The sequence below is a fragment of the Culex pipiens genome, chromosome 3, assembly GCF_016801865.2.
Source record: "Culex pipiens pallens isolate TS chromosome 3, TS_CPP_V2, whole genome shotgun sequence".
Classification (NCBI taxonomy): domain Eukaryota; kingdom Metazoa; phylum Arthropoda; class Insecta; order Diptera; family Culicidae; genus Culex; species Culex pipiens.
Genome location: NC_068939.1, coordinates 69,821,627 through 70,109,984, shown reverse-complemented (window position 1 = coordinate 70,109,984; position 288,358 = coordinate 69,821,627). Strand labels below are relative to the sequence as shown.

At 37.1% G+C, this 288,358-nt stretch overlaps 2 protein-coding genes and 1 long non-coding RNA gene across 9 annotated transcripts in view; 1 reads left to right on the top strand and 2 right to left on the bottom strand.

Annotated features, from left to right (window-relative positions):
- LOC120419966 (protein grainyhead) overlaps window positions 1-104,077 on the bottom strand; it is a 441,413-nt gene extending 337,336 nt beyond the window's left edge. For 2 of the 6 annotated variants that reach the window (XM_052711198.1, XM_052711199.1), the window contains exons 1-2: window positions 103,604-104,074; window positions 1,442-2,211 (exon numbers count right to left, since the gene is read on the bottom strand). The gene's annotated coding sequence lies outside the window, so the exon portion shown is untranslated. Of the gene's footprint in view, window positions 1-1,441; window positions 2,212-103,603 lie in introns of all 6 variants that reach the window. The other 4 variants (XM_052711200.1, XM_052711202.1, XM_052711201.1 and 1 more) reach the window with 3 other exon arrangements.
- Window positions 53,087-53,431, top strand: LOC120414115 (uncharacterized). The gene is made up of 3 exons (XR_005605031.2): window positions 53,087-53,198; window positions 53,254-53,324; window positions 53,382-53,431. It is a non-coding gene; the product is annotated as an uncharacterized LOC120414115 (long non-coding RNA).
- Window positions 104,078-144,949: 40,872 nt separating the features above from the next.
- LOC120414125 (regulator of G-protein signaling 17) lies at window positions 144,950-278,879 on the bottom strand. Of its 2 annotated transcripts, XM_039575154.2 has the most exons (8): window positions 277,348-278,879; window positions 269,621-269,880; window positions 269,266-269,457; window positions 268,140-268,148; window positions 162,810-162,890; window positions 158,841-159,069; window positions 158,573-158,694; window positions 144,950-151,252 (listed from the first exon to the last, which is right to left on the bottom strand). In XM_039575154.2, exons 3-8 carry the CDS (start codon window positions 269,454-269,456, stop codon window positions 151,162-151,164), a joined length of 723 nt encoding a protein of 240 aa, XP_039431088.1. In that variant the 5' UTR covers window position 269,457; window positions 269,621-269,880; window positions 277,348-278,879; the 3' UTR covers window positions 144,950-151,161. The 2 variants fall into 2 exon arrangements, with proteins under 2 accessions (XP_039431088.1, XP_039431089.1); XM_039575155.2 differs by lacking the exons at window positions 268,140-268,148; window positions 269,266-269,457; window positions 269,621-269,880; window positions 277,348-278,879 and adding an exon at window positions 171,611-172,279.
- Between the last annotated feature and the right edge of the window lie 9,479 nt (window positions 278,880-288,358).

Genomic DNA, 288,358 nt, shown 5'->3' with positions numbered 1-288,358 from the left:
GAGCTGCTAAAAAATATAATAAGCTTTTTCCAAAGCTTCAATCGAGAGAAAATATATTTTTTGAACATATTCCACCAGTTAGTTTCATTTGATTCAACAATGCATTTATGTTTGTATTTTTTACTTCGTTTTTAATCGTTATAATTTTCTCTAAAAAACATTTTATTGGTTAGGCTAGAATTTGAAGATTACTAAAAACTTAGTACAAAAGGAATTCTTAGTACACACCCGATTTAACAATTTCTTCAAATATTCTCGATTTTGGCAACACATTAATTTAATTTTTGGTCTCATAATGCCTTCAAAATAGTTTTTTTTGTTTAAAAAAATATACCGTCAGTGGGGGTGACATTGGGTCTGGGGGGTGAGATTGGGTCAAAGTGATTTTTTACGGATTTCACCATTTCTCAGATTCTTCTCAATTAAACTGAATTCTGTTAAAAGGATTGTGTAGGGGACATCTTAAGATGACTTCGCTAAAAAATCTCGTTCCTAGAGCAAATCCTGTTATTTTTACAGCTGTCTAAAGTTGAGGTACGTTTTTGGCCAAAAATGACCTCTTGAAAAATCATTTTTCTAAAAAATTTTGTTGGTATTGCTCAAAAACTACCCAAATGTTTGAAAATCTCCACTTCAAACATTGTAGCATGTCAATACGATTCCCTCGAACTAGAAACACTGTTGGATGACTTGTTTTTACCATATCGTTGTATTTGAGCATCATTTTAGTTTCATTTGACCCAATGTCACCCCCTCTAAGGGGTGAGATTGGGTCAATTTTCAAACTATTGGCATTTAAGGTAGTGTTCATCAAAATCCACCATATTTTGGGAAAATGTTAGTAAACTATCTAAGAACAAATCTACGTTGGAAGATTTTCGATGTTATTTAAATTGTTTTTGTTATTAAGTAATTACGAGAGGTGTATCGTTTTTTGACCCATAGTCAGCCCCACTGACGGTACTCAAGATATTATTTTCAAACCAAGCAATATATTTAATCGTAAATAATTAATTTTTTTGAAGTAAAAAACAATAAATTTCGTTCATTAGGTGATTTATGTCATTAGGTAATTATGAAGAGCTAACGAGGTTTACACACAAACATTAGTAGTGGGTTTCTCAAAATCATTTTTTGACAAGGATTTTGTCACGTTTTTTAATCATCCTCCTCTATACTCTTCTTTAAGGCATGCAGCGTGTGAATTTTTACGGCTTTGTCTTCAATTTTTTATACCCGGCGGAATTTCTCCTCGCCCACTGCTGCACCCCTCACTTCACTCAAAAATATTTACATAATTTTTTAATGAACGCCTTAACGGTTCATTCATGCACTTTTGCAAATATTTTTTTTTTCTGTCTCAATTCCTTTTCTCTTTTCCCTGCCCTGAATCGTTTCCCACTTATCTGGCGAAATGCTGCCAGTTTTTTTGTGCTCTTACCTTTTTAAGTTTTTTTTTTGCTTGTTTCAGCTTCTGTCAGCCGCAGAAACCATTCTTCTTCTTCTGCTTCTTCGTTGTCGCGTTCACTTTATCTGCCTTTCGCATAAAACTGTCATCGGCCCCTCCGAAAGTGGACACACTCTCAATCTCTCACGCGAAATTGTTATCAGCTTTATTTTATCTTGTTTTCATCACAGTATTTGCTCGCTCTCTCTCCCTCTCTTGTGAAGCAACTTTTATGTTGAATGGCTTTTTGCTTCTTTTTGTTTTGCTTGCTTAAAATGAACTTAAACGCTTAAAAATTTCACACTCACTTTTTTTGTACACTTAAAACAACATAAAACAATAAAATATGGCGACACTCTTAAACTTTTGCTATGGCACTTAAAATGGACGGAATTCGTTGGAGGATTTTGCTTATTTTTTTTGTTAAAGTATTGAGTATTTTTCTTTCCTTCACACGCTACACTAAAACTAGTCACATTTCACACACACACACTAATCAAAATCAACTACATGCCACAGCGAATCAGTAATTATTTTCGTCACTCAGCTATTCATTCATCATTTATCTTCTCCTCCCACTAGTTAGTAACTCGGCTGTTGCTACTGTTACTATTTTCCTTCTTCCTTCTCCTCAATTGCTTGCTACTATTAATTCCAGCACTTGCATACTAATTGGCGTCGAGGAAGCCGGGTGGTGGTGGTGGGTCAAGCAGGTTCCCTCTTTGTCCTGCTACTAAGCCTAGTTCAAGTTGGGGGATTGAAACCTGTAAAGAGAGTGAGGAAGGGCAGGGGTAGATTTTAGTTCGATTGTTGCTGAATATTAAATTATGGCGTGTAATTCAGACGACGACGTGCAACGAAATCGGTATGCAAATACCGATTTTACAAGCAATTAAAGAGCATTCCTGCGGCCTGGGCTAGTTGGAGCTGCTGTCTCTGGGCGATCGAGAATAAATTAGCAATGCTAATTCTGACAGCAGCGTCTAGAGAAATCGGTGTTTTTTTTATTGTGACGGCGATGGTGCGGAGGAGGATGAATGTTTTGCGCCACTTAGTCCTTGTAAGGTTAAATAGATAGTAAAGTTGTGCTGGGCTTGGTGGTGGGTGGTAAATTGAGGGAAAGATGCATCACGTGCTGGGGGTGTGTGGAAATTTGTAGTTTTTCATTTGTTTACGAAGTGATCGATCATGCAAGAATAATCATGTTTAATACGCACAGGAGTTTTTGGTAACATGGTTGTTTACTTTTTTATTTTTCTAAAATTTTGAAGTTTTAAAGACTTTTTCGCATGGATGAAGTAGAATAATAGTTGTAGTAGAACATCTATCAGATTTTCTTTCACAGAAATGATGATATAGTTATGGCTATGGTGCATATTACCCCCTCTCCCTTTATATTCAACAATATCGAATATAAGATCACTATGCATTATGCTGTGCAGTTCAGTCATGAACAAATATCTTAAATTATTTTTTGGAATATCGTCTTTAAATGATTTTAAAAGATACGGATGAATCTGGAAATTGATTGAAGACTTTTTCAGAGGACTTGACACTGCAATATGGATTCAAAAAAAAAAAAATGAAAAATAAAAAAAAACGAATAAAAAAGAGAATATAAATGAAGCTATTTCTATCTAACTGCTTTCTTATTTTGACTAAATTTATGACACTCCGAAAAGGATAGCTTTAAAACGATATCCGGACGATTATTTGATAGCGGAAATACTTTAGCGACCAAAATTTCCTTGATTTTTATGGCAGGTTAATTTTTGTGTGTGCTTTTGTGTCGCTATTCGTATGGAGTGAGTGATTGTGGTAATCGAATAATAGCATCATTGGTGTGCTGGAAGTGGGGACGCGAAATCGTGATTATGCAGGTTAATTTTTGTGTGTGCTTTTGTGTCGCTATTCGTATGGAGTGAGTGATTGTGGTAATCGAATAATAGCATCATTGGTGTGCTGGAAGTGGGGACGCGAAATCGTGATTATGCAGGTTAATTTTTGTGTGTGCTTTTGTGTCGCTATTCGTATGGAGTGAGTGATTGTGGTAATCGAATAATAGCATCATTGGTGCGCTGGAAGTGGGGACGCGAAATCGTGATTATGCAGGTTAATTTTTGTGTGTGCTTTTGTGTCGCTATTCGTATGGAGTGAGTGATTGTGGTAATCGAATAATAGCATCATTGGTGCGCTGGAAGTGGGGACGCGAAATCGTGATTATGCAGGTTAATTTTTGTGTGTGCTTTTGTGTCGCTATTCGTATGGAGTGAGTGATTGTGGTAATCGAATAATAGCATCATTGGTGTGCTGGAAGTGGGGACGCGAAATCGTGATTATGCAGGTTAATTTTTGTGTGTGCTTTTTTGTCGCTGTTCGTTAGGGGTGAGTGATGGTGGTGATCGAATAATAGCATGACTTACTGAATTATTTGTGTCTTGAGCGTAATTTTCGTTGAGTAATTGGTGTTTTTTTTTTTGAGATCTTAATTAATTGTTTTGTGATTTTCAAAGCCCTTCCTATATCATCGTTGATCGGAAGGCACGGCGTCGGGTAAATTGTGTATAATGTTTTGAATAAGGTTTTATTTTTAATGGTGAAAAATCCATTTTTATATAATGATCAAAAGACGCACTGACATTTTGGATTAATTAATAGTGGAGTGAAATAATTGTGTGTGAGTGACTTTGTGTGTTAACCAAAAAGACCTTCCCATAGCATCGTTGCTCGGAAGGCTCGCCGACGGGTCTGTTATGAAAGTCCTCCCCATAGCATCGTAGCTCGGGAGGCATCGAAAAGCCAATACCTTATCCTACTAACCCAAAAAATAATAATCACGTGATGCTTGAAGGAGATGCTGTGGATTCAACGGTCTCAAGCGGTATCAACAAGTATATAGCGAAAAACTGTGTGCTTGATGAGTCTGCAACTTCAACTATCGGACTAACATTCCTCCCTTTCGTTGAACTGCAGGCTTCTTGGGAGGGCGCCGGTATTGACTAATAAAGTCGGGGTCTTCAGGGGTTAAACAGTGAACGGATGGTTGGCTCCCACTGATCATTTTTGTTTCATTGTTTAACTTCAGCTGATCTGTCAATAACGGAGTAGCAGCTCATTGGCAGTCAACCATGCTCATGCTCATGCTCATGCTCAAAATTTCCTTGATTTTTATGGCTTCAAATCCCAAAGAATGCTCTGAATCATCTTGTTAGCGCAAACAGTCAACACTTAAATTGCATCCTTTTTAGTCACCTCCCAACCGATATATTCGCCTCTAAAATTTGCGTGCTCCCCATAAAACTCAGCTTCGATCGCAATGAAATTCGATTCTGACTGAGTGAGACAAGTTAATCAAAGCGGTCGAACCCGTGGCCTTTGCTGCGAAATAAAACTGCGACCGAAAACCTCCCCCCCCCAGGGCAAACCTCCTTATTTTTCTTGATGATTTTGTTGTTGTTCCTTTTTTTTGAGGAAGCCAATAAGCAAAGGCATTAAAAAGCGGAGCGCAGGTAAATTTTTCAGCACGCCCACGCGTACTCGTTTGGGGTAGCTCAGAGAGAATTAACCCTTGAGGTGCTGAGACTGAAAATTTTGGGAGGTCATTTGCAAAGTTTCGAAAACTTTAATTTATTACATTTCATGTACACAACAAACAAGTTTTTTTAAACAATATTTTTTCAAGCAGAGTGTCTTTTTTCGATGGCTGTGTTTTAAGGGTTACCACCGAGTGATTGAGAGAGGTGCGCAAATCAACAGCTAGCGGCAGCCGAGCTTCAGATTCGGAGAGGCTTATTATTCGTCCACCCCTGCTTTACTGGGTGCTGATTTGTTCAATTTTATACCTGTGTAAGCATTATTTTTGTGATATTTATTTAAATTGGAAACGCCTCCTCAACTTTTTTGGGACCATTTTTTACCTTCGAAAATTTAAAGCTCGCCGGAATGACAATGGAACATGACCAACTTAAGAGCGAGTCCACGAACAGGGCATACCCCTTTGTATGGGACGTCGTTTGGACCTCACCAATCTGCCTGAAATTTTTAGGGGTTGTTTGTACATATAAAACTAGCATCTGGCCAAAATATGAGCACTCTAGGTTAACGGGAAGTGGGGCAAATCGGGACACAAAGTTTGAAGGTTCAAAAACGTCAAAAATCTTAAAAAGGTTATAACTTAGGCAAAATTCAATTTAATTTCAAAATTCAAAATGCATCTGAAAGGGCTTAAAAAATGCAACAAAATGCAGGGTAAACACCCCAATTGGTTGAATTTAAAGGGAGTTATTGGCATTTTAGTGAAAAAATAGCATAATTTTCAAACTGAAATAAAAAAGTGTTCCATCCAGATATCAACTCGGTTTGACCTGCGGCTTGTAGGGGACATTTGAGACTACCATCTGAGACAGAGAACGCTTTGGGTAAGGCAGTTGAACATATTAAATAGACACTTTTACTTTTAATGATGTTTTTGGTTGTAAAGTTTTGCTCGGGGGACCCCTTAGATCCCATTTTCTGGTAATAATTTTATCATATTCGTGTTCCTGAGACAATTTCACAAAAGAAACATGTATAAAAATGCTTATTATCATCCATTTTAACCCTTTAAAAATGAAAGTTAAAAAAATCTTCGATTCACATTAATTGAAAATCAAGTTCGTTTCCAAGGAAACTAGATGACACCAGAAAAAAGCAGCTTCTTAATTTTTGAAACTTTCATTTTTTAAAGGGTTAAAATGGATGAAAATAAACATTTTTATGCATGTTTCTATTGTGAAATTGTCTCAGGAACACGATTATGATAAAATTATTACCAGAAAATGGGGTGTAAGGGGTCCTCCGAGCAAAAATTTACTACCAAAAAATTCACTAAAAGTAAAAGTGTCTATTTGATATGTTAAACTGCCTTACCCAAAGCGGTCACAGTCTCAGATGGTAGTGCCAGATGTCCCCTACAAGCTGCAGGTCGAACCGAGTTGATATCTGGATGGAACACTTTTTTATTTCAGTTTGAAAATTATGCTATTTTTTCACTAAAATGCCAATAACTCCCTTTAAAACTAACCAATTGGGATGCTAGACCCTGCATTTTGTTGCATTTTTGAAGCCCTTTCAGATGCTTTTTAAATTTTGAAATTGAATTGAATTTTGCCTAAGTTATAGCCTTTTTAAGATTTTTGACGTTTTTGAACCTTCAAACTTTGTGTTCCGATTTACCCCTCTTCCCGTTGACCTAGAGTGCTCATATTTTGACCAGATGCTAGTTTTATATGTACAAACAACTCCTGAAAATTTCAGGCAGATTGGTGAGGTCGATGCGAGATGGGTATGCTTTGCTCGTGGTAGAGGTGGGCAAAACCACTCTTTTTTAGGAGCCGCTCATTTTCGTTCGCTCATTAAAAAGAGCCGCTCTTTTGAACGGCTCTTTCGTTCTTTTTCAAAATATGGATGAACAGGATTTTTTAAATGGTGTGATTTTCAAAGCTATTTCGCATTGGATATAAATTATTTGAAAAATTTAACTAAAAACGAGAAGATGTCGGTCTCTATGTCAACATTTCTACTCGAGCCTATACGTTCGAATAATTGAATGGCATCCAAACTTTAATCTAGGATTTTGAAGAAATTGCTATCAATGGAGAGCTCCCATTCCAGCAGTTTTTGCTTTTTTTACAATGTATTCGTTATGGGAGATCTGTTTTTTCTACCACTCGAATCGGGTCCTCCATTTCAAAATCGCGTTTTATTTCTGCCAAAATTGAATTAATGCTAATATTTTATTTAGAGAAAATATTCTGTTAACTCTTTCTTACATTCTATAAACGCTGAAATTTATTCGGGCAATAGGATTTAATGTTTTTTTTTACAAAATCTTTCAGCAACTTTGTGACTGTTGGGTAATAATTTACAAGTTAAGCAATTTGAAATGCTTCACTGATAAGTACCTTCACTTTGTTCAGGAAATCATTTACATATGGAATTAAAAAAATGGAAGCTGAAAATATGAGCTTGAAAACTATTAAGTTGTTTTCGGATATTAACATCAATTGCTATTGAGAGTCTTTCAATATTTATTGGTGAGAAAGTACACCAAGAGACAATGCTGGGATTATTTTTTTTAACTAGTATTGAAATATTTGAAATTGTATTTTATATTCTCAATAACAAATTAAACACTACAATTTGTTGGAAACGTTTTTTTCAAAAGACCGGAGGTTGAAAAAGAACCGCGGTTCTTTTTTTGTGAGCCATGGTTCGTTCGTTCTTTTAAATGATCCGGCTCTTTGAGCGGCTCGCTCTTTTTTTGCCCACCTCTAGCTCGTGGACTCGCTCTTAAGTCACCTTCCTCTAATAAAATACAAAACTGAGGAGTTGAGGAATAAGAGAATCTAAAACTCGTGGACCATTTTGGCAATTTGTCGTAGTATCGCGGGCCGCATGTGGAACAGAATTAAAAATGATTGAAACTTGTAGAATTTTATTAGTTTGAAAGTTGAATTGTGTGTGTGTGTGTGTGCAACCGACCAAACGGGACCACGCGGTCGCTTCTTACAAATTGAGTTGTTTCCATGTATTATAGATTTACATTCTATACATGCAAATAACTCGCATAGGCATTTGGATGGTGTTAGCTCTGCCGAGCTTCGGTGACCCATTTCTACGCTGGCTAGCCGAGCGCGAGGTACCTCAGCTTGAATCGACAAGCCCCGCCCTAAAGAACGTTTGCATCAATCGGATTCAAACGTTATTTAGAACTTCTGAACCCTTGTCAACTGGACAAAGACCCAGCACGTATATAGTTTTAGTGGTAACAGTGTCCTTAATTCCGGTCGTAGCTCACCAAGTCGTGATGACTCAGTGTTTTGCATTTTTACTTAACAATCCATAGGACGGGGGATCGAACCCCGACTCGAGCAATTTTGATTTTTCGTTCATGTTCAGAGCTTCAATTAATATTTCTTAAACTTTCTCGTTGAGAGCAGATGGGAATCGAACCCAGAACCATTCGCTTACAAAGCGAAAAACGTAACCAGTCAGCTACGGCCGCTCCTTTATAGTAATAATTTGGCGTGGTTGTCTTGAATGATGTGTGTGTATGTCAGAATATATGAAAGAATGGTTGTCTCATAAAAAGAACGAGCTCACCAGATAGCTTCTCTCCAAACGTCTTCAGGAGGATTGTAACAACAGCAGACACCAGATTTGCGCTTGGGCTGCTTCCGCTTGCCTCCGTCGTCCTCCTTTTCCACCTCTAAGCGAACTTGCCACGTAAAACGGTGCCGGCGCAGTAATCCGTGCCCACGGCTCCGATTCTTTTTCGCTCGCAAGACTTTTACCTTGACGGGGATCGTTCACGCTGTGACCGAGGACCGCCTCGCTCGCTGCGCTCGCCACCTTTCCAATTCGGGCCAGGTTCCGCATGCTTCCGGTTGTTGTATATTTCCCGGTCGAACCCAACACCACCCTGCTCTTCCGGGAAGTTTCGACGGCCACCCTGGAACGAGCACACGTCCTTGATTGAACCGTCCTCCTCCAGCACAGCGATCCATCCAGGCCGGATGTTAGAAAACCACTTCACTTCCCGACGACTTTAACAAAATTCACTTTTTCTTCAAGACCAATAATTCCAAAGTTGGGAAAAATGACGCGGAGCGGAAAAAAAGTTCAACCTCGCGCACCGGTTGCTGCGATCCTTCTTCTTTATTAGTTTGAAAGTTGAATTTTCATAAAATTACTTTTTGTACGACTTCTTCATTTAATTTTTAAATGTTATTGAATGAATGCAAAATTCTAAAACTTCTATATCAATTCCTCCTTATAGAATGACCTGCTTGAAAATTCATAAGTTAAATTTTTAAAATTATCAGAAAGTAAAAAAGATAACCCCCTAGTTTTTTAAATCAAAATATATTGAGATTGAACTTTCCCATTGATCGAGTTTTATACAGATTGAAGTTTCGATAAGTAGTTCAAAAGTAATATATAAAATGTGTTTTCACATATATCCGGATCTCACTTAAATGTATGTAAACTATGTCCGGGTCCATCATCCGACCCATAATTGGTTAGGCTATCAAAAGACCTTTCCAATGACTTCAAAACATTGGAGATCTGGCAGCCATGTCTCGAGATATGGTCACTTAAGTGACATTTAATTACTTTTTTGAAGCTCTCATTTAAATGTATGTAAACTATGCCCGGATCCACCATCCGACAAAACGTTGGTTAGGTTATCAATAGAACTTTCCAACGAGTCCAAAACATTGAAGATCTGGCAACCCTGTCTCGAGATATGGCCACTTAAGTGATATTTATGTATATTTTTATTCCGGATCTAAAAAATAGTTGAAATTTTTGTCCAACCCCATCAAATCACCCATTGTTGGTAATGAGTAAGGAAGGCTCCAACCACATAGGTGGATTAAGTTAGTATTTTAAATATTTTTTGATCTTTCAACTCCCAGAACTTGTAAGGTTTCATACATCTTTCTGAAAATGTGATAACGGTTATTTAATACTCTCAAATTCCTTATAAATATTTTAGGTATTTTATTTGAAATGTGATTCCCCATGTTTGGACAAAAATTAATATTTTCTATAATTTTTCTTTGAAAACTTCTTGGTGGGCCGGATTTCATATTTTCAAAACCAGCCCGCGGGCCCCACACAAGACCCAGTTTGGTGACCACTGGCTTAATAGATCATAAAAAAACACTGACCAACAAATTTTCTGCGCAGACTCAACTCGAGGGACAGCATGAACTTTGGGGTCCCCAGAAATGCCATGCATTTTGAATTTTTCAAAAATTGTTTGTCTGGACTGAATGGTTTTTTTCCAATGTTTGTATGGAGAATTAGGGCGGTTCGGTTCCCATATTGCATGCAATTTTGGGGTTGCATGCAAGAGCGCCGAACCGCCCTAATTCTCCATACAAATTTCGGAGAAAAATCATTCGCCTTGAGCCTGCGCAGTCATTTTTGTCTTTTTTTGTAGGTCAGTGTTATCACAAAGCAGTACCGGGAAATGTTGAGCTTTCCACGGGTTACGGTTTTATTAAGCTGTCATAGAGCTGTGACTGCGGGAGTGGTATTTTATTGTGACTTATCTTAAATGCAATTTCAGTAGTGAACTTGACGTAAATTCTAAAATATTGGATTTGTTTTGTAAAATCTGGTGTGGTTAATAATTGTGTTTTGAAGTCATAATTTAATAAGTTTTTGCATTCCTAAGCGCTGACAGTGCACAGTGGGGCGAGGTGGCAATCTAGCGGGACAAAATTAATAGCGCTCTGGGGTTACGTCCTAGAGCTTTGGTGTCTTCAGCAAAGTTGTTCAGAAAAATCAGGGCTACATTTTGGTACTAAAATGTAGTTCCAATTTTGGCCGCATAGGTGGCGCTGAAATCTAACTTTTTCCAGTGACCTCCTAGCGAGTTGGTGTCTTCGACAAAGTTGTAGATCTCGCCAAATTACGTATAGTCACGGAACATGTCAAAATTCCCAAAAATAACTGTGCAAAGTTACAGTTAGTTTTAAAAATAGTTATAATTTAGCTATGAATATTGTGTCATTTTAGCGGGACAAAATTAATAGCGCTCTGGGGTTACGTCCTAGAGCTTTGGTGTCTTCAGCAAAGTTGTTCAGAAAAATCAGGGCTACATTTTGGTACTAAAATGTAGTTCCAATTTTGGCCGCATAGGTGGCGCTGAAATCTAACTTTTTCCAGTGACCTCCTAGCGAGTTGGTGTCTTCGACAAAGTTGTAGATCTCGCCAAATTACGTATAGTCACGGAACATGTCAAAATTCCCAAAAATAACTGTGCAAAGTTACAGTTAGTTTTAAAAATAGTTATAATTTAGCTATGAATATTGTGTCATTTTAGCGGGACAAAATTAATAGCGCTCTGGGGTTACGTCCTAGAGCTTTGGTGTCTTCAGCAAAGTTGTTCAGAAAAATCAGGGCTACATTTTGGTACTAAAATGTAGTTCCAATTTTGGCCGCATAGGTGGCGCTGAAATCTAACTTTTTCCAGTGACCTCCTAGCGAGTTGGTGTCTTCGACAAAGTTGTAGATCTCGCCAAATTACGTATAGTCACGGAACATGTCAAAATTCCCAAAAATAACTGTGCAAAGTTACAGTTAGTTTTAAAAATAGTTATAATTTAGCTATGAATATTGTGTCATTTTAGCGGGACAAAATTAATAGCGCTCTGGGGTTACGTCCTAGAGCTTCGGTGTCTTCAGCAAAGTTGTTCAGAAAAATCAGGGCTACATTTTGGTACTAAAATGTAGTTCCAATTTTGGCCGCATAGGTGGCGCTGAAATCTAACTTTTTCCAGTGACCTCCTAGCGAGTTGGTGTCTTCGACAAAGTTGTAGATCTCGCCAAATTACGTATAGTCACGGAACATGTCAAAATTCCCAAAAATAACTGTGCAAAGTTACAGTTAGTTTTAAAAATAGTTATAATTTAGCTATGAATATTGTGTCATTTTAGCGGGACAAAATTAATAGCGCTCTGGGGTTACGTCCTAGAGCTTTGGTGTCTTCAGCAAAGTTGTTCAGAAAAATCAGGGCTACATTTTGGTACTAAAATGTAGTTCCAATTTTGGCCGCATAGGTGGCGCTGAAATCTAACTTTTTCCAGTGACCTCCTAGCGAGTTGGTGTCTTCGACAAAGTTGTAGATCTCGCCAAATTACGTATAGTCACGGAACATGTCAAAATTCCCAAAAATAACTGTGCAAAGTTACAGTTAGTTTTAAAAATAGTTATAATTTAGCTATGAATATTGTGTCATTTTAGCGGGACAAAATTAATAGCGCTCTGGGGTTACGTCCTAGAGCTTTGGTGTCTTCAGCAAAGTTGTTCAGAAAAATCAGGGCTACATTTTGGTACTAAAATGTAGTTCCAATTTTGGCCGCATAGGTGGCGCTGAAATCTAACTTTTTCCAGTGACCTCCTAGCGAGTTGGTGTCTTCGACAAAGTTGTAGATCTCGCCAAATTACGTATAGTCACGGAACATGTCAAAATTCCCAAAAATAACTGTGCAAAGTTACAGTTAGTTTTAAAAATAGTTATAATTTAGCTATGAATATTGTGTCATTTTAGCGGGACAAAATTAATAGCGCTCTGGGGTTACGTCCTAGAGCTTTGGTGTCTTCAGCAAAGTTGTTCAGAAAAATCAGGGCTACATTTTGGTACTAAAATGTAGTTCCAATTTTGGCCGCATAGGTGGCGCTGAAATCTAACTTTTTCCAGTGACCTCCTAGCGAGTTGGTGTCTTCGACAAAGTTGTAGATCTCGTCAAATTACGTATAATCACGAAACATGTCAAAATTATTAAAAAAATAAAATTACGTTTGTTTTAATTGCATTTATTGCTCAATCAAAAGTTTTTGTACGCCTTCCGGGAAGCTTTCGTAGGTTGTAACATAATCAAGATCTTTTAGACAGATCAAAGGATCTGAGGTAAGCTGCAGTCGATTAAATACGTCTGTAATGTTTGCCAATCGACTAAACTTTCGAGCGTGGTCTAGTCTAAAATCTCGCACCGATTTATTCCTCCTCTCCTGCACCTCTTCGGACATCATACCAATCGGTAACTCGCAGCGTTCGATTATTAATGGGCCGTGGATCAGGATGCGGTGTACGGTAGGGGTCAGAGGATACCACCAATATTTTGTTGTTAGAAGAACTCTAGTCTCTTCGACGTAAACCGAGAAAACTTCAACATCTATTGGCAGTTTCGACGCCAGAGCCATCAAAATATTGGAAAAACGTTGAACTACTTCCACGTCGAGGCCTGTTATCTCTGCCGTTAGCTGCGGGTTGCTAAAAAATCTTTTAGCAGTGTTGCCATCATTAGTGTTACCTCCCTTTGGCGTCGGTTCGCTGATTCGCAGACCAATATGTTTGAAAGCTTCTGTAAAATAAATTAAAGTATTCAGCATTATTTTTAAACTTTTTTAAATATAAAAATACCCTTTATTTTAGTACGTCGTTCATTCACCGTTTCATTATTCTTCGAGACTCGCCATTTTTCCACAGTAAGTTTATACGCTATGTTCAGCAAATATTCCATCGCTCTTATATAAGCATGTAACGGTGGTAGGGTTTCAAATTCGCTTTCCTCATTAAGTTCGTCATCATCTAGCGGTTCATTTAGAGCGTTCCCTCTTCTATTGCATAAATAGCATGCTTGTGAGGTTGTATCAGTCAGGTCATTCAGAACCTTACCATCCACCATACTGAGCTTCTCTGTAGTTCGGATGACCACCTTGTGGTTACCAACTTGAAAAATTGTTGGTGCGAGCTCGTTAAATTGGTCCTTCACAGATTTTATCTCTCGTTTGGTCATTTCCGGTGTTTCTTTTTGAAAAATCAATTTAATGACACGGCATAGCGATACTGACGAAGGTAATTCATTGTTCCACACAATTGTTTCCGTTCCATCCTCGGAATTGAAGACAACGCGCAGCGGCACTAAGCACATTAGGAACACATGTGAATCGTTGTATGCCTGAATTTCACCGTCAACTTTTTCCGTGAATGTCATTTTATATTGTGAATTGTTGCTCATGCCGTCACCTCCCCACTTGTACATCACGGTGAAGTGACCAGGCAACCCGAGAAACGGCGCAACTTTATCCGGAATAGCCTGAAAAAGCCGCTTCCCTGTGTGATCGACCAGATTCTGCACAGGAACTTCCGCCGAAGATGGTCGAATTACCATTCCTGAAAAAAATACCATTTTTCAATATACCTACATTTTAAGGACTCTTATCTGATAATCGATCATCGATTATTTATGTATTGAGTAACAAATATAGTACGTGACGGTGTAAATCTGGTTTAGGAGGAATGAATGCATGAAATTTTTTTTTTGCATTTTAAAATTTCTTTTTGGAAGAAAAGAACCTTTTAAAATAATTTTGAAAAGCTGACAAAATTTTCTTCAAAAAAAGGGCAATTAGTTTCTGAGATTTCAGCCTCACAAAGAATTCAAATCGATGAAAATGTATTCCATAATTAGGCTGCAATTTACAACTGATGATATCTCGTAAGCTCTTGGTCCGTTTTATAATGTTAAACAAATTAAACTTTTATGAAATTTTCTGATCTTTACTTAACGGCAACGTTGCCAGATTATTTGTGAGAGATCTATACTTTCTTGAAAATAAATCTGTATTTTTAATCCTATTAAAGCATAAATTAATTACTAAATTGTTGAAACTTTCAAATATAACCATTTTAGAAAAATCTGTATATACAGATTTTTGGGATTTTTGGGATCGAAAAATCTGTAAAATACAGATTTATCTGTATATCTGGCATGGCTGCTTAACGGTACACAGCAACCAAGGAAGTTGTTGTCTTTTTAAAAAATTGTTGAACTTACGGACCCAATCCTGAAATAATTTGATTATAAAAATTTACAAATTTTATTGTAAATCTTTGTGGATTTGGTAGCTTAGGAGATGAATAAAAAATTATATCGATAGTTCCCGAAGTTTTGAAGATATCAAAATGTCTGTAACAAAAATCTGGGTGCAAAGGCTCTGGTTGATGTGCACCGTTAATTTTATTTTACTTTAAATTGCAAATTTAATTTTGCTTCTATTAATGATCATGTTTCGGTATTTTTTCCGTCTACCTATTTTTTTTCTGAAAAATTATAATTATAACATACAACAATGCTAAATTGATCAGAAAATTCCCTCTCAAGGTACAGAATTTCATTCATTTACGCTCCCATTTTATATGACCACACAGCAAAAAATCCGATAGTATAATCGCATGGAAAAGCATGCATATAACCTTTGTGAGGTGTAATAATATAACATAATAATATAACAGTCCCTATTGGGACCATCCATAAACCACGTGGACACTTTATGGGGGGGGGGGGTATGAAGATTGTCCACGATCCATACAAAAAGGTTTTTTTTTTGTATGGACAATTGTCCACGAGGGGGGGGGGGTTCGAGATTCCCAAAAAAGTGTCCACGTGGTTTATGGATGGTCCCATTACACGCAGCTGGATTACAACTTTTTTTGCTGTGCTGTCCCCAAAATTGTATGGAGACTTGTACGGAAAAACGAATGAATGACAAATGAAATTGCTTATTTTGAAATTTAAATATCTCGAAAAAAATTACAAATTACAATTACAAATTTACAAAAGATTTCCAAAAAAAAAATCTAATCTTTAAAAACAAAAAAAATTAAAATCAACAAATTTGATCTTCTCTTCAAAATTGAAAGGGATTTTAGTTTTGATAAAAATTTTGATAAACACATGGCAATTTTATATTTCAGAGAACTATTTATGCAGGCAGCTGTTGAAGTTAAAAAATGAAAGAAATACATTTCATAAGAATAATAAATATTCCGCTGCGCGAAAACGGTTCTTTTCGGAAGCTAATTACTATTCAGCAAAAAATCCTAAAAATATGGTGTTTTCGGGAAAAAAAGTTCAAAATTTAATTAATATAATCTGAGAATTGATAAAGATCGGACGCGCCCTACATAGGTAAAACACTGAAAGAGTTGCTTTTTTCCATACAATTTGACGATTTTTCCCACGCAAACTTCAAGCGATTAGAGGGAGGGGTTCCCGTGGTCAGAAAGAGCTCAAATTTGGAATTTAGTCTAGTGATGGACCAATCATTGATTTCAGGGGGTAGCCCCGAAAAAGCCCGTGTTTGGACCACCCTAGTAAACATATTCTATTCAGTTAATTTATTTAACATAAAATTGAACTGTAAAACACAGTATTTCAAATTGATATTACTAAAAACTTACCGTCCGGATAGCAGGCTTTTTTCCCTTCCTGGATGACATGGTATGATGGATAAATGTCCTTTCCGTATTTTAAGGACATCATCCGAATGTTCTGGTACTGGCTGCGTGATAGGTCGTTCGAACAAAAGAATCGCAATACTTCTTCAATTGTAGGTCGTCTACACTCGAGATCGGGATACTTAAGCGCGTACTTCACTTGTGTTGCCTCCTCCGGATGTTTCCATAAGTAATCCATCACCCACGCCAAATCCCGCTTGCCTGATGCGCGAATTGCGGATATGGCGGCGAACGTAAGTTCCTCCACATTCTGGCCTCTCACATCGAATGTCCTTCTTAGTTTGGTTTTGTGTCCCCCCTGCCGAAAAGACTTTCTTGGACGACCGGGCCGGCGCTTCTGGGACGGGCAGTCTATATTTTAAAAATGTAGGATAATTAACAAAAATCTTGTAATGTCTCAAAAAAAATTAAAGATCATAAATCGTTGTTTTGAAAATAAACTCACCACTTTCTTGGTTGCTTTCCTTGGACTCTGTTAAATTAAGTAATAAACATTAATATATACACGCATTCTATATAAAATTCAAAGAATCTTACCGGCTGTTCGCTTCGGGAAACTGCGCTTCCGTTTCCTTGTTTTTTTCTCTATTGTTTGAAAAAGAAAATAATAATCTTTACATTTTACATATGCTTCAAATAAACTCACCTTCCTCATGCAAGACTTTTTTCGGCCGACCACGTGTACGCTTCTTCGACTTGAGAACTGCATGTAAGTAGTAAGTTACTTTAAATCTTAATATTGAAGTTTGAAGAACTTACCTTGATCCATAACGACAGCAAGATTGGTTATGGTCTGAGCGAAACACAAACAATTTCTGTAGAACTGTTTGGTTGACATCCAACTCACAAACACAAATACATTTTACGTGAGCCCATTTATGTGTATAAGTGCGCTAATAAGTAGGATTTACACCGACTCGGATTTAGGTTAGGACGTTGACAGCTCGCGTGGACTGTTTATATTTTTTGTACTTGTGTCTTAGTAATAATGTATGAGAGTGCACTCGTGACGTCACGCTGTAAAACCTTTAAAGGATTTCTATCGAAAAGTTACTAACACACTCATATCGCGGTGGTGGTGGGTTTTTAACACAGTTTTGTTTGTGGGTAATTCTCTACCAACTCACACGAAAACGGGAAAAGTTGACCCGACCCCTCTTCGATTTGCGTGAAACTTTGTCCTAAGGAGTAACTTTTGTCCCTGATCACGAATCCAAGGTCAGTCAATTCAGTCAAAGAATAAATCTAATTTTTTTTTGATGAAATTTACTTATAAAACAAACAGGCTTTAAGAAACAGAGTTTTCGATGATTGATTTAATATGCTTAAATCATCAGATTTTCAAAAAAAAACTGTTGGTGGTGATTTCTATCACTACAACATTCAACAAAATAAAAATCTTAACGCAACAAACTTTCTCGATTGAACTCCGAATTTATAAACAATCCTATTTATAAATTATGTAATAATTATTCAAAAAAATCAATATGGGGAGGGGAGTCAACAGAATGTGACGTACTTTTCGAAGGGGGGTTGTAGCCAGTGTGACAAAGTGTGACATAGGGGGGAGGGGGGAATAATTTTGGCCAATTTTAGCGTGACATACTTTATGGATGACGCCATAGCTAAATTATAACTATTTTTAAAACTAACTGTAACTTTGCACAGTTATTTTTGGGAATTTTGACATGTTCCGTGACTATACGTAATTTGGCGAGATCTACAACTTTGTCGAAGACACCAACTCGCTAGGAGGTCACTGGAAAAAGTTAGATTTCAGCGCCACCTATGCGGCCAAAATTGGAACTACATTTTAGTACCAAAATGTAGCCCTGATTTTTCTGAACAACTTTGCTGAAGACACCAAAGCTCTAGGACGTAACCCCAGAGCGCTATTAATTTTGTCCCGCTAAAATGACACAATATTCATAGCTAAATTATAACTATTTTTAAAACTAACTGTAACTTTGCACAGTTATTTTTGGGAATTTTGACATGTTCCGTGACTATACGTAATTTGGCGAGATCTACAACTTTGTCGAAGACACCAACTCGCTAGGAGGTCACTGGAAAAAGTTAGATTTCAGCGCCACCTATGCGGCCAAAATTGGAACTACATTTTAGTACCAAAATGTAGCCCTGATTTTTCTGAACAACTTTGCTGAAGACACCGAAGCTCTAGGACGTAACCCCAGAGCGCTATTAATTTTGTCCCGCTAAAATGACACAATATTCATAGCTAAATTATAACTATTTTTAAAACTAACTGTAACTTTGCACAGTTATTTTTGGGAATTTTGACATGTTCCGTGACTATACGTAATTTGGCGAGATCTACAACTTTGTCCAAGACACCAACTCGCTAGGAGGTCACTGGAAAAAGTTAGATTTCAGCGCCACCTATGCGGCCAAAATTGGAACTACATTTTAGTACCAAAATGTAGCCCTGATTTTTCTGAACAACTTTGCTGAAGACACCAAAGCTCTAGGACGTAACCCCAGAGCGCTATTAATTTTGTCCCGCTAAAATGACACAATATTCATAGCTAAATTATAACTATTTTTAAAACTAACTGTAACTTTGCACAGTTATTTTTGGGAATTTTGACATGTTGCGTGACTATACGTAATTTGGCGAGATCTACAACTTTGTCGAAGACACCAACTCGCTAGGAGGTCACTGGAAAAAGTTAGATTTCAGCGCCACCTATGCGGCCAAAATTGGAACTACATTTTAGTACCAAAATGTAGCCCTGATTTTTCTGAACAACTTTGCTGAAGACACCAAAGCTCTAGGACGTAACCCTAGAGCGCTATTAATTTTGTCCCGCTAAAATGACACAATATTCATAGCTAAATTATAACTATTTTTAAAACTAACTGTAACTTTGCACAGTTATTTTTGGGAATTTTGACATGTTCCGTGACTATACGTAATTTGGCGAGATCTACAACTTTGTCGAAGACACCAACTCGCTAGGAGGTCACTGGAAAAAGTTAGATTTCAGCGCCACCTATGCGGCCAAAATTGGAACTACATTTTAGTACCAAAATGTAGCCCTGATTTTTCTGAACAACTTTGCTGAAGACACCAAAGCTCTAGGACGTAACCCCAGAGCGCTATTAATTTTGTCCCGCTAGATTGCCACCTCGCCCCACTGTGCAGTGTCGATTGGTGTTTGTGTTGGCAAATTCAGTGGCGTTTAGTTTGTGCACCGTGTGCCACCCCTCCGCCAGAATAAAACGTAATTACTGACCATTAATTATGACGGTTCGGGAGGTTTTTCAAGCTGCTGCTGCTGAGCCTGATTGGTGTCGTAACCGTCAAAGAACCGTCAGCGTGCGCTTACTTTTGCTGCAGGTTGTTATAAAATAATGATTAGATGAGGTCATATCGTGAAGTGGCTTGTTTACTAGATTGAGCGATGAAGGGGAGAAGGAAAAAAGTGTCTACGAAATACACTACTCTTTGCTGATTTGCTGATTTGAATTGTCGGCGGCGTTGGTTTCGTTCGTTCGTTAAGCACATCCATTTGGTGCCTCTCCGTGCGCGAGAGGGACGTGACTTTGGCGTTTAATTGGACCGCGTGTGCCCCGCGTGGAGATTGCCGCCGAAGCGTCATGCTTGATGGGATGTTTAGCGGCTTGTGTGAGGAATTTTGAAGTGCACGGCTATGGTTCATGATTGATGGGATGGTGGATTTTAACTAAAAATATCTTAACTTGAAGTATCTCAGAAAACAGCCTTCCGATTGTCAAAGTCTAACTGGAAAACTAATGTAAAATTTTGAAAATTGAGGGTTTTTTGAACATTTTTGGCTAAAAAAGCAAAACTTTGGAGTGGTTTCAAAAGTATAATTTGGACAAAAATTGAGATTCTTGCTTGTTTGGGTAGTATCAACTGTCCTATCCAATTTGTTCAGAAAATGATGATTTAAATTTGGCTCCTTTGTTGGTCCAAATAAGTTCATATATTTTTGCTGCTAGGGTGGTCTTAACCAAGGTTATGCAAGTTTTTTTGCAAAACAATTTTTTTCTAAAAATCAAGACGTCTCGTCTTTTTAATCAAAGCTCACTAGGACGCAAATGGAGGTTGATTAGTTGGACTTTAGAGGAAAAAAATGAGGTCCGAAAAAGAAATTATTGTAAAAAATAGGCTTTTCTGCCATTTTTATAGAAAAGCAGGTCAAAAGTATATTCAGTACTTAAAATGTGGAAGAATGCAGGACCTGTTCAAGTGAAAACTTCAACCACCTGCACAGAAACCATCGATCAAACTCATAATTAATTTCTCGAAAGAAAACATAATCAACCCAACGAACCCAAGGTAAAGCATCAGCTCCAAGATCCAAACGCCTCCTCATTTTCGAGCAGGGCTCGTGAGATCGTGCGCGTGATTTCTTGAAGAGATTTGCCCTTTTCCACGTGCCTCCATCTCCATCGGGGACCATCAAAAGTGAAGAAACGTGCGCGTACACTCCAGACACACTCACAGGTTGATGGGCTCAGAGGTGGCGCGGGAATTAGGGAAAGGGCGATTAGTTGCATCCGCAGCTGCTGTCGAATTAATGTTGTGCAAAGTTGTGCACGATGATTACCATAATTTGGATAACAATTTATCAAGCAGAAGTTGCTTTGAAGATTGGCACTAAATAAGCTCAAAATCTGCTCCAACAAGTATTTAAGACTGTTCTTTGCAATAGATATTTATAGTATTTTCTCAACTTGCTGCTTATGAAATTTAAGAAATTGGAAAGTTATACTCATGAGACGATGTCAACCTCCTCAAATTAAGCGAAACGGAAGAAAACGGAACTAAATGTGAGTCGAGTCCCACCAAATGTGATGAATTGGTGGTCCCCGGCAAGATCACATAACGAATCGGATTCGTTTGACTTACGTCGGTCGGCATATCGCGATGTCATGTGTCAATCAGCAGAAAAGTTGAAAATGTTTGAAAACGGGTCGAGTTCCATTTTTTACATTTAAAGAAACAGAATATACTGTTTTAATTAATTCTTAAATGCGTTATAAAACTAAGTACGTCGTTTTGAAATATTACTCTCGATTCACAATATTTGTGGCTGAGTACATCAACAAAAACCGCAACCTTTCTCAAAAAGGTACATGGCGATCAAACTCTCTGAAGCACTCTCACTTTACCTTTCTCAGGTGAATAAATTAAAGGTTTGTGCAGTTTCGAATTTCATCATTCTTTTGGGGGTCTTGATCCATTGATTGCATTCCGAGGTGAGTTGGTTTGTGAGTTTAAAGTTTCAGATGACAGATTTTTGGAAAACAAGTTTTGTAGACATCTATAAGCAAGAATCAAAGATTACCAACTTTATTTTATATATTTAGATGAAAATTGATAGTTGGATCTGGTTGGTTTTGCCTTCCTCACTGAGGTAAGGCTATAATCCTGCTCTAAAAATGAACTTTTTATTAAAAGCTCATAGACCCACCTTCATGCATACATATCGACTCAGAATCGAAAACTGAACAAATGTCTGTGTGTGTGTATGTGTGTGTGTATGTGTGTGTGTATGTGTGTGTGTATGTATGTATGTGACCAAAATTCTCACTGAGTTTTCTCAGCACTGGCTGAACCGATTTTGACCAAACCAGTTGCATTCGACTAGGTTTAGGGTCCAATACATCGCTATTGAATTGTTTGAAGTTTCGATAACTAGTTCAAAAGTTATGTACAAAAATGTGTTTTGACATATATCCGGATCTCATTTATATGCATGTAAACGATGTCCGGATCCATCATCCGACCCATCGTTGGTTAGGTAATCGAGAGACCTTTCCAATGAGTCCACAACATTGAAGATCTGGCAACCCTGTCTCGAGTTATGACCACTTAAGTGATATTTATGTACTTTTTTGAAGCCGGATCTCACATAAATGTATATAATCGATGTCCGGATCCATCATCCGACCCATCGTTGGTTAGGTAATCGAGAGACCTTTCCAAAAAATTCACAACATTGAAGATCTGGCAACCCTGTCTCGAGTTCTGACCACTTAAGTGATATTTATGTATTTTTTTGAAGCCGGATCTCACTTAGATGTATGTAAACGATGTTCGGATCCATCATCTGACCCATCGTTGGTTAGGTTATCGAAAGACCTTTCCAACGAGTCCAAAACATTGAAGATCTGGCAACCCTGTCTCGATTTATGACTACTTAAGTAATATTTATGTACTTTTGTGAAGCCGGTTCTCACTTAGATGTATGTAAACGATGTCCGGATCCATCACCCGACCCATCGCTGGTTAGGTAATCGAGAGACCTATCCAACGAGTCCACAACATTGAAGATCTGGCAACCCTGTCTCGAGTTATGACCACTTAAGTGATATTTGTGTACTTCTTTGAAGCCGGATCTCACTTAAATGTATGTAAACGATGTCCGGATCCATCATCCGACCCATCGTTGGTTAGGTTATCGAAAGACCTTTCCAACGAGTCCAAAACATTGAAGATCTGGCAACCCTGTCTCGATTTATGACCACTTAAGTAATATTTATGTACTTTTTTGAAGCCGGTTCTCACTTAGATGTATGTAAACGATGTCCGGATCCATCACCCGACCCATCGTTGGTTAGGTTATCGAGAGACCTTTCCAATGAGTCCACAACATTGAAGATCTGGCAACCCTGTCTCGAGTTATGACCACTTAAGTGATATTTATGTACCCTGTCTCGAGTTATGATTACTTAAGTTATATCTGTGTACTTATTTTTGTGGATCTGAAAAATATCTGAAGTATGTGTCCAAACCGCTCATATTATCCATTGTTGGTAAAAAGTGAGGAAGGCATCAACCACATATGTGGATTAAGTTAGTTTTTATGATAAAAGTGAACCAAACCATAAAAAAATAAGTTTTATATCCTTCCACATTTCGAACAAACGATAATGAGACCAAATCCTTACGTAACACACGTTTCGCGAAGGTAATTACTACATCCTCAGCTGCTGCTGTCAGTCTGTCCCGCTTATCGAAATCCAATGATTATAAAACTATACAATCCTAATTTATCTGCGCTCTGCTGTCGCCCCTTGCCACCTGGTGCCACCCTCCAACTAATCCTAATGCTGCTGCTGCCGTTGGACGCACTTTGCGCTCGTCAATCCTCGACTAATGCACCCTAATAGCACTGCAAATCTCCCCTCCCCCCTTCTCCAATGTGACATGCATGTTGGAAAAACATAAAAATAAAAATAAAACATATTACGCCGTGTACCGAAAAGTCTCCTTCTCTCTAGCTGTAGACAAAATAAAACCTGCGACGAAACAAGCAACAGCAATTTAGTTGTGGCGCAATTTAATGGATCCCTCTCTCCCTCTCTCTCTCTCGCAGGTTAAACGTTGTCAGGCCTCTAATTCTAGGTGCTCGCAGTCTGCCGAGACCAAGTTGGGCAACACTTAACTCAATCAATTCGCCTTTAATAACCATACGAACCTTTGCGCACCTCGCAGCTTCAACTCACTCGAGAGACACTTGAACTCCTTAGAGCTTGGTATCGCTGAAGGGGTTAAGCACTTTTTGAGGTAAAATATGTTGGCAAAACAACATTATCAACATTATTTTCAATATTCGAAAATTTTAAAATAAAAAAAACTGACAAATAGATTCGACGTTACCCCTTAACAAAATTGTACATTTAGCGCATACCCACCGCGACATGGTACTTTTTCATAAATTTATCAAAACACATGCATACTGTCGTGTACAGGCTCGAAACTCTTAGCTAGGATTGCCTACACGCCGGTATCGCTGCTGCTGCAATTGAGAGATTTGAGACTCGTAGCGAAACAAGCGACGAACCCGGCTCGCAAAAATTGAAACACATTTAGACACTATCTTGTAACAATCTTAATTCAATACCGATCCGTTTGGTTTGGCTTCTCCTCCTCCTGCTTCCAGTGATCGATGGTGTCGTGCTATCGGGTGAAAATTTCACGTTTTTTAGTTTGAGAAACTCATTCTGCAAAATTTATAGATTTTGACTTTTTGAGATATAAGATATTTTTTTGTCAAAGTTATCAACAATTGTTTTTATTTTTTTAGTCAAGGCACCATGCGAGCATTACAGCGACGAATTGCAACTAAAGGAGGAGAATTGCATTGCATGTCATACAGATGGCGTGGTTCGACAAATGCAATTTCATTCATTCACGACTTTTGTGTTTTTTCGCCAAGGGGCACTTAGATGCGGACTATTGTGTCCTAGCAAATGCCTTTTGGGTCAACGAATTTCCTGCGTGGAACGTTTTGAAATCCGTTTGGCAGTGTTGCTCAATTTCTAGGTTGAATTAAATTTTGTTAATACTGTTACAAAAATCGTAAAATATTTCGAGATTGAAAACCACAACCCTCTCTCTACCCACATCCACTTCCACGATAGCAGCGATAGCTGTAATTATCCTGTGATTGATGAATCCAGCTGCAGCCCTTGCAGCACTAATATTTACCTGGTGCGCTGTAATGATTGTTCACAACGCCGTTGGCGTTTGTGATGCCCCACGTGCAAGCGATACGATAAGATTGCCATAGCAAGGAATCAATCAAATCTAGCGGATATTTTGCCGCTTGAAATTGACAGCTAATTCCCGCCCTCGAGGAGTTGCGTATTGATGATGATTGATTAGATTTTTTAATTTTACACAAAACATTAGCTTTAATCAATTGACACCTATGAAGCATCAAATTTCACTAAAAGCTCAATCACATTTGATTACTTTCTCTCGAATAATTGGACTGAAATTGATCTCTCCTAGAAACTTTTCACTTTAATAGGGTGATCCATTTTTTTGAAGCCGTTGTTGTGTTATTTTGCCGATTTTTTTTAACTGCAGCTACTAAACCAAATTATATTATTTCTACTTTTCACACTTCAAAAATCGCCCTATTTGTGCCAAAAGCACCTCAATCATCACAAACAAAGTCACCTGAGAATGGACCCACGGTAAAATTCGAAAATTAGTGGTCAGTGCGGTGCCGACAGGCACCCTCTCGAACCCACTCCTCCACCCAACGTGGTCGCCAGACTGTCCGCTTGGTGGCAACGAGTCATTCATATTTTTTTTTTAATTTCTATCCTAACCCTAAAACGGAACACCGCAAAGACACACGCAAGATATGCGTGAAGCGTAGCTAGAGGGAGTAGTAGAAGTGTAGAGTTGAATTGAGGTTGGATCATGGATTAAAAAAAATCCACAAATTTTGCTCCTGGGCATAACACGGTAGGCGGTGCACGGCACGATTTGATCTTGAAGTCATGTTAGGAAACTTTTTTTTAGGCAAATTCAGAACAAGAAAATTCAAAAAGTGTTTTATATATTATTAAAAAATGCAAAAAACATAAATATTTTAATAAAAATCTAATAGCTGAACACCTCAGAAAAATGTCAAGAAAGTTTATTCTAAATTCTAATCTTTTAAATAAAACATAAAAACGTTTCTTAATCCACCATTAGGTGGGTGGTGCCTTCCTCAATAAGTTTATGAAAAAAAAAAAATATACCTGATACAGACTTTTTTCAGAAAACATGCAGACTCTCATATGAAGCAATGTGGCAACCGGGCGTTTCGCATCTGGCACGACTTTCGCACGTAAACAAAAAGACCCGGTCTTTTGAGGTTATGCAAAAAATCACCCTTTTTTGTATCTACAAAAATCTTTTTCTTGGCATAACTTTTTTAATATTTTACTGAACCAAATAAAATTTAATAGGGTCTTAGGAGACCCCAAAACGGTCAGAATAAGGCGGATCCGGCCAAAATCGGTTCAGTTAGTTCTGAGATAATCGTGTGAAAAAAAATCGTGTCTACACACATCCCCACAGACATTTGTTCAGAATTTGATTCTGAGTCGATAGGTATACGTGAAGGTATATCTAGGAGGTGTATTTAAGAAGTTCATTTTTCTAGTGATTTTATAGCCTTGCATCAATGAGGTGAGGAAGGCAAAAGTAGTGCATAGTTAAAAAAATATAATCAGATAATGACGAATGCCTGACGAAATGTTAATTAACTGACAAAAAATCACTTTTTTATTCTCATACAATTTACTCAAAGAATTGATAATATTTAAAAGAATGTAGAAATTATAAAAATACTTTGCCAATGTGTTTCAAAACTTATTTTATAGGGGTCAATTTTGGCTGTGCTTTCTACTAACATTTGCTATATTTTATGTACAAAGAAGTAAGCAGTAACTTTTGTAGAGTCGCAGACTATGCCTCTACGCATTTTTTTTTTAATTTATATGATAATGGTGTCGTTATATAACAGAACATGTGAAAAACAATCAAAAACTATAAAGTGACTGTAAAACCATGACAAAATTGATAAGCAAAATGTAATGCTAGCAGATGTTAGAATAGGTAAAATACTACCAGAAACAAACATAAACTAAACAAGGAGCAATTCTTTACGAAATCGGTATTTAAAAAAAATATCCGACTAAAACTTTTATCGGTATGCCCAAAGATGCCATTTTGCAGCTGACCATACAAAAATGATGTATGAAAATTCAAAAATCTGTATCTTTTGAAGAAATTTTTTGATCGACCGAGTTATGATTTTTTGTAATCAATACTAATCAATTCAAAAAATCGAAATGTTGGTCTCAAAATTTTCGATGTAAAATCAAATTTAAAATCAAAAAGTACTTTGAAATTTGTTTTTGATAGAATGCACGGTTTTAAAGTTAAAGCCATTTTTAAGTAACTTTTTTGAAAATAGTCGCAATTTTTCCTTTTTTCAAATTGGTGCACATGTTTGCTTACTTTAGAATGTTTTCTAAGTCTCACCCAAACAACCCACCATTTTCTAATGTGGATATCTCAGCAACCAATGGCCGATTTTCAATGATAAAACATGAAACTGTGAAATTTTGTGATCTTTTCGAAAACATTTTTTTAAATCAAGACTAGCATTTCAAAAGGGCGTTATATTGAATGTTTGGCCCTTTTTAAATGTTAGTCTTGATGATTTATTTTTAAAAATATTGTTTTCAAAAAGATCGAAAAATTTCACGAATTTGTCTTGTTTTATCATTAAAAATTGGACCATTAGTTGCTGAGATATCGACGTTAGAAAATGGTGAGTTGTTTGGGTGAGACTTAGAAAACATCAATTTTCCTGTTTTTTACCTTTGTATGGCAATATCTCAGCGACTAAAAAAAATGCGACTATTTTCAAAAAAGTTACCATAAAATGGCTTTAACTTGAGAACGGTGACCTTTTGATTGCAAATTCGATTTTGTATCGAAAAATGAAGTTGAAACATTTTTGCGAACATATTTCAATTTTTTGAAAAAAGTCAGTATTGATTCAAAAAATCATAACGTGGTCAAAGATTTTTGGCACAACCTGGAAATTTCTAAAAAAATGGAGTTTGATGTCCCCTTAAACATATAAAAATAGCTTTTTTGCAAATCAAGTATTAGTGACAAATTTAAATTAAAAATTACCAAAAAAATTACTGTGTATCATTTTTTCAGTTTAGTCCTTATCCATACTTATAACTTATACACATTTTAGAATTTTCATGCATCATTTTTGTATGGACAGCTGTCAAATTTGTATGCAAAATTATATGGACAAACTAATGATGCAAAACTGCATATTTTAGCATACAGAAGGCATCAAAAACGTTTCAGCCGGATAAAAAAAAACAAAAAAATCTAATGATCGAAATCTGAGAGAATTGCTCAAGATAAATGCAAATTAAAAAAATCTAAAAAATTATGCAAGATAAACATAAAACAAAAGAAGTAGATTGTAGTTTGGTTGAGCGTTTTTGCAGAATGCATTTAGTAAAACTATATAAAGTATTTTTTTGTTGTAGAACAAAACTTACTCAAAACTGACCTCCTGACACGGGAAAAATAAAAAAAATTGTAGAAAAATTTGGGCAGTAGAGTGTTAACTCAAGATCTACCGATACTCAACAACGTCTTTTTTGCGTGAATCTGTAATTCATTCAATTCTTACTTTAAAAAATAATCTATTAAGGACAGTATTTGTTCTTATCCATTTAAGAATTGGAGTTTTTTTTTTCAAATTACTGAATCCTTACGTAAACCAAAAATCTGCTTGTGCATTTTGACCACAATACACGTTAAAAGTTTTCCTAAGAATGCAAATTTTTGCATGTAATTTTTGATATCAGACACTTTTTCGATTGAATTTCCAACATACTTTTTGTCAAATTAGTTTCCATCACGAGTTCAACAAATGTGCCGAATTATTTGTACAACCTCAAATCAATGCCATCCGTAAATATCAGCTTTGTTTACCTTTCCCAAAGCTCCGTAAGCAACACTCGTAAAACACTTGTTAGCACCATACTGCGTAGCAAGCAAAGGTGTGTAGTTTAGGAATCAAACACACGAAAAAAAATTGAAGGTCGCATAAGTATAGGTACAAGTAGACCCCCCTGCAATCGCGCTTTCTATCAACAAAATACATCACGCAGACCAAAACAAACCAAATCTTCAAAGCTCTTTTGTGCAAACAAACCAGTCCGTCATAATTCGGTCATACGAAACCGGTCCCGGTCACTAAGAACAGCATCAACAGACAAAAGCTCCGCGTTGGTACAAAGAGTGTGGAATTGCGCACGCACACTTTGACAATCCTTCCTTAGCGGTAAAACCGGTACCAAGAAGCGGTTCTAGAATCTTGGCGGAAGCTGCGGTGACGGCGTTTCCGTTAACCTCTGTTTGACAGTCACTATACGTCACAACCTTCAACTTGGCATCTTCAGTTCGACTTGGATCGGGTTATTGTTGTTGTCGGCTGCGCGGAACCCGTTCATCAAGTCAAGAGACGCGCCCGCGTCGGTCGGTTTGTTGTTGTTTTCCGGAACCGGCTTGTGACGACGACAAGAACCACGGTTTGAAGTGGTATGGTGTTGGGTCAGTCGGTTTGTTGTTGGTTGATCTCCTCTCCCTCTGGTTGTGGAACCGGTGGAGCAAGAGACTTGAACGCTTCGTGGTGGTGGAACCTCGTGCATGACTTTGGGTGTACTCAACGGCCGGCAGCAGCAGCAGCGTGGCGTACAAAATTGTGTGTTTTGAATTCATCATTTCAAGTTATACTAGTTTGCCGAAGCGGCCACGTGGTGGTTTGGCTTTGTTGTTGTTGATGCTGATGCACGGCGCGGGAAGGATTGTTTGTAAACAAGTGGCGCTAGACGTGATTTGTTTACAAACAATCCTTCCCGCGACGTGCATCAGCATCAACAGCAATAAAGCCAACAAATCATCAAACAAATGCTGCATCTTTAGTGGATGTCGCCTTAAGGAGATATTGGGCTATGCCAAACAAACTTGCACTCTTTGACTGTTTGACCGATTTGTATGTTTATGATCGAGTTTGTTTATTTGTTTGTCATAGTCTAATACCTCCTTAATATAAATTTAAAGATGTAGAAATCATTGTTGTTGTTATCTGCATTATTTGCTAAAGTTTGAATTAGAGTTTCCAAAAAATATCATTCTTGTTAAAATATCTCTGAAAACCATTTTTAATGCAATACCATGTGTAGTGTGACAATTTGTATGACATCTGGCAAACCTCAAATTCAAGGTCAATATTTCACAAACAAAAAACACTAATTTAATCGAAACTATCTAATTGAAGCTGTACGCTATCTCAAATTAAACAAGGTCTGAAATCGATCCGCCGATGACTTCTACATGACGTCGATAGACTGCGGTTTTGCGGCGAACCTGTTGCGTTGTTGTTTACATTCTACGTATGGAAACCTCCCTTCGTATGGAAACCTCCCACAATACTTGCTCTCGGTTTGTGTCGTGACCTCACAGCTCACGTTCGTCGACGCCGACGAAACCTGATCGCCGAGTGCGAGTGTGTAATTACCGTCAAGTTCTGGTTTCAACCGCGAGTGACTGCTCCGACGACCTGCGTCAAAATCTTCCTAAAAGTGGAACCGAAGGCACGGAGAGAAATCTTTCCATGGTTGTGAAAAATTTAACTTTTCGACACTTTTTGAAGCATTCTTCAAAATTTGAGAAACCTTACTCGTTTACGACAACGTCAGCCAAAATCTCCCTCCGTGCTCGGCATCAGCTGACACCCCGCGAGATGCGCCTCGTAGAAGAAGAGCACGACGGAACCAGATCACCAGACGAGAAACCCGGTTAGTTTACCCTTTTGCCGGTCGTACGCAGCGGCCACCACGTGGTTGGAACCGGTCCTGGGGGCCTGGCCGCAGCCGAAAACTCGTATTGTTGCCAGTGATTGAACTCCCCACCCTGCCCCAAAACTGGTTTACATGAACTTCAAATGGTGGCGCGCGCGTGGAGTTGTTTGGGGGTTTGCACACAACACCACTTCATTTGGGCAACTGGAAAACTGGTACCGGACGACGCTGGGGTTTGTTGTTTAGGTGGGTTAGTGTGGCAACCAGTCTGGCCATCAGTCAAGGAAACAAGGTAGTCAATCAGCTGGTGGTTTGACGAATTTGACGACTAGAACGTAAACGAGGCTACGGAGCTTAGCGTATGCTGGTTGAAGTTCGTCCCCCCCCAGACCGGTAATTGAGTCATATGTGACCAATTGGAGTTGAACTTGGCTTGGAAAGGAGGCAGTCAATTGTTATTGAGTTTGAAATATAGGCAGTCTAGGGTCTAAAGTTTTAGGTATAAAATAAAATTTGCCTTATAAATAAATTATGCACGATATTTAGATAATTTGTTGGAACATTTTTTAGACCTAATCCAGTGATCATAGGATTTTTTGAAAGTTTAAATCATTCCTTCATTGGCCGAATTTTGTTTTTAAATTTATGTTCTATGAAAAACATTACTTATCTTATTAAATGAATTTTCTTCTATAATTTTAAATGTTTTTATTTCCATTTGGGTTTTGCCATTTTGGTCCCTGATCACGAATCCGAGGTCAATTTTTCGATATGTCGTGACGGAGGGGCAACCTCTTGCATTTTGGAATATTCGAAAAATTTGGAACATTTTTAAAACACAAATTATGTGCATAAAGCAAATCTTTTCTTGTCACGCACTTTTTTTTTCTTTCATCATTTAATTATTTAATCTTTTAATCATTTAATCATTTGATCATTTAATCATTTAATCATTTAATCATTTAATCATTTAATCATTGAATCATTTAATCGTTTAATCATTTAATCATTTAATAATTTAATCATTTAATCATTTAATCATTTAATAATTTTATAATTTTATAATTTTATAATTTAATCAATTAATCATTTAATCATTTAATCATTTAAGCATTTAATCATTTAATAATTTTATAATTTAATCAATTAATCATTTAATCATTTAAGCATTTAATCATTAAATCATTTATTCATTTGATCATTTAATCATTCAATCGTTTAATCACAATAAATTTCTTATAAAATCTAAATTTTTGACAATTGAGTAATGAAAAATGGAATTTTTGATGAAAAATAGTTTTTTTGCCTTCCTCACTGAGGTAAGGCTATAATCCTGCTCTAAAATGAACTTTTTATTAAAAGCTCGAAGACCCACCTTCATATATACATATCGACTCAGAATCGAAAACTGAACAAATGTATGTGTGTGTGTGTGTGTGTGTGTGTGTATGTGTGTGTGTGTATGTATGTATGTGTTCAAAAATCTTGCCAAGTTTTCTCAGCACTGGCTGAACCGATTTTGGTCAAACCAGTTGCATTCGACTTGGTTTAGGGTCCCATACATCGCTATTGAATTGTTTGAAGTTTCGATAAGTAGTTCAAAAGTTATGTATAAAAATGTGTTTTCACAATTATCCGGATCTCAATTATATGCATGTAAACGATGTCCGGTTCAATCATCCAACCCATCGTTGGTTAGGTAATCAAAAGACCTTTCAAACAAGTCCACAACATCAAAGATCTGGCAACCCTGTCTCGAGTTATGACTACTTAAGTGATATTTATGTACTTTTTTGAAGCCGGATCTCACTTAAATGCATGTAAACGATGTCCGAATTCATCATTCGACCCATCGTTGGTTAGGTAATCAAGAGACCTTTCCAATGAATCCTTAACATTGAAGATCTGGCAACCCTGTCTCGAGTTATGACCACTTAAGTGATATTTATGTACTTTTTTGAAGCCGGATCTCACTTAAATGTATGTAAACGATGTCCGGAACCATCATCCGACCCATCGTTGGTTAGGTAATCAAGAGACCTTTTCAACGAGTCCTCATAATTGAAAATCTGGCAACCCTGTCTCGAGTTATGACCACTTAAGTGATATTTATGTACTTTTTTGAAGCCGGATCTTACTTAAATGTATGTTAACGATGTCCGGATCCATAATCCAACCCATCATTGGTTAGGTAATCAAGAGACCTTTCCAACGAGTCCACAACATCGAAGATCTGGCAACCCTGTCTCGAGTTATGACCACTTAAGTGGTATTTATGTACTTTTTTGAAGCCGGATCTTACTTAAATGTATGTTAACGATGTCCGGATCCATAATACAACCCATCATTGGTTAGGTTATCAAGAGACCTTACCAACGAGTCCACAACATCGAAGATCTGGCAACCCTGTCTCGAGTTATGACCACTTAAGTGATATTTATGTACTTTTTTGAAGCCGGATCTTACTTAAATGTATGTAAACGATGTCCGGAACCATCATCCGACCCATCGTTGGTTAGGTAATCAAGAGACCTTTCCAATGAGTCTAAAACATTGAAGATCTGGCAACCCTGTCTCGAGTTATGACCACTTAAGTGGTATTTATGTACTTTTTTGAAGCCGGATCTCACTTAAATGTATGTAAACGATGTCCGGATCCATAATCCGACCCATCATTGGTTAGGTAATCAAGAGACCTTTCCAATGAGTCCACAACATTGAAGATCTGGCAACCCTGTCTCGAGTTATGACCACTTAAGTGATATTTATGTACTTTTTTGAAGCCGGATCTCACTTAAATGTATGTAAACGATGTCCGGAACCACCATCCGACCAATCATTGATTGGGTAATCGAGAGACCTTTCTAACGAGTCCACAACATTGAAAATCTGGCAACCCTGTCTCGAGTTATGACAACTTAAGTTATATCTGTGTACTTATTTTTCTGGACCTAAAAAAATAGCTGAAATATGTGTCCAAACCACTCATATTACCCATTGTTGGTAAAAAGTGAGGAAGGCATCAACCACATAGGTGGATTAAGTTAGTTTTTTCTTCATAATTTCGAAAACGCAGTTTTACAAACGTACGTGAATGTCATTTTGACACTAAATGTTTACCTTTTTGCCTTCCTCACTGAGGTAAGGCTATAATCCTGCTCTAAAAATGAACTTTTTATTAAAAGCTCAAAGACCCACCTTCATGTATACATATCGACTCAGAATCGAAAACTGAACAAATGTCTGTGTGTGTGTATGTGTGTGTGTATGTGTGTGTGTATGTGTGTGTGTATGTATGTATGTGACTAAAATTCTCACTGAGTTTTCTCAGCACTGGCTGAACCGATTTTGATCAAACCAGTTGCAATCGACTTGGTTTAGGATCCCATACATCGCTATTGAATTGTTTGAAGTTTCGATAACTAGTTCAAAAGTTATGTATAAAAATGTGTTTTCACATATATCCGGATCTCATTTTAATGCATGTAAACGATGTCCGGATCCATCATCCGACCCATCGTTGGTTAGGTAATTGAAAGACCTATCCAACGAGTCCACAACATCGAAGATCTGGCAACCCTGTCTCGAGTTATGACCACTTAAGTGATATTTATGTACTTTTTTGAAGCCGGATCTCACTTAAATGCATGTAAACGATGTCCGGATCCATCATCCGACCCATCGTTGGTTAGGTAATTGAAAGACCTATCCAACGAGTCCACAACATCGAAGATCTGGCAACCCTGTCTCGAGTTATGACCACTTAAGTGATATTTATGTACTTTTTTGAAGCCGGATCTCACTTAAATGTATGTAAACGATGTCCGGATCCATTATCCAACCCATCGTTGGTTAGGAAATTGAAAGACCTTTCCAAAGATTCCACAACATTGAAGATCTGGCAACCCTGTCTTGAGTTATGACCACTTTATGTACTTTTTTGAAGCCGGATCTCACTTAAATGTATGTAAACGATGTCCGGATCCATCATCCGACCCATCGTTGGTTAGGTAATTGAAAGACCTTTCCAAAGATTCCACAACATTGAAGATCTGGCAACCCTGTCTTGAGTTATGACCACTTTATGTACTTTTTTGAAGCCGGATCTCACTTAAATGTATGTAAACGATGTCCGGATCCATCATCCGACCCATCGTTGGTTAGGTAATTGAAAGACCTTTCCAACGAGTCCACAACATTGAAGATCTGGCAACACTGTCTCGAGTTATGACCACTTAAATGATATTTATGTACTTTTTTGAAGCCGGATCTCACTTAAATGTATGTAAACGATGTCCGGATCCATCATCCGACCCATCGTTGGTTAGGTAATTGCAAGACCTATCCAACGAGTCCAGTATTTTTCTAGATCTAAAAAAATAGCTGAAATATTTGTCCAAACCACGCATATTACCCATTGTTGGTAAAAAGTTACCCATTGTTGGTAAAAAGTGAGGAAGGCATCAACCACATAGGTGGATTAAGTTAGTTTTATAGTTTTAAGCTACAAAAAAACTGAAAAAAACGTGTCTTACACGGGTAGGGAATCCATCGCCAAATCAGCAGAAGGATTTTTCTGGTTTGATTTTGCTGATATTTGCGAAAAATTACACTGAACCAGCGAAGTTTTTCGCTGAAACCAGCGGCTGAGCAAATTCAAATCCAGCAACTTAATTCTGCTGGCTTGTTTTCGCTAATTACTGGCAAAAATATGTGACAGCAGAAAATCTAGCGAAATTTTTCGCTGTTTACAGCGTAGTTCTCTACTACTCTGGCAGAAATTCTACTGTAAGGGGTAGCTGCAGATATGACAGTTGTCATTCTCCTCTCAGAGTTGATTGATGGAGACCTAACAAGCTTGTGAAACTAAAAAAGCAAATTTTGTGTAGTGAAGAGGTAGAGTGCAGTGAAATCGACCACTCAATTGAAATTTAATGTTCACACAGTGCTGGTTTATCAAATCAACAAATCCAACGAGTAAGTAAACAAACACTATTATGTGAAAAGGGAATTCATTAGCAAACTCGTCAAAACAAACAAAATTATGTTTTGAAAACGTTTCCAACAAACTTTCATTAATTGAGAAACTAACTTGTAAAACCATCTGACACTCCAAATCTGAAAAAAAAACAAAAACGCAGATCCAATGCAAACAACCGCTTGACTAGTGGAGTTTCTCCCAAAACCAACAGAACAATCTACTGTTTTATTTTAACACGAGCTACTACCGTCGAAAAAAAACAGACGTCAGAGAAACAAAACGCTGATCCAGTGTATAAAAAAACCGCTGAACCAGCAAAAAAACCTACTGGATCCGCGCATAGTCTCCCAAAATCAGCAGAAAAATCTCCTGATCGATTTTGGAATCCGGTAACTCCTTTTAAACCAGTAAAACTATTCGCTGATTGTAGCGAAACCGATCCCCCAAACAGTGAATGTTTTCACTAAACCAGTAAATTTTTCTACTGGTTTGATCAAATTTGACTGAATTCCAAACCAGCGAAAAAAAACTTGCGATTCCAGGTATTTTTTCTGCAGACTTTTTTTTGCTAGTTTTAGCGAACTTTATCGCGTTTTGGCGATGTAGTTAAAATTAAAAAAAAAATGGATTGTACCACACCTCCTCATGAAAAAGAAAAAATGCCACATAGGTTGATTTGTGAATCGTGGACCGGTTCGGATGCCGACGGATTTTCCGACGACATAATTCCGGGTTGGTACGAAATTCCAACGAAAAATCTATTCTATCGATACAAAGACCCCCAAAACGGTGTTATACCCACTCCAGAATGTTTATTTAGCAATTCTATGGAAATATATTGACATTTAGCTAAATTGATAGTTTGCAAAATTAAGTTTAGATAAGTTTTATAGAAAATTTCCAGAGTTATATAAACTTTTATTTTAAGTATTTAGTAATCTTTATATTTAATCCAAATAATTTTATTAATCAGTCAAGGATGCCTATTTGGAGTAGGGAGACCAGGGCTGAGCTGTAGGTTAGTCGAGGTTAGTCGTCGACTAACTAGTTCTTTAACAAAAATGTCGCCCTCCTTAAACCATTTGGCGCCCTCAGCAGGGCCCAAGAGAAACCTTGCATTTTGCAAATTTGCCAAGTTGCCGATTTGTGCTGCGCCTTCTTGAAAAAGATAAAGCGCCCCCTCAGGGCGCTCAAAATGCCATTTTTGCAAATTAAAAAAAAAGAGCCCAAGGGAGATCAGGGCTGAGCTGTAGGTTAGTCGAGGTTAGTCGTCGACTAACTAGTTCTTTAACAAAAATGTCGCCCTCCTTAAACAGTTTGGCGCCCTTAGCAGGGCCCAAGAGAAACTTCGCATTTTTCAAATTTGCTAAGTTGCCAAGTTGCGCCGCGAAACGCTACCGCGTTTGTTTTGAATCAACCAGCAGTGCTCTTCAACGTGTTCCGTTTTGATGATTCTTTCCTTTTTCTAGATGCTGCTACGTTGCTGTTCGCTCTGTTCACACTGCTCGTTTTATGCATCGCTAGCATACAATGACCGGTGTTTAGGTATATCAGGGTCTGATCTGTGTTTGAAATATACATTTTTGTTCGCTGCGATGATTTTAGTTATTGCGGCTGGAGTGGCTACTTTTTGCCAAATCATTCAAAAACTTACCTTTAGTAGGGGTAAAATCGGGTCAAAATGTTTGTTTTATTGGAATTTGCAATTCCTCAGTCTTTTCAATGAAACTTAATTATGTTGAAAGGGTTGAGTTGGAGACATCTTAAAAACGTTTGCTGAAATTGTCACATTCCATGTGGAGTACGTTTTTCACCGAAAATTTTCAATTCAATTCAGTTTTTATTCAGTAGATAATCAATTTACAATGTGTTAAGCATAATAGAGTTTTGGAGGTCCTTTCAGCTATGTGTTGATATAATTTGTCTAGTGACACAATAGTTCATTACTAAAGGGCTAATCATAGGTAGGAAAAAGTTCTAAAAAAAAAACCTACACAATTGATTTTCACCGAAAATGATTTTTCAAAAAATCAACCTTTTAATATACCCTTTGAAAGAGTAACACTGCTGAGTTACTTGTTTTGATCGTTCGTATTAGAGCATTAATTTAGTTTAAATTTTTAAACTTTTCATCAAATTCCATCATATTTTTGGAAAATGTTGGTAAACTATGTAAGATCAATCCTTCGCTTTTTCGCTGTCATTTAAATTGTTTTTGTTCGGTAGAAGTAATGAGAAGTCAATGAGAAGTAACGAGAAGTGACGGTACCGTAATGTTAACTTGATACAATTTTCAGTTAGAAAAATGTTGATTTAAAATCAAACATGTTTGTATGAAAATGGATTACCTTTCCGAATAGGGGATTCATACTCGTACTGTTGCTGTATAACTGTTGCAGTTTGTCAATAATCAAACAACATTTTATGATTAGTGCAGGGACCTAGTTCGGACGAAGTCGGGTTTCGCGGAGGATTATTAAAGGATAAAGGACAAAAGGATAACATTTATGAGTCGTTTTGAAACTCACTTTTTCATTGCTAACGCTAAGCATAGTACTAGGTTTCTGTCAAACTTTAAATTGTTTACATGTTTCATCACAAAATGTGCGTAGTGCCCAAGGGGGGTAAATACTTTTTTTACAAACTGTATTTTCAAAAACAAAAGAATAAATTGCCTTTAAAAAATGTATATCAACAGAAATTTGTGAAAAGATAAGAAAAAATACGCCTTTTCCAACAATTTGTATGACGAGTCACATGGAGCACGATCATTTTTATTAGAATCTAGAGCATCTTGTAGGATTTGTTAAGTATAACAAATCGTAATAATTCTTGAAAAAAAAAAACGGATCGTTATCACAAGATAGCACATAATCGACGATTTATGATTGCTAAAAATCTCAAAATACTTAATGCAACGAGTTTTTTTAACTCGATCAACTCTGCACAAAGCACCCAGCGTAGCTGCCAACTCGGTAATTGATTAATCTGATACCTTTCGCCCACTCAGTGTTGCCCGGTTCCCGTAACCTTTTTTTTCTTTTTCTCAGCCCTCAAAATGCCCTTTCACAACAGTGTGGTGGCTCTTGAGATGCACATTTTTGGAACCGTTTAATTTCGGAAAACAATAACAGCCACAGGAGCCCGTCCCGTGGTGGACTCAAAGCCTTATCTGAGGGGCCAACCAGAGGTCCGAGGTGCACCGGTACTTTGCCGGCGAGATGCCGTGCTCCTTTGTTTCAATAAGTTCTGCAACGCGCGTCCCGGCTTTCCCCCGAGGGCTCGAAATCCGAAAGCCATAAAGAAGTTGTTCTCTGTAAAGTCGCATTTTGTTTTTTGAATGAGGATTTTTGATTCAATGATCAGAAATCACTCAATCGCAAAACGTTCTGGAAACACTGAATTTATGCAATGCTTGAGGCAATACTAGGACTACGTCGGTCGGACTTTGACATTCTGCGTTCGTTCGTTCACACACAAACGAATGAGCGCGATGCTCGAGTTACTCACACATTCATTTGACTCTCTCCAGAGATACATTGGCGAAGAGCACGTTCGTTTGACATTCCATCAAAATTCCGATCATCTTCCCCCTGACTGCATTCACATGATTGCTGTCACCACGCTCGAAAAAGAAAGAGAGCGATTTAGGGAGAAGAAACAGAGAGAGAGAGAGCATAACTTCGTGTGCGTTGCTCGGTCAAATTTCGCCATCAGTGTGATAACCGATCAGAGAGTACAGGAGAGCAGAATATAGAAATAAAGAGAGTTGTAAGGAATCTCTCAACAGAGTTCTGTTTCAATATTTTGATGGAACTCTTTTGAAAAAATTGTTAAGAAGTGGTAAAATACAATAAAGAAAAACACTCCTTAACTCCCAAAATATCAATAATAAATAATCGTTTTTTCATGAATATCGCTGTTCATTGTGTTACGATCATTAGTGACAGCACTTTATGCGGCTGCTTACGATTTATTTGCCAATAACGTCATGCTTTGAAATCCTGGACGCTCCGAAACTCGGACACCTAATTTAGTTTTATCAATTATTTGGATATGAGTTCGCATAACAAATGTCACAAGTATGTTAATTAATGAATTCTAACATCAACATTCATTTCAAATTTGTTTGGACGCTCTAGTAAATGCCAAGAAAAAATAATAAAATAAAAATATAAGTTTACCAAAAATGTGAAAAATTTCAATTAAATATTTCATAGGCGTCCGAAGGACCGGGAACGCATAGCAGAAATTAATGGTTTTAATTTCTATAAGTTTTAGCAAATTTTTACATGAAATATCGATTGTTTTGATGTTAACAGCTTATGAATGAGAGGGCCTCGTGGCGCGGTGGTTAGCGGCTTCGGCTGCCGATCCCTAAGTTGCTATGGGGCGCCGGTTCGATTCCCGCCTTATCCTGCTGGCCTTCTATCGGATTGGGAAGTAAAACGTCGGTCCATTTGCGTAAAAGAGGTTTTGGGTGACTCACCCCACATAACCTTCGGACGCCTAGAAATGAGCAGAAACTTGCAACAGAGCCCACAAAAGACCCAGGGGTCGTTAAAGTGGATTGCTTTGCTTTTTTTAGCTTATGAATGCCATCCACATTTCAGTCCAAATTTGAGCGATTATCAGTGTCTGGGATTCGAAGCACAACAAGTCACTTTAATCTTAAAATTCTGATGAAAAATGGTTAGAAAATACATACTTTGCATGCATTATCTAAAAATGTACTGTTAATACTACATCCTGATGATATTTCTACATTTCCAACTTATTACATTATTTTTTGCCTGCTATAACAAAACCGATATGCTCCTAAGTGTCTGGATTTCAAATCATGACGTGATGTTGCAAAAACAATTGTAATGCCCGAAATCTCATATCCCAACATTGCCATTCTTTCCGGCGCGAAATTCTCAGCAAAACGAAGTACCTGTCTCTATCTCGTGCTTACGCAATCCCGTGTGACTCTCTTTTCCTCACTCATTCCCGCATTCCCTCAAAAGAGCGGAGCCACAAAGTAAAATTTACAAACCCAATTCCCCTCTAACTTTCTTCAATTTCTGTTTTCTGAACAAACGAAAGAACCTTCGGCGAGTGTGCGTAAATGAGCAAAACAGAATGAGTGCTGAAAGAGAATGCTCTTGAGATAAAAGAAGAGATCTCAAAAGCTGTATTGACGCTCGCTATACACTAGGGTGCCCAGAATATGGGACTTTTTTTCAAAACCTCGCTCCACAAGCTGAATATTGTTCCTTGACCTATTTTAGGACTCTGGGCCAAATATGAGCAAAATCGGTTATCGTTTACCCATTGATACTCGGAGGTGAAGTTTGTATGGGAAAAATCGAAAAAATGTATGGAAAACCCAAGTTTGTTACGGTTTGGTCTGCACGGTGCGCTACTTGCATCCAAATATTCCCAAAAGTGAGATTCTTATTGAAAATTTAATGCTCTACAACTTTGTAGAACATACCAAAACTGTAAAACTCGACCCTGAAAAGTTATTAGCGATTTAAAAAAGTCATTTTTGTATGAAAAACATTTTTTTCACCAACTTTAGGCTCGGGTATCAATGGGTTAATCTCATCCAATTTCGCTTAAAATTTACACTTATGCTTAAAATAACCCAAAAAATCGTTTTCCGCTTGTGGAGCAGAGGGTCATTTTTTCTGGGCACCCTACTATACACTCTGATATTTTGGTGCTGGAATCATCAAATGATAGTTTTTTTCTATCACTCATTTACAACACTGCTATTCGTTCTTTCATCTCATTGACGATGTTGACGTGCAAGCGAGAAAAGAGGCTCCTTTTCTGTTCAGTATCTCTGTGAGACTTTGTCAGTGAGTGCCAAGTGAAACTCTTATAGTAAATATACTTGCATTGCTGATCTTCAAAATTGTACAGCCTTTTTAGTCAAAAGTGAGATCAATAATTTATAAAGAATATCTCATTGAGTTAATTCTCTTTCAATTTTCTCTCTTCGTGAGTGCTCGGTGAAACCAAACAAAAATTGTTCAAACAAACAAACATTGTTCAACTTTACAGAGACATTTTCTCTCAAAAGGATGAGGAAGAAGTTGGATGAAAACTGCTTCGAGGGTACACAAGATTACATCACCCATTATGTGCATCATGTGTGCAGAAGGAGAGAGAGAGTACTTTTATGCTGGTTGAGAATTTTTTCGCGGCGGCTTTGGGGGGCGGCAGTTGGAGGAGGTTGCGGGATAAATTGAATGGTCACTTTGGGGGCCACAGGATCCGTTCGAGCGCCAAAATCAGCTCTTCTTTAGAGGGAAGACGAAGGGGTAGTGGGAAACGGGTGGCATTGTAATCAATTTTTCTTTGTATACAAAACCGAGGGCGCAACGAGGAGTAATGACTTAATGGCTTTCCTTTGAAGTTTCTCTTGTTGGTATTCCATATTTTTTCCCCCGTTGGTCATAATTTTGTGAACTTTTGGATCAGTTTTGGGCTGGAATGCAAGCCTTCTTGCATACAATACGGCTCAAAATGTGTGCTGTTAACTGATGCGGAAAGAATTTGGCACAACTGTTTTTGGGTCTGGGGTCTGAGGTTAGTCTGAGAAGTGACTCATTTCTCACATGAACCATTTGACAACATCACATATTGATTCCAAATTTTTCCATAAAGTCTAAAACAACCTTCTTCTAAATCATTCATATAACGAAAACTTTACACCTCTCAAAGTATGCAAAACTGACACATCTTCTTCCTGCTTGGGCTCGCATAATTCGCTTGATTCTTCCATTTATTTTATTCTGAAATCCAAAACTCGAAAATTTATTGACCGATACCGAATCGCACCGCACAGCAGATTCTTAACCAAGTGCCGTCATTAGCATCCAAATTCTGCTGATTTTGTTGTATTAATTCAGTCTCGCACGTTGACGTCAAGCCCACAAAAATCTCCGGTCACCAAGCAGATACGCGGTGGGACCACATCATCCCACGTTTACAGCTTCCCCCTCCCCTTTCCTTTCTTATAGTCGATATAAAATATTTTATTATGTTTCAAAATCAGCTCCCCATCGTCGTCGTCTCCGTCCAAAAAGCTTCGAAGAAGAGCTCTAATACCTTATTAGCAATTTAAATTTAGTGACCCCCTTACACGAAACGGGGTTTGAGGAGGGGGGGGGGGGACCACCAGTTGGTGACACAAAAGTCCCCGTGCCATGAAAACAAGAGCTCCGATTTCGAAAAATGTCAAAAGTAACAAATTTGGCGGCGAAGATGGCCCCCGACCAGAAACAGGTTCTTCTTCACGTTTGTGTGGTGTAAAATATTCCAAACTTTTCGGAATGACCGCACATGCAAAGTGGCCCAACTAGTTTGTTTCATCACTTGGGGCCCGGAGGAACCAGATTTTTGAGCTGTGACCAAAATGCGTACTTCCTCAAAACTACTTTTGCTTTCCGTGGCCGAGTTTGGGCATTTCGCGGACAATGCCGGCGCACGATTGACGGTCTTTGGATTTGGAGCATACAATGTCGGCTGCCGGTTCTCACCTTGAAATTAGTGGCTGATTTTGGGCTCTGTTTTGGAGCAAAGTTACTCGAACGTAACGAATCTACTATGTCTTTGGCTTGAACCAGGGTAGGAAGAGGGTATGCGAAACTTCTTAAAATATTTTGAAAAGTTTTGGGCTAATCTAACAAAAACTAATTGTAAGTAATGAAATTCTCAAAAACAAACTTTTTTATCGTGTTTTTTTCGGTGAAAAATACGTTTTTTCGGAATTCTGAGTACGCCATTACATTGGACGTCTAATTTTACATAAAAATCCCTTTGACATCAAATTTCTATCTCATTATCGCTTCAGGCTGCAAATTATTGAAAAACACCTCTTTTTCGCATGTTCAAAAATGAAAGGGGTCGTACCGCCCCTCCGTCACTAGATACCAAAAACCGGACGGACCTTGGAATAGAAGAGGGGTCGGGGCAACTTTTCCCGATTTCGTGTGAGTTGGTAAAGAATTACCCATAGCATTAATAAAAAAATTAAAAAATGTTTATGAAAAAAAATTCGTGAATTTTGCATGCTGGATAATTTGAGATAATTACAATAGTTATCCGAAGTTTGTATTTTATTCTACCAAAAATTGAATTTATTTAGAATTGAATTTGTCTTGGAGAAAAAGTTTTATTTGCAATATATTATTTGTTATTTTTCCTAATTTCAGTTAACTTTACTGGAAGAAACAAACAGTACAAGATATTCTTTATAATTTTAAACAAATAATTACTTTAAAACATTATTTGCTTTTATTCACCTTAAAAAAAGTCGTCTGACTGCTAATGGTATTCTAAATATTTTTGAATATTTTTCCCTTCTCAGAGGGCAAAACTATTTTTTTTAATGAACAAAAAGATAGATGATTAGAAATTTAAAATACTTGAGGAATCCATTTAAAACTGTGCAAGACAGATTTTTCAAACAGTCATCTTTTTATTTCAAATCATTGGAACATTGTTATAATTTCTTGGAAAATTTTGATCATTGGTCTTGAACATTTTTTGTGGCTAACTGACATGAAACTTATTAATTTGCAAACTTTAGATTTGGCGCATAAGTTTAATCATGCCTTAAGTTTTAGTAAATATTGCTCGTTTTGTTCTAGAGGTCGTATCGAGATGCTCCGATTTGGATGAAACTTTAAGCGTTTGTTTGTCTATACATGAGATGAACTCAAGCCTAATATGAGCCCTCTACAACAAAGGGAAGTGGGGCAAAACGGGAATTGCAGTTTGAGGTCCAAAAATCATAATAAATCTTAAAATTGCTCGCATTTCCGTAAAACTTAATTAATTCAAACTCTCTTAGATGCATCCGAAAGGTCTTTTGGAGCACTTTTAAATGTACCATAGACATCCAGGATTGGTTTAACTTTTTCTCATAGCTTCGCAAATTACTGTTAAAAACTAACTTAATCCACCTATGTGGTTGATGCCTTCCTCATTTTTAATATAAGTGGTTTGCTAGCTATTTTTTTTAGATCCAGAAAAATAAGAACACAGATATAACTTAAGTGGTCATAACTCAAGACATGGTTGCCAGATCTTAAATGTTAAGTGCTCGTTGGAAAGGTCTCTCGATTACCTAACCAACGATGGGTCGGATGATGGATCCGGACATCGTTTACATACATTTAAGTGAGATCCGGCTTCAAAAAAGTACATAAATATCACTTAAGTGGTCATAACTCGAGACAGGGTTGCCAGATCTTCAATGTTGTGGACTCGTTGGAAAGGTCTCTCGATTACCTAACCAACGATTGGTCGAATGATGGATCCGGACATCGTTTACATACATTTAAGTGAGATCCGGCTTCGAAAAAGTACATAAATATCACTTAAGTGGTCATAAATCGAGACAGGGTTGCCAGATCTTCAATGTTGTGGACTCGTTGGAAAGGTCTTTCAATTGCCTAACCAACGATGGGTCGAATGATGGATCCGGACATCGATTACATACATTTAAGTGAGATTCGGCTTCGAAAAAGTACATAAATATCACTTAAGTGGTCATAACTCGAGACAAGGTTGCCAGATCTTCAATTTTGTGGACTCGTTGGAAAGGTCTCTCGATTACCTAACCAACGATGGGTCGGATGATGGACCCGGACATCGTTTACATACATTTAAGTGAGATCCGGCTTCAAAAAAGTACATAAATATCACTTAAGTGGTCATAACTCGAGACAGGGTTGCCAGATCTTCAATGTTGTGGACTCGTTGGAAAGTTCTCTCGATTACCTAACCAACGATGGGTCGGATGATGGATCCGGACATCGTTTACATACATTTAAGTGAGATCCGGCTTCAAAAAAGTACATAAATATCACTTAAGTGGTCATAACTCGAGACAGGGTTGCCAGATCTTCAATGTTGTGGACTTGTTGGAAAGGTTCCTCGATTACCTAACCAACGATGGGTCGGATGATGGATCCGGACATCGTTTACATGCATATAAATGAGATCCGGATATATGTGAAAACACATTTTTATATATAACTTTTGAACTACTTATCGGATCTTCAAACAATTCAATAGTGCAGTATGGGGCACCAAAACAAATCGAATGCAACTTGTTTGACTCAAATCGGATCAGCCAATGCCGAGAAAACTTGGCAAGAATTTTGAGCACCAAAGGGAATACGCACACACATACGCACACACACACAGACATTTGTTCAGTTTTCGATTCTGAGTCGATAGGTATGCATGAATATAGGTCTACGAGCTGTTTTTCAAAAGTTCATTTTTCGAGCAGGATTATAGCCTTACCTCTGTGAGGAAGGCAAAATTGATTTTTTTTTCAAAAAATTTAATAACTTTTTGCAACAGCCTCCAATAACCATCCTCCCATTGGTCGAAAGTAAGGTAATTTTAATGACTATAAGCCTATGGAATTAACTTTTTGGCAAATCGCAGTTTTTCTCATAGTTTTTCGATTTTTCTATAACAAACATTTTACAACGTTAATTTTTGCCCTGTAGGCCTCCATAGTGGCACATGTTGGTCTCAATTTTGTCATATTCGGAATCCTCGGAAAATTTCACGTTAGTTTGAAGCATTGTAGTTGTAAATTTGATTTGAGTCCGTTTTGCCTCACTTCTCTTTGTCGTAGAGGGCTCATATTTGGCATGAGTTCATCTCATGTATAGACAAACAAACGCTTAAAGTTTCATCCAAATCGGAGCACCACGATACGACCTGTTACACATTGGTGAAAAACTCGCTCTTAAGCTTCTGTTTTTCGCGCAAAATAATTTTTTTGAGCATTTTAACTGAAATTAAATGAAAATTAAATTTAAAAAGTACATAAGGCCATTACAAAAAGTGTTTGTTCTGCAAAGTTCATTTGACCGAAAGAAACACCAAAATTGTATCACACAACAAAATATACCCTCACTTTAGGTGAACAACTCTTCGTACAATATGGTATACGACGTTTAATTACCAAGCCGTTGTAGAGCGGGAGAGAATGAAAAAAAAAACGCTAAAAACGTTCGAGTGAAGGACGAAAGTGGCGAGCAAAACATGAGAAGCTTAATAAAAAAGATGTGCAATGGAGTTCATCGAGCGCAAATAGCCGTGAACTTGGCCACAAATGGCTAGATTTTGATGTCCGGCGTGGCGTGGTTTATGATCGTGGGGACGACTGACTTTGGGTAATGTACCGTCCAAAAGGAACAATCACGCGGAATGAGTTGTGGTTGGTTGGGTTTGAAGCTGACACATTTTGATTATTTAAAACTAATATGTAAAAGTAAATTCAGCAGTAACAGAAATGTTCAACTTCATTCCGAATTTCATCAAGTAATTTGTTTACAAACCTACTGGAATGTTAAATGACTCTCCATTGAAATCAAAAACAATTACCTTGCCAAAAAATAAAGGATGCACCTCTAGAGTGGCGTCTTCCGGGCACAGTTCAGTTAAGCCAGTGTTGCCAGCAGCGAGGTGTCGAAAAGCGAAAAATTCCCAACTCATCACTTTGCGTGAACATGTCGTGATTTTTTCGACGCGTCATTCACCAGATACCTGTAAAAGGCTCCCCAAAAAGGGAAGAGACACCGCTGGAGGATGCGGCGGCGGGGTCAATCCGAATGAATGAATTTGAATACGATTCTTTGATTGGAGGTTTCACAGCCTCAGCAAAGGATGATGTGGAGATGATGATGACTGGCGAGGAATATTTATTGTTGTTTTCGATGGAATGACCGGGCGCAGAGTGTGTCCGCGCGAGTGTTATTGAAAAAGTGTATTGTGCACGATCGTAAAAAAAAGCTGGACGGATGGATCGACAAACTTGACGGGCAGAGTTCATATGGGAAATAAGTTCAAGGGGAATTCTGTGTGAAAAATATGAAATTTTATGAAGTGTTCGATTGGCAAAAGTCATCGCGCAGCTTAACATTTTGAAAGATATTGTCTGTAACTGTTGATTTTTCGTCCTAATATTTGTGTACTTTTATATGCAGAGCGAGTTGTGGCGCTATAACCACGGCAAATAGTGTCCAGGGCATTCGTGGAAATACAATGTCCCATCCCAGAGGGTCCCGGAGTACCAAACCTTCTTAGCATGGTGCTCCCAACGAATACAACCAAAAATCTCGGAGCGTATGGTGGTGTGTCCCCACGCTTCTTCCTCCCCTGTCGATTCAGAATTGTGTTGTTGTTCGAACACTCAGTGCTCAAACTCAACCCAATTACGAGTCATCTCTGCGATACGGCTTTACGCAGTAGGCCTGGCCGCTTTAACGCTTGTGATGTTTCAATGCATTTCAATGCAATGGCGCACTACAAATGTTAATAAATGACAAGAAGAGTGCTAGGCGTCATCTAACCTAAGGCACTCTCCAGGATCCCTTCGAAAGATTGGCTGCGCTAGGGTCTGATTAGATTAGATTAGATTAGAATATTTGTGTACTTTTATATGCCGGGTCTCACTTATCTGTATGTCAACTAAGTCCGGATCCATCATCCGACCTACATTGGAAATCTTTTCGAAAAACCTTCCAAACGGTTTTAAATGATTGAAGATCTGGCAATCCTCACTCATATTAAGACCACTTAAATGATATTGATATACTTTTTGAGGACGTGTTTCCAAGAATTGATAAATCAGATCAAAAATTTTCCGAATACCTTGTTTTCTTTCCGAAATACCCGTAACCCTTTTCGTTAGAAGTTAGGAAAGTAACAATCATATAAATGTTGTTTATCTGACAATACTTTGTCAAACAATCTTTTTGAAGTTATTTAGAATAGTGCCCTACACGTTGAGATACTTTTTCCTTGTTTAGATATAAAAAAATGAAAATAAATAAACATTATGATTTTTTTCCTTTACTTCACCTAAAGTTAAAGAACGAGGGGATAGTCCGCACGAAAAAAAACGTGAGGAAAGTATAGTCCTCTTAGGTGTTCATTCGTTCATTGGAACAGTTCATCCTATGAGTGGCTTATATGGACAAATGACCGCCACTTAGTCACCGAACCATGGTGGCCCATACGGCAAAGGCACGGTTCAATATGCCGAAGGTCTTGGGTTCGAGTCTCGGTACCGGTACTTTTTTTTTTTTTTTTTGATAGATGAACTTTTTCTGAAGATGAACCTATGAGTAAAGTACTCTCGGTAATTTCGGGATTTATCCTCTCAGTCCGCACACAGTACCATTTTACTACCGAATCGTGCTCTTTATTCTCTCGTATCGACGTCGTCGTGCTATCTTGTCGCACCCGCCATTTTGACGTTCCGAGAAAAACGCGTTTTAATGTTTGACCTTGAATATTCAAAAACGAGAGCACGCAATGTAAACAATAACAATCACGTTTTGTTTGGCTCACCATTCTGTGCATTGTCCCAAAGTTTGGTTGAAGTTGGTTGCTGGAGTCCCGAGTTATAATTACAAATGTTTACGGCAGTCTAGCTTGTACGTGCGACAAACGCATCCTGACTTTCCTGGCCTGAAATCCTTTTGGCCTTTTGTCGCACTTACATCAATTTTCATGGAGTGACAAGATAGCACGACAAGATTGAAACTACTTTCATATGTAAAGAGACAAAAATGCACGGAGTTTTTTCGGTTCTTGTTGAATATCTCAGGATTGAAATCGAATTTTGGGGATCTGTGAAGGTCAAAAGGTGAGGCATTGTGAGCTGCACAAAATGGCGTTCTTAACTCAATTTGGCCCAAAATGCACGTACGACAAGTTAGCACGATGGCGACGGTATGCCGATGCTCAGTTCTGGGTGTTGTACATTTATTACCAATCTGTGGTCCCAGAATTCAAAATTTGCTTAAAAAGTCTTTATTTGATATATGAGCAATTCTCGCTGAAACCGTCCCACTAGATGCACATGTTCTCAAATCGTTACGGCAATGTTCTCATTCGATTCAGCGCACCAAAAAACCATTAAAACAACCTTCGAACCAATGAAAATGTCAGCCGTTAGCCACCTGTAATAAAAAACTTGTTTTGAACTATGGATTTTTTCGAAAAAATGCCCTAATTTGGAGAAATGATATCTCCCAAAATACATTACCAAACACCAAAAAGTTATATATCGTTGGAAAGGTAATCGCGAGGGCTTTCTATCGCACTTTGAAAAACATTTCAAAAATATTTTTTTCAAGGGTAATTTTAAGGGTTTTTGAGAAACTTACTCTTAATTTTGAATTTGGACCGGGTTCGCAACCACTTATCATTTCGCAACCATTTTCATTCGAAAGATTGGAAAATTTTGCATAAAATCAACTTGAGAAAAGTAGTGTAATGAAATAGTTTTCGTATAGTTATTAACGGATGAAAGAAATTGGTAAAATTTCAGTTAAAAATAACGAATGCTCAGACTTCAGAAATGAGCCTAATTTACAGTCAAAACAAAGCAGGATTGTAATTGAGCCGAATGTACAGTCATCTAAGGCAAATCTGGACATATAGGATGAATAGGGACAGCTATTTCAACTATGCTTTCACTCATCAGATCATATTTTTAAATTGTTTATGTAAAAACATACATAAACAAACAAGTTTCTAAATTTTATGCTTTTAAGTACTCTGAAAACTAATGTCCTTACTAAGACTGTAGTCTCGATTCGCCACATTTCACTGAAGTAAATTTTATGTACAGAATTTGTTTTGGGAAGGTCAGCTTTATTTGTATAACCTCAATCGTGCACAAAAAAGTGCAAAGTTGAAAACAATATTTTTCGATCAAGTTAAAATTTTGTGGGGCTGATACCATAAAAACAAGCAAAATACTCGATTCTCGTCCAAATCGGACTACGCCCTTTTATTAGACACAAGTCAATTTACGATAAATTTATCTTAATTTGATAATTCAAACTACCCCTAATTGAAAACTGAATGAAAAATTAACTAAAATTAAAACAAACAAAAAAGTGAAAAATCCCTTTACCCCACACACGGGGCAAAGCTACACACTTTTTAGGGTAATTGCCTTCTCAACATAAAAGCGATTTGAGGTAAATCCTAGTACTACGTTTTGAAGGCAAGTGATAAGGATACCATTTGGTATATACAACGAATCAAAAATATTTTATGGTTATCGGTGACAGAATGATTGTCACTAGGTGCGTACCTTTGCCCCGCTCTTCTCTATTCTATGTAAAAAATGGGATTCATTAAACTTTAAATTTAATTACTCTCAATATGAAAACCAAGTATAAAATTTTCATTTGCGCAACATAAAAACATTGAAAAAAGTTTAAACTGAAAAACAGACTACACCTATTGATTCTACGTCTTATTATATTTCTAGTGAGTTCTGACTCGACATTGTACGGCTTGCGGTTTCAGAGATATCGCAGTTTGTCAATGAAAGTTTTTAACATTGTTTGTAAAAAAGCGAAACTTTAGGGTGGTGTCAAATAAAAGGGCGTAGTCCGATTTGGACGAGAATCGAGTTTTTTGCTTGTTTTTATGGTATCAGCCCCACAAAATTTTAACTTGATCGAAAAGTATTGTTTTCAACTTTGCACTTTTTTGTGCACGATTGAGGTTATACAAATAAAGCTGACATTCCCAAAACAAATTCTGTACATAAAATTTACTTCAGTGAAATGTGGCGAATCGAGACTACAGTCTAAGTAAGGACATTAGTTTTCAGAGTACTTAAAAGCATTAAATTCAGAAACTTGTTTGTTTATGTATGTTTTTACATAAACAATTTAAAAATATGATCTGATGAGTGAAAGCATAGTTGAAATAGCTGTCCCTATTCATCCTATATGTCCAGATTTGCCTTAGATGACTGTACATTCGGCTCAATTACAATCCTGCTTTGTTTTGACTGTAAATTAGGCTCATTTCTGAAGTCTGAGCATTCGTTATTTTTAACTGAAATTTTACCAATTTCTTTCATCCGTTAATAACTATACGAAAACTATTTCATTACACTACTTTTCTCAAGTTGATTTTATGCAAAATTTTCCAATCTTTCGAATGAAAATGGTTGCGAAATGATAAGTGGTTGCGAACCCGGTCCAAATTCAAAATTAAGAGTAAGTTTCTCAAAAACCCTTAAAATTACCCTTGAAAAAAATATTTTTGAAATGTTTTTCAAAGTGCGATAGAAAGCCCTCACGATTACCTTTCCAACGATATATAACTTTTTGGTGTTTGGTAATGTATTTTGGGAGATATCATTTCTCCAAATTAGGGCATTTTTTCGAAAAAATCCATAGTTCAAAACAAGTTTTTTATTACAGGTGGCTAACGGCTGACATTTTCATTGGTTCGAAGGTTGTTCTAATGGTTTTTTGGTGCGCTGAATCGAATGAGAATATTGCCGTAACGATTTGAGAACATGTGCATCTAGTGGGACGGTTTCAGCGAGAATTGCTCATATAAAAAACATGAGTAACCATTAAAGAATGAATTATGAATAGTTCACAGTCGATAATACTAGCCTTTTCAATGAAAATTTCAATAATGCAAAATACAACAAAAAAAGATTTAAATATCAATGAAGTTATGATGTTTTTTCTCTACAAAATTAAAAAAAAATATAGGGGAAACTCTCGTTTGTTTGGCAGGTTCAGAACTCAACCGTATTTTCGTCTAATTCTCACAGATTCAATGAATTCTCACAATATATACAATTTTTCAGGTAAAAGTTTTGATAAAAACTTGCTTGCTGGTATGCCAACATTTGGTCACGATGGACAAACATGCCGTTCCCTTACATAAATACTAAACAATGTATTCTTAATAGTTTCAAACGATTAAACTTGTTTTTTCAAGGAATTTTCAAGGAAAATTTCAATAGGGCTCGATTTAAATTTCAACATAAAACGACAAAAGGCATACCAAATAACCAATTCTGTTCACATTTTATTTTTTCATGCAGAAAAAAGATCTATACTTTGTAATTGACCAATTATTAATTGATTACCAATAATAAAAAAATCTATATAAAATAAACAAAAACATCAAGTGTCCACTGGTTCTCTGATTCGGATAATTCAGAACGAGTTCCCGTTGGCCACTTGGCAATACCGTAGTAACAGTTCAATAGGGCGAATCTGCGTGAGTAAACAAGCAGTCTATCCCCCTCTTACTTGACGTGAACTGTCACTTGAGCGAAAGGGATAGACTGCTTGTTTACAAACGCAGATTCGCCCTATTGAAATGTTACTACGGAATATTTCTAATTATAATCTCAAATAAATTCTGAATTTTTAATATTTTAATAATTTTTTTTAAATCAGAATATGTTTTTTGAAAACTTCTGATTCTGAATTAATTCTGATTTGTCTAGAAATCTAGAAAATTTATTTATTAAAATATGCTTTAAAAAATGAACAAAAAAAATCAAGTCTCCACTGATTCCCTGATCCGAAACATTCAGGACGGGTTTCCGTTGGCCGCTTGGCAACATTTCTAATTCTGATTTCATAAAATTGCGATTTTATCCAAACTGTTAGCACCGCAGTCCGGATTAGGCGCGCCAGACTGTAGCAGCAGCCCTGCCGAAAACTGATGAGCTGCGTTTGGCGAGTTCCTGCGGCCGCGCGACGACTACTGGCTCGACGAATAGAAGAAAACACAAAAAATCTACTTGCTGCTTTGTAAAGACATGCTCGAGAAGACTTTGTTTAAAACTTTAATTATCCAGCTGATTTTCTTAAACTATATTTTTGATTTTGTACTTGTAAGTACTCGCTACTATAATCCTGTTCAATTTATCTTAATTAGCTTCTATTTAGGCTGGGAAAAGGAGAGTTTGTAAGAGTTTGAACTTGTTCGGATTGAACGGAATAGGAGATAAACCATTAATGTGAGTGGAGAAAATGCTTATTCTAAACTTAAACCTAATAAATGAATTCTTTCGTAGTTTTGAGCTGCACCAACAACAATTTGAGTCTGCTTCAAGAACCGGTTTCAATCTCGTCCGAACACCAAACATTTAAAAAATTTCAGTAATTAAATCATATTTTTATTAAATTAAAAAAAATTACCAGTCAGAACAGGATCTCGTTGGCCACTTGGCAACATTTTTAATTCTTCAAATAAATTTCAAATAAATTAAGATTTTTCTAGAAATCAAGAAAGTTTATTAAATAAAATATGCTTTATAAAATAAACAAAAAAAAATCAAGTGTCCTCTGGTTCCCTGATCCGGATCATTCATAACGGGTTCCCGATGGCCACTTGGCCAAATTTCGGATTCTTATTTAGAATTAATTCAGATTACTTCCAAGAATTTTAAAATTTCACAAAAAATGCTTTATAAAACATACAAATAAAAAATCAAGTGTCAACTGGTTCCCTTATCCGGAACATTAAAAACGGGTTCCCGTTGGCCACTTGGACACATTTCTGATTTTGATTTTGAATCAATTCAGATTTTTTTTCCAGATGCATTGAAAATGTCTTAATAAAAACTGCTTCATAAAATTAATAAAAAAAAATAAAATTTCCCTGATCCGGAACATTCAGGGCAGGTTCCCGTTTGCCACTTGGTCATGTTTTGGTGGTTATATGAATATGAAGTAGCAGAGAATGCTTCAACAACACTTTTGTTTTTATATGTCTGACACATTTGAATTGTGAAAATATTGCTTGATTTTATTTTTAGTTTCCTGATCCGGATTGACCGGAACCAATTCTCAATGGCCACGTTTTCAATGTAACACCTTCAAACATGCTGGGACCAACATTTTTTTAGTTTGTATGAATTGTTTCATGCTACAGGGTGTTCACTTAACACTATGAGCAAAAAACTTCACAATTTTGAAGTTTCTGCACAGTTTTGGCCAATATTCCAATTCAAATTTTTTTCAAAATCAAAATAAAGTGTCATTGTTCTTAGAAAAAATAACTTTTTCGCTTTGTGAAGTAAAATCAGCAATTTAAACAAAATTTAAGTACCCAATTCAGTCAATTTGTTTTGCCACATTCACATATTATGAAAATTTGGTTTATGTACAATTTGACGGTGAAATATTACCGCGTTTATGATGCTAAATTAACTTAATTTAAGTTGAAAAAGCAGAATAACCGTCAATTGGGATACAAATTAAAGCAAATTTTATGACCAATCACTCCCCTGCTCACGGTTTAAGTAATATTACATATTTTCTCCGGTAGAGTGAACATTTTTCTTATTTATAATATGTGCTCATTATCAGATGTAATGTAATATAATGTAATGTAATGTATGGCTTCCGAAGTCTACAAGTGTCCAATTCTTCTAAATTTTGTGTCAAAAGTTTTCGCTGAACCCAGCACTGCCCTTTGAACACAAAGCCCTGCTTTCATTCCGATCCTCAATTTCACAGTTCACTCGAGAATTCCTCCTTCTGTTTTTCATAATTGCACTCGAAACCGCGCCAAAAAATGATCATCTCTCCACACTGACTGGCCGCGGCAAAGGATGTGTAAAGAACTCCTTAAAAAAAAGCGCTGAAGGAGCAAAAAATTACTCATAATTACCACAAACCATGCTCGAGCCGACTCGCCAACATGAATTCTCAAAATTGCCCGCAACCCAAATCTTTTCGACAAGAAGGAGAAAAGTCAGAAAAAAACAGAACATCATGATCACCTTCCAAAACAAGACAAGCCTTTTTTTCTTGTGAGTGTGTGTGCGCGAGCTAAGCTGGTCGTAGTAGGCTTCAAATTCCAGTCAAACCGCCTGCTGATTTTGAACTTTTTTTTCTTGTGTGCCTCGTGACCTGTTCGTAGCACACCCATACAAGCAGCCACAGTTTTGGGGCACGTTCGCAGATTTGAACAGCTCTTACCTCTGCTAGGTCGAGAGGTGGCCCCCCAGAAATTAGTTCTGGTTTCCGGCCGCGAGACCCCAAAACACGCAGCTCGTAATAACAATAATAATAGCCAACATTTACGAAAACCTAGAGCAAAGCACGGGTGGGAAAAGAAAAAAAAAGCTCCAAGTGGCTTCGATTTGTCTGTTATTGTGTTTTGCGTTAAAAAGGCCTCTTTTGCGGCGCTCTTTTCTTGTCAAACTAACGGTGGGATGTGTGATTGGAGTTTTGGGACGTCAAAAAGTGGCACTTTCAATTTTTCGGTGCCTAATTACACGCCGTATTGTTGTGGAGATCTCTTCGGCGGCACATGCGACCTTTTGCGCCCGGTGTCGTCGTGTGTCACCAGAAAATGGCCTCCTGAATGTCGTGCGAAACGGTAATTAGACCTTCGTTGATCGACGATGACGACGATGGCGATGGGCGTTATTATTGTATTAGTCGCGTTACGAAACACGTTGGGAAAATTGGAACGTGATTGTTGTAATTGGGAGTTCCCGTGATATGCCAGGAAAGTTTTTCGAAATGACTTGTATGTGCGTCAATATTTCAACAAACTGCCTTCCTGCTTCACGTGGCTAAACTCACAACTGAGTGCAATATTGACACTCTTCATATGAAGAGTTCCGATAAACCAGACTATTCCGACCCAGCTGCAATTTTATGGGAATTCGAGTAAGATGCATTTTGACACTCTGATTGCACGTCTACTGTTGTCATTTTTTGATTAATACTTGGAATTCTGGGAACCAAACAGCCTTTCTGAACGTTTATGCGAGGCAAAATTTTGTCATAGTTTTGTAAAGTCAGTCAAATACTTTCGAGATCAACCCAGCAAAACTATTTTCATAAATCGAGTTAGGCTACCCACAGAGTGCAATGAAGTGCATGGCAATTGCCGTTGCAATAACTGCACCGCTCCAGCGGCCCATCGTCGACTCGACGGTCGTCACGCTGGATTACCTTGGGCACATCCTTTGCAAATAAATCGTAACAGGAGACCTTCGTGCCGAAGCCGGGTCCGACGACGACCGTTTCTTTATCCAATCTAACTGATCTCCGTGTCGAGGTGCGATGTTTTATCCTTGTCCCTCCCCGCTCCTCCGAATGCTCCCCTTGGTCAATCTCATGATCCTCAAACGTACGTTCGAGTACGTGGGTACCGTGCTCCGTACGAACCGACCGACCGACGAATGATTTATCCGCGGTTCAATTGCTCGGTTCTTGGTAGAGAATCCATGCACGCTTGCAGGGTCGGATTTAGTGTCCAGAATTGAGACTATTCTGAGAGTCTGAACTCGCCTACAGTTCGACCCTGTCGGTGGAAACTCTGCGTGTGATCCGAAGCGGGGTCGTCGATGGCAAGCCGATATGAAAGTGCTGCGCGATCCGGATACGATCTCTGCGCTGTGTGTAATATGCACTGGAGGGTTCCAGAGCGCAGGGGCTGCTGCTCATCGGTCAGAACATCGCGCACTGTAGGGTCTACCGTTGAGTGGGGGTACTTTCATGATTCAAATAAAATTTGAAGATTCGACCGTGAAGACTCTAATATGAGATGCAAAGTCACCCCACCCAACAACAAGAAAGAATTGTGTCATGAGAGTCCAATCCAACATTAGCGTTTGATTTCGTCCCGAACCAATGCCAGAGGTCCTCTCCGCGAATGCACGAATGTGGTGCGGATTTCGTGAAATTATTATCGCCATGGTCCAACCTCGAAGAATACATGTTGAGGTATGCAAATGAGCATCAACAACACATTTCGGTTGCATACATGCGGCAGCGGAGGTTGGTTCGCTGTTTCGTGGAGTGAAATGAATGGGAGCTATCCAATTTCAAGGCGAAATGACTGGGACCATTCTTCGTAGGAGTTGATAAATTGGGTGCAAATTTGTGATAATAATAAGGCTTTGGAATCAAAATTCTGCCGTTTTTTTGAATAATTTTCGAAACTCAATGCTTTGAACCTGCAAATCTTTAGATCTTCAAATCTTCAAATCTTCAGATCTTCAAATCTTCAGATCTTCAAATCTTCAAATCTTCAAATCTTCAAATCTTCAAATCTTCAAATCTTCAAATCTTCAAATCTTCAAATCTTCAAATCTTCAAATCTTCAAATCATCAAATCTTCAAATCTTCAAATCTTTAAATCTTCAAATCTTCAAATCTTCAAATCTTCAAATCTTCAAATCTTCAAACCGTCAAATCTTCAAATTTTTTAAATCTTCAAATCTTCAATCCTTCAAATCTTCAATCCTTCAAATCTTCAAATCTTCAAATCTTCAAATCTTCAAATCTTCAAATCTTCAAATCTTCAAATCTTCAAATCTTCAAATCTTCAAATCTTCAAATCTTCAAATCTTCAAATCTTCAAATCTTCAAATCTTTAAATCTCCAAATCTTCAAATTTTCAAATTTTCAGATTTTCAAATTTTCAAATTTTCAAATCTTCAAATCTCAAATCAAAGAATCTTCAATTCTTCTAATATTCAAATTGAGGCTGTGGATTTAAAGTCGGAGTAGAAGTTCAGAGTTGTCAACATCTTAGGAATCGGAATCTGAGAAGCTGAACTTTCAATACCTAGAGTCAGATTGAGCTTCGGTGATAGTTAATTACACAACTCAACATTTTTTAAGTCGATGTCAGTAAACGGTTCAGTTTTGTCAAGGCATGATAGATTTTGGCTCTCTGAACACGCTCCAGTTGACTGAGTATAATTTTGATAGTTTCCTGGCCGATAAAAAAAATTTAAATTTCGGGTATAATGGAATCTTAAGCGACCACGCGCATCCACATTTATCTATGAAGATAGCAAAAATAAGTGGGTGCGCATGCTTGCTTAAGATGATTCCATAGTATTTATATTCATATTTAAAATTTTATTCATTGACTGGGAAATCACTAAAATTCAATTCTGTCGATTGCAGCGTATTCAGGGAGCCCAAATGTATAATACCTTGACGTAAAGCTTTTATTGAAATCAACTTTAAAATCGTCGAGTTGTCTTATCAGCAACTTTGTGAGTTATTGTTGAAGTCGAAGACGGTAAAGTTAGGTCTTTTTCAAAAGCTGGAGTTAAAATCGCTAAATTTAAAAAAAAATTGGATGGTAGAGTTAAGGCTTTGAAGGGCATCATTCTCGATCAGCCATTTGGCGGCCATATTTGTTTTAGAAAAACATTCAAATCTTGATTCAGAATGTTTCAATCAAAAAATTGTTTTCTTTGTGTTGTTTGTAGAAGCATTTTACATACAGTGATTAATTTTTCAAGCATCATTGACAGTCATTGCCACAAGAGTGAAATACACCATTTACGGCCATAAGGATGGTGCAAAATCTAAACCAGAGATATTTTTATTTGAAAAATATAGAGTTTGGAAAAAAAATCTTAATATAGGTAGCCAAAATAAATTTCAATAATCAGTTTTAGATAAATTGCACCGTTTTCAAGTTTTTTTTTCGGGTTCTTTTACCACAATAAGGTTGGGAAAAATAGCCTGCGGTTTCGCTGCCTTTTCCTTAGTAAGATCGCCATCATCATTTCCCGTGCTCCTAATCCTTATTCCTCTCCCGGTGAATGGTGAGATCGGAGCGACTTTCATGGTGGTACTTGTCCTGTACTGGTAGAATTGGTTTTAATTCCCTCTAATCAATTTCTAAGCAACCTGGGCTGGACAATTATCAAACATACATGACAAAATCCAGTCAGCAACCCGCTTAAATCACCATCTCCGTCCGAATGCAAATGAATTGCACCGTTTTCAAGTTCTTTTTTTTCATTTAAATGTTAATTTTTTATTTTTATTTACTGTTTTTTTTTTATGTTTGAAAATATTTTTTTTAAATTAAAAGGCACTTGAAAATATTTTAAAGACAAAGAGAATTTTCTAAAATAATTTTAAAACATTTTAAAGTTACCAAAACAAGTTTTAAGTTTTTATTGAAAATAGTAGTAATTCCGCAAATTTTTTTTTTTTTTTTAAACTGATTCACTAATTTCAAGCCAGGTTTTCGAGATTTGAAAAAAGGATAACAAAATCCCTAATCATCATTACAGTTATCACCAAAAAATTGCAAGATATCAATGAATTTATGAATTTATTGTTTCCTAAGCTTTTACGTTTTGTACAAATCTGCGTTCGAAAAATAAATTTATAGAATCTTTGAAAAATTTTAATTTGATTTCAAATATATAAATAACAATCTATCTATATACCTATATATAAATCTCGACGGTTTTGTTCGAACGCGAATCAGTTCAATACGGAGCGTCGGATAGAGTTGCTTTTTGTTGCGTTGAGTTCGTATAAGCCCAAGGTAGGTTCTTACGCTAACTAATTGACACTCAGGAACCGATTCTGGAGCATCGGCAAAGTGTATGGAGAAAGTTACGTAAAAACATATTTTGATCACAGGAGGCTGAATAAGCAAAAAAATCAAAAAAACGTCAACAAACGAAAAAAGGCAGAACGAAGTTTGTCGGGTAAGGCTTGTATATTATAAACAGTTTTGAATCGATTTTACTTTTCAATGAAAATTTACCATTTTTTCTGAATGATCTTTATCGTAACCTAGTAGTTTGCCAAAGACATGATCAGAAAATTCCTACTCAAGATTCTTAATTTCGAATATTCCCATGCAAATTTTCTAAGACCAGCCCGCAAAATTATTAGAGCCTTGTATGCAAAAACGTATGTTACAAAATGGCTATTTTTTGATACATGCATGGAAAAAGTTTCATTCAGGTTTAAAAAAAACGGAAAAATTATGAATAAAAGTTTGCAAAAAACGTAGCCATATGATATTTTATTTCAGATTTTTTCATTGATTCATGTGTGTCAAACAGCCAATATTGTCTTCTGAATCATAGACACCGCGGGAAAATTTGAATGGTTGTTTAGGCCGATGCAAATATTTAAAAAAGTTTTTGTCCCTCGGCACTGGCCGAGGTCAAGGGGGGGGGGGGACAAAAAAATAAAAAAAATTAAAAATTTAAATAACAAGCCATAGTTTTCACATTTAAATGAAAAAAGTGTTTTAAAATGCATTTTACACTAGTTCAGTTGTTTTGCAATCATTAGTTTTCAAAAAATCTAAGATCTGACAAAAACAAAAATTGTATCGAAAAAAACGATTTTGCATCAAAAATTTTCAAAAAATCTTAAGATTTTTTAATAAAACCAAACATGCTAAAAATGATTTTAAACGCAGGAGAATGTATTTTAATTTGATTTCAGCTGGTTGCACTTGAATTTTCATTGAAATTTTGAAGTTTATTGTAAAAATATTTTTTTTGCCCCCTGATTTTTCGGGCCAATTTTGAAGGGGGGTGACAAAAACTTATAAAAATATTTGTACCAGCCTTATTACCTCTTTTTTGAGTATTTTTTCTTAAATAATGTGGAAAAATGGTGAAACAGTGTAAAATAATTGAAATTCCTATGAAAATTTTTTACCAGTTGCAGATTAAATTTTGTTCCAAACAAAATTTGTCACGATTCAGATGTACTAATACCATCATTTTTTGTCTGTGTGGATTCAATTCAAATGAATGAATTTGAATATGATTTTGTGATTGGAAAATTCACATCTTCCATTCTTCAGAAATTTTAATCTTCAGATATTTAAATTCAGTCAAATCTTTACATCTAGAAATTTTTCAAACTATCAAATCAAACTAGCTTTAGATTTCTAAATTTTGGTTTTTAAGCTCTATTTTCGATTCCAGATAATCTTCATTGATTTCATGTTGTCATACTAGAGCCAGCATCCTCTGCTGAATCATAGACGATACTCATCTAAAAAAAATACTAAAACGTCCATCCAAAAACAACCACTTGAATCACGCGCCGATCCTCGATGGCCAGCGTAGGATAAGAGCTTAAAACAACAATAAAAACACGAGCTTTAAGACGGTACAACCACCACCACCAGCAGCACCTCACCTGCTGTGCCCAAAGTCACACGCAAACATTGAAAAACAACGAAAAATTATGATCAACAAAATTTTATGATCCCGACTGAGTTTGCCTCGTACTGATATTGGTGTGGCTGCGAGATTTTTTTTTTGTTTTTGAATCATTTCAATTTTTCCCATCTCTCTCTTTCTATCACGCGTTCGACTCTTTGATGATTCTCTCCCTTTCCCCCACCACATTTGGAGGCTTAAGCGTTGTTTATCTTTTGTATATTTTTTGTCTTCTCCTCTCGGGTTGATAAGTGGTCATGTTTCGAACGTCTTCCACCCGTTTGATGGTAAGGGTGTTGACCGAGGGGTGCGACGAAGCACGATAGAGTGTGAGGCACCACAAAACAATCAATCGTTTCGAATGAATAAATCTTCGGAAAGGATTTTGCCGCGGGGCCCCGCGTCATGACGCAATTCTCTCAGGTGTGTGCCATAAAAAGTATCAAACTGTGTGTGTGAGTATATGTGTGAGGAAGATTTGCCAATTTTCGATGATTCGTTTAGGGAGCGTGGGAGTGATGGAGAAGGACAACAGGTCAAAACGACAAAAAAAAAAATGCTAAAATCTTTTAGGTACAGAATTTAATCAGAAGTTGAAAAATCCTTAAATAAACGTTTCGAAAATAAAATGTTTCCATACTTTCTAGATTTACACCAACAAAGATGGCCAAGCGAGTAAATCTACCAAAATTTACTAGAAGATTGGTGTAAAATGCGAGAGAATAATTCTCTCAAACCACATCAACGTGAATGTTCTTTAAATAACTCGTTATTTCGGACCTTGGTGGCCAAACTTGTACAGGCACAGATTTGATATGTCAAAGATCGCTGGTTCGATTCCTGTTATCGATTTTTGTTTATGTGTGAACCTTTGGAAATCATGCTCACGATCTTCTCGTGATTTATTCTCTCAATCCCAGCACTTTTTCCTCTTGGATGGGTGAATCATTGATGAGGAAGTAGTCTTGAATGTGAGAGAGTAATCATTTTTCTAAGATTCACAAAGTCATGGAAGTTTACGATTTCTAAATTATGAAGCTTTCAAACTTAAAGACTTGAAGTTATTCAACAACCCTTGCACCAAAATCATCCCAAAATCACTATCATTCACCGGCGACGAAGTCAGAGCCCCCGGGAACAAAGCGCCCCGAAAACGGCATTATGTTCACTTGACCCCAAACCTGACCATCTCATTAGTAAACTAGACAACCCCCCGAACGTCCCGGATGACAAATGATGCCTCTCTTCAGCAACAACAAATGTTCGACCTCTCCTCGTCGGGCTAAGCTATTCAAATGTCCGCCAAAAATGGAGGGTTTCGTTGATGGCCGCGGCGAATGTGGCCCCTACGAGCTCCCAAAACAAGACAATTACCCATCATTTGAGCGATTGAGAGAGCCCGTGGTCCAATGGATTAGTTCGGCTAAATTTCCGTGTGCCCGGGGGAGTGCCGACCCGACAATGTAGGTACATCTGGCGGGTTGGAAGGAGTTTGGAGTATTGATTCGGAATGAAAGGGGTTTGTTAGATAACATGTGTAGCTTGTTGAACGGTTTTGTGTGGAAACAAGAACAATGAGTCTTCTCATGTAACCTAAGACAACGTTGAAACATCCACATATTCTGCAGGATGCCCTTTTCTCAAAATGTGCTTTTTTTCCATTTTGTACTGTGGAAAAGAGCTAAAATTACTCCAACAAAAATAATCTCTGTTTACAAACACCAACTACACTTTCCACGAAGTGATACAAATTACAAATATCAACAACAACAAACAAATTGTGCGTGTGAGTCACAACTACATCCGCAGAAAACGCACAAAGGAATTCTGTCCAAAATTGGTCATCTCTTTCGCACAGGTGAAGCTGTGTGCAGAAAGGGCTGACTGCTTCTGCTGGACACCTTCTCCATCACCTCGGGAGGGCACGTACAGTACAGGTACTTCACGCGCGACCGTATTGGGTCCGATTTGGACCCGACTCGTCGTCGTCGTTGCGCGCGGCAAGGAGTCTGCGCCATGTCGATAACCGTTAGTTTGCTCGAGCGCGCGCGTTCACATTTATCTTAAAAACTAACTTAATCCACCTATGTGGCTGATGCCTTCCTCACTTTTTACCAACAATGGGTAATATGAGAGGTTTGGACACATACTTCAGCTATTTTTTGAGATCCAGAAAAATAAGTACACAGATATAACTTAAGTGGTAATAACTCGAGACAGGGTTTCTAGTTCTTCAATGTTTTGGAATCGTTGAAAAGTTCTTTTGATTATATAACCAACGATGGGTTGGTTGATGGATCCGGACATCGTTTACATACAATTAAGTGAGATCCGGCTTCAAAAAAGTACATAAATATCACTTAAGTGGTCATAACTCGAGACAGGGTTGCCAGATCTTCAATGTTGTGGACTCGTTGGAAAGGTCTCTTGATCACCTAACCAACGATGGGTCGGATGATGGATCCGGACATCGTTTACATACAATTAAGTGAGATCCGGCTTTAAAAAAGTACATAAATATCACTTATGTGGTCATAACTTGAGACAGGGTTGCCAGATCTTCAATGTCTTGGACTCATTGGAAAGGCCTTTCAATTACCTAACCAACGATGGGTCAGATGATGGTTCCGGACATAGTTTAAATACATTTAAGTGAGATCCGGCTTCAAAAAAGTACATAAATATCACTTAAGTGGTCATAACTCGAGACAGGGTTGCCAGATCTTCAATGTTTTGGACTCATTGGAAAGTCCTTTCAATTACCTAACCAACGATGGGTCGGATGATGGATCCGGACATCGTTTACATACAATTAAGTGAGATCCGGCTTCAAAAAAGTACACAAATATCACTTATGTGGTCATAACTCGAGACAGGGTTGCCAGATCTTCAATGTTGTGGACTCGTTGGAAAGGTCTCTTGATCACCTAACCAACGATGGGTCGGATGATGGATCCGGACATCGTTTACATACAATTAAGTGAGATCCGGCTTCAAAAAAGTACATAAATATCACTTAAGTGGTCATAACTCGAGACAGGGTTGCCAGATCTTCAATGTTGTGGACTCGTTGGAAAGGTCTCTTGATCACCTAACCAACGATGGGTCGGATGATGGATCCGGACATCGTTTACATACAATTAAGTGAGATCCGGCTTCAAAAAAGTACATAAATATCACTTATGTGGTCATAACTCGAGACAGGGTTGCCAGATCTTCAATGTTGTGGACTCGTTGGAAAGGTCTCTTGATTACCTAACCAACGATGGGTCGGATGATGGATCCGGACATCGTTTACATACAATTAAGTGAGATCCGGCTTCAAAAAAGTACATAAATATCACTTATGTGGTCATAACTCGAGACAGGGTTGCCAGATCTTTAATGTTGTGGACTTGTTGGAAAGGTCTCTTGATCACCTAACCAACGATGGGTCGAATGTTGGATCCGGACATCGTTTACATACAATTAAGTGAGATCCGGCTTCAAAAAAGTACACAAATATCACTTATGTGGTCATAACTCGAGACAGGGTTGCCAGATCTTCAATGTTGTGGACTCGTTGGAAAGGTCTCTTGATCACCTAACCAACGATGGGTCGGATGATGGATCCGGACATCGTTTACATACAATTAAGTGAGATCCGGCTTCAAAAAAGTACATAAATATCACTTATGTGGTCATAACTCGAGACAGGGTTGCCAGATCTTCAATGTTGTGGACTCGTTGGAAAGGTCTCTTGATCACCTAACCAACGATGGGTCGGATGATGGATCCGGACATCGTTTACATACAATTAAGTGAGATCCGGCTTCAAAAAAGTACATAAATATCACTTATGTGGTCATAACTCGAGACAGGGTTGCCAGATCTTTAATGTTGTGGACTTGTTGGAAAGGTCTCTTGATCACCTAACCAACGATGGGTCGAATGTTGGATCCGGACATCGTTTACATACAATTAAGTGAGATCCGGCTTCAAAAAAGTACACAAATATCACTTATGTGGTCATAACTCGAGACAGGGTTGCCAGATCTTCAATGTTGTGGACTCGTTGGAAAGGTCTCTTGATCACCTAACCAACGATGGGTCGGATGATGGTTCCGGACATAGTTTACATACAATTAAGTGAGATCCGGCTTCAAAAAAGTACACAAATATCACTTATGTGGTCATAACTCGAGACAGGGTTGCCAGATCTTCAATGTTTTGGACTCATTGGAAAGTCCTTTCAATTACCTAACCAACGATGGGTCGGATGATGGATCCGGATATAGTTTACATACAATTAAGTGAGATCCGGCTTCAAAAAAGTACACAAATATCACTTATGTGGTCATAACTCGAGACAGGGTTGCCAGATCTTCAATGTTGTGGACTCGTTGGAAAGGTCTCTTGATCACCTAACCAACGATGGGTCGGATGATGGATCCGGACATCGTTTACATACAATTAAGTGAGATCCGGCTTCAAAAAAGTACATAAATATCACTTAAGTGGTCATAACTCGAGACAGGGTTGCCAGATCTTCAATGTTGTGGACTCGTTGGAAAGATCTCTTGATCACCTAACCAACGATGGGTCGGATGATGGATCCGGACATCGTTTACATACAATTAAGTGAGATCCGGCTTCAAAAAAGTACATAAATATCACTTATGTGGTCATAACTCGAGACAGGGTTGCCAGATCTTCAATGTTGTGGACTCGTTGGAAAGGTCTCTTGATCACCTAACCAACGATGGGTCGGATGTTGGATCCGGACATCGTTTACATACAATTAAGTGAGATCCGGCTTCAAAAAAGTACACAAATATCACATAAGTGGTCATAACTCGAGACAGGGTTGCCAGATCTTCAATGTTTTGGACTCATTGGAAAGTCCTTTCAATTACCTAACCAACGATGGGTCGGATGATGGATCCGGACATCGTTTACATACAATTAAGTGAGATCCGGCTTCAAAAAAGTACACAAATATCACTTATGTGGTCATAACTCGAGACAGGGTTGCCAGATCTTCAATGTTGTGGACTCGTTGGAAAGGTCTCTTGATCACCTAACCAACGATGGGTCGGATGATGGATCCGGACATCGTTTACATACAATTAAGTGAGATCCGGCTTCAAAAAAGTACATAAATATCACTTAAGTGGTCATAACTCGAGACAGGGTTGCCAGATCTTCAATGTTGTGGACTCGTTGGAAAGGTCTCTTGATCACCTAACCAACGATGGGTCGGATGATGGATCCGGACATCGTTTACATACAATTAAGTGAGATCCGGCTTCAAAAAAGTACATAAATATCACTTAAGTGGTCATAACTCGAGACAGGGTTGCCAGATCTTCAATGTCTTGGACTCATTGGAAAGGCCTTTCAATTACCTAACCAACGATGGGTCAGATGATGGTTCCGGACATAGTTTAAATACATTTAAGTGAGATCCGGCTTCAAAAAAGTACATAAATATCACTTAAGTGGTCATAACTCGAGACAGGGTTGCCAGATCTTCAATGTTTTGGACTCATTGGAAAGTCCTTTCAATTACCTAACCAACGATGGGTCGGATGATGGATCCGGACATCGTTTACATACAATTAAGTGAGATCCGGCTTCAAAAAAGTACACAAATATCACTTATGTGGTCATAACTCGAGACAGGGTTGCCAGATCTTCAATGTTGTGGACTCGTTGGAAAGGTCTCTTGATCACCTAACCAACGATGGGTCGGATGATGGATCCGGACATCGTTTACATACAATTAAGTGAGATCCGGCTTCAAAAAAGTACATAAATATCACTTAAGTGGTCATAACTCGAGACAGGGTTGCCAGATCTTCAATGTTGTGGACTCGTTGGAAAGGTCTCTTGATCACCTAACCAACGATGGGTCGGATGATGGATCCGGACATCGTTTACATACAATTAAGTGAGATCCGGCTTCAAAAAAGTACATAAATATCACTTATGTGGTCATAACTCGAGACAGGGTTGCCAGATCTTCAATGTTGTGGACTCGTTGGAAAGGTCTCTTGATTACCTAACCAACGATGGGTCGGATGATGGATCCGGACATCGTTTACATACAATTAAGTGAGATCCGGCTTCAAAAAAGTACATAAATATCACTTATGTGGTCATAACTCGAGACAGGGTTGCCAGATCTTTAATGTTGTGGACTTGTTGGAAAGGTCTCTTGATCACCTAACCAACGATGGGTCGAATGTTGGATCCGGACATCGTTTACATACAATTAAGTGAGATCCGGCTTCAAAAAAGTACACAAATATCACTTATGTGGTCATAACTCGAGACAGGGTTGCCAGATCTTCAATGTTGTGGACTCGTTGGAAAGGTCTCTTGATCACCTAACCAACGATGGGTCGGATGATGGATCCGGACATCGTTTACATACAATTAAGTGAGATCCGGCTTCAAAAAAGTACATAAATATCACTTATGTGGTCATAACTCGAGACAGGGTTGCCAGATCTTCAATGTTGTGGACTCGTTGGAAAGGTCTCTTGATCACCTAACCAACGATGGGTCGGATGATGGATCCGGACATCGTTTACATACAATTAAGTGAGATCCGGCTTCAAAAAAGTACATAAATATCACTTATGTGGTCATAACTCGAGACAGGGTTGCCAGATCTTTAATGTTGTGGACTTGTTGGAAAGGTCTCTTGATCACCTAACCAACGATGGGTCGAATGTTGGATCCGGACATCGTTTACATACAATTAAGTGAGATCCGGCTTCAAAAAAGTACACAAATATCACTTATGTGGTCATAACTCGAGACAGGGTTGCCAGATCTTCAATGTTGTGGACTCGTTGGAAAGGTCTCTTGATCACCTAACCAACGATGGGTCGGATGATGGTTCCGGACATAGTTTACATACAATTAAGTGAGATCCGGCTTCAAAAAAGTACACAAATATCACTTATGTGGTCATAACTCGAGACAGGGTTGCCAGATCTTCAATGTTTTGGACTCATTGGAAAGTCCTTTCAATTACCTAACCAACGATGGGTCGGATGATGGATCCGGATATAGTTTACATACAATTAAGTGAGATCCGGCTTCAAAAAAGTACACAAATATCACTTATGTGGTCATAACTCGAGACAGGGTTGCCAGATCTTCAATGTTGTGGACTCGTTGGAAAGGTCTCTTGATCACCTAACCAACGATGGGTCGGATGATGGATCCGGACATCGTTTACATACAATTAAGTGAGATCCGGCTTCAAAAAAGTACATAAATATCACTTAAGTGGTCATAACTCGAGACAGGGTTGCCAGATCTTCAATGTTGTGGACTCGTTGGAAAGGTCTCTTGATCACCTAACCAACGATGGGTCGGATGATGGATCCGGACATCGTTTACATACAATTAAGTGAGATCCGGCTTCAAAAAAGTACATAAATATCACTTAAGTGGTCATAACTCGAGACAGGGTTGCCAGATCTTCAATGTTGTGGACTCGTTGGAAAGATCTCTTGATCACCTAACCAACGATGGGTCGGATGATGGATCCGGACATCGTTTACATACAATTAAGTGAGATCCGGCTTCAAAAAAGTACATAAATATCACTTATGTGGTCATAACTCGAGACAGGGTTGCCAGATCTTCAATGTTGTGGACTCGTTGGAAAGGTCTCTTGATCACCTAACCAACGATGGGTCGGATGTTGGATCCGGACATCGTTTACATACAATTAAGTGAGATCCGGCTTCAAAAAAGTACACAAATATCACATAAGTGGTCATAACTCGAGACAGGGTTGCCAGATCTTCAATGTTTTGGACTCATTGGAAAGTCCTTTCAATTACCTAACCAACGATGGGTCGGATGATGGATCCGGACATCGTTTACATACAATTAAGTGAGATCCGGCTTCAAAAAAGTACACAAATATCACTTATGTGGTCATAACTCGAGACAGGGTTGCCAGATCTTCAATGTTGTGGACTCGTTGGAAAGGTCTCTTGATCACCTAACCAACGATGGGTCGGATGATGGATCCGGACATCGTTTACATACAATTAAGTGAGATCCGGCTTCAAAAAAGTACATAAATATCACTTATGTGGTCATAACTCGAGACAGGGTTGCCAGATCTTCAATGTTGTGGACTCGTTGGAAAGGTCTCTTGATTACCTAACCAACGATGGGTCGGATGATGGATCCGGACATCGTTTACATACAATTAAGTGAGATCCGGCTTCAAAAAAGTACATAAATATCACTTATGTGGTCATAACTCGAGACAGGGTTGCCAGATCTTTAATGTTGTGGACTTGTTGGAAAGGTCTCTTGATCACCTAACCAACGATGGGTCGAATGTTGGATCCGGACATCGTTTACATACAATTAAGTGAGATCCGGCTTCAAAAAAGTACACAAATATCACTTATGTGGTCATAACTCGAGACAGGGTTGCCAGATCTTCAATGTTGTGGACTCGTTGGAAAGGTCTCTTGATCACCTAACCAACGATGGGTCGGATGATGGATCCGGACATCGTTTACATACAATTAAGTGAGATCCGGCTTCAAAAAAGTACATAAATATCACTTATGTGGTCATAACTCGAGACAGGGTTGCCAGATCTTCAATGTTGTGGACTCGTTGGAAAGGTCTCTTGATCACCTAACCAACGATGGGTCGGATGATGGATCCGGACATCGTTTACATACAATTAAGTGAGATCCGGCTTCAAAAAAGTACATAAATATCACTTATGTGGTCATAACTCGAGACAGGGTTGCCAGATCTTTAATGTTGTGGACTTGTTGGAAAGGTCTCTTGATCACCTAACCAACGATGGGTCGAATGTTGGATCCGGACATCGTTTACATACAATTAAGTGAGATCCGGCTTCAAAAAAGTACACAAATATCACTTATGTGGTCATAACTCGAGACAGGGTTGCCAGATCTTCAATGTTGTGGACTCGTTGGAAAGGTCTCTTGATCACCTAACCAACGATGGGTCGGATTATGGTTCCGGACATAGTTTACATACAATTAAGTGAGATCCGGCTTCAAAAAAGTACACAAATATCACTTATGTGGTCATAACTCGAGACAGGGTTGCCAGATCTTCAATGTTTTGGACTCATTGGAAAGTCCTTTCAATTACCTAACCAACGATGGGTCGGATGATGGATCCGGATATAGTTTACATACAATTAAGTGAGATCCGGCTTCAAAAAAGTACACAAATATCACTTATGTGGTCATAACTCGAGACAGGGTTGCCAGATCTTCAATGTTGTGGACTCGTTGGAAAGGTCTCTTGATCACCTAACCAACGATGGGTCGGATGATGGATCCGGACATCGTTTACATACAATTAAGTGAGATCCGGCTTCAAAAAAGTACATAAATATCACTTAAGTGGTCATAACTCGAGACAGGGTTGCCAGATCTTCAATGTTGTGGACTCGTTGGAAAGGTCTCTTGATCACCTAACCAACGATGGGTCGGATGATGGATCCGGACATCGTTTACATACAATTAAGTGAGATCCGGCTTCAAAAAAGTACATAAATATCACTTAAGTGGTCATAACTCGAGACAGGGTTGCCAGATCTTCAATGTTGTGGACTCGTTGGAAAGATCTCTTGATCACCTAACCAACGATGGGTCGGATGATGGATCCGGACATCGTTTACATACAATTAAGTGAGATCCGGCTTCAAAAAAGTACATAAATATCACTTATGTGGTCATAACTCGAGACAGGGTTGCCAGATCTTCAATGTTGTGGACTCGTTGGAAAGGTCTCTTGATCACCTAACCAACGATGGGTCGGATGTTGGATCCGGACATCGTTTACATACAATTAAGTGAGATCCGGCTTCAAAAAAGTACACAAATATCACATAAGTGGTCATAACTCGAGACAGGGTTGCCAGATCTTCAATGTTTTGGACTCATTAGAAAGTCCTTTCAATTACCTAACCAACGATGGGTCGGATGATGGATCCGGACATCGTTTACATACAATTAAGTGAGATCCGGCTTCAAAAAAGTACACAAATATCACTTATGTGGTCATAACTCGAGACAGGGTTGCCAGATCTTCAATGTTTTGGACTCATTGGAAAGTCCTTTCAATTACCTAACCAACGATTGGTCGGATGATGGATCCGGATATAGTTTACATACAATTAAGTGAGATCCGGCTTCAAAAAAGTACACAAATATCACTTATGTGGTCATAACTCGAGACAGGGTTGCCAGATCTTCAATGTTGTGGACTCGTTGGAAAGGTCTCTTGATCACCTAACCAACGATGGGTCGGATGATGGATCCGGACATCGTTTACATACAATTAAGTGAGATCCGGCTTCAAAAAAGTACATAAATATCACTTAAGTGGTCATAACTCGAGACAGGGTTGCCAGATCTTCAATGTTGTGGACTCGTTGGAAAGGTCTCTTGATCACCTAACCAACGATGGGTCGGATGATGGATCCGGACATCGTTTACATACAATTAAGTGAGATCCGGCTTCAAAAAAGTACATAAATATCACTTAAGTGGTCATAACTCGAGACAGGGTTGCCAGATCTTCAATGTTGTGGACTCGTTGGAAAGGTCTCTTGATCACCTAACCAACGATGGGTCGGATGATGGATCCGGACATCGTTTACATACAATTAAGTGAGATCCGGCTTCAAAAAAGTACATAAATATCACTTAAGTGGTCATAACTCGAGACAGGGTTGCCAGATCTTCAATGTTGTGGACTCGTTGGAAAGATCTCTTGATCACCTAACCAACGATGGGTCGGATGATGGATCCGGACATCGTTTACATACAATTAAGTGAGATCCGGCTTCAAAAAAGTACATAAATATCACTTATGTGGTCATAACTCGAGACAGGGTTGCCAGATCTTCAATGTTGTGGACTCGTTGGAAAGTCCTTTCAATTACCTAACCAACGATGGGTCGGATGATGGATCCGGACATCGTTTACATACAATTAAGTGAGATCCGGCTTCAAAAAAGTACATAAATATCACTTAAGTGGTCATAACTCGAGACAGGGTTGCCAGATCTTCAATGTTGTGGACTCGTTGGAAAGATCTCTTGATCACCTAACCAACGATGGGTCGGATGATGGATCCGGACATCGTTTACATACAATTAAGTGAGATCCGGCTTCAAAAAAGTACATAAATATCACTTATGTGGTCATAACTCGAGACAGGGTTGCCAGATCTTCAATGTTGTGGACTCGTTGGAAAGGTCTCTTGATCACCTAACCAACGATGGGTCGGATGTTGGATCCGGACATCGTTTACATACAATTAAGTGAGATCCGGCTTCAAAAAAGTACACAAATATCACATAAGTGGTCATAACTCGAGACAGGGTTGCCAGATCTTCAATGTTTTGGACTCATTGGAAAGTCCTTTCAATTACCTAACCAACGATGGGTCGGATGATGGATCCGGACATCGTTTACATACAATTAAGTGAGATCCGGCTTCAAAAAAGTACACAAATATCACTTATGTGGTCATAACTCGAGACAGGGTTGCCAGATCTTCAATGTTGTGGACTCGTTGGAAAGGTCTCTTGATCACCTAACCAACGATGGGTCGGATGATGGATCCGGACATCGTTTACATACAATTAAGTGAGATCCGGCTTCAAAAAAGTACATAAATATCACTTAAGTGGTCATAACTCGAGACAGGGTTGCCAGATCTTCAATGTTGTGGACTCGTTGGAAAGGTCTCTTGATCACCTAACCAACGATGGGTCGGATGATGGATCCGGACATCGTTTACATACAATTAAGTGAGATCCGGCTTCAAAAAAGTACATAAATATCACTTATGTGGTCATAACTCGAGACAGGGTTGCCAGATCTTCAATGTTGTGGACTCGTTGGAAAGGTCTCTTGATTACCTAACCAACGATGGGTCGGATGATGGATCCGGACATCGTTTACATACAATTAAGTGAGATCCGGCTTCAAAAAAGTACATAAATATCACTTATGTGGTCATAACTCGAGACAGGGTTGCCAGATCTTTAATGTTGTGGACTTGTTGGAAAGGTCTCTTGATCACCTAACCAACGATGGGTCGAATGTTGGATCCGGACATCGTTTACATACAATTAAGTGAGATCCGGCTTCAAAAAAGTACACAAATATCACTTATGTGGTCATAACTCGAGACAGGGTTGCCAGATCTTCAATGTTGTGGACTCGTTGGAAAGGTCTCTTGATCACCTAACCAACGATGGGTCGGATGATGGATCCGGACATCGTTTACATACAATTAAGTGAGATCCGGCTTCAAAAAAGTACATAAATATCACTTATGTGGTCATAACTCGAGACAGGGTTGCCAGATCTTCAATGTTGTGGACTCGTTGGAAAGGTCTCTTGATCACCTAACCAACGATGGGTCGGATGATGGATCCGGACATCGTTTACATACAATTAAGTGAGATCCGGCTTCAAAAAAGTACATAAATATCACTTATGTGGTCATAACTCGAGACAGGGTTGCCAGATCTTTAATGTTGTGGACTTGTTGGAAAGGTCTCTTGATCACCTAACCAACGATGGGTCGAATGTTGGATCCGGACATCGTTTACATACAATTAAGTGAGATCCGGCTTCAAAAAAGTACACAAATATCACTTATGTGGTCATAACTCGAGACAGGGTTGCCAGATCTTCAATGTTGTGGACTCGTTGGAAAGGTCTCTTGATCACCTAACCAACGATGGGTCGGATGATGGTTCCGGACATAGTTTACATACAATTAAGTGAGATCCGGCTTCAAAAAAGTACACAAATATCACTTATGTGGTCATAACTCGAGACAGGGTTGCCAGATCTTCAATGTTGTGGACTCGTTGGAAAGGTCTCTTGATCACCTAACCAACGATGGGTCGGATGATGGATCTGGACATCGTTTACATACAATTAAGTGAGATCCGGCTTCAAAAAAGTACATAAATATCACTTAAGTGGTCATAACTCGAGACAGGGTTGCCAGATCTTCAATGTTGTGGACTCGTTGGAAAGATCTCTTGATCACCTAACCAACGATGGGTCGGATGATGGATCCGGACATCGTTTACATACAATTAAGTGAGATCCGGCTTCAAAAAAGTACATAAATATCACTTATGTGGTCATAACTCGAGACAGGGTTGCCAGATCTTCAATGTTGTGGACTCGTTGGAAAGGTCTCTTGATCACCTAACCAACGATGGGTCGGATGTTGGATCCGGACATCGTTTACATACAATTAAGTGAGATCCGGCTTCAAAAAAGTACACAAATATCACATAAGTGGTCATAACTCGAGACAGGGTTGCCAGATCTTCAATGTTGTGGACTCGTTGGATAGGTCTTTCAATTACCTAACCAACGATGGGTCGGATGATGGATCCGGACATCGTTTACATGCATATAAATGAGATCCGGATATATGTGAAAACACATTTTTATACATAACTTTTGAACTACTTATCGAAACTTCAAACAATTCAATAGCGATGTATGGGACCCTAAACCAAGTCGAATGCAACTGGTTCGATCAAAATCGATTCAGCCAGTGCTGAGAAAACTCAGTGAGAATTTTGGTCACATACATACATACACACACACATACACACACACATACACACACACATACACACACACATACACACACACAGACATTTGTTCAGTTTTCAATTCTGAGTCGATATGTACACATGAAGGTGGGTCTTTGAGCTTTTAATAAAAAGTTCATTTTTAGAGCAGGATTATAGCCTTACCTCAGTGAGGAAGGCAAAAGTACAATCTTTATAAGCGTTTGCGGACGCCCCAACCTGCCTCCGAGACTTTCATATGTGAGATCTCAAACCTTTCTCCCACACTGATATGGTGGGTGGTAAAATATCAAACAAACCAGGTTTTCAGATTTTTCCTTTTTAAATGATTATTTGAATAGAAGAATTGTTAAAAATTTACAACAAACAACAAAATCAGATCAATTGATGGGGGAGGGAAAAATTTATGTAATGAAAACACATTCCACCGTACGGTATTCCCCACCTTCGTGCCCTCCACGTGCAAACATCTCCTAACCATACACACGTGGTGTATCCTCTTTTCTACCAACGGAGCAAGAAATGGCGAAAAATTCCTAACTGCAGCAGTTGCACCAACCATCTGCAAGGGAAGGCAGAAAAAATAGACGTAATAGAAATTAACTGCAGGTACTTCGATAACATACCACCAACCTATATCTGGAACGTTTCCTGGATGCTGTGGACTGTTCAGTTGCATGCAACCATTACGGTGCTGAAACGTGTGGGGAGAGGGCCTACGTGGGGACCACTTTGAAACAGTTATATTTGAGGGAATACAGAACCGTTTCGAGGGTGGTTTTGTAGAAGGATACTGTTGATGTATTCAACGACTCAACTCAACTCAACTCAACTCAACTCAACTCAACTCAACTCAACTCAACTCAACTCAACTCAACTCAACTCAACTCAAATCGCACGGTCCGATTGGTACTCAAAGGGCGGGCTAGAATGAATACGACATGTGAGCAACTCTCTACGAAATCGGCCGATTTCGACCATTTTTATTTTTTGTATTTTTTTTATTTGACTTAAACTTTGTGGGGGCCTTCCCTATGACCAAATAAGCTATTTTGCGTCATTGATGGTTCACCCATACAAGTCTCCATACAATTTTGGCTGCTGTCCATACAAAAATGGTATGCAAATATTCAAACAGCTGTAACTTTTGAGTGAATTTTCTGATCAATTTGGTGTCTTCGGCAAAGTTTTTAGGTATTGTTGAGGACTTTTGGGAAAAAAATAGGTACACGGAAAAAAATTGAAGATTTTTTAATCAACTTTTTTTCACTAAACTTGATTTTCGAGATTTTTTGATATGTTTTAGGGGACAAAAATCCGCAACTTTTGAGCCATAGAGAAACATGGTCAAAAAATCTGCCACCGAGTCATGAATTTTTGAAAAAACAGTGATTTTTGAAAAAAATCGAAGTTTCATGCAAAAACAAGTTTGACATTATTTTTTAATGCAAATTGAATTTGCAATCGAAAAGTACTTAAGAGATTTTTTGATAAAGGGCTTCGTTCTCAAGATATAGCCACCAAAAGTTTGATTTTAGAGAAATATTTGCAGTTTTTCAATTTTTAAAAATAGTGCCCATGTGTGACCATTTCTGAAAAAAATATTTTTTTTTAAAAGTTCAGAAAATTTGCTATAAAATTGTCTAAGAGACATTGAAGATTGGACCTTGGGTTGCTGAGATAGAGCCGCTTTAAGAAAAAGAAAAACGAAAATTGAAGTTTTCTTAATCTCACCAAAACAACCCACCATTTTCTAATGACGATATCTCAGCAACGAATGGTCCGATTATCAATGTTAACGTGAAGACTTCCATCATTGTCATGATTTTTCGTTCAAAGATATAAATTTTGCGTCTCTTTCAATATTTTGACAAAATTCCTTCAACAAGTTGTTTAGAATAGTGCCCTGCACATGCTGATACCTTTTGGTAACGATTATCCTATTCCCTGTAAAGTTATGGAAATCGTCATTAATCAATGATTGCCAACTAAGACGACAATGACTGTGACACAAAATTATATAAATTTTGAAGCACAATTGATTTAGATCAATAATTCTTTAAGTGGCTTCAAGAAGGCAACAATCGACATATGCTGATTCCTTTTGGAGCTGAAATTCGTTAAGAATATTTTACAGTGATGATCAATTTTCTTCAAAAATGATCAACGGCTTCACCTTAATGCATGAAACATTCGTGAAATCAAATCAAGACAAGCATTTTAAATGGGCGTAATATTCAATGTTTGGCCCTTTTAAAATGTAAGTCTTGATTTAAAAACATTCAAAATATTTTTTTCGATAAATCGGAAAATTTCACGAATGTAGGAGCGGTCGTGGCTGAATGGTTACGATGTTCGCTTTATAAGCGAATGGTTCTGGGTTCGATACCCATCTGCTCCCAACGAGAAAGTTCTGGACTCATTGAATTTGGAATTAATGAAAAAAAACTTCAAGCTCACGGCGGGGTTCGATCCCCTGTCCTTAGGATTGGTAAGCAAAATGCTTTCCACTTAACCGTGGAGCATTGGTAGCTTGAGGAGGAATCAGACTCTGGTATAGTTGAATCCAAGAATCGGACTTAGAATCGCATTGAATGCAAGTTGAACATCAGAACTCAAACAAGATTGCATGCAAGATTTGCAAGCGCAGTTGAAATTGAATCTAAAAATACCTCGCTATAAATAGCCTAGGCGACTGATAGAATTCATCCAATAAGAGATGAGAAGAATTGAAAGCATTCCCATTAGAAATGAGAACACATAAAGAATTCGAACAACAATGACAAAGGTCGTTACCACTCGCCTAGGGTGGCTCCTCAGACCATTCACCTTCCCAAAAACCGTCCAACTCCAAGCGAAACTTACTTGAGGATACCGTGGAGATTTTCCCTTAATACTCTTAAAAAAGTGGAGCATCAACACTTCCCGTCTTCCAATTCCCTTTCCTTGTCCCTGGTGCGCGGTGGAGATGGGAGCGGCCGGCAATGGACGGCTGCCATGGTGGTGAGAATCTGGTTCAGGTGGAATTGGTTCTATTCCCAATTATCGATTCCTAGGCAACTTGGGCTTAGACAATCATCACATCACATGGCGAAAATCCAGTCTGCAATCCGCTAAAATCACCGTCTCCTAGCGAAGCGAAGTAGCGAAGCGAAGCGAAATCGGAAAATTTCACGAATGTTTCATGCATTAGTTGCTGAGATAGGGTATATGGCCCTATTTTGGACCTACTATGTAAAGCGTCAAGACATTTCGCATGGTTCTCAGGAACGGTCTAACTAATTTGGCTCGTTTCAGGATTGTTTTGTGCCTTAATTTATGCTTAACAAAGTGTACTATTGAAAATTGAAAATAATTTAACTATTTCAGTGTAATAAGCATTTCAAGTAAAACATTTTTTGGATGCTTTTTGGACTTATTGAATGTATTTTGGAGACATCGCTGAACCTATTTTGGACCCACTCTCTGACTGGTTGAAATTTGGACAACTCAAATTGCGGCGTGCGGTGGCAACACGCACACTTACAAAAACTCGGTTTGATAAACCAAAGGGCCTATCCACGGTTGTAATTTGGAAAATATTTATTTCAGAAATTAAATAATTATGATAAAACATTGGATTTGAATTTGAAAACGTGTTTTAATTATATTGAATGGAAACTCACGCATCTTTATCAGATATCTGTCCTATTTGCAATTTGCGTATTCTTACGACCTAATTGTTCAAGCATCAGAACATAAAAGACAACCCGTTATTAGTCGCAATAAAAACACCTTAACTTAAAATCAAATGAATGACAGAGATACATAACAAGTTACAATGAAAAAAGGTTCTAAATTTTACGCAGAGCTTAAGTTCAAATATGATTAAACAATGAAGAAATTTTAAAGGGAGATTATAGCTTGTAACTTGGTGTGAAACTTTCTCATCTGCCATGTTAAACTTTACAGTTGCTTGACAAAAAGTTTAACTACATGTTGCACTTTTAAAAACAATGTAATATTTGAAAAAAAATCTTTGTTTCAATACCAGGGTGCCTTAGTCATAGTTTGTCTTGTTGAAAGCAGATTTGAGGTGTTCAAACATTATTTTTACTTCGAACTTACCATCACTTAAGTTGCTGATATAGTTTTTAAGAAAATCATTTATGTCAATATTTAGTTAACTATGTTTATAAGCTTTTTAACATAATACATATAAATTTTAGGTAAAATTGCTAAAAATTCAGAACTTTGCCTAAAATTCGTTGAAACTAGTTTTGTTTATTAAATTATAGACTTACTGGATTCAAAGAACGAATCATTTTTTTTACATTTTATATTGTTTTAATGAAAATGCCTTTAAATTATTAGGAGATTTTTTTGAATTATGTTTCAAAAACAAATAATATTTAATAATAGGTCTATTCCCGTACTTGCAGAATTGCAGAATTTCTGCAGCTTCTGCAGAATTCTGCAGCCAGCATAAGTCACTTTTTTGCAGCACGTTCCCGTACTTTTCAGCTCGCTCTCTTCATCTCTCTCTTTTGCAGAAGTTCTGCAAGGAGAGAAGCGGCAAAAAAATTGCCTGGGTAGCGCGTTCCAGTACTTTTCCTGCAACATTGTACACAGTTTAGTGGATTTACTCAAATTTGGCCATTATTATTTTTTTAATTATTTCAAAATATTTAAAAAAAATGGTTGATAATATAATTGAAAGAAGTTTACCTCTAGAACTGGAACATCATTGTTTTATGCAGTACATCATTTTATTTAAAAATCAAGGATGTATTATTAATAGTAGAATGTTTGAAAGATTATTCAGGATAACATGAATAAATTTTGACTGGATGTCACATGAAAGAACAACGGTGACGCAGTAAAATTGACAAATAAAAAAAATGATCACAAACTTTGATACACATAAATTAAGCAATCTGGAAATTAAGAAATCCATAGTTAAAAATATTTTTAAAAAAACTAATATTTTCACATCAAGAAACTTAAAATAACATTAAATCAGATATTTGAGAAATTCAAAAATGCAAATAATTATATCAGAAAAAAAAAACAATAAATCTCAAATTCAAAGCATAAAAAAATCAAATAATTAAAAACTAAACATTTCAAAATGATTCAAGTTCAAAGTTCTTAATTTTAAAAATTCAAAATAAAAAAGGTTGAAAAAAATCGAAATAAAATAACAAAAGTTTTTTTTTTTAATTTATGAGTTCAGAACACAACAAATTCAAAAGCTACAGTTATTAGAAAGAAACTTAAAGAAATTATAATTTCAAATCAATTAAAAAAAATCAGTAAATCAAAATTTTTAAAACTCAAGTGTAAATAAAAAAGGAACAGTCAAAATTTCCAATCTTTAAATTCTCTAAATTTGAGTTTCTAACCTAAAATATGACTTCAAAAAATGTGGTGGTCGTAAAAAATATTCCGAGTGAAAAGTGATTTTTTTTTGTGTGTGCCTTTTGTTTCGCATTTTTGTCGTGAATTGTGCGCTGCGAGGAGAAGATTACCCTCCGAAAATGCAGCGTCATCAGTACATAATTGGCAAAGGGAGCGCGTGGTCGTAAAAAATATTCGGAGTGAAAAGTGATTTGTTTTGTGTGTGCCTTTTGTTTCGCATTTTTGTCGTGAATTGTGCGCTGCGAGAAAATTACCCTCCGAAAATGCAGCGTCATCAGAGCATAATTGGCAAAGGGAGCGCGTGGTCGTAATAAAAAAATATTCGGAGTGAAAAGTGATTTTTTTTTGTGTGTGCCTTTTGTTTCGCATTTTTGTCGTGAATTGTGATATAGTTTTCGATAAAAACGATCTAAGTTCGTTAGGTTTATCGCGCAGCAAAATTATTTTGATTCATTAAGAACGTCGTGTGGTGCGCGAGTCTTTTTGTGTTGAAAAGACCTTCCCATAGCTCCGTAGCTCGGAGGGCTCGACGTCGGTTGTTTGTGTGTTAAGCCCTCTCCATAGCATCGTAGCTCGAGAGGCAACGAAAATCAATACCTTATCTAGCTAACAGAAAGAAGATCGGAAGGCACTTGATGATTGAGTTCGTCGCGTCTATTCCGTTGCAAATTCATGAACTAAATGATTATATAATTAAAAATCAGACTACGCTATCATTGCAGCATTGCGTTTAACACCTCATTTTATAAATAAATATTATTTGGTTTTATCTTTCCACAGCCGGCTGTCTAAGATTAAACCATTTCATTTAAAATTTAACAACAGTTAAACGGGAAATGTCTCATCCGCAGCAACCGATTGTTTGCCTTGAGAATAAAATATAATACCTTTCAACAAACACTATGATTTTGGGTCGCATCATCATCTTCTATGATGAATCCTGACCAAACACCCTATCCTACTAACCAATTTTCAGGTTCCTGGCGCTTGTGGGGTGTAAGCACAGAGTAAATCAGCTGCCCTAGTAGCAACCTGCGCTAACTAACATTCCCGTCCCTAAAAATCGAGATCTACAAACTGACATGGCGGGCGCCGTTGGTGGCCAATGACTGCTACCTATTCGCAACTGATCTTGTTTTGGCAATCATGGTGTTTTATCTTTTCAGCGCATTCATACATGCTGTTGATAAGGGAAACACCACTAGATCGTCGAAGCCTATAATCAGTAGTGCTGAAAGGATATTACGGTTCTGTTCAGCAACGGAGGGGCAACCATGGGTGATCTCTCATGCTCATGCATGCTCATGCTCATGCTCAAAATATGACTTCAAAAAATGTGTATTTATTATGATTCAAGATGGCGTAGAAATTAAGAATTCAAGAATTTGAATTTCGACAAAATAACTTTTTTTTGCTTCATATAAGAATACAAATTGGTAGCCCCGTTAAAGGTATACCTGTTATTTAACATACATATTCAGTATAATCTGAGGTACATTCAAAAACAATTGAAGATCAAAAATTATTCCTAAACAAATATTTATATGTAATTATAAAACTCAAAAGAAATGTGTCTTTCAAAAGTTTGTAAAAACAATTTGATTTTATAGTACATTTTTTTGTTGGGGTACTAGCCGTTTTGTAATACTTTGACTTAAGTTATCAATTTTTATCAGGTAAAAATATTAACACTAAAAAAATTGCTTTATTCATAAATGAACTAAGCCTGAAATCGTTAACAAAAAAAAAAACGTTCTCAATAAAACCAGACATAAGAAAACTACCCCAAAATCATTTATTATAACAACTTAAAATAAAATGCTTAATTTCACTCAACTTGCAGATTTTATGTAAGCATGTAGTCAACATCCATCACACCAAATTGCAGTAACTTTTCAACAAGAAAGAGAAGAGAGAGCTTGCAGAAAAGTACGGGAACGGTTTTGCTGCAACTTCTACCTCTCTCACTGCAGAAGTTCTGCCTGAGACGAGGCCTGAGAGAAAAGTTACTTTTGTTGCAGAAAAGTACGGGAACGCTCTGCTGCCGTTTTTGTGCAGAATTGCAGAATTCTGCAGTAAGGGAATAGACCTAATATTTATTACAAACTTATTTTACCTTTTCCTAGTAGAAGATTGTCCGAAGAATCCGAAAATGCATTCCGTTTAACGATTCAAAATCATGTTCATTGAGAAAATCATGACACTTTGAGAAGATTAAAATAATGCTATTTATCAAAATTTTTTTAATTATAGTTAATTAACTTTTCAAAAATATTCTTGAAAAGATCTTCATAAGGTACTTTGAGCACTTCTCTACCACAGTCAGTATGATTCCATACCATTCCGTATGTATTTAATTTGTACTCTTCATTTAGCGGAAAAATCTCAAACCTATCAAAGTCACCCAGATTTACGGTAATCAGATATGTCTCAAATAATAAAATTCATAAAGTTAACATCGTATTAACCTCTTATGATAATTTGTTTTGGAAGATTTATATTTTTCAAGCTGGTTCAATTGTGTTTCTTACATGATTGACACGGTAAAATCTAAAAGTGTAATTTATTATAAGCCAACGCTGCCAATTGTGAAAAATATGTTATACCTATATTTTTAAAATTATATATTGATAGATATGCAAAAATCAGTCAAAACTTAAAAAAAATTCAATTTTCCATATGTATATTTCTTTGATTAGTTTGCAATACGTCGTAACAGCCATCACGATCTCCGACACTTATTTGTTTTTTTTTTTTCACTGAATCAAACCAAATTTTGTTTGTTTTCCAGTAAAGAGCATTTAAAAGACGTGCAGATGACAATTCAAAGCATGTTTTATTTATAATTCGCAAATTGATCGAGAACTGATCGAAAAATTGATTTGTTTACGAATAGCACTTAGGATCTTTTTAAAACGAACTCAAGATTTTTTTAAATTTAATTCATACGACTTTTTCAAAAACCACTCGTAAGCCATGTTGACAGCTCCTGTCATGGTGACAGCTGACGATTTAATGAACTAGTCCCTTTAGGTTTTTCAATCGTTTCCCTTTCAATTCCAACAGGGTAGCCAGTTTGCATTTTTTGAAGCAAATTTTAAAAATATATGCAGCTAAATTGGTGATAATGATGTTAAGACAAACATAAATCAACATCAGTTTAAATTTTGGGATACTTTGCAATCGGTCCTTACAATCATCTAAATCTCTATCATCAATTTGGATTTTTATCGTTTAAAAAACACATTTTGATTGTTTCTGTTAATCATTTGCTTTTAAAAGCTTAGATTTCTTTCAAATAATTACAGTAAAGGAATGCAATTCAAAATATTAAATTAAAAAAATTCAATTAATGTTAATGAAATATTGGAATAAATTGATAAACAAAACTGGCAACACCTTGTTATACATGTGTTGGTGATAGCCTTGAACCGACGGCAAAGTAGCTCCAAAAACTCATCCAACGCGGCTGATTTGAAAAAAATATTTTGAATTGAGTTTTTTTCGATAATAGAATAGTTATTTCAATGGTTTAGTGACGAAAAACATAAAAGAATTAAATAGACAACAGTTACATTGCTCGGAATCCGGACGAAATTGCTTGGTGTCAGTGCAAAACAGAAAAAAATCATCAAGGTGTCGAGAGCCAAATCCGATAAGCAACGAAGCCGGAATATTTGGACCTAATCGATGTGCTAGGAAAATGTTAGGAAATACGGATGGCATTGGAAAAAGTGGCTGAAAAAGCGGAAATAACCAAAAATGTTAACATTTTTGGAAGAGGTAAGCTACAAAACGATCCTGCTTACACTTTCTGTTGGTTGGATTCAGTGAATTCGTACTTTAAAAGCCTGAACTACCTCGATTAATAAAAATAGGTCCAAAATAGGTACTAGGTCCAAAATAGGGTCATATACCCTATCGTCATTAGAAAATGGTGGGTTATTTTGGTGAGATTAAGGAAACTTCAATTTTCGTGTTTCTTTTTCTTAAAGCGGCTCTATCTCAGCAACCCGAGGTCCAATCTTCAATGTCTCTTAGACAATTTTATAGCAAATTTTCTGAACTTTTCAAAAAAAATAATTTTTGGAAACGGTCACTCATGGTCATTATTTTTAAAAATTGAAAAACTTCAAATATTTCGCTGAAATCAAACTTTCGGTGGCTATATCTTGAAAACGGAGCCCTTTATCAAAAAATCTGTGAAGGACTTTATGATAGCAAATTCAATTTTGCATTAAAAAATAAAGTCAATTTTGTTTTTGCATGAAACTTCGATTTTTTTTTCCAAAAATCACTATTTTTTCAAAAATTTATAACTCGGCGGCAGATTTTTTGACCATGTTTCAAAGGTTGCGGATTTTTGTCCCCTAAACATATAAAAAAATCTCGAAAATCAAAAAATACGTATTTTGGGAAATTGAGTTTTAGTAAAAAAAAAGTTGATTAAAAAATCTGCAATTTTTTTCCGTGTAACTATTTTTTTCTCAAAAGTCCTCAACAATACCTACAACTTTGCCGAAGACACCAAATTGATCAGAAAATTCACTCAAAAGTTACAGCTAGAGCGTCCAATTTCCCGGGGTTACAAAATTCCCGGGAAACGGGAAATTTTCAACAAATTTCCCGGGAAATCCCGGGAATTCTCGGGAAATTTGAAATTTAACGAAAATTATTCTAATCCTGTTTCTGATTAATCTTTTGCAAAGAAATTGTATAGAACAGCAACTTTAATGGTAAAAATGAGTGTGAGGATCAATTAATGGCTTGACTGCTTGTTAAAAATCATGCAACTTTGAGAAAATATATAAACTTTCTAATTATTAAATCTTTTAAATCGTTCCAAATGATAGAAAATATTATTATTATTTTTGTTGAGAAGGATTTATTTAAATCAAAGTGTTTGGATAGTGAAAATCTATGCTCCACAACCATAAAATTGCTTTTAAATTTGTCTCTTGCTAAAATAAATAAAAAAACCAAAAAATTCAAGTTGTGAATAATAAATAATCTTTAAAAATCTAATTCCTATCGCTTTTTAACTTGAAACACTATTTCATGAAATCACAACTCAAAGTTTTCAAATATTTCGAGCGAGTTTTTGAAATAAAGTTCCATTCTTTGAGTAAATTTCATATGATATGAAGTTGTTTTTAAAGGTTTTTCATGGTTTTATGATATGATTTTAGTTATATGGTATTCAGTCTAATAAATTAATTAGATTAAAATAATTTTGAGTATTTAAAAGTGGTTGAAATTCAACGATATTTTTTCATATATAACCCTCTTACGCCCTTGGTAGCTCACGTGCTTCATAAATTTATAACTTCAATCTGCAATTTCTCGAATACTTAGAAACGAATTCTACTCACACAATTTTTTTTTAAATTTTATTATATCAGTTCAATTTCCATTCAACATGTTCAAGGTAAAAAAAGTCAAGCAAATCTCAATGTTGATCTTGGTCAGAAGATGTAAATATCTTATTTTCAAAAGATATTACAAAAAAAAACATTAAAAAAGGTTGTCAAAAATAAAATAGTTTATATTCATTCCATAACAGCGTAAGTTTTGTGGTCCAACATAAAAGCAAACAATATTCCTAGTGATGAATGCTTCAGAAATAAATATTATCTGAATTAAACCTTGACATGAAATTTACAGACAAGCTGATTAGTTCAATATGAACAGTAGATGGAAATAAATAAAATCAAATCAGGTTCTCCAATTATTATTTTTTGTTTAATTTCAAAACATTGAAGCCAAAAAGGTAGGAAAATGTAAACTTCTGCTTGTATTTCGGGAATTCCCGGGAAATTTACAAATTTCCCGGAAAACGGGAAATATTTTTTTCCGGGAAATCCCGGGAATTCCCGGGAATTTTTTTCCCGGGACGGGAAATTGGACGCTCTAGTTACAGCTGTTTGAATATTTACATACCATTTTTGTATGGACAGCAGCCAAAATTGTATGGAGACTTGTATGGATGAACCAATCACAGAAAATAGTTTATTTGGTCATAAGGAAGGCCCCCACAAAGTTTGAGCCAAATTAAAAAATACAAATAAAATCCATTTCCGGTTTTGGCAGAGAATTGCTCATGTGCTGAAAAAATATTCTTTTGTAATGAGATTTAATTTTGGATTTCTAAATTTTGGTGTGAACTTTTGATGTTGTAACTATTTCAAAGCAGGCAAAAAGTTCTCCAAGACAACGCAGAGCACCAACGTACGTCTCTGGCTGTTTCCCTTCTAGCAACAACAACGACCGCGACACAACTCTGCGACTCGAAACTCTGCGGACGGTTTGGAAAGACGAGATCCCCACCAAGGATTCTAATTTCTAGCGCAATAAATTCAAGCTAATGAGAAATTGTTTCAAGCCATGAGGAGGAGGTTTTGTGTTTTGAATATCTCAATTCTTGCCGGTAGGGAGGGGGAGGTGGTAAGGAGAGACCTTAACTGTCACCTCTGGACCAGGCAGAGTGAGTGCTCTCTTCAGTGTGCGCAACGGTACCTGAAACCTGGGACCTGTCCGTTGGGTGCCCTCGGGGATGTTGTTGGCCCCGCGCGCACGCTCTGATCAATCGCGGGGGATTAGCACACAAACGGCCATCGTCGGTCGTCGAGGAATTGGAGCAGATTTGACGCGTTGCGCTTGGGGGTCCTTTGGTTGGAGGAGGAGGAACTCGTTAAAAGCTCTCTTGCAATGCTTTCATGCTCTGCGCGGACAGATAAGCTAAGCGATTGAGTGCAGGCACATATTTAGGTGCAAGGCAGTGCAAGGGGATTATGTTTGAAACAAAGTTGATTTGATTGGCATTCTGCGCGATAGCGCAGGCTGAGCTGGGCACGAAGGGGGTTCGATAGGGGAAGACACAGCGTTTGAAAGCCTTCAATTGAAAGATAATCCGTTAAAAGAGATCGCGAGTATCGAGAGTTTTAAGTAAAGGCAGGTTAACTCATCTTAATCTACAGTCAGAAGCAAAATAGCTTTTCTTTTTTTTTTTTGAAAATTGTTGGACGTAATTCTTCTAAGACCAAAATTTAGAGACAGCACCAAATATTTTAGAAATGCTTTATCAGAAACCAAGTAATATTCTTTCTCAAACCCAGCTGTTACAAACAGAGCTCATCCACAGAACCTCACTTTGAAAGATTAATTAAAGATCCATAACTTTGTCCCTTCAGGGTCCAAATCAGCCCATTTGTAGCATCTCTCACTCCGGACGCGAACTGATGATGATTAATGATCTCGTGTGGTAACCTGGCAACTCTTGGATCTTACCCTAGCTCAGCATCCTCCGTTTCACGTTTTCACGAATCTTTCAACTTTCCACCAGCACCAGGCAGGCAGGGCCAACCAACATCCATTCCGGATCTCTCCACGGCACGCGGTGATTGTTTTTTCATTAACGATGCAGACAGCCCCAGCCCCAGCTTCTGCGAGGTCTTTCGAGCTCCTGGAACCCTGGAACCGACCGATGCAGCGTGCAGTTCTTTCTCTTTTATGCATTGCAATTAAAGCATAATAAAGCGACTCTCCGTGAAGGGGAGCGCAAAACCTCGAAAAAATAAGTAAAGCATAACAACCACCCGACTCGAGATTATGTGGCCCTCTGTCAGGTCTATCTTGGGACGCCTTGTCTTTTGTTTCAGACGGTGTTACCTTGTCTCCGTCCCACTCCGTGGCAATTTCGGTGGAGCATTTCAGGACCTGCCAGCCAGGTTTGTACCCTCTCATTCTTGAACTTTCTTTTTTCGGCTATCTCGGTCGGTCGGTCTCACCGGACTCCATGTTTAAGGAGCGCGAACAAAAAATCAACCCTTTCGCATACATTTCGTAGCATTTTCACGTACACACAAAAAACGGCCCTGTTGCTGTCGCCCCCTGGAGCCCTTTGAAGACCCCCTGCCTGTGTCCTGGCTCCTCCAACCACTTGGAAGAGTTCGTTATTTTGGCCGTGTTGTTACAATCGTACCTGGCGATGGTGATGTGGCATCTTGTTGTGGGTAAATTTTTAAAAGAATTTTCTTAGGGTTTTGCTCATTTTTTGGTAGGTTTATTTTTGTTTTCAAATTATATTTTTTTAAGTCAGCAATTAACAAAAAAAATCCTAAAAAAAAGAATACAATTTCCACAAATCATTCATAAATCAAATAAAACTTCTCACAGCATCACAAGATACCACCAACAAGATGATTTGCTCAAAAAGGCTGCAAAAAAGTCTACAAGGATGCTGGATGCTAACTCGGGCTGGTGGGTTAAAGGAACACACGTGTGAAAATGGAGGGACAGAAGAGCATGTGTGGAAAACGGGCGGAAACCGGCAAGTGACCTACAAAAAAAGAAGCACTTACATCCATCACGTGGCCAAAAAGGGATACAACGTAAATTGGGTTGTGTTTTTTCAACGAAATATCGTTGAAATTGAGCAGGGAATTGTAATTGTTGGACCTAGAAATTTGGAGCTTCGAATATCCGAAGTTTTGATAATCCTAAGGTTTTCTATAACTAAGACTTCGGATAATCGAATTATCTGAAATATTTTCCTTTTTTTTTAATTTTCATTAAACATTAAATTTAAGTTCTGCGATCCCATGTTTGTAAAATTGGTATAGTTGATTGCCTTGCCCCTTGTTGTTAATGTTCTTTGTCTTTCTGGTTTTGTCAATGACATAATCATCTGCACCTTCTTAGCATTAGCATTAGCATTAGTATGGCTCCGCAACGCTTATCCCACTGTTCGGTGTGGTTATATTAGACCCTCATCCGGGACAATAATCCAACACGGGAGATACCAGGGCATTAACTGATCACTCCTTCAGGTAGAGCATTGCTTTTTTCTAGCTTTTTATAGTAATAGAACCAAATTGCAGAAGGATGATTTGAGGTACCGAAATAAATGTTAACATTCCGAATCTTATCGCCTCCCAAGTAACATTTTAGGCTTTATCAACGCTGTCACAACCGCTATAAAACCAATCAGCCAAAACCAACATTGAACCATTAAGTCATAACAGCCTCCCTAGAACCCCGATAAACCTCTGTTAAAACCCAAAGGGACCTCCGCAAAAGGTTCTCACGGCCTTTTTATAAAACCTACATAGGAGTTCAAGGCTATACAACTGAATCCTAACAACAACCTCAAAGCCTTGATAAACTCCTGCCAAATAGGTTTTATTTTGGCAAAAAATAAGTATTTGTCTTACCAAATGATAAAATGGAGATAGTTTGCAAAAATGGCGATGATAAACAATAGATATTAGAGGTAATTAAAATAATTTGAAAGATTATTTCTCGCAATTGGTGGCTCAACTTAAGCTGCGGTTGAAATTTTACTGATAAATGTAGGGGAGATAGGGCCAAAAAAATCAACTCGCTTCATAAAAAGCATTATTTGTTATCATAGTTTTTAATTTAAATTGAAATTTGAGTGCAATTCTTTGAAAAAATGTTCCAATTATTTATAAAGAATAAGAAATTATAAGAAATTCAGAATAAATGAGTGTTTTCGTCAAATTTGTAATCAAATTTCTCAGTTCTCTATTTTTTTCAACAAATATGGTAGTCAATCAATCAGAACACGCGTTTAGCGCCATATTTATGCACTGCTAATTGGCCGCGTTAAAAGCTGTTTTAGGAGCTTGTGGTTTTAATTAAGCTTTTCGCATGCCTAATGACACTCGACAACTAAAACACCCTTGGTTTAAAAGAAGCATGCGATAAAACCGTTTGGCATGACATTGCCATTGGATTTTCAAAACTCTCTCAAAACCTTCATAAAACCTTATTGAAAGCCATTTAGCTTTTATTGTCACAAGGTTTAATGTCCTAGGCATAAAACCCTGTTAGAACCTATTAATTAGCTCTTGCTTATTGATTGCGGTGAATGCCCAAATAAAACTATCAAGCAATCAAGATGCTACTATAAAACCATAATAAAACTAGTTGGTGGCTAGTTGGTTTAAAAAAGTTACTTGGGTTTTATCTAAATTTCGAGTGAATAAAAAATAAAATATTTGTTGTAAGAAGGAAACAAAATCTACATTAAAAAAAACAGTATAAAACAGTGGTTTTCAACCTTTATTGATCCATTCCCCCTTTGGGCTTCATTTTATAAAGTACGTCACGCTAAAATCAGCCAAAATTAGCCAAAATTAGCCCCCCCTCCCTCCCTTTGTCACGCTTTTCCTATACTTATAACATGCAATGTCACACTTGCTCAGACCCCCCCCCCCCCCCTAGAGCGTGACCTCGAGCGTGACATACTTTATGGATGACACCTTGGCTGAATTTCAAGAACTACATTTCCCTCTTTAACATCTAATTAATTGGTAACTGTGCACACACGTCGTTATTTCAACATTAATGTTTGCAGAAAGATTACATTTTTCCAAACATTTTTTTTCACTGGCAACAATTAAATAAAGTTGTTTTAAAGGTTCCTGTCTGTAGTAAATGCAAACACTAACAGTTTTAATTTTTATCAATCACAGACAGAAATTTGATGACAGATAACTTGTACAAAAAATGTTATTTTAAACTCGATTATTTTTCAAAGTAATAGAACTTTGCTCAAAAGGATGAAAAAACTCCCAGAAATTATTGTAAATGATGTTTTAAAAAATTTGTATCAACGCAAAACCTTAAAAAATATATATTTCAGAAGCTGCCCAGTTGTAAATAATTAAAATTTATTTAAATTATTCGATCATGATCCAATAAAAAAAACTTGAGAATGATATTTTTTTTACTGTTCATTTTGTAAAAAAAATAGTTCGCCCCCCCCCCAGGGAGAAATTCCTCACCGGTTGAGAAACACTATCTAAACATTCAGAAAAAAATTGAACAAAGACTTTCTACAATTAAAGAAAATTTTTGGGTTGGAAGTTTGACTTGTTTCATGTGATTAAAGATTTAAATATGTATTTTTTATGAGGTCCACATTTACTGTGTTTTTAGATAAATCCAAATAAAAAATACTATAAATAAAACGAGAAAGACATAATAAAAGTGATGCAGGTTTTTGTAAAACAAAATTTGCTCAAAATAACCTCCCAAACACGGGAAAAATGTTAATTTTTTTTTTTTCATTAGGCCGTTGCAAATATTTTTTGAAGTTTATGTCCCTCGACTCTGACCAAAGCCGAGGGGTGGGCAAAAAAATAAAAAAGTTTAAACATTGAATTTACGAGCCATGGTTTCAACATTTGACATTTGATTAGACGCCCGATTTGATGGCGTACTCAGAATTCCGAAAAAACGTATTTTTCATCGAAAAATACACTAAAAAAGTTTTAAAATTTTTCCCATTTTCCGTTACTCGACTGTAAAAATTTTTGGAACATGTCATTTTATGGGAAATTTAATGTACGAATCTACATTGACCCAGAAGGGTCATTTTTTTCATTTAGAACAAAATTTTTCAATTTAAAATTTAGTGTTTTTTCTAACTTTGCAGGATTTTGAAAAACTTTTTTTCGTAAAATCGCAATAACTCGTGATGTTTATAAGCAAACCCCTTATGTCTACATATCAAAATTTTTGTAATCGTCTGCTCTACAATTTTGTAGGACATTGTTACACTCTAAAAAATAACCCTGCAAAGTTAGAAAAAACACGAAATTTTAAAATGAAAATTTTTGTTCTAAATGAAAAAATGACCCTTAGATTCGAAAAGAACATAAAATTTCCCATATAATGACATGTTCCAAAATTTTTTAGAGTCGAGTAACGGAAAATGGGAGAATTTTTAAAACTTTTTTAGTGTTTTTTTAATGTAAAATACGTTTTTCGGAATTCTGAGTACGCCATCAAATCGGGCGTCTAATTTTACATAAAAGTCCCTTCGACACCAAATTTCGATCTCATCACCGTTTCAGTCAGCAAATTATTGAAAAACACCTCTTTTTTCGCATGTTCAAAAATGGAAGGGGTCGTACCGGCCCTCCGTCACGAGATATCAAAAAGCGGACCTCGGATTCGTGATCAGGGACAAAAGTTACCCCTTGGGACAAAGTTTCACGCAAATCGAAGAGGGGTCGGGGCAACTTTTCCCGATTTCGTGTGAGTTGGTAGAGAATTACCCAGTTATAAAAAAATAGCTATTGCAAATGAATTAAAATTAAATAAAACAATGAAAAAAATCTGGGTCGAAGAAGTATGTTTGGGGAATTCTTTATCACAACAGTGACTTGAACGGTCACCCAGGCGATGAACTTCTATCGGACGCACCAAAATAATCACACTGGGCGAAAAGTCACTGACGCTTGGAGGCGTCAATGGCTTTGCACAATCGTCCCATCCCAAACCGTCAACCCGTCGAAATAATCTCTTGAGAAATGCCGCCACCTTGACGTTTCGTTTCGGACGCAGCCAAAGTCCACGACGCCAGTGCTGACAATTATCTTCAAGGTGTTAAGTGACCATTCCGTTCAGCGATCTTAAACCGCCGGAGGGCATGTGCGGGCTTTCCGGCAAAGGTTTCGTCCTCGGGCCAATACATTTTGGACTTTCCGTGACGCAAGAGAGTACGCGAGACTTTTGAGAGTCATTTGACGAATTTTGCCAGGTTCGGTCGCGGCGGCAAGTGACGAACCTGCTGCGCGTAAAACGAAGCAGCAGAATCACGTGCACGTTTGACCGGATCAGCGGCTTTTGAAGAGGTTCGACTGGTTCGTGGACCGCAGCAGGACCGGTTGACCGGGCCTCGCCGGACTGGTTCTGGCAGCGTCATCGGCTGACCCGGTCTGCGGTTGTTGTCGTTGGTGTCGTCATTAGTTCAGGGCGCTGCTGGTTTGTTATTGTTGGGTGGTTTGTCGGAGAAACAGGTAGGCGAAGGCTCAAGTATGGTTCTTGAGAGTCATAAAACGGTTGTGTTTGTTTTTATCGAGCGTTGATAAAGTGTTAGTATAACTATACGATTATCACTTTACTAATTAACTAAAACTTAAAAATGAAAATAAACGAAGAGAATCGACATCATGTTATATCACCTTAAATTTTATTCCAAGATTGAAAAAAATGCCTAAACTGACATTATATTTGAAAAAATCGATTGTAAACTTTTCAGAATACATCACATAATGCATGTTTATGTATTTTTAATCGAATAAAAACTTTTAAACCTTTTTTAAAAATATTGAATTTTGGGAAGACAAAATATATTTTCTTAAATTAATCGATTTTTCGCAAATTTTTAGTAGTGGCATTACTGTACTTATGTTTTAGTGATATATACTTTTCTTCTCATTTATTTTGAAAATCAGGCTTGAATTTTGGAGTTAATTTTTTTTTGCTGTTTTATTTTAGATTGTCGAGCTTTAGTATGACCCTTAAACCAATCTAAAGTTATTTAAAATATTTGAATAAAAAATAATTGATATTTTTTGTTAATGGTTCTAATATCCAAAGTCCCATACAAATCTTCGGATAATCGAAACTTCGGAAAATCGAGACTTCGAATAATTAAAACATTTCTATGTTTGTTTGTAACAACTGATTTATTGTCAACAATGCTAAAGGTGTTGTTAAATAAATTCAAGGAGTTAGATTAATATTTACTTTTACTATACAGTAAGTATTCAAATCGACTAACTCATATAACAAATAAACAGATAAGTTCCATTCTATTTCCCCAAAAGCATGATTTCCAAATCGCATGCACCAAATCATTTAATCTTCATAATCCAATTACCAAAATCCTCCTGCAGCTCGCGGCCATTGATCTCTTTCTTCCTCGATTTCGAATCTGCATCTGCAAATCCCTCGGATGCCAATTCCCTCCAACTCTCTCTTCTCTCCCCTCCATCAAAATTACATGCCGGTTGCAGTCTTCCGAAAAAAAAAAATAAACCTTCCGACAACAACCAAAACCGAGGAAGCAAGGGCCCCGAACCAAGAAAACTGAAATTGTTTATGGTGGAAATGTCATGACATTTCATTAAATACAACAAGAGAAGAAAAAAACCCTCCTCTGCATCACATACCAAAAAACCCAGTGCGCGGAGATTCGATATTCTCACACTCACACACCCTGTGGACCACAAACAGCTTCTTTGTGCAGTGTGTGCCCATGTGAGTTTTATCCGCGATCACCAATACCACCAGCAGCCCAGCAGCTTGATCGGCGACAACGACTTTGAGACTACTTTTTGATTCTCGCACAGTCGAAGAGTCATAAATATACGATTTAAAGGTATAGTCAAAAGATAACCTCACCTCAAGACGGGCACACACCAACACGCCAAACGGCGATCGCGTGTGTACGATCATAACACCACTACTAGCACCACCGCCACCAGATGCGAGATCATGCGCGCGATCAGCCAGCGAGAGGAGATCGGCTTTCCTGTCCTGACGACGGCGACGATCTCTCGCGGTTGATGGTGTGCGGTGTTGTGTTGTGATCGCGGCCCTTGAGGCAGGGGTGTTGCGAGGGTTTTTGCGGGGTTCGCCGTTTTGGGGTGGATCAGGATCAGCTGTTTTTTAAGTCAAAAAAGTATCTTAAACTTACTTGGGTCAATATTTTGTTTTTTTTTATCATTCTCTGAGTTACAAGGGTTAATTTATGATATTCTTCTTTTATTTTCAGTTAATATTCGTTTGTTTTGTTTGATTTTTTATTGTATGAGGCCAATTCTACATCTTTCAATAATAATATGTTCGCATAATTTGTTTGATTTTCTTAAATCATGTTTATTGTTTTTTTTTTTTTTTGCAACAAAATTTATCCTTTTACATTTAGTGACAAAAAACACTAAAACATTGTCTAGGACCAAATTAAAATAGTTTCATACTTATTTTGACTTTAGCTCGCAAAATGTAGCAATGTATAAAGTAGTCCAATCACCATACACATCAATTTGTAACAATATTCTTTCTTTATCCAGGAATTCTAAAAATCGAATTTTGAATAAAAACTTATTTAATCCACCTATGTGGTTGATGCCTTCCTCACTTTTTACCAACAATGGGTAATATGAGTGGTAAGGACACATATTTCAGCTATTTTTTTAAAGTCCAGAAAAATAAGTACACAGATATAACTTAAGTTGTCATAACTCGAGACAGGGTTGCCAGATCTTCAATGTTGTGGACTCGTTGGAAAGGTCTCTCGATTATCTAACCAACGATGGGTCGGATGATGGTTCCGGACATCGTTTACATGCATTTAAGTGAGATCCAGCTTCAAAAAAGTACATAAATATCACTTAAGTGGTCATAGCTCGAGGCAGGGTTGCCAGATCTTCAATTATGTGGACTTGTTCGAAAGGTCTCTCGATTACCTAACCAACGATGGGTCGGATGATGGATCCGGACATCGTTTACATACATTTAAGTAAGATCCGGCTTCAAAAAAGTACATAAATATCACTTAAGTGGTCATAGCTCGAGGCAGGGTTGCTGGATCTTCAATTACGTGGACTCGTTGGAAAGGTCTCTCGATTACCTAACCAATGATGGGTTCGATGATGGATCCGGACATCGTTTACATGCATTTAAGTGAGATCCGGCTTCAAAAAAGTACATAAATATCACTTAAGTGGTCATAGCTCGAGGCAGGGTTGCCAGATCTTCGATGTTGTGGACTCTTTGGAAAGGTCTCTTGATTACCTAACCAACGATGGGTCGGATGATGGATCCGGACATCGTTTACATACATTTAAGTAAGATCCGGCTTCAAAAAAGTACATAAATATCACTTAAGTGGTCATAGCTCGAAGCAGGGTTGCCAGATCTTCAATTACGTGGACTCGTTGGAAAGGTCTCTCGATTACCTAACCAACGATGGGTCGGATGATGGATCCGGACATCGTTTACATACATTAAAGTGAGATCCGGCTTTAAAAAAGTACATAAACATCACTTAAGTGGTCATAACTCGAGACAGGGTTGCCAGATCTTCAATGTTGTGGACTCGTTGGAAAGGTCTCTCGATTATCGAACCAATGATGGTTCGTATGATGGATCCGGATATCGTTTACATGCATTTAAGTGAGATCCGGCTTCAAAAAAGTACATAAACATCACTTAAGTGGTCATAACTCAAGGCAGGGTTGCCAGATCTTCAATGTTGTGAACTCGTTGTAAAGGTCTCTCGATTACTTAACCAATGATGGGTTGGATGATGGATCCGGACATCGTTTACATGCATTTAAGTGAGATCCGGCTTCAAAAAAGTACATAAATATCACTTAAGTGGTCATAACTCGAGACAGGGTTGCCAGATCTTCAATGTTGTGGACTTGTTGGAAAGGTCTTTTGATTACCTAACCAACGATGGGTTGGATGGATCCGGATATCGTTGACATGCATATAATTGAGATCCGGATATATGTGAAAACACATTTGTATACATAACTTTTGAACTACTTATCGAAACTTCAAACAATTCAATAGCGATGTATGGGACCCTAAACCAAGTCGAATGCAACTGGTTCGATCAAAATCGGTTCAGCCAGTGCTGAGAAAACTTGGCAAGATTTTTGAACACATACATATATACACACACACACACATACACACACACACACACATACACACACACACACACATACACACACACACACAGACATTTGTTCAGTTTTCGATTCTGAGTCGATATGTATATATGAAGGTGGGTCTTCGAGCTTTTAATAAAAAGTTCATTTTTAGAGCAGGATTATAGCCTTACCTCAGTGAGGAAGGCAAAACTAACCTTATTTGGTTGGTTCTTTTCCCACTCTCACCCAAATCTGGGTCAAAACAGATATTCAGGGAAAAAATATCTGAATTATTATCTTTTCGTAACCAAAGTGCCCAGAATCTAGAATTTTGTTTGGAGCCAACTTAATTTAACTTCAAGATCTGGTCTCAAAACATAAATTATTATCATTTGAGTGAACCCAACCTGATAAAGGTTGCCATATTTTCCAACTTTTAAACTCGTTGGAAAATCTTTCGATTGCCTATCTAACAAAAGGTCTGATGATACAGTAGACCCTCTCGTTGTCAATATTCAAGGAACCGTCGAGAGAGGGAGTTATCAAATTATAGAACCTAAATCAAAGCTATCTTCTTGAACGGACAATTTCATTGACAGCTGGAGCAATATTGATATCCAGAAGATCGACAGTAGCGTGGCTTACGGATATTTGAAAAAGACAAAAGTGTTCAATTTCGAACGCCTCGACTGTAATTTTGTAGCAATATGGCCCCAGAAAATAGCCTGAAATTTTGAGCGCATTTGGTGAAGGTTTAGTATTTCCACCATTGGCCTGAGGTTATTATGGAACTCCTAAAAATTACCTATGGGTAATTTTCACTTTCAAACTCTTCTTATAGAAAGTTTCCCAAACTCCAATCGAATTTTTCTATTCTCATGGTTCTTATAGGTTTTTATCCGGGGAACAACAAAGCGCTAGGAATTGATCCCGAAAAGAAACAGGATACTTTTTTTTTGATTATGGAAAAAAATATAACGTGCTCTAAAAATGTGCCTGTATCTTTCCGGGATTAATTCCTAGCGCTTTGTGATGTTGTACAAAGTTGTTCCCCGAATCAAAACCTATAAGAAACCTCGATTTTGAGAAAAAAATCATGGGGCATGGGAAAATTTTCTCGAAGACGAATTAAAAAGTTGAAAATAATTAAATTAAATTTATTGAAATTTCTTTATAACTTCCGGAACAACAAAACATTAACCAAATGCGCTCAAAATATCAGGCTAACTTTTGGGGCTTTAATGATACCAAATTCCGGTCGAGGCGTTCAAAATGGAACACTTTTGTCTTTATCATATATCCGTGAGGCTCGCTAATCGACAGCCAGAGAGTTAACTGTAGATCCAAACAAAATATTCACACAGATCCAGTGAGATCCAGATCAGAAAAAAACGACACGAATATTTCTTAAAAAGTCACAACTTTAGACAGGGGTGCCAGATCTTCGAACTTTGAGACATGTTTGGAAAGATTTTGAATTACTTATTCAACAAAAAAAAACTTTTGTGAATAATTTCATTAATGAATTTTGCTAGATTTTGATACAAATGAAAACTGAAATTATTAAATTTATTTTAACTACATTGATTATATTTAAAATAAATTCAGTCTGTACAACATTTTTAGAAATGGCTAAGTTAACGCCATCTCACATAACCGTTGCCCTGACCCCTATTCAATTCCCGTGAAACTTTGTTCTTAGGGGTCTCTGATCACGAATCAAAGAACCTTTTTTCGATATCTCGTGGGTCACGTGACAATGGGGCGGTGCGACTTCTTTCGTTTTTCTGGATTTTGATTTGTACCCGTAAAGAAATAGAAGTGTGTAGTCAAAAAGACTTTTTTTTTTGAAAATTGGACGCCCGATTTGACGGCGTATTTTAACTTCCGAAGAAGTTTTTACATCAAAAGTTCATGTCATTTTATAAGAAATGAAAAGTATACTTTTAAAATCATCAAGGAGTTCTCAGAGAGGTCAATTTTTTAATTTTAAAATTACGTATGGGTAATTCTCTACCAACTCATACGAAATCGGGAAAAGTTGCCCCGACCCCTCTTCGATTTGCGTGAAACTTTGTCCTAAGGGGTAACTTTTGTCCCTGATCACGAATCCGAGGTCCGTTTTTTGATATCTCGTGACGGAGGGGCGGTACGACCCCTTCCATTTTTGAACATGCGAAAAAGGAGGTGTTTTTCAATAATTTGCAGCCTGAAACGGTGATGAGATAGAAATTTGGTGTCAAAGGGACTTTTATGTAAAATTAGACGCCCGATTTGATGGCGTACTCAGAATTCCGAAAAAACGTATTTTTCATCGAAAAAAACACTAAAAAAGTTTTAAAAATTCTCCCATTTTCCGTTACTCGACTGTAAAAAATTTTGGAACATGTCATTTTATGGGAAATTTAATGTACTTTTCGAATCTACATTGTCCCAGAAGAGTCATTTTTTCATTTAGAACAAAATTTTTCATTTTAAAATTTCGTGTTTTTTCTAACTTTGCAGGGTTATTTTTTAGAGTGTAACAATGTTCTACAAAGTTGTAGAGCAGACAATTACAAAAATTTTGATATATAGACATAAGGGGTTTGCTTATAAACATCACGAGTTATCGCGATTTTACGAAAAAAAGTTTTGAAAAAGTTACTTTTTGCGTTTCTCTTTGTTTCGTCGTCCGTGTCTGTCGCGGGTGACCATGAACGGCCATGATCGATGACGACCAACTTTTTCAAAACTTTTTTTCGTAAAATCGCGATAACTCGTGATGTTTATAAGCAAACCCCTTATGTCTATATATCAAAATTTTTGTAATTGTCTGGTCTACAACTTTGTAGAACATTGTTACACTCTAAAAAATAACCCTGCAAAGTTAGAAAAAACACGAAATTTTAAAATGAAAAATTTTGTTCTAAATGAAAAAATGACCCTTCTGGGACAATGTAGATTTGAAAAGTACATTAAATTTCCCATAAAATGACATGTTCCAAAATTTTTTACAGTCGAGTAACGGAAAATGGGAGAATTTTTAAAACTTTTTTAGTGTTTTTTTCGATGAAAAATACGTTTTTTCGGAATTCTGAGTACGCCATCAAATCGGGCGTCTAATTTTACATAAAAGTCCCTTTGACACCAAATTTCTATCTCATCACCGTTTCAGGCTGCAAATTATTGAAAAACACCTCTTTTTTCGCATGTTCAAAAATGGAAGGGGTCGTACCGCCCCTCCGTCACGAGATATCAAAAAACGGACCTCGGATTCGTGATCAGGGACAAAAGTTACCCCTTAGGACAAAGTTTCACGCAAATCGAAGAGGGGTCGGGGCAACTGCTGTGTGAGTTGGCGGAGAATTACCCGTATTCTTATACAGCAATTCCCCACAAAAACAGATTGATTCGTAAAAATAAGTTCTCCGATTGGGCTCAAATTTTTTCTGGGAAATCCTTGGCCGAAATAATTAGACCCGTACATTAAATTGATAGGCTTTTAAGGAAAAATAGTTCAAAGTTTCAAATATCTAGTCAAACATTTGAACAGGTCAAATGAAAACTCTTTTGAGGGTCTCGTAACCAAAGAGCCTATGCCTGAAAATATTTTTATCGAATTCCTCGGAAAATTTTACATGGAATTTTAAAGTTATCGCAGTTTTAGTGAAAAAAGCCGATTTTTGCCGATTTCGTCATTTTACCTTTACTGCGCGCGGTGCGTCGAAAACCCCAGTTTTGATTTTCGTATCTCGAAATGTTGAAAACATAACATCACCATTTTTTTGATATGTTATGTAAAATTTTGCGAGGAATTCGGTAAAAATATTTTCAGACATAGGCTCTGGAGAAAGCTGGAAATCTGAAAAATTTTGTATTTAATCTACTTATCGGAAGTCAAATGTATAATGCAGAGACTCTCACGGCATATTTATGAGAAATTGTATGGATGAACATGAAACCATCGATTTTCATCGACTTTTCTGAAGAAAAATCCTATAAAATCCTATCCTATATTAAAACGTTACTAAATCCACCTTAAGGTGGTTGGTGCCTTCCTAACATTCATGTTGTATTTTAGGTTGTATTTACAAATTAATTTGAAAGTTTTTTATTTTAATTTTTATATTTTTTTCATTTATTTTTTTTACTATTATTTTTTACCATAACAGTAATTTTAATTTCTTTTAAAACCAACTCTCCAAAATAAAGAAAAAGGGGGGGGAGGGATGTAATTGAATTTAAAAATGCTGATATGCCAACATTAGGTGCACGATGGAATTGCATGCTGTCCCCCTAGTCTTAGTGAACAATGTTTCATGAGTTGTATATTTTGGTAAAAAGTTCGTGTAAATCTAGGTGTAAATCTTTGTCGAGACAAAATGATGTATTCAGCAACATAATTCATACAGACTTTTCCAGAAGAGACGCGGACACTGCTTAAGCAAGGTGGCAACCGGGCAATACGCATGCTGCGCGGGTTTGAAAAAAAAATAAAATAACAGGCCAAAGTCTGAACATTTCAATGCAAAAAGTGTTTTAAAATGCATTTTACACTAGTTCAGATGTTTTGCAATCATTACTTTTCAAAAAGGAAGATTTAACGAAACAAAAAAAAATGCGTCAAAAAACTTTTTGCGATACGAAAATTGATTATTTTTAAAAATTCAAAAGATGTTTAAATCAACCCAAACATGCTAAACATGATTTTAAACACAGTGGAATGCATTTTAAATCAATGTCAGCTGATTGTATTTAAATTTCCATTGCAAAATATTTTTTCCACCTGATTTTCGGGCCAACTTCGAAGAAGGAGGGGGGGGAGGGGGGTGGGGTGTGACAAAAACTTTAAATAAAATTTGTACTAGCCGTAAATCGAAAAAAAATCTTCAAGGTAAAAGTTGCTCTAAACCCCCCGACGCAATATTTCGCTAGATCCCGAAAAATTTCTTTCATGGTACCAAATATTAAACTTCTCGAATTTTTTATCTTAAGTTTCTTCTAGGATTAACACACCATGAATGTATTGTTTTTTCAATTTAAGATGAGGAAAGTTTTATATTTAAATGAACATTTTTGCATGATTCGTTAGCATAACGGTACACATCAACCTGAGTTTATGCACTGAGATTAATGTTACACACATTTGAGCGAGTTGTGACGCTATAACCACGGAAAATAGTGTCCAGGGCATTCGTGGAAATACAATGTGCCATCCCAGAGGGTCCCGGAGTACCAAACCTCCTTAGCATGGTGCTCCCAACGAATACAACCAAATCACGGAGCGAATGGCGGTGTGTCTCCACGCTTCTTCCTCTCCTGTCGATTCAGAATTGTGTTGTTGTTCGAACACTCTGTGTTCAAACTCAACACAATTACGAGTCATCTCTGCGATACGGCTTTACGCAGTAGGCCTGGCCGCTTTAACGCTTGTGATGTTTCAATGCATTCTAATGCAATGGCGCACTACAAATGTTAATAAATGACAAGAAGAGTGCTAGGCGTCATCTAACCTAAGGCATTCTCCAGGATCTGTCGAAAGATTGGCTGCGCTAGTGTCTGATTAGGTTATGTTAGATTAGATGAGATTAATGCTACACACATTACTATGTAAATTATATGTATTTGATTTTTTTAACCATATATTGTTCATTTAAACCAAACAACTATATTAACAAAATATTAAAAGCAGATCATTCAATTCCATTTGTGTTTTAATAGAATTTAACAGTCCCTATGCAGATATTACATTTTAGATTCATAGATCTGAACAAGATCTGGAGAATCTTTCGACAGAGCTGAATTTAGGAGCCTTTGCCGGGAAGCTACATAATTCTTAGTTTAGATTGCTAGCTGAAAGCTCTCATAGGTAACATAAATGTTAATAAAAAAAAAATCTAAAATCTTATTATTAAAATTATTTCAACAATGATACAAGAATCCATCAACAAATCATTTTAACTGTGTATGTAAATAAGTTGACTTCCCTTTAAACATTAATATTTTTTCCATCATAAAACAATGTTAGAAAAAGGTTTTATAAAATATGTTTACATAGTTCAATGAACTTTCACCCAACAAACAACAGTTTACATACTTATTGCGTTGTATTATGATCATTATTACAGAAAGTCAAATCAAGAATTGCAAAAAGTCAGTTATAACCTATTTCTGCAGTTGAAACAAACAAATTAAAAATACGTTTTGATAATGTGTTTCAGTTATTTTACAAAATTTAAATGGGCTCTGTTCATGACATATCAATACTTCTCAAGATACCACCCTCTATGGGCGCCCTAGCCCCCTTCAGAACGCCCCTGCCCTTTCGATTCGAGATTACTGCTGACTGCTCGCGACCTCAGCCTCGCGCTTTTATTGGGGGGAATTTTATTTTCTTCGATCGCTGGTTTTTTTGAATAATTTATTGACCAAACTTTTGAAAAATGGTTTCGCGTGATCATCCTCTCATCTCTCCTTGCGCACCCCTCACCACACCATATTTCTCTTAAGCCTAAGACTTAGCTGCATTAATTAAGTCAGGACGGCGACGACGAAGAATCTGGGGTTCGTCGCTTGCGTGCATGTTATCCTTGTTGGTGTTTTTTTGCTACGTCGATTTGCAGCTGATTTTGCTGCTGATTTCTTGCAGTACGATCCTGTAAAATTGCATTACATGCTAGCTTTCTTCCCTTGATTCAGCCACCAGGAATGCTCACTTCAACATTTCTCATCCCGAAGGAACTCCATGACAACACACTCGTTTAAATCACTATCGACACTCCTCTTACCTCTCTTTCTCTTTCTCTCTCACACGCACGCAACTCTCCCGCTAGATGCTTCTTCCTTGTTCTTCCTCTCCCCCTCACAACACTTTGCACTCTCCCACCACCGTCGATCGCTCTCTCGCTCTCTCTCTCTCACACACTCTTCGGTGCTGCACAACACACTTTGCGCGATCGTGTACGCACTGCGCTGCGCCGTGATTCCGCGGACACGATCCTGCTCCGATCGCCAGCCGACCGTTCGCCCCAAACTCCCGGAAGTGTCCCCCTCGCTGGCGGAAGCTCCTCCCGATCGCCTGTCTGTCACAAATGTTGCGCGCGCGCACGTCCAATCGCACCTATTGTGAGCCCACTTAACGCGCACAAAAGTTCCGCCGAAAATTCCGTCAAAAATCGTCGTAGATTCCAGCAGGTGTCCGAACTCTTCGAACTAAACTACCTCTACTAGGTTTCTTAGCAACTGCGCGCCGCCGCGATCGGCCAGGTTCACCAGGTTGGCCACAGGTCCAGATCCGGGCTCACAACTACAAACGACCGGGGCCGCGATCGTGCCTTCTCGGTCGCACGATCGCGCAACGATCGCAGAAGGGAACGAGAGAGAACACCTCCTTCCACTTAGTATTGGTACGATCTCACCTGCGAGAATTGGTCACCACCGGAGGCTTAAGCCACACTACACTGGTGCCGTGAAGGTGTATTGTATCTGTGTGCGCAATTTGTGTTGTGGATGCCGCGGGGAAGCACAGACAAGGTAGGGCGTGTGTGTGTGACAAGACCGATCGACGGACCGACGGCGGCCGAGAGTGACTTGACTTTAAGAAGTCGCGTCGTCGATGTTTTGGGGGAAGAGGAAAGGAAGAAAAAAAGAGTTTCTTTATTATATTATGGTACGGATTGTGGAAGTACTGTTGGAGTGGAGGGAAAGGTGTTGTGTTCCTTCTGTCAAGCTAGTTGTTGGTGGTTGAGCTCTTTTTTGACTTTTCTAAACCAAATTTGGAACTTTTGTATAAAGCGTAGTTTTTAGCAAGAAAAAAAACATTGACTCGGAAATGTTGGCAAAGATTTTTCTCTACCAACTCACACGCAATCAGAACCAGCTTCTTTAATGATATCAATAAAAAAATAGTAGTTTATGCAACAAGTTGCAAAAAGAGGATTTTTTTCAGCATGAGTCGTACATTTATCCAACGAGGTTCACCGAGTTGGATAAATACGAAGAGTGCTGAAAAAATCAAGTTTTGCAACGAGTTCCATACAACATTTTTTGCAATTCCAAAAAACACACACTGAGTGAAATTTTATGTCAAATTTTCGTGTATTTTGTCAATAAATCGTTTAAATCAAAAAAATGTTGAAAAGTGTTACTTTTCGGAACAAGTGCTGAAAAGTTCAACTTTTCAGCATTTATTTTGAAAAGTGTTGCTATTCGATTCTGTTATTTTTGGTACAGAAAAGTAGGCCATTTCGTCGTTCAAGAATGACAGGAAAAGTAAGTAGTTTCACGACGGAATTGCAGAAACGTATTTTTCATCAAGAAGAGTTAAAAAACGTTTTCAAATCGCTGCCATTTTAATAATTAATAAATAAAATAAATCCAGTTTTACAATTGTAATACCTTACGATTCATTTTCTTAATATAAGTAATTTTCAAATACGGTTCTTCACAATTTATTTAAACTGTAAAATTTTAGTTTGTGATGTTGTTTTCAATATTAAAAATAGTTTAAAATGATTTTATCATCAAGGTTTTTTTTTCAAATGTGTTTAGTCTATTGAGCAAATCTCTACCAAAAACTAAAACTGATTTTAAAATTCAATATATTGAATATTGATATTTTTAATGACTCAAACTTTGTAGGGGCCTTTCCTATGACCATAGAAGCCATTTTGTGTCAATGACCCTCACAAGGGTCCATACAATTTTGGTTGCTGTCCATATAAAAATGAAACGTAATTTTTGAAAATCTGTATCTTTTGGAGGACTTCGACATAAGTTTATGAATTGTAAGTAAACCGTAAAAAAATAGACACACACAAAAAAATATGATATTAACAAAAACAATGTTAAAGGAAAAAAACTTCTCAAATTCTTATTTACATTTTTCAACGTTTTCTAGGGGACAAAAACCCCTAACTTTTAAGCCATGGAGAAGTATGGACCAAAATGTTGCCGTAATGTTTTGATTTATAGGAAAAAAAATCGAACACTCTTGAAGTTGAATAGTAATTAACGAAAATTTAGATGAAATACGCCGTTTCAAGATATAAGTGGTGATATCGAATATTCGGCCGTTTCAAAGTGTTAGTCTCAATTCCAACATTTATTTTTTTCAATCTGAAATTTTTAATTTTTTAACATTAAAAATTGGACTATTAGTTGCCGAAAATACGCAACATAAAAATGAGTCTGTTTGAGTGAGGCTTAGAAAAATTCAATTTTCTGTTTATTTTTTTCCGCTGTATTTCATCTACCAGAGGTCTAAACTTCAATGTTCCTTAGACAAATTTCAAGGGATATTCTAAAATTTTTGAAGAAAAAAACGTTAGAGGATGACACCCATGGATTTTTGCCTTCCTCACTGAGGTAAGGCTATAATCCTGCTCTAAAAATGAACTTCGTATAAAAACGTCGTAGACTCACCTTCATGTATACATATCGACTCAGAATCGAAAACTGAACAAATGTCTGTGTGTATGTGTGTGTGTATGTGTGTGTGTATGTGTGTGTGTATGTGTGTGTGTATGTGTGTGTGTATGTGTGTATGTATGTGTGTATGTATGTGTGTGTGTATGTGTGTGTGTATGTATGTATGTGACCAACAAACTAGCTCATGTTTCTCGGCACTGGCTGAACCGATTTGACCCGAACTTGTTGCATTCGACTTGGTTTAGGGTCCCATAGATCGAGTTTTATACAGATTGAAGTTTCGATAAGTAGTTCAAAAGTTATGTATAAAAATGTGTTTTCACATATATTTGGATCTCACTTAACTGTATGTAAACTATGCCCGGGTCCATCATCCGACCCATCGTTTGTTAGGTTATCAAAAGACCTTTCCAACGAGTCCAAATCATTGAAGATCTGGCAACCCTGTCTCAAAATATGGCCACTTAAGTGATATTGATGTACTTTTTGGAAGCCGGATCTCACTTAAATGAATGTGTACTATGTCCGGATCCACCATCCGACCCATTGTTGGTTAGGTTATCAAAAGACCTTTCCAACGAGTCTAAAACATTGAAGATCTGGCAACCCTGTCTCGAGATATGGCCACTTAAGTGATATTGATGTACTTTTTTGAAGCCGGATCTCACTTAAATGTATGTAAACTATGTCCGGATCCACCATCCGACCCATTGTTGGTTAGGTTATCAAAAGACCTTTCCAACGAGTGCAAAACATTGAATATCTGGCAACCCTGTCTCGAGATATGGCCACTTAAGTGATATTGATGTACTTTTTTGAAGCCGGATCTCACTTAAATGTATGTAAACTATGTCCGGATCCACCATCCGACCCATCGTTGGTTAGGTTATCAAAAGACCTTTCCAACGAGTGCATAACATTGAAGATCTGGCAACCCTGTCTCGAGATATGGCCACTTAAATGATGTCGATGTACTTTTTGGAAGCCGGATCTCACTTAAATGTATGTAAACTATGTCCGGCTCCACTATCCGACCCGACGTTGGTAAGATTATCAAAAGACCTTTCCAACGAGTCTAAAACATTGAAGATCTGGCAACCCTGTCTCGAGATATGGTCCCTTAAGTAATATGATGTACTTTTTTGAAGCCGGATCTCACTTAAATGTATGTAAACTATGTCCGGCTTCACTATCCGACCCGACGTTGGTAAGATTATCAAAAGACCTTTCCAACGAGTCTAAAACATTGAAGATCTGGCAACCCTGTCTCGAGATATGGTCCCTTAAGTGATATGATGTACTTTTTTGAAGCCGGATCTCACTTAAATGTATGTAAACTATGTCCGGCTCCACTATCCGACCTGACGTTGGTTAGGTTATCAAAATACCTTTCCAACGAGTCTAAAACATTGAAAATCTGGCAACCCTGTCTCGAGATATGGCCACTTAAGTGATATTGATGTACTTTTTTGAAGCCGGATCTCACTTAAATGTATGTAAACTATGTCCGGATCCACCATCCGACCCATTGTTGGTTAGGTTATCAAAAGACCTTTCCAACGAGTGCATAACATTGAAGATCTGGCAACCCTGTCTCGAGATATGGCCACTTAAGTATTGTCGATGTACTTTTTGGAAGCCGGATCTAAAAAATAGATGAAACTTGTGTACAGCCATTGTTGTGAGGAAGGCTCCAACCACATAGGTGGATTAAGTTAGTTTTTTTCAAAAAAAATGTTTTTTCATGTGGCTTTGTTTTGAAAAAAAAAAAACAAACGAAAGTGCGCTTAATTAAAAATAAGTAACTAAATTGCAAATTTCAATCTAAGTTTTTATAATTTTTAAGACAAAAATTTCACAAAATAAATAATGCATGGTAACAGTTATGCTAGAGCATAACATATCTTTCCGATCGATGGTCCTTATACTCAAATAAAAAAAGCAAAAAAAATAAGTACCGTCAGTGAGGGTGACATTGGGTCTGGGGGTGAGTTTGGGTCAAAGTGATTTTCTACGGATTTTACCATTTCTAAGGTTCTTCTCAATGAAACTAAATTCTGTTAAAAGGGTTGTGAAGGGAACATCTTAAGATGACTTCGCTGAAAAAATCTCGTTCCTAGAGCAAATCCTGTTATTTATACAGCTGTCTAAAGTTGAAGTACGTTTTTGGCCAAATATACTTTTGTTGTGGTTTGGTTGAGCGTTTTAGCAGAATGCATTACTGTGAATACAAAGAGACGGGTTGTTCCTTTTAATTCCGCTATATATAACTTTTGCTGGATTTACTCGAAAACTACCCAAATGTTTAAATATATCTAATTCAAACATTGTAGCATGCCAATACGATTCCCTCGAACAAGAAACACTGTTGGATGACTTGTTTTTACCATATCGTTGTATTTGAGCATCATTTTAGTTACATTTGACCCAATGTCACCCCCTCTAAGGGGTGAGATTGGGTCAATTTTCAAACTATTGGCATTTAAGGTAGTGTTCATCAAAATCCACCATATTCTGGGAAAATGTTAGTAAACTAAGAACAAATTTACGTTGAAAGATTTTCAATGTTATTTAAATTGTTTTTGTTATTCAGAAATTACGAGAGGTGTATCGTTTTTTGACCCATAGTCACCCTCACTGACGGTACATGGAGCGGCCGTGGCTGACTGGTTACGGTGTTCGCTTTCTAAGCGAATGGTCCTGGGTTCGATTCCCATCTGCTCCCAACGAGAAAGTATAGGAAATATTAATCTTGAAACTCTGAACATGAACGAAAAATCAAAGTCGCCCGAGTCGGGGTTCGATCCCCCGTCCTTTGGATTGGTAAGCAAAAATGCTAACCACTAGGCCATCACGGCTTGGTGAGCGACGTCTGGAATTAGGAATACTGTTACTATCAAACTATATACGCGCTGGGTCCTTGTCCATTTGACAAGGGTTCGGAAGTTCTAAATAACGTTTGAACCCGATTGGTGCAAACGTTCTTCAGGGCGGGGCTTGTCGATAAAAGCTGAGGGACCTCGCGCTCGGCTAGCCAGCGTAGAAATGGGTCACCGAAGCTCGGCAGAGCTAACACCTTCCAAATGCCTATGCGAGTTATTTGCATGTATAGAATGTAGATCTAAAAAATACATGGAAACAACTCAATTTGTAAGAAGCGACCGCGTGGTCCCGTTTGGTTGGTTGCACACACACACACACACACACATAGTCACCCTCACTGACGGTACGTAAATTTAAATCACAAACCATGGTTTCAACATTTCAATAAATAAAGTGTTTAAAAAAGCAATATACACCAGTTCAATTGTTTTGCAAACATTAGTTTCCAAAATATCTAAGTGTTGAAGTTTGGTTTGATGGAAAGTGTGAGTTCCGTGTAAAAAGTGAGAGCTCATCACTTTTTAGGTTTTGTTGGTGTTGGTTGGTTTTTTTGCTGTCATACCAACAGGATTCATACTAAAAAATATCAAACGAAAAAGTGACCGAGAGTTCGATGTTGATTGTTGAGAAATGTAGGAAAGACTTGAACAATCCTGCTCAGTAAACGACTCACCATTGGATATATTCTCTCCTTCTCACCGCAGATCCGTACCCGCATATACTCAGCATCATGCAGCGATCAGCAGTGTCAAAAAATAAGCATATCAACCGTACGGTTCATGATACCGGAAAATTTATGAATTTCAACTTTAAAAAAAAGTTTCTAGTCACAAATACTTTCAAAAAGGCTTTAAAACTATTTTTTTTTCATTTTTAAAACTCTTATCTATGTCTAGCCCTAAATCCAACCATAACAGTGCTGAGAGAAGCCTTCCATACCTTTAAACCTCTCTACTCAGAGCAGCGCGCACAGTATGGGAGCAGCAGCAGAGGCACTTTTGATCAACCTACGCCTGCACTGAGTAGAGGCCTCTCTGCCTCACTTCGGCGGGGTCACCAAAAAGGCAAAAGGAGCAATCGAAACGAAACAGCTCCGAGTCAGAGTCCGAGTGTGGAATGAAGTAAAGAAAATAAAAATAACAACATTCGAATATGTATATCGCGACGGTTGTTGTCGTTGTCGTAGGTGATTTTTTGACTTTTAGGCACCGTCGTATAGGGCTATGTTTTGGTATTTTGGATTGATTTCGATTAGAACCGGTACAGATCAACTAAAATAGTGCATCGATTTTCTAAATTGAAGCTTTTTAATGCTTTGAAAACTGCTGTCCCTATTTAGACTGAAGTTCCAATGCGTCCCAGTTGACGGTACGATATTATAAACAAATACACACTTACACACTAGAATACGAACGAACGCAGCTGGAAGGTTGCGAGCTTAATCGACTAGCGGTGGCACTGATTTGAGGTTAGAGTGAGTTCAACGTTTGCAAGTGACGAACTTTTTTGTATAAAAGTAATTGTGTGAAAATTTTGCTTTGCATTTTATTATTTTTTTTAATAAAAATGTAGTTGGGATGATTACAAATGATCCCGAAAATGCTCCGACGTTGTCTGGAAATATGTAATCTAAGATGGTGGTAAATAACTATAGCAATGGTTAATTTATAAGCAAATCCATTTAGTAATAAGCAATTCTCTAAAGAGTATGCACTTTTTTTTTTGAAAATTACATTTTTGTGTAATTTGAATAGGATAACTTTTTCTATGACCAAAGAGGTCATGTTATCATCGACTTCAACCACTCCTTGGTCACAAAAATGTGGTGGCAGAGGTAGTTAAGTCATTAAGTCAGTCGGTCTTTGGTTCGATTCCCGCTGTCGACACTTTTTGTTTTTTGTATTAGCAGATGAACATGCACTTTTTTGCAAATGAACCTCGAGGGCCACCCAAACTTGCCCAGTTTTGAGTGAACGTTTTAAAGCATCAAAACCAAAAGTGCAGTTAAAAAGAACTCAGTTTTAGATATGTTTGGACTTACTTCGTCAGTTGTGTGCTATCTTGTGACAACGACCATTTAGTACTTTTAATCGACTTAATCAGTATATTTTTATAAACAAAAGGTTGCATTGCCTTTAGAAAGTATGTGTGTACATAAATTTGTGTAAACAAGACAAATTTTCCACATTTTCCAACACCATGTATGACGTGTCACAAGTGTGCACGATCATTTTGATGATGAATTGGTCTATATCACAAGTGTGTATTGCGATATCCGGGAAACGGAAGCGAGTTTCCAAAATCGGGTTAAAGCATCTTGTGGTGTTTGATAAGTATAGCAAAGCGTCATCATTAACTCATTTTCGACCAAAATGGTCTATGTCACAAGATAGCACACAGCTGACGACTTCTCTATTCAGTTATTTTGCGACAACAATTTTATGTGGACCTAACTTGAAAATAATATACTTTATCAAATTTCATGCAAAGTTCTTTAAAAAATCGTCCTTTTTCTACGTTTTTCATGAATCGTGATTTTTTCGAAAATTTTTCGACACTGCCAAATGGTTTTTTACCAACTTTGGCCATAGCTCAAAAGATGTTATTTTTTGTTATCTTAAACCAGGGGTCATTGGGGTTGCTACCCTGTCCACGGCAACGTCAACTGTTTTGATGCTCCGCTTTTTTTCTCAATTTACGGTGAAAGTGCGTTAAATTAATCGCGAGTTCTTCCCCGCACCATGGGCAGGAACACCCGTGGCCGTGGTAGCTCGAGAACGTGGCCGGGCCAGTTCCAGCAGCAGCATAGAAAAGACCTCCTTGTCTGGCTCGAAACGGTCAACAAACCTGCTGAAGCTGCCATCCAACTTCGTACCTGCTCGTAGCCCCATACGAACGCGTGGATCGGTGGCACTCGGTAAACCGGATCAACCTGGAACCATTGGATTGTCCACCAACAAGCCGGCAACTTCCTTGACGACGGTTCCAACCTCAAACGGATTCGCTGTGTTGTCTGATGACAACAATGAAGACGACGACGACGACATCAGTGGTGGCGATGGTGTTACTACTACACCGTCACAGACTAAGGGCACCTCCACCGCAAGGGAGCAAAAGAGTAAAAAATCGACCAAAAAAATGTCACCGATTACAGTCCCTGGTCGCCCGGCTGTTGTAATCGAGGAAGCATTGGCGGAAACATTGGACGACTGTGAATACATCTTGCGTATTAATAGGTCGTCTGTAAACATCATCACAAGCGATCGTCCGCGTTTCGAAAAAGTGCTGAAAACGCAGAAAGATGCGAATATTCAGTACTATACGCATGATTTGTGGAAAACCTTCCGGTCAAGGTAGTACTTTCTGGGTTTCCCGATCCAAGTGCCGCCCAAGGAGTTCGTGGATGTAATTCTTGCGAAAAAAAAGATTCATCCCCGTGAAGCTAAAGTGCTCTCGCATAAAGTTACAGTGACCGGAGACCAGATTCTTTGGCTGCTGTACTTCGAACGCGGTTCTGTTAAGATCCAGGACCTGCGGAAAGTCAAGTCGTTGGAAGGATTCATGGTGAGCTGGAGATACTTCAGCAAGCGGCCTTCCGATGCTGCCCAATGTCACCGATGCCAACGTTTTGGACACGGTTCCCGGAACTGCACTTTGGCGCTGAAGTGTGTCAAGTGCAGCGCAGCCCACCTCACGGCTGCATGCACGCTTCCCAAGAAACCATCCCTTGGAAAGGACAACCAAGCCGAGCAGAACAAGCGGGACGTGAAGTGTGCTAACTGAGAGGGTAACCACACGGCCAATTACCGCGGGTGCACCGCTAAGAAGACCTACCTCGAGGCGCTGGAGAAGAGGAAAAAGCCAGCACCACATTCCTCAAGGACTTCGATAGGTCATACTCGACCGAAAACCGTCAAACAAATCCTCCTGGATTTGCACCAACGTGGCGGCTAGCGGTAATGGTCCAACCCCGGACAGCAACAGTGATGGTGATTTATTCATCCTCACCGAATTCCTCTCCCTTGCGAGGGACATGTATACGCGACTCATCACTTGCCGAAACAAGCTGGAGCAGTTCTTCGCTCTGCAAGAGCCGATGGGGAAGTACCTATGCCCTGCATAGGCTCAAGCTCACACACTTTGAAACAGTCTTCGCCTTCAGTAACGAACTGATTTTTTTTCTGTGATATATATTTATGCTTTCATATCCTCCTTCTCTTTCCTTAGTAATAGAAGTAGTTATTTTAGAAAGGTTTTTTCTGCTCTCGCTTATTCGAAATTTACGGAATTTATTTCATCAAATGGTTGTATCTGAATTAATTTGTAGCTGTAAGAATCTCCAAAACTCTGCATCCGGTAATAAGTTAAGCATATTGTATTCTGATTAGTAAAACAAATAAACATGAAGTATGGCCCGTGGGCCAAACGTGGCCCGCGAGGTGTTTTTTTGTGGCCCGCGGACTCGTTTTGAATTACAGTCGACTCTCTGGTTGTCAATATCCAAGGGACCGTCGAGGAAGAGAATCATCAGTTTACAGAACGATGCAAAATGAAGACTCGATTGAAAATATTTTTTTCTTGATACCCAGCTATGGGAGAGAATCATGGCAACGTCCATCAAACAAAAACAAACTAATGTCAAACACCCTTCAAAGCTTCGTTTCGGCAAGAAAAATGTCTATGCAAGCCATGAGAAAGTGAAATTATTGACAACCGGAAGAGATTTTTAAAGCAAACAGAATCCAAGGGACCGTCGAGGAAGAGATCCTTCAAGCAAGAGAAAATATCGAGGAATAAAGACAATCGAAGTATTCAATTCGAAGGGACTGAAGAATTCATCGATAGATGGAGCAATATTGATATCAAGAAGATCGACAGCCAGAGAGTCGACTGTATCATGTAAATTGGCCCGTTGATCACTTGTAAAGTGATTTTATACTTTTTCAAACAATAGCATAATTTAAACATTTTTATGCTAATCTTCTAGTAATTATCAGCAAAACTTTCATCAATCACTTTCGAAAAATCGGGCTTCAAAAATTAAGGCAGACAAAATGAAATCGGAGGAATAAGGCTGTTCCAAGTACTTTACAACGCTTTTTTCGACATTACTCCTCTCCCTCCATTATGAAAAAATGGCTCGGAAAATTATGGGCAAACATATTGTTTAAAAAAAACTTCAAAATATCAATGGAAGTTTAAGTGCAATCATCAGAAATCAATTAAAAATGCATTTCTCTGCGTTTAGAATCATTTTGAGCATTTTCTGGTTTATTCAAAAATAATTTGAATTCTATGTACATTTTGGGAGATTAAATGTTTTTTCGCAATTGTTTTTTGCAAATCTAACATTTTATTGAAAATAATGATTACAATTCAACTTAGCGGGTGCTTAAAACATTTTCTAACATTATTTTGCTGAAATGTCGAAATTCTGGCTCTCAACGAGTTTTTATTAGACACACTTAATTTAAATATAAAATAACGCTGTTACATGAATAATGCAGATAGCATGTCGTTACATACTTTAAAAAATATTAATTGAAAAAACAAATACAGTAAAAAACATTTTTTTTAAATACTTAAAACAATAACATTAACAATTCCTATAAAAAACTACTATTTTGTGTTTTCGATCTATTCATATTGACATATTATTTTATATTGATTTCACTGGATTCGAGTGGTAGAAATGACAGTTCTCCCATAAGGAATAGATTGGTAAGGCAGAAAAATGGTTGACTGACATTTAATGTTTTCAATTTCGTCTACAATGTTTCTTCCATAAAATTTTGTTGAATACAATATTTAAAATATTTATATTATATTTGTTATAACACATAAATGCTACATTAATGAAAATTGAACGATTATTTACATTTATTCAAAATTCTCCTCCGGAAAAAGTCAAGTTTTTCAACAAAATGCAATGCTCAACCCAATACATGACAAATTTTCTTGTACTCGGTATCGCGTATTTGGTGAGTGTCCACCGTTACTGCGCAGCAGGGTGACCAGTTAATTTGAAATCAACTGACAGTTTCAAATACAAATAACAGTTCATAAAATTTTATTGTTTGATATGTTTAAAATGAATTTTATTTTTTTAAATATTTTATTGATAATTTAGCTGTCCTGGAAATAAAATGTCAAAAGTTATTGCACCCTTTTCTGCAACCGAGGTTCAAAAACAACTGCGATTTTTATCTTGTTTTATTGTAAAATGATGAATTCCTACATAATTAATTAAAAATTCATAATCAAAACACTACGAATGTTGCACTTAAAAATGTATTAAGTTGATACCAACTGTCACTTTTTGTGTCGCCCTACCTTCGGCATCGGATGCTGTGCCTGCATCCACCAATCGCCGACCATTCCGACACGGAAGGTTGTCAGGTCTTTCCCCTCGGTCTACCCCCAGTTTCTCAACCGTTGAAATCCCCAAATGGGGCAAATATGGCCGTCCCCAGGCCGCCGCGACTCTGCGTTTGTGGGCCGTGCCTTGGTGGTGTTTGTGTGCCTTAATTATATGTATATGAACGTTCATTTATTTTTATGGAGGTGTAATAAATATTTATTTTTATGGAGGTGTAATAAATTTATAGAGGAAAAAGCAAAAGAAATCGACAAAAAAAAACCGCGCTGCCGTCCACCAAAAAGAGAAAAGTGAGGGAAAAAGTACATTTTCACTCGTGAATGAGTCAAAACAGAGCGGCAAGTTGAAATTTGTGGGTCCCTTTTTGGGGGCTCGTTCTTATCAGTGAAATTTTCACGAAAACAGATTCCGCGAACCGAAATTCGAGTTGAGGGCTTGCATAAGTACGCGAGGCACAACAACTTTAAAAAAGAAAAGGACACACTGTTAAGAGTAGTATATTTTAACAAAAAGGGATTTTCTATAAAGTTAATCAAAATTTTCAAAATCCTGAAAATATACAGAGTTCATAGTATTTGAAGTTAATTAAAGATATAGTGTTCAATATTTTTATTTGTACCCAAATTAACCAATTTTACAGTAATTTAATTCAACTTACAACAACAAAAAAGTCCATGACAGCATCTCAAGAAACCAACAACAAAAAAAAACTCACACGAACAGAGAACGCAACGGACAGAAGGAAGGGTAAAGGGAAAAGTCCATTCCGTTCGCGTTCCTTGAATGATTAAAGACAAAAGATAATGAGTTATCGGTTCTGCGTGCGAGTGCATGCCACCACCACTGAGACTGCCTGAAAACATAAAAGGAAATCAGAGGAGAACCCGAGAAAAGGTACCGAATTGATAGCAACAAAAACTTCACAGGGTAAGTAAGATACTCACAATGAAAAAAAGAAAGGAAATAAATGTTTATGAGGAAAAGTAATGAGTTCAACAGTTTTTTTTTAAATCAAAAATTTGTCTCATTGTTTGAAGTTTATAAATAGTACAATGCTTATCATTTCGCCACCCGTCAACCTGATTTATTTTATTCATTTTTTTTATTTGAACAAGATGAATGAACATTATTTTTGACAAAATTCAATAATAATTTAAAACATTTTTTCATTAATTGTACGTCGTGAAACAAGTAGTTGAAAAAAAAACTAATAAAAAATATTTTTATGTATTAAATAGTTACAATCTAATTAAAATTTTATGCTAAACTATTAAATTACACTTTTTTTTTAAACCATAGCTGAGCAATTCTCAACGAAATCGGTCTTTTTTTTTAATTTTTATTTTTAAATTTTGTAATCCGGCTTAAACTTTTTAAGTGCCTTATATACATACTTTCCATACAAATTTGGCAGCTGTCCATACACAAATTTTTGGTGAATTTAATTTCACTTTTTATCACAAAAACTTAATTTGCAAAAAAAACTCATTTTTTTTTCTTTAATTTTCTGATATGTTTAAGGAGACATCAAAAGCCAACTTTTCAGAAATTTCCAGAATGCGCAAAAAATTTTGACCGGGCTAGGATTTTTTGGATCACTACTGTTTTTTTTATTCAAAAAATCGAAATACTGGTCGTAAAAATTTTAAACTTCATTTGAAATCGAATTTACAATCAAATTTTGAAAAAGAGCACCTTTTTCAAGTTATACACGGCGTGTTTTCTAGAATAAACCTTTCAGGAAAAAATAGTCATCGCTACTTTCACATAACGTCATGATTCGAATTCCCGGACGCTTCGAAACCCGGACACTTCAACTTGTTTTATCAATTATTTGGATATAAGTTCGCATTATGAATGTCAAAACTGTGTTATTTGATTAATTCTAACACCAACTTTCATTTAAAGTTTGTTTGAACGCTGTAGTTAAGGCCAAAACAATAAAATAAAACAAAATCATAAGTTTACCAAAAATGCGAAACATTTCAACGGAAATATTTAATAGGCGTCCGAAGCACCGGGAAAGCAAAGCAGAAATTTATGTTTTTGATTTCCTTAAATTCTAGCAAATTTTTATATAAACTATCGATTGTTTTGATGTTAACAGCTTATTTGAGGCTTAAAGAATGCCATTCACTAACATTTCAATCCAAATTTGTGCGATTCATAAGCAAAATCGAGTGTCCGGAATTCGAAGCAAAAGTGTCCGGATTTCGAATCAGCTTTTATCAGTGTCCGGGATTCGAAGCACAACAAGTCATTTTAATTTTCAAATTCTGATGAAAAATTGTTTGAAAAGACATATTTTGCAGGCATTCTCTAAAAACTGACTGTTTATACTAAATCCTGATGATATTTCTACATTTCCAACTTATTACATGATTTTTTGCCAGCTATAACAAAAATAATATGGTACTAAGTGTCCGGATTTCGAATCATGACGTTATCTTACAGGAAATTTTCTCAGCTTTCCAATGCATCTAAGATTGGAATGTTTCATCGGGCAATTTCTGAGACATCTATATTTTAAGTTATTTGTTTAAAATTCCTATAACAGTTCAGAAAACTTATCTAAAGGTCTGTTTTATGAGTCATTTACTCATGAAAATGTGCAATTTGAGTTTTGGAGTATTTGGGATTTATTCAAAAATTAAAATCATTAAACCGAGTTAAAATATGTTTTTCGAAAGAATTATAAGATTATTACATATTTTTTGTGTACAAATATCACGTGTCTGCTTTGATGTTGCTTGTTCAACCGAAATTTTGACAGGTTTTTGATTGTGAATGATATTATTGAGTTTTAATGAATTAATTTGATATTTTCTTTAGCAAACATTAGCCAGAAACATAAATACAAATATGAATTGAAATCGAAAACCTGTCAAATACTACATATTACTTGTTGGAAGCTGAACATTATTTTAACCCCCTACAACCTAACCCCGCCTTTAGACGGGCTTCGATCTAAAAAATCGCCAAAAATAAAATTTTCCAAACCGATTTTTGATCTTTAAAAAGCATTGGAAAGAAGAACTCATAAAATTTTAGAAAATTACCGGGTTGGAAGTTTAACTTGTTTTATGTGACTTTGCCAATGTTTTTAAAAATGTCATTTTTTTAGGGGTCAACTTTGGCTGTGTTTTATATATTTTCAGTAAAAAGAAGTATGCAGTTATTTTTTTTGTAGTGTCCCAGACTATGCCTCTACGAAAATGTGAAAAACATGCAAAAAAAATATGAAAAAGTAACTGTAAAAACGTGAAAAAAATAGATAGGCAAAACGTAATTATATTAGGTGGTAGAATATGCCAAATACTACCAAAAACAAATATAAACTGAACAAGATAAAGGCAAATTATAATACTAAAAATAAAACAAGAAAAACATTAAACAAGAGAAGTTAAGTTTTTCGTAGAACAAAACTTGCCCAACACGGGAAAAATGAATATTTAAAAAAAAAATTTGGGCAGTAGAGGGTTAACAAAAAAATCAAACATAAACTTCCTATCCAAACACTTTGAACCAAAATCAAGGTACATATAAATCATTTTTGTTAAATAAGATGAGATTTATAAGACTTCTTAAATATTGCTAATTCCTTGATAATTTAATACAAAAAAAACTAAAACAATCATATCATACACAGTATTTCTCCTGAAGCTTGCAACAGCAGTTTGCACTTAAATATCGAGTATTAATCATGTTTTGTATCCATGCAACTGGTTAATGTTTGGTTAAGGTGAAGCCGTTGATCATTTTCGAAGAAATTTGATCATCACTATACAATATTCTGTATTAAATTCAATTTAACGAATTTCAGCACCAAAAGGAATCAGCATGTGCCGGTTGTTGCCATCTTGAAGCCACTGAAGGAATTTTTGATCTAAATCAATTGTGCTTCAAAATTTATATAATTTAGTGGCACAGTCATTGACGTCCTATTTGGCAATCATTGATTAATGACGATTTCCATAACTTTACAAGGAATGGGATAATCGTTACCAAAAGGAATCAGCATGTCTAGGGCACTATTCTAAATAATTTGTTGAAGGAATTTTGCCAAAATATTGAAAGCGACGCAAAATTTATATCTTTGAACGAAAAATCATGACAATGATGGAAGTCTTCACGTTAAGGAAATATGATATTTATTCATAAAAATTTAGTAATACCCAAAAACAAAATTTCGGTTGTATCAGCTTTTTCCAAGCTGACTCCAAGTCAGCCTGGTGTTTTTTGTATGCAATTCGGTTTTATGATTTTAATTTATGAATAAATCCCATATCTTCATAAATTTGGTTAAAACTTCATTTTTAAAATGTTAAGTGGATTGCAACCTTCTACAAAGTTGTTTCTTGTCTAATTTTGATCATTTTGATGAGTAAATGACACATGGAACACATCATTTGACAAGGTTTCAATAAATAATTCAGAATTCTAAACAAAAAACTTTAAATATAGATTTCTCTGAAATTTCCAGATGAAACAGTTCGCTCTCATAAGCATTGTAAAGCTGAGAATATTTCCTATAACACACATTGGAAAGTAACAATGACAATTTTTCTCCTTAAGGATGCTCAGAATACAAGCCGTGTATAGCAATTTTTTTGGTAACTTTTTTGAAAACATTGAGATTTCAAAAAAAAAGGTGTCCACGTGGTTTGTGGATGGTCCCTTTGAAAGTATCCGTCATCAGGGGTGACATTGAGTCATACAAAATGCAGACATTTGTATGGCTCAATCTCACCCCAAGACACAATGTCACCCCTGATGACGGTATTGATTTGTTTAATTTCTTCCAAGTATTGGGAGAAAGTCCAAAAGCAGTTCACGATGATTGTATACAAAATGTTTCTCGAGATAAAAAAAGATTCCTGTAAAAATAAAAATAAAACACTTGAAATCACACCTTAAATCACAAATAATCGAGTGTCTACAGTTCCCGACGGCAGTTTATTCTCTCCCAGTCGGTTCCGGCAGTTTGCCGCGCATCTCTCAGACCGTGAGTCACCTGGATTTCGAGCGGCAATAAGGTAGACTCCGCTCCGTTATTTGTACCGGCCACAACAAACTGCGGCGTAAAGAAACAAACCATCCTTTTTAACAAGGCACAAAGAGAAAATTTTTAATCGATAACCGCATAGTCTATCCATAAAAATAAAGTGAAATAATTTATGTCCCTCCCCTTTCCCTCCAAAGCCCCCTTCTTGAGGCAGCCTTCCTCATCGATCAGAGTGGCGTGGTGATGATGCAGTACATGCGTCACTAATTAAATCACCTTTTTGCGCTGGCAAACCCAGCCCAGACGCATCAACCCAAGAAAGTGCGTCTCCGGCTCCGGCGAGAGAGTTTGCAAGAGGACTGGACACAAAACGGGTTCCCCCCTCTGGGATGGACCCTCTAGGAGTCAGTAATAGTATCAAATGAGCAACTATTCGCAAAATGTGCATTGTCAGTTTATTGTTATTTAAATAAAAAAGTAAATATTGAAAAAAGTTCCACAAATTATGCAAATGTAAAAAAAAACAAGTCAAAAATTAAAAAAAAAGTTCATTTAATTCGCATAACATTATTTTATCTTGAAGTTTCACGACTTTTTCCGATTTGTGATCTAAAAATCAAAATTTGTTAAATGTTTAAAATAACCCATTCAATTAAATAGGCAAACAAATATTTTACAACCCTTTTTTGCCCTCTGATTTGTTGGAAAAAATTTCAAAAGTGAAGAGACAAATTTTTTTTTTTTAATCTGTTGATCGTACTGGTTATTCAAGGGTTACTTTTGCCGATAACATGGTACGCACTACCGTCGGAGCAAAAAGTGCACACTTTTCCTTTATTTAATTTTTCAGTACCTCTTGCCATAAGACGATCAAAACTGAACTCTGAAGTAATATAAATGTGTTCATGTGCTCGTGTGCGTCCAGAAGAAAGGTGATTGCCTCTAGCCTGAGCCATCCTTTCTTTACTTCAAAAACTACGTGAAAAACTTTTCCCATTCATTAGAGATGATAAATAATTATTGCTACCTCAGATTTCCCTCCCAAACTCTCACCTCCCCCCCTTCTTCAGGCATTAGCAAATCATCAAGAAGATGTCGTTAAGGTTGAAACACTCCCTCCTCCTCCTTTTTTTTTGCTTTCGCGATAGTGCTGATGATGCTTGGTGATAATAATTTCAGATGAGCGTCTCCGCGCCATGGCCATCATCTTTGGCGCTCCACTTAAATGACAAATGTTATGACCACGCTCTGGATTAGTTTTTACGTTTTTCTTATTTTTTTTTTTTTGCGTTGAGAGTGTAGTGCAATTTTGCAGTTTGTAGTCCGTATAACTTGTGTCATTTTATTGGAGAGTGGTTGTGTCATTTGCAGCCAATAGACTTGCTTGCTTAGAGGGCAGTAATGGAATTTGTGAAGCTGTTGAGGGTTTTTTTTTTGCTTGATGCATTCCAACGAGTATGGCAAATCGTTTCATTAAAAATGAAGCTTATTGCAGTTTGAAAGATGCTCCAGATCGATTAAACAGTGAGATATACTTGGATTTCTTAAAAAGTTTGTTCAGTTTATCGAATTTTCAAATGACCAAACCGAGTCGTGTGGTGTTCATGGGGGAGATCAGTTGGCGAATCGAAGCGCGAGAATCCGCGAGAAAGTGCTAGAAGATTCTTGCATTTATTGAAAGAAGGCTTCGCGTCGTCGTGTATATATAATCTTTCTGTTGTTGAGCTGGTTGTTCGCGGTCCGGACTGGGTAAATTCGTGGTGAAGTTTGTTGCAAAGAAGTCGTGCGTGAAGAATTTCATGAAATCGATTGATAACGAATAATACGTTGCTAAAAAATTCATTTAGTTTAGAAAGCCCTTCCCTTAGCATCGTTGCTCGGATGGCATGTCGACGGTAAGAAGTTAAAAAATTACGGGATTGAGTATATAATTAAGTCCTTCTCATAGCGTCGTAGCTCCGAAGGCAACGATTATGTTTCACTTTCTGGTCATATCATCTACCAAGATGAATCTTGACCTTCCCTTTCCTTCCCCTACTAACACAATTCCCCCACTTCCCGTGATGCTTGAAGCAGATGCTGTGGATTCAACGGTCTCATGCGGTGTCATCAGGTATAGAGCGACAAACTCTGTGTCTGATGAGCCTGCAACTTCAACTATCGGACTAACATTCCTACCTTTGTTGAACTGCATCTCCTTGGGGGGGGGGGGGGGGGGATCTTCAGGGGTTATACAGTGAGGATGATTAGCTCCCACTACTCATCTGTTGGTTCATTGTGTAACTTCAGCTGATCCGTCAATAACGGAGTAGCAGCTCATTGGCAGTCAACCATGCTCATGCTCGAATTTTCAAATGACCAAACCAGTCCCTGAAGATTTTTTTAATAGTATACCTTTTTTCAAATGTTAGGCTGGATTTAAAAAAAACTCCTAACAACATTTCCTTGTAAGTCAAACAAACTACATTTCCCAGTCAAAATTTGAGCCAAATTAATCAAGTATGTTATATGTGTTTCAAAATACAAATAAAGTGAACATCTATGGAACTTACACGTTTTTTAAAACTTACTTGCATTTATAGAACCATGGTGTAGAGGTAAGCGTGATAGCCTCTGAAGGGGTCGTACCGTCCCTCCGGCACGAGATATCAAAACACGGACCTCGAATTCGTGATCAGCGGTGAAACGGCCTACTTTTCCCTACCAAAAATAACTGAATAGTAAATTAGTACCTTTCAATTGAAGATAGAAAATAGAAAAGATGAACTTTCCAACACTAGTATCGAAAAGTAATATTTTTCAATATTTTTTTTATTTAAACAGTAAATTGACTAAACACATGAATGTTTGACATAAATTCCATTCAAGAAGCGTTTTCGGAATATATTGCATCGTGGTTCTCAAATTCGTGATTCGATTTCTAGAATTGATTTTGTTTCCGTTTTCTACACCCAAAGGAAAAATATATCTCAAAATCTGCAACATTGGATTTGCTGCAGAAAATGTCATATTTTATAACATTTTTTGCAGCAAGTCTGTAGATCATTTTTGCCCGCGTGTAAAAATTTCAGCGATCTGCAGTTCTCACCAACACATATAATGCTGGCCCGTCCCCGAGCAACACTCCAAAGAGAAGCATATGTTGGTGCTCTTTCACTCACTTTTCATCAAGCGTCCATGGCGCGGTGGTAGCGTGTCGGATCAAAAACCAAGAAGTTGGTGGATCAATCTTCGTTCTGCTAAGTGGTTTTTTTTTTGTGAAATACAACCAAAAAGCCGTCGTTAATGTCGATAATTGTCGGTAACGGGCAAAAATGTCATACTCCTATATCGCAAAAAATGCATGAGGACAGATTTCATGCAGATTCTGATATACTTTCATGCCGCCATGCAACACAATCATGCGACTGCCAGTTGGGTGTATTTACAACAACTCTTATGAAAACACCAAGCTCCAAAATTTCACATTTTTTTTGGAAAATCAATTTTCTCATTTTTCTCATTTTTGTGATATGGACCGCTGTGGTCCTATTCTTATTTATTTTTTAATTTTGAACTTCCTTGATTGATTTGGAGTTTCTTGCGAAATTGAAGGTAAATTGACATTACGAATAAATAAAACAGCAACTCCCCACGAAAACAGAATGATTTGAAAAAAAAATAAGATTCACGATTTCAAAAATCTAACATTATATTTGAAAAGGTTGTATGAAAATTGAGCGATTCTCTACGAAATCAGCTGATTTTAAATATTTTATTTTCTTTATATTAGTTGATTTGGCTCAAACTAGCTATTTTGTGTCATTGGTTCACCCATACAAGTCTTCATACAATGTTGGCAGCTGTCCATACAAAAATGGTACGTGAATATTCAAAAAGCTGTAACTTTTGAGTGAATTTTCTGATCAATTTGGTGTCTTCGGCAAAGTTGTAGATATTTTTTTACTCAAACAGAGATAACTTTCAAATTTGAGTTTATTGAATAATAAAATATTGCATATTTTTTCCTCAATTTATAAATATATAAAGATTTTATTCTTGGGCTACAGGGCAAAGGTTAACGCTGTGAAAATTTTGATATAGAATAATCGTAAATCTATGAGAAAACCTGCGATTGGCCAAAAAGTTATTTCCGTAGGCTCCGTCCATGAAATTACCATTATTGACCTATGGAAGTATGGGTGATGCATAATGATATTTGGGTCAAACCAATCTTAGATTTATATAGCATATTTATATAGCATATTTTAAAGTGCTTCAAAAGGCCTTTCCAATACATCTATGAGAGTTGGAATTGATCAAGTTTTACGCGAATGGGAGCAATTTTATGATTTTTAATGTTTTTTGGACCTCAAACTTCATTGCCCGTTTTGCCCCACTTCCCTTTGTCGTAGAGAGCTCATATTTGACATGAGTTCATCTCGTGTATAGACAAACAAACGCTGAAAGTTTCATCCAAATCGGAGCACCTCGATACGACTTCTAGAACAAACCGAGCAAAATCTACAAATACTGCCTCTTAAACCCTTTTACTTTGCAAATATGGCGAAAACATCTCTTGTAAAGTACAATACTGCAGGATCCATTTTTGTATGCCTTAGAAGGTCCTGGACTTGTTTTAAAGTAAAGTTTTTAAAGATTTTTCCATGGATTGGCTCTGTTTCTGCTTTTAATACACCAGAAGTAATTCTTTAGTGTGATTTTTGTGATGAGCAAACAAAAAAAGTCTCTAAGGAGTAATTTAAATGAACACATTTTACATACAATAATTATAAAATAAGTGTGTGTGTTATAATGGGCATATTTATTTTTATGGGTGACAGTGATAAAATGATGTTTGAATTAATGATCTCATATTAAACAGAAACAAAATTTATTCCGTATAATATAACATCTTTCATAACTCGGAATCAATCACAGCCTTTCACTTCTTAAAAAAAATGCCCAGCTTGAGGATCCTGAATCACACCCCTTCCTGAAACGTTTCTTCAACAAGGGGTCCTGTCTGAGAATAAGACAGCGTGCTCGCACTATGTTCTATCAGGTAGAGGACAAAGAAACACTTCATCAGCTCGCATTTGCCGGGACGTTCAATTTTCCCTGAAGCGGGTTGGTCATTTAAATATTTCACGGAAGTACCTTTCACGAGATAATGGTCAGCAGCTTGTGATCCGTTTGAAAGATTATGCTAATATCGCTGGTGGACATGAGAAACTGTTAAAGGGCCATTTTTCGGCGGTACAATTCTTGCATTTGCTGTTTCGGGATGCTTAAAGGGTTGGTCTGAGAGAAAAAAAAAGGATGTTGATATGATGATTTGTTATTCTGTCTGCTGACCAACGGTCAGTTTGCCGCAAGGACAGCTGTTGAGGCACATTTTAATAATAACGGTCATCTTGGTGATTTTTTTTTAATGCTGGGATTCTAGGGTGAAAAGATGCTGACAACCTTAAAAAATTTCTTTTCATCATATAGTTAAGCAGATTCATCCCAACGGTCAGTTCGTTACTAAGCATGAGCATATTTTTAATGTTTCAAATAAGAAGTTATAAAGAGTTACTTTTTTTTTTAAAATAAATCAAAATTATGTAATTGCAGTTATATCTCGGAGTAACCCAGAGTGACCAGTCCGAAGAAAAGACATTTTATTTTTTGGCTTCATAAGGTTTTCTGGTAGCAGGCGAGCGATGTATCTGCTATGTACCAAAAAGTTGTACCAAAAATCAAGAGGCAGTGGTAATTCTGTGTTACTCTGTGGTTATATGGTTTAAGCAAATAATGTAAACAATAAACGTTCACCTTGAAAAAACATTAAAACCCTAACAATTAAACATTACAAAAGTGCAACAATTCAGAAAACAAGTTACACCACGGCACGTGGTCGGTCAAAAGTGCAACTGGTTCAGCACCACTTGCAGCCTCGATTTGCAAGACAAGACCCATATTCGTGGCTTGTGGCATTCCAGTTCAACTGGATCCGGTGCATCCGACACCACGAGCCAAGCCTCCTACTAGTCTTGAACGGTTGACTCGAAAAGGAAAGAAAGCAAACAGGATTATCCTGATTTTCGAGAATGCATCTTCGCGGCGATGACGTTAACCACACACGTGAGTCGTGAATCGATTTCCTCAAGGTCAGCTGTTCTGGTTTGAGTTATCACGTGAGAATGTGGTCAAAAGGCTATTTTTTCAAGGATTCATGATGAATTGTTGACCAGGTGGTGTTCACAAAACTAAGATTCCGTTTTTTCACTAACTCTGAAAAATAAAGAAGGTCCGTTTTGCTGCTACTCATTATCATAATTCTTTGACTGGTCAGCTGGCCTGGGGTGACGAATTATGCTCGAGGATGAAAAAGAACATGCTGGTTCTGATTTATCTCATAGTTATCAAGCCTGGACTGGAAAAATGGGTGGAAACTGGTTTTGTACTCCAATAAAATGGTTGGCAAATATAGAACTTAAGCGGATTAAAATTTCATTTAGAACTTATTTCTGAAGATTCTGTTCATTACAATATTGTAATAAATTCCGATAATTTATTGTAAATTTCTAATGAATAAAGTTTATAATTTTCAGATTTTTAACAATTCGATGCCCGTGTGCTCTTTTGTTCTATCTAAATAGAAACCCCAGCAAGCTTAGTACAAAAGAGCACAACAGCATCGAAATGTTTGAAAATCATGCCTAAACATTATAGAAATATTAAAATATTCCTTCTGCTGAAAACCATGACCACAAAAGCAATATTATTTCATTTATTTGTCTGATTGTACTTTTTAGTGAAACTGTTGCTTAGGATGTTCTTCGTTTTGAAGATATTTTAGCAAATTCATCTTCTTAAATCTCAGTTTTTGAGGATATCTCAATCGTAAATACAGCAGATCAAAATTTCACTAAGCTGGAAAATTTAAATTTTTAATGAATATTTCTGTTTTGTAATCAACTATTTTGAATAAGGGTAATTCTCTACCAACCCACACGAAATCGGGAAAAGTTGCCCCGACCCCCCTTCGATTTGCGTGAAACTTTGTCCTAAGTAGTAACTTTCCCTGATCACGCATCCGAGGTTCGTTATTTAATATCTCGTGACGGAGGGGCGGTATGACCCCTTCCATTTTTGAAAATGCGAAAAAAGAGGTATTTCTTCAATAATTTGCAGCCTAAAACGGTGATGAGATAGAAATTTGGTGTCAAAAGGACTTTTATGTAAAGTTAGACGCCCGATTTGATGCCGTACTCAGAATTCCGAAAAAAACGAATTTATCATCGAAAAAAAAAACACTAAAAAAGTTTTAAAAACTCTCCCATTTTTCGTTACTTGACTGTAAAAGCAATTGGAACATGTCATTTTAAGAGAAATTTAATGTACTTTTTGAATCTACATTAACCCAGAAGGATCATTTTTTTTTTCATTTAAAACAAAATGTATCATTTTAAAATTTCGTGTTTTTTCTAACTTTGCAGGGTTATTTTGTACCCAAGTAGCATCGCGAAACATGTTTCAAATGGCTAAGTCCGAAGTATGTTGCATCAAGAGCGTAAAAAAGTTACATTTGTTGCAATTGTTTGGAGTTTGTGGTCGACACTTATTTACAACTAATTTGAAACAAAATATAATGAGTGCCTTTGACTTACTGCTAGCCTCCCGAGAAACTAAAAAAGCTGATGTTTTGCAACATATTCTGTTGCCATAAAGTTATTTTTGAAACAACTTGAACAACTTTACGAATGTTTTTAGATAGTAAGCAATATGTTATGGATATGTAACTGTAACATTTATTAGTCAACTTTTTTGTGTGCTACGTTTGTCATGGCTAGAATGTTTTGGTACATTCAATTTATGCCGCTTTCGGATTTCGAAATTTGCCGTAATATCCAGAGAAATGGGCCTTCCGGTTTAAGAAGGCGGAACTGGTCATCGAAAATGCAGAACAAACCAACAAAATCGAAAACCTATAACCATCGGATGGATTCATAACACTCCCGATAGGACCAGGACCAACAGTCGGATGATTTTGCAGAATCATCGTCTGCCATTGAATTATTTTTCCCTAGTCTAACGGTGATGAGCCTGCAGATCTCCCCAAATATAACACGATTGAACTAGGAGCGCCACATTTACTGATAAGAACGCACTGTTATTTTTTAAAAGTTTTAATCCCAGCAATGCTCTTCCAAAAGACGCCGAAAGCTCCTCAAAACGCCAGCAAAGATTGACATAGGCTTAGCTCCAGAACTAGAACGAAAATACTGGCATTACCATCTCCAGAATAGTATTTTGAACTTGCTGACACTAGCTGAAACTATCTTAAAAAGGTCGACCATCAATTTCTTGCCAATCCTCGTAAATGTGCGCGAAATGAAGCAAGCACTCTGTAAGCTGCTGGCAATTTGACAGTTCTTGCTACAGACAGATTAAATTTGCAAACTTGTTTGAAACAAAACAAAACATACGTTGTGATGGTCAACATGTTAGTTGATGATTCTGAAAACATTATCACAACAAAAATGCAACAAACTGAAAGTTGTCAAAAAATGTCTAAACAGGGTCGTATTAAGATGATCGATAGTGCAATTAGATGTTGTTTTTTGCTTTTAAATAATTTTTTTTATTTTCAATTTAATATTTATGTGTACTTCGAGTAATATCTGTAGGAGAGCGATTACTCGAAGATTAAAATGTGTCATTTTAGAAAGACAAATATAATATATTTTTTTACGCCTGCATTCGACCCTGTTTTGTATAGAAGCCATGTTGTTTCTTCCATTTAATGTGATATTGCAATTATTAGAAATGAAATGATTTCATAATCATGCGGTTAAACTGATTTAATTTGGTTCGAAATGAATGGAATCAATCGATGCATTTGTTTCTTATGACTCTCTGTTGTGTTCATAGATAAAAATATAATTAGGATTTATTTTTTAACAAATTTTAGTTAAAAATATACTTCAAATATGGAGCGCGTTGAAAATTTAAAAGTATAATTAAAAATCCTACGGTGAATGACAATTCGCATTAGAATCAGTTGTTCATTGATCATCTTTATTATCTTTCACTACATCATTATCAGATACAGTTCCATAGAAGGAATGAAAAATATTTTGAACTTGTTCATTTTTGTCATCTTCAGCAGAACATAATTGAGACATCAATATTCCTAAATATGTTTATTATTTGTTGAGGTTCACTTCCAATAAAAAAAGAAATCATCATGTTAACATAATATTGCTGCAACTTAAACATAACATATGTGGTACAACTTTATTAAATTTACTTAATTTGACAACTTACACGAAACTTATTGACAACGTTCTGTCAACAAATTTCAAAACGTGAAATATGTTTCAAAACAGCTTCCAAATTGCGCTTTTCCAGTCACGCCGAAGGTTACACATTAGTCGGATCCACTCATTTGTTTTGTTTCAAACGAGTCAGGAATATGCATCGGTCACAAATAATGTTACTTGGGTATAGTGTGATAATGTTCTACAAAGTTGAAGTGCAGACAAATACATAAATTTTGATGTAGAAAAATAAAAAGTTTGCTTGTAAACATCACGAGTTATCGCGATTTTACGAAAAAAAAGTTTTGAAAAAGTTGCTCGTCGTCGATCATGGCCGTTCATCGTCACCCGCGACAGACTCGGACGACAAACAAAGAGAAAAGCAAAAAGTAACTTTTTCAAAACTTTTTTTCGTAAATCGTGATAACTCGTGATGTTTATCAGCAAACCCCTTATGTTTACATATCGATTTTTTTCTTAATTGTCTGCTCTAAAACTTTGTAGAACATTGTTACACTCTACAAAAAAAACCCTGCAAAGTTGGAAAAAACACGAAATTTCACCCTTCTGGGTCAATGTAGATGAGAAAAGTACATTAAATTTCCCTTAAAATGACATGTTCCAATTTTTTTTTCATTAGAGTTAAGGAAAATGGCAGAGTTTTTAAAACTTTTTTAGTGCGTTTTTCGATGAAAAATACGTATTTTAAAGGTTCGATATACATACACAGAAAAAAAATCATGGTAATATTGCAACTGGGAAGGGGTACATCTTTTATGTTAGAAAAAAGGTGTTATTTTACCTCCAGAAATGTGTAATTTTACCACTTTTCTGGTGTAATGCCACTTTTTCAGTCTAAATTGAGGTAAAATTACATCATAAATGAGGCCTTCCAAATTTACAGCTTCCATATTTACATTATTTTTCACTGTGTAGTACATTAAAAAAAAATTAATCTGGTGAACAAAACTTTTGAGCTATAAGTTTGTCCTTTTTTTAAATAATGGCAATTTTCATCTATCTCTGTAAACAATATATTTGAAAACTGAGAAAATCTCTACAATTTTCATTTTTGGACATTGTCAATCCAAATTTCGGCTGTATTGCCGAATGTTTCCTAATAGCATAATTATTATCATTTATCTTACGATTATAAGATAAATCTAAAAATGTGTACGCTGAAAATATTAGTCATATTTGTTTTTGCCGTCGATCAAAATTGTACAATATAAACTTTCAAAAAATAAATATTAAAGCTTTTTAAATTCAAATAATCGCATGAAAGATTTCGCTGGTCCAGCCAGCGACAATAATGCCAGCGTCCGATGATTTATCGACACCCGACGCGAAATGTTTCCGTCCAAGAACCTTTGTAGTAACCTCGTCCTCCGGCGACAATCCCTTGGACGCCACCAGATCGCGAGCCAGACGCAAATTACAAAAGTGACCACGCCACATGGAAATTAATTGATTACATGCACGCCACACGTGCGTTGGCATCGATATGATGTTGAGCGCACCAAAGTTGAACTTTATTTTTATGATATATCTTCGGGGTCAGTTTCTCGTACACATGAGGAAAGAGCCCATAAATTATGCGTTTAAAAAAATTTACGCGTCTATTTCCAGCTGTTTCAACACAAACCGGACAACATTTTCCCACGAAAACCGTTTGAATCTTAAGGTCCGAGTGCAAACTGATCGTTCTGGACTGTAGCAGCTGTCCTGGTCAGCATTTCCCATGAAGTCCCCACGAATGGACAGTTCTAGAAGGGGTCATCTTCCTTCTAACAGAAGATTTGCCAAGAAAAAAAATCACAACCGTCAAAACTGGCCAACCCTTTCGTAGCAAATATTCGAAGCTGACCAGTGGTCATCTCCGGAAGACAGTACCTGGCCCTGAATAAAAAAAACCATCAACACTCTATCTGCCCAGCAAAGGACCAACACAAGAAGCCAAGAATAAGATTAAGTAATGGTCAGTTGGACAATTTCAAGAACGCAAGAAAAAAACACACGGAATTAATTTCATTCTTATCTTTCTTCCATTTCCAAACACCCCTTTTTAACAACCCCTCTGAAATCTAGATAGAGAGCACCCCTTCGTGCGCTGAGGCAGTACAAGAATGTGTCATTAAGGTGTGCGGCATAGCCCAGCCAGTGAGTGTTAAATGGGAGGGGTGCATTAATCAGGACCTCGGGACTTGAATGCAATGTTGTGAGCAGGACGCGAAAAGGATGCGCCAACCAACACCGCAGAGGAATAATGGAATGGAAAGGATTACAAAGTACATGTAATGATTACGATTGTGTTGAGGAAAGTTATCGCGATATTGAAAAGATTGTTTTCTAAAACTTCAGTTAAAAATTGTGGAAATTTGGAAGGTTTATTTTGGAAGGTTGAATATGACCTTTTTTATGATATAATTTTACCTCAATTTAGACTTAAAAAGTGACATTATAACAGAAAAGTTGCAAAATTACTGATTTTCAGAGGTAAAATAACACATTTTTTCTGACACAAAACATGGACCCCTTCCCAGATGTAATATTACTATGTTTGTTTATACTGTGTATCAGGGATGCCACAAGGTTTTTTAAAATGTCTGTGAAAAAGTCTGTGTATGTATGTGCACTTGCCTAAAATTCAAATATATCAATTTATAGTCCTGGAATTCCATCAGAAATTGTGTTTTCAAGCATTTTAAGACTAACGAAATAAGTTTCGGTTGATATTTTTTCTAAATATTAATTTAATGAAGTTTTTTAAAAGTCTGTGAACCTCTAAAAATATCTGGCACAAGCTCAAATGTCTGTGAAACACAGACAAATCTATGTATCTGGCATCCTTGCTGTGTATTATTGTCAAAATAATACAAAGCGTGTTTAGTAAATTTAAATCAATATTTGTATGTCCCACACCTATGAGCTTTATCGAAGGTTATATTTATTCTTTTTTGCAATTCCATCGTGAAACTACTTACTTTTCCTGTCATTCTTGAACGACGAAATAGCCTACATTTCTGTACCAAAAATAACAGAATCAAATAGCAACAAAATAAATTCTGAAAAGTTCTACTCTTCAGCATTCAAATGGGTGCTGAAAAGTTGAACTTTTCAGCACTTGTTTCGAAAAGTAACACTTTTCAACTTTTTTTTTTATTTAAACGATTTTTTGACAAAATACATGAAAATTTGACATAAAATTTCACTCAGTGTGTGTTTTTTGGAATTGCAAAAAATGTTGTATGGAACTCGTTGCAAAACGTGTTTTTTCAGCACTCTTCGTATTTGGATAAATGTACGACTCGTGCTGAAAAAATCCTCTTTTTGCAACTTGTTGCATAAACTACTATTTCCCGTCAGTTCATTGACTGAACTCATTAAGCACCCGCAAACTCTATTCTGAACATTAAATTAAAAAAATCAGATCCTTGCGTTGTCGTTATCAATATTCAGCAACCAAAAAAGTTGATGTTTTCTTATTCCAAAATTGACAATCTTGCGTACCCAATCCTGCATCAATCTGATTGTAAAAATAATCAAACTATGTTGTAAGCGACTGTCAATCTTTTGACATGCAATAGTATTATAAATGAAGAAAATCAAATCACTCGTTCCAAGAAATCGTCATTTGATAAATGAAGGCTAAGACAAAGAAAAACTTATTTTAGCAATTTTGTTTTGAAAATATTTACTTTTCCCAAACATCCCCGGGAATTTTTCTGGTACCTTTGTACCCAACCCTCTCCGATTTCAATGAAACTTTTTAGACATTTTTGCCAACTTTACTCAAAAATGACATTTGAGAAGGGTGTAAGTTATTAAAATATTTTTGTATTTAACAATTTAAAAATAACTGTATCTCGACAAACTTGTATGAAATTGGGCTTTCTGAAAAAATACACTGAAATAAAAATACACGCCACTTCTATGAGATTTTTTTGATTTTCAAGTTTCAAAATTAAATTTGAAGGTGATGTTACGATTTTTTTCGTTCAAAATTGTTGAGGAAATAGCCAAAAATGTTACAAAAGACTGACATAAAATGCAGGATGGTATGTCTCTCAAAAAAAAAAAATTACAAAAATCATTTACTAAAACTGTTTTTTTTTTTTGAAAAGTGATCTAAACGTCAAAATTTTCAAAAACCGATATTGGGAATCGATTTGTCAGACAATTTTACATAAAAGTCTCCGTATTGACCATTGTCCTATGTCCAATCCTTGTGAAGATACAGTGCTTTTAAAAATAAAAATGTCGAAAATAAATAGGATTTTTGTGGCTTTTGGCAATTTGAAATGACAAACTTAGTTTTTCAGTCTCGTAAATATTTATATCCTATTTTTTCGACATTTTTTTTAAACCGCTGTATCTTCACAAGGATTGGACATAGGACAATGGTCAATATGGAGACTTTTATGTAAAATTGTGTGGGAAATCGATTCTCACAACCATTTTTCAAAAAAGGAGTTTTAATAAATGATTTTTTGTATTTTTTTAAGGAGAGACATAGTATCCTGCATTTTTCGTGAGTCTTTTTGTAACATCTTTGGCTAGGACCTCAAAAATTTTGAACGAAAAAAAAATCGTGACATCACCTTCAAATTTAACTTTTAATCTCATAAATTTACAAAATATCAAAGAAGTGGCGTGTATTTTTGTTTCAGTGTATTTTTCAGAAAGTCCGTCCAATTTCCTACAAGTTTGTCATTGACCACTTCTTTATACGATGAATGAAATTGCAAAATACAAAAATATTTAAATAACTTACGCCCTTCTCAAATTTTATATTCGTAAACAATTGGCTCCATTTACACAAAATTGCTTGTATAGGCCTAGGATAACATGTCTACAAAGTTTCATTGAAATCGGAGAGGGTTGGGTACAAAAGTACCAGAAAAATTCCTGATTTGAGCCGGAGTCGCTCCCCTGTCAATCTATGATGACAAATTTGCCTAGTTATCATCATCCACAATAACACACAGGTTGCTTTCTGCATACATTTTAACGAATTTTGAATTTAGCCTAGTGATGGGTCAGTCTTTGATTTCAGGGGATAGCCCTGAGGAAGCCCAGATTTGGACTACTTTAATGACTAATGATATTCAATATTTAAAAAAAATCAATATTCTAATGAAAAATTTTATGATTTAATGGCAAAATCGCAGAGAATTACTTATCATATTTTATTTAAGAAATGAATTGATGTATTGTTGTCATTCCAAAAAACCTTTTTCCGTTGTCTTTTTTTAATTTGTCCTTAATATTTAATTTGCTTCAGATAAAGCAGTTAAGTTTTTTTAAAGCTTTTTTCTCTTTATTTCGAAGGTTATTTTTGCAATGTGTGGGTCTCATGGCGCAGGGGTAGCGGCTTCGGCTGCCGATCCCGATGATGCTATGAGACGCGGGTTCGATTCCCGCCTTATCCACTGAGCTTCTATCGGATGGTGAAGTAAAACGTCGGTCCCGGTTTCTCCTGTCTCGTCAGAGGCGCTGGAGCAGAAATCCCACGTTAGAGGAAGGCCATGCCCCGGGGGGCGTAGTGCCAATAGTTTCGTTTTTTTCGTTTTGCAATGTTTTTCCTTCTCTGTCCAATTCGTTCTCCTTAGTACCAGTAAACTCTCTCCCCATTTTGAACAAACCAACTGTTGAAAGTTAGTCCATATCTCAGCTCAGGATAACAACTGCACCAATGTAATTGTTAAAAAAACCTTATAAAATTAAATGAAATGAAAAAGCTTTTTTCTCATTTTAAAAATCAAGCTTAACCTTGTGAAACCTAAATTGGGAATAGGTAGAGCATAACATGTTAATTTTGATCTCATTGAATAATTTTATTATTATTTTTAATGACTCCCCCTCCCCTTTCAAAAAAACTCACCATAAATCCATATCCACCCTTTTCCTTTCTTTTTCGAATACCTATACTTACATTTTGAAAACCCAAAAAATTGCAAACAAAATATTGTGTATTGATAAGAAGTTAAACATAAAAAAAAATGGGAAATGGAAATGGGCCAGAATTATGCAACAAAATCAATTCCATCACCCCAATCCAAAAAGCCCATAATTCAAAATTTGGCCAATATGCCAAATCAAGTATTCCTAGAAAAACGCGTTTTTGTGTTCGTTCCGCCAATTCAACGTCAAGGCAATTTCCATAAAAATGACCATGTGCCAAAACGAAACACTACTATACTGCCCCTGATCGCATAAATGTCCCATATGCAAAAACAGCAAGCTGAGAAAACGCATTTCAAGTTTGTCCCATACATAAGGCTACGTGTTAAATTTTCGCAAAAAACTGGATTTCCTCCTGATTTCTAGAACAAAGTACTGGATGTTATAGGCTCTTTTGAAAGAGCACACGATTTTGAACCAAACTGCATCAAAAACTCGAAATCGATGAAAATGCATATGGGACATTTATACGATCAGGGGCAGTATAGTTAAATTCAAGTTTCAGAAAATGCGTTGAAACATTCTCTTCACCAGGTTATCTTGTCAAAAGTGGATGTTAGCTGTTTTTTCAATGACGGGTAGCATATGTGGTCACTCAGAATACTGTACAATCAATGCAAACGGCACTTTTAATCTATTGCCACCTAAACAAAATCCACCCCGCACCCAGGGCCGCACGGGGTTCGCTCAATCAGGAAAGCCAAGAGATGCAATCCAATCAGCGACACCTGAGGCATCGACTCCAACACAGGTTCCCCCGGTAATTGGTTGGCCCAGCCGAGCTTTATTCATAAATTGAATCTACAATTTGGCATAAATTGTGGCCAATATCGTTACATAAACCATCAGCGGCGCGGGATATTAAGGAAAGGTCACCGTTGAAAAACTGTAACTTGTTTGATTCATAAAATAAAAAAAAATAAGTAAAATGTTTTTACTGTGCAAATTGAGTTGTAAATCTACCGCCGTGTATAAATATTAAGGAGGCTCGATTTGCTGAAATGTCTCTCTGGGTGATGGGAAAAAAAGAGCCGCCTACTTTGCAACCTGGCAACAGGGGGAATTCAATCGAACCCGGCGTTGATGGGGAGGCGAACTCATATATGAATGAGCGGTTGGCCTAACGAAGTGGCATCTTAATTTTATTAATTGTGCATTCGCGGTCATCACATCTTTTATGCGGCCCAATCAGGTGGGATTTGAGTTGTGGGAATTTTGTTGCCCGAGAGGAATGTTTGAAAGGAAAATAGAAAAATTGTTTAGCAATTACTTTAAATTAGCTTATTTTGATATTTTGTCAATAAATTTAAATTGTATTAAGATGGAGGTTATTTTAAAATCCAGAGTAGCATTTAAAAAACCATTCAATGAGAAAATATGTTTTGCAATCAGTCATCACAATCTTAATTTATGTATCTAAATCAGCGATGCCAATCAGACAACGTTTTACACCAATCATTAATTCCGATCACTTTTCCACTCCAGTTTATTTGTATTTTTTTTTTTCTGTCCTCAGCACAGTCTGCAATGAGTTGATGTAGCAGTTAAGGGTCGCAAAACATGGGTGCCATCACTCAGGTAAGGTGAAGAGAACTGATATCCTCATGTTTTAGTCCATTCACGTTTGATCAGCTAGTATCATGGTTATCATAATCTGGATCACGATTGGTATGGTGACAATGCGACTTAATGTTAATGTTAATAATTGATTACGTTGTGAACTGTAAACTGATTTTTTTAATTTACTACAAAATATTTACAACATTATTGAAACTTGTTGACTAAGAATTTTCGTAAATTTGATCTTGGTTTGTTCTGTATTTTATAATTTGTCAAAAGCAACATACAAATCGAAGAAGCAGTTCTTTATCTTACTTTTCAAATTTGATTATTGAAAAATAACACAAAATGTTCAATGTTATGCTTTTGTCAAAAATTATATTAAAAAATTTAATGATTTTGAATAATTTTGCAGCAGAGTTGAACATAAGTTCGAACTTAAGTTTTTTTAACAATTAAACTAAATATACGGTAAGTTCACGAAAAAAGTCCGAAAAGGACGCTTAATGCGTGTTCCGAAGGGCGTTACGCGTGTCAATCTGACTCATTTTCTGTGCCGTTTTTCGCATTCACCTCCTTGATGGTCCACTGAAACACACAAGTTAAGTCTGCCAGGGTGTGCAGATGGACATCTCCTCGGCACAGAGCTATATTGTGGGAAAGTCCACCAAGGGCCTTGCGTTCTGCTGCCTCTACTTTTTCTTCTTTTTCAATAATTCTTCTCCTTGACCAGGACCCAGGCCCCGGCGCAACCAAACCGTTCATCATGGTTAATTCTGTGTCCCCCAACCCTCGCTCACTATTATGATGATGATGGAAATAAATTTATGATAAAACGCCATCCTTGTCATGTGAAACTGATGACGAGGCACCGTGCTCGTTTTTGTGTCATCTCGCTAATGATACATAATATTTTATTTAATTTTGCGCTTATCAAGATCGATCTGATTGGGGCGTGTTCGAGCAAGGGAGCTTTGTTTTTGTTCAACTCTTTCAGCAAAATATTCTCATCAGATGTAACTTGGTGAAACAAAAAAAAACAGTACTGAGATGAGTGGTTTGTGTCACTTATGTTAATGTGTGCAGATTTTAAGACAAGACTAACCTGTGTTTTGCCTTCCTCACTGAGGTAAGGCTATAATCCTGCTCGAAAAATGAACTTTTGAAAAACAGCTCGTAGACCTATATTCATGTATACCTATCGACTCAGAATCGAAAACTGAACAAATGACTGTGTGTGTGTGTGTGTATGTGTGTGCGTATTCCCCTTGGTGCTCAAAATTCTTGCCAAGTTTTCTCGGCACTGGCTGATCCGATTTGAGTCAAACAAGTTGCATTCGATTTAATTTGGTGCCCCATACTGCACTATTGAATTGTTTGAAGATCCGATAAGTAGTTCAAAAGTTACGTATAAAAAAGTGTCAGAGTTGCGAATCAGGTGCTGGAATTTTGATGCCGGATCTCACTTATCTATATGAAAACTATGTCCGGATCCATCATCCGACCCATCGTTGGTTAGGTAATCAAAAGACCTTTCCAATGAGTCCAAAACATTGAAGATCTGGCAACCCTGTCTCGAGATATGACCACTAAAGTGATATTTATGTACTTTTTTGAAGCCGGATCTCACTTAAATGCATGTAAACTGTGTCCAGATCCATCATCCAACTCATCGTTGATTAGGTAATCAAAACACCTTTCCAATGAGTCCAAAACATTGTAGATCTGGCAACCCTGTCTCGAGATATGACCATTTAAGTGATATTTATGTACTTTTTTAAAGCCGGATCTCACTTAAATGCATGTAAACTATGTCCAGATCCATCATCCAACCCATTGTTAGTAAGGTAACCAAAAGACCTTTCCAATGAGTCCAAAACATTGAAGATCTGGCAACCCTGTCTCGAGATATGACCACCTAAATGATACTTATGTACTTTTTTGAAGCCGGATCTCACTTAAATGTATGTATATTATGTCCGGATCCATCATCCGACTCATCGTTGGTTAGGTAATCAAAAGACCATTCCATTGAGTCCAAAACATTGAAGATCTGGCAACCCTGTCTCGAGATATGACCACTTAAGTGATATTTATGTACTTTTTGAAGCCGGATCTCACTTAAATGTATGTAAACTATGTCCGGATCCATCATCCAACCCATTTTTAGTTAGGTAACCAAAAGACTTTTCCAATGAGTCCAAAACATTGAAGATCTGGCAACCCTGTCTCGAGATATGACCACTGAAATGATATTTATGTACTGTTTTGAAGCCGGATCTCACTTAAATGCATGTGAACTATGTCCAGACCCATAACCCGACCCATCGTTGGTTAGGTAATCAAAAGACAATTCCAATGAGTCCAAAACATTGAAGATCTGGCAACCCTGTCTCGAGATATGACCACTTAAGTGATATTTATGTACTTTTTAAAGCCGGATCTCACTTAAATGTATGTAAACTATGTTCGGATCCATCATCCGACCCATCGTTGGTTAGGTTTGAAGATCTGGCAACGTTCAGTCTCAAGTTATGATCGCTTAAGTGACATTTGTGTATTTTTTATTGAGAAATAGAAGGAATCCCAAGTAGCACTCATAACTTGTCGACTGTTGAATAATAGTTAGACAATTGTTTTTGATAAACATACGAGAAAAAATCTGAACATAACTTAAATAACAGTTTGTTTCACTGCTTGTATAACTGACTTATGTAACTATCGTGTTTTGTGCCACAAAAGTGTTAAAACACAGTCAACTTCACTTTTTTCCAACAAAACACAACATAGGAAAAATTCTCACCTATTTGGAGGGTTCCATCTAATTTGCTGATTTACACTGTTTAAACAACTTATTTTGGAACACCTTCGATAGAAACTTGCTTGCTCACTTCCGTTTGAGGTATTTATCACTTGATTTCAGTCGAAAACGCTTTTTATGAGCTGTAATTGAACGTCAAAGTGCTGATATGCCAAAATGCTGTTCCCTCATCTGCATTGTTTTCCTCGAAAACAGTTTGTTGAATAAGAATAATATTGCACTGTTTGTTTCACTGCTTATCTAACAGTGTCATAAGACGGCATCTTCTGAAAAATGGGCGTGGCCAACCATTCTATAAACAACCTTAGGTTTTCTCGCTTTGTTACACAAATGTTATCGAAGAATAGGTTATATAACTGATATTCAACAAACATATTCAACTTGACATTGCGTGTTGTTAGGTGGTGTAAATTTGTACGTGAGGTATTGCGCAATTCTCACTAACTTGGACTTCGCACTAAATTATTGCTATCGATCGCACTATTGCGACTTGTCAAGCTGGCTTGGGAAATTTTAATTTTCTCAAAAAATGATCAAAGCGAGCCGATGTTGCTCACCTGTCAATCGCAATTTTAAAGTGCGAATGTCCAGTTTGGTGGAAACTGCGACTGGAAATGTAAATAAACAACTGCTGGTTGCCTAGTTTTTAGAAATTTTGTTGTCAAAAGTGCGAGATAAAAGTGCGGGCCAAATCCAAGTTACAGTGCAAGGATCAATATTTAGAGTTTCAATAATGTTTATCTATTGAAGATTGCAATAATTTTAATTGCTGACCGATTTATATAAAAATATCGCCGGTAAAAGCTACAAAAAATATCAGCTTACGGAATTCATGATAGAGAAAACAACAAATTAAAATCACACCAATTTTCAATGTTACTCCGTGGTACGGTAATCGAAATGACAGTTGAAACGGTTTGTTATAACAAAGTTACATAATGGAGTTATAAAAACTGACTTGAAACAAACTTATATAACATTATTTCCAATGACAGCCTTTTCTGGAGTTAAGTTGTATAGCTCACTGCAGTGTAACAAAGCTGACAGCAGCCTTCTTATTGACGTTTAGGCCAGCTTGTTTACTATGAAGCCTCGTGGAGAGATGTGGAAGCGCGCCTGAACCTGCCGTGGAGATAACAACAAGTCGTCGAAGTCATCGGATCGAATCTTGAGAACTTCGTCTCATCAAAAAAATTAAAATCTAATAGTTCGTCATGAAGAGGGTTTCACAAGAATCACAGTTAGAGAGCGGGAAAATATTATTTTATTTTTTTTTTTCAAACAATTTCAATTTTTTCTAAATAAATCGGGCAGAAACAAGCGTACCAAAATAGTCAGAGATACTTTTCATATTGGCTTCGTCGTTGATTGAAATCCTGATAAGAACTGTTTGTTTACATGTAAGTTGGGTAACGGTTAGACAACTGTTTTCAATCTATCTTTCCTTTTCAGTGTGCGCTTTGATTTGACAGCACAGCCGTTAACCACGCCCCCTTTTTTTCGTTGAATCTTTTGTTAGCTAGCACAGTGTTGTCAGATACATTTGTACAACTTACTCTGATAACTTGCATCTTATTCTGGCAAGTTATACAACAGAAAAAAGTGCGCTTTTTCCAATGCACAGGAGTTGTAGAACAAGTTGTGGTAACGAGGCCGTTCGGTTATACAACCAGTTAGGAAATACGTTTGTCTGACAAAGTGTGTTGCTTGGGATTGGTGTCCAAACCCATCATATCACCAAATGTTGGTAAAAAGTGAGGAAGGCGCCAACCACATAGGTGGATTAAGTTAGTTTTTTCTTCTGTTTTGGTTTTGTGTTTTCTGAGGTCATTAAGAAAATGACGTATCGAGATAAATTCCTAGCTATACTATCCCTGATCGCTTAAATGTCCAATATGCATTTTGATCGTTTTTGAGTTATTGATGCAGTTTTGTTCAAAATCAGGTGATCTTTCAGAAAAGCCTAAACATCCAGTATTTTGTTCTAAAAATCAGCAGGAAATCCAGTTTTTTTTGTGAAAACTTAGCACGTAGCCTTATGTATGGTTTGCGTTTTTCTCAGCTTGCTGTGTTTGCATATGGGACATTTATGTGAACATGGGCAGTATAACGCATTTAAATGTTTTTTTTTCTGACTTTTATTAAAATATTACATGTTACAAAAACTAATTGGCTTGTGTAAATTTTTCAACAATTTTACCCGAAATAACATCATGATTCGAAATCCGGACACTTAGTAGCATATTACTTTTGTTATAGCTGACAAAAAATCATGTAATAAGATGGATTTGAAGAAATATCATCAGGATGTAGTATTAACAGTCAGTTTTTAGAGAATGCCAGCAAAATATGTCTTTTCTTACAATTTTTCATCAGAATTTGAAAATTAAAATGACTTGTTGTGCTTCGAATCCCAGACACTGATAAAAGCTGATTCGAAATCCGGACAATTTTGCTTCGAATTCCGGACACTCGTTTTTGCTGAATCGCACAAATTTGGGCTGGCATTCTTTAGGTCTCAAATAAGCTGTTAACATCAAAACAATCGAAAGTTAATTTAAAAATTTGCTAGAATTTAAGGAAATCAAAACCATAAATTTCTGCTTTGCCTTCCCGGTACTTCGGACGCCTATGAAATATTTCACGTGAAATTTTTCGCATTTTTGGTAATCTTTTAATTTTATTTTATTTGATTGTTTTGACATAAACTACAGCGTTCAAACAAACTTTAAATGAAAGTTGATGTTAGAATTCATCAAATAACACAGTTTTGACACGAGATGGGATGGACCAAATTGGCTGAAATTTGGGGTGAAGACTCTCAAGACATTTTCCGTGTGCATGAAGAAGCCCGATTTTCAAATTTTTCTTTTTTAAAAAAATACAAAAATCAAAAACTGACGATTTTTTAAATGAAAAACATAAAAATAATTTTATCTTTTTTAAGAATTAAGTTTTTGAAAAAAGACCTTCATCATGCATACAGGGCCGGTTCAATGAGTTTTCACCAAAATGTCAAAGCAGTGTTGAGATATCGTGGCACCCATTTTTTGAAACTGCTAACTTTAAATAGTTATATCTCGGCAAAGGTATATCCAAATGTCTTCATATTTATTTAATTTATAGATCAAAATATATATTTTAATGCCCTCCAAAAAGATTAAAAAATAGTTTAAATGTGTGCTCATACCAACCTCGGACATTTTTGACGATTTACAACCCCTTAAAGGCAAGAGAAAAAAAAAGATAAATTTTTAAAAAATAATTTGATCCACTTGGGGAAGAGCTTTCCTTACCCAATAATATAGAAAGTCAGTAAAATGCGTGAGTTATTTTTAACAAGAATTAAAAAATGTCCTTAAAAACTTTTTTATGAATCTAATGAAAAGTAAAGGGTACACAGAAGGGTGCTCAGAATATAGGACTTATTTTCAAAACCTCGCTCCACAAGCTGAATATTGTTCCTTCACGGTATGTTTTTAGAACAAACTAATGATAAAAAATTCGGTATGTCTGATATTTGGCACCGTGAAAGAAGGGCTCTTTCCCGACATTTAGCGGGGTTTATCGAAATATTTCGTCGGGGGGTCTAGAGCAACTTTTTTTTTGAAGATTATTTTTCGATTTTACGGGATATTTGTTCAAAAAAATCACAGAAAATCGGCGCATTCATGTTGATGTCACGCAAAATTCTTATGAATATGCCTTGGGGACTCTAACCAACTATATTTGACCCATATTTGACATCCACAAAAATAAATCGAACCAAATTTTCCAGATTTCTAGCATTCTTTGAAATTACTCCAAAATCCAAGATGGAAACCCCGATACGACCGAAAATAAATCTTTTCTTTCTATAATTTGGCATGAAAATACTACAACACATTGCCCGGATACGAATTTGAGCATCAACCAATGCAAAACATGGATTTACTAATAAATAAGCTGTTTATTATCCAATAGGTTCCACTTTTTTTTTTCAATCCTCTGCCACATCACTCTTTTACAAAAATAATCTCCAAAAAAAAGTTGCTCTAGACCCCCCGACGAAATATTTCGGTATACCCAGCAAAATGTCGGGAAAGAGCCCTTCTTTCACGGTGCCAAATATCAGACATACCGAATTTTTTATCATTAGTTTGTTCTAAAAAACACACCGTGAAGGAACAATATTTAGCTTGTGGAGCGAGGTTTTGAAAATAAGTCCTATATTCTGGGCACCCTTCTGTGTACCCTTTACTTTTCATTAGATTCATAAAAAAGTTTTTACGGAGTGGTAATCTTAACTGAAAAGAAATTTAATACTTACTGCAAGTGCATTAATGTGAGGAAGAAACGCTTAAAAACGTTATTTTCCACTACTGACCACTAGATGTCTCTGCATTGAACGTGGGAAGGTGTGTGTCTGTACTAAAGAAACGCATCGTTCCACTCACACTAGCTAACGCTTCCCCAGCGTTCGTTAGACTGGTTCAAATTTTGATTAGGAAACACATGATTTCTAGCAAAACATAGTAATAGGGCCGAACAAAAAGTGTTTACACTTCGGCTTCGGCCCTATTACAATGTTATGCTTTTTTCTCAAGGAAACAGTTAAAAACTTCATTTTACGATGTTTTATTCATTTTTATTCCTCAATCATGATCATGAGTGTGTGTGTTGTGTGTGTTGATCGTAATGTATGGCGTGTACTCGCGTGTGTTTGTGTATTTGTATGTTCTATTTTGTTTCTTGGTCGACTTGATTGAAGGTGTCTCTCGCCTTCCTTGACACTCTTCTCCCCTTCCTAGTTGTATCTTCGCGTTGCGTGTGTGTGTTTTTATGTTTTGTGTTGATTTGATTTTTTTTTTCATTAGAACTCAACTTAAAAACGATTGATTGATTTTTTTAGATTTTTTTTTTCTTTCGCTATATGTCATACCTCTTTCCTCTTTGCTTTTCATTACAATTAAAATCGGTACATTTCTAATATGCAGTTTGTTTTGTTTTTCTCTCGGGGTTGGTATGTTTAATGCTTCTTTAGTGTTTTGTTTATTTTTGAATGCTTTCTTTTTTTAAGTAAGGTTGTCGTCCACCCTTCGTCGCAATCGGCCGGTGTAAAACGCGTGTGTATGTTTTGTGTTTCTGTGTATTTGTGAGTGTGTATGTTTTTTTTCGTTTTTTGTTTAGGTTAGCGTTAATCCTGTTCTGTTTTTGGTGCATATTTATATATTTATTTTACCTTTTTGGTTTTACATTACTTTGTTTGTTTTGTTTTCTTTTTATTTTATATGAAATCGAAGTATAAACAACAAGTTTTGTTTGCGATATTTTTTTCTTTATTATTTTCATCTTATCTCAGTTAATTGTTAATGTAGTTATCTGTTCATCCTTGAATAAATACTATATAAAAGTGTTGCAAGTAAGAAAATTAGTATCTTTTTTCTCGTGAATTTTCTGCTCACGTTTGACCGATTGAACTTCGAAACAAGTTTGCTTGAAACTACTCGACGACCTTAAACTACGCTTGTGCAACACAGTGTTGCACAACGGTTGCAGAGAAGTTACTGAACAAATAACCAATTTTAGGGGTAGGGCTTTGAACAGGACAGGACAACTTAATCGATCGCGTTTAGCGCTTTATGCGAGTGATCTTGCTAATTATCGCTCTCCGTGTTTTCTTTTGTTTAAACTTACATGTTTTGTGTAAAACTTTATAACCATATAAAAGTTTTTTTTTCTGCTTGAATATAGATCTTGTTTCTTTAACTTTACGGGGGTTGTTTGTTTGCTGTTATTTTCATCGTTTCTTATTTATATTATAAAAGTTTCTCATCTTACCTTTCATTTGACGACAGTTTTTTCCCCCATTTATTTTATCTCTCTTCTGTTAAACATCATTTTTCACCTGAACCAAAAAGCGATGAAACTGTGTAAATAATTGGAAACGGAAAATTTTACACACAAATTTATGTATATGTTGGACTATTCTTGTTCTCTTGTTTACTTTTTTCTTAAACTTTAAACTTGTTTCTTTTTTTGTTTGTTTTTATTGCGTGTTGGAGCGAAATGTCGAGCAGCTTTCCATTGATTTTTTTTTCTCTTTAAAGTGGCTTAAGTGCTAGTTAAATGCAAAAGTGTGTGGTTGTGTGTTAATCGGTTGTTGTTGTTACGTGTTGCTGTTGTTATTGCTGATTAAACCTGATCGACATTCATGTGTTTGGAACCCAAAAGCCTGTTGGTAGTGGAAAGTTAACAAAGAATTAAAGAACACTTGCACGAAAGCTGCTCGACTCGACTCGCCCTCTTTTTCTCGGTGTGTGGCCTTAACTTAGAAGGATTTTCTTTTTTTTTTAATTTGATTTTCCGTCTAATCTATCCTAGTAGTAGTTGGGCCGTACAATGAATTCTTTGCTCGCTTTTATTCTCCTTCTTGTTTGTAAAATTATTTACTTTTTTAATCTTTCATTGTGTCCTTACTGTTGTTGCGCGGGAAACTTTCTGCCTAGAAATGTACACATGATTTCGCTAAAGACGACAACAATTACTATTTGCGGGAGGGTGATTTTTTCTGCTTTGTTTCTATTGTGTATTTTAGACTATTTACTATCCTTGGAAGGGGTAGTTCAAGTTAAGCGAATGGACCATTTTAGCGATGAAATTTTCATATTATACCAGCTTCGAAAAAAATTATAAATTTAAAAATTTAAAATAAATTTAAAAATTTCTGATTATTCTTTTGATTTGAATATTTCAGAACATGTTTTCAGTGAGAGTTGTCAACATTTCAATCAAACATGGTTTTAATAGACAAATGAACCTCATTTTTTATTTATATATATTGACCGAAAACGTTTATTTTAGAGTCCTTTAGAAACAAGTAATTTCGTATAATAGTGGCTTCGGATAATTCAATCTCCGGATAATTCACACATTGGAAAATCGGCCTAGAACAATTGAAATTTTGAAAAACAAAAACTTAGGATAGTCTAAACTTTGAAATCTAGGCTTCAGATAATCGAAACTTCGAAGAATTCGAATAGAGAAAATGGATAATTGAGACTTTGGATAATCAAGACTTCGTATAATTGATGCTTCGGGTGATCGAAACTTTCGACAATCAAAACATCGGATAATCAAAGCTTCGGATGATCGAACAATCAAAACTTCGGATAATAGAGACAATGGATAATAGAGACAATGGATAATCGAGGCTTGGAATAATCGAGGCTTTGAATAATCGAGACTTCGGTTAATCGGTGCTTCGGATGATCGAAACTTCGGAAAATCGAAACTTCGAACAATCAAAACTTCGGATAACAGATACTATGGATAATCGAGGCTTTGGATAATCAAAGCTTCGGATGATCGTTATTTCGGATAATAGAAACTTCGAACAATCAAAACTTCAGATAATAGAGACTTTGGATAATCCAGGCTTTGGCTAATAGAGACTTCGGATAATCGATGCTTGGGATGATCGAAACTTTCAACAATCAAAACATCAGATAATGATGAGACTTTGGATAATCGAGGCTTTGGATAGTTGAAACTTCGGATAATAGAAATTGTTGATTATCGAAACTTCGGATAGTTAAAACATTCCAAGTTTTTATCACTGTTAAGACGAATGTTTTAGTTTTAGTCTTAGTTTTAAGTTCATTTGGGCAGTAAGTGCCTGTTGAGAAATAAACAAACTTCAGACATTCGCATAATCAAGGCTTTGGATAATCGAAACTTCGGATAATCGAAATTTCGATGATTCAATGCTTCAGATAATCGAAACTTAAGATAATCAAAGCTTCGGATAATCGAAACTTCGGAAAGTTGAAACATCGATGCTTGGGATAATCGAATCTTCGGACAATCGAAATTTTGGTTAATCGAGGCTTGGGATAATCGAAATTTTGGATAATTGAATAATCTAAACTTAGGATTATCGAGCCTTTGAATAGTTGAAACTTTGTGTGATCCAAATTTCAGATAATCGATGCTTCAGATAATCGAATTTTAAATATTCGACGCTTCGGTTAATCGAAACTTCGGATAATAGAAATTGTAGATAATCGAAGCTTCGGAAAATCGAAACTTCGGAAAGGTGAAACTGTGGATAATCGAGGCTTAGGATATTTGAAACATCGGATAATCGAAATTTTGATGAATCGAAGCTTCAGTTAATTGAAATTTTCGACAATCGAGGCTTTGGATAATCTAAGCTTTGGATTGGTTTAACATCGGATAGTCGAGGCCATTGAAAATTGAAACTTCAGACATTCGAAGTTTTTATGAATCTTTGGAAACTTTGGATAGTCCAAATTTTAGATAATCGAGGCTTCGGATAATCGAAATTTCGGATAATCAAGGCTTTGAATAATTAAAACTCAGGATATTCGAAGCTTTGGATAGTCGATACTTCGGATAATATAAATTTAATAACTTTAGATAAAAAAGGTTTAGATAATCGGCATTGAGGATAGTAGAAATTTAGGGAAAGTGAGGTTCGGATTATCAAATTTTGGATAATAAAGACGTCGAATAATCGAAATAATGGAAAGTCGAAGAGTCGAATAATCGAGACTTCGGATAAACGAAACTTTGGATAATCAAAATTCGTACAGTCGAAGCTACGGATATCCTGGTCTCAGATGATCGAGTCTTTTGCATTAAGTTTGGTTGATTGCGTTTTATTTTGAACAAAATCAAAATACTTTTTTTTATTTTCGAAACTTGTGATTCTAACTTCAATCAAAAAACATTTAAATTCCACCGCAAAAAGTCCACTACACCCCACTTGGAATCCCTCCTCCACTATACCACACGCTTCTCTACTAACACTTCGGATGCTAATGAGGATTAGTGGTCAACACACTCAACTAGGCTGGTTCATCAGTGACTATTGTTTGAAAAACAAAATAAAAATATTCACGTTCCTCTCCCTCTCTCGAGAAGCAACGCCATCACGTGGGTGAGTGTGTGTGTGTTAGATATTGTTTGTGTGTGTGAGGATGTGTGTGTGGGTTGTGTCAGCTAAATCGTTTATTCTAAGGATTCCTTTTTTTTTGCTTCGATTTTTCTTGACTAGAATGCCTCATTTTTTTTTTATTTACTTACTTAAGTTTATTTGTTTATGTTTATGTTTTTACTAACAGTGCAATTAATGCCTTTGTTTACTTTCTTTTTTTTTCTTGCTCTGTTTAATTTTTCTCTAATAAAATCGAATAGGCCATCGTAAAAAATGTAACAAAAATTGAGCTAATCAATAGAGATACTAAAAAACTTCATTATATTTATAAATATATAGAAAGAGACAGAGCGATTTGTGGCGGGTGGACAAACACAAAAAAGGGAGCTCGATCACATCTTTGATTTGAGACTAGTCGAAACAAAAAGTCAACAAGTTATGCGATCTTTTTTAAAATATTAAATATAAACAGTAAATATACATAGTACGGCGTGGTCATTTTAGGCTGCTAGAAATGTCGCGTTACTTTTTTTGGTTTTGTAATACTTGAATGTTTCGAACCGACCACAGAACGTTTTGGATTAAAGCATTTCGTTCTTATTCTGGGGATTGGTTGACTTAGGAGCGCTAGATATAGAATATATAGATAAACTTTGGTCTCTTACACTAAACTTTGTGCTTGCTCGTTTTTTTCACATAAATTGTGTGTTTGTGTAAAAGGGGCTTCTTCTATTTCTTTAGTAACACTTAGCTGGTTTTTAAATAACTTTTTTTTTTCTGTTTTTACGTTTGTTTGCGCAAAAAATAATGCTTTCATTGCTCTGGGAGGAGTGGGTTTGGGTGATCTCTTCTTTTGTGTTAGGGTGGCTCCTTTGATTGAGATGTGTGTATTTCGGGTTTTGATTGATTGGTTGGTGGTTTTTTGAGTGATTTGTGAGAGTGTTTGTTTTTTAAAATCTGAATCCAAATAACGTTTAGTTAGAGAACAACAGAATCGAACAATTAATAAAGGTAACGGATAAAAGTTGTTGTTTTCTTCTGACGACGGGATCTTTTTCTTCTTCTAGTTACGTTTACTTCATTGTCGTTTGTCTTGTTTTTAAACTTTTTTCACTACTATTCCTCAACTAAAACCTGGCTCTCTTTTAACTCGACTTTTTTTCTCTTTCTTGTTGTATGTGTTGTGTATATAGATATATATTTGTTTTTCTTTGTTCTTTTTTGGCTATTGATTACATCGTTTTAGAGCATGTTTTTATGTTTTCTTCTTCTTCTCTGGGGTTATTTCATTTCTGTTTATTTACTTGCTGTTTCATTTTTTTTTCATAATAACGTCCATCTATAATTTACAGTAACGCTAAAAATTATCAGTGTGTGTTTGTGAATTTACGTGTTTTTTGTGTGTGTTTTTGTGTATGTTTAGCCCTAGCTGTTGAATTACCCTCTCCCGACTAGATCTCCCGACTCGGGGGTAGTAAACACTAGTTCGATCCATTTCGTTATGTTTCTTTTTTGTTGTATAATATTTATATAAAATTTTACTTTATTTGCCTTTTTTTGTTGTTCTTTCTAATGGGTTGCTCTATTACGAACAAGGCTCGTTCTTATTTATATGGTTTATTTTTTCAACGAACAGTAAAAATTATATTATCTGAAAACTTTATAAAATTTATAAAAAATCAACTCAAACTTCTTCAACGTTTAACTTTAAAAATTAGTTTGAAATATCATAACATCAAAAATCAATAAATAATAACAAATTCAAAATAAAACAGAAAAAACCTAACCAAAATCTTAAATGGAACGAGCCCCGCTCAATCAATTTATTAACTAATCATAGTGGTTTCCATCACCCCCACTTACCCCCCGCTTCTTCCCCTCGTTCCACCGGCCACTTTTTCCCCCACCCATTTCTTATTGTTTAAAACTTCGATTAATGCTTATAATATGTATATTTCCTCACTTTTCGTCGTCGTCGTCGTCACGCCATTTGATAATTTTAACTTTAAACATATTACTTTAACGCGTTGTTAGCTTGCTCTTACTCCTTCTCCTGCTCCTGCTCCTCCTCCTCCTAGTTGCTAGGACTTTCCGCCGTCGAGCTGGACGCCGACACCCCGTCCGGGATTTGTGCCAGGGTTTTGAATTGTGATGAGTTTATAAATCTGAAAAAAAATAAACAGTCAATTCAGTTTTCATGAACAAGAAAATTTTAATTTATGAATATACTGATTAATAGACGATTTATGCCCGCAAAGCGAGCAGTCAAATTTTGTGCACGTTTCTCTTTGAACACTGAGTTTTAACCACTTTTCTGGTTGGTTTCACATAGAACAGACTCAGACCAACAAAATGTGTACATCCATTTCCAAATTTTAATCCTTTAAGTGCTTTAAACACTGCTGTTCCTATTCAGACTGTAGTCCCGATTTACCCTAGATGACGGTACCGTAAACCGGGGTAACATTTGGAAAGTTTTCCCACTGGTATTGTTTTACTCAAGATATTTTTTATTGAAACGTGTACATGGGGTAGGCCACACAAAGTTCATGAACTATTCTTGAAAAAAAAAATGTTTTTATTAGTTTTATAAAAAAAAGTTACGTTCAAAATTCTTGGTTTGAATTCCGGGTTGACTTTGATAGTTATAGTTTTACATGTTAAAATCAAATTTAAGTTGTTCAAACAATATTTTTACGTCAAATCTACCATCACTAAGGTTGCTGATATAGTTTTTAAGAAGAAAAATTATTGTTTATATTTAATTCACTAAGTTTATAAGCTTTTAACAAAATTCATATGAATTTTAGGTACAATTGTTAAAAATCTGAATTTTGTCTGATTTCATACCATTCCGTACGTATTTAATTTGTACTCTTCATTTTGCGGAAAAATCTCAAACCTATCAAAGACACCCCGTTTTACGGTAACACGATATCTTGAGATGGGATGGACCAAATTGGCTTACATTTGAGATTTAAATTTTGCTTTAAAAAAGCAAATATCAAAACTGTAATTTTTTTATAGGAAAAACTTCAAAATAGCTTTATCTTCTTTAGAACTGTATGGAATTCGGCCAACGTCATGCACACGGGACTGGTTCAACGAGTCTTCACCAAAATTTTGAGCCGTTTTGTTCATAGCAGTGTTGAGAAATCGTGGCAGCCGTTTTTTGAAACTGCCAACTTCAAATAGCTTTATCTCGGCAATGATACAACTAAATGTCTTCATATTTATTTTGTTAGCAGATGAAAATGTATATTTTAATAGCAGGAAAACAGATTAAAAAAGAGTTTAAGCGTGTGCTTAAACCAACCTCTGACATTTTTGCCGATTTACATGTGGACCTTTTTTCACAGCACTTTTTGAATCGATTCTAGTCAATCCGGATGCATTCAATTCGGTTTAGGGTTCTATAAGGCCGATGCAAATATTTAAAAAAGTTTTTGTCCCTCGGCCCTGGCTGAGGTCAAGGGGGGGGGGCAAAAAAATAAAAAAATATAAAAATTTAAATAACAAGCCATAGTCTTCACATTTAAATGAAAAAAGTGTTTTAAAAGGCATTTTACACTAGTTCAGTTGTTTTGCAATCATTAGTTTTCAAAAAATCTAAGATCTGACAAAAACAAAAATTGTATCGAAAAAAAAGATTTTGCATCGAAAATTTTCAAAAAATCTTAAGATTTTTTAATAAACCCAAACATGCTAAAAATGATTCTAAACGCAGGAGAATGTATTTTAATTTGATTTCAGTTGGTTGCACTTGAATTTTCATTGAAATTTTGAAGTTTATTGTAAAAATATTTTTTTTGCCCCCTGATTTTTCGGACCAATTTTGGAGGGGGGGGGGGGGGGTGACAAAAACTTTTAAAAATATTTGTACCAGCCTAAGTTATGCATAAAAAAGTGTTTTAACATATTTCCGACTTAAATACCATTATGTTATACTTCGTTGGATAGGTAATTGAAATACCTTACAAACAAGGTCTAAAAAACTGGAAATCAAGTCACCCTGTTCATGTTATGACCACTTGAATTATTTTTAACTTTTTTTATGCTCTGATATGTTTTGATATGTATTTGATGTCCAAATGCCAACTTTTCAGATATTTACAGACAGGCAAAAAAATCTTTGACCGAGTTATGAGCGAGTTTTTCACCGCTGTGAAACAGGTCGTATCGAGGTGCTCCGATTTGGATGAAACTTTCAGGGTTTGTTTGTCTATACATGAGATGAACTCATGCCAAATATGAGCCCTCTACGACAAAGGGAAGTGGGGTAAAACAGGCATTGAAGTTTGAGGTCCAAAACACATGAAAAATCTTAAAATTGCTCGCATTTCCGTAAAACTTCATCAATTCCAACTCTCTTAGATGCATTCGAATGGTCTTTTGAAGCACTTTAAAATGTGCCATAGACATCCAGGATTGGTTTGACTTTTTCTCATAGCTTTTGCAAATTACTGTTAAAAATGGATTTTTTTAAAACCTTAATAACTTTTGCCAACAGCCTCCAACACCCATACTCCCATAGGTCAAAAGTTAGGGAATTTCATGGACTATAAGCCAACGGTATTAACTTTTTGGCCAATCGCAGTTTTTCTCATAGTTTTACGATTTTTCTAGAACAAACATTTTACAACGTTAGTTTTTGCCCTGTAGGCCAAGAAGACGGCACTTTTTGGTCTCAATTTTGTCATATTCGGAATCCTCGGACAATTTCACGTAAGTTAGAAGTATCGGAGTTGTAATATTGATTTAAAAAATAATAAAATAAAACATTTTTGAAAAAAGAAACAGATCCTATTTACCCTTTGATCAAAACGTCAAATGCTGTATCAAGTAGGCGAAAACTTGTTTACCCCTAATCCGACAAAATTCTAAATAATATTTTTATTAATTCTAAATGGCATTTTTTCCAACCAAATTCAAAATTCCAACACCTCAATCTAATGTAAAATTTTCTGAGGATTCCGAATATGACAAAATTGAGGCCAAAAAAAGCCGTCTTCTTGGCCTACAGGGCAAAAACTAACGTTGTAAAATGTTTGTTCTAGAAAAATCGTAAAACTATGAGAAAAACTGCGATTGGCCAAAAAGTTAATACCGTTGGCTTATAGTCCATGAAATTCCCTAACTTTTGACCTATGGGAGTATGGGTGTTGGAGGCTGTTGGCAAAAGTTATTAAGGTTTTAAAAAAATCCATTTTTAACAGTAATTTGCAAAAGCTCTGAGAAAAAGTCAAACCAATCCTGGATGTCTATGGCACATTTTGAAGTGCTTCAAAAGACCATTCGAATGCATCTAAGAGAGTTGAAATTGATGAAGTTTTACGGAAATGCGAGCAATTTTAAGATTTTTCATGTGTTTTGGACCTCAAACTTCAATGTCCGTTTTAACCCACTTCCCTTTGTCGTAGAGGGCTCATATTTGGCATGAGTTCATCTCATGTATAGACAAACAAACGCTGAAAGTTTCATCCGAATTGGAGCACCTCGATACGAGCTCTAGAACAAACCGAGCAGAATCTACAAATACTGCCTCTTATACATTTTTGAATCAACACTGATTTTTCAAAAAATCGAAATTTTGGTAGAAACATTTTTTCAACTGTTAAATCGAATTTTCAATGTTAAATCGAATCTGCAATCAAAAAGCACTTTCGTGAAATTTTGATAAAGTGCACCGTTTTCAAGTTGAAGCCATTTTTAGGTAACTTTTTTGAAAGTATTCGCAGCTATTCATTTTTTTTAAGTTAGTGCACTCTTTTGAAAAAAAAAGTTTAAGGAGCTGAGAAAATTTTCTACATTTTGCTTTTGTGAACTATGTTGTTACGACCCTTAGTTGCTGAGATATTGCAATGCAAAAATTTAAAAACAGGAAGATTGATGTTTTTTAAGTCTCACCCAAACATCTCATCTTTTTCTAATGTCGGTATTTCAGCAACCCATTTTCAATGTTAAAATATGAAACATTCTTGAAATTTTCCGATCTTTTCGGAAACAATGTTTTCATTTTTAAATCAAGATTAACATTTCAATAGGGCGTAATACTGAATGCTTCGCTCTTTTGAAATGTTAGTCTTGACTTTAAAAAACCTTACTTAATCCACCTTTAGGTGGTTGGTGCCTTCCTCTCATTTATAGAGTGATTCCAACCCCCCTAAAGTGTCTACATGGTTTATGGATCTCCCCTAACGTGATCGCAGCACCTAAGAGGTCCTAATAAAAATAAGTGACGAGTAAAAAAACAGACTACCTACAGACTTTTTGTCAAGATTATACAGACACGGCCTTTGAGGAAAATGACATCCCTCTACACGGTTTTTTCGTAGCGATCAGACCCGACCATTTGAGGTTATGTAAATTCAGACCATTTTTTAAACTGCTTGTAATTTTTGATAGGTAAGTCAGATCTTGAAAATTCTTAATCCACAAGAAAGGTCATTTCAGAACCTTTCTAAAAATGCCACCCTTTTTGCAAACTGAGCAATTCTCTGAGATTTCGGTCATTCGATTTTTTTTGTATTTTTTAATAAGGCTGAAACTTTTTTGGTGCCTTCGGTATGCCCAAAGAAGCCATTTTGCATCATTAGTTTGTCCATATAATTTTCCATACAAATTTGGCAGCTGTCCATACAAAAATGATATGTGAAAATTCAAAAATCTGTATCTTTTGAAGGAATTTTTTGATCGATTTGGTGTCTTCGGCAAAGTTGTAGGTATGGATATGTACTACACTGAAAAAAAATTATACACGGTAAAAAAAATTTGGTGATTTTTTTATTTAACTTTTTGTCACTAAAACTTGATTTGCAAAAAAACACTATTTTTAATTTTTTTTTATTTTTTGATATGTTTTAGAGGACATAAAATGCCAACTTTTCAGAAATTTCCAGAATGGGCAAAAAATCTTTGACCGAGTTATGATTTTTTGAATCAATACAGATTTTTTCAAAAAATCGAAATATTGGTCGCAAAAAATTTTCAACTTCATTTTTCGATGGAAAATCGAATTTGCAATCAAAAAGTACTTCAGTGAATTTTTGATAAAGTGCACCGTTTTCAAGTTATAACCATTTTTAGGTAACTTTTTTTAAAATAGTCGCAGTTTTTCATTTTTTAAAAATAGTGCCCATGTTTGCACACCTTTGAAAAAAATATTTTTGAAAAGCTGAGAAAATTCTCTATATTTTGCATTTCCGGACTTTGTTGATACGACCCTTAGTTGCTGAGATATAGCCATGGAAAGGTTAAAAAACAGGAAAATTGATGTTTTCTAAGACTCACCCAAACAACCCACCATTTTCTAATGTCGATATTTCAGCAACTAATGGTCCGATTTACAATGTTAAAATATGAAACATTCGTAAAATTTTCCGATCTTTTCGAAAAAAATATTTTTAAAAATTTAAAATCAAGACTAACATTTCAAAAGGGCCAAACATTCAATATTACGCCAATTTGAAATGTAAGTCTTGATTTTAATATTTTTTAAATATTTTTTTCAAAAGGATCGGAAAATTTCACGAATGTTTCATTTTTTAACATTGTAAATTGGACCTATAGTTGCTAAGATATCGACATTAGAAAATGATGGGCTGTTTGGGTGAGACTTAGAAACACTGCGACTATTTTCAAAAAAGTTACCTAAAAATGGCTATTACTTGAAAACGGTGCACCTTATCAAAAATTCACTAAAGTACTTTTTGATTGCAAATTCCATTTTACATCGAAAAATGAAGTTGAAAATTTTTTGCGACCAATATTTCGATTTTTTGAAAAAATCTGTATTGATTCAAAAAATCATAACTCGGTCAAAGATTTTTTGCCCATTCTGGAAATTTCTGAAAAGTTGGCATTTTATGTCCTCTAAAACATATCAAAAAATAAAAAAATTAAAAATAGTGTTTTTTGCAAATCAAGTTTTAGTGACAAAAAGTAAAATAAAAAAATCACCAAATTTTTTTTACCGTGTATAATTTTTTTTCAGTGTAGTCCATATCCATACCTACAACTTTGCCGAAGACACCAAATCGATCAAAAAATTCCTTCAAAAGATACAGATTTTTGAATTTTCACATATCATTTTTGCATGGACAGCTGCCAAATTTGTATGGAAAATTATATGGACAAACTAATGACGCAAAATTAAAATTAAAGAAAAAAGACCGATTCCGTAGAGAACTGCTCATTTGTAATTATAATTCGGTACTCCAGCAACCGACTTCAATCTAACTTCGAGACAATGCACAGAATGGTCAGCCAAACAAAACGTGTTAGTTATTGTTTACATTGCGTGCTGTCGTTTTTGTTTATTCAAGGTCAAACATTGAAACGCGTTTTCCTCGGATCGTCGAAATGGCGGGTGCGACAAGATAGCACAAGGACGACGATTTGAGTTTGAGGGGACAACATATAAAAAAAATAAAGTAGTGCTTTTTTTTGCAAATCATGTTTTGGTGACAAAAGGGGAAATAAAAAATCACCGATTCTTTTTTTAATATGTATCATTTTTTTCAGTGTTGTCCTTACCTACAACCTTGCCGAAAACACCAAATTCATCGAAAAAAAATCATCAAAAGATACAGATTTTTGAATTTTCATATATCATTTTTGTATGGGCCAAATTTGTATGGAAAATCACATGGACAAGCTAATGATGCAAAATGGCTTCTCTGGGCATACCGAAGGCCACCAAAAAAGTTTAATTATCGCAAAAATCAACAATGTAGAAGGGCATGGCATAAAACTGAGACCGATTAGGCCGAATTTTAAAGTGGATTAGGCCTTTTAAGAGGACTTTGATCTTATGTGTATAAATGCTTAACATTCCAAAAATATGTGATTAATCATCGAAAAATTTAAGATTTTCATACCCTAAATTAGTGTCCACAATTTAATTTGGGAGTGCAAACATTGAGGTTTTCCACCTGTAAAAATTTTCAAGTTTATAACAGAAGGTAGGAGGGGAGATGTATGGGGGAAGAAAGTTGATGCCATCATTAGCCATGGTTGGGTGGATCATAATCAAAGGGAAAATGCTGCTGCTGCTTCGATTGGCTTGGCTGACAAACAGCGGGAGGAGGAGGAGTCTTTTATGTTTTTCCCTTCCCTTCCCAGATTGTCCTGCTTTTTTTCAGCAACATGCTTGCGAAAGAGGTGAAGCACCTGCTGGATTTGTTGTTGTTGTTGATGGTACATATCGTTCAATCAATCGATATTGGCGGGAACGGGAACCCCGTCATAACTTATTCAGGTGAATTCTCCGTAATTGGTTGATGTGCGGTTGCAAAAAGGAAGAGGGTAATGAGGAATAAAAGTCCATGGAATTGTTTGCAAACAATTAAATGTGAGGTCATGTGCGATTTTGTTTGGCTTTTGCTCATTTAGAGGAACAAATCAATTGATTGAGCAGTAATACTAGGTGTCATACTAGAAAAATACTTAGCTTTAAATCGTTGAAATATTTATATTTTACTCACCTCGGGTACGAATCTCTATGCATTAGTGTATAAATTTGTAGTTGAGCTTCGTCAAATGTGTGCGGCGTGGGTTCCACCATATTCCTATTAACTATTTCCCGCACTCGGGAGTCTAACGACACCTGTTGGACGGCAGCAGCAGCACCGGAAGCATAACGAGACAAATGAAAGAGATGGTGAAGAGACATAATTTCATTTAATTTAATCAAGTTTTAATTAAGAGCAGGGCGAAACCCTTTCGGACCCCAGCTTTGACGGGTACGCGTACCTCTTTGGGTGATAAAATCGATATATAATCTTCGTAGATAAACCTAGCCTTCTCCTCTATCGCCTCGGGGTTGGTTTCCTTCTTGAGCTCCTCGCAGGCCAGCCAGAAGAGGATGTTTTCCTCGCTGTACTCGCAGCGCAGAAACTCCCGGAACGCCTTCCGCCCGCTCGGACTCCGCATCAGTTTGTCGAAGCTTTTGCCCCAGCTGCGGATCTCCTCCAGCGTTGGTCTGCGGAGGAAAGAAAAAATGGAATAAAATTATGTGTGGGAAGATAAACGGGTGAGTTGTGATAGTGGATGTGGGATTTTTTATTCTTCTGAAAGGCGATGGGAAATTTTCCACCACCGATCATAAATATTTGTTTTATGGAGAAAGTTACAATCGCAAGATAAAGCGAAAAATGTGTAAAAAACAAATACGAAAAATGTCACTCTTTGATAGTTTTCACTATCTTGTACATGTAAATCGACAAAAAAGTCAGAAGTTGGTGTCAGCACACACTTTATTTTATTTAAAATCTGTTTTCAGGGCATTAAAATATACATTTTCATCTATTATCAGAACAAATCTGAAAACATTTGGTTTTATAATTTCCGAGATATAGCTATTTGAAGATAGCAGTTTCAAAAAACGGGTGCCACGATATCTCAACACTGCTATGACCACATCGTCTCGTTACAATAATCCTGTGTGCAAGACGAAAGCCAATTTTTAAAAAATGTTAAAAAAATGATAAAAATATTTTTGTTTTTTTGCACATAAAAAATCGTCATTTTTTGATTTTTTTTATTTTTTAAAAAGCAATATTTTAATAGTAGGCTTCGTCTTGCTTACGGGATATGTCTTGGGAGTCTCCACCCTGAATTTCAATCAATTTGGTCCATCCCATCCAGGGATGCCAGATACACAGATTTGTCTGTGTTTCACAGACATTTGAGCTCGTGTCAGAAATTTTTTGAGGTACACAGACTTTTTAAAAACTTCATTAAATTGTTATTTTGTTAAAATATCAATCGAAACTTATTTCGTAAGTCTTCAAATGCTTAAAAACACAATTTTTGATAGATTTCTATGACTGTAAATTGATTTATTTGAATTTTAGACAAAGACACAGACATACACAGACTTTTTCACAGACATTTAAAAAAATCATGTGGCATCCCTGATCCCATCTCGAGATATCGTGGCACCCGTAAATCAATTCGGTGTTTCGAGAAAAACGCTCAGAAAGTTTGACAGCCCCCTTTGCGCACGGCAAAATGTTGAGCTTAAATTCGTCTCTAACTCAGTTTTATAAAGTAATATCTTCATGAAACTTTCAGGAGTGATTGAAAATCATCTTTTTAGTGCATTCAATAAATTTTCTGTAATATGAAATTTTGTGATTTTCTACATGTATGTAACCCCTTAAGATTTTGTGTCACTTTAAATTGTTTTTAGAGAAAAAATATTTTATTTTTTTTTATTATTTTCAACTCACTCAGAACAATTGTTTACTGTAAATAAAGTATGAAGCATTTTTTTAAAAAAAAGGCCTGGATTGATGACACCTTGTGTCCAAAAATAATTTCGAATCCAAATTGGCCATTCCTCGAAGCAAGTTTGTATTTAATTATGGAAAGCATGAAGTCGAAACGTAGTTTTTTTTCATGAAAAGAGGCAAACTTGGAACAAAATCAAAGAAGCATTTTTATAAATCCTGGGAATATTCATAAACTTTTGAAAGCAGAAATAAATCTCATTTTGTGGAGTTTCAATTCATTCTATTAACTTCGCTAGAACATTGAGACGCTTTTCCCTACAACCAAAACAGCTATTAATAAATTGGTTCAAATAAGTTATGTTTTTCTAAGTGTTATCCAATAAGCCTTCATTTTTATGACGTTGTCCATGCTATTTTCAAGAAATTTAAAAAAAAACTGTTCAAAATCGCAATTTGATTTAAAAAAAATAGATATAAAAAGTACATAGTACTTTTTTTCGATCATCTCCGATTTCAATAAAACTTTGTAGACATGTTATCCTACTTAGCCTATTTTCACAAAAATTTTCAACGAAAAAAATCGTGAGCTCACTTTTTAAATTGACTTTAAAACTAAAAAATCCAAAAATCTCATGAGAGTGAAGTGTTTTTTATTTCAGTGTATTTTTTTCAGAAAGCCCGTCAAATTTCCTACATGTTTGTCTTTGACCACATTTTGATACGATGCAACGGCTTCGAGATACAGCAATATTTAAATTACGAAATACAAAAATATTTAAAACACTTACGCCCTTCTCAAAAGTGAATATCGAGGATTACATGTCTACAAAGTTTCATTGAAATCGGAGAGGGTCGAGTACACCCGATTTCCTATTTTTCATGGAATTGCTCCATAATAAATCATGGTTTATTTTATATTTTTCATTGAAATAAACTAATTTTGATAACGTTGTTGTGTCCTATAAATTAACAAATCCATTTGCATAATTGCTTGACTGCTGCTTTATTTACTGTCTGTATTTGTTTTCTGATAGTTACCACGTTCTAAAATCAAATCTCTACGTTTGGCAAACCGAATTTTGGGTATTTTTTTAATTTTATTTTGTCCATGCTTTCTATAAGAGAAAAGAGGTAATTTTGCATTATTAGTTTTTTCCATTTTCAGGCTTCGCACAATGTTGCGTGCTTGTCGTAAAAATGATTGATATTTGATAATCTATTTCTTGAGAAGGGATTTCCTTAACGATTTGATATCTTAGACAAAGTTACACGTTATGATTCGGACTTTTCACAAAAAAAATGTGTGCAGGAAAAATAGCCTTTCACATTATTTTATTTGAAATTATATAAATGGAAGTTGCATTCAAATCTTCGTTTTAATACAATTTTCAAATAACATCATTTGCGATAGAGTTTATAACTATAGTATGATGCATTAGGGTGTAATATGGTTGCAAGAAAAAAAAGGTCGTTCAAATTGAGTGAGCACAGCATTTTTTCTGTTTTTTTTTTTGGGGTCATAAACCATTCCCCAAAGTTTGGAAATGATTGGTTTAGTCCTCACTTTGCGCAAAGCGATTAAATTTTTCATACAAATTTGTATGGGGAAAACCATTTATTTTTATTTTTATCAAATCCACGTTTCTTGCTATATCAAAACCAGACTCATATTCGAATATGGAATGTGCTCTACAACTTCACCGAAGAGAGTATAGTGCTTGCTCCTGAAAGAAAATATAGTGTCCTCAAAACTCGTCTAAAACGTATTTTTTGAGCAAAAACACGTTTTAGACAAGTTTTGAACACGCTCTATCTTTTCTTAGGGGCAAGCTAGCACCATACTCTCTACGGGAAAGTTGTAGAGCAAATTCCAGAGCATCCGAATATGAATGAGTCCGGTTTTGATATAGCAAGAAACGTGGATTTAATAAATATCAAAATAAAAAAAATGGGTTTTCTCAGTGAGGACTAAAACAATCGTTGCCAAACATTGGGGAGTTTTTTTTTTCTTTTCCATACAACCATATTATACCCTAATGACCCAATCTCACCCCAGACCCATTGCCACCCTTGATGACGGTAATAAAAAGTTAGATAACAAATATCGCGTATCTATTTTTTTTTCTTCTGAAAAGTTGATTGAAATTGATCAAAAAACCCTTCTTAAGATACATGCCCATCATAAATCAAAAATAATCATTTAAAACAGGGGTCAAGATACCCCTAATATTTAGAAAATGCCGGTTTAAAATATATTTTTAAAACGCTCGGCATAATTCAAAGAGTACATCTGATTAATTACCCTTGTCAGCCAAACATAGCTGAATGTTTAAGCTTCCAATTCATGAAAAAGTTCATTTTTTTTTAGAAATTGACAGAGTTATGTGTGATACAAAAAAAGGGTCTCCCCACTCTCCCTTACATGTCATGAAATGTATGGTGTTAGACAGTGTCATGTATTACTTAAGCCAAATCTGCTACTTACTGTTCGCCATCGAAAAGCGTATCGGAACTAGCTGGGTCTTTTTTCGTAGGCCCGTTGTCTTCTGCATTTTTTATGGCCAAGCTGAAACGAAACAAGAGGTAAATTGGAAAGTTAAAGTTTTGAACAGCATTATTATGAATTTATTGAATCAATCAAAACAACTCACACACACACAGATTTCACTCAAATCACCCGCAAAATACCGCCGACAGGTGAAACCAACGCGTGTCTTCATAAAGAAACTAATTACTTTTGCAAACACTCTCACTTTCACCCCCCTTTATCTCTTCAGAGAATGCTTGCAGGACTCCTAAGAGACACGCCAAAGTTCATATGAGCAGTACAGGTACGTTATATCGAGCAGCTGATGGGGCGTACGTACTCGTGTGATGTCGTGTGTATTGCTCAACTTGTCAGAATCAATCTGGAACTAATTTTTCATTGTCATCCGCCCTCCCCCCTTTGGCTGTCGTGAGAGCACTTATGTTGGTGCTGCTGAAATCTCTGCAAACTAAAGCAATCAAAATAGTATTTTGAAAATAATAACTTAATTTTTTACATTCCATTTTACGAATATTTTAAACTACTAAAATATCAAAAATAAGTTTGAATATAATTTTGTAAAAAGAAAATTTCACCGAGAATTTTCCAGCTGGTGTGAAGTGTCAAAGCTCTTCTTTGTTAGGCTCCGTTCGTGTACAATCTTTGCATCACTGTTTCAGCATCAGCATCGGACCGTGGGGGGTAAGAAGGGTGAAAGCTCGCAAACTCTGTATAGAACATGTCTTCTTGAGGGGAGCTTTTCATGGAAAATTGAGTCAAATGGACGCACTTTTGTACGGTGTGCCCAAGGAGAACGAGAAACGATGTCAAGTGATGAAAATGTTGATAAAGGTTGTTAGAGATCTTTTTTGTCCTGGATTTTGTTGAAGTCCAATTTTGTTACGATGTGAAGAGTTTTCCGAAAGTGGTCAATGTGCTTTAGTGTTATTTATTGGAAAAAGAAATTCCTGCCAACTTTTGACAAAATTCCAAAAAATAATGCAATGGCAATTCCAACTCTGATTGAATCAAGAATACCACTTTAAATGAACGTGACAAACGATGAATTTCTGCTCTCGCCACTCTTTGGTCTACATAAATCAATGGTTCATGAAAGATCAATTGCAGAGTGCTTCCGCCTTGAAGAGCGGAAGCTGGGGACGTCACGTGCCATGGCTAGAAAAATAATGCAGCGTTGTTTTCTTTATTTGCTTGGCATTGATTTTGTTCTCTGTCACCAATCACCATCTTAAAAATTAATGCATTTTCTAGAATCTCTCGCTTTAGATGATTGGTTTATAGCTTTGCTACGGTTGAGAGTGCTTCGAAAAAGGATGAAAGTATTTTCCCCAAAGAGGTGCTGCGAAGCAATAATTGATTGTGCATTTTATTGGGGTATATACAGTATGTAAAAAAAGTATTTACACCCCTCGGGCACTATGCACATTTTGTGATGAAACATGTAAAAAATTTAAAGTTTGACAGGAACCTAGTACTACGTTTTGTTCAAAAACTCATGCCAAACATTTTGCTACAAAAAGCTCATGAAAAGATGATTTCTATAAAAAGTTATATAACAAATACTATTACGAAAATAAAAAAGACGCAAAAAAAGTATGTACACCTTTCAAAAAATTAACATAAATAATGTTATTTGTTGACAAATCACCATAAATCCAGTCTCCCAACTCCAAATAGGCATCCTTGACTGATTAAAAAAAGAATTTGGATTGAATATAAAGTTTACTAACTACTTAGTATAAAAGTTTATATAACTCTGGAAATTCTATATAAAACTTATCTAAACTTAATTTTGCAAACTTTTAATTCAACTAAATGTCAATATATTACCATATAATTGCTAAATAAACATTTTGGAGTGGGTATAACACCGTTTTGGGGGTATTTGTATCGATAGAATAGATTTTTCGTTGGAATTTCGTACCAACCCGGAATTACGTCGTAGGAAAATCCGCCGGCATCCGAACCGGTCCACGATTCACAAGTCAACCTATGTGGAATCGGAAAGGGCATAAAATTTCCGATCTTTTGATACCCAAACATCTAGATTTTCTTTAAAACCTACGTTTTTGAATACCTGGGCAAAAAGTAAGTTTGATCCACGAGAACAAAAATTACGAAATTCCATACATTTTTGGCAGGTTGCTCAAACGAAACCATAACAACGTTTTTGCTTAGGTATTTAAAAACGTAGGTTTTAAAGAAAACCTAGATGTTTGGGTATCAAAAGATCGGAAATTTTATGCCCTTTCCGATTCCACATAGGTTAACTTGTGAATCGTGGACCGGTTCGGATGCCGGCGGATTTTCCTACGACGTAATTCCGGGTTGGTACGAAATTCCAACGAAAAATCTATTCTATCGATACAAATACCCCCAAAACGGTGTTATACCCACTCCAAAATGTTTATTTAGCAATTATATGGTAATATATTGACATTTAGTTGAATTAAAAGTTTGCAAAATTAAGTTTAGATAAGTTTTATATAGAATTTCCAGAGTTATATAAACTTTTATACTAAGTAGTTAGTAAACTTTATATTCAATCCAAATTCTTTTTTTAATCAGTCAAGGATGCCTATTTGGAGTTGGGAGACTGGATTTATGGTGATTTGTCAACAAATAACATTATTTATGTTAATTTTTCGAAAGGTGTACAAACTTTTTTTGCACCTTTTTTATTTTCGTAATAGTATTTGTTATATAACTTTTTATAGAAATCATCTTTTCATGAGTTTTTTGTAGCAAAATGTTTGGCATGAGTTTCTGAACAAAACGTAGTACTAGGTTCCTGTCAAACTTTAAATTTTTTACATGTTTCATCACAAAATGTGCATAGTGCCCAAGGGGTGTAAATACTTTTTTTACATACTGTATTGACTGAAAGAAAAAAGTTACTTTTATGAGTTTTTGTTTTTGATGGTTACAAGTTTTTGCCCAAATTTGTCCGAGGCTTTGTATACTGAGCTCGAAACTAGCTGAATTATCACAAAATCTTGCTATAACTCATCACATATAGCTCCTATCAAGTTGGTGTCTTGCACAAAGTTGTTTGTTTTGATATTACTGACAACTCTTCTGAACATTTCAATCGTCTAAAATCAAAACTTAACAAAGTTTTAGTCAAAAAACAGTTATTTGGCTGGGATTTATCAAAAAGGTTCCAAAACTGGTACCGTAATCCGGGGCGAATCGGGACTTCAGTCTGAATAGGGACAGCAGTTTTTAGAGCACTTAAAGCTTTTAAATTTGGAAATGGATGTACACATTTTATTGGTCTGAGTCTGTTCTAACCGAAACCAACAAGGAAAATCAAAATATTGTGCTCCAACATGGCTAAAACTGCTGTCCCAATTCGCCCCATGTGTCCCGATTGACCCCAGTTTACGGTATTCAACGCAAAGATAGAGCTTTGCCCTGTTGAGGAAAGTTTGTGAAGATATCTGCTCTACAACTTTGCCGAAGACACCAAAGCTCTATCTCTTAACTGTCAAAAGTTAGAAATTCCATAGCCTGCTGTGATGAGTATTTTGAAAACAAATTTCACCGAAAAAAGGCCATGACAACGCTGAACAAAGTTGTAGAACATGCCAATGCACGAATTCTTATTTGAAAGAATGGAAAATTACTCCAAATGCTGCAAAAACTCAACTTATTATTTTCCCTCATAAACCAAGGGCTTATTTTCTTAAACCAAAAAGTCATCACATTATAAAGATGAATGAGGTAAATTTAAAGTGGGAGGATCAAGTGAAATATCTTGGACTTGGTTTTGACAAAAACCTTACTTACAAGGATCACATTGAAAGTATCCAGGTTAAATGTAACAAATATATTAAATGTTTGTATCCACTTATAAACAGGAATTCTAGACTTTGTCTCAAGAATAAACTGCTAATTTATAAACAAATTTTCAGACCTGCCATGCTTTATGCTGTGCCGATCTGGACAAGCTGTTGCTTAACCAGGAAGAAAAAACTTCAGAGGATTCAGAACAAAATTCTGAAAATGATTCTGAAACTTCCTCCCTGGGTCAGCACCAGTGAACTTCATCAATTAGCCGAAGTTGACACTTTGGATGTTATGTCCAATAAGATAATTGATGCATTTCGACAAAAATCATTGCAGTCTTCAGCTGCATTGATCCGCTCTTTATATAGTTTATAAGTTAGTTTTAAGGTATTCCTTTTCCCTTTTGTACATGTAGGACCTCCTACATTTGAAATCACTGAATAGCGAAAGCTACAATATTTCATGAATAAATGAAAGTTGCTACTATTTAAAATTGAGGTGAAAAGTCATCGTTTGTGATTGGACACTCAATAATATTTTAACTGAATGAGTGTACATGGAAAAGAAAATTGAATAAATATAAATTATAAAAAAAAAAAAATAAAAAATGCCAATGCACGAAAATGTTTATTTTGATCTCTAATCAATTAAGTTCGTCAAAACAGCTATTTGAACCACTGCACAGTGGTCTGAAACCAAAATCTAGCGTGACAAAATTGATAATGGCCACACGATAAGATTTAGAGCTTTGATGTCTTCGGGACAAATGATCAAGATCAATAGGGGCATCTTTTGGCATGGTGGACATTAAGGTGGTCCAAATTTTAGGGTGGTTCAGAATTTTTATTTTGGCGGAATGACGAGATAGTGCTTCGATGTCTTCAAAAAAGTTGTAGGGAACAGCATTCTGAGCAACTTTGCTGAAGAGCACAAAGCTCTATCTTCAAACGGGATGTTTCTAGAGCAATTTTTGTAATTAAGGTTGAGGTGTTAATGAAAAAATGAGTTTTTTGAATGAATCAACTAAGACTTATGTCGTAGCGAGATGGTGTCTTGCAGGCTTTTGTAGAGCTTATCACACATTTATCTTCCAAGAGAGCGAAAATCACACCTTCTAAACGAAAGTAATATCCAAAATACGACAAAAAAGACGCAATTTTGAAATGTGAATATCTTGAAAAGGTGGTGGAGTTTGACCTCACTATTAGAAGCATCTGAAAGTACACATTTTAGGGTACATTTGCTTTTTTGTTTAACTCATTCAATCTTAATTTGAAAATGAGCATTTTTAAATCGTTTTTTGCCCATAACTTTTGATAGAATATACCAAAATTTGTTTTTCAAGAATAAAAATATTCATTTTGACAAGCTCTACAACTGTCTAGAAGGGCTCAAAAATGTACAAAATGATCTAGTGGTTGTAAAAGAAGAAACAAGTTTTAGCTGAAATATTTCAGGAATCAACAAAATATTTAAATTTATTCCTGAAATAGTACCGCTAAAACTTGTTTATTCTTTAACAACCACTAGATCATTTTGTACATTTTTACATTGAAAATCGGACCATTAGTTGCTGAGATATCGACATTAGAAAATGGTTGGTTTTACATTTTTGCATGACAATAATTCAGAAACTAAGGGTCTTATCAACATAGTTCGAAAAAGCAAAATATAGAGATTTTTCTCAGGTTTTAAAAACTTTTTTTTTTCAATAGTGTGCAGGCATGGGCACTAATTTTTAAAATATATAACTAAGACTATTCTCAAAAAAGTGACCTAAAAATGGCTATAACTTAAAAACAATGCATTTTATCAAAATTTCACTAAAGTACAGTCATCCCACATATTCGGAACACCCACAAATTCGGAACACTTTTGTGGTAATTTGTCAATAGAATCCAACATGCAACTTTTCTGTCGACCCTGCTATTTTTAGGGCCTTTATTTGGACATTCTCTTGCTATTTCACTAGTAAAAGTAATACTTTTTAAACATAAACTGCATTTCAAGACTATTTTATCCAGAGCACCAAAACACTGCCTCCAAATTGCCTGTTCCATGATTGTGGGATGTTATTGTGCCTCCCACAATTGTGAAACACCTGAATTAAACTGATATTTTCACAAAAAAGTTATCAGACCATTCATAAAACATTACTAAGCATGAGTTTTATTGGTTTCAGAGTGCAAAGTCATTATTTTGTAAAAAATATGTACTCCTGGAGAGAAAAAAAGTTTGTTTACATCGTAAGAAAAAAGTGTTCCGAATTTGTGGATTTCAAGGGTCAATGTTTTTCTTTGAAAACTTGATATAAAACGTAAAAATGTACAGCCGGTCTATACATCAATCGAAAGATCGCAAGAAAAGCTTTCACATGAAGATAAAAGCAAATCATTATGTTCAATTATCGATTTTAAATGATTTGTTGAATATTGGCCGATCTGTAAACTGTTCCGAATATGTGGGATGACTGTACTTTTTGATTGCAAATTCGATTTAACATCGAAAAATTATGTTGCCTTCCTCACTGAGGTAAGGCTATAATCCTGCTCTAAAAATGAACTTCGTATAAAAACGTCGTAGACCCACCTTCATGTATACATATCGACTCAGAATCGAAAACTGAACAAATGTATGTGTGTATGTGTGTGTGTATGTATGTATGTGACCAACAAACTAGATCATGTTTCTCGGCACTGGCTGAACCGATTTGACCCAAACCTGTTGCATTCGACTTGGTTTAGGGTCCCATAGATCGAGTTTTATACAGAATGAAGTTTCGATAAGTAGTTCAAAAGTTATGTATAAAAATGTGTTTTCACATATATTTGGATCTCACTTAACTGTATGTAAACTATGTCCAAGTCCATCATCCGACCCATTGTTGGTTAGGTTATCAAAAGACCTTTCCAACGAGTCCAAAACATTGAAAATCTGGCAACCTTGTCTCGAGATATGGCCACTTAAGTGATATTGATGTACTTTTTTGAAGCCGGATCTCACTTAAATGTATGTAAACTACGTCCGGGTCCATCTTCCGACCCAACGTTGGTTAGATTATCAAAAGACCTTACCAACGAGTCTAAAACATTGAAGATCTGGCAACCCTGTCTCGAGATATGGCCCCTTAAGTGATAATGATGTACTTTTTTGAAGCCGGATCTCACTTAAATGTGTGTAAACTATTTCCGGATCCACCATCCGACCTATTGTTGGTTAGGTTATCAAAATACTTTTCCAATGAGTCCAAAACATTGAAGATCTGGCAACCCTGTCTCGAGATATGGCCACTTAAGTGATATTGATGTACTTTTTTGAAGCCGGATCTCACTTAAATGTATGTAAACTACGTCCGGGTCCATCTTCCGACCCAACGTTGGTTAGATTATCAAAAAACATTACCAACGAGTCTAAAACATTGAAGATCTGGCAACCCTGTCTCGAGATATGGCCCCTTAAGTGATATTGATGTACTTTTTTGAAGCCGGATCTCACTTAAATGTATGTAAACTACGTCCGGGTCCATCTTCCGACCCAACGTTGGTTAGATTATCAAAAGACCTTTCCAACGAGTCTAAAACATTGAAGATATGGCAACCCTGTCTCGAGATATGGCCACTTAAGTGATATTGATGTACTTTTTTGAAGCCGGATCTCACTTAAATGTATGTAAACTATGTCCGGATCCATCATCCGACTCATCGTTAGTTAGGTTATCAAAAGACCTTTCCAATGAGTCCAAAACATAGAAGATCTGGCAACCCTGTCTCAAGTTAGGACCACTTATGTGATATTTATGTAGTTTTTTGAAGCCGGATCTCACTTAAATGCATGTAAACTGTGTCCGGATCCATCATCCAACTCATCGTTGGTTAGGTAATCAAAAGACCTTTCCAATGAGTCCAAAACATTGAGATCTGGCAACCCTGTCTCGAGATAAGACCACTTAAGTGATATTTATGTACTTTTTTAAAGCCGGATCTCACTTAAATGTATGTAAACTATGTCCGGGTCCATCATCCGACCCATTGTTGGTTAGGTTATCAAAAGACCTTTCCAACGAGTCCAAAACATTGAAAATCTGGCAACCCTGTCTCGAGATATGGCCACTTAAGTGATATTGATGTACTTTTTTGAAGCCGGATCTCACTTAAATGTATGTAAACTATGTCCGGGTCCATCATCCGACCCATTGTTGGTTAGGTTATCAAAATACCTTTCCAACGAGTCTAAAACATTGAAGATCTGGCAACCCTGTCTCGAGATATGGCCACTTAAGTGATATTTATGTACTTTTTGGAAGCCGGATCAAAAAAAAGTTGAAACTTGTGTACAGCCATTGTTGTGAGGAAGGCTCCAACCACATAGGTGGATTAAGTTAGTTTTTAAAAATCATTATTGCTTTCATAATTCATAACTCGGTCAAAAATTTTTTGCACATTCTAGAAATTTCTGATAAGTTGGCATTTGATGTCCCCTAAAACATATCAACAAAGAAAAAAAATGTTTTTTTTTTTGCAAATCTAGTTTTAGTAACCAAAAGTGAAATTAAAAATCACCATTTTTTACCGTGTATCATTTTTCAGTGCTGTCCTTGTTCATTTCTACAACTTTGCCTAAGGCACAAAATCGATCAAAACATTGCTTCGAAAGATACAGATTTTTGAATTTTCATGTATCATTTTTGTATGGACAGCTGCCAAATTGGTGTAGAAAATTATATGGACAAAGTAATGATGCAAAATGGCTTCTTCAGGCATACCAAAGGCACCAAAAAAGTTTCAGCTGGATTAATAACTACAAAAAAAAAAATCGAATTACTGAAATCTCACAGAATCCCTCATACTGTAGCAATCAACATTTTTCAAATAAATCTTATCGAAATGAATGGTCAAATTCCAATTTCGTTGTACTACCAATACACAGCAACCACCATCCAATCTTACCCCTTCCGTATCCTGGCGATGGCATGGCGCCATTTATCGGTCATATTGCGGCCACCGCCGCTTCTGCCGCCTCCACTCAGCTTCCAACTCCCTCCCAGAGAGGGCAGCCCACGTGGTTCGTCGTCAACGTGTGGATTCAGTGCTGATCTCCCTTCCTAGCTGCTGCTTCGTCCCAGCCTCACTGTTATGGCAACAAAACCCACAAAACACCTTGCGTCCCCTTCCACTACCAGATGCTTCTCCACCCAACACAGCATTTCCACACTACGTCAACAGAGGTGATGATGACGGGCAACAACTTCTGGATGACGACCTGGCAGTGAACCACCTTGTTCTAATCGCTTCTACTCTCGCTGCCGTCGTCGCCGTCGGTGGAATTTCGCACTTGCTTCGCCGGCTCATTTCTCGGCCCCATATTTACACTTTTGGTCCACATACACACACGTACACGTTTCTTGTTTTTCTTTTATTTTCCTCTCTTCTTTTGAAACGAGTACACGAACTCGGTTCTGTTTGTCCGTCCGTTTGTGTGTGAGTATTTGTTTTTGTTTGGCTCTTCTTTACATCATAATTTTCACTTACGGCCACTCAACATACAAACCAGGCCAAGCCAACTCAACCCAACTCTGAGTGAGCTAGCACAGTGTAAACACTTTCCCTGTTGGCCAAGGTTAATCTGGTCGGGATGCTGGAAGCACACTCTGATGGCCCTAACCCCTGGTCCAACACATGGATGATGGCGGCTTGTCAGTTGCAGGAACTGCGCACTATAGGGTATTTCCATATAAGCGAGCGGCCAAAAATATTTTTTGCTTTTTTGTGACTTTTTTGTGTTGTTTGTACTTAGTATAATGAAAACAAATGAAATTTGATTTTTTTCCAAAAAAAAAAAGTTTAATTTTCGATTTTTTCATATATTTGAGGCCACATGCATTCAAGTGGTGAATTTTAATATTCTTGCTCTGCCTATTTGATGCACGGAATGGCGGTTTATGTTATGTTAAAGTTTCTGATTTACGTTCAATCTCCCTCCCCTTTTTCTTGAGTTAAAATCCACCTCTCTTTGAAGAACCACCCCCCCCCCCCCCTCACCCTCCAATTAAAATTTGATTTTTGCGGTGTTTTAGAATTTTAGACGGTTTATTTTATGGAACATTGTATGGATTCTCGTCCACGTTTTTTGTTGATCCACTTGCAAAATTTACGTTTTCCACGATAAATTCTTCTAAATCAAAATCACTATGTAACCGATTGTCGTTAGATTACTTCAAATATGAACTTCTTCTATGGGCTTTTGTATACCTCGTTTTGAAGCTACAGAACAACGTGCGTAGTTTTTCCTCTGAGGTTTTTCCTCGAGTTGATCATGTGATGGTTCTGCAATGTTGTAATTCTTACAAATATACTCGAAAGCAGTTCTCACGTTTTCAGAATAGTGCTTCGTTATATCGTACAGGGACACTACGGTATTATTATCCATACTTTCAAAAGAACACAACAACGAACTGAAACGAATATTCGACGAATCGTTTCTGTAAAATAATTAGAATAGGAATTTCTAATTTTATTAAACGTACCTGAGTACCAACAAAGTCATGAATATCAAATCAATTTCAAAACATACATAGCAGGTACGTCATTTCTGCCTCCGCAGGTAAATAAAGTGATTTTAACCAAGCGTATACGCGAAATCATTAATTTCCTTGCATGAATCAAAATGTTCAAAATGGCATAACTCAAAAAGTGCACATAAGTGCACTTTGAAATTTGGAGACAAGTTAGGACATGGTTCAAATTTTAAGCTGCAAAATATTCAGATCGCACAAACGCACACAAAAAAAGTACTCCATTAACAAAGTTGAAAAAAAAACTAAATTTTGAATTAAAATCCATCTTTTTTTATTTTTATTATTTTTTTTTTAGCCTGTAAAAGTGTGTTTTGTAAAATGTTATTGAAAAGTTGAATCAATTACCTTTCTGAATATATATAATGATGCAGGAAAAAATACATAAACAGCTACACAGTACAACTATGAAAAATAATCATTTTTTTGTCAAAAAACATGTTTTTTTCTTACCATTTTCGCCTTTGAAGGTCTGCAATTCAGTGAATTTTGAACCTAAAACTTTCAAACTCCGGATTTTTCTTAGTTAGAATGTTTATTTTCGAAAAAAATACCAAAAAAAATAATTAGAGTATGTCGGTTTTTTGATTTATGGCCGCCTGAAACCCCATAGTGCTGCGGGAGTGGCGTTCATTTGATGACGATTAAAAGAAGATTGGAGTTTTTGGCTAAATAGCAAACCCTCAGTTTACTAAAATGTGATAAAAAGTTCACAATAGCAAAAGTCCTATCAATTCGAGTTAATTTAATAGATGTCTCCTTCATTCCCAATTTTGTAAAGAATTCCTTTTTTGCGAACTTCACACAGTGAAAAAATCATAGTAATCTGTACCTGTTTTATGTCAGGAAAAATATGTAATGTTACCTCTTAAAATATATAAATTTACTAAAATTCCATCTTAATGCCACTTTATTAGGGGACCATCCATAAACCACGTGGACACTTTTTTGGGAATCTGTTAGTCCCCCCCCTCCCTTCGTGGACAATTAACCATACAAAATAAAATCTTTTTTGTATGGATCGTGGACAATCGTCATACCCACCCCCCCCCCTCCCCTAAAGTGTCCACGTGGTTTATGGATGGTCCCTAGTCTGAATTGAACGAATATTACATCTTTAAAAAAGGTAATATTAAAAAAGTATATATAATGCTTAACACTTTAACTATACTCGACTCATTAAATTTTGTGTTAGTATAATGCTTTTCAAAATGAAATGCTCTTAAGAGATTTAAAAATTTATAATCCAGAATGGCGGTGATGAAATCTTTAGAAAATGCATTTAATAATCTAACCAGAGCGTCCAATTTCCCGGGGTTACAAATTTCGTGGGGAACGAGAAATTTTCAACCAATTTCCCGGGAAATCCCGGGAATTTCCGGGATTTATTGAAAATTGTTCTAATCTTGGTTCTGAATCATATTTTGCATCAAAATTTAAAAAGACAGCGACTTTAATTGTTAAAAAAATTGTAAAGATCAACTAATAGCTTGATTGCATGTAAAAATTCATACAACTACAAAAAAATGTATATTTTTTCTAATTTTATTAGCTCAAATCGCATCTCTGGTATTTTTTGTTGAGAAGTATTTTTTCATCAAAGTATTTGGGCAGTAAGTAAAATGAATGCATACTCCACCATCTTAAATTTTCTTTTAAACTTACCTCTGTGACTAGTTTGAGAGAGTACGGTTTGACACATTGAGTTGAAACGAATAAAATCATTCAGAAATTATTTTTTTCATAACAAATAACTTTTCTAAACCAAGTTATACTGGTTTCAGCTCTTGAACAAAATTGTAGACTTAGACTTCTGTTAAACGTTTTGTCATAAAACGAAAACATGATTTAAATTATACGATAAATTGTCATCATTCCACTACCACTCTTCCATTTTTTTTTTCACACAATTATTTTGCTCCACTATTAACTCAACGATCCAAATTGTCAGTGCGTCTTTCGTTCATTATATAGAAATAGCTCTTTCACCGCAAAAAAATAAAACCTTATTTGAAAAATTTAAACACAATCCACCCGACGCCGTGCCTTCCGATCAACGATGATATAGGAAGGGCTTTGAAAATCACAAAAGAAATCACTTTTCACTCCGAATATTTTTTACAACCACGCGCTCCCTTTGTCAATTATGCACTGATGACGCTGCATTTTCAGAGGGCAATCTTCTCCTCGCAGCACACAATACACGACAAAAATGCGAAACAAAAGGCACACACAAAAAAACACTTTTCACTCCGAATATTTTTTACAACCACGCGCTCCCTTTGCCAACTATGCACTCTATAATTATCAGAAAAAAATCTTGATATTAAATTGAGTTTCTTCATTTTTTTAAAGCACTTTCAAAAATTGGGTTCAAAAAATTAAGAAAATGTATACTTTCACATGTGTTTCGGAAATTCCCGGGAAATTTATAAAATTCCCGGCAAACGGGAAATATTTTTTTACGGGAAATCCCGGGAATTCCCGGGACGAGAAATTGGACGCTCTAAATCAGTGTTTCTCAACCGGTGAGGAATTCCCCCCTGGGGGGGAATTTGGCCATTCTAGGGGGGGGAATAAGGGTTCAATAGAAATTCAATGCCATGTTTTTTCCCAAAAAAATAGTTATTAAAGTTTCAATTTCTGTGAGCTTTGACATTTCTTAAAACAATAAAATGATTTTTTTTTTGATATTTCTGAAGTATTTGTATTTTTTTGGATTCAAGCAAATTTTTTTGTGACAGATTTGTTGGTTTCTGTGAGATTTTTGTACACTTTTTAACAAGAATGTTTTATTAAATAATTGGCAGTTGACAAAAAGTTTTTCAAATATTATTTAAGTTTGTTTGAATTCTTCACATTTTTTAGAGTAATCTGTCTTTTGCCGCAGATAATTATTAATTTTATTTAATATTTGTACATATTTTATAATTGTATTTTTTTAGTGTATTTCAAACGAAAAGAAGCTCAGAATAGTGGCTTTTAATTTTTTTAAATTAAAATAAAACGTTTGCAAATACCTTCTATAGTTTTTTTTTTGTTATGAAAACTGTAATCTTTTTGCAAACCTAAAAAAAATAATTATGTTTGTGCATTGATACCAGTAAATTGAAAGTAGGGGTGGGGGGGGGGGGGGAATGAAGTTCTTGCAAATCAGTCAAGGGGGGAATGGATCGCAAAAGGTTGAGAAACTGTATCGGACCGAGTGTCCGAGCGGGATAACTGTGATATTATGCACTGGAAAGACGACACTTGCACATTGATTTTAACTGCTTTTATTTATTACATTGACACGAGTACTGACTGACACAAGCACAAGACTATTGGCTGCACAACTGACAACAGAGCACAAGCATAAGAAACACTGACTATTGACTGCACAATACAAAAAAGACCCAAGAAGCACTGATTATTGACTGCACAATACAAGAAGAAGCAAACGACTGAACAAGCTCAGGCCGTTAAATACTAAGATCACTGAACTGTGATCTACCAGTGCCCTAGGTCGTGGTCGAAAAATGTTATACAAAACATCAGGTGTCAAGCGTTACCGCTACCTGAATGTTTTGTATAACACACCGCGTGTGCTAGACCATTTACCGTTGTCGTGAACTTGACATTGTTCATGACAAACAATAACTGTAGTCTATGTAGGTAAGCGACTTAGGGTCGCTACAAAACACTGCTCTAAATCCATCAGATCACTCAAATTTGACTCAAGTGGGGTCGCCGAATCTGAATTTGATTTTAGAAGAAATTTAATTATAAACAATTTTTAAATGGGAGAAAAAAAGTTTTGCGGGTAAAAAATAGCTTTGTTCTAGAAAGTTGTGCGAAATCGATTAAAACTCATTGTGGAGAACAAAGAAAAAATTTAAAAAAATGTTCGGATTGAGTTACACACATATTTCTCAAAAAGGCTGCAAAAAACCTTCAAGAGATCTTTTTAATTTGATTTGATGTTTATAGAAAAAAATCAACATTTATTCAAAAAAATATTTTCAAAAGGTAAATTGTTTGGTAAACTCTACAAAACCCTCCCTTTTTGTGTTTTTTCACAACCAATTGTTTAAAAAAGTGCAATTAGGAAGACTTGATCGCTGATTTTTTACAGTCACTGGAATCAGCCTCAAGCTTAATTAATTGGTTTGGTATTTCGTACAAGGTTTCCTTTAGTATAGTTGCAGATGACTTACTTCAGTTTGAATAATTTTTCAAATGTTATGTAAACACCAATTATAAGCTTTTGTAAACATGCTCAATTTTGGTCTTAAAGAAAATATTTTAAGTTTATAAATATTTAAATGCTAAAATATTTTTTTTAACACTTGGCATTACTCGAAGGATTCACCTGATTAACACTCAAACGCTCGGGTAGTCATTTGACCCTTTATATTTTTTCTTGGAAATCTCATAACTTTTGGTAGAATTGACCAATTTGGATGCTACCGGTTGCAAAAGATCCAGATTTGTCTATATTTTGAACTGTCAGATGCTGGTCAAATATGGTCCACTTTTACCGGAGATATTCCGGATTCCGTTGGGGTACCTCGACCCTCCTATTTGGCTTTCGGCTCAATATAACAATAACTTTTCCACAAAACAATGCAAGAAATGATGCAAAACTTCAAGGCATCATCCTAATACATCATCCTGCAAAAATAATTGACATGGTCAAGACCTTCCGGCACCAGAACAGGTTCTACCCGGAAACGGTTCAATAAGCTGATGTCGATTGGTGCACAACTGGAACCGGCTCCGGTGCCCCGTAGGACGTAACCATGTCAATTATTTTTGCAGGATGATGTATTAGGATGATGCCTCAAAATTTTACATCATTTCCGGCATTGTTCTGTGAAAAAGTTACTGTTATATTGAGCCGAATCCCAAATAGGAAAGTCAAGGTACCCCAACGGAATCCGGAATATCTCCGGTAGAAGTGGACCATATTTGTCCCCCATCTGACGGTTCAAAATATAGACAAATCTGGATCTTTTGCAACCGGAAGCATCCATATTGGTCAATTCTACCAAAATTTATGAGATTTTCAAGAAAAAAAATAGGGGTCAAATGACTACCCGAGCGTTTGAGTGTTAAAACCCCATAGTTGAATGTACAAGCTTTCAATTCATGCAGAAAGTTCAAATTTTTGTAAGAAATAAAGAGAGTTAAAAAAGGGATCAAGTATCCTTCACTTCTGATAATCGAATCTTCTAATCAATGCTGTTAATCGATGAATCAACGTCATCGATGTCGTTGATCGTTGATTTAAACGTAATCGTAATCGCAGCCATCGTTGATTTAATCGTCAACGTCAACGGAGTCGTTGATTGAAACGGCGTTGATCAACGCGTTGATTATCGATAATCAACGAGTTGATCAACGGTGTTCTTTTATAGTTTTCTAGAGTTTTATGAGGAAAGAACGATTTTTTCATAAATGTATTGATTGGGAAACATTCTCAAATAGATGTGACATGGTTGTTCGGGGATCCGGGTGCACCAAGAGTGACCGGATTTTAAACCGAAATTTAAGCCTTAGCTAATTGCTGGTCACTTTCATCTACACTTTGGTTCCCAAGTCCAACCAGGATTTTTCTTATGTAAATGACACCGAGGACGGACGGGAACCGAGATATGGTCGGATTAACACCGGAATTATTGTTCCGGCGGGTTCAGTAAGAGTCTCGCATGGCTAAATAACGACAGAATTTGTTTTTCTATGATACAATACTGAATTGACCGTATGACCCATGTTCCAGAACCCAGATTGAGATCGGCCAAGATGTCAAACTTCATGACAGACCGGAGTACCCACCTGCTAGTATTCAAAGAGTAAACAAAATATTTATGACCTACTGCGATCGGTTTTCGGCACCACACGAAAGATTTTTCTCGTGGGGTTCAATCGAAACTCATTGATCACCAACAGTAGGCTACTCCGGTCTGTCATGAAGTTTGACATCTTGGCCGATCTCAATCTGGGTTCTGGAACATGGGTCATGCGGTCAATTCAGTATTGTATCATAGAAAAACAAATTCTGTCGTTATTTAGCCATGCGAGACTCTTACTGAACCCGCCGGAACAATAATTCCGGTGTTAATCCGACCATATCTCAGTTCCCGTCCGTCCTCGGTGAGAAAAATCCTGGTTGGACTTGGGAACCAAAGTGTAGATGAAAGTGGCCAGCATTTAGCTAAGGCTTAAATTTCGGTTTAAAATCCGGTCACTCTTGGTACACCCGGATCCCAGAACAACCATGTCACATCTATTTGAGAATGTTTCCCAATCAATACATTTATGAAAAAACGTTCTTTCCTCATAAAATTCAAGAAAACTATAAAAGAACACCGTTGATCAACTCGTTGATTATCGATAATCAACGCGTTGATCAACGCCGTTTAAATCAACGACTCCGTTGACGTTGACGATTAAATCAACGATGGCTGCGATTACGATTACGTTTAAATCAACGATCAACGACATCGATGACGTTGATTCATCGATTAACAGCATTGATCAAATCGGAAAAATATTTTTGGTTCTTTTATTTTTGATTATCGTTCTTTAGTTTAACCGCTAAAGACCCCATAACTCGAATTCAATGTTAAATGTGAATATTTAAGTATTACTTCGACAAATCGTGCAGTTACACATCTTCAAATCAACAAAAATACCTTTCAGTTTTATCTTTACAAGTCTCACATTTATCCAAAAAATTAACATTATTGTGTCATATCAGTTAAGTGTACGGATTTGTGCTCAGCACGAGTTGATAGCCTTAGTCATTCACAGGATAACCAAAATGGTGTTGGATCTTTCTGAAAAATTATGATACCTATATTACATTTAGATTACATTTAGATTAAATTAGATTAGATTAAATTAGATAAGGTTGGATTAGATTAGATTAGATGAGATTAGATAAGACTTTATTAGATTAGGTTAGATTAAGTTGGAAATTAGTAGATTGGGGACTAGGGAAGAAGAATTGCTATATGTTTGGGTATTTTAATTTAGTAAAACAGAAGTGAAATAAATAAAAGTGATAAAAATTGAACATTTATTCAATATTTATTTTTGGAAAAAAAACGAGTTTTTCAGAAGATTTTTTATTATACTTTGAAACCAATCATTTTGTGCAAAATTGCAATGAACTTTATGAAATTTAAGTGATAAATAAAATGAAAAATTTTTAAGCAAATTTTGCTGAACTACACCAATAAATAAAAAAAATCAAATGGATTAGATCAACCTATGTGAACTGTCACATTTCCAACCCACCCCAAAGACAAACCCCAGCACTCATCAGCATTTCTCACACGAATCTCACGTACTTCTAATGAAAAATGCTAAAGAATCCGCCCTGAAAAAGGGAGATTTGCCACCGGAAAAAACGAAAGAGTGCCCGCGAAGTGTCTTGCAAACAAGGCCATCGTAAACTGGTCTCCTTGAAGGCTTCCTTTCCCCAGCAGTGGTGCCAACTTTCTGCTGACGGGGAACAATTTTCAAGTCAACTTTAGAAGGGTGGACGCTACACTCACTGTAGGCGATGAATATGTTAAAAAGGAAAGGAAAATCAATATATTGAACACTACTTGAAAATCCCTCGAGGGTTTTGGCGCAAAAATCCCTTTTTGATGTGTCGTTGCTGGTGATCCCGTTCTTTTGATGGAAGGGAAGGATTTTCGTTGGTTGGAGGGAAATTAGAAGATTAGGAGAACGAAAAATGTTTAACGGAAACATATTGGATTCACAGAACATTTTGTCTTAGAAAATTAAGTTGAGGTCTTAAAAACATATTTGTAAATTATATGAATTATTTGTTTTAGTGGACCAGGTCGGAATTATGCTTTTTATTTCAACCAAACAACTCTCCGATGAGCTAATGAAACATCAATCTTCTGACCAAACAGAACAAAAATAGACTTGCTACGAACAATACCGCCAACGTTTCCACCAAATAATATTGTTGTCCTTTCAAGTCCTTCCAAGACCACGTGGCCCAAAAGAACACAATCGTCGTAATCCTCCAAGGATATCCAAACCACACACACACACTCACAGTTCGCAGTAAAAACAACCGTAGCATATTCCAAACCGAGGAAGCTGGCCCTTGAGCGGTGCCCGGCGCCAACCAGGTCCAGGGTTTGACCCTGGTGGGACCGAGTTGATCTCGCACTTGGGAGAAATTCCGGCGTCCGGCTTTAGTTTTTTTTTTCTCGCTTCCTTTGGCTGGGACAATAAAATTGAAGAATGCAGGTCAAACCCCGGTGTCGGTGTCGTCGTCGCAAGAGTCCCAGGGTGAAGGTTTGCAGGATTGCGTCATTGCGTTTTCATTGCCAGTTGGGGGTTGGGGTTTGGTGGGGAGTTTGCTGCTCCCAATATAGTGTTCCCACGGGACGTTCAAGGTTGCTGGAGCTAGTTGGATTAATGGTTTTGGGCAGGAGTTTGGCACAGGGATGGCAAGGCGAGTGGAACGAGCTTTTTTTTTCGTTCGCTTTTGGTTCGCTGATCAAACGATTCGACGGAGAAAGCTAATTTCGAAAGCTGATTTGAAGCTGTAAATTCTGAAATACTATTTTTTGCGCTTCTCGTCGAGCGTCAGTGAATTGGAAACGGATGAAAGTGCTTTGCTGAATGAGCTTACGAAAGTTTATCGAATTTGGTCTCTCGATTTCGGAAGAGGCAATGACCTCGCAAATGTTGAGTGTTAAACTGAGATGATTAGAACTTTCTCATTCCAACTTTTTTTTCAGATGTTAAATCTTTGGTGAATTTTCTTAACAATTGCTTTAAATATTAGTTCTAAAATCACAATAAAGTAGTTTTCCACCTTCGCTTCACAAGTTTTATCTTGGCCAGGCCAGGCTTATGCCTTTCGATTTGACTTTGGAGCAATTCGCTCAAAATCGGTCGATTTCAACCATTTTTATTTTTTTGTATTTTTTTTATTTTGCTCAAACTTTGTGAAAAACTTCCCTATGGTCTGCATACAAATTTCACAAAAAAAAAATCAAAAATTGTATGTAAATAAAATCTGCAACTTTTGAAGAAATTCTCTGATCAAGACACCAATTCGGCTAAGTTGTAGGTTGTAGAGTTGTATGGGCCGCGAGGTGTCTTTTTGTGGCCTGCGGACCCATGATTTTACTTCTAAAGTGAGCTATTGTTTTTAAAAATGAAAATAATTTTTAAACGATTTTTTTCAAAATATATCAATAAAGATTAATCAATATTTTAATCCCAATTTTACGACACAAATATTTTGTTCAAAAAAAATTCTAATTGAAACAATTACACACATTTCAATGTGAGTGAAACTAGTAAATATCGTCAAAATTTACATCAAATATTTTTGGAAATGTTTACGAAACGTTCAAATTTGTCTGAGGTAAAAAAAAAACTATAATAATAGCAAATCTTAAGTATATAAAAATAATAACTTTAAAGTCAAAATGACCCTTTTATTGAACTGAGCCTCAAACTCACTTTGCACTAAGAAACCTTCCACCTCGGGATTCGAATTCATGACAGTTGGATAACGAATCTAATTGACTACCATCTGATTCAAGCAGACAAAATGTTGAAATTGGAGGAATAAGAATGTTGCAAATATTTTACAAAGCTTTTGTCACTCCAACCCTCCCCCCACCCATCAAAATTGGTTTAAAAAATAAGGACAAACAATATTTAAAAAAAAAAAACAACTTCCAAATTTCAATGAAAACTAATGTGCAATCATCTGAAATCAATTAAAAAGCATTGCTCAGCGTAAAGAATTATTTTAAGTGGTTTATTCAAAACAAATTTGATTTTTTGAATTTTCGATTAACAGTAGTACCGCAAAATGTGTTTTTACGCTGATTTTTTTTACTAATCTTATCTTTTTTGTTTGAAAATAATGTTTGGAAATCAACTGTACTGGGTGTATAATATTTTCTAACATTTTTTTCAATTGAAATTCTGGCTTGTAATTAAAATTTATATTTTTTTGCCTCCCCTCGATCATGACCAGAGCGGAGGGACAAAAACTTTTTTAAATATTTTCCATTTTCCTTATTATTGAAAAATAATTTCGCAACGGTTTTTCATTAGTAACACCATATTTAAAGATAAAATTACGCCGTTGCATAAATTGTTCAGATTTCATATAATCATCCTCAAAATAAAATAAACTTCAAAATTTTACGAAAACACAAATACATACAACAAAATACTATATTTTTCCAATACCTAAATCAGTAAAAACCCAAATCTCATGAAAAACTGATTTTTTTTTGTATTTTAAAATTTTTAATTGACACAAATGTTAAAAAAATTACAGAAATTAAAAAAATATCTATTAAACATTTATTAGTATTAGTTCTGTTTTCAATTTAAATTAAAAATAACGTGATTTTTATATTATATTTTGTGCAGTTGGCCCGCAAGCCCTTTTGAGCTTAAAATATGTCCCGGCATTCAAAAACTTTGAGCACCCCTGTTGTAGGTATTGTTGAGGACTATTAAGAAAAAGGTACTTGGATGAAAATTGCCATTTTTTAATTAATCTATTTTTTCCAAAAAAATGAATTTCCCACCATCCGCATTTTTTTTTTATTTTCGAGATTTTTTTATATGTGTTAGGGTACCAAAACCCGCAATTTCAAAGCCATAGAAAAGTATGGTTAAAAATTCTACCGCCGAGTTATAAATTTTTGATAAAATAGGAATGAAAAAAACGAGTTTTTATACATGCTTTTTTTACCACATTTTTTATGTAAAATTGTATTTATTTGCCATCAAAAAGTACTCTGCAGATTTTTTAATAAAAAAAAAACCCGTTCACAAGATATAGCCACCAAAAGTTTGCTTTCAGCGAAATATTTGCAGTCTTTCGATTTTAAAAAATAGTCACAAATATTCCAGTTTTTAGCATTGAAAATCGGAAAATTAGCTGCTGATTCTTTTTCTTTAAGCCGCTTTATCTCAGCAACCAGAAGTCCAGTCTTCAATGTCTCCTAGACAATTTTATCGCAAATTTTCTGAACATTGAAAAAAATATATTCTCGGAAATGGTCACCAATGGTAACTTTTTTTTATCAAAAAACAACAAATAATTCGCTGACATCAAACATTCGGTGACTATATCTTGAAAACATCCATCCTTCTCTATATGACTCAAAAGCTGCAGGTTTTGGTACCCTAAAACAAATAAAAAAACTCAAAAATTAAAAAAAATACGGATGTTGGTAAATCGAGTTTTGGTGCAAAAAAGGTTAATTAAAAAAATCGGTATTTTTTCCATAAACCTTTTTTCTGAATAGTCCTCAACAATACCTACAACTCTGCCGAAGACACCAAACCGATCAAAAAATGTTACAGATTTTCGAATATTTACGTACCATTTTTGTATGGACAGCTGCCAAAATTGCATGGAAACTTGTATGGGTGAACCAATGACACAAAATAGCTTCTTTGGTCAAATGGAAGGTCCCGACACAGTTTGAGCCAACTCAAAAAATACAAATAAATTCCAATTCCGGTTTTGGTAGAGAATTGCTCATTGGTATGAAACTTAACTAATGTCATAAGATTCATGATTAGAAATTTTGCAATTTCGTCTTGAAACTACTTACTTTTCCTGTCATTCTTGAACGACAAAATAGCCTACTTTCTGTACCAAAAATAACAGAATCGAATAGCAACACTTTTCAAAATAAATGCTGAAAAGTTGAACTTTTCAGCACTTTTTTCGAAAAGTAACACTTTTCATTTTTTTTTTATTTAAACGATTTATTGACAAAATACATGAAAATTTGACATAAAATTTCACTCAGTGTGTGTTTTTTGGAATTGCAAAAAATATTGTATGGAACTCGTTGCAAAACTTGATTTTTTTAGCACTCTTCGTATTTATCCAACTCGGTGAACCTCGTTGGATAAATGTACGACTCGTGCTGAAAAATCCTCTTTTTGCAACTTGTTGCATAAACTACTATTATGCAACAAGTTGCAAAAAGAAGATTTTTTCAGCAAGTACGTGTACGACATTTATCCAATGAGGTTCACCGAGTTGGATAAATACGACGAGTGTTGAAAAAACAAGTTTTGCAGCGAGTTCTATACAACATTTTTTGCAGTTCCGAAAAACACCCTTTGAGTGTAACTATAAGTCATATGTTCATGTATTTTGTCAATTATCAAACGGTTAAAAACAAAATTTCGAAACAAATGCTGAAAAGTTCAACTTTTCAGCATCCATTTCGGTGCTGAAAAGAAGGACTTCTTTTCGATTCTTTTATTTTTGGTTGAGAAAAGTAGGCTATTTTGTCATTCGAGAATGACAGGAAAAGTAAGTAGTTTCACGACGGAATTGCAAATATATATTTTTGTTATATTTATTTGAATTTCCATGAAGCAAAGATTTTGTAAATTTAGTAGTTGAAAAATTCCATTTTTTTAAGAGTTTACAATGACCCTATCAGATACAGGGTGGTCCAAAAAGCAAGGCATATTCGTCAATTTTCTTAAAACCACTGAGCAATTCTCTACGAAATCGGTCTTTTTTCTTCAATTTTAATTTTTGTATTTTTTAATCCGGCTGAAACTTTTTTGGTGCCTTCGGTATGCCCAAAGAAGCCATTTTGCATCATTAGTTTGTCCATATAATTTTCCATACAAATTCGGCAGCTGTCCATACAAAAATGATGTATGAAAATTCAAAAATCTGTATCTTTTGAAGGAATTTTTTGATCGATTTGGTGTCTTCGGCAAAGTTGTAGGTATGGATACGGACTACACTGGAAAAAATAATACACGGTAAAAAAAAATTTGGTGATTTTTTTATTTAACTTTTTATCACTAAAACTTGATTTACAAAAAAACACTATTTTTAATTTTTTTTATTTTTTGATATGTTTTAGAAGACATAAAATGCCAACTTTTCAGAAATTTCCAGGTTGTGCAAAAAATCACTGACCGAGTTATGAATTTTTTAATCAAAACTGATTTTTTCAAAAAATCGAAATTTTGGTCGTAAAAATTTTTCAACTTAATTTTTCGATGTAAAATCAAATTTGCAATCAAAAAGTACTTTACTAAAATTTTGATAAAGTGCACCGTTTTCAAGTTATAGCCATATTTAAGTGACTTTTTTGAAAATAGTCGCAGTTTTTCATTTTTTTAAATTAGTGCACATGTTTGCCCAGTTTTGAAAAAAATATTTTTGAAAAGCTGAGAAAATTCTCTATATTTTGCTTATTCGGACTATGTTGATACGACCTTTAGTTGCTGAGATATTGCAATGCAAAGGTTTAAAAACAGGAAAATTGATGTTTTCTAAGTTTCACCCAAACAACCCACCATTTTCTATCGTCAATATCTCAGCAACTAATGGTCCGATTTTCAATGTTAATATATGAAACAATTGTGAAATTTTCCGATCTTTTCGAAAAAAATATTTTTGGAATTTTCAAATCAAGACAAACATTTTAAAAGGGCGTAATATTGAATGTTTGGCCTTTGTGAAATGTTAGTCTTGATTTGAAAATTCCAAAAATATTTTTTTCGAAGAGATCGGAAAATTTCACAAATGTTTCATATATTAACATTGAAAATCGGACCATTAGTTGCTGAGATATTGACGATAGAAAATGGTGGGTTGTTTGGGTGAAACTTAGAAAACATCAATTTTCCTGTTTTTAAACCTTTGCATTGCAATATCTCAGCAACTAAAGGTCGTATCAACAAAGTCCAAATAAGCAAAATATAGAGAATTTTCTCAGCTTTTCAAAAATATTTTTTTCAAAACTGGGCAAACATGTGCACTAATTTAAAAAAATGAAAAACTGCGACTATTTTCAAAAAAGTCACTTAAATATGGCTATAACTTGAAAACGGTGCACTTTATCAAAATTTCAGTAAAGTACTTTTTGATTGCAAATTTGATTTTACATCGAAAAATGAAGTTGAAAAATTTTTACGACCAAAATTTCGATTTTTTGAAAAAATCAGTATTGATTAAAAAATTCATAACTCGGTCAGTGATTTTTTGCACAACCTGGAAATTTCTGAAAAGTTGGCATTTTATGCCTTCTAAAACATATCAAAAAATAAAAAAAATTAAAAATAGTGTTTTTTTGTAAATCAAGTTTTAGTGATAAAAAGTTAAATAAAAAAATCACCAAATTTTTTTTACCGTGTATTATTTTTTTTCCAGTGTAGTCCGTATCCATACCTACAACTTTGCCGAAGACACCAAATCGATCAAAAAATTCCTTCAAAAGATACAGATTTTTGAATTTTCATACATCATTTTTGTATGGACAGCTGCCGAATTTGTATGGAAAATTATATGGACAAACTAATGATGCAAAATGGCTTCTTTGGGCATACCGAAGGCACCAAAAAAGTTTCAGTCGGATTAAAAAATACAAAAAAATCGAATGACCGAAATCCTAGAGAACTGCTCCACTTTTTTTCGAATAATTATAGCTTCGGAGGGACTGAAGATTTGATTTAGCTCGCCGTATTGAAAAAAAAGTTGATTTGTTTATTTTTTTAAATAACAAATACAAATACATTCTTAAACCTTGTGGATATTGGATATTTACCATATTTGATTATGCTACGTAAGTATCCTAAAAAATTACATAAAAATATTTTCAGATGTAAGCTGTTTGTCACAACACTAGCATGAGCAATTCCAGCCCAAAACAGAAATTTTTCAGGTACTTTTTTCTTGACCCTCTCCGATTTCAATGAAACTTTGTAGACATGTTATCCTACGCTTATATAAGCCATTTTTATGTATATGGAGCCAGTTCCACACTATAATGACATTTGAGAAGGGCGTAAGTGTTTTAAATATTTTTGTAATTCGGAATATAAATATTTCTGTATCTCGAAGCCGTTGCATCGTATCAAAAAGTGGTCAAAGACAAACTTGTAGGAAATTTGACGGGCTTTTCGATAAAAATACACTGAAAGAAAAAAACAACCAACTTTTATGAGATTTTTTGATTTTTAAGTTTAAAAGTCAAATTTGAGGGGGAGCCCACGATTTTTTTTCGTTCAAAATTTTATGTGAAGATAGCCTAAGATGTTACAAAAAGACTCACGAAAAATGCAGGATGAAGCATCTCACCTAAAAAAATACAAAAATCATTTACTGAAACTGTTTTTTTTTTAAAGTGCTCTAAACGTCAAAATTTTCAAAATCCGAATACGGGAATCGATTTTCCAGACAATTTTACATAAAAGTCTCCATATTGACTACTGTCCTAAGTCCAATCCTTGTGAAGTTACAGCGGTTTTAAAAATAAAAATGTTGAAAAAAATGGTTTTTTGATGGTTTTTGGCAATTTCTATATGACCGACTTGATTTTTCAGTCTCGAAAATATTTTTACCGGAAAGCTCGTCCAATTTCCCATAAGTTTATCTTTGACCACATTTCAATTGGATGTATGGGCTTACAGATATAAGCTAATTACATTGCTCATAACTGAAAACATAATATTTTTTCAGTGTAGTATAGTAACCTGGATAGTAAATTAGCTTATATCTGTTAGCCCATGCATCCAATTGAAATGTGGTCAAAGACAAACTTATGGGAAATTGGACGAGCTTTCCGGTAAAAATATTTTCGAGACTGAAAAATCAAGTCGGTCATATAGAAATTGCCAAAAACCATCAAAAAACCATTTTTTTCAACATTTTTATTTTTAAAACCGCTGTAACTTCACAAGGATTGGACTTAGGACAGTAGTCAATATGGAGACTTTTATGTAAAATTGTCTGGAAAATCGATTCCCGTATTCGGATTTTGAAAATTTTGACGTTTAGAGCACTTTAAAAAAAAACAGTTTCAGTAAATGATTTTTGTATTTTTTTAGGTGAGATGCTTCATCCTGCATTTTTCGTGAGTCTTTTTGTAACATCTTAGGCTATCTTCACATAAAATTTTGAACGAAAAAAAAATCGTGGGCTCCCCCTCAAATTTGACTTTTAAACTTAAAAATCAAAAAATCTCATAAAAGTTGGTTGTTTTTTTCTTTCAGTGTATTTTTATCGAAAAGCCCGTCAAATTTCCTACAAGTTTGTCTTTGACCACTTTTTGATACGATGCAACGGCTTCGAGATACAGAAATATTTATATTCCGAATTACAAAAATATTTAAAACACTTACGCCCTTCTCAAATGTCATTATCGTGTGGAACTGGCTCCATATACATAAAAATGGCTTATATAAGCGTAGGATAACATGTCTACAAAGTTTCATTGAAATCGGAGAGGGTCGGGTACAACCGATTCCCTATTTGGCATGGAATTGCTCGCATATAAAGTTTTTTTTTTTTTTTGATCGAAGAGTGCGTTCGGGTCGCGGTTTTTTTTTAATGTCTTAGTATTTTTTCATCAAAGCCATCCCAAAGATATGACAACAATTTACAAATATAAAATACGAATAAAAGTTTATTTAATGCATCAAATTAGCTTTTAGCATTTGGGCACTAATCTAATATTTGAGATTAAATATAATGATGACACTAGTCGAGATTAAATATAATGATGACACCGACGGGATGTCTCACAACCTCATTTTTGCCACACACAAACTAAAAAAACACACACACACTCACAGAGCGGATATCATCCTCTAGCCCAACTCAGGTGTAAACACGAAACTCTCTCACTTCGAGGTTAATTTCGTTGATTAGCCCTGGGGCAACTTTGCGGCGACTCCGACTAGCAGGCGATCCTACCGCATGCTCAATTAATAAGGTCCTAATTGTGGAAGTGATTGTCACCGTCAGCGTGGTAGCCTAGGAGGTGGACCCTTTTTTGGGTGGTAGCGTTAAATAAGAGCAATTTTGATACCACTACACCGCGGGCAAAAACAAACACAACACTGCTGTTGGCTGGTCACCACATAAAATCATCTGCATACACACTTTTGGGTGGGTGCCGGGAAAAAAAGCCACTTGAAGAGGGGGAGTGTCTGTGTTTTTTTATCTCCCCAACCCCACTAAAACAAGACAATTGTTTATTCACCCATAGAAAGGATATCCCCCCAAAGTAAACAGCTGAGCCACGACGACGACAGTCCGACGGAACTTGTGCTCTTCCGTCGTGGTGCCCCCCTCGGAATATCATGGACTCATCCGAGGAGGATTAGGGGAGATTAGGGTACACAATAATCTGTGTAGTAACAACTACTTAATATTTTTATAAAACACTTTTTCCAAAATTTAAATCAAACCCATAATCTCCTTTGAGCGTGCATTTTGTTTGTCAAGTGTATTTGTGCAGCTCCCATCCCCAAAGTAGAAAGAGTTGCAAACATCACACAACCACACCCACTTGGCCCCAAGTCTTGTTGAGGTCGCTGAGTAAAACAAAAGGACCTCCCAAGATAGGTCGCAGGAAAGGGAAGAGGGCGGCGAACACTGAACACACACCTGTCTCTTTGAGGTCGTTTGAGCACCTTTTGTTGCTGGATCTTGCAGGCTTCAAAGTGAGTGGAAGGGAAAGTTTTGCGACAATTTTTTCTGTGTAGCTGCAATGTTTGCGTAGTTTGTTGGATGCATCTAGTCGCAAACACGCAGAAATGCTTCATTTCGTTTTGATGAAGTTGCTCTTGAAGAGGAAAATATGTGTGATTTTATGAAAATAGTTTAAGAGTGAAATATAAATAAACGAAAAAAACTCGCTCTTAAATCAGTTTCCAACAAAACATGAACAATGAACTCAAGAAATTGAAAGAAAAAACACATCGTTTGCTAAAATTTTTTTAATTAAAAAGTATTGGATTTCAATGGAAATTTTAGAGCAATTAGCTGGAATCAATTGAAAAATGCAATGTTATTTGTAAATCTTCTTAACCCATTAACACTTAAGTGCTTATAACTTTAGGTAGGGTTATCATATCTCAATCTTTAAAAGATACACCTTCAAAAAAGTGTATAATTGACACTTAAGTGATCATAATTTTTGATAAGGGTTGTCAACTCTTATCAATCAAATTCAAATCTTCTATCTTTTGAACGCGATGGGAAGGTATTTCAAATACATTTCTAGACATATACAATATAAAGGATTTCTTTAAAAAAAACACAGCCTTTTAACAATCTTCCGGACTTGAGCCAAACCCCTTTTTAGCATAATTTTTGAAGTATTTAACTAAGGTGTTCGCTTTATCATTGAATGGTCCTCAACCAGAATGTTGAGGAAATATAAATTCTTGAAACTTTCAAACATGAACGAAAAATCAAAAATGCTCGAGTCGAGGTTCGATACCCCGTATTTTGGATTGGAAAGAAAAAATGCTAACCACTACGCCATAGCGGCTTCGTGAGCTCTGACTGGAGCTAGAAATACTGTTACTATAGTAACTATATACGCATTTGACAAGGGAAATTTGAATCCGATTGATGCAAACGTTCTTTAGGGCGGGGCTTGTCGATTCAAGCTGAGGTACCTCGCGCACGGCTAGCCTGCTTAGAAATGGGTCACCGAAGCTCGGTAGAGCTAACACCTTCCAAATTCCTTTGCAATTTATTTGCATGTGGGTCATTCCAGTTCAACTGGGTACACTTTTGGACTCGACCATCACTGATTTGGACTAAACTTAGAGGGAACGTTCATCTATCGATAGTTAACAGAAATCCCATATTTGATGCTGATTGAACCATCCCACTATTTTCGGCACCGCCCACTTTTTGACGATTTTCTAATTTTTTTTCTTCTTACAATCATAATTTCGCAACTATTTGAGCAAAATACTTTCTACAGGTTGCATTTAATAGAAAATTGTCCAAGGAATTCGATAAAAATAAAATTTTAAACCTTAAATGCTCCCTAATATTATATTTCAACGCGTTAAATATTTAAATTCAGTTTTAACCAATTCCTTATATTTTTATTTGTTTTATTTTATCACCATCCTGTTCTCCGGACCATTTTACATAATAATCAATGTAAACCTCAAACTAAAATCAGGCAAAACATTTTAATAGGGTCGAAGCCGATGCGTTAACAAAGAGTCTAAGTTTGATTTTGCGCAGCACTCGGAAGTTACATGGTGTACTTTTCAACAATAAGGGTTGAATCCCGCATAGTTCGGTTTTAATATGTGAGAAACTAATTTCGGAAATCTGCGCAAAAACAAACTTTTTTCAGTAAAATCACTGTTTCTCGCCAACAGTTCATTTTAGTTTGTGACTTACATAGATTGGTATGTAAAATTAGCCGGGGAAAACGATGGTGATGAAATAAAACAAATAAAAATATAAGGAATTGGACAAAACTTAATTTTGATACTTTAAACGTTAAAATATAATATTATGGGGCATTTAAGGGTTAACATTTAATTTTTATCGATTTCTTTGGACAATTTTCATTTATGTGCAACCTGTAGGAAGTATTTTGCTCTTATAGTTGCAAAGTAATGATAAAAAAAGTTTTTTAGAAAATCGTCAAAAAAAGGGGCGGTGCCAAAAATAGAGGGGGACAAACTTGAGATTTCTGTTAACTATCTATAGATGAACATTCTCTCCAAGTTTGGTCCAAATCGGTGAAGGTCGAGTCCAAAAGTGTACCCAGTTGACATGACCCATGTATAGAATCGTCGCTGTTGTGCTATCTTGTATCTCTTGCTTATTGGGCCAAATTGTTCGCCGTTTTGTTCGCTCAAAATGCCACAAAGCTTACAATTCCTCAACTTTTGACCTTCACAGATCCCCAAAATTCGATTTCAATCCCGAGATATATCACTTTTCAAGCCATCATCAGGGGTGACATTGGGCCTGAGGGATGAGATTGCTGAAATTTGTATGACCCAATCTCACCCCCCAGACTCAATGTCACCCCTGATGATGGTATGACAGAAGTTTTGTGCTATCTTGACATACACGAAAATTTATGGAAGTGCGACGTCTGGCCAAAGTGATTTCAGGTCAGATAGCGTTTGACACACGTACATGCCTGACTTCGGCAATCAATTTCAACCAAACATCAGTACAATGTACAGATTGGTCAACCAAACAAAACGTGTTTGATATTGTTTACACTGTGTGCTCTTGTTTTTGTTTATTAAAGTTCAAACTTTGAAACTCGTTTTTCTCGGAACTTCAAAAAGCGACGCGTGACAAAATAGCACGACATGATCTTGATCTTTACATGTGTTTTTTTAATGATTAGCTAGATGGATAGATAGAATTGGCAATGGAATAGAAGTCGACAAAAATGTTTGTAAAGTTCACTGTTTTAAAACACTTTTGAAACATATAATTAATCACAAAGTCCTTTCAGACCAGGAACATTAAAGACCGGCAAAGTTTCATCCTGCTTCACCGTCCAATTTGTTTCAATTTGCACAACCACCGAAAAGGCCGAAGGTTAAGTGCAAGAACCAACCTGCTGCCGCTGCTTACCCCCAACGCGGGTCGGTCACTGTCTGGGGACACGGCGGAACGACTTCATTTGAATCACCTGCAGGGGTGGAAGGGACTTCATTTTCCCATTCATTTTCCGGACGGTTTGTTACCGCGGCCAATGCAATGAGCTCTCGCAATGTGGCTCCAAGGCATAAAAAAGCGCACCGGAGTTTCCTTTTTGTTTTTCTGAGCTTTCAGGTTGTTGGAAATGAAAATGAAAACTAGAATGAAAAATTTTCTCGGAAAAAAGAATTGTGCGCGCTGCAAACACGAACGCACAGGAGAGGGGGTTTAATTCTTGTTTCGTGAAAACGAAAGGAAAATAGCCTCCAAACTTGTGGGGAACTTAATTTTCATATTTATTAAAGGAGATTTCCGTGGGGAAATGAAAAGCTTTCCAAGGTTTTTGGAGGGTACAGAATTACCCTTTAGCAGAATTGTCGTTGAAATGTCATGTTTTTACTATTTGTTTAACTATACCTTGATGTAATGATGTTTGACCTTCCTTCAAACGTTTCACCTACCTAACTCAATGTTCCAGAAGATCAAACTCATAGCGTAGAACCGCCAACGCTCGAGTTACTGCTTCTACAAATTAACACACATTATCCTGTGTGCCTCGTAAAGCACACTATTCTGCGCAATGAAGTCAGTGCCTTCACCTAAGGTGACCATCACGATTTTCGTCACCAGCTATTTATACATGACTTGCCTCCCGGACACTAAACTAACCATCCCTGGCCCAATCTAATAACGTTCATTTTCTGGGGCTCATCCATAAACTACGAGACCAATTTTATCAGTTGTTTGATCTCAATCTTCCCAAAAATATTGTTTAAACAAACAAATCAAGTGAATGTCGCGTGATCACGTAATCCATGGATGACCCCCTCCAAGTATCAGCCTGGTGGTCGGGCGATGAAACCCAAGTGGTCATTTCCGTCCCACCCTGTCCACATCGAACTCCGACGAGCAGTGCAGTCGACGACAACGACGTCACTCTCCCCGGGGGGAGTTCTCGACCCGTTGGACAAAGGAGCGCGGCGTCCTCTGGTTTATCATCCCGGTACCAGCCTACAACGCCATACTAACTGCTGCCGGGACAAGACTATCGACCTCCTCCACCATTGAAGGCAAAGGCCTCGGCGGCAATTATTCAGCTACTGGCTGCTATCAGGAGTAATTTCACCGACAGTCAGCCAGCAGGGACCGCAACAAAGGGCTTATTGAAATGGGGAAACTTTTGGGAGTTCAACTGTTTTAGCCTTGTTACTGCACAAAATTTTGGATAATTTTGATTGGTTTCGGGTAGAACATACACATAACAACAAAAATAGTGCATCCAAATTTAAAGCCTTTAAGTGCTCTAAAAACTGCTCTTCTTGTTCAGGCTGTGTCCCGATTCACCACAGTTGACGATAATTTGTCGAAACATCACATTTTTTATCATTTTATTGTACTTTCTAAGATTTGAATAATGGTCATTTACCACGTTTTCGCAAATCGACTTTTCTTTGGATTTTTTATTTCGAATAAAACTTTGTCCATGCATTCCCTATGTCAAAAGAAGCCATTTTGCATCAAATGTTTTTTTTCCATATTATTTGAAGGGATGGTCATACAAAATGGACTTGTGAAAATACAAAAAAATGTATCTTTAAAATGGATCTTTTCATCAATTTGCTGTCTTCAGCAAAATTGTAGATTATAATTGAATCTTTTCAAAAAAAATGGATACAAAATTTCCGTTTTTTCTATTATTTATTTATTTTTTTTGATAAGGTTCAGTTCAAAAGTTAGGGGGAGAGGGGGTAATATGCACCCCCTAAGGGAAAACTGTGATTTCTCAACCATTACAGCATTACTGTGGAAGAATTTTGTTCGATGTTCTTAAACAACTATTATTCTTGGTCATCCATGTGAAAAAAGTCTTAAAAAACCTCAAAATTGTTCGAAAATATCAAATTTTTAAAAACATTTCTGATTCATTTCAAACAACCATGCGGGGCAATACGCACCGCAACATTGGGGCAAAATGCACTACAACAACGGGGCAAAATGCACCGGGTAAAAGCAGTTTTCACTAGTCACCACTAGATGACACCACTGTTTTTACAAAGGAGCTTCACAGCGGTGCATTTTGCCCCGACCACGCTTTTTGCAGAAAATTTAATTAAAAATGCATTTTTTGATGTTTTTGGACTCATATATCTACAGAATAGTGAAGCTTATGGCAAAAACTATACACCTCAACATTTACAATAACAATAAATGTTTTTTATATTGTCCAAAAATCATAAAGAAACTTCAATGAAAATTAGATGAAAACACAACATTTTAAAGTTTTGCAAATATCTTAAGCTGTTTTTACACTACGACGCTCAATTTTTTCCAGCATAGTTTAGCAGTATTAAGCTTCCAATTTCTATGATTTTTTCCCCGGAAAATTCTTCCAAATACCGAGAAAAGCAGGGGTGCATTTTGCCCCGGGGGTGCATATTACCCCCTCTCCCCCTATGTATAAAATGTGTTTTCACAAATATCCGGATCTCACTTAAATGTATGTAAACTACGTCCGGATTTATCAACCGACCCATCGTTGGTTAGGTAATTGAAAGACCTTTCCAACGAATCTAAAACATTGACGATCTGGCAATCCTGTCTCGAGTTATGACCACTTAAGTGATATTTAGGGGGAGAGGGGGTAATATGCACCCCCTAAAGGAAAACTGTGATTTCTCAACCATTACAGCATTACTGTGGAAGAATTTTGTTCGATGTTCTTAAACAACTATTATTCTTCGCCATCCATGTGAAGAAAGTCTTTAAAAAACCTCAAAATTGTTCGGAAATAACAAATTTCTGAAAACATTTTTGATTCATTTCAAACAACCATGCGGGGCAATATGCACCACAACAATGGGGCAAAATGCACTACAACAACGGGGCAAAATGCACCACAACATGGGGCAAAATGCACCGGGTAAAAGCAGTTTTCACTAGTCACCACTAGATGACACCGCTGTTTTTACAAAGAAGCTTCACAGCGGTGCATTTTGCCCCGACCACGCTTTTTGCAGAAAATTTAATTAAAAATGCATTTTTTGATGTTTTTGGACTCATCTATCTACAGTAGGGTGCCCAGAATATGGGACTTTTTTTCAAAACCTCGCTCCACAAGCTGAATATTGTTCCTTGACCTATTTTAGGACTCTGGGCCAAATATGAGCAAAATCGTTCATCATTTACCCATTGATACTCGGAGGTGAAGTTTGTATGGGAAAAATCGAAAAAATGTATGGAAAACCCAAGTATCTTACGGTTTGGTCTGCACGGGGCGCTACTTCCATCCAAATATTCTCAAAAGTGAGATTCTTATTGGAAATTTGAGGCTCTACAACTTTGTAGAACATACCAAAGCTGTAAAACTCGATCCTGAAAAGTTATTAGCGATTTAAAATAGTCATTTTTGTATGAAAAACATTGTTTTCGCCAATTTTAGGCTCGGGTATCAATGGGTTAATCTCAACCAATTTCGCTCAAAATTTACAGAGTTGCTTAAAATATCCCAATAAACCGTTTTCCGCTTGTGGAGCAGGGGGTCATTTTTTCTGGGCACCCTAATCTACAGAATAGTGAAGATTATGGCAAAAACTATATGCCTCAATCATTACAATAACAATAAATGCTTTTTATATTGTCCAAAAATCATGATGAAAGTTCAATGAAAATTAGATGAAAACACAACATTTTAAAGTTTTGCAAATAACTTAAGCTGTTTTTAAACTACGATGCTCAAATTTTTCCAGCATGGTTAAGCAATGTTAAGCTTCCAATTTCTATGAGTTTTTACTCGGAAAATTCTTTCAAATACCGAGAAAAGCAGGGGGTGCATTTTGCCCCGGGGGTGCATATTACCCCCTCTCCCCCTATGTACCATTATAAAGCCGGATCTCACTTAAAAGCAAGTAAACTATGTCCGAATCTATCATCCGACCCACCGTTGGTTAGGTAATTGAAATACCTTTTGAACGAATCCAAAACATTGATGATTTGGCAATCCTGTTTCAAGTTATGACCACTTCAGTGATATTTGTATACTTTTTTATTCCGGATCTAAAAAAATATATGAAATTTGTGTTCAAATTTGTGTGTCCCACCATGTCACCCACTTTTTGTAAAGAGTGAGGTAGGCACCAACCACATAGGTGGATGAAGTTAGTTTTATCCATTATAAAAAGTTATTCTTGTCTTTCGAAATTGTTTTTATCGAAAAGAGCGGATAATTTCATAATTGTTTAATTTTTTAGCAATAAAAATTTAACCATTAAAACGATATAATTCGAATTCCCGGACGCTTCGAAACCCGGACTGCAGTGCGCTGAACGCACTGCAGTGTCTGAAGCGAACGACTCTCTAGTTCCTCTAGATAGGTATCACCCTGCACTGGTTTTCGATCTCTCCGCTGTTTTGGACGCAGAATTCGAAGACGTTCACGACCCCCTCGATCTGAACTTCCGGAAGACAGACTTCAGCGAGCTGATTCGGAGCTTGGAAAACACTGACTGGACAAGTGTTTTAGGATCTTCAGATGTTGATGCAGCAGTTGATATCTTCGGATCTGTCGTACGAGAACTTCTCGCGAGGCACACCCCCTGCCGGCGACCTCCTCAAAAACCGGCTTGGAGCAACGCGAGTTTGCGCGAACTCAAAAGGCAACGAGCTGCTGCCCTCGAGCGATACACCCAGCACCGCGGACCGATTACACAAGCTGTGTTTAAAGCTGCCAGCTCCCGATACAAATCTTACAACAAGCGCTGCTACAAAAGCTACATCCAAAAAACACAAGTAAATCTTCGCCGCAACCCGTCGCAGTTCTGGTCCTTTGCAAAATCTAAATATCAAGAAAATGGACTGCCCTCTACTATGGTTTTAGGAGAGACTGTAGCCAAAACGAACGCCGAAAAGTGCACCCTTTTCGCCCAACACTTTGCATCTGTTTTTCAACAACCTGGTCCAGCACCTGCCTCTGAACAGCATCTGGAACTGGTACCGCGCGACGTAGTGGACATCGATGTTTTCGTCGCTTCCAAGGACATGTTAAAACGTGCATCGCTGAAACTAAAGTCGTCGAACGCGCCAGGACCTGACGGCATCCCATCGGTAGTGCTCAAGCGCTGTTTCGAACAACTGTCGGAGCCGCTTTTGAAAATTGTGAACCTGTCCTTGCAACAATCCAAGTTTCCAACTGCATGGAAGAAATCAGTGATGTTTCCGGTGTTTAAAAAGGGTGCAAAACGATTGATTGGAAATTACAGAGGAATCACTTCTCTCTGCGCTGGATCGAAGCTTTTAGAAATTGTTGTTGGTGAAGTCATCTCTTTCAATTGCCGCAGCTTCATCTGTCCCGAGCAACACGGATTTATGCCAGGAAGATCTGTCACTTCAAACCTGATGGAATTTACAAACTTCTGCATCGAGAATATTGCGGCGGGTCGACAAGTAGATGCAGTTTACACTGATTTGAAGGCAGCTTTTGACCGCTTGGACCATACCATCGTGCTCCAGAAACTTGCTAAGCTCGGATTCTCATCTCGCATGTGTCGCTGGCTGGAATCAACCCTCAAAGAACGGATAATCCAAGTAAAGATTGGTACATCGCTGTCAGCCGAGTTTTCTAACGGATCGGGTGTCGCACAAGGAAGCAACCTTGGCCCACTTGTGTTCACTGTGTTCTTCAACGTTTCCAACGCCCTTTTTGTCGACAAATGCAAGCTCCTGTATGCTGACGACTTCAAAATTTTCTTGGCCATCGACAACCTCGCTGATTGCTACGGTCTTCAGTCTCGCCTCGACAAGTTCTCTAACTGGTGTGACGTGAACCGCTTGGAACTCAGCGTGCAGAAGTGCACAACTATTTCCTTTCACCGGAAAACAAGGCGCGAGGTGTTTTCGTTTGATTACTCGCTAGGTGGGCACGTGCTCGAGCGGCTCGAAGTCGTGAAAGACCTTGGGGTCCTACTTGACGAAAAGCTTACCTTCCGGCAGCATCTATCAGCAATAGTAGACAAGGCTTATAGACAGCTCGGGTTTCTGTTCAGAATGGCGCGTGAATTCGATGACCCGCTCTGCCTTCGGTCGTTGTACTTTGCCTTGGTCAGGTCCCATTTGGAATATTCGTCCGTAATCTGGTCTCCTTATCATCAAAACTGGATTGACCGTATCGAGAGAATCCAGAAGAAGTTCGTGTGGTACGCCTGCAGAAAAATGCCCTGGAACGACCCTACACGACTGCCGAGCTACGAAGCACGCTGCAACCTGCTTGGCATCGAAACACTGGAGACGCGACGAACCATTGCGAAAGCTCTCTTCGCTGCTAAGATCCTGACCGCTGAAATTGATTGCCCACATCTTTTATCCCTACTAAATACAAATATTTCTTCCAGAAATCTGCGTCCTCGAGCTGACCAGGGGCTTCTCGCACGCTCGTTCGCAAGGACAGACTATCAGCGCAACTCTCCCGTGAGGTCCATTTCTGACGCTTTTAACGACGCCTACAGGTTTTTCGAATTTCACGAACCCGTGAGCAAGTTCCGCGAAAAGCTGCGCGCCGAGTTCAAGGAGAGGACACGAATTCGTTTAAGTAGAAACTAAAATAACAATTTTTTAACGCGTTGTAAATTATGTTTGTATTGTGCTACCTGTAATTGTAATTTATTTTATTTGTAAGAGCATCGAGCAATACCCAACCATTTAGACCATTTAGGTCCGATGGGTTAATAAACAATTCGAAACCCGGACACCTCATCTTGTTTTATCATTTATATGGATATAAGTTCGCATTATGGATGTCAAATCTGTGTAATTTGATGAATTCTAACATCAAACTTCATTTAAAGTTTGTTTGAACGCTGTAGATAATGCCAAAACAATTGAATAAAATAAAATTATAAGTTTACCAAAAATGCGAAACATTTCACTGAAATATTTCATTAGCGTCCGAAGCATCGGAAAGGCACAGCAGAAATTTATGGTTTTGATTTCCTTAAATTCTAGCAAATTTTTATATACAATGACGATTATTTTTAATGTTAGCAGCGTATATTATGCCTAAAGAATGCCATTCACTTAAATTTCAGTCCAAATTTGTGCAATTCATTAGCAAAATCGAGTGTCCGGAAATCGAAACAGGCTTTATCAGTGTCTGAGATTCGAAGCACAACAAGTCATTTTAATTTTAAAATTCTGATGAAAAATTGTTAGAAAAGGCATATTTTGCATGCATTCTTTTAAAACTGACTGTTTATACTACATCCTGATGATATTTCTACATTTCCAACTCATTACATGATTTTTGCCAGCTATAACAAAAAAGATATGCTACTAAGTGTCCGGATTACGAATCATGACGTTATCATTCAACACAGAAAAAAATCATGGTAATATTACATCTAGGAAGGGGTACATCTTTTATGTCAGAAAAAATGTGTAATTTTACCTCTTAAAATGTGTAATTTTAGCACTTTTCTGTTGTAATGTCACTTTTTTAGTCTAAATAGAGGTAAAATTACATCATAAAAGAGGTAATATTAAATTTACACAACTTTTTACTGTGAAGGGTGCTTTTTCTGCGTGATGATTAAAATGACATTTTCAAAAAAACACATTAATATGCATATAACCTAATAACTTATAGGCAGAGCGAGCCACGTAGCCCAGTGGTATCGCTTCCGCTTCAAATCCCGGCTCGGACCAACACAACGGGTGACCTTTTCCCTTCTGGATTCGATTGCTTACACAACAAAAAAAAGTGCAAATTTGGAAGGTGTAATTTTGGAAGGTTGAATATTACCTTGTTTGTGCAAGACGTCATTTATGTACGTCCCATATGTGTTTACATCCCGCAAGACAATGTAGTTTTAAGCTCTATTGTAACTGCTCAATAAAAGTACTCTGCCTCCGAGACGGTTGGCTCAGCAGTCTCAGCAAATCGATTGTTTTATTCAATTAAGAAATTCTACGCGCCTGGACTACAACAACAACAACACAACGTAGGGAATTCGAAGTCAGCCTCTGGCTGAACATTGGTGCCGTGACGGAAACGACTCCGAGGAACCCAGGTGAGCCGTGGAATCGGTTAACATCCACAAAATGGAGTCCTCTGAGGCACTTCTCGACGTTCCGGGTGATACTTGCTGCACTCATCGCCAGCAACCCGATCGTCAACGGAAGAGCAAGTGCGTGGATGAGAACCCCTTCTGCTCCACTTCTCGACGTCCCGGATGGTTCCCGCCGCAATCGTCGCCGACGGGCCGGACGTCAACCTAAGAGCTTGTGCTATGCAGAAGGTTCGAGATGCACCATTCAACCACCACGACGACCAGCGAAGAGCACCGCGAAAGGGGACAGCCATTGACGACGTATGATGTAATTTTACCTCAATTTAGACAGAAAATACTTAATAACTTATAACTTATAATTTTATAAAAAATGTGTAAAAAAAAGTTCGATTTCAAATTCATGACTCCGGTACCACTATGCAATAGATGTCTTTTAAAATCCCCTGAAAAATAAATAAAATTTCTAAAATAAAAAAAAATAAATAGTCAAATTATTAAGTCACGATTTCTTCCAAGGTCCAGTGATAGAAAAATCATCTGGATTATTCGGCGGAACACCACTCACACTTCGTCGCCGTCGTGCTAACTTGTCGTACGTGCATTTTGGGCCAAATTGAGTAAAGAACGCCGACAACTGGCCAAAGGAATTTCAGGTCAGAACGCGTTTGACGCACTTACAAGTTAGACTACCGTAAACATTTGTAATTATAACTTGGGACTCCAGCAACCAACATCAACCAAACTTCGGGACAATGCACATATGGGTCAGCCAAACAAAACGGGTTTGTTATAGTTTACATTGCGTGCTTTCGTTTTTGTTTACGTTAACGACGTCGAAATAATCACAACTTTTCGAATATATAATCAAGGGTGCTTTTTCTTCGTGATGTTTGAATTTAAATCAAAAGAAAAACACTTTAAAATGCTTATAACTAAAAATGTGTCAATAATTTTCAATTGCAAATTTGATTTTGCATCCAAACATGATGTTTCTTTTTATTTTGTTCTTCTTAAAAAAAATTGGGTATCAAACTATCATAAAAATCTAGTCAAATTATAAAGCTAGGAACATTTTTTCGCGTTTCAGCGATAGACGAATCTTAATCAAAATCAGAAGGGAAAATGACTCTCCTCTCTCGCACACGAAAGATTGCTAAAACAAAACTCAAAAAATCATCAACTCGGTAATTCGGCGGAACAACGATTTCACAACTTCACTTGCATATGACATCACACGTCAGAAAATTACATGTCGCTTTATGTAGATGTAAAGCAAACAAAACGAAATAAATTAATTTTAGTGGTGCTAAAAATTAAATTCACCAAAAAAAACTTCAACTGCATGCGTTTTTTAAGCTAAAATATGTTTGTGATAGTGGATTTTGATGAAAATTCTTCGATTTTTTCCAGGTCAAACTAAATTTTGTACCAAGTCGTAGTTATCGATAAAGACTATACTCAGAAAAAGAGCTTAACTCCTAAAATAATTGTTGGTTAAAATTTAACATTTGAATATTATCATTCTGTTAAGATAAGTGACAAAAAAACTAAAACCGTTTAAAAAACATCAACTGATTTACTCGTGTGCACAGATAAAACATGGTTCCCACTTGGTTGTGTTTTTTGGTACTTTTACAATCTTGTGCTTTAAATGAAAAAAGACTTTTCCTGCCATCAAAGTGACCAAACATAAACCATCTCAACAGGGTGCCACAAGTTGTAGTTCTGCCTTGTCGAATGATGTACAGTGGAAATGTGCTGCTAGTTGGCACTTAATTTCATTCGTGTTCAGAAGTACATAATTAGCGCGTGGGCCAAGTCGGTTTCGTCGTTCTTCTTCTTCTCACTCTCTCTCTAAAACATCGGCCTCTGGCAAGTCACCAACGTGTACCTGTTGTTGATTAACACACCTAAAAAAGCCACAAACTATGGTTATCAATTTGTCAAAAAAAAAAAGTTTTCAAAATTATTGTGAAATATGCGCAGTAAAAAAATCTCATTGAACCAAAAATTAAGAGTTTCAAATTTTTTAACAGTGTTCCCCCTCCTGTTCCGGACGTCCACACGGCGGCAGGCCCGTCAGGCTCCGGAACGGGAACCGAGCGAGCCAATTTTGCGGCTGGATGGGCTTGCCACGGTCGCGTGTAACTCGCTCTGATGACATAACGAGTAGCGCGCCACTGCTGTGGGTGTCTAATTTTGTAACCACTTTGGTGGGATATCGCCCCGGGGCCAGGTGGGCCAGTTTAGCGCAGGTTCTCGGATATCTGGAGAGAATGGCTTGCACAGCTAATGATAGTTTAATTTGTTTACTAAGGCGTGAACGAAGGTTATTGGGTTGAGTTTGTGAAAAGATAATAATAGGTCATTCGTTAAAATAAATTTGACTGAATTTCAAACCAATTTGGTTAACTAAATTTGAGTTCTGGTTCTGAGTTCAAGCCAAAATGCAATTGAATTCATCCTTCTCATAGCATCACAACTCAGATTCTCAATTTAATGTCAACCGGGCCCAGAATTCCCACAACTCGTTATCATTATCTCTTTATGTTCTTCTTGTTTAGCATGAACAAGCTTTCTCGGACTTGCGGAAAGTGTCGGCAATGATTAATGTTTGGCGAAGCACCAGAAAAAAACATCTTTTCCACCATGGCACAAGAAATAAAACCGGTAGCATAAAAACTAGCAATGAAATTAAAACTGCGGTATCGTCCGAGAGTCCAGTGCGGGGGTGGTCCAGCAAAAGTCTTAAGTCTTTTCAGCACTGCTGCTGCTTTTTGCCCGCTAGACGGAAATGATTTATGCGCTTTTCATCTTCCTTGCTGGAATTAACCCTTGGAAAACCAACAAAATGAAATAAATTGTTTTAATGACAAAACTTAAATTCAGACGCAATGCTTATTGCCTTCTTGTGTTTCTTGTGTTTCTTGTGTTTCTTGTGTTTCTTGTGTTTCTTGTGTTTCTTGTGTTTCTTGTGTTTCTTGTGTTTCTTGTGTTTCTTGTGTTTCTTGTGTTTCTTGTGTTTCTTGTGTTTCTTGTGTTTCTTGTGTTTCTTGTGTTTCTTGTGTTTCTTGTGTTTCTTGTGTTTCTTGTGTTTCTTGTGTTTCTTGTGTTTCTTGTGTTTCTTGTGTTTCTTGTGTTTCTTGTGTTTCTTGTGTTTCTTGTGTTTCTTGTGTTTCTTGTGTTTCTTGTGTTTCTTGTGTTTCTTGTGTTTCTTGTGTTTCTTGTTTCTTGTTTCTTGTTTCTTGTTTCTTGTTTCTTGTTTCTTGTTTCTTGTTTCTTGTTTCTTGTTTCTTGTTTCTTGTTTCTTGTTTCTTGTTCCTTGTTCCTTGTTCCTTGTTTCTTGTTTCTTGTTTCTTCTTTCAAAGGTGTGTAGCTAAGGGTTAGTTTCTGCAAACTATATAATTCTTTCTGGTTAGTGCAAAACAACTTCCAGACAAGATTCCCGGCGAGTTGGTGACAGCCAGAAACATCCCAAAGCCAAGTAATCTTCTTGTGGCATCTGTGCCGAGTTTCAGAGTGTCCGTGGCTAATTAGTTGTAACCGTTGCTGGTCGATCTGGTGAGCGTGTGATTTATGCGCCACTCCCAGAGGGAGATCGCACGCCATGTTTGTTTGCCCGGTCGAGACTCTTTAGAAAGACGAGCCCATTTTGTGCTGATCCTCATCGGAGGATTCAGGATCGAACCAGCTAGATCACCGAGAACTGCCACTAAACGAAACCGAGAATCCGTCACGCCAACCACAAGAAATTACCCAGACAACTTACTCCAGTGTATTGCTTCCCATGCCTAAAAGCTCATCATCGGCAGTGCCGCCACCTGCCACCAGGCAGTGCTTCGATCGTGGCAGTGCATTCGACGCCAAGCTCTGTCATTCAGAAAACAGAACGAAAAAAGACGACGAAAAGTGACATAACTCCATATTCAATCAACCAAAGAAACTCCACAAGTAGGTTTTAAACAACAATTAAACGAACGTTTTATTTATCCGAAAAAGAACTAGGGTGGTTTTTATTCATAACTCCAGAAAGAAAGGTGAGTTCTCTTGCGTTCGTTTAGGTAGCATGCTTTATATTTGTACAATAGTGTTGGTGGCCATCTTCAAGTTTTCTAGCTTCTACCTACTTTGCGTGTGTGCGTTTATCTTTACTTCTGTCTGTTTCCCTAACCGTGCTCATGTGCTCTTCCCATCTTCCAGCAATCAGCTGATCAAATCGGCTACTGCTTTGAAATTGCGCGCGCGCGCGTTTAGATTTCAGGGGTCATCCACGTGTGGCGTAGAAACCGTGGGATTCAAGTTCGCTGTTCAAACTTTGGACGCGTCCGACATGGGCGGAATCGCGTCTGCCGCCTCGGCCCTAGGCCGGCAAAAAACTTGCTACGTCAGCTAGGGACGTGCTCTTCCACCAAGTGCAAAAAGAACGGACTCACCGAATGATGATCTTGTTGCTGCTGTTGTTCTCTGCTACTTGTGGCTGGTTGCTCAGCTCAGGGACGACACGTGGCCGTCAGCTGATGAACAGCTGACCGGAATGCGGGACTCGGCCTTACGGGGTGGCTCGGGCCGGTTCAGACGTTTCCCGGTTCCGCGGCTGTCAGTGTTCCGCAACCGGACAGGAAGCTCCGGCCTTAGGGTTGACTCCGGCCGGGACTAACGATCTCCGCTGTCCTCGTGTGGTGGTTCAGGAACCCTCCCTTCTTCACCGGGGCGATGTGGTGACGGATCGCCGCCTAGCGTGCGCTCACGCTCTTCGTCCTCGTGCTTCGCCTGGTGACGTACGGCAACAACGAGAAGTGCGGTGTGCGGGGAACTTCGTCTCCGTTTTCCTCTGCTCTGCTGCTCGTGTGTTCGCGCTGCTGCTGGACTGGTGCTGCTGCGGGATGGTTAGCGCTGTTGCTAACGGGCGAACTCCTTTTCTCCTGTTCGAACAAATTCTGTGAGCACATGCACGGGTTGGTAATGAGCACAATTACCTTAACTCCTGGTTCGCACACAATTTAAACAATTTCAACGCAACTAGCGCACACACGACTAACTAACGGGAAACTAATAAATGGAAATTTAATTAGTTAACAAAAAATGGAACACGTCACTATACTACATTACATTTTGTACAAAAAGCCAAAAACTCGCGGTACAAATTGCGCACTTCCACTCTCGTTGATAGCTGGGGACAAAGTGAACGAGCCCTGGAGTCCTCAGAATAGGGAAGGTCGCAACGGACGCTCAAGCGGTTTGACCGGAATTACGTCATTCCTTGAGATGCTCTCTGGGTAACTGCGTGCGACAGAAGTAGCGAACTCCCCATCCCTTTTTAGCAACTGTGTTCTCAGGTCTAGCTGTGGTGTTCTCTCACTGAGGTAGTTCAAGATCGGCTCATCTCTCTCAAGAGTCTCTCTCCGGGTCTTAAGGCAATCGGTCCAAAACAGGTTGAGTTACCGTGGTGAATACTACAGAGATGTTTACCGAAGAGTGCAAGCGGAGTTTGACTACACGGATTTTATTGCAAAATGTAAATAAATAACATTTAACATTGAAACAAATAAATAAATAATTTTGCCAAACAGGCCAACTGTTACATCACTCCATGCTTAAATTACGAAAATTCAGTGTAAACTGAATTTTCGTAAGGGGAAATCTTACGAAAAACCGAAAACTAACAACTACACATTTATTTACATTTCACTAAAAACAAATTGCGAAAGATTCTTCAACAGTTCGGGGTCATATATGATCATCGGTTACAAGTAACCTCCATCTCTATTTCCAAGTCATGATCCATCACAGAAAATGCTTGTTACTGACCATCAACGTCTTCACTCCGGTCTCCAGCGAACGTTCAGAAATCCTCAACAAAATGCTAGTGCAGAATTTTATAACCTAATCACAGATACTTTATTTTTCGGTCATTTACTTTACAGGCTATCATCTCTAAATTTCTCCCAGAAAAACTACTTGTTTGAACAGTCCAGGACTAGCAGTTTGACTATGACTAGTGGTTGACATTCCTCATTCATTCATCCTTACACTCAAATCTCAATCAATACCCCAAAATAAAATATACTTTCAAATAAATAATATTCCATATTTAATGAAAATACAACCTAAAGTCTCCATACTTTATGTTCCCGAAATAACACTGGCTCATTAAGACTCAGAATCTACCCCAATCATTACGTTGAGCAAATGAAACTTCGTCCTAATTCACCGAAATCATCTGTTCTGCAGAGTTTAGGCCCACCCCAAAGCTTTACTTCAGGCAAATTGTCCTTCACTCTAACAGAACGCAGCCTAATTAAAATATCTGTATTGAATTTCCACCCCAGAATCGACTCTGGTCACCCGAAATTCAACAAGACAACAGAAATTCGCCACAAGGGTTTTCCCAAATAAACACTGAAAAAATTTCACTCTACTAAACTAACTGGAACTGTCAAACCAAAAGCTTCGTCAAAAAGCTTCGCCGAGGACGTCAAACGAAAACGTAAACAAACGTGGCTGTCCGTAATTTTAACTCGCGTGTGATTTTTACCAGAATGTGCTCTAAATGTGCCAAAATGTTGTGAAAAGTGCCAGAAAATATTTAAATTGCCTTTTTCCTGATTCTAATTTACGGGGGGAGTATTCACTTTCTCCCACAAAAACCAAAATTGATGTGCTTTGTGTGTTCTTTTCTAGGAGCTGCGTCGTGGGACGAAAACAACTCCGGGTGCTGAAGGCTGACGAGTATTCACTAATAATTATGCGGAAGGCTGAATCAATTATGCTGCTGAACTACAAAATCATGTGCTGAAGGCCAACATCTACTACTGGATGGAAAAATATGTTGCGGAAGGCTGAAAATTACGACGGAAATATGTTGCTGAAGGCTGAATGTGCTGTGACGTCATCAACTTCGTTTCTGATTGGAAGCTGCGACGACTTCTAATTGGAAAACCTAACCTACTCAACACGACGACATTTATGCTGCGAGATGCTGAATTATGCTTCCTGACTACTCCAGTCATCTCAGGTTCCCGAAAAATATGCTCCAGACGACATAACTGAAGACAACATACATCATCGACCATGCTACGACAACATCACTTCGTGGGACTCAACATCAACATAAACCGAAGAAAACCAAGAAGAATACTAACAATAACGGTAATTACTCACATAGTTTTTATAAGATTAGACGCGACTAACAACTAACAAGTTTTATTTACACTAGGTAGGGTATTTGCTCCCATCCTTGATCCTATTCCTATCCTAAATCTAATTTTGTCTCGTTGGACGGTCTATTTACGATGTCCGAGATCGCGATTGACTAGTTCGAGGGTGTTCGTGGTAGTTTTGCTCTAGTTCTTCGTTTTAGTCGCCAGTAATTTATGTTATTGTGGGACGCTCAACTCTTTGATCGAGGAGACTTGAAGGTTAGAGGTTTTATGAGATCTTGTTGCTTTCGATTGGGTGAAAGGGACATAGCTGGTTGGGTCATAGTTTGCCTAGCATATTTTGTCGACAGTCAGCAGGTTCGAGCATAGATTTTCATGTTGGCTAGGGGAGTTGCTCTTTCGATCTCGTCCGCAAAAGCTCATGAATCATAGATACTCTCAACTGAAGCTGGACAGGTGTGGCATGTAGTTGTAGTTGTTGATGCCTAAGAAGTGTTTTTGAGCATAATTTATGCTTGGTTGCCTCTCTACGGTTAGAGGGTACATAGCTCGAGAAACTAAATTTGAAAATCCTAAATTGCAAAATCCTAACTGAAACTGATCGATTCTAACCGCGGTGTTAGTCGACCGAACGCGAGGGAGTTTGGTGAAGCTTTTTAAGGTACTTGCAGTTGAAAACGCCCAGACGTTTACCTTTTTCGTCTTCTAGTTCGTAGCAGTGTTCGCCCACTACCCTTTTGACCAGCGCAGGAACGTATTTAGGCGCAAGTTTGGCACAGTAACCCTTACCCTTGTCGGAAAGTTCGGTGTTCTTCTTCAGAACCTTCTCGTTGACCGTGTACTGTGGACACTTCGCGTTTGACCTGAGGTTGTAGTACTTCGAGTGCCGCTCGAAGGCCTTCTTGAGATTCTCCTTGACGTCGGCGTACAGTTTCCCCCTCTCAGCGTTGTTCAGACTCCCACTATCAATCGACGTGTCCCTCATGCAACGGTACTCTCTTCCGTCCGAGACCATGTTACGCCCGAACAGGACAAAGTAGGGCGTGTACTTCGTCGCGTCATGCACCGAGTTCCGGATGGCGTTGGCGATCGTCTGGATGTTGTTCGCCCAATCCTTGTGGTCCTTCTTGATCGTGGCCCGGATGGCGGTTGTTATCACCCGGTTGGCTCTCTCCGAATCGTTGATCTGCGGATGGTAACTCGGCGTTCTCCAGTGGGTTACGTGATATCGACTTAGCAGATCTTGGAACAGTTTGGACGTGAATTGTGTCCCGTTATCTGTGAGGATTACTTCCGGAACCCCGAACAGCAAAAACAGCATATTCTCAACGAACGGAACGAGCGAATCCGCCGTGGCTTGCCGAAATGGTTGTACTAGTACGAACTTGCTGAAAACGTCTGTTAGTACCAGCAGACAGGTGCTTCTCCCTTTCCCCGATGCCGGAAGCGGTCCAACATAGTCCATCGTCACAAATTGCCACGGGTATTCCGCAATCTTCCGCTGCACTTTCAGTGGAGCTGTGGTGTTGACGTTGGTCGCTTTGCTGGTTTGACAGACGAGACAATCCTGGCAGAAACGTTTCGTTTCGGTGTTCATCAACGGCCAGAAATATCTTTCCCGAAGCGTGGCCAGAGTCTTCTCGAACCCGAGGTGAGCGGTTCCGTGAGTTTTCCGGAGAATCTCTTCTCGTTCCGACTTCGGCGGGTAGACTTTCCAGCAGAAACGACTATCCTCGACCTTTCCTTTGTTCTTGACGAACTTGTAAACGCTGCCGTCGACTACTCGGAAGTCCGTGTAGGCCTGCGGGTCCATCGTGATCTGCTTGACCATGTCCTGGTACTCCGGATCGACTTGCGCTACGCTGATGGCATCCAACGAGCGAGATAAACAATCTGCGGTGATGTTTTGCTTCCCCTTTCGATACTCCAACTCGATATCGTATGATTGGATCTTCAGAGCCCACCTGAGCAGCTTAGAGTTACCAGACTCGACACCTATCGTGAACAGCCAGAGAAGGCTACGCGCGTCCGTGACGACTTTGAAACGGCCTCCTTCCACGTAGTGCCGGAAGTGCTCGATCGCGAGCAGAACGCCTAGGCATTCCTTCTCCACGCTGGCGTATCGCTTCTGGGTGCTGCTTAACTTCTTACTGAAGTAAGCGATTATTCGCGGCTCGCCATCCAGCTTCTGGATCAGCGCAGCTCCGACAGCATTATCAGATGCGTCTGACTCGATCACAAAAGGCTCGGAAAAATCCGGGTTGGCGAGAATCGGTGCCGACACCAGTGCTGCTTTCAACTCTTGGAATCCTTCTTCCGCTGCTTCCGTCCACTGAAACTTGTTCTTCTCCTTCCGTAGCAGGTCTGAAATCGGCGCGACGATCTTGCTGTAATTGGAAATGAACCGTTGGTAAAAGCCCGCCAGGCCGAGCAGACGGCGAATGTCCTTAACGCTCTTCGGGCGGCTGTAGTTCAGGATCGGATCAATCCGCTTGCTGTCGATCGCGACGCCCTGTCCGGTTAACAAATACCCCAAATAGTTCACCTGCTTCTTACAAAACTGCGACTTGTCGAGCGAAATCGTCAGGTTCGCCTTTGTCAAACGTTCCGCCACGATCCCTAGCAACCGAAGGTGCTCGGACAGGTCTTTGGTCGCCACCACAATATCGTCCAAGTAGACAAATACATGGGGCTCCAGATCGAACCCAATGACCTTATCCATAAGTCTGCACATCGTGAAAGGTGCGTTCGTGAGTCCGAAAGGACACACCTTGAAGCGGAACAGTCCCTTTGACGTCCGGAACGCCGTGAAGTCGCGACAATCTTCTTTGAGCGGTATCTGGAAGTACGCGTCTTTCAGGTCGATTACGGAGAAGTAGCACGCACTCTGCAACCGATGGAATATCCCTTTCATGTCGCGCATCGGGTAGGAATCCTTCTTCGTCATGGCATTGATCCTCCTCGAGTCCAAACAAACCCTTAGCTTACCATTCGACTTGCGGACGGGAACCAATGGGTTCGCCCACTCACTCGTGCACTCCTCGATGGCATCCATCTGCCTGTAGCGTTCGATCTCCTTGTCCATTTCCGCTTGGATGGAAGGTGAGCAGCGGTAGAGTGGCATTCGGCGGGGTTTCGCGTCCTCTCGAAGTACGATCTCGTGTTGCAGAAGCGCTGTTCTTCCTAAACGACCTTCCGTTGTACACGGGAATGTCCTGATGACGTCGGCCAGACTTCCTCTCTCTGCTTCCGTCAGGTCATGCTCGGTCTTGATCGTTTCCGGCGTGGTCACCGACGGTTCTGGCAGGTCGATGCCCGGAATGTCAAGGGAATCGTCCGGTGGTGGTTGCTCGATGACCGGAAGTGCTTCGACCGGATGTATGAAAAAGTGGAACAACTCTTCCGGAACGTCCTGACTTCCTGCGGTGACCTCAGCGATCTCTTCTAGTCCCGTTTCACCCTGCATCATCGGTTTAATCCTGAAGGTTGTCCAGAAGTTGATGCCTAGGATGAAGCTTCGTGTGATTTCCGGTACAATTACTACTGCTACGACTTTCGTCACGTTTCGAAACGTAACCGGCATGTTGACGTACAACACGCATGAGTACTGTGTGTGGTCAGCGGTACAGATTCGAATCGGTGACGGAAAAATCTTCAAACCGTAACGATCAGCTACGTCTCTCGAATTGGTAACGCTTACGCTGGCACCCGAGTCTAACAGGGCCTCGAATTCTGCATCGAAGACACGGATCTTCACGTGTGGACACAGGTTGGTGTGGATTTTGATCTCCAGTAGGTTCTGAAAAGGGTCGAAAAAAGGTGTAGAACTGGGAACATTGTTCTGGCTTGGAATGCTCGAGTTCCCGTTGCGGCACTCCGAGTTTAGTTTCCCGGATTTTGACCAGACTGAGGGTGTGGGTTTCCTTGACCTTGTGTTGTCTGAGCAGCCTGTGCGGGCGCGCTCCTTCTTGGATGGACGTTGCAGGTCGCAGCAACAGTCCCTGCATTTCCACACACGTAACAGAACGTCGTCTTTTCTGCTTGACATTGTCTCCAGAAATGTCCGTGCTGTCTGCAGTTCCAACACAACGGAAGTCTCGTCGTTTCCTGTGAAGGATTGCCTCTGTACCCCTCAGCGGGACGGTCCCGTCTCCATGACCGGTTCTCCGGTTGACGCTGGTTCCGTCTATCAATGGCGTTCAACTCTTCTTCGCTATCCGTTTCCGGTTGATCTGCCTCGAGATTGTTGACACCGTGACGCGTATTTATCGGGTTGAGAGAAGGATCGTTAGCGTCGATGCGTTGACACAAGGCTGCGAGCAGGTCCTTGCTGTCTATGTTAAAGTATAATAACTTGGAACGGTAACGTTGTTGCATATTTTCATAAATTATGCGGAACATCCTTCTTTCCGACAATGGTCTCGTCAGAAGTTTGTTCAAACGCTCGATGTCCGACAGGAAAGCTGAGAATTTTTCTCCTCTCTGTTGTTTGCGGTCTGCGATTCGTTGACGAATACTCTGGTTCTCGTTTGGATTACCGAACCGGAAGCGAATCTTCGTTTCGAAGGTAAGCCAATCCCAATCCTCCTCGTAGTAGGTGAAGAACCAATCTGATGCCTCGCCTCTTAGTAGTAGATGGATGTGACTAAGCATACTACTCTCAGAGATCGAGTTCATCATGACCAGTCTTTTCACCTTGAAGATGAAGTCTTCCAACGTGGTCGAGCGCGGTTCCCCAGAAAAAGAAATGTTCCATTTCTCAATCCGTCTGTCGTACTGCTCCGTTCGGCGGCGTCTGGTCCTTTCAAACGGTATGAAATTTCCTTGACCGTAATCGCCATCATCTTCAGAGTCGTCATCCTCATCTCCGTGGTCATAGTTCTCGTAGCCACCGTGACTTCCGGAAGCTTCATTTCCAAACGGCGGTCGATGCAAGCGCAAAGTCAGTCCCTGCGACAGGTTGTTCTGCGCGTTCTGCTGTTGAAATTGATTTCTCTGCGACGGCGTTTGGTTCCCTTTTACCGAGTTGACTTGTCCTGTTGGTTGAAAACGGTTATTCTGTCCTGATAGACCAAACCGGTAACCCTGCTCCTGTTGTGGCCACTGGTACAACTGGGGAGTTTCGTTCGGAGGTGGTGGAACTCTGCGATTCTGTTGAGGGTTTGGCCATTTGATCGATCTCGGCCACTGGTACGACTGCGAGGTTTGGTTTGATTTATTTGGAGGGAGTGGTGAACCTTGACTGAACTGCGGGTTCTGTCGATTGTCCGGCAATGGCGGCGGTCCCTGGTTCTGCGCCGACGGTGGAAACTGATTCGTTCTCGGTGAAGATTTGTTCAGCGGAGGTTCCGGCTGTCGCGAAGGTACTTCCGAGTTGTTTTGAGGATTAATTGCCTTCTTCCGTAACTCAGCTAAGTTGATATTCTGCAAGCGATCGGTTAAGTCCCTACACGTCTGCCTAAGTTCCTTGTTATCCTTACGCATTTGTTCCATTTCGGCTTGTAACTGTTCCCTGGATGGAACGATACCAAGACGTTTACTCGCGGGAACTTTGGGAATCGCACCAGTGTAACTTGGGTTGACTCGAACTGGACTAAGGTCGATCCCAAAATCGCCAAAGGTCAAGTTGTGCTGATTCTGGTTACTCCCATTTAAGTCTCCAAGCAAGTCAGTCACCGTATCGACGACAAGGTTCGATCGTACGCTGGTATTCCGGCCAGCAGTTTGGTTGACAGACAGATTCCCCGACTGGTTCTGTTCCACCGGAAGAGCAGCTGCTCCCTCATCCTGGTGTACTTCTTCGCTAATCGGCTGCAACTGAACCCCAACGTGCTTCATAAGATCACAAATATCCTGTACCAAAACATCCCTCATTTCCTTCGTTTGAGGCGTAATCTGACTGTTTTTAGTACGCAGATAGTAATACTTAAGACGTGAGATCAATTTTGGATCCTTTTTCTCTCGTAGGGCTAGTTCAATCGAAGACACTCGCGAAAGAATGAAGTCGTAGTCCTGTTCGATCGTGTAAATTGACAGATATTCGCGTTTCTCTTGACTGTCCTCTTGGTAATGTTTTTGCAAAATTTCAACTTTAGTCTCTGTGTCTAAGTTAAGCGCATCATCAAGACTTCTCACCCTTAACTCATAGTCCACCTCATCATTGAGCAGATGTTTCGCGTAAGGAAATTTTAAACTCATTTTGAATCAATTTTATTATTGTAATAAATCACCCTTAAAACGAAACTGGACAAACTCGCAATCAAATACTACTATGACACAAGCACTCTTTAATCAGGACAGTTAATAAATACCACATAAACTGTAATAAATATTCATAAATAAATAAATAAATAAATAAATAAATAACACCGATAGTGACTTCCACAAATAAATATGCCTAAATGACCTCAGTATCCGAAATAATTTCCCAAAATAAACTCTTTTTCGAATCTTTTTGATCAGAACTCCAAAATTAATATTTCCCAAAACAAAAAATCATTTTTCACTAAATTAGTACTCCAAATACATTTATCCTAACATTTATCATCAGTAAATCATTCTTCCACATCGGCACCAAATCATGTGCAATATCAATCAATCGTAATCAACTCCATAAATCAGAAAAATCTCCAAATTCAACGAATTTTACGTTGGGCGCCAAAATGTAACCGTTGCTGGTCGATCTGGTGAGCGTGTGATTTATGCGCCACTCCCAGAGGGAGATCGCACGCCATGTTTGTTTGCCCGGTCGAGACTCTTTAGAAAGACGAGCCCATTTTGTGCTGATCCTCATCGGAGGATTCAGGATCGAACCAGCTAGATCACCGAGAACTGCCACTAAACGAAACCGAGAATCCGTCACGCCAACCACAAGAAATTACCCAGACAACTTACTCCAGTGTATTGCTTCCCATGCCTAAAAGCTCATCATCGGCAGTGCCGCCACCTGCCACCAGGCAGTGCTTCGATCGTGGCAGTGCATTCGACGCCAAGCTCTGTCATTCAGAAAACAGAACGAAAAAAGACGACGAAAAGTGACATAACTCCATATTCAATCAACCAAAGAAACTCCACAAGTAGGTTTTAAACAACAATTAAACGAACGTTTTATTTATCCGAAAAAGAACTAGGGTGGTTTTTATTCATAACTCCAGAAAGAAAGGTGAGTTCTCTTGCGTTCGTTTAGGTAGCATGCTTTATATTTGTACAATAGTGTTGGTGGCCATCTTCAAGTTTTCTAGCTTCTACCTACTTTGCGTGTGTGCGTTTATCTTTACTTCTGTCTGTTTCCCTAACCGTGCTCATGTGCTCTTCCCATCTTCCAGCAATCAGCTGATCAAATCGGCTACTGCTTTGAAATTGCGCGCGCGCGCGTTTAGATTTCAGGGGTCATCCACGTGTGGCGTAGAAACCGTGGGATTCAAGTTCGCTGTTCAAACTTTGGACGCGTCCGACATGGGCGGAATCGCGTCTGCCGCCTCGGCCCTAGGCCGGCAAAAAACTTGCTACGCCAGCTAGGGACGTGCTCTTCCACCAAGTGCAAAAAGAACGGACTCACCGAATGATGATCTTGTTGCTGCTGTTGTTCTCTGCTACTTGTGGCTGGTTGCTCAGCTCAGGGACGACACGTGGCCGTCAGCTGATGAACAGCTGACCGGAATGCGGGACTCGGCCTTACGGGGTGGCTCGGGCCGGTTCAGACGTTTCCCGGTTCCGCGGCTGTCAGTGTTCCGCAACCGGACAGGAAGCTCCGGCCTTAGGGTTGACTCCGGCCGGGACTAACGATCTCCGCTGTCCTCGTGTGGTGGTTCAGGAACCCTCCCTTCTTCACCGGGGCGATGTGGTGACGGATCGCCGCCTAGCGTGCGCTCACGCTCTTCGTCCTCGTGCTTCGCCTGGTGACGTACGGCAACAACGAGAAGTGCGGTGTGCGGGGAACTTCGTCTCCGTTTTCCTCTGCTCTGCTGCTCGTGTGTTCGCGCTGCTGCTGGACTGGTGCTGCTGCGGGATGGTTAGCGCTGTTGCTAACGGGCGAACTCCTTTTCTCCTGTTCGAACAAATTCTGTGAGCACATGCACGGGTTGGTAATGAGCACAATTACCTTAACTCCTGGTTCGCACACAATTTAAACAATTTCAACGCAACTAGCGCACACACGACTAACTAACGGGAAACTAATAAATGGAAATTTAATTAGTTAACAAAAAATGGAACACGTCACTATACTACATTACATTTTGTACAAAAAGCCAAAAACTCGCGGTACAAATTGCGCACTTCCACTCTCGTTGATAGCTGGGGACAAAGTGAACGAGCCCTGGAGTCCTCAGAATAGGGAAGGTCGCAACGGACGCTCAAGCGGTTTGACCGGAATTACGTCATTCCTTGAGATGCTCTCTGGGTAACTGCGTGCGACAGAAGTAGCGAACTCCCCATCCCTTTTTAGCAACTGTGTTCTCAGGTCTAGCTGTGGTGTTCTCTCACTGAGGTAGTTCAAGATCGGCTCATCTCTCTCAAGAGTCTCTCTCCGGGTCTTAAGGCAATCGGTCCAAAACAGGTTGAGTTACCGTGGTGAATACTACAGAGATGTTTACCGAAGAGTGCAAGCGGAGTTTGACTACACGGATTTTATTGCAAAATGTAAATAAATAACATTTAACATTGAAACAAATAAATAAATAATTTTGCCAAACAGGCCAACTGTTACATAGTGCAGGAATTAGAAGTTTGTAATTGAAGCTGTTTTTTAAGTCTAATTGGACTTTTTTCTGACTGACCAAGTGCTTTTTACAAGCAGGATTGCATAACGAAATTGATTGCTTTCGTGATTTCCCCAACAGTCGCTATGAGTGAGACCGCGTAATAATCATTTGTTCGGTTCAAGGACAGCCGAGTACATCATGGAAAACTTGAACTTGATAAACATCTTGCACTTTTAATACTTCCTTCCTATTGCAGCAGGAGTTGCCAACTAAACGCATACACAAAGTGGAGCTTAGTTTGCTTTAAAGATACACACTCGCACCAAAAACAACAGTCATGTGTTTCATTGAAAAACTCAACTTGATTAACTTTTAAAACTAACATTCAACAAAACTTTCAGAACCCCTGCGCTGACTATAGTGCCTTCGGATGGTTTGCAAAAGTTTTTCCAGCTCGCAAACACACCGATATATTAAACAATAACAAAATCTAGAGAAATACTTGAAAAGGTCATAATTGAAATCGTTATCATTTATTAGATAAACTGAAATTCTGACTTAAGTTAAATAATTTTAAAATAAAAATCAGATTAACAAAAAAAATATTACGACCATTTTGAAACTTAGGAAAACTCATGAAACGTACGATAAACTTTCTTCGCAAGAATTGCCACTGATGGAGACGAGAATCAGAAGACATTGGAGAGCACTCTAGTAGCTGTTAGTTGGTTGGAACAGAACGAGCCGTAAGATTGCGTAAAAATAATAATCAATGTGGCGCCTCCATTACTGGTTTGATAGTGGTGGCAGAAGAAACAAAGACGGTGCTACGCATCAGTGGCACGTGTTCACTATTAGCGGTAAACTTTCTTGAAATGTGATGTTTTTCATTAAATTTAATTTTCAGGTAAACACATATTTTAAATTGAAAATTCATTTTACTAATCGTTAAGCAAAACTTTTATGTTTTCTAAGAATCCATAAATAAACTAAAAAATATTTTAGATTATTATTATTTGCAACTCTGCTCTAACTACTTCAAAGCTAAATCATGATGACAAAGCTTTCTCAAATCCTTTAAAACAAGATCAAAAAGCTCACTGTTTCCCGCAAAATAATAATCCTTTTCATTTCTACCAACTATAACCAAGATCCATCCAACCGTGCTCGTTGACGTCAGCACCTACTTCATTACTGACTAGAGCATCGTCCTTCGTTTCCCCCCCCCCCTAGGAAGTATTGAGGAATGCGCTCTTTAAAGCACATTCGAACGTGACGCATCAGCAAATCCTTTTTTTTCTCATTTTGTCATCCCACCGGTGTGGTGCACAGTGGAATTTGTTGGTTGGTTGGTTGGTTTTTGATGTCTTTGGCAAATGATGAGGACTATTCTGAAAAATAAGTTAACGGATTTTTATTCGCCAATTGATAAATCAACTCTTTTTTCTACAATAAAAAAACCTTTGTCCAAAATCCGTATATTTAAGGCGAAGCTGGAGTCTTGCACAGGCCATGACTGTCAATGATGGTTCTGAATTCATGGTCCAGAAATAGTAAATTGAAATGAAAAATTACTCACTATAAGTAAAACACAAAGAAAACCGTATTTTGATTGATATATTATGAATCAAGATTTAAAATGTTTCTCTAAACCAAAGATGGCAGCCAAATGGCCGATCGGGAATGATGCCTTTCAGAGCCATATTTTTTTAAATATAATTTAGGGGATAGAAACCCGTAACTTTGAGCGAGTGTCGTGTGAGCAGCAGCGCCGGGAAGATGGATTTTTGTGGCGTTCTTTTTGTGCTGTATTCGTGATCGTGTTCATATCATGCATACGGTGAGGGGGGTCATTGTGCTAATGAATATTATTGCGCGTCAGTGTCGTGTGAGCAGCAGCGCCGGAAAGATGGATTTTTGTGGCGTTCTTTTTGTGCTGTATTCGTGATCGTGTTCATATCATGCATACGGTGAGGGGGGTCATTGTGCTAATGAATATTATTGCGCGTCAGTGTCGTGTGAGCAGCAGCGCCGGAAAGATGGATTTTTGTGGCGTTCTTTTTGTGCTGTATTCGTGATCGTGTTCATATCATGCATGCGGTGAGGGGGGTCATTGTGCTAATGAATATTATTGCGCGTCAGTGTCGTGTGAGCAGCAGCGCCGGAAAGATGGATTTTTGTGGCGTTCTTTTTGTGCTGTATTCGTGATCGTGTTCATATCATGCATGCGGTGAGGGGGGTCATTGTGCTAATGAATATTATTGCGCGTCAGTGTCGTGTGAGCAGCAGCGCCGGAAAGATGGATTTTTGTGGCGTTCTTTTTGTGCTGTATTCGTGATCGTGTTCATATCATGCATGCGGTGAGGGGGGTCATTGTGCTAATGAATATTATTGCGCGTCAGTGTCGTGTGAGCAGCAGCGCCGGAAAGATGGATTTTTGTGGCGTTCTTTTTGTGCTGTATTCGTGATCGTGTTCATATCATGCATACGGTGAGGGGGGTCATTGTGCTAATGAATATTATTGCGCGTCAGTGTCGTGTGAGCAGCAGCGCCGGAAAGATGGATTTTTGTGGCGTTCTTTTTGTGCTGTATTCGTGATCGTGTTCATATCATGCATGCGGTGAGGGGGGTCATTGTGCTAATGAATATTATTGCGCGTCAGTGTCGTGTGAGCAGCAGCGCCGGAAAGATGGATTTTTGTGGCGTTCTTTTTGTGCTGTATTCGTGATCGTGTTCATATCATGCATACGGTGAGGGGGGTCATTGTGCTAATGAATATTATTGCGCGTCAGTGTCGTGTGAGCAGCAGCGCCGGAAAGATGGATTTTTGTGGCGTTCTTTTTGTGCTGTATTCGTGATCGTGTTCATATCATGCATGCGGTGAGGGGGGTCATTGTGCTAATGAATATTATTGCGCGTCAGTGTCGTGTGAGCAGCAGCGCCGGAAAGATGGATTTTTGTGGCGTTCTTTTTGTGCTGTATTCGTGATCGTGTTCATATCATGCATGCGGTGAGGGGGGTCATTGTGCTAATGAATATTATTGCGCGTCAGTGTCGTGTGAGCAGCAGCGCCGGAAAGATGGATTTTTGTGGCGTTCTTTTTGTGCTGTATTCGTGATCGTGTTCATATCATGCATACGGTGAGGGGGGTCATTGTGCTAATGAATATTATTGCGCGTCAGTGTCGTGTGAGCAGCAGCGCCGGAAAGATGGATTTTTGTGGCGTTCTTTTTGTGCTGTATTCGTGATCGTGTTCATATCATGCATACGGTGAGGGGGGTCATTGTGCTAATGAATATTATTGCGCGTCAGTGTCGTGTGAGCAGCAGCGCCGGAAAGATGGATTTTTGTGGCGTTCTTTTTGTGCTGTATTCGTGAGCGTGTTCATATCATGCATGCGGTGAGGGGGGTCATTGTGCTAATGAATATTATTGCGCGTCAGTGTCGTGTGAGCAGCAGCGCCGGAAAGATGGATTTTTGTGGCGTTCTTTTTGTGCTGTATTCGTGATCGTGTTCATATCATGCATACGGTGAGGGGGGTCATTGTGCTAATGAATATTATTGCGCGTCAGTGTCGTGTGAGCAGCAGCGCCGGAAAGATGGATTTTTGTGGCGTTCTTTTTGTGCTGTATTCGTGATCGTGTTCATATCATGCATGCGGTGAGGGGGGTCATTGTGCTAATGAATATTATTGCGCGTCAGTGTCGTGTGAGCAGCAGCGCCGGAAAGATGGATTTTTGTGGCGTTCTTTTTGTGCTGTATTCGTGATCGTGTTCATATCATGCATACGGTGAGGGGGGTCATTGTGCTAATGAATATTATTGCGCGTCAGTGTCGTGTGAGCAGCAGCGCCGGAAAGATGGATTTTTGTGGCGTTCTTTTTGTGCTGTATTCGTGATCGTGTTCATATCATGCATGCGGTGAGGGGGGTCATTGTGCTAATGAATATTATTGCGCGTCAGTGTCGTGTGAGCAGCAGCGCCGGAAAGATGGATTTTTGTGGCGTTCTTTTTGTGCTGTATTCGTGATCGTGTTCATATCATGCATGCGGTGAGGGGGGTCATTGTGCTAATGAATATTATTGCGCGTCAGTGTCGTGTGAGCAGCAGCGCCGGAAAGATGGATTTTTGTGGCGTTCTTTTTGTGCTGTATTCGTGATCGTGTTCATATCATGCATACGGTGAGGGGGGTCATTGTGCTAATGAATATTATTGCGCGTCAGTGTCGTGTGAGCAGCAGCGCCGGAAAGATGGATTTTTGTGGCGTTCTTTTTGTGCTGTATTCGTGATCGTGTTCATATCATGCATGCGGTGAGGGGGGTCATTGTGCTAATGAATATTATTGCGCGTCAGTGTCGTGTGAGCAGCAGCGCCGGAAAGATGGATTTTTGTGGCGTTCTTTTTGTGCTGTATTCGTGATCGTGTTCATATCATGCATACGGTGAGGGGGGTCATTGTGCTAATGAATATTATTGCGCGTCAGTGTCGTGTGAGCAGCAGCGCCGGAAAGATGGATTTTTGTGGCGTTCTTTTTGTGCTGTATTCGTGATCGTGTTCATATCATGCATGCGGTGAGGGGGGTCATTGTGCTAATGAATATTATTGCGCGTCAGTGTCGTGTGAGCAGCAGCGCCGGAAAGATGGATTTTTGTGGCGTTCTTTTTGTGCTGTATTCGTGATCGTGTTCATATCATGCATGCGGTGAGGGGGGTCATTGTGCTAATGAATATTATTGCGCGTCAGTGTCGTGTGAGCAGCAGCGCCGGAAAGATGGATTTTTGTGGCGTTCTTTTTGTGCTGTATTCGTGATCGTGTTCATATCATGCATGCGGTGAGGGGGGTCATTGTGCTAATGAATATTATTGCGCGTCAGTGTCGTGTGAGCAGCAGCGCCGGAAAGATGGATTTTTGTGGCGTTCTTTTTGTGCTGTATTCGTGATCGTGTTCATATCATGCATGCGGTGAGGGGGGTCATTGTGCTAATGAATATTATTGCGCGTCAGTGTCGTGTGAGCAGCAGCGCCGGAAAGATGGATTTTTGTGGCGTTCTTTTTGTGCTGTATTCGTGATCGTGTTCATATCATGCATGCGGTGAGGGGGGTCATTGTGCTAATGAATATTATTGCGCGTCAGTGTCGTGTGAGCAGCAGCGCCGGAAAGATGGATTTTTGTGGCGTTCTTTTTGTGCTGTATTCGTGATCGTGTTCATATCATGCATACGGTGAGGGGGGTCATTGTGCTAATGAATATTATTGCGCGTCAGTGTCGTGTGAGCAGCAGCGCCGGAAAGATGGATTTTTGTGGCGTTCTTTTTGTGCTGTATTCGTGATCGTGTTCATATCATGCATGCGGTGAGGGGGGTCATTGTGCTAATGAATATTATTGCGCGTCAGTGTCGTGTGAGCAGCAGCGCCGGAAAGATGGATTTTTGTGGCGTTCTTTTTGTGCTGTATTCGTGATCGTGTTCATATCATGCATGCGGTGAGGGGGGTCATTGTGCTAATGAATATTATTGCGCGTCAGTGTCGTGTGAGCAGCAGCGCCGGAAAGATGGATTTTTGTGGCGTTCTTTTTGTGCTGTATTCGTGATCGTGTTCATATCATGCATGCGGTGAGGGGGGTCATTGTGCTAATGAATATTATTGCGCGTCAGTGTCGTGTGAGCAGCAGCGCCGGAAAGATGGATTTTTGTGGCGTTCTTTTTGTGCTGTATTCGTGATCGTGTTCATATCATGCATGCGGTGAGGGGGGTCATTGTGCTAATGAATATTATTGCGCGTCATTATCGTGTGAGCAGCAGCGCCGGGAAGATGGATTTTTGTGGCGTTCTTTTTGTGCTGTGTACGTGATCGGGTTCATGTCGAATTATGTGGAAGGTGCGAAGCCGCGTTTTAGGATTCTTGTGTCTTTGTTGTTTTATTTTTGTTTCCATCTGGAGTATTAGTTTTAAAATTATTTTCATTTTTTACAGCTTCCTGGATTTTTTTTTAAATCAAATGTTTACATGTAAATTTGTCTACTCACTATATGATTTATTTAAATGTTCATATTATTCCTTATCCTATTCCTTTCCTGTAATATACCACCTCCTCATACCATATATGATCAAATTGCTTAAATTAACGAAACTTTCTAAAACAGCATTGGAACCATCTGGAGCATTTATGTTTTAAATAACTGCACGGAAAGGGGATCGATCGCCAAACCAGCGACCGAATTTTGCTGGGTTGCTTTTGCTAATATCAGCGAATTTTTTCTCTAAACCAGCGAAATTTTTCGCTGAAAAAGGTGGCTGCGCGAAATCAAATCCAGCAACTTGGTTTCGCTGGTTTGTTATTTCCGAAACGGTTTCTTTTCCAGCGAAAGTTTTCGCTGGTTTGATACACATCCTTCCGACAGCCGTCATAAATGTTTGTTATTGTTCACGTTTGGAAGCGATTTGTGGCAATCGAATTGGTTTAGGGTTTTTTTCAAAACAAAAAAGCATGAAAAAGTTCTGCATCAAGTGTTCAGCATTAAAATACATACTCAACAGGTGATGGTTCTTTTCAATGAAAAGAAACACGTTTCCATAAAGTTCTCGCAGCAGAAAAATACGGTGCAGTGAAGCTGGAGATGTATTTGTACTGCTGCATAGATGAGTGCACAAATTGTCGCAGGTGGCAGCAAGAATCGTAGGCAAGGAACTTGACCATGGCCGCGGAACAGTTTGTGCTGTGGCAAGTAAGTACAACCTGGCTGGACTTTCTTTTAATTCTGCTTCCGTTACTGCGAAATCTTTTCTGACGATTGTTCCATCCGTAAACCTCCGTCAACCGGAACGGAACTTTAAGATTTTTAGGTCGGTAACCGGTCACGCGCTGGAAAAAAACAACATTTGTTCAAAACTGTGTCTTTCTTTACACCACCTACACAGAAAAAAAAGTGTAAATTTGCACGACACTGAATTCTTATTTTTAACGTAAACATGCTCAATGTAAATTTGAAAGCTGATGTAAATCGCTGTATCGCATTTAAAGAGGGTTCATGTAAAATGAAATTGAAATCTCTATGAATATGACGTAAATTAAATTTCGAGTTATGATTTTGTACAAATTTTAAAGTTTGAAAAACATGTAAATGATGAATTCATTGTAAAAGTATTTCATCTAAATATCGATACAATGTAATTCAACAAAAATAAATAACAAATGACAGCCGACCAAAACTAAATTTTCATTTGTTGGCAGAACACGGTTCGGTACGGTAGTGTTTTAGTTTTTGAAATCTAGAAGGCGTTTTCGCGGCCGCCCGCGCCCGCGGTTGCTCCACTCGAGCTGTCAAAACATTGTTTACGTTTTAGTTAGTGATTAACCAGTCGCAAAGTAACGGTTCTCGAGAAGGAAATCAAAAAGTTGTTTCGGCTCCGGAAGGTGCGGGCGAATAGAAATTGACCCGGCTGAAGTGGGGACGTGGTAAAAGGCCAATCTCCGGCATCGGTCCCAGCGGAAACCCAAAGAGAAGTAACAGTAAAAACAGTCTGTTGTGGGAAGAAGGAAGTGGCGACTGCAGATGCCAGTGGACCACGACGATGGTGATACGGTTCGGAACAGCAGGTTAACGACTAGAAAAGGTATGCCATTCGTGCCGAAGGGGGCCAGAAACCTGAACGTGGTGTACTTAAAATTGGCTTTAGAAAAACTTAGTCCATGCTAAAGGTTTATGTGTTTTGCTTTCAGAAATCACCGGCAAACTGCCCAAGGCTACGGCGGCAACGAGAACGTCTGCCTGCTGCGGCTAGTGGTGCTTCCGCTGGAACCGTTGTCCAGGATTAGCTTATCGTTGACCTTGGCAAAGTACTTCGAGCATACCCTAGGCAGCTGCCGCTGCGCTGGCAAAATGGGTGGGGCGACGAAGGTTGGCGGCTTTACCATCGGTTCCTGGGGCACCTTCCTCTGCAGCACATGCTGAGCCTGCTATACGGACATTACCCGGGAACTATCCTAAGTGCGTTGCTTCAAAGAGTCGGTACTTTCAACGTCCAAATGTTTCCCGTGCAGCTTCTGTTCTCACTCGTCCCGCGTAACGCCGCCCTCTTCCGACTCGGAAAGAAACCCTGGAGGTTTGGACGGCATCAACACCACCACCGCTGGAAGCGTCATCGATTCGTATATCCCCTTTTCGTCCGGCGTCGACGAAGTTGATTGAGTGGCTGGCTTTGGCAAATGCTGAAACTGCTGCTTATGGGTGTGGGCATTTTGATTGATGTTCAACGAACTCCCGGAACAATTGTGCGACAAATTGTCCAACACAAACTCGTTCTCGTCTTCACTAAACACGCCCGGATCGGCGTCTCCAAACGTCTGTAGTGACCGGCGCGGGGTCAACCCGCTCGGCGTCCCAATGCTCGAGTAACTATCCGTAAACGAAGATCCGTCATACTCCACCCCTTCAACTCCACTATTCTTGTTCTTCCAGATCCCGTTTATGTAAATCTTCGACCCCAGCGAGATGGCAAACCTCTTCAGTCCCTTCCGCTTCTCGATCGCCTCTATACTCAGCAACGACCAGCCTACTTTCGACGTCAGCTTACTAAACGAGTTCTTGTTCTGCTCCTTCTTGCTCAAATCAATCAGTAAGCCGGCTTCTGCGGCGTTCCTTGATCGGCTTCTTCTCCTTGCCAGGTTAACATTGGAGTTTGATTCAGCGCGCCGTAGTCGCTCGTACACATCCATTTCGCCCTGGCCCAGAAGCTCGTCGATGCCGAGCGACTTGACGGAATGGAGCGAACCCGGCTTTCAATGTCAGAAAAAAATCCGGTGCCTCGTGACGCAAATGGATAAATGGCACATCAACAATAACCACAGACAAGTTAAGGAAATGAATCGGGCGCTGCCTCGGAGGCCAACGTCAAAGAAGATGAGATAGTTTGCGTCGGTGAGGTCGATAAGAAAATTATGCCAAGGTAGGGCAACAATATACCAAGCTCAATTCTCGAACTTCTTCCAGAGGAACGATCCGCCTTTACACGAACTAGCTACGAAGCGTAGCGCACTCCGAATCTCACATCATCCAACCGGGAGCATACTGAGGGGTGTACTTTTTTACGTTGCCATTCTGTGGGACATGTTGTAATAACAAACCGGCAAAACGACCACGGGACCGAATAGTGGATTCATCGTCCGGTGCCGCTGTCCAAGAGGAGATTGACTACTTCAAGAAAATGGATCCGGTGAATGATGAGGACCGATCGAAGGAGTAGTCGCGGACAATTTTAGAGGAAGTGACACGAAGGAAGTGGATGACCGCGGCGGTCAGCAAGAGCTCTTGTAAATTGTAAACCTTGTAAACTGGTATGTATCTAAAACATGTAAACAGACGTGATTTTAATGTATAAGTTTAAACTTCATTCCTACCTTTTGCAGATACACTCACGCCAACGAGGACGTCGGACGGAATGACAAAAAAGGATGTGACAGGACCATCGGCATATACCCAAGTGGTGTGGCTGCATTGAATTATGAGGTCAGTTTGGCATCGATTCTTACTTTTTCAGGTGAGTACATTCCGCGTTGTTAAAATCACATATTTTGCCTCAATTCGCAAGTTACTTGATGGCATAACAAAACTTTTGATTAGTTTTGCATCTTATCCCGTTGAATCAACAGTCTAATGACATCTTTCAAATGCTTTTATGTGCAAAAACTACTTTTTCATCAAAATTCCGATCAATTTTATCGCTTAGCCATTCTCAGCATAATTCAAAATTTTTCAAAAGAAATCAAACATCTTTGAACTCAAAGCATTTGAAAATTACATTAGATTCGAGATTTAACGGGGCAAAAAAATTTTGCTTTTGGTAAATTTACGTATATTTCATCGGAAATTTACACTTTTTCGAATCGCTTTTTGTTTGGCATGATTACATCGGATGGCATGTAAATTTCCAATGAAGTTGTTGTAAATTCGCATCATTAATGACGTGCACTTTTGGTACATCATAAATGATGTAAATTTACCCAATTTTTTTTTCTGTGTAGACTTTTTTATAAAACTTTACATTCCAAAACAAAAAAACAAACGTCGGTGATAAAAAACGCTGATCCAGTGCAAAAAAACACTGGTCCAGTGGAAACATTCGCTGAACCACCGGATTTTTCGCCGAAACCAGTAGAATAATCTCCTGGTTGATTTTGGTACGAGCTGCTACCGCCGGAAAAAAAAAACCCGGACGTCAGCGATAGAAAACGCTGATCCAGCGTAAAAGAACACTGGTCCAGCGAAGAAATCCGCTGGACCAGCGAATTGTTTCCTAAAACCAGTCCAATAATCTCCTGGTTGATTTTGGTGCCCTGCCGCTTTTTCCAAACCAGCGAGAAAATTTTCTGATTCTAGCAAAACTGATCCCCCAAACAGCGACATTTTTCACCAAACCAGTGTTTTTTTTCACTGGTTTGGTAGAATTTCATCGGTTTCCAAACCAGCGAAAAAAATTAGCGATTCTAGGTAATTTTTGTGCAGGCTGAGAAATTAGCGACATTTTTCGCTAGTTTTAGCGAACTTTATCGCGATTTGGCGATGGATCCCCTTTCCGTGTGTTTATTTTTACAGCTTCCTGGAATCATCTTGATTGTATTTATTATATTTATTTTATTTACTATATTTATTATATTTATTATTTATCATTATTACAAAACTATATGCTTATTAGATAATACACTACAGACTCACATTTACACTTACAAACATTCAAATCATTAAATACATTACGCACTCAACCATTTTCATCGGCCCGATGAAATTCCCCTAACCCCCATTCCAAACCTCCCAAAAATATTCCGTTCACTTTTAAAAGTCGCATGGGTTCCCTGCACTTTTGCCACTAGTGAACAACAAAAACATCCCCTCCCAAATCCCCACGGGACTGTATGGGCGTAGCCTTGGAGCACAGTGTGGAAATTTACGTTCTTAGATATTCTTGGTTGTACCGGGCAGCAATCAAATTGTCTAAGAATATTGAATTGACCATTGTGGCACCCCCTACAGCGTGGTGCAGACCCGTTATGCTATGCTATGCTATGCTATGCTATGCGATAGAAACCCGTAACTTTGAGCCACAAAGAAGAACGGACAAAAAATTGGTCACCAAGATATTTTTTAATGGTGTTTATATGAAAATATAAATATTAAAAAAAAAAATGATATCAACTCTTATATTTAAATGGGCGTAATATTGAATATCAGGCCCTTTTTAAATGTTTGTCTTAATTCGAAATTGCTCAAAATATGCTATTCAAAGAGATCAGAAATTTCACATTTTTACCTTCCTTACCTTACTGAGGAAAGGCTATAAAATCACTCGAATAATGAACACTTTAGTTAGACCTCCTAGACATACCTTCATTTGTACATATCGACTAAGAATCACCAGCTGAGCACATGTCTGTGTGTTTGGCTGTATGTAGACATGTGTACCGAATCAATGTCACTGGAATATCTCGTCACTGACTGAGCCGATTTTGACCGTATTGGCCTCATTCGATTCGTCTTGGGGTCCCATAAGTCCCTTTTGAAATTGATATGATTTAGTAAAGCACATCAAAAGTTATCTTGTCACTTATTTTTATTAGGACCTCTTAGGTGCTGCGATTACGTTAGGGAAGTTTCATAAACCACACAGAAAAATAATCATGGTAATATTACATATGAGAAGGGGTACATCTTTTATGTCAGAAAAAAAGGTGTAATTTTACCTGTAGAAATGCGTAATTTCATTACATTTCTGGTGTAACGTCACTTTTTCAGTCTAAATTGAGGTAAAATTACATCATAAAAGAGGTAAAAATTCCTTTCAAAATAACAGCTTCCAAATTTACATTATTTTTTGTTGTGCATGTGGACACTTAAGGGGGGTTGGAATCACTCTATAAATGAGAGGAAGGCACCAACCACCTAAAGGTGGTTACAGTAACGTTTTTTAACATTGAATTTAAATTTTCAAGCTTCTTTTTCTTTTAACCGGCGTATGCCAGCAATCAATCTTTAATGTTATTACGAGAGTTATACAGGATTTTTTAATCTCACTCAAAAGGTTTTATTGGTCATAAAGAAGGCCTCCACAATGTTTACGCAAAATGATAAAATACAAATAAAATCAATTTCCAGGATTCGAGAAGAATTCCCGAAAATCAAGCGAAAGTTGTATAACTAAACAGAAACAAAATATGTGAATTTACTCGACACGGAAAAAAATAATCACATGTAAACTCAGTTGATGTAAACTTGAGATTCGACGTAAACGGTTGAATCACACGTAAAACCATATTTTTACGTATAATTTGTCGCAAATTTACATCAAATTGCACTTGAATTTAAATGTTTAGATAGAGTGTAATAAAAATGACATTTTGGCGGACATTCAGGGGTTAGTTCCGGTGGGCATACTGAGTCCAAATCCTAAATATTAGCTTGGTTGGACGTAATAGGAGCTGGCGATTTGCAATTGAATTTTAAATGGGATTTAACCCGTAAAAAGATTTTTATAAAATCACGATGTTCGAGGCACTTTGGCCGCTGAAGCTTTTATTTTCAACATCACTGGCGTTTAGGCCAGATTCTTGCGCATCTTTTGCTATATATAACATAGAAGTTTGGAGCACCTTGGAGCTCGATATAGACCTTCAAAGTTTGTTATTTTTTTTTTTAAATCGGTCCCAGAACCAATTCCACCTGCACCAGATTCTCACCACCATGACAGTCGTCTATTGCCGGCCGCCTTCATCTCCACCAGGGACAAGGAAAGGGATTTGGAAGACGGGAAGTGTTGATGCTCCACTTTTTTAAGGAGAAAAGGGAAAATTTCCACGGTCATTTGCCATGAAAAACATAATTTCTGCGTTATTTTTTTATATTTTAACATGATGTATCAATGTTATTCTTAAACACGAATAAGTCACAGGAATAAATTTAAACGAAATTTTGGTTGTGGAGCATGGAGCGTATTTTCAATCCAAACACTTTGATTTAAAAACTAATAATTCTAAACAAGGGCCCTGAACTGTTCACTCAGCGAACAAATTAGGTTTTGCATCGTGACGTCATTTGACAGCTCGTGTGCCCTGTTACATGGTCTTCGTCGATTGTCGACGAATTGACCCGAACAAAATCGACGACCGCATCGAACTGTGCTAAGCCCATGTAAACAGTGCACTCCTTTCTAACCTCCAAATCGAGTCGGCCTAATACATCGTGAAAATTTTCGCCTACTCCGTCGCTCGACGACACTCACACACTAACTAATGCTCAGAACAGAGCCATTCTTACAAAATGCCAGCGCTGCAGTCTTTTTGTCTTCACGCCCTCAGTTTGCCATCAATTTGTTTTTTTTGTGGAAGTTTCTTTGAATGGTGTCTTTAATATAATGAAATCAAAATAAATGCACAATTTAATTATTAACATTGATTTTAGGCAACCCAAATCAATGAGTATAACGCAGCGCATCAGAGATCGGAGACGTTCGGCCTGCCTAAGCCGTTCGGAGACTTAGCCGATCAGAGAGAGAAGGAGGATAGAAGAGAGAGTGTTCGGGAGCGAATGGTGTGAAAGTGACAAACGACAGGAATTAATCGGGCAGTATTCCCGATTTCATTGGTAGGGTTTTCAAACGAGCACTTACAATGAACTCAAATGCTTGTAAAAAGTCACAAACAGGTATCAAGGAGTAGGAAGTAGGACGCGAATGCCAAGAAAATTAAGGAATTTGACGATAATTGGGAGAGAATTGAGCTAAAAGAGACCGGAAATAGTAATTTTTCTCTCAATTCTCTCTCGTTTTGCACAATCGATGAACGTTTTGACCGAACGATGAACATTTTGCTTCGTGCGGGTTTGAAAAGATCTCAGTGAAAAAAATAATATCGCGTCGCCTGCTGTTTGTGCTCGCGAATGGAGTGGTTGATTTTGAGCAATTAGGACCCTTGATTCTTAAGAGCGAGTTTTTCACCGATGTGAAACAGGTCGTATCGAGGTGCTCCGATTTGGATGAAACTTTCAGGGTTTGTTTGTCTATACATGAGATGAACTCATGTCAAATATGAGCCCTCTACGACAAAGGGAAGTGGGTTAAAACGGGCATTGAAGTTTGAGTTCCAAAAAACATGAAAAATCTTAAAATTGCTCGCATTTCCGTAAAACTTCATCAATTCCAATTCTCTTAGATGCATTCGAATGGACTTTTGAAGCCCTTCAAAATGTGCTATAGACATCCAAGATTGGTTTGACTTTTTCTCTTAGCTTTTGCAAATTACTGTTAAAAATGGTTTTTTTTAAAACCTTAATAACTTTTGGCAACAGCCTCCAACACCCATACTCCCATAGGTCAAAAGTTAGGGAATTTCATGGACTATAAGCCTACGGTATTAACTTTTTGGCCAATCACAGTTTTTTCATAGTTTTTCGATTTTTCTAGAACAAACATTTTACAACGTTAGTTTTTGGCCGGCGTATAGACAAACAAACCCTGAATGTTTCATCCAAATCGGAGCACCTTGATACGACCTCTAGAACAAACCGAGCAGAATCTACAAATACTGCCTCTTAACCAAAAATACGAATGATATTTTTTTATATTTTCTGAAATTTGTATTAATTTTGCAAGCAGTCAAGCCATTAATTGATAATAAAAATCATTTTGACCATTGAAGTTGCTTTTTCATACAATTTGACTCATTTTGACCATTAAAGTTGCTTGTTTATACAATTTTGTTGTTAAATATAGGAATAGTAATATGTATAATAAGGTTGAAATCAAAATTTTGTCTTTCCCCTTTTATACCACTGTTCATCGACTTCTCAGGAACCGACACACGCCGTGCAAGTGGTCCAATCACCCACTTTGCTCGTGACGTCATAAACCAGCATCCATCCATCCACCTCCCATCATCACCATCCTTAATCATTGGGTGGGTGGGTTTGGGTGGTCCTAGTGATGATGTGACCAAACGAGAAAAAACCGGCAAAAACAAAAAGAGAGAGAAATGCTTTTCATTTCAACTTCCTCGCTTTCCTCACCCTCTTTAATTCCTACCCCGAGGCCAAAACCACCCCCGGTAGGGAAAAAAAGAAGCTTTTCCTCATTGTGTGTGGAAAAGCTTCGCCGTCGTCGTCGTCGGAGGAGGAGGATCATTTAAGCTGGAATGTGTTTATGCGTTCGATGGGAGGAGTAGAGTGGGGGGAAAAGTGCGAGGAAACTAAATGCAATCAAATTTTAATTGGAATTAACTTTTCCCCTTTTGCCAACTATTCTCGGCTTTGCACTACAGACACCTGATTTTCTTCCGTGTGGGGAAGGAAAGAGAGGGTGGGTTGAGTGGAGCGGGGGTAAAAGCTGCCAACACGGTGAAAATGGCGCTAATTGAATTTACGCATGAGCCACCGATTCAAGAGCAGTTGGTGTGAGTTTTAAGTTTTTTCCACAAAACTACCGCAGTTAGCAGGTGGAAGTTGCGTGTCTGAATGTGGGCAGAAGGTGTCGCTGAGGCTTTTGAAAAAGTTTTACGATCGCATTTTTTTTTGCTATTAAAACCACATTATCGCTAAACTTAGTGTCAAGCATAGTTAACTAACGGTATGTCCACGTATCCTTCCTTCTCTATCCGTTCACAGAACCCTCTCTGCGGTTAAACAGTCGAAATTGTTTGTGCCAGCCAAAAGTTAATCTTTTATCAAGAAAAAAATCCACCTAAAAGTTATTCGATCCATCATTCACGCAGACGTGAACCTTTTGAGAGAACATATTGAATTACACAATGTTCAATCAATCGATTGCAATAAATTGATCTCCCTCCCCACCCCGTTTTTTCCCTCCAAATCGAGGCCAAGTTTGTGCAAAAAGGCAAATAAATCATCAATCCAACAATTTCCCATACTTTTACTATCACTACCAGAAAGCGTTCTGTGTGATACAAAACTGATCCACAAGGTTAGACCAGGTTGCCAGGTAAACTTTTAGCAAGCATATTAGAAACAGTTTAGTTGAGTTCACTTGAACACGAATCAATATTCCTGCAATCAATTTTAATTGCATATTACGCAGGGACGATAGTTTACGTAAGTTGTTGAAACTTTTACTGGAGCAACTCTCCTCCCCTCGTAAATCGATATCGAACTGTCGTGTTCAACGTGCTAGCAATAATAATTTTACAACGATCTTACATCGATTGCATGATTTGCAAACCGCAAACCCAACAAGCCCCCCTTCCAAAATTGGCCATTAAACAAATCAGGAAATGAGTTTTATCTCCTTTCCCTAAACACAAACTCAAGGTCCGGCGGCCACAGCTCACAGCTTTCGAACGATTAAATTTAAATTTATTCACAGCTCTCACACGGGTTTTCCTCAGCCATCCCCCCATCTTTAATGATCAACAACCCGAGGTGTCGAGTGGTGAAATTGGCTGGCTGGCTGGCTGGCTGTTCTTGACAAGACAAGTGTGGCCCACATCTGGACAGCGGAGACGAGTTTGGTGTGCTCTCGTGGGGTTGAAAAAGTGCACCTTCTATTCGGAATAAACACTGCGAGTGCGAGCTCTTGAACTTGACTTTCGAGAGGATAATTATAATAGTCAAAATTTTAAAATTGATATTATAACTGTCAATAAGCACTCAAGAAAAAAAAAACAAAACATTTTTAACAAAGAATTGATTTGTTTACCTAAAATTATTTTTGAATATAAGATAAACTGACACTAAGTAAAGATTTTATTTCATTTGAAAAACATTTTACATTCGTTTTTTTTCGCTAAACGGGTGTTTCCTATGGCTTATGACCAAAGAAGCTACTTGGCATCAATTTTGGCAGCTATCCATACGAAAACCGTTTGTAAATATTCAAAAATCAGGACAATTCAGAAAAGAATAGTTACAAACTCACAAAATACTACTCATTTTTTAATTAATTTTTATTACTAAAAGCATTTTTCCAAAAATATGTTTGCCACTAAGTTATGATTTTTTTTTTTTTTTTATGAAAAGTGAACTCTTTTCCCTTCCTTTTTGTTGTAGAATCGAATTCGCAGTCGAAAAGCCTTAAGTTAGATTTTTTTTCTAAAATCAACAATTTTTCATCAGTCCTTTGAAAATTGAAGTTTTTTTTTGACAAAGAACTTTGTCCTAAGGTTTCTATACGTGGTGTCAATCTAAAATTTTCGCAAAGCGAAAACGTTACGTGACGAATTCTCCTATCGGCAAATTTCCCCTCTTAGGTACACGCTGGTTGGTCGAACAAACGTTTCCCAATCAGTCAATCGAGAGATCGAGAGACGTGAGAATTGGCCACCACCTGGAGTGGCCGAAGGCCCCGGGGATGTTCCGATGGGGGGACATTTGCCGAACCATAAGAGTAGGGGCAATATGGGTATCAAACTATATGGTTTTTAATACTGGATATAAAATTTGACATTTCGGCAGTATTGGCCACATTCCGGAGTGGCCGGAGGCCCCGGGGATGATCCGATGGGGGGACATTTGCCAAACCATAAGAGTTGGGGCAATATGGGGTATCAAACTTTAAGATTTTTGATACTGGATATGAAATTTGACATTTCGGCAGTAGTGGCCACAATCCGGAGTGGCCGGAGGCCCCGGGGATGTTCCGATGGGGGGACATTTGCCGAACCATAAGAGTTGGGGCAATATGGGTATCAAACTTTATGGTAATTAAGAATCTAGTAAATCTTGGGAAAATTTGGACCAGACAATGTAATCGAAAATTTCAACAACCATCTTGCAAAATTCTTTATCATACTGGTCATGTGTAACATAACCACCTGCACCTTTTTTAGAATAAAAAAGGACTTAATTTTCAAATAACGATATCTCGGAATCTAATAAACCGATTTTGAATCTTGAAATCGATTTTGAAATTTTCTGATCCATCTAGAAATAAATATTTTGATTATTTTTAAAACATCACTTACTTTACAAAAGATGGAAAAATCAAATTGATTGTATTTTTTAGAAATAATAGAAATCATAAAATAAAATTTAGAAAATTATATTTTACGAAGAGATCAGAAAATCGGCAAGAAAACTCAAATTTGATTGTTTCTTTACATTTAAGTGGCTATATCCGAAGAAAAAAGTCATAAATCAAGCAATGTTTCTCAAAAGATTTTATAGAATATTGATGATTTTTTGTCAAAATCAGACTTTAGTAATAGTATTTCGAAAACGGTGCAATTTAAAAAAAATGTAAGGAACATTAAATGGATGCAGAATAAGTTAAAAAAATTAATTAATTCTTTTTTGAAATAGCTTTTTCTGGCAAAATTAAATGTGAACTTGTGTGGGTAAACCAATGATGCCAAAAATCTACTATGGTAATAGGGAAGCTATTAACATAATTTTAGCAAAATAAAACAATACGAGGATTTAAACCACGTGGACACTTTTTTGGAAATCCCAACCCACGGCCACGGTTTCAGATTTCTAGAGTTTTTTTTTAATTGTCGTATAAGCTATTGTCTCTGATCATAGGACCTTTTTAAAAAAAATCTAGATTTAAATGAAAAAAGTGATTTAAAATGCACCAAACACCAGGCTAGATGTTCTGCAATCATAAGAAGGCTTGGTGATTTTTCACGCTAAAAAATTACAATTTTCACGGGGACTATCCGCTATCCACCATCCGAAAATACAAAATTTCACGGAAAATTCACGAAACGTGAAAAATGCTCAAAAGACATATGACATTTCCAAATTTGCCTTAGCTTAACTGCAATCATACTTTTCTTACTATAGGATCATTTTATGATCCCAATTATGAAATATTAGGTTGTAATATCAAAATCGATGTTCCAGCACAGCACTTTTTCAGTTCCTTTGGGGTCCTCAACAACTCCCCAAAGTTTGGGCCTGATTGGTTTAGTCCACACTTTGCGCAAAGCGATTCAATTTTCCATATAAATTTGTATGGGGAAAATCATTTTTTAGGATTTTGATATTTAACAATTCGACGTTTCATGCTATATCAAAACCGGATTCGGATGCTCTGGAAGGTGCTCTACAACTTTGCCGAAGAGAGTATGGTGCAAACTTGCTCCTGGAAGTTGATATAGCGTCCTCAAAACTCGTCTAAAACGTGATTTTCGAGCAAAAAACACGTTTTAGACGAGTTTTGAACACGCTGTAGATTTTTTTAGGGACAAGCTAGCACCATACTCTCTTCTGGAAAGTTGTAGAGCACATTTCAGAGCATCCGAATATGAGTCCGGTTTTGATATAGCTTGAAACGTGGATTTAATAAATATCAAAATCGAAAAAAATGGTTTTCTCCACACAAATGTATATGGAAAATTGAATCGCTTTGCGCAAAGTGAGGACTAAACCATTCGGTCCCAAGCTTTGGGGAATTGTTGAGGACCCCAAAAGGAACTGAAAAAGTGCTGTGCTCACTAAATTTGGACAACTTTAATTTTTTCCATACAACCCTAATGAAATATGTTATATCTATTTGAATTATTTTTTAAGCCCAAATTATTTGTTCATTTCTTATAAACATTTTGTAACAAATGTATTCCTGATTCTGATGCTTTCAAATGTTAAATTCATGAGTTCAAAAAGTAAAAACCACGTTTCTCAATTCGATACTACCAAATTTACACTTTAAACCTGTTCGGGTTGATAATCATAAGCTTCCAAATTTTCTAAGTATTGATAAAATAAAATATGAATGAACGTTTTTATTGATATGTACATTGTAATTTCATAAAAGTTAAAAATATTTTAAACGAACCGAAACATGCTAAACATTATGATCAATGCAGAAAAGGGCATTTCAGATTGTTTTCTTGTTGATTAGACTTCTATTTTTATTGAAATTTTCAAGTTTTTCGAAAAAATATTTCTTTTGCCCCCCGATTTATTGAAATAATTTTGAACTGGGGGGAGGGCAAAACTTTCCATTTTTAGATGACATAATAGGTCTATTCCCGTACTGCAGAATTCTGCACAAAAACGGCAGCAGAGCGTTCCCGTACTTTTCTGCAACAAAAGTAACTTTTCTCTCAGGCAGAACTTCTGCAGTGAGAGAGGTAGAAGTTGCAGCGAAACCGTTCCCGTACTTTTCTGCAAGCTCTCTCTTCTCTTTCTTGTTGAAAAGTTACTGCAAATTGGTGTGATGGATGTTGAGTACACGCTTACATAAAATTTGCAAGTTGGGTGAAATCAAGCATTTTATTATTACTTGTTATAATAAATGATTTTGAGGTAGTTTTTTTTATGTATGTTTTTATTGAAAACTCTTTTTTTATGTTAACGATTTCAGGCTTAGTTCATTCATGTAAATGATAAAGCGATTTTTTTAGTGTTTTTTACCTGATAAAAACGGCTAGTACTTCAACAAAACAAAATGTACTATAAAAATAAATTGTTTTAAAAACTTTTAAAATACACATTTCTTTTGAGTTTAATAATTCCAAATAAATATTTGTTTAGGAATAACTTTAGATCTTAAATTGATTTTGAATTTAGTATATATTTAGTAGTGTTAAAATAATAGTTAAATTTAATTGGCAAATAATAAATTGTACCTTTAACGGTGCTACCATTTTGTATTCTTATATGAACAAAAAAAATGAGATGTAATTTTGTCAAAACTAAAATTCTGAAACTCTGAAATTCTTGAATTCTTAAATTCTTAGATTCCTAAATTTTCAAATTATTAAATTATTAAGTTCCTAAATTCTCAAATTCTTCGTAATCTTGAATCATAAAAAACACACATTTTTTGGAGTCATATTTTAGGTTAGAAACTTAAATTTAGAGGATCTAGAGATTGGAAATTCGGACTGTATCTATTTTATTTATGTTTGAGTTTTAAAATGTTTGGTTTACAGAATTTTTTAGTTTTACTTATTTTTGAAATTATGTTTTCTTTAATTTTCATTCTTATTATTTTTAACTGTTGCTTTTGAATTTTTGGTGTTCTGAACTCATAAATATTCAAACTTTTGTTTTTTTTATTACGATTTTTTTTCAACCTTTTTTTTATTTTGATTTTTCAAAATTAAGATTCTTTTGAAATTTTATACATTTTGAAATATTTTGTTTACAAATATTTGAATTTTTAAGCTTTGCATTTGTGATTTATTTCTCTTTTTTATATTTTTCTTATATAATTATTTGCATTTTAAATTTCTCAAATATCTGATTTATTTTTTGTTGAAAGTTTCTCAATTTGAAAATATTAGTTTTTTTTATATTTTTAATTACGGATTTCTTAATTTCCAGATTTCTTAATTTAAGTTTTTCAAAAATTTTGAGTTTTTGATTAGTTTTTTTTTAAATTTGTCAATTTTGCTGCGTCACCGTTGTTCTTTCATGTGACATCCAGTCATAATTTATTTATGTTATTATGAAAAATCTTTCAAACATTCTGCAATTAAAACATGTCCCTTCTATATAAAACCTATGTTTGTCTTTTTTTAATCATTAAACGTGCCTTTCACTCTTATTTGTATTGTGTTTACCTAATGTACAAAATTTGAGTTGTTTCTAATATTAATTTCTACCTAAGTATAATTAATTTCTAGTTACTTAATAAATAATACATCCTTGATTTTTTAAATAAAACGTTACTTAATCCACCCTTAGGTGGTTGGTGCCTTCCTCTCATTCAAAGGGTAATACTATCCAAAATAGACACGCTCGTGGGAAGGTCTTTAAATTACCTATCCAAAGATAGGTCGCATGATATATTTGGAATACGTTTTCATCTAAATATCTGAGAACTAGCCTCCAAAAAGTGTATAAATAACTCTTAAGTGCTTATAACTTTTGATAGGGTTGTCAGATCTTCAATGTTTTGGACGCGTTGGAAAGGTCTTTTGATTACCTGTTCCACGACGGGTTGCATGATTGATCCGGACAACGTTTTCATCGTGATATCTGAGATCCGGCTTCCAAAAAGTGCATAAATAACACTTAATTGCTAATAACTTTTGATAGGGTTGTCAGATCTTCAATGTATTGGTCGCGTTGGAAAGGTCTTTTAAATACCTTTCTAAACATGTATAACATGCTGGGGTTTCTTACAAAAACCACCCTTTTTACAATCTTCCGGACTTTAGTCAAAATCGTTTTTTAGCATAACTTTTGAAGTACTTTACTAAACTTCATAATTTTCAATAGGGACTTATGGGACCCCAAGACGAATCGAATGAGACCAAAACGGTCCAAATCGGTTAAGCCAGTGCTGAGATAATCGAGTGCATATTTTTTGGTGCACAGACCCACATCCCTACACACACACACACACACACACACACACACACAGACATTTGCTCAGAATTCGATTCTGAGTCGATAGGTATACATGAAGGGTCTAGGAGGTCTAATTGAGAAGTTCAGTTTTCGAGTGATTTTATAGCCTTTCCTCAGTAAGGTGAGGAAGGCAAAACGTTGTACTGCATAAAAAAAATATCCCCGTTATAGAGGTAAACTTCTTTCAATTACTTTTTTTGTGAACCATTTTTTAATACGATGAAATAATTAAAAAACTTAAATACCCAATTTGAGTAAATCCACTCAACTGTGTACAATATTGCAGAAAAAGTACTGGAACGCGCTACCCAGGCAAAAGTTTTGCGGTTTCTCTCCTTGCAGAACTTCTGCAAAAGAGAGAGATGAAGGGAGCGAACTGAAAAGTACGGGAACGTGCTGCAAAAAAGTGACTTATGCTGGCTGCAGAATTCTGCAGAAGCTGCAGAAATTCTGCAATTCTGCAAGTACTGGAATAGACCTTATAACTCCTTACTTTATTAGAAGGTTTTTTTTTATATAAATCAGAAAATAACAATCAAAAATTTATAATATTTTTATTCACGAAATCGGAGTTGATCTCTTTCAATAAAAAAACAATCTGCCAATCTTATTGAAATTTTCAATTCACGCTCTTGTAGCAGGACTTATTCTAGAAAACTTCAGATTTATTGCAACTTATGTTGTGGTTCGTTGTTTTTATCTTATAAGCTTCACTCTTCCTATTCGTGATTGACGACAAGGGGATTAGGCTAAAAAACAACAATTTTACTTCGTAATAAGGCAACGATAATTTAGCATTCCTGGTCCAAGTTCTAATTTTAACAGTTAATTTCTATTGAAGATTTCATTTGATATAATACTATTAGATGATTAAACCAAATTTCGCTTGAAACAACAATTTATTTATGAATGTTAAAAAATACTTGTACAATCAGAATAAATTTGAGTCGATTAATTGATTAAAATCGATTGATCTCCCGCTACAAGATTTCGCAAGATTCTAACGTTAATCAGACCCATTTCCATCCGATCACGTTTCACCGATTCATGCAAGGGGTGGTAATTAATCCGCACCAAGAGAAAACTTCAATTTACACCATGAGCCGCGCCAAAATATCGTTGGCCTGGACCACCCGCTCCGCCAGCGATGAATAAGTCATTAGCTTTAAACACAACCTACACCGTGTTCAATGAACGAGACTACTACAAGATTGCTCCCCTCTCCTCTGCCCAGATTTCACGGACCGTCTGCCAAATACTTGCAATGTGTGTAATCACCGCAATGTGCGAATGAACCCCGGTCGGTCCAGAACCGTGTCCCTCCAGCTCTTTTCATCAAACACCTCGTTCAAACGCCCAAAGGAAAACGCCAAAGGCCCACCACAAAACGGTGTGTCAAAATGCGGTATTTAATCCTAAAAATATCTTCTAATTTTTAAACTATTCGAATAAATAACCATGATTATCTTCACCTCAATAGTTTTTGCTAAAGTTTTGGTAAAACAAAAAGTACAAGTAAATTTAAAATCATGCTTACAATATCTTGTAAATTAATTAGTGGAGTTAAAAAAAAATTCAATTCCAATTCAGTGTGTAACTTAAATGGTCATTTCTTAAGCGATTTTATAATTATTTGTTTTTGTCTTGTTACTTGAAAACTTAATATCTAATAAAAGTCAAACCTTTTCTTCTAAAAAAAACAGTTGTTCAAACCCACGTGACCAAAAACAACAATCTTCTTAATCCGCAACCGCCACCGCCACAAACAAATCCCGCGAAATAAATTTATCGCACTATAATGTGTTTATGTTATAAATTAAAATCCTATGCTATGCTTTTCGCGCGCTCAATTGAGCCGCTCGTCGTGATGGAATTCCGAATCGAATCTCGAGTTCGCGATGTTACGCGCGATCGAACAGGATCACTTCTCACTTTTCTGTGAACTTTCCGCGTGCCAAAATTCTTCAACTACCCCTCACCACCAAATTTCTTCACAATTCAATTTGTAATCAAACTTGTTCGATCACTCTTCCAGAACCTCCGAAAACCGCAGACCAAGTGGGTCGGCTCGCACTATTTCCGGCACTTTTCCAACTCTTCAAAACATCCGACAGCTGACTCGCAGGAATGTCGGTTGCGAAACGGTTCTCTTCACACAATTCGCAACGCTGCGCGAAATTTCACAGCAACTTTCCCGCACAATTTGTTCGACCACCGGGAAAGATCGAACGCCCGAAAACCCCTTTTCTTCCTAAACCGGAGGCCGCTGCTGTCAAAACAGAACTGAACAAGCTGACAGACAGAAGCTCGCACTGGCCAGTTGTACCAGATTTCGACGACGACGACGACGGCGGGCGGCTGGAGGATGTCAGTAACAGAAGTTTCGTTCAGTTTTTCCACCCTTCTTCTCGGTTTCCCTGCGTGTGTAGCGCTGCCACATGGAAATGCAATGTTTACAAGTTGGGGGTCGGGAAAATTCGGAAGGGTTGCTGGATTTGTGGGTTATCTAATGTTTCAGTGGATTTTAGATTAAGAGTTTTTATTAATTTTAGTTAACTTATCATGTTAATTTTAGTTACAATCATGATTATTTAAAACTAAGTTTAATCGTTTATCAATGACAATATTCAAAAAATCACGTTCTCCAAAAAATAATACCACTACAGAGCAATTCTCTACGAAATTGGTCTTTTTTGAGAATTTTAATTTTTGTATTTTTTAATCCGACTGAAACTTTTTTGTTGCCTTCGCTATGCCCAAAGAAGCCATTTTGCATCATTAGTTTGTCCATACTCCATACAACTTTGCATACAAATTTGGCAGCTGTCCATAAAAAACGATGTATGAAAATTAAAAAAATCTTTATCTTTTGATCGATTTGGAGTCTTCGGCAAAGTTGTAGGTACGGACTACACTGAAAAAACTGATACAAGGTAAAAAAATATGGGTGATTTTTTATTTAACTTTTTGTCATTAAAACTTGATTTGCAAAAAAACACTATTTTTACTTCTTTTTTTTTGTTATGTTATAGAGCAGCGATTCTCAACGGGGGTACCGGGCCTACTTGATTTACATGGGAGGGGGTACCAGCCTAGAAGAAGGTTGGGAATCGATGTTATAGAGGACATCAAATGCCAACTCTTCAGAAATTTCCAGGTTGTGCAAAAAATCATTGATCGAGTTATGAACTTTTTAACCAAATATTCAATATGTCATTCCACCTGAAGTGTGCAAGAAAAAATGCAAATTTGAAAATTACCATCTCCGATTCTGCTCAAATTTGGCAGAGCTGTTGAGACTATCAAAACATGCAAAAATCCCGAATTTCATCCAAATCGGACCACCCCCTCCATTTTTGTACCCTCCCAAAAAATCGACTTTTTGGCGATTTTTGAGCAAACCTCCTAGTTTCAAACGGCGATAGTTCAGGAACCACAAATCTTAGAAAGTCGGTCTTAGACTCAATTTTGAAGGAAATTGGATGTAGAATCCATCCATTGCATTAAAAATTACCCAATAAATAGATTGTTATCCGAGCATTCGTTGGTGAAGGTTGTCTGAATCAACATGACTCGTCGCGTCCCGGCGCAAAACGCCGGCAATATTGCCCTACCTGCGGCTCAAGCAGGCAAAAAAGTGGGAATTTCCAAAAGGAAGGTTGAGGCCTCAACTGATGGCCAAAAACCGGGAATTTCCAAAAGGAAGGTGCTTTTGGAAGTGACATCGAACAGCAAAAAGACGAAAAAGAGCGACGGTACTGTACCGATGGATGAGGAGGAGGAGAACTCTTCGTCGCACGAGGAGCAGCTATTAAAGAACAACAAGTTTGCTGGACTGCCTGATGAGGACCAGGTAGCGGAAGCAAAGGAGAATGAAGTGAAACAGCGAAAGGAGAAACTGCCTCCTTTTTATGTGCGGCAATCAGCAGCAACGATCGACTTTCGTGCGGGGCTGGTTGAACTCATCAAGTCTGGGAAAGTCCTAGGCAACATTCGTCTGTGTCAGGATGGATTTAAGGTGCTGGTGCAATCCAGGCAGCACTATCAACTGGTCAAGGATTACTTGACCGAAAACGAGGCGGAGTACTTCACCCATGATGTCGTCATGGATAAGCCGTTCAAAATCGTCGTCAGAGGTCTGTACGACATGCCAGTGGAGGAATTAGCTGCCGAGCTAAAAGTTTTAAATCTGGATGTGTTGGCCGTGCACAAAATGAGCCGACGCAACAAAGACATCAAGTACCGTGACCAGCTCTACCTGTTGCATTTGGCTAAGGGATCGACGACGCTTCCTGAGCTGAAGGCAATTCGAGCGGTTTTCAACATTATCGTGTCGTGGGAGCGATACCGACCAGTGCATCGTGACGTCACACAATGCTTCAACTGTCTGGGCTTCGGGCACGGAGGTAAGAACTGCCACCTGAAGCGTCGTTGCGCCAAATGTGGTACCGATGCGCACATCACATCCCAGTGCATCCAAGATTCGCTGGTGAAGTGCCTCAACTGCAACGGTGAGCACTCGTCAACCGACCGAAAGTGCCCCAAGAGAGCTGAGTTCGTGAAAATTCGGCAGCAAGCATCGACGAAGAATCAGCCTCAGCGTCGTAGAACTCCTCCAGCCCTGGTGGAGCAAAATTTCCCACCTCTTCAACCGCGACGCCAGGTCCCGAACTTGGCACCGTTACCGTTGGATCCCAGGAAGAGAGCTGAGATGAATCATCCACGGCCGGGTTCCAGCCAGGAGCCGAGACCGCCACCACCGGGCTTCAGCCAGGAGTCAAGACCAACCCAAGAACCAGCAGTTGAGGAAAATGGTAATGATCTTTACACCTCAACCGAACTCCTCAATATTTTCAAACAGATGTCCGCTGCACTGCGTGGATGCAAAACCAAGACCCAGCAGATTGAAGTGCTGACCTCGTTCGTCATCCAGTATGGATCGTAGGTCCCTCAAGCTGCTGAATTGGAACGCTTGCTCCATTAGGAGGAAGAATTTAGAGCTGGTGGATTTTCTTCGCGAGAAGATGATCGACGTAGCTGCCATCACGGAAACTCATCTGAAGCCCGGTGAAAAAGTTTATCTGCAAAACTACAAGATCGCGACGCAGCTCGATAGGACCACCTCTGGAGGAGGAGGTGTGCTTGTCGCTGTTCATCGTGATCTCAAGCCACGCCGGCTGCCACACTTCAAGCTGGACATCATCGAAGCCGTTGGGGTGGAAATTCCCACTTCGGTTGGCCTAGTACTCTTCATTGCTGCATACTGCCCACGTCAGGTGAATGCCAGAGATGGTTCAGCAGCAAAACTGAAGAGCGATATCCAGAAGCTGACACGGCGAAGCGCAAAGTACATCATCGCTGGTGACCTCAACGCGAAGCATGAAGTTTGGGGCAACAGCAGGAGGAATCGGAACGGAGTGATTCTGCACAACGATCTGCAAAACGGATACTACAACGTTGTGAGTCCGGATCGTCCAACGAGGGTGGCTCGGTCTGGGAATCACTCAATCATCGACTTCTTCATTACCAATATGGCTGAGAACGTGGCTCATCCTGAGGTGTTTGAAGAGTTGAGTTCTGATCACTATCCGGTGGTTGTGGAGGTTGGAGCTTCCGTTACTCCGCAGCGGCAACCAACCCGGAAAGATTACCACAACGTTGACTGGCAGCAGTTTCAGCAAGTGGTAGACAGCAACATCGACTATGATCAACACCCGGAAACTTCTGCTGATATTGATCGTTCGCTGGAGGTGATCCAGCAGGCTATCAACCAAGCAGAGGCTGCCAACGTTCGGGAGGTTCCTGTTAATTTTAAGGTAACTGATATTGACGTAGATACTAAACACTTGATTAGACTTAGGAATGTTTATAGGAGACAATATCAACGGACTGGGGACTATGACAAAAAGATTTCAGTGAACAATTTGAACAAAATCATACAAGACCGACTTGACAATATCAGAAATCAAGAATTTTCAAAACATGTAAGCCAGCTTGGGAATTATTCAAAACCATTTTGGAAACTTTCAAAAGTTCTTAAAAACAAACCAAAGCCTATTCCTCCTCTTATTGTTGAGGATTCTCCTTTGATTACATCCGAGGAAAAGGCAAATGCACTTGGGCTTCATTTTGTTAGTTCACATAATCTTGGCGCTTCCATGACCAGCCGTAAAGAAACATCAGTTGCCAATAGTATTTCAACAATCAATGACTCTACCTTTGAATTTCCTGCAGATTCCCATGTTTCTGGTGAGGAAGTCAAAGTTGCAGTTAAACAAATGAAAAATATGAAAGCTCCTGGCTTTGATAACATTTTCAATCTGGTGTTGAAAAAACAGAGTGATCAGTTCTTTCAACATCTAGCCAATATTTTCAATAAATGTTTGCAACTTGGTTACTTCCCCACCAATTGGAAGCTGGGCAAAGTCATACCAATTTTGAAGCCTCAAAAAGATCCAACATCGCCAACAAGTTATCGTCCCATTAGTCTTTTGAGTAGTCTGTCCAAACTCTTTGAGAAGGTCATCTATTCAAGGCTTTTGGATTTTACCAACGATAATAATATAATTTTGAATGAGCAGTTTGGCTTCCGAAAGGGGCATAATACTGCTCATCAGCTTACGAGAGTAACTAAAATCATCAAGCAGAACAAGCTTGAGTCTAAATCAACTGCTATGGCTTTGTTGGATGTTGAGAAGGCTTTTGACAATGTTTGGCATGATGGTTTGATACATAAACTGTATTTATACGGTTTTCCAATGTATCTTATCAAAATTATCCAGCACTATCTTTCGGAGAGATCGTTCAGGGTTTTTCTGAATGGGATTGCTTCTGGATTATTCAACATTGATGCTGGGGTTCCCCAAGGAAGTATTCTTGGCCCACTTCTGTACAATATTTTTACATCTGATTTGCCTACTCTTCCTGGTAATGGTGTGTTGTCACTTTTTGCTGATGACACTGCCGTTATTTATAAGGGTAAAATAACCAGATATTTAGTTGGCCGCCTTCAGAAGGGTCTTGACGTTCTTTCCGAATACTTTGACGACTGGAAAATTCGCATTAATGCAGCCAAAACTCAAACCATCATTTTTCCACTTTCCAAATCGGCCAGATTTGCCCCAAAGGATGATGTTTTGATAAAAATGAATGATGTTTCGATACCCTGGTCAAAGGAAGTTGTCTATTTAGGTCTCATACTTGACTCGAAACTATTGTTTCGGCAGCATGTAGATAAAATATTGAACAAGTGCAGCATTCTCATCAGGTGTTTATATCCTTTAATTAACAGAAAATCAAAGCTATCTTTGAAAAATAAGCTAGCAGTTTACAAACAAATAATTTACCCCGTTATTGAGTATGCAGTACCTGTTTGGGAGTGTTGCGCTAGAACTCATAAATTGAAGCTCCAGCGTGTCCAGAACAAGGTACTCAAAATGGTTTTGAATGTTCCTGGCTGGACAAGATCAAGTGAGGTTCATGAATTAGCAGAAGTAAAAATGTTGGATCAGAAGATTCAAGAAAAATGTTTGAAATTCAGGGAAAAATGTGCTATATCTGAATACCCCTTGATTCAAGGATTGGTTTAGTTTATGGTAAGATTAAGTTAGTTTTAGGTTAGGTTATGTTTTCTTAATTTTTTTTTCCTCATTGTACCTAGTGTTACAAAAATGATAAATCATATACTTTTAAAGTTAAGAAAATGAACAGTGTTTAAATCACGAAAAGCAAACTAAAGCTGAAGAGCCACAGCTGACCACTTATTATGTAAACCAAATGTAATTATTATAAGAAAGATTCAATAAAGTATATTTAATTCAAAAAAAAAAAAAAATACCCAATAAATATATCAATCTATTCCTTAAACTTCCTTCCTTAAACAAAAAATAGATTGTTCAAGGTATTGATTATCTCCAAATCGTATAAAACTAGAAAAATAATTCATCTTACAGAATACCAGGTAGTAATTATTCATCAGCGCGCCCGAGTGCTTCTAGCAGAGGCAGCGAGTGTAGCTAATTTAGGTAATCTCAAATACTCAAAACTTTAAAATTCGATATCTCTGGATCGAAACATATTAAAAAAAAAAATAAGATGGGGTGTTTTGAGAAACGGCCATTTAAAGTTTTCAATTGCGCAATACAGGTAGAAAAAAATATTTTAATCTAAATTTTGATCACAGAAATGGATTCTACATCCAATTTCCTTCAAAATTGAGTCTAAGACCGAACCTCTAAGATTTGTGGTTCCTGAGTTATCGTCGTTTGAAGATAGGGGTTTCGCTCAAAAATCGCCAAAAAGTCGTTTTTTTGGGAGGGTACAAAAATGGAGGGGGTGGTCCGATTTGGATGAAATTCGGGATTTTTGCATGTTTTGATAGTCTGAACAGCTCTGCCAAATTTGAGCAGAATCGGAGATGGTAATTTTCAAATGCTGTTCCGCTTCAGGTGGAATGACCCGTATTACACCCTTTTAAAATATTAGTGTTGTTTTAAAAATAAAAAATCATTTTTTTGCAAATCAAGATTTAGTGAAAAAAAAGTTAAATAAAAAATCACCAATTTTGTTTAAACCGTATATCATTTTTTGCAGTGTAGTTCGTATCCATACCTACAACTTTGCCGAAGACACCAAATCGATCAAAAATTCCTTCAAAAGATACAGGTATTTGAATTTTCATCCATAATTTTTTATGGACTGCTGCCAAATTTGTATGGAAAATTATATTACCGTAATCTGGGGCGAATCGGGACTACAGTCTGAATAGGGACAGCAGTTTTTAGAGCACTTAAAGCTTTTAAATATGGAAATGGATGTACACATTTTGTTAGTCTGAGTCTGTTCTAACCGAAACCAACCAGAAAAATCACAATATTGTGCTCCAACATGGTTAAAACTGCTGTCCCAATTCGCCCCATGTGTCCCGATTGACCCCAGTTTACGGTAACAAACTAATGATGCAAAATGGCTTTTTTAGGCATACCGAAGGCACCAAAACAGTTTCAGTCGGATTAAAAAATACAAAAATAAATCGAATGACCGAAATCTGAGAGAACTGCTTTACAAAGGTTTGAACAATTTGATTCTTACGCGTCCCAAAAGAATGATTAGCATTAGCAACGGGAACTTAGCTTTTCTGTTTGAAATTATAATGAACCCTACATCAATTCCCCAGCACACGGACTCAAAATTAAACTGGAGGTTCTCTAGTCAAAATAATTAGACCCGCTTTTTTGCCATCAGGGTGACCTGCACCATTTTCGTCTATTGTATGGAAAATATTTAAAATATATTCAAAATACTATTTTTTAAACTGTTTGATAAACTGATCAACTAAAAAACTCTCAGGCACTTGATGATAATTTTACTGTCCTACTTTTTTTACAGTCAACTAAAAAAGAAACTTTTGGGAGACTAGATTACTGCAATTTTAAAGTTACTTAAACCAGCCTTAAGTTTAATTGACTCCTAAAACCCTATCTCATTATACATGGGAATCGGTTGCTTACCGGTCTAAAACAACGAATCAATTATTATTCTTTAAATTTTTCTCGTTATTTTTACTAAAAAAGTTATTTTTTAAGTTTATTCGAAAGAAACTGCGTTGAAAAGTAAACATTGTCCACAAACCCATGGCTGAGCAATCACGACAACTTTGTTTACAAAACAAACCATCACCTTTATATGCAACTGACAGAGCAGGTGCCCAGTGGTGAAACGGAACCGTCGCACGGAACAGGGCATTCATTCTTAATTGGGATTTTAGTTATGTCATGAAGGAGCTTATCTGGAGTTTTTTTTTTTTTGAAAAGGTCCAATAAACCAAATTTTCAGTTTTTGCTTTTTGGGTGTTTTTTAATACCCCTTACTAAAGGCGGTTTCAAAAACACCCAAAAATCAAAAACTGGAAATTTGGTTTATTGGACCTTTTCAAAAAAACTCCAGTTATCGGTCTTGAAGGAATTCCTTATCTTGAAAATTTATTTTAAAAATATTATGAAAACTATCATGTTTTATAAACAAATATTAACACATTACAATCAGTAAGGAATAAAGGTTTTGCTGAATGAATAAAAACAGGATTTTAGCCCTGATTTTAGGACCCAATTGACTGATTTAATTTTCGTACATGGATTCCATTGGCGTAGTGAAAGATGACTTAGTGTAGCTTGAATTATTTTGCAAATATTTTGTAAACAAAAATGATCACGTTTAGTAAACATGTCTCAGATATTTAGATGAAAACGTTGTCCGGATCTGTCATGCGACCCATTGTTGGAGGGGTAATAAAAAGATCTTTCCAATGAGTTCTAAAGATTGAAGATCTGACAACCCTATGAAAAGTTATGAGCACTTAAGTGATCATTATACATTTTTTTGAACCGAATCTCTGATATTTTGATAAAATTAAGTGTTATTTAAACATGTTTTTGAGGCTGTGTAGTGTATTCACTTTATGGAATACACCAACCACCCTCAGGTGGATTGAGTAACATTTTTTTTAAAAAAGGTCCTGAAACACAATAGCTTATAGGACCTTTCAAAAAAAACTCTAGAGATACTCACTTATTTATTACTTAATTATTACAAAATCAAAGAAATATCAATAATTGAAGATGTTTTGTGCACAAAAATCATTTGCGTGCTGTGATTTGGGTTATGCAAAATATATAATGAATTTGCGATAAATGTTGGAATATTTTCTTGACTCGAGACTAACAAAGAGGCTGAACATTAAATTTTATACGATTCATTTTCTGGCATTGAAAATCGGAGCATCACTGCCAGGGATGTGCACGTATAAGTAGAGTGCTGTTTGGTTGAAACTTTATTTTTATTATTATTCTTTATATTTAAGTGGCTGTATTTCGGGAACAAAAAGTCAAATTTTAAATGTTTTCATAGGAGGTTTTCTAAACATTTCGAAAATTAAATCCGTGATGGACTTTCTATACCAATTTTTATTTTTATTTTTTTTAAACTCAGACGAGCTCTCCGGTAAACAAAATTTGGAGACTCAAAAATCAAGTCTCACTAAAAGAATTTGCCAAAAACCATCAAAAATTACCAAAGCTCATGCTTTTTTTTCAACATTTTCATTTTTAAAACCTATGTATTTTCATTTTCGATTTTTTATTTTTCGTATCTTCACATGGATTGGGCTTCGGACAATTATCAATTTCGAGACTTCTATGTAAAAATGTCTGGAGAATAGATAGGATTTTGCCGCAACCACTAAAAAAAAAACAATTCTAGTATATGATTTTTGTTTTTTAGGAGAGACAAACTATCCTACATTTTTCGTGAGGCTTTTGGCGTGACTTTTAGTTTTAGGAATAAAAAATCTGACTGAAGCGGCATGTTTTTTCCTTCAGTGTTGTTTTTTTTCAGGTATCCCGTCGAATATCCAACCACTACCTCTTCTTGATAGAATTAAACGGCTTCGAGATACAGCAAATTGCAGTCAGCAATATTTAAATAACTTACGCCCTTCTCAAATGTCATTCTCAAGTGCAACTTACTCTTGGCTGGAATCTTATGTTTTTTTTTAAGATTCTAAAAAATCTAAATCACTAAATAATCGCAAAAAGCGTTTTGTTTTAAATCATAAAAAAAAAAATTAACAAAAACAAACATAATCACATCAATCTGGCAACAAGTATCTGCCACAAATGTTTCGTTCAATTTTCAACGACTCCATTCTGCGCAAGACCCCGCACTTTTAACAAGCCATGTTCCTTTCGAGCTCGTTCGTTCGCTCGCTTCGTGAAAACTCGTGGTCATCTGATTTGTTGTAACACCAGTCACCACCTATCATGTGTTTGTGAGCAAAGCCCGTGAGTCGTGAGAATGCGTGCGTTTTCACACACGTTCAACTTTTATCAGAATCAGCAGGGAGCGAAACCACTTCACTTTCCGCTCTCGCTCTCTCACGTTGCCATTTTTTCTCTCTGAGAAAGAGTCTTGCGCTCTTGGGTGAGAAAAACCACCTTCTCACCTTATCATTCGCGAGGTGAGTGAGTGAGTGTTTGCGGTGAGCGAGCGAACGAGGAGGGAAAATTATTTTCCATGACAAAGAAGAAATTCGGCCCAGTGAGCTTTCCTCGAACCCCACTCTTGTCTCTCCAAGTTTTGGTCTTGCTTTTTTTTTTCTTACATTGTCACAATTCTGAGGAAAAATTATTCTCGATGAGTGGATTATCGCTGCCAACAACAATTTGTTGATTGCACACTTCTGAGTGACAGAATGTCCTGTGTTCTTTCCCCGTTGTTGTCCTCACCAATTTCGATGATAATTTTCAGTGACGATGATAATAATGATGATGGAAATCATCAATGAGCATCGAAATTAGATGGCGAGTAAGTGGCGAGAGGCAGAAGAGTACCGCGAAAAAGGCAGTGATGAGATTCGAGGAAGAAGACCAATTCATTCATACGAATCTGCCAGTGTGAGGAGGGATGAGATGCGCAGGAGGAGAAGGCGGTCAGGGTGGAGGGATTTGGCACATATATAGCAAGGGGCATTCCCCGAATCCCCGAGGCAAATTCGCAGCAAGACTATCTTTGCTTGCTAATCTACTACGAATGGACCGGAAGGGTCTTTCTGGAGGACGAGTTCGTCAGTACTGGGTGGGAAAATTGAGTGAGTGATGTTGGAAAGTTGAAAGTCCAGAATCTGGATAAAGGTAACTTACAAAAAAATCGTCGAAGAGTTTTCAATTTGTTTTTCAAGCAAAAATAGTGGAATCGATAGTGAGGGACTTGAAATATATTTTTGTCATTCTTTTATAACCTTAATTTTATTAAATCAATTGTATTTATTTGTTTTTTAGTTTCAGATTTTGAATTAAGATTTTTATATTAAGAAGAATCTTTATTCGTACATTGACAAAAGAAAGCATTTTGTACCATTGGTTTTTCCCATTTCTTTAAAGCCTACTTACAGAGTGCTGCCCATACGAAATAATCATGTAAATATTCCAAAATGTGTACATTGAGAAAGGATTTTCTGATCATTCTGGTGTCGGCAAATTTCACAAAACTACAAGAATACTCTAAATTTTAGTAATAGCTTAATACGTATAATATGATAAAAAAATCATACATTTAAAAGCTGTTATATTAAAAAAAAATATACTTGAAATTTAGACAAACAACGTATTCCTGAACAAAAAGTAACATTTAAGTTTTTTTACAAAATGGGTGTCAAACAAACGGATTTTGTTCTTAATTTTCAAAAGTAAGAGTTTTTTTTTAAGTCACATTTTTTTCACACAACTACGTATTTTCGAAAAAAAATACTTAATTTCATAGATTTTTCGATTTGGATACCAAAAGATCTTTATACAAAAATTTTTTAGAAATTTTTTTAGATTTTATTGTTTAAATAAATCGTTATTTTTTCCGACATTTCGAATGTAATAACACTTTTTTTAACAATACTAAAAATTTCCACAGAGTATCGTATTTTTGAAAACAAGTTCAAAATTTCAAGTGATTACAACAAAGGTATTGAATTTTCAGGAATATTCCATACATTTCGAAAGTAATAGTTCAAACTGCATACTGCAAAAATAATTTTAAAAACAGTCATTTTTCAGAAATTACATTGATTTGTAAATTAATTGAATATTAAAAAAAATACTGCTTTCAAAATTAATGAAAATTGTTTAAAGCTAAAATTAAGCTAAACGCTATTTTATGATTTTGAGTACTTTCAAAAAAGTAATATTAACTCTAGAAATTCTATATAAAACTTTAAAACGAAAAACGAAACTATTGGCACTACGCCCCCCGGGGCATGGCCTTCCTCTAACGTGGGATTTCTGCTCCAGCGCCTCTGACGAGACAGGAGAAACCGGGACCGACGTTTTACTTCACCATCCGATAGAAGCTCAGTGGATAAGGCGGGAATCGAACCCGCGTCTCATAGCATCATCGGGATCGGCAGCCGAAGCCGCTACCCCTGCGCCACGAGACGAGATATAAAACTTATCTAAACTTAATTTTGCAAACTATTAATTTAACTAAATGTGAATATATGACCATAGAATTGCTAAATAAATATTTTGGAGTGGGTATAACACCATTTTGGGGGTTTTTGCATCGATAAAATAAATTTTTCGTTGGAATTTCGTACCAACCCGGAATTACGTCGTCGGAAAACCGCCGGCATCCGAACCGGTCCACGATTCACAAGTCAACCTATGTGGCATCGGAAAGGGCATAAAATTTCCGATCTTTTGATACTCAAACATTTAGGTATTCTATAAAACCCACTTTTTGGATTGGATTGGATTGGAAGTCGGATGCTCTAGCCATTCGGTCACTAAGGGATTAATACTCCTTGAGTAAATTAATCCGTAGTGGTGAAATAATGTCATAAGCTCATTTACTATATAATACAACAATCCCTTCCCCAACGATTCCCCTACACACCACACACCATTATAATCTATAAATAACTCGAACCGGTTGGTACGGTATGTCCCCGGCTTCTTCTTCTTCCCCTGATGGTTCTATGAAATGTGGGATCCGTTCATAGAATCTGTCTCATGCGGTTAATGCAACGCAGTAGGCCGGGCCGCTTTAATGAGTGTATTACACTTCGGGAATTCTCGAAAGTACTGCAATCATTAACAATGACAAGAAGGAACTTGAGGCGTAATCTAACCATAAGTTCTTCCCGGATGCTTTCTTCGGACTGGCTGCGCTTGTGTTCGATTAGATTAGATTAGATTAGATTGAGTGCTTTCAAAAAAGTAATATTGCTTTCGAAATATATTAACAATTAGTTTTAGCAAAAACTGATACATTGAGCATTTTCCAAAATTACGTGGTTTTATGAAAACTTTGAGTTTTGAATTATTATTTTTATTGCCATAGAAATGTATGAAAAAAACTGATTATTTGAAACACATGGTGCAATAAATAATTTTTTATTATTTTTCGAGAAACATTTAATTTTAAAAATCGAGAATAAAAGCAGTATATAATGAATAGCAGACATATTCTCCATTTCAAAACGCTATAATTTAAAATAAGGCAAATATTTTTCAAAGTTTATGTCCCTCGGCTCTGACCAAAGTCGAGGAAGGGGGGCAAAAAAAAATAAAATTGAAATTACAAGCCTAGGTTTCAAAATTTGGATGAAAAAGGTGTTTTAAAATGCTTTTAACAGGCGTACAGTTGCTTTTCAATCATTAGTTTTGAAAATATCAAGGTATTGAAGGAATTTTTTTTCCCTAAAAAAAATTTTTTTGTCGTGCATTGAAATTTCATGAAAATTTAAAATGTTTTCAAAGGAGTACAAACATGCTAAATATGATTATAAACGCGGGGAAATGCATTTTAACTGGTTTTCAGTTGGTTAAACTTTAATTTTCATAAAAATTTTGAAGTTTTTCGAAAAAATATTTTTTTTGCCCCTGATTTTTCAGGCCAACTTTGAAGGGTGGGGGGACATAAACTTTGAAAAACATTTCATTCCAGGTCAACTGAGTACACTTTTGGACTCGACCTTCACCGATTTGGACCAAACTTGGACCATCCCTCTATTTTTGGTAACGCCCTCTTTTTGACGATATTAAAAAAAAAATCTTTTAATCATTGCTTTACAAATATCTGAGCAAAAGACTTTCTACAGGTTGCAAATGATAGAAAATTGTCCAAAAAATTCGATAAAAATAAAATTTCAACCTTAAATGCCCACTAATATTATATTTTAACGTTTTATGTATTAAAATTTAGTTTTGACCAATTCTTTATATTTTTATTTGTTTTATTTCATCACCATCGTGTTCTCCGGTTAATTTTACATAATAATCAATGTAGACCTCAAACTAAAATGAACTATTGGCAAGATAGCGCGATTTTACTGAAAAAAGTTAGATTTCACCCAGCACTCGTAAGTATATGGTGTACTTTTCAACAAGAGGGATGAATCCCGCATAGTTCGATTTTTATATGTGAGAAACTTATTTCGTATTTGAATTCATAGGTCAGAGTGTTGCGCAAAATCAAACGATTTTCAGTATAATAGCTGTATCTCGTCAAGAGCTCATTTTAGTTTGAGGTCTACATTGATTATTATGTAAAATTGTCCGGGGAACATGATGGTGATAAAAAAAACAAATTAAAATATAAGGAATTGGTCAAACTGAATTTTAATACTTAAAACGTTAAAATATAATATTAGTGGGCATTTAAGGGTAAAATTTTTATTTTTATCGAATACCTTGGACAATTTGACCTGGAATGACCCATAATTATTTTTAAATAAAACCGAAGCATGGCTGTACACTAGGGTGCCCAGAAAAAAATACCTCCTGCTCCACAAGTGGAAAACTGGTTTTCCGTTGTTCTACAAAGTTGTACAGTATTAGATTTTCAATTAGAATCTCATTTTCAGAATTTTGATGGAAGTATCGCACCGTGCAGACAACGCTGTAAGAAAAAAGGGTTTTCCATATTTTTCCCCCATACAAACTTCGCTTCGAGTATCAATGGGTAAATGTTGACCGATTTTGATCAGAGTCCTAAAATAGCTCATGGAACAATATTCAGCTTGTGGAGCGAGGTTTTGAGAAAAAGTCCCTTTATTCTGGGCAAAATTAGTAATGAAGAGTACAGAATTTGGTATGATGATAATGATTTTTTAAGGATGAGTTTTGGAAAATATCTAACAATCCATCTCATACACACCTTAAATTTATTTTAAGACGCAGAATGAATAATTTACGAGCTGAGAAATTGTCCAAAAAAATAAGTTTTGTTCATATCATCTAATTAAACCAAATTTTTTATTTGAAATATAATGTTGAAAAATATGTTGTTGTTAAATTTTCTGCTTTTTCAAAAAGTTAATATTTGGGTCATTTCAGGTCAACTGGGTACACTTTTGGACTCGACCTTCACCGATTTGGATCAAACTTGGAGGGAAAGTTTATCTATCGGTAGTTAACAGAAATCCCAAGTTTGTTGCTGATTGGACCATCCCTCTATTTTTGGCACCGCCCTCTTTTTTGATAATTTTCTAAAAAATATTTTTTCTTTTAATCATAACTTTGCAACTAGTTTGAGGTCTATATTGATTATTATGTAAAATTGCCCGGGGAACACGGTGGTGATAAAATAAAACAAATAGAATTTGGTAAATTTTAATACTTAAAATGTTTAAATATGATTTTAGGGGGCATTTGAGGGTTGAAATTTTATTTTTATCGAATTCCTTGAACAATTTTCTATAAAATGAAACCTGTAGAAAGCCTTTTGCTCAAGTTATAATTAAAAGAAAAAAAGTTTTTTAGAAAATCGTCAAAAAGAGGATGGTGCCAAAAATAGAGGGATGGTCCAATCAGCACCAAACTAAGAATAAGTGTAAACTATCGATAAATGAACGTTCTCTCGAAGTTTGTTGCAAATCGGTGAAGGTCGAGTCCAAAAGTGTACCCAGTTGCCATGGAATGACGCATTTTCATTGAAAATAAGCAGAAAACACATATTTTGGTCAATCTGAAATATGAAAGTATTTGAAAAAGATCCTTCCCAAGACACAATTTTCGAACATTGCCATGCCGGTTCAGTATGATCAGCCCGCAAAGTTGTATGGGGATTTCTCTTAACAAACTAATGGCTTCTTTTGACATAGCGAATGCATAGACAAATAATCCAAATAATAAATAACAAAAAAAAAAAGATTTACGAAAACGTACAGTATTACTCATTTTCAAAATGGTAAATATTTGTAAATTTTATGAATTCTTGTGATTATAAATATTATTTTAATATTTTTTATCATCTCAAAGAATTTGAATGGATTTTTATCACAAATTTACATGTTCAAAACCGGTTACTATGTACTTCAATTCGTAGAATTAAATCGGTGCAAGTGCTCACTGTCTGCCAATTGCACAGATGGCTCAACAAACTCTCATTTTTCCGGAATTCAAATGTATTATTTGTGGGTGTCCTTTTTCTTCGTATCTACACCGCCATAGTCTGTCCCGAGGCCAGAAATTTCATTCTTGCTCATCATTTTCCGCTATAGAACCATTACCCACACTAAAAATTGACATGCTGGAAGAGATTTTTATCAAATTAATCAGCAGATCGTGAAATTGAGAAGTTATTAAAGAAATTATATCTCAAGAAATGTAGTACAAACACTACAAATATAATTTACTTGATTCTTTTAACCAATATACCGTGAAATGTAACAGCCATCATCGTGAAAAATTATCATCATTCATCATAGCTTTCCGATCTCTATCCAGCCCGTAATGGGGTTGATGGGACATCCTTACTGCTTTTTTATACTTCTTCTTTTCCTCTTTCAAACTTCTCTCTTTTCTCCCCTTGGCAACATCACAAACCCACACATCGCCATCGCCATCACGCCATCAGGGCACTAAAAATCAAGAGCATCGCTTTTTATCAATCAATACTCATCACGCCGCGGCATCGCGCCGTCAGGATCGGCCACCTCCTCACCCTAAAAGTAGGCAACATCAGCTCCTCGTCGTAGGTCGCCGTGGGTTCGTTCTAGTGGAAAATATGACCCTTTTGGAAAATTGGTCCACAGGGGGAGTGAGGGCTCTGAGAGCAGTAGGCTGCCGTCATGGTGATAAAACGGATGAGTTAAGATGGTGTGGGGAGGGGAAAAGAGAGGAAATGCAAAGCTTAAGAATGGTTCAAATTTATTATTGAGAAAGCTTTAAATTTCGTTGAAAACAAAATGGTAGGTCGTGTTTCACCACTTTTTACAAACAAATATTTAATATTAATAATATGTTTTTATTGTGTATCGAAAATCACACAAAAACATTGCAACATGAACTCATCAAAATTCAAATATAAAAATATCAAATAAATTATTCATTCTGCCATTTCCCCCTCTTAAATCTCGCAATTCAAATCAATAATCAAAATAGGTGAAAACCCCGCACCAATAGCACCAATCGAGCCGCGACCCGTAATCAAACGAGCGAGCGCGAAAAACCGCTCCGTCAAATCAATAAACAAGAAAAAGCTCTTGTCAGCTAATTGATGAATAATGCACACACACCTCCCATTTCAACTCCGCGGTTTGCAGAGGGCTCTGCGTGCCCTTGTACGAGCACACACACACAGTGTTTTTTTTTTGACATGCAACAGCTCTCGGAACCAAATCGACGATCCTTTGCTACACAATTTCTAAAGGAAAACACGTTTTCAATTTTAAAAGCAGAATATGGAATATGTGTCTTCGTCGTTCTTTTGATTAAAATTCAAGAATAATATTAAAAAAAAATTGATTAGATAATTTGAGTGTTAAACTCCATAACCATTTAGTGACTTTGAAACACTATATTCGTGAAAAGTAACTATTGTTTTTGAAACATACTTTGAGTTGTTAGGGCAGTCTTGAAAAATTAAAATTTGAGGAAGGAGATATTTTTATTTTCATCATCAGAAAATAAATTTTGAATTTCGTAAATCTTCGATTTTCGTTGAACAAAGTTTTACATGTAAATATTTCTGAATACATGCAAATTCCAAATGAAAAAATGATCAGTTCTCTAAAAGTCTGCAATTTTTTTTATTCTGCATAATTGGTATTCGAAAATCAGTATCTTGAGAAGAAATTTTATGATCGATTTGGTGTCTTCGGCAAAGTTGTAGGTTAAGGACCATTAGGGAAAAATATGCAAGCGGAAAAAATAAATACTTTTTATCACAATTATTCGATTTTGACAACCTTCGGTTCTTTTTTAAAATTTCGATAGGGCCTCGTGGCGCGGTGGTTTGCGGCTTCGGCTGCCGATCCCTAAGTTGCTATGGGGCGCGGGTTCGATTCCCGCCTTATCCTCCTGGAATTGTATCGGATGGGGAAGTAAAACGTCGGTCCATTTGCGTAAAAGAGGTTTTGGGTGACTCACCACACATAACCTTCGGACGCCTAGAAATGAGCAGAAACTTGCAACTGAGCCCACAAAAAACCCGGGGGTCGTTAAAGTGGATTGCTTTGCTATTTGATGGACAACAAATGGAAACTTTTGAGCTACAATCATTTTTTTAAAGTAAAATTTAATGTGGATTAAAACAGTTCTTTCGTGTGTTTTTTTTTTTTATAAAATGCACCGTTTTTGATTGAAACAATTTTTATTTCAACAAATTCAGAAAAAAATATTTATTATTTTGATTAAACTTTGCTGATTTAAACATACTCTATATCAATAAAAGTTTGTGGGTTGTCAAAAGTTGACAAAAGGTCGAATGGATAAAACGCCGCAAGGACAAAAGGTCGAATTAAAAACAAAACATTAAAAAAAAACTTTTGATGTAAGCCTAAATACACAAATATTGAACAGCAGCTGAGCAACTCTCTACGAAATCGGCCGATTTTGGGGGCCTTCCCTATGACCAAATAAGCTATTTTGCGTCATTGGTTCACCCATACAAGTCTCCATACAATTTTGGCTGCTGTCCATACAAAAATGGTATGTAAATATTCAAACAGCTGTAACTTTTGAGTGAATTTTCTGATCAATTTTGTGTCTTCGGCAAAGTTGTAGGTATTATTGAGGACTTTTGAGATAAAAATAGGTACACGGAAAAAAATTGCAGATTTTTTTATCAACTTTTTTTTCACTAAAACTCAATTTCCCAAAATACGTATTTTTTTGATTTTCGAGATTTTTTGATATGTTTTAGGGGACAAAAATTCGCAACTTTTGAGCCATAGAGAAACATGGTCAAAAAATCTGCCGCCGAGTTTTTGAAAAAATAGTGATTTTTGGAAAAAAAAGAAGTTTCATGCAAAAACAAGTTTGACATTTACTTTTTAATGCAAAATTGAATTTGCAATCGAAAAGTACTCTACAGATTTTTTGATAAATGGCTCCGTTTTCAAGATATAGCCACCGAAAGTTTGATTTTAGCGAAATATTTGCAGTTTTTCAATTTTTAAAAATAGTGACCATGAGTGACCATTTCTAAAAATATTTTTTTTGAAAAGTTCAGAAAATTTGCTATAAAATTGTCTAAGAGACATTGAAGATTGGACCTTGGGTTGCTGAGATAGAGCCGCTTTAAGAAAAAGAAACACGAAAATTGAAGTTTTCTAAATCTCACCAAAACAACCCACCTTTTTCTAATGACGATATCTCAGCAATTAATGGTCCGATTTTCAATGTTAATATATGAAACATTCGTGAAATTTTTCGATCTTTTCGAAAAAAATATTTTGAAAATTTTTAAATCAAGACTAACATTTTTAAAGGGCCAAATATTGAATATTACGCCCATTTAAAATGCTAGTCTTGATTTAAAAAAATTCAAAATATTTTTTTTCGAAAAGATCGGACAATTTCACGAATGTTTCATGTATTAACATTGAAAATCGGACCATTAATTGCTGAGATATCGTCATTAGAAAATGGTGGGCTGATTGGGTGAGACTTAGAAAACTTCAATTTTCGTGTTTCTTTTTCTTTAAGCCGCTGTATTTCAGCAACCAGAGGTCCAATCTTCAATGTCTCTTAGACAATTTTATAGCAATTTTTCTGAACTTTTCTAAAAAAATATTTTTAGAAATGGTCACTCATGGTCACTATTTTTGAAAATTGAAAAATTGCAAATATTTCGCTGAAATCAAACTTTCGGTGGCTATATCTTGAAAACGGAGCCATTTATCAAAAAATCTGTAGAGTACTTTTCGATTGCAAATTAAATTTTGCATTAAAATGTAATGTCAAACTTGTTTTTGCATGAAACTTCGATTTTTTCCAAAAATCATTATTTTTCAAAAATTCATAACTCGGCGGCAGATTTTTTGACAATGTTTCTCTATGGCTCAAAAGTTGCGGATTTTTGTCCCCTAAAACATATCAAAAAATCTCGAAAATCAAAAAAATACGTATTTTGGGAAATTGAGTTTTAGTGAAAAAAAAGTTGATAAAAAATCTGCAATTTTTTTTCCGTGTGCCTATTTTTTTCTCAAAAGTCCTCAACAATACCTACAACTTTGCCGAAGACACCAAATTGATCAGAAAATTCACTCAAAAGTTACAGCTGTTTAAATATTTACATACCATTTTTGTATGGACAGCAGCCAAAATTGTATGGAGACTTGTATGGGTGAACCAATGACACAAAGTAGCATATTTGGTCATAGGAAAGGCCCCCACAAAGTTTGAGCCAAATCAAAAAATACAAATAAAATCCATTTCCGGTTTTGGTAGAGAATTGCTCAGCTAAGAAAAGGTGATTTGAACATTTTTCTTTAATTTCACTTCTATATTCTATCTTCTTCCCGGATTGTTGGAAACTTTTTGAAAGGGACAAAGGGGGGGGGGAGGGTGATTGGAAGGGGTTTATCTATAAAAATATAAGTAAGTACGATCGATTTTGTTTATATATAGAGCAATTCAATTTGAAAAGAGCCTAAACCGAAAAAAAGTTCTCCGATCAGGTTCAACATTTTTCTGGGGATTCCTTGGCCAAAATAATTAGACTCGTATTTTTTGTTTGGCCATTAGGGTGACCTGAATCGTGCTAGGGTGGTTCGAAAAATGGAAATTTTCGTCATTTTTCGCAAAAAACAGTTTTTTCAAAAAATCATATCTCTGCGTCATTTTATCCGATTTTAGCCGATCGGAGAACTTTTTTTTCGGTTTAGGCTCTTTTCAAATGGAATTGCTGTATACACTGTATACTATGCAGCTATGTTTTTGAAGTCAGATGTTCTTAGGATCTATTGTGACCATGAAAGATAGATTGAAAAAGGGAAAAAAAAACTTGCAACAATTTTTAAGAAGCAAGACTTTTTCATTTTTCGAAACTATTTAAATTTGAAAGAATTTAAAAGTCTCTAAAATATTCCAACGATTTTAATTAATAAAATAAAACATACAAAATATTTAAGAAGTTGCAGTTGAAGAGCCGCTTATATTTGAAAGAATTGAAAAATTCACAAAATCATAACGTCACTCAAGAATTGGTTATTAAAAATAAAATAAAAACATTTAAAATATTTTAGAAGGCGAACTTTATTTTGGAAGAGCTGTTCATATTTGAATGAATGGAAAAAATCACAAAAATATTTTGACAATCAAGAAAAGATTGTTTTAAAAAATAAAATAAAAGCCAACTACATATTTTAGAAGTCGAACTTTTTTTGGAAGAATAGAAAAACTCAAAAAATAATTTGACAATAAAAAAGAGGTTTTGCTTTCCTCACCTCACTGAGGCAAGGCTATAAAATCACTCGAAAAAGGAACTTCTTAAATACGACTCCTAGATATACCTTCACGTATACCTATTGATTCAGAATCAAATTCTGAACAAATGTCTGTGGGGATGTGTGTAGACATGATTTTTTTCCACACGATTATCTCAGAACTGGCTGAACCGATTTTGGCCGGATCCGCCTTATTCTGTTCGTTTTGAGGTCCCCTAAGACCCTATTAAATTTTATTCTGTTTAGTGAAGTACTTTTAAAGTTATGCCAAGAAAAAGTTTTTTTGTAGCTACAAAAAAGAGTGATTTTTGCATAACCTCAAAGGCCGGGTCTTTTTGCTGAAGCGCGAGAGTCGCGCAGCATGCGTATCGCCCGGTTGCCACATTACTTGAGCAGTGTCTGCGTCTCTTCTGGAAAAAGTCTGTATTAATTATGTTGCTGAATACATCATTTTGTCTCGACAAAGATTTCACAAACTTTTTGCTGAAATATACAACTCATAAGACATTGTTTACTAACACTAGGGGCACAGCACGCAATTCCATCGTGCACCTAATGTTGGCATATCAGCGCTTTTAAATTCAACTACAGCCCCCCCTGCGTGTGTGTGTGCAACCATCCAAACGGGACCACGCGGCCACTTCTTACAAATTGAGTTGTTTCCATGTATTTTTAGATCTACATTCTATACATGCAAATAACTCGCATAGGCATTTGGAAGGTGTTAGCTCTGCCGAGCTTCGGTGAGCCATTTCTACGCTAGCGCGAGGTACTTCAGCTTTATCGACAAGCCCCGCCCTGAAGAACGTTTGGACCAATCGGATTCAAACGTTATTTAGAACTTCCGAACCCTTGTCAAATGGTCAAGGACCCAGCGCGTATATAGTTGATAGTAACAGTATTCCTAATTCCAGTCATAGCTCACCAAGTGAATAGCATTTTTGCATACCAATTCAAAGGACGGGGGATCGAACCCCGACTCAAGCGACTTTGATTTTTCATTCTTATTCAGTATTTCAAGTATTTCTAAGTCTTAAACTTTCTCGTTGGGAGCAGATGGGCATCAAACCCAGGACCATTCGCTTACAAAGCGAATATCGTAACCAGTCGGCCACGGCCGCTCCTTAATTCAACTACAGCCCCCCTCCCCCTTTTCTCCCTTATTTTGGAGAGCTGATAAAAAAATAATGGAAAATTGCTGTTCTGGTAAAATCAATAATTATAAAAAAAAAACAGAAAAAAAACTCTTAAATTATTTTGTAAATACAACCGAAAATACAGCATGAATGTGAGGAAGGCACCAACTACCTTAAGGTGGATTAAGTAACGTTTTATTTATATAAGAGTTTATTAATCTAAGCTACTCTAATCAAATCTAATCGTATCAATGAAAAAAGGTTGTTTTTAAAAATAAAAATAAACTTACAAATTCTTTAGAAGCCAAACTTTTTTTCAAAGCGCTGCTCATGTTTTAAAAAATGAGAAAAACTCACTAAAATATTTTGACAAACAAAAAAGTTTTTTTTTTTTTATAAAACAAACACTTGAAAAATATTTTTTGCAATTCCGTCGTGAAACTACTTACTTTTCCTGTCATTCTTGAACGACGAAATAGCCTACTTTTCTGTACCATAAATAACAGAATCAAATAGCAACACTTTTCAAAATAAATGCTCAAAAGTTTTACTTTTCAGCACTCAAATGGGTGCTGAAAAGTTGAACTTTTCAGCACTTGTTTCGAAAAGTAACACATTTCAATTTTTTTTATTTAAACGATTTATTGTCAAAATACATGAAAATTTGACATAAAATTTCACTAATTGTGTGTTTTTTGGAATTGCGAAAATGTTTTTGGAACTCGTTGCAAAACTTGTTTTTTCAGCACTCTTCGTATTTATCCAACTCAGTGAACCTCGTTGGATAAATGTACGACTGGTGCTGAAAACATCCTCTTTTTGCAACTTGTTGCATAAACTACTAACGTCATGATTCGAATTCCCGGACGCTTCGAAACCCGGACACTTCATCTTGTTTTATCAATTATTTGGATATAAGTTCGCATTATGAATGTCAAAACTTTGTGATTTGATGAATTCCAATATCAACTTTTATATAAAGTTGGCTTGAACGCTATAGTTAATGTCAAAACAATTAAATACAATAAAATTGTGAATTTACAAAAAATGCGAAACATTTCACTTGAAACATTTCATAGGCGTTCGAAGCACCGAGAAGGCACAGCAGAAATATGTGGTTTCGATTTCTTAAATTCTAGCAAATTTTTATATAAACTATAGATTATTTTGATGTTAACAGCTTATTTGAGAGAATGCCTTTCACTAATATTTCAGTCCAAATTTGTGCGATTCATAAGTAAAATCGAGTGTCCGGAATTCGAAGCAAAAGTGTCCGTATTTCGAATCAGCTTTTATCAGTGTCCGGGATTCGAAGCACAACAAGTCATTTTAATTTACAAATTGTGATGAAAAATTGTTAGAAAAGACATATTTTGCATGCATTTTCTTGAAACTGACTGTTTATACTACATCCTGATGATATTTCTACATTTCCAACTTATTACATGATTTTTTGCCAGCTATGACAAAAATGATATGCTACTAAGTGTCCGGATTTTGAATCATGACGTTATTAGGAGTCGAACTTTTTTTTCAAAGAACTGCTCATGTTTGAAAGAATGGAAAAAAAACTCATAAAAATATTATGCAATAAGGAATAGGCAATTAAAATTTAAAAAAAAACATAAAAAAATATAGAGTTCAAAATTTTTTTTGGAAGAACTGCTCATGGTTGAAAGAATGGAAATCTTTTCAAAAACTAAGGAAGTTATCCTGTTTATAAAAAAAAAATCAATACTAAAAGGATGGATAAACCAAGGATTAACGCACAAAAAAATCAAATTTGTTTGCGGGAAAATATTTTTTCAAGAGTTTCTTTAGAAGTTATTAATTATAATTATTTGTTTCATATTTTCACATTTGACCTATTGTCCTTTCGACGTTTTGCCCATTCGACTTTTGTCTACTTTTACTTTACTTTTCTTTTTTTTTTCAATTCGACTTTATGTCTTTCGACCTTTTGTCGCACATTTAAAAAATTATGTATTATTTCAGATTTAAAGGCATTTTCAGTAGAACAAGTTCCATAGTAAATGTGGTTTTTTATCGACTCTGACCAAAGTCGAGGGGGGGGGGGGGGAACAAATAAATTAGAAAAAGGATTACAAGCAATGATAATTAACATTTGAATCAAAAAAGGGTGTTGAAATGCATTTAACACCAGCCCAGTTCTATTTAAATCATTAGTTTTCAAAATATCTAAGTTCAGGGAAAATTTTATTTTTCACGAAAAAAAAACTTTTTGCGGTACTCAAATTATTCGCTCTACAGCAGTGTTTCTCAACCTTTTGCCATCCATTCCCTCCTTGACTGATTTGCAAGAACTTCATTCCCCCCCCCCCCCCCTATTTTTAATTTAGTGGTATCAATGCACAAACGAATTATTTTTTTTAGGTTTGCAAAAAGATTACAGTTTTCATAACAAAAAAACTATAGAAGGTGTTTGAAAACTTTTTATTTTAATTTAAAAAAATGAAAAGCCACTATTTTGCGCTTCTTTTCGTTTAAATTACAATAATAAATAAACAATTTTAAAATGTGTACAAATATTCAATAAAATTAATAATTATCTTCGGCAAAAGACAGATTACTCTAAAAAATGTGAAGAATTCAAACAAACTTAAATAATATTTGAAAAACTTTTTGTCAACTGCCAATTCGGTATTTAATAAAACATTCTTGTTAAAAAGTGTACAAAAATTTCACAGAAACCAGCAAATCTGTCACAAAACAATCTGCTTGAGTCCAAAAAAGTACAAATACCTCAGAAATATTAAAAAAATAAACATTTTATTGTTTCAAGAAATGTCAAAATTCACAGAAATTGAAACTTTAATAACTATTTTTAGGGAAAAAAACAAATGTTGTTATTACTAATCAAAGAAACTGGAAGTTGCAAAGAATTATTCAAATAATGATTCAAGACATTGAATTTCTATTGAACCCTAATCCCTCCTAGAATGGCCAAATTCCCCCCCAGGGGGGAATTCCTCACTGGTTGAGAAACACTGCTCTACAGCATTGCCTTGGCGGTCTCGATTGCGAGATTCCTACTCGAAACTAGGTGTCCGAAGGCTTGATTGTTGAGGCAATTGCAAACCTCTTTTTACACCTTAGCTTCCATCCACCCCGGGATTTGAACTGACGACCTATGGATTGTTAGTCCAACTGCCTACCAGCGACTCCACCGAGACAGGACCCAGGGAGACGACTCCTACACCTGGACTGAGCTAACGACCTAACCCTTTTTTTAGGTTAGTCCGGGGCCAACATTCACTTCCCGTCCGACGGAAGGCGTGATCAGACAAATCTCGTCTATAAAAATGCCACCGGGACCGTCTGGGATCGAACCCAGGCCGACTGGGTGAGAGGCAATCACGCTTACCCCTAAACCACGGGTTCCGGCCACTATACATACTATACATTGCAATTTCAACAAAATTTCAAATTATTTTTATTCGTTCCCAAACAAGCTAAATATGATTTTGAATGCAGGAAAATGCATTTAAAATAGTTTTCAGTTAATTAGACTTTTGAAATTTTATAAATTTTTCGGGCCGATTTTGAAAAGAGAGGGGGCAACATAAACTTTAAAAAAAAAATTGCAACGGCTTGACATTCAAACAAATTGAAAACCAAATACTCATTATTTTTTCTTCTTGATTTCCCCGAGAATCAACATTAATGGTAAAAATAAAACCGACCTGTGACAGGTAGCTACAACTTTATTGTACGTTTTTTTGTGTCCCTCCCACGAGTAATATTTAAATCATCACCCAAACGCGCGCACACACACACACAGACACACATCCGAACGCGTGTAGTGGATAACAAATTCATGAACTTACCATTTAGCCCTTCACGGTCGGAAAAACACAACGGCAGGCGATAGAGTTGTGGTTGACGGGCGACAGACCAGGCCATTTACCAATGGGGTGAAAATGCATGAAAAATGGAAGAAAAAAGAACGAGAGAACAATAAGAAGAAAACTAAGCATTTGGAACTGTTTCGGGCTGATTCGGTATTATTGAAGACTAAGGTACGGCTTTGGATGCGGGCATCGATCGGTTTGCTTTCGGTTCGGTTTGGTTTTGGAGGATTTTCCGCCGCCCCAAGAGCAGTGGGATTTGGAGGCTTCAAAATAAATAAAGTAAAATACAAACACACACACACACACACACCGAGCAGCGCTAGTGTATTAACATTTCAACTCAATAGGGCGCGGTGAAAAGTCAACACTTGACATTGCTGGAGCAACTGGATGAGCGAACAAACGAACGAACGGTAAACAGCTCAAGAGACTGTCGGTGACCGTGCGTCTCCTTGGGCGGAGTGCTTAGTCGAAGCAGTTCATGGAGACGCGTGGTATTTGATGAAAATAGTTAGGAGGCCGTTTTTGTACATTTTGCTCGGCTTTTTCTAGAGGTCGTATCGAGATGCTCCGATTTGGATAAAACTTCCAGCGTTTGTTTGTCTATACATGAGATGAACTCATGCTAAATATGAGCCCTCTACGACAAAGGGAAGTGGGGTAAAACGGGCATTGAAGTTTGAGGTCCAAAAAACATAAAAAAATCTTCAAATTGCTCGGTGTTCAAATCCCGGCTCGGACCAACACAACTGGTGATCTTTTCCCTTCTGGATTCTATTGCTTGGTAAAGGGAAGGCAGTGTATCGTTACAAACTGGACCTTATCAAGACACCTTTGGAAGACAACCTAAGGAGTGTTAACATTAACCTTTAGTAACAAATAACAGTGCTCGTAATAATCTCGAAAAACACTGCTTAAAAACCGTTGTTAGTCTGAACGCAACTTACTGCTGTTAGTATTTGTATTTTGAGCCTTGACTTATGCTTCAAAACTCATCAACCATCGACAACTCAAAACTGACCGACCGAGTTCCCTTAAAAATCTGGGGGTAGCAAAAGTACAGTTTTTACGAAACTGCTTTGTCTGACTGAAGGATACGTACCACGAGCAGGAGCAGCAGCAGCACCAGCAAAAGCAGCACGGCTTCTGCGAAGGTGGTCGTTGTAGTGGCACAACATTGGATGCTGTATCCGGTGCTCCACTCAAAGACGAATTAAGTGGACCACTCTGAACGGTCGAGCCCATGCCACGGAGTCGACACCCCGCCGGCAGCCCGTCGACGCTGCAGGACATTCTAAGGGGAAGGAGGAGAAAGAGGAAGCAGTTGTTACTCACGGTGGTTTCAGAAATCGATATTGTTGATGAGAAATTAAATAATTTAAAGAATGTTGCTAGAATTATTTTTCTTTCAAAAAATAATAAAATCAAAAAACATTTAAAAAAAACCCACGACTCACCCAACGTGAAAGGTAGCGATAGAAGTTGTTTCGCGCTTCCAAAACAACTTCTACGGCTCTACGACTGTATCGCTGGCGAATCACGCAGGGCGCAGGAAGTGCTGCTGCTGCTGACACCGGTCGTCGCCCTCGTAACCGCAAACGCCATCGCCCGCAAGTCCGTCGGAGGTGGACGTTTGCGCTCTTTCTTTTTTAATTATTTTGCGACACTTGTAGCACAGCTGAGTTGAGTTGGCCGGTTGATTCACTCCTGGTGAGGGCTAGTAGAAATGGAGAAGGGAGAAAGTGCATGATAAATAAATGACGAATTGTTTGGATTTTAATATGAAAATTTCTTGAAAAAGTATGATTTTTCCTTCAGAAATTATTATTTGTTTACTGACAAAAAATTGATTATTAAAGCATTTAACAGATTTATGACGATGTGGAGTTAATCTATCAGCCCATCTGCTTTGCATAAAAAAGGCATTCATAGGATTAATTAAAGAAAACAGAACAAATCAGAAGAAATAATTTAAATTTATTGGAAAAATTTTAAACCACATCTTTTGAAAAAGTACTCTTAAGTTACTATCCGTTTGCTACCCGTTATTTATCAGAACCGTCAAGAGTTGCTCCATGTACCACAAATTAAGAGTTGGAATCAATCATCATCACATGCGAAAACATGCGAAAAAAGATGAGTTTTTCAATAATTTGCAGCCTGAAACGGTGATGCGATAGAAATTTGGTGTCAAAGGGAATTTTATGTAAAATTAGACGCCCGATTTGATGGTGTACTTAGAATTCCGAAAAAAAAACTTATTTTCCATCGATAAAAAAAATCCAAAGATGTTTTGAAAATTCTCCCATTTTCCGTTTTACTTGGCTGTAAAATATTTTGGAACAAGTCATTTTAAGGGAAATTCAATATACTTTTCTAATCTCCATTGACTCAGAAGGGTCATTTTTGCATTTAGAAAAAAAAATCATTTTAAAATTTCTTGTTTTTTCTAACTTTGCAGGGTTATTTTTAAGAGTGTAATAATGTTCTACAAAATTGGAGAGCATACAATTACAAAAAAAAATGATGTAAATACATAAGGGGGTTGCTTAAAAACATCACGAGTTCTCGCGATTTTACAAAAAAAAAAAGTTTTGAAAATGTTGGTCGTCGTTGATCATGGCCGTTCATGGTCACCCGCGACATACACGTACGACGAAACAAAGCGAAACGCAAAAAGTAACTTTTTCAAAACTTTTTTTTCAAATCGCGATAACTCGTGATGTTTAAAAGCAAAGCCCTTGTGTCTATACATTATTTTTTTTTGTAATTGTCTGCTCTACAACTTTGTAGAACATTGTTACACTCTAAAAAATAACCCTGCAAAGTTAGAAAAAACATGAAATTTTAAAATGAAAAATTTAGTTCTAATTGAAAAAATGACCCTTCTGGGTCAATGTAGATTCGAAAAGAACATTAAATTTCCCATAAAATGACATGTTCCAAAAAAATTTACAGTCGAGTAACGGAAAATGGGAGAATTTTTAAAACTTGTTTAGGTTTTTTTTTTCGATGAAAAATACGTTTTGCCGGAATTCTGAGTAAGCCATCAAATCGGGCGTCTAATTTAACACAAAAGTCTCTTTGAAACCAAATTTTTATCTCATCACCGTTTCAGGCTGCAAATTATAGAAAAACACTCCTTTTTTCGCATGTTCAAAAATGGAAGGGGTCGTACCGTCCCTCCGTCACGAGATATCAAAAAACAGACCTCGGATTCGTGATCAGTGACAAAAGTTACCCCTTAGGACAAAGTTTCACGCAAATTGAATAGGGGTCGGGGCAACTTTTTCCGATTTCGTGTGAGCTGGTAGAGAATTAACCTTATAATTTCTATAAGTTTTACATACTTTTCAAAACAGATAAAGAAGAGAAAAATGTTTTTAGGATATTTAAAAATTTAGAGTTTTTGCATTCTCTTCAAGATGACCAGCTCTTTGAAAAAAACAAAGTTATTTTTTTAATGCATTTCTTATGCGAAAACAAAATACTTTGAGAAGTTTTTTTTTCTTTTAGGTTAACTTAAAAAAATAAAGAGCACGCGTTTTTTAACTAAACCGCATCATTAACTCAAAAGTGATGAAAATGCATATGGAACTTTTTTGCGAACATGGGTAGAATAGTCATTTTACTTTTTTGTGAAGATTTTCATATTCGTTCTCGAGTTATAAAAAAATGCATATTTTCACAGAAAATTGGTTCCATTCTAAAATGTATTTAATTCACTGATTTTTTTTGTATCATGGTGTTAGTTTAGTATGTTTTGAAGACATTTTCATGACAGTTTTTTGCAGTTCGCCAAAACTGGGTATTGGCGGGCTATAATAATGGATGTATTGTTGGTACAAAATTTACCTTTATTTCATACCTTATTTCTTTAAAACGGAACAGTTTAAAATACCCAATGCTGTGCCAAAATCATCGCTTGAAGTCCCTCTTAAATACGCCCAATCGAATTTTTTTTATAAATTTTGATAAAATTAGTCATTTTAAAGAAACATGCCATATCATTTTGAGTGATCCGGTCAAAATAAATTAATAACTTAAAACCCATGTCGATGGCACTAAACGGTGCCCAACGGCTGTATAGTAGCGTGGCTCACGGATATATGAAAAAGACAAAAGTGTTCAATTTCGAACGCCTCGACCGGAATTTTGTAGCATTATAGCCCCAGAAGCTAGCCTGAAATTTTGAGCGCATTTGGTTAATGATAAGTAGTTCCACTTTTGACCTGAAGTTATTAAGAAATTCCAATAAATTTAATTTATTTATTTTCAACTTATTAACTTTTCTTCGAGAAAGTTTTCCTATGCCCTATGATTTTTTCTCAAATTAGAGGTTTCTTATAGGTTTTGATCCGGGAAACAACTTTGTAGGACATCATAAAGCGCTAGGAATTAATCTCGGAAAGATACAGGCAAATTTTTAGAGCACGTTAAATTTGTTTTCCAAACTCCAAAAAATATCCTGTATCTTTTCGGGATCAATCCCTAGCGCTTTGCGATGTTCTACAAAGTTGTTCCCCGGATCAAAACCTATAAGAAACTTGAGAATAGGAAAATTTGATTGGGTTTTGGGAAATTTTCTCTAAGAAGAGGTTAAAAGTGAAAATTTCCTATAGTAAATTTTTAGAAGTTCCATACTAACTTCAGGCCAATGGTGGAAGTACTTAAACTTAACCTAATGCGCTCAAAATTTCAGGCTATGTTCTAGGGCCATATTGCTACAAAATTCCGGGCGAGGCGTTCGAAATTGAACACTTTTGTATTTTTCATATATCCGTGAGCCACGCTACTGTATACTTAAAAAAAGTCATATCAGGGCATCTGTTAGAGTCAAAACAGGCCCGATTTTAACCTAATAACAATGTCGCATTTTTGTATGGGCCAAACTGTATATCGTCATTAATCAATGAATTCAACAATTAGCATAGCATAGCATTGGTGTCTACCCGTAGCTGCTACTTCGTTATTGACCAGGACCCCCAAACATTCCTCCGTGGACCACAGATGAAAAGTAGGAACCAATCATCACCCCATCGCAATTTTCAAAAGTCTTTTGCATAAGCAATTTGTTTATCGGTTTAAAATTTAATAATCTAAGGCAGCCGGCTGCGGAAAGAAAGCTATCCAGAGATTTAAATATAATATTAATTCGACCGCGATTCTCCAGAAATTCTTCGTCGGCGTGCCTTCCAATCAACGGCGATGTACCACGGGATTCATTCATTAAAATGATTCTATATCATAAGCCTTAAAACATATTCTTCGGCGTGCCTTCCGATCATCGATGATATAGAAAGGACTTAATCCAGCAATACGACTTGCTTGTCTCTAGAATAAAATAATTTGGATCGTTTCTATCGAAAACTATATGAAGAGAACAAAAAACAATCACTGACAATATTCTCAACTTATTATTTTCCCTCACAAACCAAGGGCTGATTTTCTTAAACCAAAAAGTCATCACATTATAAAGATGAATGAGGTAAATTTAAAGTGGGAGGATCAAGTGAAATATCTTGGACTTGCTTTTGACAAAAACCTTACTTACAAGGATCACATTTAAAGTATACAGGTTAAATGTAACAAATAAATTAAATGTTTGTATCCACTTATAAACAGGAATTCTAGACTTTGTCTCAAGAATAAACTGTTAATTTATAAACAAATTTTCAGACCTGCCATGCTTTATGCTGTGCCGATCTGGACAAGCTGTTGCTTAACCAGGAAGAAAAAACTTCAGAGGATTCAGAACAAAATTCTGAAAATGATTCTGAAACTTCCTCCCTGGTTCAGCACCAGTGAACTTCATCAATTAGCCGAAGTTGACACTTTGGATATTATGTCCAATAAGATAATTGATGCATTTCGACAAAAATCATTGCAGTCTTACGCTGCATTGATCCGCTCTTTATATAGTTTATAAGATAGTTTTAAGGTATCCCTTTTCTCTTTTGTACATGTAGGACCTCCTACATTTGAAATCACTGAATAGCGAAAGCTACAATATTTCATGAATAAATGAAAATTGCTAGTATTTAAAATTGAGGTGAAAAGTCATTATTTGTGATTGGACACTCAATAATATTTTAACTGAATGAATGTACATGGAAAAGAAATTTGAATAAATATAAATATAAATCAATATAAAAAAATCACTGACAATATTGGTCGCATAAAAACATCCATTTGTTCAGTTTTCGATCTACGAACTTTAAGTTCATTTTTAAAGCCGGATTATAGTCTTGCCTCGGTGCGGAAGCCAAAAATGAAACATTTATGAAATTATATGATCTTTTCCAAATGAATATTTTGATTGTTATAATATATTGTTATAAGTGCTTTTCAATATTAACTAGAAAAATCGGTGCTAGTGTCGGAAAGACTTGCGTCACAATTAACATAGATCGCGGAATCAATCCCATCTATCTAGGAGTGGATTCGCTTAACCTAGGAATACCGTCATTTGGGGTGATTTGGAACCAATGCACAGTAGGCGAAATGGAACCCAAAATCGGACTTTATTGAACGCGGCTGGCTCCCTGGTATGAAAAATAGTGTTTCTTATGTAAAAAACGTTCAGAAATCCACCTTTAGGTGGTTGTTGCCTTCCTCTCATTTAAAGTGATTACAACCCCCCTAAAGTGTCCACTTGGTTTATGGATCTCCCCTAACGTTCGCAGCACCTAAGAGGTCATAATAAAAATAAGTGATGAGTAAAAAACAGACTACCAACAGACTTTTTGTCAAGATTATACAGACACGGCCTTTGAGGAAAATGGCATTTCTCTAGAAGGCTTTTTCGTGGCGATCAGACCCGACCAGTTGAGGTTATGTAAATTCAGACCATTTTTTTAAAACGCTTGTAATTTAAGATATGTAAGTTAGATCTTGAAAATTCTTACTCCACCTAAAAGGTCTTCTTATATGCTTTCTAAAAATATATAACATGTGAGGGTTTAATGACAAAACCACACTTTTTACCATAATTTTAATTTAATATGAAACAGTTTTTTAACATAACTAAAACTGCATGGATTTAAATAGCAACTTAGGGGACGTTAAGACGGATCGATTAAAACCATTCCGGCCAAAATCGGTTTAGCCTGTGACGAGATATTCTAGTGACATTGATTTGTTACACATGTCTACATACAGCCAAACACACAGACATTTGCTCAGCTGGTGATTCTGAGTCGATATGTACAAATGAAGGTAGGCCTAGGAGGTCTTATTAAAAAGTTCATTTTCCGAGTGATTTTATAGCCTTTCCTCAGTAAAGTGAGGAAGACAAAAGTCCGGGGAATCGATTGGTGATGGTTTCATCCACCGCACGAAACGGCGAAGGGTCCTTTTTGCCCTAATTCCCAATTTTTTTACATTTTTTCTTGAAAATCGGTCTGAATTTAGACCGGAGGCTTTATGCGGCCATACAAAATGCACTAAATTTATGTGAAAATGTCCCAGGAATCCATTAAAAATAGCCACTTGCACCGCAAAAATCATCTAGGGTCCATTTAACCCCAAATTCCGATATTAAAGTATTTTTGGCCGTTTTCAAATATTAGGTCAGATTTTGGAAATCTGAAAATATTTTTTTCGTAGAGATCATACAATTAAACATAAGAATGACGATTTGCACTTGATAGTTTGACACATTTATGTTGATATAGAAATTAAACAAAATAAAAAGATTGAAGAATTAGTTTTGGGCCAATTTTCCCAAACGCAGAATAAACTGCCTTTTACATAAGTTTTATTTTTACCAACATAAATGTGTCAAACTATCAAGTGCAAATCATCATTCTTATGTTTAATCTTTACGAAAAAAAATATTTTCAGATTTCCAAAATCTGACCTAATATTTGAAAACGGCCAAAATTACTTTAATAGCGGAATTGGAGTTAAATGGATGATTTTACGATAAAAATATTTTCAGAAATCCAAAACTTGACCAAACTTTTGAAAACGGCCAAAAATGCTTCTATAGCAGACTTGGGGTTAAATAGACCCTAGATGATTTTTGCGGAACAAGTGGTTATTTTTACTGGATTCCTGGGACATTTTCACATAAGTTAAGTGCATTTTGGATGGCCGCACATAAAGCCTACGGTCTAAATACAGACCGATTTTCAAGAAAAAATGTAAAAAAAAATGGGAATTGGGGCAAAACGGACCCTTTGCCGTTTCGTGCGGTGGATGAAACCATCACCAATCGATTCCCCGGATTTTTTTACATAAGATACACTATTTTTCATACCAGGGAACCAGCCGCGTTCAATTAAGTCCGGTTTTGGGTTCCATTTCGCCCACTGTGCAATGGAGCGAATCAGTCATGTTTTCCACAATATTTTGATATTTTATATGCCTCTATTCATACTGTACTCCTGATTCACCCAATTTGATGGCTCTACACGGAGAGGCTATTTAGCGCGAAGACTTCCATCATTGCCATGATTTTTCATTCAAAGATATAAATTTTCCATTGCTATCAGTATTTTGCAAAATTCCTTCAAAATAGTACCCTACATGCGTTGATAATTTTTAATAACGATTATCCCATTCCTTGTAAAGCTACGGAAATCATCATTAATCAATGATTGCAAACTAAGACGTTAATGATTGTAGCACAAAATTACATGAATTTTGAAACAAATTTGATTTAGATCAAAAATTTCGTCAGTGGCTTCAAGAAGGCATCAACCGGCACATGCTGATTCATTTTGGTGTAGAAATTCGATAAATTGAATTTAATATAGAATATTTTAGATTGATGATCAATTTTCTTCGAAACCTTAAGGCAAATCGAAAAAAATGATGGGTGTATTTTCGTCCTGACAAACATCTTGTTTTTTGCATTAAAATGAAAAAAAAAAGATCACAAATGGTTTTCAATCGTGTTTTTTACCGTTGTACATAAAAAATTACATAGGGCTTTAGTACCCAATTGCTCTAAAAACTACTTTCCATATTCAGACTATAGTCCCGATGCACCCCAGTTGGTGGTATAAACAATGCAAGGTTTTTAAATATCTTCAAAATGCTTCAACCTTTACGAAACACGTGCCTTTCCCAAACACTGACGTGAACTTCAAGTACCTAGAATGCATAACATCTAAAAATAACTTTGTACTAAACTAGTCTTTAAATTAATGCCTCTCGATATAAACTAAAAAAATACCTGGTTTGCTACTGTAGTGCCGTTTCCTGTTATTATTGCCGTTACAAGTTCATGCCAATGCCACCAGCCATAGTAAATCGCTTTTTAATATTGCCTTGCTTCCTTCCAGATCCTGTTTAGTTAGTATTTTTTTAAAAGCACGACCTTCTCGTGGGGGTTATTTTCGGCTGACCTCTCTCCCTCTCGCGTTGCCCTCCGTCGCCAGAGGACCCGCTGTTCCGCTTGACGTTTTGTTTAGCGGGTGTTTTTGTTGCGTGTCGCTGTTTCCGTTGCTCCTTGAACTTCTTCTCGTTGATAATTATTACTGACGTTTGCTGGGCTCGCGCGGGGGCTGGGGATCGGTATTCTCTTTCTCTCTGTTTCGAACGATTGCCTCTCTCGCTCGTTCCTTCTCTGTTTGTGGTGTTACTTTGTTGTTGTTGTTGTTTGCTCTCGCTCTCGCTATCTCTCGCTCTGATAAGAGGGTCTCCAGGTGCGATGATTGGCGATGATTGCGTCGATGACGGTTTCTTCCTTTTTCGCCTTCTCGGCGCGGTGGCTACTGACGGCTGCGTGACGGTGATGACGGTGATCGGCAAGGACTACTGCGATGGCACTCGACACAATCTCTGCCTGAGTGATTGTGTAGTGACGGCTGCTACTTCCGAGTTGGACGAAAATTTTGCTGAAAATTGCTATTTTGTGTATCCCCTTTTCCTTGATTTCTTCTTCTGGAACACTCTTTTCCTGCACTCTACATTGCGTTGGTTACCTTCGAATACATCACTTTCACTGTAAATATTCACTTGTTTTCTTCATCTCGCACTCATTTTCCTTCAACCTGTGCGCTGGCAATCCCGTCCATCGTTGGGGAGCAGGAAAAAATACACCCGAGGGCAACGGGAACAAAAACAGAACACTGGCGATGACTTTTGTGAGGCTGCGCTAGCGATGCATAACGCTTCTTTGAACACTACACACTCTTTAGCACACTACACGCCTACTTAACGCGAAATTTACAAGCACTGCTGTAAACTAACCGTACCGTACAGCCTTCTTCGATGGTAATTTTCCAGCTACCGAAAAGGAACCTCACGTCAGTCACGGGCCACGGTATGCGAGAAATTTTCTCCCCATTCAAGAAAAGCAGGCCATGGCATTCACCACCACTTGCAAGAGCCAACTCCTCACGTCTCACCTGCTGCTCCCGCTCCCGCTCCTCACTCCTCACCAACCCATGAGAACGCGTGAGAGAGCACGAAAAGCTGACAAGCTGACACACTAGCAGGCAAAGGAAAACTCTACCGAAGGAGGACACCAGAGGGGAGACCCTTTCGAGACCAAGAACCACCTGAATCCCGGACGAATCCGTTCCGAACCACCGACAAACCGCGACCAACTTCCGGAACCGCGCGCGTTCCGGGAACCTCCGTGACCTGACCTAGTTCTCGCGTGGACCACACAAAAAAGGCGTCGATTTTCCACGGAAAACTGGCCCCCCGAAACTCTGCGTGCGTGTGCGGCGCCCAAACCTCGTCCACGAGACTCCTCTCACTCACGGGTGAGAAACTCACTGCGCGAGCACACAAAAACCAATATGGCGCGCGTGAGTGAGTACTCTCTTGCTCATCGCGCTCTCTCTCTCTCACAAGATTTGTTTAGTCGTGGCCTACTGCTGCTGGGTGTGCGTGACGGGCACGTCGACGACGTTTCACGCGCTTTTCACGACGCCAAAAGTCAGTTTGGGTCGCGCACACACACACACACGTTTTCACACTCTCTCTAGCACACTTTGTGTGTGTGTTGTTTATGAGAGGTGTGAGGGGAAAAGGAGGGTGAGATGTGGGAGCTGTTATTATTGCTTTTGCTGTTCTTGTTGGTTTCTGAGCTGTTGATGGTCTGGTCTGGGTTGTTGGAAAGTGCTGCCTCCTTGCGGCGTGGTATGGGTGTCAGATGTTTGAAAGGTTTTTTTTTTCACTTTGTGAGTACCTTTCTTGAGAGGAAATGGGATGTTTTAAGAATTTTGTAAAAATCATTAAAAATGGTCAGAGGAGACGCATAATGTATTAAAAACAAGGAAATTGCAGGGTCAACATTAAGAAAAATAGTACAATTTTGTGCTCTGATGGTTAAATTAGTGCTCTTAACATTTCCATACAAACTCACATGAAAAATTAAGTATAGTTTGATCAGTGTCTTTATGTTTCTGTCACGTTTCAGACTACGTGATTTACTCCCACTTCCATTGCCCTGCTCCCATCAGCATCATGCGCCGAGCAGCGCCGATGAAAACGATCCGATACGGTCAGCCAGGAGGTCGTGTGAGGAGGTCAGACCAGCTGCTTCCTAATAGCTTCCACCAAACCAACAGAGGAAAAAAAATAGAGGAGCAAAAAAAATGTAACAAAGAGCAAAAGAAATCGTTAGCAAGAGAAGAAAACCCGAGAGCGAGAGAGGGAAATTCGGACTGCTCCCTGCAGCATTACTGGGAAATTGTACAATTTCTCACGGCTCTCTCACGCACGCACTGGCTAACTGTGACTTGAATTGCACGGCTTGGTCCACTGAGAATGTGGATGCAAATTAGCATGCCAGTTTAAGAAATACACAGCTTAAAAATTGGTTGTACAAATTTCACCAGTTTCTGATGTCCACGCTCCATACAAAAAATATTTGTTTTGTATGGAAATTGTTGACGAGGAGAATGGGGGGCCTGAGATTAAAAAAAATATATCCACGTGATTTATGGATGGTCCCATATGTCAAGGATTTATATGTGAGTTTTTTTTTTTAATTATTTAACTCAACTCACACGAAATCGTAAAAAGTTGCACCTTTTTGATTGCCACCCGATTCGTACTCAAAATTTGTGAAAAAAAACCTATTTTTCATCAAAATACATTCAAGAGGTCGCACCGCCTTACCGTCACGGGATTATGAAAATAAACTTTTTGAATTTCGATTAATTGATTCAACATTGAACCTCGATTTTAACTGAATGAATGTATACACCCAGTTAACTCAATCGGAATTCTGAAACGGAATTCAATTCGAATCGTTTACGTATTCCGTTTCAAACGCAGCAACCGATACGTACGCGGAATCGGTTGTTGCGTTTGAAACGGAATACGTAAACGATTCGAATTGAATTCCGTTTCAGAATTCCGATTGAGTTGACTGGGTACTCTAATTTTTTAACTTGAGCAAATTTGCTGTCATTTTTCGCCAATAATTCGGCAGATTGATTAATAATTTGCCGATACTCGGCGTTTATTTCTACCGAGCGGATAAGTTGTTCTGATTTCAGCAGAATTCTGCCAAAGTTCGGCAAACAAATTTGAGTGAGTTCATATATGAAAAAATTAACTTAATTTACTTTTTTCACAAAAAAGTTAATTTCCCAAAATGCGTTTCTATTATAATTTTATTAAACCATTCAGAAGCATGGATCAAAAATTTGCCAACGAGGTATAATTTGTTTAAATATTTATTTTTTGTAAAATAATAAAATCTTGTACTTAAAATTTGTTGACTGCATTTTTTTATGTAAAGTCGATTTTGCAATTGAAACGTACATTACATATTTTTTCATTAAGATCATTGTTTTCAAAATATAGCAATTCAAAGTTGAATTTTGTCTGTCGATATCTCGGCAACTATTGGTCCGATTTTTGATGTTAAAATATGAAACAATCCGAACTTTCGAAAACAATATTTTGAAATTCTTTGAATTAAGACTAGCTTTTCAAAAGAGCTTAATATTGAATGTTTGGTCCTTTTGAAATGTTAGTCTTGATTCAAAAAATTTTGAACTTGAATTTGAAAAAATTGCTCAAATTGCATGAAGCTTGGGATTTTTCATCTCTTTGTTCCCTCAAAAAATGTCCAGACTAATTTTCGTTTTGGAGCAATTCCAGCTCAAATCAGGATTTTTTCTGGTACTTTTGTACTCGACCCTCTCCGATTTCAATGAAACTTTGTAGACATGTTATCCTGGGCCTATATAAGCAATTTTTGTGTATATGGAGCCAACAGTACTCGAAAATAACATTTGAGTAGGGCGTAAGGTATTTAACTAATTTTGTATTTTGTAATATAAAAATTACTGCATCTCGAAGCCGTTGAGCTTTCCGTTAAAAATATTTACGAGACTGAAAAACCAAGTCTGTCATATAGAAATTGCCAAAAACCACCAAAAAACCTGTTTTTTCAACATTTTTATTTTTAAAATCGCTGTATCTTCCCAAGGATTGGACATAGAACAATGGTCAATATGGAGACTTTTATGTAAAATTGTCTGGAAAATCGATCCCCTTTACTGGTTTTTAAAAATTTTACGTTTAGACCACTTTTAAAAAAAAAACAGTTTTAGTAAATGATTTTTGTATTTTTTTTAGGAGAGACATACCATCCTGCATTTTTCGTCAGTCTTTTGGTAACATCTTAGGCTATTTCCTCAAAAATTTTGAACAAAAAAAAAATCGTGGCATCACCTTTAAATTTAACTTTTAGACTTAAAAATTATAAAAATATCATAGATATGGCGTGTATTTTTGTTCCTTCAAGTTTGTCTTTGACCGCTTTTTGATACGACGCAACGGCTTCGAGATGCAGTAATTTTTAAATTACAAAATACAAAAATAGTTAAATACCTTACGCCCTACTCAAATGTTATTTTCGAGTACTGTTGGCTCCATATACACAAAAATGGCTCATATAGGACTAGGATAACATGTCTACAAAGTTTCATTGAAATCGGAGAGGGTCGGGTACAAAGTACCAGAAAAATTCCTGATTTGAACTGGAATTGCTCTTTGTTTAAAAAAATGTATAAATTATAACTGGATAGCTTGTCAGGATGTTTTGAAAATCATTTTCATTTTAGATAATTGAATTTCAAAATTTAAGTGAGCGGCCGTAGCTCACTGGTTGCGGTGTTCGCTATGTAAGCGAATGGTTCTGGGTTCGATTCCCATCTGCTCCCAACGAGAAAGTTAAGAACACAGAAATTTAAAATCATGAATATGAACGAAAAATCAAAGTCGCTCGAGGCGGTGTTCGACCCCTCGTCCTTTAGATTGGTAAGCAAAAATGCTAACCATTAGGTTATGACGACTTGGTGAGCTTGGACGGGAATTGGGGATACTGTTACAGAGAGCTAGTTGTGGCGCTATAACCACGGCAAATAGTGTCCAGGGCATTCGTGGAAATACAATGTCCCATCCCAGATGATGAATCAATTTTAAAACAAACAAGAAATCGTTTTTTTTTTTTGTTTTCATGTTGTATCCGGCGTTTTCGCCGGAAAAAAAATCTGCGATACTGTACGAAATTTCGAAAAACAAAAAAAACATTTTTGATCGATCTCAGACATGCTAAATTTTATTTTAAACGCTGGAAAATGCATCTCAAACGGATTCCAGTTGAAGAGACTCATAATTTCATTTAAATCTTGAGGTTTTTGAAATAAAAATCCTTCCTGACTTTAACTAACTTATTTTGAAATAATTTCAAAAATAAAATGATGCAATCATTTGGGTGTCTATCGTGTTTATTGAAATCAATAAACCCAGTGAGAATTTTGCTCGAGCCTCGAGTCGATTTAGCTCAATTCGATTTAGGTTCACTGGGAAGCTATATGACATCAAAAGTCGATTTTGAAAATTGTTATGCTAATTGCATACTTAAGGCTACCAAACAACGCCCAGTTACCGAACATCTACTGTATAACAAAAACTGTCGAGGAATTATTTAGATAAATTAAATTAAATAAATTTGAGAATTACAAATATAAAACTGTGTCGTTTTTACAGCAAAAAAATTTCACAAGATGTTATCAGAGTGCTTATGACTTGCACGTTTAAAAGTATTCATAAAATATACCGTGGTTTGAAGAATATAATTCTTACTCAGCGATCCCAAGTCAAACCAGCAGGAGCCAAACGAAAGTGCTCCGATTTGGCTCAAATTTGGCATCGAAGTTCCTTGGCCAAAATAATCGAACAAAATCACCATGCGTCTCCAGCAAAATGAACTGGGGGACTCATTTCGATGGAGAGACATGGTCCTTTGAGTTCGATTGATATACCCATACCCAGACTGAATTATACAAAGATTTGTTCTGGACTTTGGATAATTGAATCACGGGTAAAAAAAAAATAGTTTCATCGATTTTATTTTATCGAGTCCTGCGACCCCATTTTAGTAAAATTTGAATAGTTGATTGCCTAATAAATTACAAAATGCATTTAATCATCATTTCATTACCGCCATTTTGGTCGCCATCATAGATTTAAAAACTCCAAATCACTTTAGCGTACTTTAGGGGTCATACGCAAGCTCAACAATCAAAAATAAGACAACGAAACAAATATTTTCTTCTGTGATTCGATTATCCGAAGCGGCATTTTTCCAAGGCCTTCGGAAAATCGAGTCTGTACCATTTTTTTCATGGGATCAAATCTAAGATTCGTGTTAATGGATATTCACCATTTTTTTATAAATATGTTACGTAAAACATTCTCTTTGGTCATGAGGCCTTCAAATCAACAAACAATGCTTTTAATTTGATGTGTAAGTGTATTCTGCTATGTTTTTAAAACGTCTTTTTTTGTTTCACCAATGCTCAACTAATCTTCTTCATTTGAAACGTGGTGCATCCCCAGTTCAGCCCTATTTTTTTGTTAAACATGTGTGTGTGTGTGTTTTTTTTTGTTGTGGAAATTGTCGTTAGACTTCTTTTTTTACATTGGACTAGCCTAATCATCAAACAAAAAACTAAGTTCTAAGTGTTTTGACCAAGGAATTCCATGACAAATTCGGAGCAGATTGTAAATTTTGAGTATGAATCGTATAAATGCTATGGAATCGTCCAAAGAAAGCAAGCGGCTCCATTGATTTTCTCTTTCTCAGAACGAAACCATGGAGGCGCTCGGTTTCTGAGGACGGATTCATATCATTTGGACAGAGAGTATGTCTGTGATATTTCGGTCATTCGATTTTTTTCGTATTTTATAACGTCATGATTCGAATTCCCGGACGCTTCGAAACCCGGACTTGTTTTATCAATTATTTGGATATAAGTTGGCATTATGAATGTCAAAACTGTGTTATTTGATGAATTCTAACATCAACTTTCATTTAAAGTTTGTTTGAACGCTGTAGTTAATGTCAAAACAATAAAATAAAATAAAATAAAATTATAAGATTACCAAAAATGTGAAACATTTCACGTGAAATATTTCATAGACGTCCGAAGCACCGGGAAGGCAAAGCAGAAATTTATGGGTTTGTTTCCTTAAATTCTAGCAAATTTTTATATAAAATATCTATTGTTTTGATGTAAACAGCTTATTTGAGACCTAAAGAATGCCATTCACTAACATTTTAGTCCAAATTTGTGCGATTCATTAGCAAAAACGAGTGTCCGGAATTCGAAGCAAAAGTGTCCGGATTTCGAATCAACTTTTATCAGTGTCCGGGATTCGAAGCACAACAAGTCATTTTAATTTTCAAATTTTGATGAAAAATTGTTAGAAAAGACATATTTTGCATGCATTCTCTTAAAACTGACTGTTAATACTACATTCTGATGATATTGCTTCATTTCCAACTTATTACATGTTTTTTGCCAGCTATAACAAAAATAATATGGTTCTAAGTGTCCGGATTTCGAATCATGACGTTAATCTGGCTGAAAATTTTTTGGTGCCTTCGGTAATCCCAAAGAAGCCATTTTGTATCATTAGTTTGTCCATATAATTTTCCAAACAAATTTGGCAGCTGCCCATATCCATATCAGCAATTCCCCACGAAAACAGCATGATTCAAAAATAAACCTCCGATCGGGCTCACAATTTTTCTGGGGGTTCCTTGGCCGACATATTTAGACCCGTATTTTTTGTTTGCTCATTGAAATTACCTATGCCGTGTTAGGGTGGTCCAAAAAATGACAATTTTCGTTGATTTTGCTTGGATTTTGCAAAAACCACCTTTTTCAAAAAATTAAAACTCCGCACCATTTCAACCGATTTTAGCAGTCTTGAGCGCAAACGAAAGGGTATAAGACAGGCTTTTAAGGAAATATAGTTTAAAGTTTCAAATATCTAGCTAACATTTAAAAGGTCAAATAAAAACTTAAAATGCTCTTTTAAAGGTCTCGGGACCAAAGATCCTATGTCTGAAAATATTGTTATCGAATTCCTCGGAAAATTTTACATATCCAGATTTTTAAGAGAAGATGGCGTTACGAATGGTGCACGCCCGAATTGTCAAAACCACGCAGTGATACCAACATTACAAAAAGCTATGCCATGGCATGACAACTACACTTTTTTCTAATGTTGGTACCACTGCGCGATTTTGACATTGCAGGCGTGCACCATTCGTAACGCCATCTTCGCCTCAAAATCTGGATTATTTCAAAAAATTCTGAAGTTATGTTTTCAATATTCCAAGATACGATTTTTTGAAAATAAAAACTGCAAAAATTTACTTTTTTTCACTAAAACTGCTGTAACTTTAAAATTTCAGCGATGACCTATACTTGTAAGGGTACCGAAATGTTCGTAATTGAAATACGCAACACGGCGTAGATCACCCTAATGGCCAAACAAAAATATACGGGTCTAATTATTTCGGTTTAGGAATCCCTAGAAAAATTTTGAGCCTGATCGGAGAACTTTTTTTTCGAATCATGCTGTTTTCGTGGGGAATTGCTGTATATAAATTTCCATATCCATTAGGGTAGGTACGTTTTTCAAAAAGTTCTCGGATCAAGTTTTAGTATGGTTCCCCTTGTAGGACATGCCCATAGGGACTTTCATGCCAAATATCAGCTCATTTGGTTGCAAACTGGCTGCGCGCATCAGGGTTAAAGTTTACATGGGAATTACTATAAGAAATTGTAACTTTTTGTTCAAACGCTCCAACAGGTCTGGGAAAATCACGTGCCAACTTCTGGTATGGTCAGGCCTATGGGGAATGGTCTGGGGAACACTTTTCCCGAAGAGAGCACACGGATTCGTTGTACCTAGAGCTGGCGCATCGGCAAACAATCCGATGTCTCCGGAATGAACGGGTTTCCCTCAAAAAGCATCAAATTTTCCTTAGCATGCTATAAAAGCTTGATGAACACCGCGACGCCATATGTCAGACAGCTACCACGGCATGCCCTACAAGGGGAACCATACTAAAACTTGATCCGAGAATATATAAATTTGTAGCTTTTGAAGGAATTTTTTGATCGATTTGATGTCTTGGGCAAAGTTGTATGTATTATTCATACATGCACTTAAAAAAATGATACACGGTAAAAAAATTGTTGGTGATTTTCAATTCCACATTTTGTCACAAAAACTTGATTTCCAAAAATAAAAACACAATTTTGTTTCATTTTCTGTTATGTTTTAGGGGACACCAAATGGCAACTTTTCCGAAATTTACAGAACGGGTATTGATTCAAGAATTTATAACTCGGTCTAAGGTTTTTGACCGAGTTATAAACTTTTGAATCATTACTGATGTTTAAAAAAATCGAAATATTGGTCGCAACAATTTTTTAACTTAATTTTTCGATGTAAAATTCAATATGCAACAAAATGTACTTTGGTGAAAATTTGATAAAGTGCACCGTTTTCAAGTTATAGCCATTTATAGGTAATTTAATTGAAAATAGTCGCAGTTATTATTATTTTTTAAATTAGTGCCCATATCTGTCCACTTTAAAAACATATTTTTGAAAAGCTAAGAAAATTCTCTATATTTAACTTTTTTGAACTTTGTTAATGCGACCCTTAGTTGCTGAGATATTGCCATGCAAAGATTTAAAAACTAACTTAATCCTCCTATGTGGTTGTTGCCTTCCTCACTTTTCACCAACATTTGGTGATATGATGGGTTTGGACCCAAATTCTATCTATCTTCTATTTATATACAAAATTTCGACGGTTTTGTTCGAACTCGAATCAATTCAACACGGAACGTCCGATCGAGGTGCTCTTTGTTGCGTTGGGTTCGTATGGTAAGTTCGTGAATCCAAGGAAGGTTCTTACGCCAAAAAGTTACAACTTTGGCCACTCTGGAACCGATTCCGGAAAATTTGCAGATTGTATGGGAAAGGTTAAAATCAAGTTTTGATCACAGGAGGCTGAATAAGCAAAAAAGTCAAAAACGTCAAAAAACAAAAAAGGCAGAACGAAGTTTGGCAGGTAAAGAAATACACAAAATTTGTGTAATGTCACTTAAGCCAGACATGCATTTGAACGAACTGTACTTGCACTTCCCGTTCTTATATGCACATCTAGGAGGCACAGAACATGGTGTTTTTACCACCTTACGAGAACGCGTGCCGAACTCTTAGCGGCTCTTTGAAAAATTGTACATGTTTTTTTAAATGATCTACTATTCTTCACTTATATTTTGAGCTAGGCCAGTTCTTTTCACGAACTGGTGTAGCGCTGAAGCTCAATCTGAGATCTTCATCAAACAATAAAATATTAAATTAAAACTCACCTTAAACAACAATGAAATTGATAGATTTGCTAGTAAAGCGCACGATTGGATGTTTCCTAATATGGAAATCCCACAGCACAGGTTCAAAAGGCCAAAGACTATGCAAAAAACGGGTTTCCATAAAAATGGTCCTCAAACATCCGAATTTCTTAACTTAGCTCACTTGGCAGCCATTCCAGATATTTTATAAATGTTCCACACACGGATAACTGATGAATTTTCCACTGTACGGTTCAATTAAGCCTCATTTTCCACATTTTTCACTGTACAAAATTGAAACCAGAAAAAAAATTGACATTTGCACGTACAGTCAAAGTTCTGACACAGTGCCCGTGCGCGTACTTTGATTAAAAACACGGTGTTTTTAAGTCTTAGAAGAACAAGAGCAGCACCCGTGCCGTGCCGATGCACCTCTGTCTTAAGCGGTCATAAATTGAGACTGAGCGTTGTCAGATCTTCAATGTTTTGGACTCATTAGAAAGGTCTTTTAATTACCTTACCAACGATCGGTCGGAAGATG

Excerpts from the sequence above, each read along its gene's own strand:
- LOC120414125 (XM_039575154.2), bottom strand. The coding sequence starts at position 269,456 with ATGTCCTGCAGCGTCGACGGGCTGCCGGCGGGGTGTCGACTCCGTGGC. Across the intron at positions 159,070-162,809 it reads ACGCTTTTCGATGGCGAACA|ACCAACGCTGGAGGAGATCC; the intron begins GTAAGTAGCAGA and ends TTTCCTCCGCAG. Across the intron at positions 151,253-158,572 it reads CATAGAGATTCGTACCCGAG|ATTTATAAACTCATCACAAT; the intron begins GTGAGTAAAATA and ends ATTTTTTTTCAG.